This window comes from Oryctolagus cuniculus, chromosome 13 (assembly GCF_051225735.1).
Source record: "Oryctolagus cuniculus isolate XC-2025 breed Fujian yellow rabbit chromosome 13, ASM5122573v1, whole genome shotgun sequence".
In the NCBI taxonomy this organism is placed as follows: domain Eukaryota; kingdom Metazoa; phylum Chordata; class Mammalia; order Lagomorpha; family Leporidae; genus Oryctolagus; species Oryctolagus cuniculus.
Window position 1 is genome coordinate 54,682,355 of NC_142879.1, and position 287,465 is coordinate 54,969,819.

At 46.3% G+C, this 287,465-nt stretch overlaps 3 protein-coding genes and 5 pseudogenes across 18 annotated transcripts; 2 read left to right on the plus strand and 6 right to left on the minus strand.

The window, feature by feature from the left end:
- Positions 1–258: 258 nt before the first annotated feature.
- LOC138845080 (zinc finger protein 330-like) lies at positions 259–9,344 on the minus strand (annotated as a pseudogene).
- Positions 7,327–95,041, plus strand: TBCE (tubulin folding cofactor E). 13 transcript variants are annotated; one of them, XM_089311607.1, is made up of 18 exons: positions 7,327–7,395; positions 21,404–21,527; positions 36,525–36,609; positions 47,155–47,286; positions 68,664–68,849; positions 74,706–74,794; positions 78,536–78,635; positions 79,825–79,927; positions 81,599–81,675; positions 84,124–84,219; positions 84,749–84,813; positions 84,899–84,963; positions 85,603–85,764; positions 86,305–86,458; positions 88,433–88,501; positions 89,318–89,377; positions 94,490–94,581; positions 94,793–95,041. In XM_089311607.1, exons 2-18 carry the CDS (start codon positions 21,428–21,430, stop codon positions 94,883–94,885), a joined length of 1,728 nt encoding a protein of 575 aa, XP_089167733.1. In that variant the 5' UTR covers positions 7,327–7,395; positions 21,404–21,427; the 3' UTR covers positions 94,886–95,041. The 13 variants fall into 13 exon arrangements, with proteins under 13 accessions (XP_089167733.1, XP_089167735.1, XP_089167742.1 ...); XM_089311609.1 differs by lacking the exon at positions 47,155–47,286 and adding an exon at positions 67,636–67,752; XM_089311616.1 differs by lacking the exon at positions 47,155–47,286 and adding an exon at positions 78,303–78,417 and having other exon boundaries at positions 74,706–74,813.
- LOC108178139 (ATP-dependent RNA helicase DDX19B-like) lies at positions 43,675–45,633 on the minus strand (annotated as a pseudogene). The gene is made up of 2 exons (XR_016219014.1): positions 45,574–45,633; positions 43,675–45,170 (listed from the first exon to the last, which is right to left on the minus strand). The product of XR_016219014.1 is annotated as an ATP-dependent RNA helicase DDX19B-like (transcript).
- B3GALNT2 (beta-1,3-N-acetylgalactosaminyltransferase 2) lies at positions 93,761–162,247 on the minus strand. Of its 2 annotated transcripts, none has more exons than XM_017347726.4 (13): positions 161,869–162,247; positions 148,282–148,429; positions 141,697–141,797; positions 137,830–138,023; positions 128,451–128,546; positions 118,986–119,096; positions 114,017–114,095; positions 105,130–105,313; positions 101,812–101,937; positions 100,857–101,016; positions 100,259–100,315; positions 96,086–96,252; positions 93,761–94,565 (listed from the first exon to the last, which is right to left on the minus strand). In XM_017347726.4, the coding sequence occupies exons 1-12, from the start codon at positions 161,954–161,956 to the stop codon at positions 96,118–96,120; spliced, it is 1,479 nt and encodes a 492-aa protein (XP_017203215.2). In that variant the 5' UTR covers positions 161,957–162,247; the 3' UTR covers positions 93,761–94,565; positions 96,086–96,117. The 2 variants fall into 2 exon arrangements, with proteins under 2 accessions (XP_017203215.2, XP_002717369.1); XM_002717323.6 differs by lacking the exon at positions 161,869–162,247 and adding an exon at positions 161,439–161,776.
- A 29,001-nt stretch (positions 162,248–191,248) lies between these two features.
- On the minus strand, positions 191,249–192,739 carry LOC127483403 (vesicle transport protein GOT1B pseudogene; annotated as a pseudogene).
- A 13,178-nt stretch (positions 192,740–205,917) lies between these two features.
- On the minus strand, positions 205,918–279,210 carry GNG4 (G protein subunit gamma 4). Of its 2 annotated transcripts, XM_008268237.5 has the most exons (4): positions 279,071–279,210; positions 241,922–242,060; positions 236,247–236,355; positions 205,918–209,370 (listed from the first exon to the last, which is right to left on the minus strand). In XM_008268237.5, the coding sequence occupies exons 3-4, from the start codon at positions 236,343–236,345 to the stop codon at positions 209,242–209,244; spliced, it is 228 nt and encodes a 75-aa protein (XP_008266459.1). In that variant the 5' UTR covers positions 236,346–236,355; positions 241,922–242,060; positions 279,071–279,210; the 3' UTR covers positions 205,918–209,241. The 2 variants fall into 2 exon arrangements, with proteins under 2 accessions (XP_008266459.1, XP_089167743.1); XM_089311617.1 differs by lacking the exons at positions 241,922–242,060; positions 279,071–279,210 and adding an exon at positions 236,445–236,512.
- LOC138845081 (large ribosomal subunit protein uL10 pseudogene) lies at positions 217,747–222,789 on the plus strand (annotated as a pseudogene).
- A 2,943-nt stretch (positions 279,211–282,153) lies between the features above and the next one.
- LOC127483404 (ubiquitin-like domain-containing CTD phosphatase 1 pseudogene) lies at positions 282,154–282,852 on the minus strand (annotated as a pseudogene).
- Positions 282,853–287,465: the final 4,613 nt, after the last annotated feature.

Consider the following 287,465-nt stretch of genomic DNA (forward strand, 5'->3'; position numbering starts at 1 on the left):
TTTCATAAATAAATAAAATCAGCCATCATAATCCGCATGCCAAAAGGAATAGTGGCAGGTCAGAAAGTGTCAAAAGTTCAAATGAAGAAGACTGGAGAATACTTTGATCTGCTGCTGTTGCACTCCCAGCAAATGGCTCATTGCTTTTGAGGAAGAAGGGAGGAGGAAGGATCTAGAAGTTTGGGAATTTATGCGATGAGAAAAGTAGCTTTTGATACTTTTCTTTTTTTTATGTGAAATACCAGATGTATTCAAAAAGAAAGAAAGGCCGGTGCCGCGGCTCATTATTGAAGACCATGTGAGAGACAGCACCGGCCCCAGTGATATTGTTTTGAACATCTGTACATCTGCCTCCATCCAGCAAACACACATTTCTCCTCGTCTCTCACGTGGTCACCAACAGGCAAGCAGCTCTCCTGGTTCTCTTGCTCCTCATAGTGTGCATAACCACTGGCATAGGTCCTTGCTCAATTCACGTTTCTGATGACTCAGCATTTGAATCTTTTCTGCCTTCCTCCTTCTCCTCCTCATTCTCTGCTTCATCCTCACCCTCTTTCTCACCATGGTAGCCGCACTCCCCATATTTGACAGATGAAAGTTTCTCCCAGTACGCAGCATACCCAGAAGCTCCTTTGTGCATCCCCACCCCCTTTTTTTTCCTCATTACCCTGTTCACCTCCAGCCTGCCTGCCAAATTTTAAGGAGCATGTTGACATGCTGAGATCCTTGGTCTCCTGAGTTTCATGTCCACCTTTAAGGCAAGGAGGCTGTTTTCCTTTGTCTTGCTTGAACACTTTGCCCCTTGTAGGATCATCACAGAAACAAGCCTTACACATGGACATAATACGAATGCTGACAAAGCCAAATGCATGAAGCACATTTCAATGTTTCTGCCTCTAAAACCTGGCAGCTGGCTTGATATCCAAATTGATCATCTTTACAGAGAAAGTTATGGCAAAAAGAGCAATTGAATTTGAATATTCTGCCTCCATGATCCCATAACCTCATTCACACTCAGCACACTCAACATCAGTTAAAGGACTGGCACAGGCAAGTATACTGAGACATTTGCCACCATGGCATACTTGTGCTTCCCAGAAATCTTAGCGTGCACCACCATTGTACTGTACATGCCAGCATGCTTTTTGACATAATCAGAAGACTTCACCATGAACGCTGTTTTTCCACACTGTGCACAAACTGATAACTTCTGTACAGCATTATAAGAATAGCAAAACGCTCTATTCTTCTGCCATCTCTGGCATTCATGGGTATTTAGCTAAATCTACAGTACTTTTCTTGATGCTCTTAGTTGTGTTTCTTGTTTCTAACCTTCTTCCTCACACCGCTCTTGTTTTTTAGGCATTTCCCCCTCCTTCTCATGTGGGCACCAGGCTGACCTTGCTTCCCCTCGTGGGGAGGCTGGGCTCACTCCCAGGGCTGAGTGACAGGGAATGTTGTGAGGCTGCCCACTACCACAGTAAATCCAGCTTGAGAGCCACGACTCCAGGAAAGGAGCTAGGAGGACCTAGGAAGACAGACACAGATGGTTTCAGGCACTAGGAGGTGGGCCAGATTGATTTTTTTCTCATATAAACCTTTTTTTAGATTGGTCTTATGAAGAATTATTCATAACCTAAATTCCTTTGATGTCTAGCAACACTGAGATCAAAGAAATCTCCAAGGGGTGGGTGTTTGGCTAAGTGGCTAAAGACATTGCTTAGGACGTCAACATTCCATTATCAGAGTCCCTAGATTCAAGTCCTGGCTCCACTTCTGATCTAGCTTCCTGCTCATGCATACCCTGGGAGACAGCAGGTGATGGCTTACCTACTTAGTCCTTGCCATTCATAAGGGATACCTGGATTGAATTCTAGTTTTCTGGCTTCAACCTGGCGAGCCCCAGCTGTTGCAGACATTTGGGATGTGAACCAGTAGATGTTCAATTTCTCTCTCTCTCTCTTTCAAAATAAGTAAATTTTAAAAAGTAAATTTCCCAAAATTTAGTGAGCTTAACTGGTCTTGATCTTCTTTCAAGTTACTCTACAACTCCAACATGTTCTTGACTAAAATTGGTGTCACTGCTCCAATAACAAAAATCAAGAAAGTGGATGGGCCCCTGAGAGGGTGAACAAGAAGAGCAGAAGACTGAACTGATGCCAGGAGAGAGAAAGTAAGGGAATGAGGAACCCAGGAGGGAAGAAGAGGCCAGCCAAATAAGGATACAGTATTCTTGATCTGGGACCCATGGTCTCATTCAGGGCTTCTTGATGGACTTGGAAGGACTGATGAACTCACTGAAATCATGTGCAAAAAAAATTTGCATGCATATGGGTACTATTGATCAGCTTTCCAAAGTGGTTTGTAACATTCCCTTCACACCCACACACTCCAGAAAGAAGAAAAAGGAACCACTGAACGTCTAGCTTCAAGTAGTGAACTGTCAAAGTATAAATGCAGCAGAGACATCCAACATGATACTGACTGAAAAATGTTTGCTGCATTTGGTACAGAGGTCACTTTTTAGAAAGGTCATCTGGCTTATGTTCTTTCAATTTTCTTTCCACTTTAACTCATTCCAGTCTGGCTTTGAGTCCACCATTCTGTCAACACTCCTTGTCAGGAACACTGACATTTATCTTGCAAAATCCAAACTAACCACTGTCTCTTATCTTACTTGACCTCTAAGTTGCAACCCCAGTCTTCCTGTTTTGCGCCTACCTCTCTGATTTAAACCACCTTTGTTGTGTGTGTGTGTGTGTGTGTGTGTGTGTGTGCTCTAGATGAAATGGCTACAATAGGGCTGGCGCTGTGGCTCACTTGGCTAATCCTCTGCCTGTGGCGCCGGCACCCCGGGGTTCTAGTCCCGGTTGGGGCACTGGATTCTGTCCCAGTTGCTCCTCTTCGGCTCTCTGCTGTGGCCCGGGAAGGCAGTGGAGGATGACCCAGGTTCTTGGGCCCTGCACCCGCATGGGAGACCAGGAGGAAGCGCCTGGCTCCTGGCTTCAGATCGGCGCAGCGTGCCGGCCGCAGCGTGCTGGCCGTGGTGGCCATTTGGGGGGTGAGCCAACAGAAAAGGAAGGCCTTTCTCTCTGTCCCTCTCTCACTGTCTAACTCTGCCTGTCAAAAAAAAAAAAAAAAAAAAAAAAAAAAAGGCTACAATAGCTCTTAAAAAAAAAAAAAAAAAAACAACTTACCTATTTGAAAGGCAGAGTGCCGGAGAAAGAGTAAGAGACAGAAAGAGAAAGAGATCTTCCATCTGCTGGCTCACTCCTTAAATGGCCACAAAGGCCAGGGCTGAGCCAGGACAAAGCCAGGAGCATGGAACTCCAACCAGATCTCCCATAGGAATGACAGGGGCCCAAGTACTTGGACAATTTTCCACTGTTTTTCCAGACACATTAGCAGGAAACTGGTTCAGGAGCGGAGCAGTCAAGACTCAAATTGGCACTCCTGTATGGCGTGCAGCGTTGCAAGCAGATGCTTAACCTGCTGCGCCACAAGTAGGCCTGCTATGATTGCTCTTAAGTGGCCTCTCTGCTCAACCACTTCCCTCTCCGCTGCCTTTAACCTGTGGCACTAGAAAGATCTTGAAAAGCTGTAAATCAGTACTTGCCTGCTCAGGACTTCCACATTTGCCATTCTTTAGGGCTGCAATGCGTTTCCTCCAGTTTTTCTCTATTACTGGATCCTTCTCTTGTAGCTCTCAGGTCAAATACACCTTTGAGGTTCACCTCCCTCTACTCTCCTACTTTGTTGTCCTCTCCCATCTACTTATTTTATTGCACTTTGCACAACTTGAAATTATGTATTTATTTATGTCTCACACCATTTGAACATATGTTTCTCCAGGACTGCATTTCAGTTTCACTGCTAGATAGCCAGGGCTTAAAAAGAATGTTTACTGTAAAGCTGGCACTTACTGAATAGTTACTTAAGGCATGAGTCATGAGACACAGGATGAACTGCAATGAAAATACTTGACTTTCAAGTTTGAGCTTTTTTTCCCACAATGCTTTACTTTTTTTCTTTTTTTATAACAAAGGAAAATAATGAATTCTGTAAGCCTATGTTATAAAGAAATCTGGAATGCAGGGAGAGAAATCCAGTGATTTCAAGTCACTGATGACTTTTTTTTAAAGGAAGCAGGAACACGCCATACAAGCGCAAGTCCACGGGCAGATGTGCCCCCACATGTTTTTTTTTTTTTAATATTTATTTATTTGAAAGAGTTACACAGAGAGAGAAGGAGAGGCAGAGAGAGAGAGGTCTTCCATCCTCTGGTTCACTCCCAAATTGGCCACAATGGCCAGAGCTGCACTGATTTGAAGCCAGGAGCCAGAAACTTCTTCCAGATCTTCCCATGTGGGTGCAAAGGCCCAAGGACTTGGGGCATCCTCTACTGCTTTCCCAAGCCATAGCAGAGAGCTGGATCGGAAGTGGAGCAGCCAGGACTCGAACTGGTGCCCATATGGGATGCTGGCACTGCAGGCGGCAGCTTTACTATGCCACTGCGCTGGCCCCAACTGATGACTTCAGAGAAAGTAATTTTGGAAGGACTGAGTGAGGAGAAAAGCCCGAAGGCTTGGCTGAAAAGGATTAAAGTGAGAAGTGAGGAATGAGAGGCAGAGTGTATAGATTTCTTTTATGGGAGAAGTTTAGCAGAGAAAGTAAGACAGTAACCCGATTGAGGTGGCAGTGCACTGGATCAATGTGCAAAGACTGACAGGAAAGAGGCATCCTTTCAGTTTAAGTGAAACTAGGCAAGTATTGCCACAATTTAATGGAGAGAAAGAAGTATTTTACAAAGAAAAGGAAGATTTGTGTTTTATATATCTGTTGTGGGGCTGGTCTGAATTTAGTGGATGCAAGTGATTTTCAAAAACTACTTTTTCTTGGGCCAGCATTGTGGTGTGGTAGGTTAAGACACTGGGCATCCCATATGAGTGCCATTTTGTGTCCCATCTGCTCCACTCATGATCCAGGTCCCTGCTAATGCACCTGGGAGAGCAGCAGAAGATGGTCCAAGTGTTTGGGTCTCTGCACCCATATAGGAGACCCAGATTAAGCTCCTGGCTCCTGGCTTCAGCCTTGCTCAGCTGGCTATTGTAGACATTCGGGGAGTGAACTAGCAAATGGAAGATCTCTCTGTCTCTGTTTCTGTCTCTCCTTCTTTGCCTCTCTTTAAATCTATAAAATAAATAAATAAATATAAACAAAACTGGTCTTTCTCTACAAAAAAGGTAGTTTAAGCACTTTCATGTTAAAAAGCCCAGAGATCTTTTCAGGGCACAGATGAACCTCAGTAAATAATCAACCTTTGTTCTGCTTCAGGTTTTGTCTAAGTTGAGGCTGAAGGTGCTTGCTAACCTTCATGAATGCAGGAGACATAGTTAGATCATGATAAAGGCCATTTGATAATGACCATTTGTAGTCCAACAGAGTTGGGTTTATTAACTTGCTGAAACAAGGGCAGTCACACACCAGAGATGTTGGATCTGTGCTCAGCCACCTTGGACATGGAAGCGCTCAGAGCCTGGAAACTGGAAGAACACTCATGGATCCGATGGTAGACGGGACATGCTTTACCCAGCATCAGCAGCAACAGCAGCAGCCAATAACAGAAGCACTGGCCTCTGTCTATCCAGGATTTACACAATAGTGGCTGTCAGCCAAGGAGTTACATGGCAGAAAATGTATCAGCCACCAGGCTCTGCCTGGTTGTCATAGAAACACAGATACAGCATAGATGTTAATACACAGCATTTAACCTGTTTACCTGGACTTCCTTGTGTTTCAACAGAACTAAGGATATCTAAGTTAAAAAAAAAAATGAAGAGATGAGGTAGCAGGGATTTGCTAGAGTTTAAGCATTAGGCTCAGGCTTGGGCTATGATGCTGCTTCAAGGTCTCGAGTCCTTGAAACTAAAGTTAAAACAAAAGTGAGATGTTGTATCTGAAAGCCCTTTATTTGGAGCTCTATACTTGGATGAGGAAGGTGTCAAAATGACCCACATGATGGTGCACATCCTTCAGGCCAGGGTGGGATGTTCCATTCTTACTGCTGGAATTTCCAACAGCAAAGCTTCTTCAAGTTATTTTAGGGAACAAACTTTCTCAGTCTGCGTTCTGGATTCTCAATGGGTATCTATTTCTACCTGTTGAAATATGCTCAAACTTTAACGTTCAGCAAGACTATTACCTCGGGGCTGGCACTGTGGCCTAGCGAGTAAGGCTGCCACCTGCAGTGCCAGCATCCCATATGGGCGCCAGTTTGAGTCCTGGCTGCTCCACATCCAATCCAGCTCTCTGCTATGGCCTGGGAAAGCAGTGGAAGAAGAACCAAGTGATTAGGCCCCTTCACCGGCGTGAAAGACCCAGAAGAAGCTCCTGGATCCTGGCTTTGGATAGGTGCAGCTCCGGCCAGCTGTTGTGGTCATTCAGGGAGTGAACTAGTGGATGGAAGTCAGTCTCATTCTCTCTCTCTCTCTCTCTTTCTCTCTCTCTCTATCTCTCTGAAACTCTTCCAAATAAATAAATAAATCTTAAAAAAAAAAGAAATTCACATCTCTAAGGTAGTTTTTCTTTTTTTTATACGTTGTCTAGAATCACATTTGACATTTTAATTTTTTTTAAACTTATTTGGGATGGGAGGGGGAGGGGGGGGAGAGCGAGACAGCAAGAGTGCAAGGGAGCAGGAATGCTCCCCCCCAATCCACCGGTTCACTCAGCTCTAAGCCAGGAATCAAGCCCAGGCCTCCCCTCTGGGTGTATATGAATTTGAGCCATAACCAGGAAGCTGGCACTGGGAGCAGAGCAGCAGGAGCTTCATAGAGGACGCAGGCGCCCCAACAGGCGTCTTAACCACTAGGTCAGACTCGGGTTCCTGTAGTTAGTTGGTTTTTCCTTTTCAATAATTACATTTACTTTATTTTTGGCATTTACTTTAATTCTGCCTTATGTGTTAACTGATTAATAAGAACAACTTTTTTTGGGGGGGGGGCGGTCAGTTTTAGAGGCATCAAAACTGTCTCCACCACATGTCTCCTGCGTGGTAGACTCTCAATAAGCATGCAGATGAATCTCATACGGGTATAAAATAACACGCTTTCGTAATATCAAGCAAACTGCAACAGGGACACGCACTAAGTTGCTCTGTCATCCCAAGCTTCAGCCCCAAGCCAATCACTGGGGCGGCACCGGGGCGGAGTTTGGTCTTGGGTGCGCTGACCAGGCCTCCAGCGTTAATAATGCTCGCAGCGTCCGCGGCCGTCGCTCACTTTCCGCGGAGGCGGGACTTCCAGTCTTTCTACCGCACTTCCTACTGGAGCCGGAAGTTAAGAGACTGGGATAGGCGCGCGCGAGGGGCTGGCTCGCAGACCGCTGGCACAGCAGGTGAGCTCCTGGGAGTTTGAAGAGCTGGGGGAGCCGAGCATTTCTGGCTGACTCTTTCCCAGCGCGTCATCCTGCAGTGCTCTTGGTGTCTTTTTTTGTTTCTTTCCTAGAGCCTCCCCAGGTTGCCAGAGTTGGGCGTTGCCTGCTCCCCGGGGCTTTAAGCGCATTCTTTGCGGTCCTGGAGGGAGTGCGGGGAGTGCGGGTGTGCTGGGGCAAGGGGGGGCTCTGGCCTGATCCCGGGGCGGGCAGGCTGGTTTGGCAGCTCGGTGAAAAGCCTTATTTAGGAGCAGCGGAACGTGATCCCCTGTTTGCTAAGCTTCTCACGGAGGATTGGCATGCCACTTTGGAAGAGGAGAAATTGGTACAGGCGACCAACAACTTTACTTGGTGTCATCGTGGGAGAGAAACAGCCCGTTCTCCCATTTAGTTAACATTTGGGGTGAAAGAGAAGTAGCGTTCAGTACACTGCGCTTCCTACCAACTGGATGCTGTTCTAAGATGTGGTTGTCTTTAGATGTGAGGGTGTGACATCCCAATCCGCAAGAAGCAGTGTGTCGGGAAAACAGGGTAAACAGATGCCAAACTGTTAAGCGACAGAGGAGTTGGAGATGGTAGAGATGCGAGATGTTTAGCTCTCTGTTGAGGCCCGCTCAGGTTATGAATAACTTGACGTCTTTTTAACTTTTGACTTTTCTCTATGCTCGTATTTTTTTATGCTGTTGTAAGCAGCATATTGCTGGAGTTTTTTTTTTGTTTTGTTTTGTTTTGTTTTTTAATCTTATTTGAAAGAATGAGAGGAGTCGGCACTGCAGTGCAGTAGGTTAAGCCTCTACCTGCAGTGCCAGCATCCCATATAGTCGCCGGTTCATGTCCCGGCTGCTCCACTTCTGATTCAGCTCTCTGCTGTGTCCTGGGAAAGCAATGGAAGATGGCCCAAGTGCTTGGGCCCCTGCATCCACGTGGGAGACCAGGAAGAAGCTCTTGGCTTCTGGCTTCAGATCGACGGGGCTCTGGCACTTGTGGCCATTTGGGGAGTGGACCAGGTGATGGAATACCTCTCTCTCTTTCTCTCTCTCTGTTTCACTGTCTGTAACTCTACCTCTCAAATACATAAATAAAATCTTAAAAAAAAAAAAAAAAGGAAGTATGAGCAAAACAGTGACAGAGATAGCAATATTCCATTGTTTCATTCCCTAGAAGCCCAGAAGTGGGAACTCAATCCAGGCCTTGCGTGCAGGTAACAAGGCCCCAACCACTTGAGCGTCACGTGTTGCCCCCGCAGGGTGCACATCAGCTGGAGGCTGGAATCCGACCTGGGGCCAGGATTCAAACCCCGACCCTCCAGTATGGTATGTGGGTGTCTGACTCGGGTGCATTAGCAGGGAGCTGGATTGGAAGTGGAGCAGCCAGGACTTGAACTGGCACCCGTCTGGAATGCTGGCGTCACAGGCAGTGGCTTTACCCACTACGTCACAGCGCCAGCCCCTCTCAGCTCTTCCCACCACCTTCACTTGTCCAAGTTAGGATTGTCACTTGTGTTGTTGCATTAGCCATCTGACTAGTCTGCTGCTTCCTCTTTCAGTCTACATCACGGCATCTAGAGTGACCCTCCTAAAGAAAATAAATCAGATCATCTTTGTCCTCTCAATGATATCCTCCAAGGACTACTGCTTTAACTCAGAGTAAAAGCCAGAGTTTCAGTGTGGTCCCTTGGGTCTTGTATGACTCGGTTCTGCTTCATGTCTGGTCTTACCTCTTACTCCTGTTTGTTCTACTCTAACCTCCTCAGGATATTTGCACTTGCTGTTCCTTTGCCTGTAATGGTCTTACTCCATTTGTCCACACGGTTTGATATCTTATCTCTTTCTCATGTTTTGGAATATTACCTGCTCAGTGATGCCTTTCCTGACAAGGCTTCCGCAGTCCTCAAGGGTTTCCATTGGATGCATTGTCCTTGTGCTCATCATCAGATGTCATGCTGTGTGATTTATTCATTTATTTCATTTGTTAAGTTTTCTACTCTACAATAGAAACTAATTGAGGGCAAGTTTTTTTTTTTTTAATGATTTTGATTTCCTGCGTATACCTAGAGCCTAAAAACACCATCTGGTTTTTGTTGCCATTCTATGATTGTTGAGTGAGTGAATTTAGACTTTTTCTGCTATCTTACAGTTTGTACTTTCTGCATTTTTTTCTCCTTTTATTTTTTGGATTGAAGTTTATTTTTTCACTTTTCCTCATCTACTTGTTTGGAAGATACACTCTATACTCTTCTGTACTTACAGTGGCTTACATTTACGTGTAAATTTACTGTGAATTTTTAACTGAATCTAATCCGAAATTTAACCCTGCGGAAAAATATTGCTTTAACCTTTAAGCTGCTGATTTTAAACAGACTTCCTGGATCATCTCATAATTTAATTATTCTTACAAGGTGTGGATGTTCAACAATAAAACTAGTAATTATTACTATTTTCTGGTGTTTTTTTTTTTCTTTTTGGTTTATTTAAATCAATTTATCATGCATTTTAATAGACTATTGTATACTTAGTACTTCAGAGTTTTTTTTTTTTTTTTCATTTAAGGTTTTATTTATTTATTTGAGAGATAGAGTTACAGGCAGAGAGAGGGGAAGACAGAGAGAAAGATCTTCCATCTGCTGGTTCACTCCCCAAATGGCTGCAATGGCCAGAGCTGGACCGATCCAAAGCTGGGAGCCAAGAGCCTTCTCTGGGTTTCCCACATGGACACAGAGGCCCAAGCACTTGGGCCATACTCCACTGCTCTCCTGGGCCACCAGCAGGGAGCAGATTTGGAAGAGGAGCAGCCAGGACGGGAACTGGCACTCACATGGAATGCCGGTACTGCAGGCAGAAGCCTAACCTATTATGCCAAAGCACTGGCCCCAGTACTTCAAAGTTTATAAAAGTTTTATGATACTTTTCCTACCTTGGCATTTTGCTGGTAATAGGTGCAGGTTAGACAATTTAAAAGTAATATGATGGGCCAGTGCTGTGGCGCAGCGGGTTAAAACCCCAGGCTGCAGTGCCGGCATCCCATATGGGTGCTGTTTTGAGTCCTGGCTATTCCACTTCTGATCCAGCTCTCTATTAATGCACCTGGGAAAGCAGTGGAGGATGGCCTAAGTCCTTGGTCCCCTGCAGCCACGTGGGAGACCTGGAAGAAGCTGCTGGCTCTTAGCTTCAAATATACTCAGTTCCAGCCGTTGTGGCCACTTGGGGAGTGAAGCAGTAGGTAGAAGATTTCTCTCTCCCTGTCTCTACCTCTCTTTGTAACTTTTTCAAATAAATAAAATTTTAAAAAATGTTAAAAGAAAGTAATATGAATATTCGTAAGGGTTAAATGAACATTATTTAGAAAGTAGGTAGGGACTACCAGAAAGGGAAAACATACTTTTCCAATTTTAAGGAGTAGATGAAATGAATTTGTGCAGGAGTGACTTTGGAAGATTTGTTGATGTAAAGAGTCTTAGTACTTCATTAGTTACTTTTATTCTTTTATTTATTTATTTATTTATTTTTTGACAGGCAGAGTTAGGCAGTGAGAGAGACAGAGAGAAAGGTCTTCTTTCCGTTGGTTCACCCCTAAAATGGCTGCTATGGCTGGTGCACTGCACCGATCTGAAGCCAGGAGCCAGGTGCTTCTCCTGGTCTCCCATGCGAGTGTAGGACCCAAGCACTTGGGCCATTCTCCACTACCTTCCTGGGCCACAGCAGAGAGCTTAACTGGAAGAGGAGCAACTGGGACAGAACCGGTGCCCCAACCGGGACTAGAACCCGGGGCGCTGGCACCACAGGCGGAGGATTAGCCTAATGAGCCATGGCGCTGGCCTCTCTCATTTATTTTTTAAATATTCTTTATTTGAAAGTCTGAGTTAGAGAAGTGGCCTCAATGGCTGAGGCTCGACCACACTGAAGCCAGGGCCCTGGAGTTTCTTCTGGGTCTCCCACATGGGTGGCAGGGGCCAAATTACTTGGACCATCCTCCACTGCTTTCCTCCGTGCATTAACAGGGAGCTGGATTGGAAGTGGAGCAGTTGGGACTTGAACCAGCACCCATAAGTGATGGCAGCACTTAACCTGCTGTGTGACAGCGCCAGCCCCATCTCATATATAGTTTTATCATAAAATTGTGTGGATTTAGATCATTGGTGTTTTAGAGAGAAGACATGCTTTCAGCCCCTTTGGGAATGCTACTTAAAATGATATGAGATAATTCAATATGTGAAGAAATTCTGTGAGTATGTAGTTCAATTTCTACACAGGCATTGGCATTAGGTACAATGTGTGTAAGGATATCAGGACGGTATGCTAAATGGAATAAACCTCTAGAAGCCAGTGCTAATTCCTCTTGTATGAGGTAACTAGAGTAATCAAACTCAGAAACAAAGTGGGGACTGGGAGAAAGGGGAAATGGTAGAGGTTTCTGTTTTGGCTGCAGAGTTTCTGTTTTGCAGATGAGAAAGATTGGAGATTGGTTGTACCACAGTGTAAGTGTAGTTAATACAACTGAAGTGTATGCTTTAAGATGATTGCAATGACAACTTATATGTATTTCACTAGAAGAATGAAAAAGGATAACAGGCTTGTTTAAAATTTGACTACACACTTAGAAATGATTAATTATTACTTTTTGGTAATTAAAAAGCAAATGGCTTTTTATAGGTTTATGTTTATAGGTGTTCCTGCATTCTTCACCTAGTCTCCATCATGAACCGCCAATCAATGAAACCCTCTTATAATTCCTCCTTGGAATACTCTTCCTGGTGTTTTATAAGCTGCCCATTTGTATCATTAAGTAGCGCATGGTTTACATGTGAAACCTTTTGTCACTCTTAATCCACCTCCATCACTGAATTTGCGCCTTGCATTCCTAATTTTAGGTCTGAATGTTTTGATGTTAGTTGTCTCTCCCAGTGAGACTAAATTACTTGTTAGAGTCTTTACTTCCTTATGCTCTTCATCATGACAGAAAGGTTAAAGTGTGTAAGGATTCACACTTTGTTAGTGCCTGTGCCACGATTATTACCCAGAGTCCCCAACTCCCATTTAAGTGTATTTCTCATTGATGTTGATTTTCTCTATTTGAGAGGTGTCACAAATAGTGTCAGTGTGTGAACAGTACTTTAGAATGAACATTGGAGTGATTTATGATTTTGAAAGTTACTTAAAAATAAATTAAAAGTGTAATAGAATCTATATTGGAAAATCTTTTTTATAATATTCATGAAGTTCCAATGTTTTTAAAACCTTTCTGTCATGCATCAGATGCCTTTTTAATTAATTTAATTTTTTTTTTTTTTTTTTTTTTTTTTTTGGACAGGCAGAGTGGACAGTGAGAGAGAGAGACAGAGAGAAAGGTCTTCCTTGGCCGTTGGTTCACTCTCCAATGGCTGCCGCGGCCGGCGCACTGCGCTGATCCGATGGCAGGAGCCAGGTACTTCTCCTGGTCTCCCATGGGGTGCAGGGCCCAAGTACTTGGTCCATCCTCCACTGCACTCCCTGGCCACAGCAGAGAGCTGGCCTGAAAGAGGGGCAACCGGGACAGAATCCAGCGCCCTGACCGGGACTAGAACCCGGTGTGCCGGTGCCGCAAGGTGGAGGATTAGCCTAGTGAGCCGCGGCGCTGGCCAATTAATTAATTTTTAAAAAAGATTTATTATTTTAGTTGAAAGAGTTACACAGAGAGAGGAGAGGCAGAGAGAGAGAGAGAGAGAGGTCTTCCTTCCAATGGTTCACTCCCCAATTGGCCACAATGGCTGGAGCTGCGTTGATCTGAAGCCAGGAGCTTCTTCCAGGTCTCCCACGAGGGTGCAGGGGCCCAAGGACTTGGACCATCTTCCACTGCTTTCTCAGGCCATAGCAGAGAGCTGGATCAGAAGTGGAGTAGCCAGGTCTCGAACCGGCGCCCACGTGGGATGCCGGCGCTTCAGGCCAGAGTATTAACCTGCTGTGCCACAGCGCCAGCCCCTTAATTTATTTTTTTTAAAGATTTATTTAATTATTTATTTGAAAGGAAGAATTAAAGAGAGGGACAGAAAAAAAGAGAAAGAGATCTTCCATCTGCTGGTTCACTCCCCAGATGGCTGCAACAGCCATGGCTGGACCAGGCTGAAGCCAGGAGCCTAGAACTCCCATCTGTATCTCCCATAAGGGTGGCAGCTGCCCAAGCAGTTAGGACATCCTCTCCTGCTTTCCTAGGCACATTAGCAGGGAACTGGATCGGACATGGATTAGCCAAGACTTGAACTAGCGCTCAAATGAGATGCTGACATAGGCAGTGGCTAACCCTGCTGCACCACCAGGCCAGCCCTGGCTTTTTGGATCTCTTGATGAACAAAGAAGATAGGAAAAGTGATAACTGATACCCAAGTCTACACCTACTATGAGCAGTAGGCTTACTGTGGTTAAAATTTACCATGTCAGCTACTACCATTCTGAATTTGTAACATATTTCTTTGAACTTACTGATTATTTCCCCTTGTCTAAATGGCTAACATTTATTGACTGTATTAATTGTTAATATGTGTCTCAATTGTCAAAACAGCCCTGTGAAGTGGATACTACTATTGTCTACATTTTATAGATGAGAAAACAAATACAGAGAAGTAATATCATCCAGTGCCTTATATCTTGAAATTTGGGAACAACAAATTTTACCCAGCAGAGTGGCTGCACAAAATATCCACATAATGTTATATAACAGGAAATATTACTTGAATTATTAGATGTTTTTCAGGATCCCTTGATTTGCAGAAGAAAGAAACCAGGCTCAAAGCAGTATAATCAAAGGAATGATAGTAATTTACTTAACTAAGATAATAAAAGGTTTTAGGCATAGCTGGGTCAACTCTCTGTTCTTATTTTCAGATTAGGGTCCCCCCCCCCACCTTTGGCCAAGATACCCTTGTTTTTAAGGTCTTGGGAGAAAGAGCTAGTGATTGCATAAAGGGTCCATGTCATTTCCTAGAAGATCGGCTCTGGTTGGGTTAGGGTGTTCACACATGGGTCTGTTGCTGGGAACGAGGAGATAGAGGTGAGGAGCTATCAATGGGCTGTCTTGGGCCATGTGTCCACCCCTATGAGGGAGTGACAGCCCCAGGAGGCAGGGAAAGTGTACTTGGCAAAAAAGATGCTGGACTGAAAAAGGCAGAACATAATTGAGGTCCATTTTAATAGTGCAGGTAGAACTTTTGCTTTTTGTCCACAGTAGCTTTTCCAGGTTGTTTCTTCTACTCTATTTTTTTTGAGTTTTTTAAAGATTTATTTATTTATTTGAAGGCAGAGTTACAGAGAGGAGGAGGAGGAGAGAGAAAGAGAGAGAGAGATCGATCTTCCATTCTCTGATTCACCCTCCAAATGGCTGCAGAGGCCAGGGGTGGGCCCAGGAGCCAGTAGCCTCTTCTAGGTCTCTCATGTGGGTGTCCAAATACTTGGACCTCTGGGTTATGGGCTCTGCTGCTTTCCTAGGTCTTAGCAGGGAGCTGTATCAGAATAGGAGCAGCTGGGACTCCAACTTGTGCCTATGCCTACATGGGATGCTGGCATAACAGGCGTCACAGCCTAATTGCCTGCTACACCACATCACTGTCCCCTGTGTGTGTGTGTGTGTGTGTGTGTGTGTGTGTTTTAATGTATTTGAAAAGCAGAATGGCAGAAAGAGATCTTCCATCCACTGTTTCACTTCCCAAATGCCCTCAACAGTCACAGGTGGGCCAGGTGGGAGCCAGGAGATCCATCTGGGTCTCTCCTGTGGGTGTCAGGAACCCAAGTACTTGGGCCTCCTAGGTACATTATTAGGAATCTGGATCAGAGATGTGGGCAGGACTTGATCCTAGGCATTCCAATATGTGATTGCTGGCACCTAAGCTGTGGCTTAAGCCACTGTACCACAGCACCAACCACAGACCGTTATACTCTTTTTTTTTTTTTTTTTAGATTCATTTATTTATTTTGAAAGTCAGAGTTACAGAGAAAGAGGAAGAGACACACATACACACAGAGAGAGGGCTCTTCTGTCCGCTGGTTCATGCCCTAGATGGCCACAATGGCCAGGGCTGGATGAAGCAGAAGCCAGGGGCCAGGAGCTTTCTCTGGGTCTCCCAAATAGGTGCAGGGGCCCAAGAACTTGGGCCATCCTCTGCTGCTTTTCTCAGGCCACTAAGCAGGGAGCTGGATCAGAAGTGGAGCAGCTGAGACTCAAACCAGTGCCCATGTAGGATGCTTGAACTGTACCTGCTATACCACAGTGCCAGTCCCAATCTTTATACTCTTTAAAAATAACAGTAACAAATTATTATAGTTTTTGACTAGTACTATACCATTGAGATAAAAATTAAAGCATTCTGCAAAGTGCTAAATAGTTTAGTTTCAATAATTTGTTATGTTGTTGATGCTGCCTTGAATTCCTTTCATCTTTTTAAATTTTCTTAATTTATTCTTTTTTATTTATTTATTTATTTATTTATTTTTTGACAGGCAGAGTGGACAGTGAGAGAGAGAGAGACAGAGAGAAAGGTCTTCCTTTGCCGTTGGTTCACCCTCCAATGGCTGCCGCGGCCGGCGCACCGCGCTGATCCGATGGCAGGAGCCAGGTACTTCTGGTCTCCCATGGGGTGCAGGGCCCAAGCACTTGGGCCATCCTCCACTGCACTCCCTGGCCACAGCAGAGAGCTGGCCTGAAAGAGGGGCAACCGGGACAGAATCCAGCGCCCTGACCGGGACTAGAACCCAGTGTGCCGGCGCCTCAAGGCGGAGGATTAGCCTAGTGAGCCGCGGCACCGGCCCTTAATTTATTCTTTTCCTTTAGTAGTCTGATGAAGCCTTTGAACTTTGTCATGGACCTTTTTTTTTTTTTTTTTCCCTGTTAATTGAGAAACAGAGAAATAAGACAGTGAGAACTCTTACTGGTTCACTTCCCAAATGCCCAAAACAGACTGCACGGAGCCAAGGTTGATGCCTAGAGCTGGGAAATCAATTCAGGTCTCCAATGTGTGTTACAGGAACCCAGTTACTCCAGACATCACTGCTTGCTCCCAGGGTCTGCATTAACTGGAAGCTAGAGTGAATAGCAGAATGCCTCAGGCACTCTGATAGGGAACATGAGCATCCTTTATTTATTTATTTATTTTTAGACTTCTTTTATTTAATTAAAGGCAGAGTGACACAGAGAATAGCAAGGATCTTCCATCCACTCACTCACTCCCCAAATGACTGTGATGGCCAGGAGCAAGTCAGAATCAAGAACTCCATTCAGATTTCCTATGTGGGTGGTGGGGACCCAAGTGCCAAGGCATCTGCTGCTATTCCAGCTGCATTAGCTGGGCAATGGATTGGAAGTGGAGCAGCTGGGACTTGAACCATACCTCTGATGTAGGCTGCCAGCGTCATAGCAGTGGCTCAATCTTCTGTACCACAATGCCAGCCATCCCTGCTTTTTTTTTTTTTTAAGATTTATTTTATTTATTTGAAAGGCAGAGTGATGGGGTAGGCATTGTGGTGTAGCAGGTTAAGCTGTTGCCTGCGATGTGGGCATCCCTTATGGGTACCAGTTCATATCCTAACTGCTCCACTTTTGGTTCAGCTCCCTGATAATGGCCTGGGAAAAGCAGTGAAAGATGGCCCAAATACTTCAGCCCTTGCCACTCACATGGGAGACCTGGATGAAGCTCCTGGCTTCCACCTGCCTCAGCCCTGGCCACTGCAGCCACTGGAAGAGTGAACCAGCACATGGAAGGTCTCTCTGTCTCTCCCTGTCTCCCTGTCTCTCTCTAATTATTGAATAAATAAATAAATAAATAAGTCTTAAAAAAAAAAAAAAAAACAAAGGGTGGATCCAGGAGCTTCTTCTGGGTCCGCCATGTGGGTCGCACGGGCCCAAGCACTTGGGCCACCTTCTGCTGCTTTTCCCAGGTCATTAGCAGGGAGCTGACTTGGAAGTGGAGCAGCCGGGACACAAATATGGGATACTAGCATCACAGGAGGTGGCTTTACCTGCTGTGCCACAACCTGGCCCTCCAAACTGGGTCTTAATTTTTGTACCACATTCCCACCCCAATCTTTTTCTTTTCTTTTCTTTTCTTTTTTTTTTTTATATATTTATTTATTTATTTGAAAGAGTTAGAGAGAGAGGTATAGACAGGGAGAGGTCTTCCATCTACTGGTTTATTCCCCATTTGGCCATAATGGCCAGAGCTGATCGGATCTGAAGCCAGGAGCCTGGAGCTTCTTCTGAGTCTACCACGTGGGTGCAGCGGCCCAAGTGGAGCAGACTAGAACTGGCACCCATATGGGATGCTGGTGCTACAGGCGGCGGCTTTACCCCTTACACCACAGTGCCGGCCCCTCCAGTTAATTTTTTTAATTGTTTTTTTTAATTTTTATTTTTGACAGGCAGAGTGGACAGAGAGAGAGAGAGAGAAAGGTCTTCCTTTTGCCGTTGGTTCACCCTCCAATGGCCGCCGTGGCCAGCGTGCTGCAGCTGGCACATGGCGCTGCAGCCGGCGCGTCGCGCTGATCCAAAGCCAGGAGCCAGGTGCTTCTCCTGGTCTCCCATGCGGGTGCAGGGCCCAAGCACTTGGGCCATCCTCCACTGCACTCCCGGGCCATAGCAGAGAGCTGGCCTGGAAGAGGGGCAACCGGGACAGAATCCAGCGCCCCGACCGGGACTAGAACCCGGTGTGCCAGCGCCGCAAGGCGTAGGATTAGCCTGTTGAGCCACGGCGCTGGCCCAGTTAATTTTTAAATATTTATTTTCATTTGATTTGTAAAGCAGAGAGATAACACACAGAGATCAAGGATTTCCATCCCCTGGTTCACTTCTCCAAATGCCTGCAATCACCAGGGCCTGGCCAGGCTGAAGCCAGGAGTTCAGAACTCAATCCAACTCTCCCACGTGGGTAGCAGGGACCCAAGTATTTGAGCCATCTGGATCGAAAGCAGAGTAGCGGGTCTTTTATTATTTTTTAAAATATTTATTTATTTATTTGAAAGTCAGAGTTACACAGAGAGAAGGAGAGACAGAGGGAGAGGTCTTCCATCCGCTAGTTCACTCCCCAGATGGCCGCAACAGCCGGAGCTGTGCCAATCCAAAGCCAGGAGCTTCCTCTGGGTCTCCCACGTGGGTGCAGGGGCCCAAGGAGTTGGGCCATCTTCTGCTGCTTTCCCAGGCCATAGCAGAGAGCTGGATCAGAAGCGGAGCAGCTGGGACTTGAACCGGCACCCATATGGGATGTTGCACTGCAGGCGGCTGCTTTACCCGCTACACCATAGAGCTGGTCCCAGTAGTGGGTCTTAAAACAAGCACTCCCATATGGGATATGGACAACCCAGGCAGCAACTTAACCACCTGGCTACTTTATTTTTTTTAATAGTTGATACTCAAAAGTATCAAAGGGAATATGGTAACAGCTCCCTTTTATTTCTACCAGTCTTCCCACTGGCAAAAGCTTTTCTTTTTCTTCTTCTTCTTTTTTATTTATTTATTTATTTATTTATTTGAAAGGCAGAGTGACAGAAAGGGAGAGACAGAGACAGAGAGTGATTTTCCATCTGCTGGTTCATTCCCCTAATGCCTGCAACAGTTGGGGCTGGGCCAGGCCAAAGCCAGGAGTCAGGAACTCCGTCCAGTTCTCCCACGTGGAAGGCGGAGCCTAAGCACTGGTGCCATCATCAGCTACCTCCTAGAGCTGTATTTGGGGAGTAACCGGGACTGAAACCACTCAGATGTGGGATGTGGGTGTCCCAAGGGACTGCTTAAGCTACTGTGGCACAATGCCTCTCCCTCAACAGCTTTATTATATCTTATACAAGCAAACATATTCTTTTCTAACACAAATAATGGCAAACTATATATTTAATTCTAGTTCTTTGGTGATGTATCTTTTTAAGAAAATTTTTTTTTTATTTGAAAGAGTTATACAGAGGGAGGGAGAGACAGAGAGAGCTTCCATCCACTGATTTACTTCCCAAATGGCTGCAATGGCTGGGGCTGGGTCAGGCTGAAGCCAGCAGCCAGGAGCTCATTCCAGGTCTCCCACGCGGGTGCAGGTGCCCAAGCACTTGGGCCATCTTCCACTGCTTTTCCCAGGCCATTAACAGGGAGCTGGATTGGTAATAAAGCAGCCAGGAAATGAACCAGGCACAATGCTAGTCCCACAGCTAAACTTCCAACAGTTATCCTTTACTAACATCAAATGTACCATGTTCAAAATTTCAATATTCTCATAATCTATTTAGCAGTTTATTTGCATTTTTTTCTGAATTAAGATTCCAATAAAAAATCCATGTATCCATGGTGTGTATATATATTAAAGTGAAAGACTTATTTGAAAGAGTTAAGGGGCAGGGTGAGGGGAGCTTCCATCTATTAGTTCACTTCCCAATGGCCTCAACAGCTGGGGCTTGGCCAGGCTGAAGCCAGGAGCCGGGAACTCCTTCTGAGTCTTTCATATCAGTCATCTGCTGCTTTATAAGTTGCATTAGCAGGGACCTGGGTGAGCAGTGGCATAGGCAGGACTTGAACTAGTGCCCATATAGGATGCCTGCATTGTAGGCAGCAGCTTAACCTGCTGAGCTGCAATGCTGGCCCTGATATATTTCTTAAATTTATTTCAATGTCTATTTTCCCTCCTCCTTTCTTTTTCTCCTTGCACTTCATTTGGCAAAGAAGCAGACTTGTTTGTGGAGTTTCATTGGTCTGTTAATGGTCATTCCTCTGCCTTCTGTGAGGGGGCGTTGCATCTAGTTATTTCTAAGAGATGGAAACTTTTCTCTCAGGTGCACTTAAAGAACTCTTTATTTTTAAATAAAAAAAAATTATTTGAGAGGTAGACAATTTACTACCAACTCCTTCACCCCCCAAAGACCACAGTGGCCAGGCTGGGCTAGGCTGAAGCTTGGAGCTGGGAACTCAGTCAGGTCTCCCAAACAGGTCCCGGAAACCCAATTTCTTTTTCTTTCTTTCTCCCTCCCTCCCTCCCTCCCTCCCTCCCTCCTTCCCTCCCTCCTTCCCTCCTTCCCTCCTTCCCTCTTCCCTCCTTCCCTCCTTCCCTCCTTCCCTCCTTCCCTCCTTCCCTCCTGCCTTCCTGCCTTCCAGATTTATTTATTTGAAAGTCAGAGTTAGGGAGGGAGAGAGCGAGCTTTCCCATCTTCTGGTTCATTCCCTAGATGGCTGCAATGGCCAGGGCTGAGCCAGGCCAAAGCCAGGAGCTTCTTTTGGGTCTCCCATGTAGGTAGCAGAGGCCCAAACACTTGGACCCTCTTCCACTGCTTTACCCAGGCTATTCACAGGGAGCTGGATCAGAAGTGGAGCAGCTGGGACTTGAACTTAAACCCCTATGGGAAGCCAGCATCAAAGACAGAGGCTTTGCCTGCTACACCACAACGCTGGCCCCAGGAACCTAATTTCTTGAGCCATCACTGCCACCTCCCAGGGTCTGTATTAGTAGGAAGCTAGAATCAGCAACTGGAGCCAGGTTGAAGTCAGGACATAGGTGTATTAACTAAGGTCTTAACTGCCAGACCAAATGCCTACCCTCTTCTTAAGATTCTGTATTTTCACTAGAGTTTTGTATTTCATTTGTCATATATTATGCATGTTGCTTCCTGCACCTGTTGGTTTATATTTTTCTCCCCTCCTGGGGAGAGAACATTGCTCATGTTGCACATTCCCTTTGTCTTTTCCCAATCATTTTTGGTCTTTTCCCTTCTAGTCCTTCCTACCTCTTTCAGTAAATGACAGAATAGACAGATCATGTGATGTGAACTCATTGGAGTACAATAAGATTTTAAAAATACTAAACCATTAAAATAAACTTAGTAGAATCAATTTTCTATAAAGTACGGTACATAATCATCAAGTTCTCTTCACTGAAGTATGAAGACTGAGTTGGGCAGAAGCACTAAATAGCTACATGAAGCATAAGGAAAAAAATATCTGTTCAAGGAGTTTCATTAAGTTCTTATCAATGTTATAATTCCCTTTCCAGGACTCATATTTTGGCTACATTATAATGAGTGACACTGGGACATCAGATGTCATTGGGCGAAGAGTTGAAGTTAATGGAGAACTTGCAACAGTGCGTTTTTCTGGCATTGTTCCTCCTGTGGCAGGTAAATAAGTGTGTGTGTGTGTGTGTAATTGTCCTTTGGCATCCTCAGGGGATTGGTTTCAGGATCCCTTCCCTGTGCATCCATGGATACCAAAATTTGGTGGTGCTCAGGTTCCTTACATAAAATTGTATAGTATTTGTATATAACCTACCCATGTCTTCCTGTCTATGTATACTTTAAATCATCTCTAGATTCATCAAAATACTCAATACAATGTAAACTCTATGTATGTTATTGTTATAATGTATTATTTAGGCAGTAATACCGAGAAATAAAGTAAGTCCTGGTTGGTATTTTACAAATACAATGATATGGGTGTATATCTTTAATGGTTGTTTAGCAAATATGAACACTTACATATTATTTTAATTTTTATTTATTAAATTTGTTGTGTAACACTCTCTATGTACTGTCTGGTGTAAAAACATTTAAAAACTTTCTTGAAAGGGCCTGTGTGGTGGCACAGTAGGTTAAACCCTATCTGTGATGCTGTTATCCCATATGAGTGCTGGTTAAACTCCTGGCTGCTCCACTTCTGATCCAGCTCCCTGCTAACTTACCAGGAAAGCAGTGGAGAATAACCCAAGTACTTGGGCCCGTGCCATTCACTTGGGAGGCCCGGATGGAGTTCCAGGCTCTTGGTTTTGGCCTGACCCAGCCCTGGCCGTTGTGGTCATTTGGACAGTGAACCCAGTGGATGAAATCTATCTCTCTGTCTGTCTCTCCCTCTCAATATTAGCTCTGTGTATCAAATAAGTAAATAAATAAATATTTTAAAAATTATTTAAAAAGTAAATTCAGGGGCCGGCACTGAGGCATAGCAGGTTAAATCATCACTTATAGGGCCAGCATCCCATATGGGTGCCAGTTCAAGACTCAGCTGCTCTACTTCTGATCCAGCTCCTGGCTAATGTGCCTGGAAAAGCAGCAGAGGATGGCCAAAGGCTTGGGCCCCTGCACTCATGTGGAAAACTTAGAGGAAGCTCCTGGCTCCTTGGTTTCAGTCTGGCTGAGCCATGGCCGTTGTGGCCATGTTGGGGAGTGAACCAGTGGATGGAAGACTTCTCTGTCTCTGTCTCTGCCTCTTCCTTTCTGTAACTCCACCTTTCAAATAAATAAATAAATCTTTTTTTTTTTTTTTTTTTTTTTGACAGGCAGAGTTAGACAGTGAGAGAGACAGAGAGAAAGGTCTTCCTTTTCTTGGTTCACCCCCCCCAAATGGCTGCTATGGCTGGCACGTTGCGCTGATCCGAAGCCAGGAGCCAGATGCTTCTTCCTGGTCTCCCATGCGGGTACAGGACCCAAGCACTTGGGCCATTCTCCATTGCCTTCCTGGGCCACAGCAGAGAGCTGGACTGGAAGAGGAGCAACCGGGACAGAATCCAGCGCCCCAACCAGGACTCGAACCTGGGGTGCTGGCACCACAGGCGGAGGATTAGCCTAGTGAGCCACAGTGCCAACCAATAAATAAATCTTTAAAAAGCAAAAAGTAGGGCCTGTGCTGTGACATAGTGGGCTTAGTATCCACCTGTAGTGCTGGCATCCCATATGGGCACCAGTTTGTGTCCTGGCTGCTCCTCTTCCAATCCAGCTATCTCCCTTGGCCTGGGAAAGCAATGGAAGATGGCCCAAGTCTGTGAGCCCCTGTAGCTGCATGCGTGGGAGAGCCAGAAGAAGCTCCTGGCTCTTGGTTTCGGATCCGCCCAGCTCTGGACATTGTGGCCATCTAGAGAGTGAACCAGCAGATAGAAGACCTCTCTGTCTCTCCCTCTCTCTGTCTGTAACTCTACCTCTCAAATAAATAAAATCTTTAAAAACAAAAAAGTAAATTCCACAGTCTGAATATTTGTTTTTTAAAGATTTAATTATTTACCTGAAAGAGTTACACAAAGAGAGAAGGAGGGGCAGAGAGAGAGAGGTCTTCCATCCGCTGGTTTACTCCGCAGTTGGCTGCAATGGCCAGAGCTGCTCCGATCCAAAGCCAGGGGCTTCTGGGTCTCCCACATAGGTGCAGAGGCGCAAGGACTGGGGCCATCCTCTACTGCCCTCCTAGGCCATAGCAGAGTTGGTTCGGAAGTGGAGCAGCCGGGATTGGATCAGGCACCCATATGGGATGCCGGCACTGCAGGTGGTGGCTTCACTCGCCAGGCCATAGCACCGGCCCCAGTCCTAAAAAAAAATTTTTTTTTGACAGGCAGAGTGGACAGTGAGAGAGAGAGAGAAGAGAGAGAAAGGTCTTCCTTGTCCATTGGTTCACCCCCCAAATGGCCGCTGATCCACACCACACTGATCCAAAGCCAGGAGCCAAATGCTTCTTCTGGTCTCCTGTGTGGGTGCAGGGCCCAAGCACTTGGGCCATCCTCCACTGCCTTCCAGGGCCACAGCAGAGAGCTGGAAGAGGGGCAACCCGGACAGACTCCGGCGCCCCGACCGGGACTAGAACCCGGTGTACCGGCGCCTCAGGCGGAGGAATAGATTATTGAGCTGCGGCGCCGGCCAGTCCTAAAATTTTTGAAATGGCTGTTTGTAGTTGAAGATATTTCTGTGATAGCCTCATACAGGTTTTTTTTGTTGTTTTTTTTTTGTTTGTTTGTTTTTGGTTTTTTTTGACAGGCAGAGCGGACAGTGAGAGAGAGAGAGACAGAGAGAAAGGTCTTCCTTTGCCGTTGGTTCACCCTCCAATGGCTGCCGCGGCCGGCGCGCTGCGGCCGGCACACCACGCTCGGCGCACCACGCTGATCCAATGGCAGGAGCCAGGTGCTTATCCTGGTCTCCCATGGGGTTCAGGGCCCAAGCACTGGGGCCATCCTCCACTGCACTCCCGGGCCACAACCTCATACAGTTTTAAAAAAAGTATCAGGCCAGCACCGTGGCTCACTAGGCTAATCCTCCACCTTGCGGTGCTGGCACACCGGGTTCTAGTCCTGGTCGGGGTGCCAGATTCTGTCCCGGTTGCCCCTCTTCCAGGCCAGCTCTCTGCTGTGGCCAGGGAGTGCAGTGGAGAATGGCCCAAGAGCTTGGGCCCTGCACCCCATGGGAGACCAGGAGAAGCACCTGGCTCCTGCCATCGGATCAGCGCGGTGCGCCGGCCGCAGCGCACTGGCGGTGGCCATTGGAGGGTGAATCAACGGCAAAAGGAAGACCTTTCTCTTTGTCTCTCTCACTGTCCACTCTGCCTGTCAAAAAAAAAAAAAAAAAGGTATCATATCTTTTTTTAAAAAAGATTTATTTATTTGAAAGAGTTACACAGAGAGAGGAGAGGCAAAGAGAGAGAGGTCTTCCATCTAATGGTTCTCTCCCCAAATGGCTGCAAAGGCCAGAGCTGTGCCGATCCGAAGCCAGGAGCCAGGAGCTTCTTCCGGGTCTCCCACGTGGGTGCAGTGGACCATCTTCCACTGCTTTCCCAGGTCATAGCAGAGAGCTGGATCAGAAGTGGAGCAGCTGGGACTCGAACCGGCACCCATATGGGATGCCGGCACTTCAGGCCAGGGCGTTAACCCACTGTGTCACAGTGCCAGCCCCCAGAAAGTATCATATCTTAACTAGTGCTGTGGTGTAGCAGGTAAAGCTGCCGCCTGTAGTGCCTGTATCTCAAATGGGCCCTGATTCATATCCTGGCTGCTCCACTTTTAATCCAGCTCTCTGCTATGGCCTGGGAAAGCAGTAGAAGATGGCCCAAGTCCTTGGGCCCCTGCACCCACGTGGGAGACCCGGAAGAAGCTTCTGGCTCCTGGCTTTGAATCGGCGAGCTCCAGCCCTTGTGGCTAATTGGGGAGTGAACCAACGGATGAAAGATCTTTCTCTGTGTGTGTGTGTGTGTGTGACTCAGACATTCAAATAAATATAGAAATCTTTAAAAAAATTGTTTAGATGTAAGTAAAGATGGTGTGTTGAGGGGCTGGCGCTATGGTATAGTAGGCTAAGCCTCCTCCTGCAACCCCAGTTGTGTCCCAGCTGCTCCTCTTTCAATCCAGCTCTCTGCTTATGGCCTATGAAAGCAGTGGAAGATGGCATAAGTGCTTGATTCCCTGCACCCACTTGGGAGACCCTGAAGAAGCTCCTGGCTTCTAGCTACAGATTGGCCTAGCTCTGGCCATTGCGGCCATTTGGGGAGTGAACCAGTGGATGGAAGACCTTTCTCTCTGTCTCTCCTGCTCTCTGTCTGTAACTCTGCCTCTCAAATAAATACATAAAATCTTAGGAAAAAAAAAAGATGGAAAACAAAAAAGATGTTGAAGAGGGCAGAATAATGGCTCCTGAAAAATATCCCTGTAACCTGTGGTTATGTTGGGTTACATGCCCAAGGGGAATTAGGGTTACAAGGGGAATTCAGGTGGCTCATCAGCTGATACTAGGATTGGGAGAGTAGCTTGGTTTATCCAGGTGGGCCCAACGTAATCACAGGACTCTTAAGAAGTGGAAGAGGGAGGGGGGAGAGTCCGTCGCAGAGTGCCGTGAGGAGGGAAGGGAGGTTGAGCGTGTGTGCGGCCACCAGAAGCTGGAAATGTTTCCTGATATGATAAACAAGCCATCAAATGTGTAAGGTTTGTCTTACGTTTCTTGCCTCCCTCCCACCCCCCTTTTTTAAGTGGCAAATAGCGTTTGGAGGCTACAGTCTGGGCTGTGAAGGTGCTCGTTGCTACTGAGTTGGTCATTGTTTCTAATTCTTTGCAGTGGACAGGTTGTATCTGTAAGATAAATTCTTGGACAGTAGATTAAAGGAGAGGATGTGGTGTTTTTGTGTATTTATTGTAAAAGGTCTCAAACATATAGAAAAGGAGAAAGTAGTCTAATAATATAATACCCATATGTACTTGTCAATTTAACAATTCTTTTTTTCCCCACCCCTACCCCCTAACAATTCTTAACATTTCGCCATGTGTATTTCATGTCTTATTTTTGCTTAAGCATTTAAAATTACACTTACAGTGGCATTTCATCCCAAAATACTTCACTGTGCATCTCTGAAAATATACATTTTCTTATAAAACAGTATGTATGTTTTAAATTTGTTTTGATTTATATGGTCAAGTTTGTGAACAGTTATAAGTTGTTGTTGTTGTTGTTGTTTAGACTTGTTTATTTGAAAGGCAGAGTGACAGAAGGACAGACAGAGAAAGATCTTCCATTGGTTCAGTCCCCAAATGTCTGCAACAGCCAGGACGGACCAGGCCAGAGATCCAGTATGGGATGTCGGCATCATAGGCAACGAGTTAACCCGCTGCACCACAATGCCGGTGCTGGGGCTGCTTCCTGAGAGGGAGTCTGTGCTCCTGCAGATTAGTGCTGTTGCTGAAGCCCACAGTTGTGCCAAAGCGAAGGTCTACATTGAAGGTGGACTTGATGAATTAATGCACAAAAAAACAGAATGGTGCAGGAAATATGAGCATTGTTAGGTGTTAAGAGATTTTTATTGCTTTTGCTGTTGTGAATTTTTGTAGATACTCCTTTCTCAAGTCACTTTATTTCCATTTGTAGGAAAATCACAATACATTACTTTTTGCTAGTGCATGCTGCTTTCTTGTCACCTGTCAGAAACTCGAAATAAGAAGTATATGGAGCCAGCACAGTGGCACAGTGGGTTAATGCCCTGGCCTGAGCACCGGCATCGCATATGGGTGCTGGTTCGAGACCCGACTGCTCCACTTTTGATCCAGCTCTCTATGGCCTGGAAAAGCAGTATAAGAAGGCCCAAGTCCTTGGGCCCCTGTACCCACGTGGGAGACCCGGAAGAAGCTCCTGGCTCCTAGCTCCTGGCTTTGGATTGGCGCAGCTCTGGCTGTTGTGGCCCACTGGGGAGTGAACCATTGGATGGAAGTGTCTCTCTCTCTCAACTATTTCAAATAAATAAATAAATAAATCTTTAATAAAAAAAAGAAATAATAAGTTTATACTTAAAGTTACATGGCTGGTGCTGCGGCTCACTAGGCTAATCCTCCGCCTGCGGTGCCAGCACACTGGGTTCTAGTCCGGCGCCCCGACTGGGACTAGAACCCGGTGTGCAGGCGCCGCAAGGCGGAGGATTAGCCTAGTGAGCCGTGGCGCCGGCCGTGATGTGATTCTAACACTGCATTTTATTTGAGTTTCTGTAAGGAAGCTTAGAATTGCATTTTATACCTCACTGATTTTTTCAATTGTTCTTTTTTTTTTTTTTTAAGATTATTTATTTGAGAGGTAGAGTTATAGATAGTAAGAGGGAGAGACTGAGAGAAAGGTCTTCCTTCCACTGGTTCACTCCCCAAACGGCCGCAATGGCTGGATCACTCCTCAAATGGCTGAAACGGCTGGAGCTACACCCATCAGAAGCCAGAAGCCACAGCGCCGCGCCGGCCGCTTGGTTCTCTTCTAATGCTTCTTATGTCCCTGCTACTCTATACTCTCTCTCCTGCCCCCTCCCTCACCCTCACTTTCTTTTGTTAATGGCTTTTGATCTTCTAGTACCACTTTTTTCTGAAATATTAACATTTTAAAAAATGTTTGAGAGGCAGAGAGAGAGCCCCATTCACTGATTCACTGTCCAACTGCCTGGAGCTGGGGATTCAATCCAAGTCCTCCTCATGGGTGGCAGAAACCTAACTATTTGAGCCATCATTTACTGCCTCCCAGGATGCACCTTACTGTTACTTGTTTTGCTGTTTTTTTAAGATTTTTAAAAATTATTTGAAAGTCTGAGATCAAGATCTACTGATTCACTCCCAAAACAACTGCAAGAGCTAGGGGTGGTCCAGGCCAAAACCAGGAGCCAGGAACTTCATCCAGGTCTCCCATGTATGTGGCAAGAGCCCAACTTCTTGGATCATCATCCTCTGCCTTCCCAGGCACAGTAACAGGAACCTGGATCTGAAGCAGAGTATCTGGTTCTCAGACTGGCACTCCTGTGTGGGATGTGGTCATCACAAGTGACAGCTTAGCTGGCTGTACCACCGCGCCTGCTCCCAGAATGCATATTAGCAGGAGGTTGGAATTGGGAGAAGAGCTGGGATTTGAACCCAGGAATTCAAATATGGAATGTGGGCTTTCCAGGTGATGTCTTATTTTTTTTTGGCAGGCAGAGTTAGAGACAGAGAGAAAGGTCTTCCTTCTGTTGGTTCACCCCCCAAATGGCCACTATGGCCGGCGTGCTGCGTTTATCTGAAGCCAGGAGCCAGGTGCTTTCTCCTGGTCTCCCTTGTGGGTCAGGGCCTAGGCACTTGGGCCATCCTCCACTACCTTCCCGAGCCACAGCAGAGAGCTGGACTGGAAGAGGAGCAACCGGGACAGAATCCAGCGCCCCAACCAGGACTAGAACCGGGGGTGCTGGCACCACAGGCGGAGGATTAGCCTAGTGAGCCACTGTGCCGGCCCATCCAAGTGATGTCTTAACCAGTGTGTTGGGGCCGGCGCTGTGGCGTAGCGGGTAAAGCCACCGCCTGCAGTGCCAGCATCCCATGTGGGCAATGTTCGGGTCACAGCTGCTCCACTTCCAATCCAGCTCTCTGCTGTGGCCTGAGATAGCAGAAGATGGCCCATGTCCTTGGGCCCCTGCACCTACGTGGGAGACCCAGAAGAAGCTCCTGGCTTCAGATTGGTGCAGCTCTGGCCGTTGTGGCCAATTGGGGAGTGAACCAGTGAATGGAAGACCTCTCTATCTCTGCCTCTCTTTTTCTTTCTGTGTAATTTTTCAAATAAATAAAAAATCTTTAACCAGTATGCCAAACTCCTGCCCCAAGTATTCCTTTTTTAATTTTGTTATTTATATTTATAATTATTTTTAAAAGGTTTATTTGTTTTATTTGAAAGGCAGAGAGAAATATTCCTTCTCTTCCATCTGCTGATTCACTCCCCAAGTGGCTCTAACGGCTGGAGCTGAGCTGATCCGAGACCAGGAGCCGGGAGCCAGGAGCTTCTTCTGAGTCTCCCACATGGGTGCAGATGCCCAACCATTTGGGTCATTTTCCACTGCTTTCCCAGATGCTTTAGCAGGGAGCTGGATCAGAAGTGGGGCAGCTGGGACTTGAACCGGCATCTACATGGGATGCTGGTGTTGCAGGTGGTTGCTTAACCCACTATGCCACAGCGCCTGCCCCTCTAATATCTTAGACATTCTCAAGTTATAATTTTAAAAGCAAGAAACTATCCAGCAGGCATTAGAGCATTCTTAGCTTGACTGTGTAGGGTGGTGCTAATTTCAAAAAGCTGCAGTGTTTTAGACTAACTTTGAAATTATGTGATTCTAGCTATAGAGGTATTGAAACTTCAACTTCTAGCTATCTGCTCCAAAGAGATGATCTCCGAGAGTAATAGAAGTCAATAGAGAATGGATCAGATTAGCAATATTGAGATAGGTAAGGAGACAGGGATCCAGAAAGAGTTGAAGGAAATATGTCACCACACCCTCTTGCAGGGTTGCCTCCAAAGCTCCTCCGATAGCTGAGCAACCTAAAACCCTCTATTGCTGCAGAACTAGCTCCCCTGGAAGTGGTCCTGCCATGATAATTCATTGTGATAACATTAATGTAAAATTGCCTTAACTGACACACTCCAGTTATGCACCTGACACCATGTTACTTCAGAGACTTCCTAAAAGGCCAGGAAATGGGCAAACATCAAATTCCTAGAACTCTCCACCCATTCCTGGAAAACCCTGCACCCAGTCCTGCCTCCCATGAATATTCTGTTCCTCTGCTCTCAAGATCACTTGAGAATCTTGTTAGGTACAGCTCACTCTTGAGCATGCCCAGATTCCTCAAGTGGGTACTTTTGCTTGGCAAATAAATCTTAATCCTCCACTGTACCTTATTTATGTCTTGTCCTTGAATTCCTTCTTGTGTTGGAGACAAGAACCTGTACCCAGCCATCTGACAACAGTATCACAATGCAGATAGGATCTCCAAATTCCTCAGTCTTGCATGACTTAATTGTAGTTATTGCCCCCTCCCCCCAATGTTATCTCAGAATTAATTAGGCCAGAAAGCCAAGGAGCAAAAGAATCGCCAAGGCAAATATTGGTAGTATCCATGGGAAAAGACAAAGGTACTGAATCCTTGGCCCTTGAATGAGTATATGCTTCTGTGAAGGCCAGACCAGTCCTAGTGTGAATGTAGATTCAGTAGTTAAAGCCAGAAGACTCAGACCTACCTCATTTTTAAGGTCATTGACCTTGTGAGATGGATGAATCTAGATACATTTGCCAATTCCATTAAATATTTCAGTTTTGAACTCTGGTTTGGATTTCACCTTCAGTAAGCAATCTTCTGATTATAAAGTAGCTTCTTGTGGTAGTCTGTTAATAGGGGTAGAATGCATTGAACACAGGGAATCTTTATCTTTTTAGAATACAGACTTTAATTTTTAGGGCAGTTTTAGATTCACAGCAAAATAGAGTGAAAAGAATAGTGTCTCATGTATGCCCTGACTCCAGGCGCATAGTCTTCTCTGATTATCTGCATCCTGAACCACAGTGGTACATGCCTTTGTTTTTAAAGATTAGGTTATTTATTTGAAAGAGTTACAGAGAGGGAGAGAAAAAGAGAGGAATATCTTCCATCCACTGGTTCACCCCCCCAAATGGCTGCAATGACTATGGCTGGGCGGAGCTGAAGTCAGGAGCTTCATCCCGGTCTCCCATGTGGGTGCAAGGGCCCAACCACTTGGACAATCCTTCACTGCTTTCCCAGGCACATTAACAGAGAGTTGGATCAGAAGTGGAGCAGCCGGGACATGAACCGGCACCCGTGTTGAATACCAGCACTGCAGGTGGCAGCTTAACCCATTATGCCACCAAGCTGGCTCCCACAATGGTATGTTATTACAGTCAGTGAGCCTACACTACCTGTTATCACCCAAAGTGCTTTCTTTAGGGTTCACGCTTGATGTTGTACATTCTGTAGGTCTGGACAATTGTCTAATGACATGTTTCTACCTTTATCTACCCCTACAGAGTTCTGCTGCCTTAAAAATCCTCTGTGCTCCACCTGTTCATCTTTCCTTCTAACTCCTGGCAACCCTTATCTGTCTAAAATTTTTGCCTTTTCCAGGATATTCTACAGATGGAATCATATAGTATGTAACTTTTTCAGACTGAATTCTTTTGCTTAATGACATGCATTTAACTTTCCCCATATTTTTTAAGTGGCGCTGGCATCCCATATAGGTGCTGGTTTGAATCCCAGCTGTTCCACTTCCAATCCAGCTCTCTTCTAATGGCCTGGGAAAGCACTGGAAGATGGCCAAATTAGTTGGGCCCCTGAAACCCATGTGGGAGACCTGGAAGAAGGTCCTGGCTCTTGGCTTCAGATCAGCCCATTGCAGCTATTTGGAGAGTAAGCCAGTGGATGGAAGACCTATCTCTCTGTCTCTTCCTCTCTCTCTGTAACTCTCTCAAATAAATAAATTAAATTAAAAAAAAAAAAAAACAGTTACAGGGAGGGAGGGAGGGAGGGATTGTGGCAGAAAGAGAAAGAGATCTTCCATCTGCTGGTTCACTCTCCAAAAGACCACAAGAGACAGGGCTGGGTCGGTCAGGCTGAAGCCGGGAGCTTCATCTGAGTCTCCTATGTGGGTCACAGGGGCTCAAGCACTTGGACCATCCTCCGCTTCCTTCCCGAGCCATAGCAGAGAGCTGGATTGGAAGTGGAGCAACCAGGACTAGAACCCAGCGCCCATATGGGATGCTGGCGCCGCAGGCGGATGATTAACCAACTGAGCCACGTTGCCGGCCTCGCACATCTGTTTTTCATACTGAGTAATAACCTGTTGTTTGGATGTGCTACAGTTTATTCATTCAGCTACTGAAGGACATCTTCGTTACATTCTTGTTTTGGCAGTTATGAATAAAGCTGCAATAAACATCTGTGTGCAGGGGTTTTCCAGCTCATTTGGGTAAATACTAAGGAGCATGATTGCTGGATTGTTGGATTAATTATTTTTAATTTTTCTGATTTTAGTGAAGTTGGGTCTGATTATGATTGACTTTTCATGTGGCTTGAGTCCAGGGAGATTAAACAAATCCTGTTGACTAGAATATTTGGGCTTATTTGACAGCTTCATTACTGTAAACTAATAAGCTTGTGTTCCGGTGGCTGCTTCAGTCACTTGTGCACTTGGATTTGCTGGACTGAGGCTTCTGGGATGTGACCCGAGGGTATATCAAGCAGAAGCCTGGACTGATCCCTGTTGGGACCTGAGTGGCGAGGTAGTCTCGCCCAAGTATCACTTCTGTCCGCTCCCTCTGTCTGATACTGTACTTCCTACTCCAGCATCCATCAGTGGACTGGCTTAATAAAAACTTGGCAAACAACAGTTATTTTTCTTCAGAGTTATAGCCAATCACAATCAAATGCTTGCTCCCTCCTTGGGTGTTAGCTTGAGAAGGGAGTTGTTCTTTGTCATATGAAATAACAGCATTGTGTTTTGTGTTCTTCTTGATAATGTCCCTCAGCTGAACTGATTCAGATCGTTTTTATTTTTTATTTATTTTTTTAAAGCTTTATTTATTTACTTGAAAGTCAGAGTTGCACACACAGAGAGAGTCTTCCATCAGCTTGTTCAATCCCCAGTTGGTTGCATTGACTGGAGCTGCACCGATCAGGAGCCAGGAGCTCCTTCCAAGTCTCCCACATGGGTGCAGGTGCCCAAGGGCTTGGGCCATTTTCTACTGCTTTCCCAGGCCACAGCAGAGAACTGGATAGGAAGTGGAGAAGCTGGGTCTTGAACCAGATCCCATATGGAATGCTGGCACTTCAGGCCAGGGAGTTAACCCGCTATGCCACAATGCTGGCCCCTTTTTTATTTTTATTAAATATTTATTAATTTGAAAGAGTTACACAGAGAGAGGAGAGGCAGAGGCCGGGGTTGGGGGGAGGTATTCCATCTGCTGGTTCACTCCCCAGTTGGTCGCAATGACCAGAGCTGCACTGATCCGAAGCCAGGAGCTAGGAGCTTCTTCCAGGTCTCTCATGTGGGTGCAAGGGCCCAAGGACTTGGGACATCTTCTACTGCTTTCCCAGGTCACAGCAGAGAGCTGGATGGGAAGTGCAGCGGCCGAGACTAGAACCGGCGCCCATATGGGATGCTGGCGCTTCAGGCCAGGACGTTAACCCGTTGCGCCGCAGCGCCTGCCCCCCCGGATAGTTTTTATTATGAATTACGTTAATTGTGCTTATTTCTTATATAAAGGCTTTGGTTTGCCAAAAAGTGTACTGGGACATGAGAAATTGGTGTGTGTGTTAGTTCAGGGCTGGTCCTTGTTAGTGGTGTTATTTTTGGCAAGTCACATTTTTCCTGAACTTGCATTTCTTATCTCTAAACTGAGATCATCTCTGTTCGTGCTTATTGAATAGGGCTTCTGTGAGAAGCAGGATAAGTTCAAGCTTTGTAGAGTGTAATATGAGTTGGACAATAGGGCCTTACCTCTTATATATAATCGGGACTCAACTCTATTCACCTTTAATCTTTTCCTCCTGCCATAAGCCCTTGCCCTGACCTCTGAGTGACACTTAGCTCCAGCTATATTGGATTTTTTGAAATTCTCTAAACAGATAGTGAAGTCTCAGACTATTCCTTGTCTCAAGTATTTTCTCTTCTGGGTTTACCTCAAATGTTGCTGTTTCTGTTCTGTCTTTCCCATATGCCTCCCCAACAAATACTGTCATTGTTTCTGTAACATCTGTACTTACTTTTATCACAAGGTTTCTCTTATCTAATAACCATTGGTTTACGCATCTATCCTGTTAGAAAACTGAGGTGGTTTAGAGTAAGAGACTCTGTAAGTCTCTAACACATCTTTTAGCTGTATCCACAAATTTTGACATGTAGTGTTTCATTAGTCAGTTAAAATATTTGCTGACTTATATTGTGATTTATTTTTTGATGTGAGGTGATTTTTAGAAAAATGCTTACTTTCTGGGGCCGGTGCTGTGGTGCAGTAGGTTAACGCCCTGGCCTGAAGCACCGACATCCTATATAGGATGTTCGAGACCTGGCTGCTCCACTTCCAGTCCAGCTCTCTGGTGTGGCCTGGGAAAGCAGTGGAGGATGGCCCAAGTCCTTGAGACCCTGTACCCAAGTTGGGGCCCTGGAGGAAGCTCCTGGCTCCTGGCTTCGGGTCGCCGCAGCTCTGGCCGTTGCGGCCAGTTGGGGAGTGAACCATCAGATGGAAGACCTCTCTGTCTCTGTCTCTATCTATCTCTCTCTCTGCTTCTCCTTCTCTCTGTGTAATTCTTTCAAATAAAGAAGTAAAATCTTTAAAAAAAAGCTTACTAAGAACATATGAGGATTTTCTAGTCACTTTTTGTTACTTCCCACTGAATTCCTCTGTGGTCAGAGAACAGACTCTGTGATTTGTCTCCTTGTTTCTAAAATTTATTTTTTTTGCTGTGGTAAAATTCATGTAATATAAAATTGGCCAATCTAACTACTTTTGAATGTATACTTCTGTGGCATTACACACATTCATGTGCAACCATCATCATTGTCCATCTCCAGAATATTTTTATCTTCCTAAACTGAAACTCCATACCTAAGAAACAATAGTTTCCCATTCTCCTCTCCCATTAGTCCCTGGTGTCTACCATTCAACTTTCTGTCTTTATGAAATTGACTACTTTAGATGCCTCATATAAATCATACAGTAATTTGTCCTTCTGTGAATGACTTACTTCACTTAGCATAATGTCCTCAAGACTCATGTGTGTTGTGTGTGTCATAATTTCTTTTCTTGGTATTTTATCCTTTTTTGATGCAGTAAATACATACAAAGAAATCAACCAAGGAGAAAAAATATTGCTCAAAGAAATAAAAGAAGATGTAAGAAATGGAAAGACATCACATGTTCATGGATTGAAAGATTAATATTGTTAAAATGTCAGTGCTACGCCGGCGCCGTGGCTCAATAGGCTAATCCTCCACCTTGCGGCGCCGGCACACCGGGTTCTAGTCCCGGTCGGGGCGCCAGATTCTGTCCCGGTTGCCCCTCTTCCAGGCCAGCTCTCTGCTGTGGCCAGGGAGTGCAGTGGAGGATGGCCCAGGTGCTTGGGCTCTGCACCCCATGGGAGACCAGGAAAAGCACTTGGATCCTGGCTCCTGCCATCGGATCAGCATGGTGCGCCGGCTGCAGCGGCGGCCATTGGAGGGTGAACCAACGGCAAAGGAAGACCTTTCTCTCTCTGTCTCTCTCTCTCACTGTCCACTCTGCCTGTCAAAAAAAAAAAAATAAATAAAATAAATAAAATAAAATGTCAGTGCTACCCAAAACAATGGCCATCCACAGATTCAGTGCAATCCCTCTCAAAGTTTCAACAGTTTTTTTTGCTTACACACTTAATTATAATACTATGGCTATGTTTCACTTAATTATTGATAATGTGGGCTTATATCTGTCATCTTACTTGATTTTTGTCTTGGAGATTGTGTTCTTTCCCTACCATGATTGAAGTTCTTAATTTAGCATTAACTTGTCCATTCCCTAAGACATTTCTTTCTTTCTTTTTTTTTTTTAAATGTCTTTAATTCCGTTTTCCATTAACTTTTTTTCTTTTTCTTAAGATTTATTTATTTGAAAGGCAGAGTTACAGAGGGGCAGAGAGGGAGGGCTTCCATCTGCTAGTCCACTGACAGATGGCCACAATGGCCGGAATTGTGCCGATCCAAAGCGTGGAGCCAGGAACATCCTCCGTCTCCCACGTGGGTTCAGGGGCTCAAGGACCTGGGCCATCCTCTGCTACTTTCCCAGGCCATAGCAGAGAGCTAGATTGGAAGTAGAGCCCCCAGGACTTTATTAGCAGAGAGCTGGATTGGAAGTGGAGCAGCCGGGACTCAAACCAGTACCCACATGGGATGCCGGCACTGTAGGTGACGGCTTCACCTGCCATGCCACAGCACTGATTCCCCCACCCCCAACATTTCTTTCTTCTTCAATGGTGTCTATGTGATACAGTTTCCATGATAAATAATATTTGTTTGTAGGAAAATGAAACTTTACCTCTCTCATTACTCAACTGTTTTTTCTTATTCTGCTAGGACTCTGGTTAGGAGTAGAATGGGACAACCCCGAAAGAGGAAAACATGATGGGAGCCATGAAGGGACTGTATATTTTAAATGCAGGTAATTTTTCTTGAGTTGGCATGAAAATTTAGTCAAGATATTGTTTAATAGTTGAATGAAAAGGAAGAAATATTGTTTGACTTACGGGGTAGTTATAATGTATAATTCAGGTATTCTAAAATGGTACTTTTTTGATATTGCCTTAACCACTGTTGGTTGTAGAGGTTTTAAAGAATTCTGGCTCAGTGTTATAAATGGGGTTGCTTTTTTTTTTCTTTTTACAGTTTTTAAAAATTTGAATATCAGCCTCTTATTGGTTCATTAACAGTTTATAATACATTAAGTGAATAATAGAAAAGAGAAATAGCTTATGTATCAGATAAGAATAAATTGTTGCACAAAATACATAACATCTGAATAGTAGAATGCTGAGCTAGCATTAAAAAATAAGTTCTTGTCATAGAAGGATTTGCATATTGTATATCTACTAGTATTTTTAATGGCCTGATATCAGAGAAACTCCATGAAGCTCTGATAAAGATGGTAGGAAGCTTATGGTATAGCATCTGTCTCTTTAAATATTATTTGTTTTCCTTAGCTTTCAGTTTCTCAGAAAGATTTCTTACTATGAAATTGTTTCTCCTTAGGTGTGGTATAGTGAGCACAATACTGACCTGGAAATCAGAGTCCTCTAATCTGTTTTGAACAATCTTTATTATCCTGAAGAAGACAAAATTTACTGAGCTCTAAAACTGCAAGTCAGATGGGGCCAGCGCTGTGGCATAGTAAGTTAAGCCTCTGCCTGTGGCACTGACATCCCATGTGGGTGGTGGTTCGATTCCCAGCTGTTCCACTTCCAATCCAGCTCCCTGCTAATGGCCTTGGAAAGCAGTAGAGGATGGCCCAAACACTTGGGCTCCTATACCCATGTGGGAGACCTGGAAGAAGCTCCTGGCTCCTGGCTGCAGATAGGCCAAGCTCTCTGGCTGTTGCAGACATCTGGGGAGTGAACCATTGAATGGAAGACCCCTCAGTCTCTCCCTCTCTCTGAACTTAACTCTGCTTCTCAAAAAAATAAATAAATAAAATAAATAAAAATATTTTTAAAAGATTTATTTTTATGTATTTGAGAGAGAGGGAGACAGAGAAGGTGTTCCCTCTGCTGGTTCACTACCCAAATGGCCGCAACAGCTGGAGCTGAGCTGATCGAAAGCCAGGAGCAGGGATCTTCCTCCGGATCTCCCACGTGGGTGCAGGGGCCCAAGCACCTGGGCTATCCTCTTCTACCTTCCTAGGCACATTAGCAGGGAGCGAGATCGGAGGTGAAGCAGCCAGGACTCGAACCAGCACCATAGGGGATGCTGGCGCTGCAGGCTGGGGCTTTAACCCACTGCGCCACAGTGCTGACCCCATATAATAAATCTTTTTAAAAAACAAAGAATTATATAACAACCGGTTTGATTGACTTCTGTAACTTTACACTATTATTTTTTAAGATTTATTTATTTATTTGAAAGAACTGCAGAGAGAAAGGGAGAGACAGGGATGGTCCTTCTGTTGGTTTACTCCCCATATGGCCACAATGGCTAGGGCTGGGCCAGGCTTAAGCCAGGAGCCTGGAGCTTTCTCTAGTTTCCAACATGGGCTCAGGGATCCAAGCACTTGGATCATCTGTTGCTGCTCTCTGAGGCCACCAACAGGAACTGGGTTGTAAGTGGAGCAGCCAGGACACAACCCTACGTCTATTTGGGATGCTGGGTCCCAGGAGGTGGCCTTACTGCTGCACCACAATGCCAGCCCCTATAAACTACTTAATTCCAAGTTATTCTTTAAAATTTATTTTTATTTTAAAAAATGTTTGAGAGAGTGATAGAGAAGAAGACAGAAAGATCATACATCTACTAGTTCAGTCTCCAGTGGCCAGGGCTGGGCCAGGCTGAAGGCAGGAGCCAGGAACTCCATCCTGTTCTCCCATGTGGGTGGCAGGGACCCAAGGACTAGATTGGTCATCTGCTGCCTCCCAGTGTATGCATTTAGCAGGAAGCTGCATGAGAAACAGAGCAAGGACTCAATGGAACAGGGGAATGAAGGCCTCCCAAGCAGTGGCTTAACCCACCCCACTGTGCCACATACAGTTGCTCCTCTTTCAAATTATTGAAATTGGTATTTTGTTGACTTAAAAAACTCACACCGGGAGGTGATGGGTATTGGGCATAGTGGCTAAAATGTTGATTAGGGGGTGGGAAGTTGGCTCAGCAGTTAAGACATCTGCATCCCATATTGGAGTGCACTGTTTGGAGTCTACTCTGCTTCCAATCCAACTTCCTGTTAATGCACACCCTCAGGAGGCAGCAGATGATGGTTCAAGTACTTGGGTTCCTCCCATTAACATGGGAGACCTCAGATGAGTTCTTGGCTTCAGCCTGATGCAGCCTTGGCTGTTGCAACATTTGGGGAGTGGACCAGAGGATGGGAGATCTCTCTGTGTATATTTCTCTGTCTCTCTTCTTTTTTTTTTTTTTTTTTTTTTTAAGATTTACTTATTTAAGAGGTTGAGTTACAGAGAGGGAGAGACAGGAGACAGAGAGGTCTTCTGTCTGCTGGTTCACACCCTGAATGGCTACAGTGACCACGGCTGGGCAATCTGAAGCCAGGAGCCAGAAGCTTCTTCAGGGTCTCCCATGTAGGTTCAGGGGCCCAAGCACTTGGGCCATATTCTACTACTTTCCCAAGCCATTAGCAGGGAGCTGGATCAGAAGTGAAACAGCTAGAACTTCAACTGGTGCCCATATGGGATGCTGGCATCGCAGGCGGAGGCTTAACCTACTGTGCCACAGTGCCTTTCAAATACAATGAAATACAGATGAAAATAAAAAAGGTAACAGAAAATATACCAGCATCCCACATCTCAGTTGCTTGGATTCATTTCCAGGTCTAGTTTCTGAGTCCAGTTTCCTTCCAGTGCAGACCCTGGGATGCAGCAGGTGATGTCTCAAGTAGTTGGGCCCCTGCCACCCATGTGGGAGTTCTGGATTGAGTTCCAAACTGCCAACTTCTGATTCTTGACTTCAGCCTGGCCCATCATGGTTATTAAGGCATCAGGGGAGTGGGCTAGCAGGTAGAAGCCCTGTCTCTCTCCCTTGTCTCTGACTCTTGTTCTTTATGCCTCAACTAAATTTTTTTAAAGTTTTAAAAAATCCAAGTCTCCCAGGAATTCCAGGTCTTCCAGGTTTCCCATGCGGGTACAGGGGCCCAAGCACCTGGGCCATCTTCCACTGCTTTCCCAGGCCATTGCAGAGAGCTGGATCATAGCAGCTGGGACTTGAACCAGTGTCCATATGGGATGGCAGTGCCGCAGGCGGAGGATTAACCCACTGCGCTACCGTGTCGACCCTATTTATTTTTTACATAACTACTTTTAATTATGATTGTGGGGCCAGCATTGTGGTGTAGCAGATTAAGCTGCTGTCTGCATCGCAGGTGTCTGTGAGTGCCACTTCACTTCTGATAGTGGCTTCTGCACTTCTGATCCAGCTCCCTGCTGGTGTGCCTGCAAAAGCAATGGAGGATGGTCCAAGTGCTTGGGCCCCTGCAGCCATGTGGGAGATCTGGAGGAGGCTCCTGGCTTCGGGCTGGCCCAGCTACAACCATTGCTGCCATTTGGGAAGTGAGCCAGAAAATGGAAAAATTCTCTCTTCCTCTCTCTGTGACTCTACCTTTCAAACAAATAAATTTTAAAAAAATGAGAAAATAGTATGACTGTGAAATAGTTTCTGGGAAAATGGTATACCTGTTTTAAGTAAGCAAAAGATGAGTCAAAAGTTGTTGTATTTGGGCAAGTGTTTGGCTCAGTGGTTAAGACATTGCTTAGGATGCCAGTGTCCCCTATCTGAGATCCTGGGTTTGAGTTCCAACTCCATTCTTAATTCTAGCTTCCTGAATGTGTACCCTGATGATGGCTCAAGTGCTTGAGCTCCTGCCATCCATCCAGGAGACTCATTGAGTCTTGGGCTCTTTGCTTCAGCCTGGCCCAGCCCTGGCTGTTTCAGGCATTTGGAGAGTGAACCAAGTGGTGGTGGATCTCTTTGTTTCTCTGCCTTTCAAAAATTAAAAAAACACCTGTTATATAAATAAAAGTATGTCTTAGTATCAAGTGGTTGATAGTGTGTTAGGCATATAACAATGAAGTTATTCACTTGGTCATTCAAATCTGCAAAAGTTTGCTTGCTTGGAGAGAATATCAGGAAGAACTGAGTGGAATGTGTGAGAATATTTACGACTCTGAGTTCACCAGTGTTCAGATTATTCGGTTAGGTTCTGCCTCTAGGGTACAACTTTGGAATAGACTGATTTCAAGGCCAACCAGTTCAGCTCACATTGATCTTATAAGACTCCAGTGCATAACAGAATAATATTTGCAGGAATTTAATCTCAATTTTATCAGTTATCTTAGACTATAGGATGGGCTTTCACCCATGGAATAGACAGTTTTATAGATCATTCGCGGTTATTCATATTTTATCATGTGTTCCTCATTCTTTTTGAAGTAATTATAACAGGACTTACTAATATCTTTTTTTTTTTTTTTTTTTTTTTTTTAATTTTTTGACAGGCAGAGTGGACAGTGAGAGAGAGAGACAGAGAGAGAAAGGTCTTCCTTTGCCGTTGGTTCACCCTCCAATGGCCGCCGCTGCAGCCGGCGCACCGCACTGATCCGATGGCAGGAGCCAGGATCCAGGTGCTTTTCCTGGTCTCCCATGGGGTGCAGGGCCCAAGCACCTGGGCCATCCTCCACTGCACTCCCTGGCCATAGCAGAGAGCTGGCCTGGAAGAGGGGCAACCGGGACAGAATCCGGCGCCCCAACCGGGACTAGAACCCGGTGTGCCGGCGCCGCAAGGTGGAGGATTAGCCTATTGAGCCACGGCGCCGGCCTCTAATATCTTTCTTTGAGGGACCAAATAAAGTAATGGTCATGAGTGCAATTAAAAGCTGGTTGAGCTAAAATCCAGGCTCTGGACTACTCTTCACTTTAGATCTCTAAAAGCAGGGTGGGTTGTTGGTTTGTTTTTTTTTGTTTTTTTTTTTTTTTTTCCTGTAATAGTTCGTGGGTCAGTCAGAAGAAGACTAGCAAACAGACCAGAGCATTGTGGAAGGTCTTCTGTAAGCATGAGCTTTGATTTCATGTTACTCTTTAGTTTTTGATTTCTTCTTTTCTCTTGTACAACCTAAGGTAAATATGACAATCTCCTGAGCTGTTATATTTGTAACATAATGTTGATAGAAGTTTACAGGTTTATTCAAAATTTATGACTGTGGATCAGTCTTGAACATTTTTCCTGGGTGTTTCTGTTCCCTACCTGTCATCTCTTAGGGCGCTGAGAGGTATGAATACAATAATCACTCTTCAAGTCCTCGATACCTTGTCCCAAGCCAGGACAGTGATTTCCAGCTTTTTTCTTTTAACTTGAAGTACTTGTGTTCTAAACTGAACAGTCTGGGTCAGTATTCCACCTACTCAGCTTTTATTTCAAAATTTGGTTTCCAAGCAATAATACAATTTCTCTATCTGATGGGAAATAAATCTTAAACTGTGACTTTTCAGTACCAATGAGTGGAATCTAACTTTAATACTTGGCATCAGAGAACAGACTGTTCCAGACCATGTCCAAGATACTGGACAGCTTAGGAAATAAAGCCCTTGATTTATTCATCTTGTGTGAGTCATAAGGTTGTTGGAAAGTGTTTTGAGGCTTTTAGATGTGCCTTAATTTTAGATGTGCCTTAATGGATCAGTATAAAATCTCCTGATATGGTGTGAAATGTTTGAAGAGTTTTTTAAAACAGCACTGAGCATAATGAGAGTATGCAGGCAGGGCACAGCTTCTCCCAAAAAGGTGAACATAGATCAATTTCATTTTTTAAAGTCTCTCAATCTTGAATCGGGGCAAAATCATAATTGTGTCCCTCAAAACCAGTCTACAACCAAATGCTTGTCTACTGTGTGATTGCCTCCCCCTCTTCTCCAACCATGGAAAAACAACTTCACCAGGTCAGGTCTCTAATTATTATAGCACTGAAAATACAGGAAAGATTTCTCTTATGATGAATGGTAGTTATATGATCTTGTTGAATAAAACCTAATTATGTCTGAAGCAAATAGGGTATCAATATTAACATTACTTATTAGAAACTTCAGAGACCTAGTTTTTTCTATCTGCATGGAAAGCAGCTTACTATGGGAATTGGGAACTCTGTTGGAGACCCTTTCCATTTGAGTAGTATTGCCAGATTCTGCAAATGAAAACTCCAAATGCACAGTGGAATTTGGATTTCAGATAAATAACAATTTTTTGTATAATATTGTGTCCCATAAAAGTGTATTAAAAATGATTTGCTATTTACCTGAAATCCAAATTTCATTAAGCATCCTGATTTTTTTTTTTTTTTTTGTAAAAGATTTATTTTTATTTGAAAGGTAGAGACAGAGGGAGGGGTCTCTCCCTCTGCTGGTTTCACTCCCCAAATGGCTGCAGCAGAGCTGAGCTGAGCTGAAGCCAGGAACCAGGAGCTTCTGGGTCTCCCACGTGGGTGCAAGTGTGGGTGCTAGCAGGGAGCTAGATAGGAAGTGGAGCAGCCAGGACTCAAACCAGTGCCCAAATGGGATGCCAGTGCTGTGGGCTGGGGTTTTAACCCGTTGCACCACAGTGCCATCTCTGAGCATCCTAAATTTTATCTTGAACCCTACTGGAGATATAAGACATTCTGAATCTTATAATGGCTTCATGAACCCCTCCCATTTCCACAAGGGCCATGGTCATGACATCAATTTAGTTAACATTTTTAACTGGCATGCAGAAAGAGGAAGAAACTTGAACAAGCTGAATACTTTGAAGAGAAACATTTTGGACTTTCCTCCATTTATTCTCCCTGCTCCCTTTTGCCCTCCATTATTTTTCTCTTTGGACAGGTTTCAGAATTTCAGTGTTCAGATGTAAGTTTTTTTTTTCTTCACGAAGAGTAATTTTTGGGTATTCATCTTTTTTTTTTAATAAGGCTTTTTTTTTTTTTTTTTTTTTTTTGACAGGCAGAGTGGATAGAGAGAGAGAGAGACAAAGAGAAAGGGGTATTCATCTTTGTATTTGGGGATTCATGGCTATTCTTCCAGAGTTGTGTAAACGTGTTTTTCCACCATCCCCTAGCATTTCACAACTTTTTGTCCAGTTCAGATGTATTTTAAAATAGGGCAGGTAATTTGTCTATGCGTGCCTTTGTCTCGTTGACTCTGGAGGTCTGGCCTGTGAAAACTCTCATCTCCTGGGCAGCGGCATTGCTAAGGGCAGTCAACAGTGACAGGTAGAACTTCTCTGTTGCCTATTTTCTCAATCTCATCCAAATCATCAGTGTGCAATCTTTCTGTCTTATTAAAATGTTTCTGGATTCTGTTCAGGGTGTTCATGCTGTCAACCATGTGCACAGCCAGGCCCCTCCAGCCAAAGTGGTTGGTGCACCCAAACCCTGGTGCAGGTAGGCCTTCTCTGGGTTCCCATCCTTGTCCACTGGAAGATCGGAGTTGAAGATGACAGACACTTGCAACATCAATAGCATGGGCACACATGTTGTTGGACACCAGAATCTTCTCTTTGCCTCCTGGGAAGCACTCAATCTTTTGAGAGTTCTGCTGCCAGCCAGCTGGCTGTTTTGTGTATATGGAAGATCCTCTGACCAAGTGATGGTAATGGTCCCCTACATGTTGTACAGGATGGGAACTTCTTGTCTCTGTTGTTGCACAGGATGTAATAACTGCTTGATGGTGTCCAACATCTCCTCACGCTTCAGCCTGATTACATTTGGGTCTGAGACCACTTTCTGGGCAAAATTCCACACAGAGCCTTCAAAGGGGGCAGAGAAAAGCAGCATCTTCTGGATATGGATGCTCTGACCCTCACATTGGCCTCTTCCAGAATAAACACCTTGATCTTGGGGGTCAATGAACTTGAGCTTGGTGCACCAGTCCAGGGTGGTCCCCAGGATGCCAATGACAGTCTGTTCACTGATCCTCAGACCTCTTTCCAATTTATTGCCACAAACAGCATAAGCAAGTTTTAGTTCAGGATAAAAATCTGGCCATCTACTCAACTACTGTTCTCATTTGAAGGGCAAGTTGCTGGGGAGAGGAATAGACACTGGGAGTATCTGTTTGCAGGTTCTACTTGGCTGAGCATGGCCAACACAAAGGCAGTTGTTTTACTAGTACCAGACTGAGACTGAGAGGTCAAATTCTGTGTGGGTTCAGCATGTGTCAAAGGCAAAGCGTTCTCTTGTATCTTGGATGGATAGTTGAAACCCATGGCAAAGACTCTATGGAGAAGTTGTAGTTTCAACTGGGGCTCTTCAAAAACTCCACTGAATAGAGGTGGCAGTTGGGATGCCTCTGGCTGAACTTCCACATGGCTTGTGTTCTGGACAATGCTGCTTCTGATAAGCTTGCTGAGCAAGGACTCGGCAGCTCTGTCCTGTCTCTCTTCTTCATTTGTCTTCTCCACATTAGCATTGGTCTTGACAACAGTACCATTTGGTATCTGCTTTGATTTTTCTCTTCCTTAAGATGCAAGTTGCTCAACTAAGTGGAGAATATGGTGGGAAAGTGTCAGGAAAATCACTTAAAAGATTTTTTTTTTTTTTTTTTTTTGACAGGCAGAGTCAGAGAGACAGAGAGAAAGGTCTTCCTTTTCCATTGGTTCACCCCCAAAGTGGCCGCTATGGCCGGCGCACTGCGCCAATCCAAAGCCAGGAGCCAGGTGCTTCCTCCTGGCCTCCCATGCGGGTGCAAGACCCAAGCACCTGGGCCATCCTCCCCTGCCTTCCCAGGCCACAGCAGAGAGCTAGACTGGAAGAGGAGCAACCGGAACAGAATCAGGCACCCCAACCGGGACTAGAACCCCGGGTGCCGGCGCTGCAGGCGGAGGATTAGCCTATTGAGCCGTGGCTCCGGCCGACTTAAAAGATGTTTAAATCAACAGAGCCTCTAACTCCACCATGGCCTCCTGCTCATCTGCAGTGAGACCCTGTGAGTCAGTAGCCATGGTTTTGATGTGGGTGGGACCCTTGCTTGGTGGATTTGTCTGCGGCTGTAGTTATAAGCTCCAGGAGATGGTGGTGAACCCCCAGATATAACATCTTTGTATTAATCTAGAATCTCAGTAGAGTCTATGTAAATCATCACACGTTTTTGGAGATCAGTTGTTACTGATGAGCACCAAATCAGCTAGGATTTTTGATTATTTGCTGCTCTGTTTTGTTTTCTGAGAAACCTGCTGGGAGTATTCCAAAAAAGATATGATCTTTGATGTTAGCCTTTGATCTGTGAAGGACATAGCATACGCTGCAATTACCTAACACTACTCCTGATTCCTTTCATCTGCTTGCAACTGAACTCAACAGTAATAAAACTCTACTGTTGACTTGTTCATTATCACTGTTTGAAGAAGTGTAACTTTAGGAAAAAACTGCCAGCCATGCCATTTGTGTATATGAGTTTTTTCTTTTTTTGGCAGTGTTGCTGTCTGATTTATCATAAGTGTATGGATTTTTTTTTAACTTTTATTTAATGAATATAGATTTCCAAAGTACAGCTTATGGATTACATTGGCTCCCCCCCGCCATGACTTCCCTCCCACCTGCAACCCTCCCCTTTCCCACTCTCTCTCCCCTTCCATTCTTATCAAGATTCATTTTCAATTTTCTTTATATGCAGAAAATCAGTTTAGTATACATTAAGTAAAGATTTCAACAGTTTGCACCCACATAGAAACACAAAGTGAAAAATACTGTTTGAGTACTCGTTATAGAATTAAATCTCAATGTACAGCACATTAAGGACAGAGATCCTACATGAGGAGTAAGTGCACAGTGACTCCTGTTGTTGACTTTACAAATTGACACTCCTGTTTAAAGGCATCAGCAATCTCTCTATGCTCCAGTCATGAGTTTCCAAGGCTATGGAAGCCTTTTGAGTTCACCGACTCTTATCTTATTTAGACAAGGTCATAGTCAAAGTGGAAGTTCTCTCCTCCCTTCAGAGAAAGGTACCTCCTTCTTTGAAGACCTGTTCTTTAAGTGTATGGATTTTTAAATAAGTTTTTTTCAAAATACTTGTACCTTTTATAGGGTACAGTATTTCCGAACATGTATACAACATAAACTGATTACCTCAAGTAATTAGCTTTTTTTAAAGACTTACATTTATTTGAAAGGTAGAGTTAGAGATCTTCCATGATCTTCCATCTGCTGGTTCACTCCGCAAATGACAACAGCTGGAGCTGAGCCGATCCGAAGCCAGGAGCTTCTTTCAGGACTCCCATGTGGGTGAAGGGGCTCAAGGAGTTGGGCCATCTTCTGCTTTCCCAGGCTCATTAGCAGGGAGCTGGATGAGAAGCTGAACAGTCGGGTCTCAAACAGGGCCCATGTGGGATGCCGGCGCTGCAGACTTTTGATAGTCTAGAATCATGTTATCTACAGACAGGAATAATTTAAGTTCCTTCTTACCATATTTCTTGTCATTTGTTTGCTTTCTCTTGCTTAATAGTTCTAACCAAAATTTCCAGTGTTCTATTCAAAGAGAGCTGTGAGAACAGACATTCTTTTCTGGCTCCAGATCTTAGAGGAAATACTTTGAATTTTTCCCATTCCTTACGATGTTGGTTGTGGATATGTCATATGGCCTTTATTATGTTAAGGTAGGTTACTTCTGTATTTAATTGACTCAAGGTATTTTTGTTTTTTGAAAATCATGAATGAATGTTGGATTTTACCAAATTTTTCTGTCTATTGAGATGATCATATATTTATCCTTCATTTGGTTGATGTATTTTTTTTTTAAGATTTATTTATTTACTTGAAAGAGTTACACAGAAAGAGAATGAGAGGCAGAGAGAGAGAGAGGTCTTCCATCAGCTGGTTCACTCCCCAGATGGCCGCAATAGCTGGAGCTGCGCCAATCCGGAGCCAGGAGCCAGGAGCTTCTTCTGGGTCTCCCATGCAGGTGCAGGGATTTGGGCCATCTTTGACTGCTTTCCCAGGTCATAGCAGAGAGCTGGATCAGAAGTGGAGCAGCCAGGACACGAACCGGTACCCATATGGGATGCTGGCACTGCAGGTGGCAGCTTTACCTGCTACACCACAGTGCTGGCCCTTGATGTATGATTTTTATTTATACATGTTGAACCATCCCTGAGATAAATTCTACTTGATCATGGTGAATGAGGAATGAGCTTTTTTTTTTTTTCTTTTAATAAAGATTTATTTATTTGAAAGTCAGAGTTACACAGAGAAGGAAAGGAAGAAAGAGAGGTCTTCAATCCACTGGTTCACTCCTCAGTTGGCCACAACGGCTGGAGCTGCGCCAGTCCGAGGCCAAGAGCCAGGAGCTTCCTCCCAGTCTCCCACATGGGTGCAGGAGCCCAGGGTCTCGGGCCATCTTCTGTTGCTTTCCCAGGCCACAGCAGAGAGCTGGATTGGAAGTAGAGCAGCCAGGATTCAATCAGCGCCCATATGGGATGCCAGCACTACAGGCGGCAGCCTTAACCTGCTGCACCACAGCACTGGCCCCAGTGAATCAGCTTTTTATGCACTGGATTAACTTTGTTAATGTATTTTTTTTTTTTACATCTATGTTCATCTGAGATACTGGTTTATATTCTTTTTTTGTTGTGTTCTTGTTTGGTTATAGAATCAAGGTAATGCTAGCCTTGTAGAATGAGTTTAGAAGGGTTTCCTTTCTTTGAGTTGTTTGGAATAGTTTAAGAACTATCAGTGTTAGTTAGTTCTTCTTTGACAATTTAGTAGGCTTCAACTTTGAAGCCATGTGGTCTTTTGGATTTTATTTGTTGACTTAAAAAAAATATTCATTAGAAGGTAAGAAAGAGGAAAGAGAGGATGCTACTATTTGCTGATTTACACTCCAAATGCCTACAATGGCCAGGGCAGGGCCAGGACAAAGCTGGGAGCCAGGTCTCCAATGTGTATAGCAGGAACTCAATTACTTGAGCCACCACCACCACTGCCTCCCAGGGTCTGCATGTCAGGAAGTTGGAATCGGGAGCCAGAGCTTTGAATTGCACCCAGGTACTCTGACCTGGGGACACAGGTACCCTAACTAGCATCTTAACTGCCAGACCAAACACCTGCCCCTCCTGGTTGACATTTTACTTCTGATTCAATATCCTTACTCATAACTATTCAGTTCAGGTTTTCTTTGTCTTCCCAGTTCAATTTTGATAATTTATTCATGTCCAGAAATTATAAATTTCTTCTTGGTTTTCCAATTTGTTGACATATTAGTCCTTAATTATCTTTTTTTAAGATTGTCTTTTTTTTTTTTTTTTTAAGATTTATTTATTTGAAAGAGTTATGCAGAGAGAGGAGGAGAGGCAGAGAGAGAGATCTTCCATCTGCTTGTTCACTCCCCAGTTGTCCACAACAGCCGGAGCTGTGCCTCTCCGGAGCCAGGAGCCAGGAGCTTCCTCCGGGTCTCCCAAGTGGGTGCAGGGGCCCAAGAACTTGTACCGTCTTCTGCTTTCCCAGGCCATAGCAGAGAGCTGGCTCGGAAGTGGAGCAGCTGGGTCTCAAACTGGCACCCATATGGGATTCCAGCACTGCAGGTGGCGGCTTTACCAGCTATACCACAGCACCGGCCCCTATCTTTTTTCTGTGGTTTTGGTTATGGTATCACTTACTGATTTTATTTATTTTAATCTTTTTTTTTTTTTGATTAGTGTAGTTAAGGCTTATGGAGTTTATCTCTTCAAAAAAACAACTCTTCATTTCTTTTCTGTTTCTTAAATAATCTGTTTTATTTATTTCTGTTCTGATCTTTGTTTCTTTCCTTCTAACTTTGGATTTGGTTTGTTCTTGCTATTCTAAGTCCTTGAGATGCATTGTTAGGTTGTTTATTTGATATCCTTTTTTTTAAAATGTAGGTGCTTATTGCTATACATTTCACCCTCACTATTGCTTTTACCATATCCTGTAAGTTTTGGTATGTTGTGTTTTCATTTTCATTTGTTTCAAGGAGTTTAACAAATTTCCTTTTGATATTTTGAATGACTAATTGTTCATTCAGAGGCATGTTGTTGTCTCCATGTATTTGTATAATTCCTAGAATTTCTTCTGTTGACTTCTAGTTTTATTCCATTGTGGCCAGAAAAGATACATGATATGATTTTGATGTTTTTGAAATTTGTTGACTTCTTTTTGGGGTCTTTTCTAGATCATATTCCATGTGCATATGAAAATAATGTATATTCTACAGCTGTTGGGTGAAATGTTCTATAAATGCCTGATAGGTCCATATGATTTATAGTATAGTTTAATTCTGATGTTTCCGTGTATTCTGTTTTTGCTCTTTATTAATGAAAGTGGGGTATGGAAGTCTTCCACTATGATTGTGTGACACTAGAGCTTGTTTCTCTCTAGATAATCTTGTTTGTTTTGTATATTTGGGTGCTCCAGCATTAGGTACATATGCATCTTCAATTGTTCTTTTTGTTGACCCCTTGATCATTACATAGTGACCTTCTTTTGCCTCTCTTTTTAAAGATTTTTATTTATTTGAAAGTCAGTGTTAGAGAGAGAGACAGACATCTTCTACTGCTTTCCCAGGCAGTGGAGCAGCCGGGTCTCAAACCGGCGCCCATATGGGTTGCTTGCGCTTCAGGCCAGGGTTTTAACCTGCTGCGCCACAGTGCCGGCTGCTTTTTTTTTTTATTTGTCTTTTTTACAATTTTTATCTTAAAGTCTGTTTTGTCTGATATTAGTGTGCTGTTTATGCTCACTTCTGTTTTCTCTTTGTATTGGATATCTTTTTCCATCCTTTCATTTTCAGTCTGTATATGTCTTTGATGAAGTGAAAATTTTTTAAATATTTTATTATTTGAAAGGCAGAGTTGGAGAGAGGTCTTCTACCTGCTGGTTTACTCTCCAAATGGCTGCAGTAGCTGGAGCTGGGTAGATCAGGAGCTTCTTCTGGGTCTTCCAAGCGGCTGCAGGAGCTTCGTCCAGGTCTTCCATGCCTGGGCCAACCTCTGCTGCTTTCCCAGGCTGTAACAGAGAGCTGGATCGAAAATGGAGCAGCCGGGACTTGAACCAGCACCCATATGGGATGCCAGCACTGCAGGTGGCGGACTTTACCAGCTATACCATGGTGCCAGCCCCTGAAGTGAATTTCTTGTAGGCAGTTTATAGTTGAGTCTTTTTTCTGAAAATCCATTCAACCGGTTGGTATCTTTTAATTAGTGAACTTAGTAGTCTATTTACATTCAAGGTTATTCTTGATAAGGAATGAGTTATTTAAAAATTTCTCTGGTGTATTTGGTATCTTTTTTTTTCTTTTTGCTCATCTTTGTGTTTTGATGGTTTGCTGTATTGATAATTGCTTCTTTTCTGTTTTGTGTATCTGTTGTTCTAGTGGGTTTCATACATATTTTCATGTTGTTAGTCTTTCTTTTGCTTCTATATATAGGACTGCCTTAGGCATATGTTACAAGGCCAGTCTGGTGGTGAAAAACTCCCTCAGTTTTTGCTTGTTTTGGAATGAATGTCTTTATTTCCCCTTCACTTACGAAGAATAGCTTTACTAGGTATAGTACTCTTGTTTGATAAGTGTTTTTTCCCCCCCTTTCAGAACCTGAAATATATCATTCAGTCCCTCCTGGCCTGTAAAGCTTGCTGAAAAGTCTGTTAGTCTAATTAGGGCTCCCTTAAATGTGACTTGGCACTTTTCTCTTGCAGATTTTCCTTAATCTAAAAACAGAAGTTAAACATTAAATTACAACTTTATCTTTATTTGAAAGGAGAGAGAAAGAGATTGATCTCATATTTGCTGGTTCGCTCCCAAAATGCCCACAATAGCTGGTCCTGAGCCAGGTCAAAACTGGGAATCTGGAATTCAATCCAGGTCTGCCACGTGGGTGGCAGGGACCCAAGTACTTGAGCCATCACTGCTGTCTCCCAGGGCACCCATTAGCAGGAAGTTGGAGTTGGGAGCAGAGTAGGATTGTATCCTAAATACTCTAATATGGGATGCAGGCATTTCAAGCAGTGTCTTAGTTGCTACGCTAAGCACAGTGCCCCTCACCCCTTGCATATTTTTAAAGTCTCTGTATTGTACCTTTGAGAGTTTGATTCTAATATATTATGGTGAGGATCTTTTCTGTTCATGTCTATTGGAGTCCTATGGGCCTCCTATACCTAGATGTCTATATCTTAAGTTTTTCAGTTATTTATATATTTTTAAGAATTATCTATTTATTTGAAAGGCAGAGTTACAGAGGCAGAGACAGTGAGAAAGAGAGGTCTTCCATCTGCTGTTTTACTCCCTAAATGGCCAAAATGGCTGGAGCTGTGCCGATCCAGTCAGGTGTCTGGAGCTTCTTCAGGATTTCCTACCTGGGTTCAGGGGCCAAAAAACTTGGGCCATCTTCCACTGCTTTCCCAGGTCATAGCAGAGAGCTGAATTGGAAGTGGAGCAGCCAGGACTCGAACCAGCACCCATGTGGGATGCCAGCACTGCAGGTGGCGTCTTTACCCACTACACCACCATGCCAGCCCCCTTTCAGTTATTTCTTTAAATAGATTTTCTTTGCCTTTACTCCTTTCTTCTCCTTCAAGAATCTCCAAATTTCAATATTTGTTAACGATGCTCCAAATGTATCAGAGGCTGTCTTCATTATGTTTGGTTTTTAGTGCTTTATTTATTTGAAAGGCAAAGTTAGAGAGAGAGGTAGGTGTCTTCCATCTGCTAATTCACTTCCCACATGGCCACAATGGCCAGGGCTGAGTCAGCTGAAGCCTGGAATCGGGACCTTTATCTAGGTCTTCCATGTTGGTGGCAGGGGCCTAAGCACTTGGACCATCTTCTGCTTTTCCCAGGCTGTTAGCAGGGATCTGGATCAGAAGTGGAGCTGCAGGAACACGAATCAGCTGCCCATACTGGGTGCTGATGTTGCAGGTGGCTATGACACAATACTGGCCCTGTCTTCATATTTTATCTTTGCTGTTTGCTAAGTAGTATATTTTAAAATATCTGTCTTTAAGTTCAGATATTTTTTCTTCCTCTTGGTCTAGTCTGTTGCTGAGGCTTTTCACTATTTTTTATTTGACTTATTAAGTTATTCATTACCACAATTTCTGTTTGGTTCTTTTAGAAAGTCTTGTCTCTCTTGACTGGTGCCACAGCTCACTAGGCTAATCCTCCGCCTACCGGCGCCGGCATACTGGATTCTAGTCCCGGTCAGGGCGCCGGATTCTGTCCCGGTTGCCCCTCTTCTAGGCCAACTCTCTGCTGTGGCCCAGGTGTGCAGTGGAGGATGGCCCAAGTGCTTGGGCCCTGCACCCCATGGGAGACCAGGAGAAGCACCTGGCTCCTGGCTTCAGATCAGCGCTTGGAGGGTGAACCAACGGCAAAAAGGAAGACCTTTCTCTCTGTCTCTCTCTCTCTCACTGTCCACTCTGCCTGTCAAAAAAAAAAAAAAAAAAAAAAAAGTCTTTTTGTTGAATTTCTCATTTTTATCATACACTGTTTCCCTAATTTCAGTGAACTCTATTCTCTTGTACCTCTTTCAGGATCCTTGTAATCATTTTTTTGAATTCTTTGTCATGAACTTCGTCATTCTTTTCTTTGCAGTGTTCCTAAAGTGTTACTGTGTTCCTTTGGGGGTGTCACATTGCCTTGCTTCTTCATATTTCCTATGCCCCTTTGTTGTGTATTGCTGAATCAGTTTCCTGTCACTTTTTAAAAATTTAATTTTATCTTTTTAAAGTTTTTATTCAATGAATGCATTTTTCATAGGTACAACTCTAGGAACATAGTGGTTCTTTCCCCCATACCCACCCTCCCACCCGACTCCCATTCTACCTCCTACTCTATCTCCCATCTCCTCCTTCATTATGGTTCATTTTTAGTTTGATTTTATATACAGAGGACCAACTGTATGTTAAGTACAGATTTCAACAGTTTGCACACACACATACACACACACAATATATATAGAGAGTACAGTTTGAGACCAAGTTTTGCAGTTAATTCCCTTAGTACAACTCATTAAGGAGGGAGATCCTACACGGGGAGCAAGTGCACAGTGACTTCTGTTGTTCCTTTAACAATTAACACTCTTATTTATGACATCAGTGATCCCCTGAGGCTGTTACCATGGACTGCCAAGGCTATGGAAGCCTTTTGTGACCAGACTCCATCATTTATTTGGACACAGTCATAAACAAAGTGGAAGTTCAACCCTCCCTTCAGAGAAAAGTACATTCTTCTTTGATGGCCCCTTCTTTCCACTGAGGTCTCAGAGATCCTTATATAAGATATTTTTTGCTACAGAGTCTTTGCTCTCCATGCCTGAAATGTTCTCACAGGTCTTTCAGCCAGACCAGGAAGCTTTAAGGGTTGATTCTGAGGTCAGAGTGTTATTTACAGCGAATGTCATTCTAGGAGTCTGCTGTGTGGACTGCTTCCCATATTGGACATTCCCTCCTTTTTAATTCTGTTTTGTTATTATTAGGCACTTGATGTTATTTATATGATCACTTTTACACTTAAACCTATCTATATGTTGACTTTAACATTTAATATGATCACTTTAACAATTAAGATGGCATTTATACCACTAATTTTAATGGGTTTGGAGTCCCATGACAAGTTTTTAGGCTGTACCCTTAGAAGTAAGTCTATAGGACTGTATACAGAACTATACAGTTTTACAGTTAAAGACTACCTCCTCCTTCTCTTATTCCCCCTCTTTTTACTGGAATCTTTTTTCACTTGACTTTATATGCATATGATTAATGCTGTTATGTAAAGAGTTCAACATACAATATGAAGAAGGGAAAAGAAAAACAAAAAAATTCAAAATAAAAAGCAACAATAAAAAACTGTCCCTCTACAGTCAGGATGAGGGCTATTCAAGTCATTGTTTCTAAAAGTGTCAATTTTACTTCTGTAGCTTTCATTTTAGGAGCCCTATTAATTCTCACAGATCAGAGAGAACATATGGTATTTGTCTCTTTGGGACTGGGTTATTTCACTTAGTATGAAGTTTTGCAGCCTGATCTATTTTGTTGCAAATGACTGGATTTGTTTTTTACTGCTGTGTAGTATTCCATAGTGTACATACCCCATAATTCTTTATCCAGTCTTCGGTTGATGGGCTTTTAGGTTGATACCATGTCTTAGCTATTGTGAACTGAGCTGCAATAAATATGGGGGTGTAGATAGCTCTTTTATTTACGGATTTCATTTCCCTTGGGTAAATTCCCAGCAGTGGGATGGCTGGGTCATATGGTAGATATATATTCAGATTTTTGAGGTATCTCCATACTGTCTTCCGCAGTAGCTATACCACTTTACATTCTCACCAACAGTGGGTTAAGGTACCCCTTTTCCCCAGATCCTCTCCAGCATTTGTTGTTTGTTGATTTCTATATGACAGCCATTCTAACTGGGGTGAGGTAAAACCTCATTGTGGTTTTGATTTGCATTTCTCTGAGGGCTAGTGATCCTGAACATTTTTTCATGTGTCTATTGGTCATTTGGATTTCCTCTTTTCAAAAATGTCTAAGTCCTTGGCCCATCTCTTTCTCTTGTGTTTTTCTTTTTTTATAGAAATTTTTATTTAATATAAATTTCGAAAGTACAACTTTTGGATTATAGCAGTTCTTCCCCCCATAACCACCCTCCCACCTGCAAACCATTCCACCTCCTACTTCCTCTCCCATCCCATTCTTCATCATGATTCATTTTTAGGGGCCGGCGCTGTGGCTCACTTGGTTAATGCTCAGCCTGCGGTGCCAGCATCCCATATGGGCACCGGGTTCTAGTCCTGGTTGCTCCTCTTCCAGTCCAGCTCTCTGCTGTGGCCCGGGAAGGCAGTGGAGGATGGCCCAAGTGCTTGGGCCCTGCACCTGCATGGGAGACCAGAAAGAAGCACCTGGCTCCTGGTTCCGGATCGGTGCAGTGTGCCGGCTGTAGCAGCCATTTGGGGGGGTGAACCAATGGAAGGAAGACCTTTTTCTCTGTTTCTCTCTCTCACTGTCTAACTCTGCCTAATTAATTAAAAATGAATCTTTTTTTAATCTTTATACACAGAAGATCAACTTTATACTAAGTAAAGATTTCAACAGTTGGCACCCACACAGACACACAAAGTATAAAGTAATGTTTGAAAATGTTTGAAGACTAGCTTTACCATTAATTCTCATAGTACAACACATTAAGGTCAGAGGTCCTACATGGGGAGCAAATGCACAGTGACTCCTGTTGTTGATTTAACAGTTGATACTTTTATTTATGATGTCAGTAATTACCTGAGGCTCTTGTCATGAGCTTTGGCCCATCTCTTAACTAGGTTGTTAGTTCTGTTATTGTGGAGTTTCTTGATCTCTTTGTAGATTCTGGTTATTAATCCTTTATCAGTTACGTAGTTTGCAAATAATTTCCCTCATTCTGTCCGTTGCCTCTTTACTTTACTGACTGTTTATTTTGCTATACAGAAACTTCTCAGTTTGAGGTAATCCCATTTGTTCATTTTGGCTTTTACTGCCTATGCCTCTGGGCTCTTTTCTGGGAATTCTTTGCCTGCGTCAGTGCTTTGCAGTGGTTCCCCAATGTTCTCAATTTGATGGTATCAGGGTGTGGATTTAGATCTTTAATCCATGTTGAGTGGATTTTTGCGTAAGGTGTAAGGTAGGGGCTTTGGTTCATACTTCTGCGTGTGAACATCCAGTTTTCCCAGCACCATTTGTTGAAGAGACTGTCCCTGCTCCAGGGATTGGTTTTAGCTCCTTTGTCAAATATAAGTTGGTTGTAGATGTTTGGATTGATTTCTGGTGTTTCTTTTCTGTTCCATTGATCCATCCATCTATTTTTGTACTAGTACCAGGCTGTTTTTATTATAACTGCCCTGTAGAATGTCTTGAAGCCTTTGGCTTTGTTTTTGTTAAATAAAATTGCTTTTTAGCTATTCGAGGTCTCCTATTCCTCCATATGAATTTTAGCATTTTTTTCTAGATCTGTTCCTCTGTCACTTTTTTTTTTTTTTAAAGATTTATTTATTTGAGAGTCAGACCTACACAGAGGAAGAAGGAGAGGTAGAGAGAGAAAGGTATTCCATCCTCTGGTTCAATCCCCAATTGGCTGCAATGCTGGAGCTGTGCCGATCCAAAGCTGGGAACCAGGAGCTTCCTCTGGGTCTCCCACATGGATGTAGGGGGCCCAAGCACTTGGGCCATCTTCTGCTTTCCCAGGCCATAGCAGAGAGCTGGATCGGAAGAGGAGCAGCCGGAACTAGGACTGGTGTCCATATGGGATGCCGGCGCTTCAGGCCAGGGCATTAACCCACTGCGCCACAGCATCGGCCCCCCTGAAGATGATTTTTTAAAAAATATTTATTTGAAAAGCAGAGTTACAGAGAGGCATAAAAAGAAAGATCTTCCATCTGCTGCTTCACTCCCAAATGGCCACAACAGCTGGAGCTGGGCTAATCTGAAGGAGATTCTTCCGAGTATCCCACGCAGGTACGGGGGCCCAAGGACTTGGGCCATCTTCTGCTTTCTCAGGCCATACCAGAGTGCTGATCAGAAGTGGAACAGCGGGTCTTGAACTGGCACCCATATGGGGTGCCAGTGCTACAGGCGGAGGCTTAGCCTACTATGCCACAGCGTCAGCCCCAGGTCTGTGCCTTCTGCTGGGGCAGATCTAGAGGCATGAAAGCATTGCCTGAGGATAGAGGCCTTTGGGCTTTGTCTGGTGCTAGGTCTCACCACTGTGGTTCTGGCACTGTGCTCCAAGGCAAACTCCTGAGCTCACTTTCCTCTTCTACTCCCAATCAGCTCAGGCCTTGCTACACTATCTGCTGGAAGTTGGAGGTCATCCCTGACTGCCTGAGGAGGTTCCCAAGGCTGGCATTGGGTTTCTTCTTCCTTGTTTTCAGATTTATTTATTTGAAAGAGTTACAGAGGAGGAGAGGCTGAGAGAGAATCTCCCATCTGCTGCTTCACTCCCTAAATGGCCAGAATGATCAGGGCTGGGCCAGGCTGAAGCCAGGAGCCAGGGACTTCATCAGCTTCTCCCTGATAGGTAGATGTAGTGGCCAACTACTTGAGCCATCTTCTGCTGCTCTCCCAGGTACATTAGCAGGATTAGAAGTGGGGCAGCTGGGACCCGAACCAGTGCCCATATGAGATGCCAGCGCTGCAGATGGCAGCTTAACCTGGGACACCAGAGCTCTGACCCCTGGCACTGAGTTTCACTGTGGCAGACCCGGTACTGGGTTTCAGATCTGACATCTGGACTTAATTCCCTCTCCCTCCCCCAAGTGGGAGGCGTCCTTCTCTACACTGTGCTTCTTGAGAAAGGTGTTTCAACTGTCTGTTCCCTCCTGCCTTCTTCAGTGCATCTTTTCTTATTATACCAAAACCCAGCACTGTTATCCCTCATCTGCTTCCATAGCTCTTGTGAAGGTGGTCTGGCATGTGAATAACTTGGTGTCTCTCTGGAGAGACAGTTGTCTGCATCTCTTAGTCGATTGCCATGTTGCTGCTCTGGAATCTACTAGGTTTTTTGTTTTGTTTTGTTTGAGGGGCAGAGAGAGACACACCGAGAGAGAGGCATAGAGAGGGAACTCCTATCTACTGGATCACTCCATAAATACCCACCACAGCTGGGGCTGGCCCAGAACCAAAACCGGGACCCGGGAACCTAATCCAGGTCTCTCATTTTGTTGGCTAGAACCCAGCTGAGCCATCGCTACTGCCTCCCAGGATCTGCACAGACAGAAACCTAGAGTCAGGAACCAGAGTCAGGTATTGAACCCAAGTACTCTGATGTGGCATATGGTAGACATTTTAACTAGGCTAAATACCTGTCTACTAAAGTTGTTTAAACTTGAGCTTTTGGCTGGCGCTGTGGTGAAGCGGGTTAAAGCCCTGCTGGACTGCAGTGCCAACATCCCCATATGGACACTGGTTCGAGTCCCAGCTGTTATACTTCCTAATGCACCTAGGAAAGCAGCAGAGGATGGCCCGAGTCCTTGGACCTCTGCACCTATATGGGAGACTCAGAAGCTCCTGGCTTCAGATCAGCTCAACTCTGGCTGTTGTAGCCACTTGGAGAGTGAACCAGCAGATGGAAGACCTTTCTCTGTCTCTACCTCTCTCTGTAATGGCCTTTCAAATAAAATCTTAAAACACAATAAACTTGAACTTTCATGTGTAGTGTTTAAAAATTTTTTTCAAACATTATATGGTTTAAATTAAAGGTTTATTTATTTATTTGAAAGTCGCAGAGGCAGAGAAGTCCTCCATCTGCTGGTTCAGTCCCCAAATGGCCACAATGACTGGAGTTAGGCCATGGCAGAGCAAGGATATTCCCACATGGGTGCAGGGATCCAGGGACTTGTGCCTGAGAAAGCAGCAGAAAATGGTACATTAGCAGGGAGCTGGATTGGAAGCGGAACAGCTGGGACTCGAACCAGTGCCCATGTGCGGCTTAACCCCCTGCGCAACAGTATTGGCCCCTAAATTTTCCTAATACTGTTTTATAAATTTCATACACTAAATAATTTCACTAAAATTTCAGCTTTCCTTACTTTATGAGCCAAAACCGGTTTCATTAGTATTAGACTAGAAACAAAACAGTTTGCTTGATGCAAACCCGTTTTTGTACATATTTATGTAGATTAATGTATATAAACTGTTATTCTAGAATTATATTTCCAACATCTAACAACATGCTTTGGTATTTCTTTCACCTTCACATATGTTAAAGTGTTTGACATTATTCTCATTTAGTTGTTAGTAAACACAAGATCTGTTTGTAGGTTGTAATAATAGAACATTTAAGGACATAACATAGAGGTGATCTTTGGGTCAGCTCTGTGGCTCAGTTGGCTAATCCTCCGCATGTGGTGCTGTCACCCCGGGTTCTAGTCCCGGTTGGGGCGCCAGATTCTGTCCTGGTTGCTCCTCTTCCAGTCCAGCTCTCAGCTGTGGCCTGGGAAGGCAGGGGAGGATGGCCCAAGTGCTTGGGCCCTGCACCCACATGGGAGACCAGGAGGAAGCACCTGGCTCCTGGCTCCAGATTGGTGCAGTGTGCCGGCTGTAGCGGCCATTTGGGGGGGTGAACCAATGGAAGGAAGACCTTTTTCTCTTCTGTCTATAACTCTACCTGTCAAATTAAAAAAAAAAAAAAAAGGGAGAAGAGGCAAAGAGCTAGCTTCCATTTACCATAGCACCAGCCCAGCCCCCATAGTACTTTATTAATAAAGTTTATAAATGTTTTATTTCCAGTAGTAGTGCTTTTTATGCTGCTTTTAAAAGCAGATTTACTTATTTATTTGAAAGTCAGAATTAGAAGGAGAGAGAAAGGGAGGGAGGGAGGGAGGATCAATCTTCTATCCAATAGTTCATTCCCCAGATGGCCACAACGACCAAGGCTGGATCAGGCCAGAGCCAGGAGCTTCATCCGGATTTCCCACATGGATGCAGGGGCCCAAGCACTTGGGCCATTCTCCACTGCTTTCCCAGGCCATTAGCAGGGATCTGGATTGGAAGTGAAGTAGTTGGGACAAGAACCAGTGCCCAAATAGGATGCCAGTGTTGCAGGCAGCAGCTTTACTCACTTGCCACAATGCTGGCCCCTTCTTGCTTTATGTATTTGTTTTTTAAAATATTTATTTCATTTATTTGAAAGAGTTACAAGGAGAGGAAGAGGGGGAGGAGGGAGGGAGAAACAAAGAGGGAGACATCTTTCATTCACTGGCTTACTCCCCAAATGGCTGTAACAGTCTGAATTGGGGCAGGCCAAAGCCAGAAGCCAGGAACACCATTTGGGTCTCCCACATGGCTGGCAGCAGCCCAGGCACTTGGGTTATCTTCTGCTGCTTTCCCAGGCACATTCACATTAGGGATCTGGATCAGAAGTGGAGCAGCTGGGACTTGAACCAGTGCTCATATAGGATGCTGGCATCCCAGTCCACAGCTTAATCCAATGTACCACTATGCTGACACCCTTACTTCTTTATTTTTGGAGAAATTTATATTTAGGGTCCCCCTTCATGCCTGTGGTAGTATAGAAATAACTAGAATTTCTTTTTTTAAACCAAAATGCTGCTCATTTTTCAAGAGCTAACTCTGATTCTACTTCTTTGAATTTACTCTAGACCAGAGATTTATGTGTGTGCTGTAGATCTTTTTGGCAGGCTTTTTTTTTTTTTTTTTTTTTTTTTTTTAATGGAAATGAGCCTTAAACTTCTAAGGAGCCGGCGCTATTGCATATAGGTAAAGCTGCTGCCTGTAGTGCTGGCATCCCATATGGGTGCTGGTTCAGATACAATTTTTTTTTTTGACAGGCAGAGTGGACAGTGAGAGAGAGAGACAGAGAGAAAGGTCTTCCTTGGCTGTTGGTTCACCCTCCAATGGCCGCCGTGGCCAGCGCGCTGTGGCCGGCGCACTGCGCTGATCCGAAGGCAGGAGCCAGGTGCTTCTCCTGGTCTCCCATGCGGGTGCAGGGCCCAAGCACTTGGGCCATCCTCCACTGCACTCCCAGGCCATAGCAGAGAGCTGGCCTCGAAGAGGGGCAACCGGGACAGAATCCGGCACCCTGACCGGGACTAGAACCTGGTGTGCCGGCGCTGTAAGGCGGAGGATTAGCCTATTGAGCCACGGCACCGGCTGGATACACTTCTGATCCAGCTCTCTATGGCCTGGGAAAGCAGTAGAAGACGACCCTAGTCCTTGGACCCCTGTACCCAAATGGGAGACCTGGAAGAAGCTCCTGGCTTCAGATTGGCCCAGCCCTGGCCATTTGTAGCATCTGGGGAGTGACCCATCAGTTGGAAGACTTCTCGCTCTCTGTCTGCCTCTGTAACTCTGCCTTTCAAGTAAATAATAACTAAATCTTAAGAAAAAAACTCATAATTTTTGAAAGGAGGAGACAGAAATCTCCCATCAATTCACTCACTCCCCAAATGCCTGTAACATCTGGACTCACATGTGGGTAGCACACGCATGACCTTTATTTTTTTTTTTAAGATTTATTTTTATTTATTTGAAAGATGGAGTTAGAGAGGCAGAGCCAGAGAGAGAGAGGTCTTCCATTCTGCTGGTTCACTCCCCAAATGACCACAATGGTCAGAGCTGAGCTGGTCCAAATCCAGGAACCAGGGGCTTCTTCCAAGAATCCCACGTGGGTACAGGGGCCCAAGGACTTGGGTAATTTTTTACTGCTTTCCCAGGCCATAGCAGAGAGCTGGATTGGAAGTGGAGCAGCTGGGACACGAACTAGAGCCCATATGGGATGCTGGTGCTGCAGGCCAGGGCTTTAATCCACTGCGCCATAGCGCTGGCCTCAGGCATGACCTCTTAAGCCATCATCTTCTTCCTTCCAAAGTGTATATCAGGAGTAAAGCTGGAATCAGGAGCAGAGCCAGAACTTGAACTCGGGCATTTTTGGATATGAGCATTCCGAGTGGCATCTTAACTCCTGCAACAAATGCCTACTGTACGAAAAAAAAATAGTTTTTAAAAGCCAGAAATAAAATATATTGCCTCACAAAGGGAATCTATAATTTTGAGGCCTAGTAATTAAAGTATTTTTAAAAGTTTATACAAATAACATACTTTTTTAATTAAATAAGTTAATAAAAATACCAGTGGGTCTGTTAACCACTAAATTTTGAAATAATGATTTTTAAAAAATGTCTAACAAATGTAAAGTGACAGGAAAATGTCTGATTTCTATTGGTGATGGATGCCTTTTGATATTATTATGATTTGCTGCTGGACTTACAGTGAAATGGGATAATGAATTTTCATTACAGGTCAGTCAAAGTAACAATCCCCCTCCCTACAGCCTGTTTTTAGTTAGCTGTAAGAAACCACCCCGAAGCTTGGTGGTTGATAGTGTCTGTTTTATTGCTCCTGATTCTGTGCCAGGAGCTTGAGCAGGATTTAGGGGAGACACTTGTCCCTGCTCCAGGTGATTTTTGGCTGGAGGAGCCAAAAGGGCCTAACACAACTGGGGACATGGTACTGGTTGCTTACTGGGGGGACCTTGGGTCACTCTGAAGGTGATCAGTCTCTTTGTTGCCCCATGACCTTTTATCAGTTTAGCTTGAGCTTCTTCACACATTGTCTGCTTTCCAAGTGGGCAAAATTGGAAACTGCCAGACTGCTTAAGACTTGGATCTCCCTGTTGGTAAAAAGCAAGTTACTGGGCAAGTCCAGATGTCAGCAGAGGGGAAATAACTCCACTTGTTGATGGGAACAAGTGCCAAATTTCATTGCCAGTGGGCATGTGGAGACATCTGAGGACGTAACCTATCAGACCTTCTGGTCACAACAGTTCACATCTCTTCCCATTGTAAAATTCCCTCACCCCTCCTCTCACAGTCCAGGAGATAATCAGTTGAGTTAGTTCCAGATGCAGATGAAGCTCCTTGGAGAGAAGTCTTCTGGTGTGAGTGCTTGGGATGAGCTCCTTGATCCAGAGGTCTATGAAGTGGCAAGTTATCTGCCCCTGTCTTAGTCTGTTTTGTGTTGCCATGACAGCATTCCTGAGGCTGAGTGATTTAAAAACAAAAGAGGTTCATTCTGACTCATAGTTCTGGTGGCAGGAAACTCGACAAAAGTCAAGTGCCTGCATCTCCGGGTTGCATCATGTCATGATTAAGTGGAAAGGAAAAAACGGGTGCATGTGGAAGAAGCATCTGCGTAAGAAATAAAGAAGGGTTGGCATTGTGGCGCAACAGATTAAGCCACCGCCTGCAACAGCAGCATCCCATATGAGAGACTGTTTGAGTCCTGGCTGCTCCAGTTCTAATCTGGCTGTACACTAAAGCTCCTGGAAAAGCAGTGGAAGATGACTCAAGTAACTGGGCCCCTGCATCTGTGTGGGAGATGCAGATGGAGTTCCAGGCTTGTGGCTATGGCCATGTCCAGTCCCAGCCATTGAGGCCATTTGGGGAATGAATCCCTCTCTTTGCAACTCTGCCTTGCTAATAAATAATCTTAAGAAAAACTGAGGCTGGCACTGTGGTACAGCAGGTTAAGGCACTATCTACAGCACCAGTATCCCATATTGGTGCTGGTTTGAGTATAGGCTGCTCCACTTCCCATCTGATTCCCTGCTAAATGCACCTTGGAAAGCGATGGAAGAAAGCCTAAGTGCTTGGGCCTCTGCACCCATGAAGTAGACCCAGAAGAAGCTCTGGCTCCTGGCTTCAGCTTGGCCCAGCCCCAGCCATTATGGCCATTTGGGAAGTGAACCAGCAGATGGAAGATGTCTCTGTTTCTCCTTCTCATTTTTAAGATTTATTTGAAAGTCAGAGTTACAACAGAGAGAGATGCTAGCACTGTAGTAGTGGCTTTACCTGTTACGCCACAGCGCCAGCCCCCTCTAATTTTTTTTTTTCAATAAGATTTTGTTTGAGAGGTGGAGTTATAGAGGGAGAGACAGAGAAAGGTCTTCCATCCTCTGATTCACTCCCCAAATGGCTGCAACAGCCAGAGCTGGGTCAATCCAAAGCTAGGAGCCAGGAGCTTCTTCTGGGTCTCCCATGCAGGTACAGGGGCCCAAGCACTTGGGTCATCTTCTGCTATCCCAGGCCATAAACAGAGCTGGATTGGAAGAAGAATAGCCAGGAAATGAACTGGCACCTCTATGGGATGCTGGCACCACAGGCAGAGGAAGGCTTAGCCTACTCTGCCACAGCATTGGCCCCTCTCTAATTTTGACTTCCAAATAAGTAAAGTAAGTAAAAAAAAAAAAAGTATGTATGTGTATACACACACACACACGCACGCACATACACACAGAGTGAAGAGAAGTGCTAGGCTCATTTTATAATAGGCTACTCTTGCAGGAACTATGTTAATCCCTTCCCAAAGGTACAGATGGTATACCCTCCTCCCCCTATCCTGTGACCTAATTATGTCTTAGTGTCCCAAGTGTCCTGCTACCTCTCAACATTGTTACGTTGAGGAGCAAACCTTAACATGAGTTTTCGAGGGGACAATCCACATCCAAACCATTGCAGCCTCCTTCACATCCTATATGGATCAAAGAAACTGGGACAGAATAACTGCAATAGATACTTGTGTTCACAAAGGGTGAAAGCAGAGCACGCAGAGGTCACTAATGGTTCTCAAATCCAGCCTGCCACATGGTGCCATTCCCCGACTCTAAGGCGTAGAGTGTTCCTGGCTGGGACCCATTTTTGCTTCCTGGAAGCATCTTTCCAATAAATGTAAGAGTTTGGAGTGGGCATTTGGCTTGGTGGTTAAGACACCAGTTAGGATGCTGAATCCTATATTGGAGTACCTGGGTTCAACACACAATTCTGGCTGCCAATTCAAGCTTCCTGCTAAAGCAGACCTTTGGAGGCAGCAGTGATGGCTCAAATGATTGGGTTCCTGCTCCCCACATGGGATGCCTGGATTGAGTTCCCCGTTCCTGACCTCAGTCCAGCCATGGCACTCATGCGCATTAGAGAAGTGAACCAACAAATAGGGTCTTTCTCTCTCTACCTCTTAAGCAGCAGCAACAACAAAAAGGGCCCTATGTAATCCTATTTAAATTGAGTTATTTGTGAGGCCAGCACTGTGTCACAGGTGTTAAGCAACTGTCTGCAGTACCAGCATCCCATATGTGCACCTGTATGAGTCCTGGTTGCTCTGCTTCCAATCTGTCTCCTTGCTAATGAGCCTGAGAAAGCATCAGAAGATGGTCCAAGTCCTTGGGCCCCTGCACCTATGTGGGAGACCCTGGAAGATGCTCCTGGTTCCTGGCTTTGGACTGGCCCAGCTCCAGCTGTTGAGGCCATTTATCTTTCTCTCTTTTTCTTTCTCTTTCTCAGTCTTTTTCTTTTTTCCTCTCCTTTCTCTTTCTCTCTCTCTTTCTCGCCTTCTCTCTTTATCCTTTTTCTTTTTAATCTTTCTTCCTTTCTTTCTTCAAGTAAATAAATAGATCTTTTTTTTAATTGAGATATTTGTAACATAATAGCACTTTGCACCATTCTTGGTACATAGTAGTCCCTCAAAAATGTCACTATAGAGCAGTAGTTTCTCAAACGATGAAGCTCCCACAGAATGTCCAGAACATTGGTGTTTAATGCTTTTTTACTGTGTAAGAAAGCTTAATGATAGAACATTTATAGATTAGTGATGCTATATGTCTTGAAATTTTTACTCATGAGTTTAAAAATATTTTGTTCTTCCCTATTTTAAAATCTATGACTTGAAGCAGCTCAGATTTGGTTGTAAGTTTGGCCTATGCAAATCCCACAGTGAGTGATGCTGTCTTGTTCTTTGTTTCACCTAGACTGAGGCACACTAAGTCCTTTGCGTCCACAGTCAACCTGTAGCAGAGGGTGTCCTCTGCCTCAGCAGTGTCACGTTCATTGATGTGAAACCATGAGGCTTGGATGGTTAGACAATACAAGCTTTCTTAATGTGGCTGCCTTTTGGGGGGATGAGCAAGTGGTAGAAGTGTGGTAGATTGTCACCAAAGATGGCTGCCAATCCTTCCCATCTGTGTTCATTGTTCACGTACACTGCTTCTCCTAGGAAGAGATAGTCTGTTTTTCCCTTCCTTGAATCTTGGTTGACCCATGCCTGACCATGACAGATGGCAGCAGTAATACTATGAGTTCTTTTTTTTTTTCCTTGTTTTTAGATTTATTTATTTTTGAGAGTCAGGAGAGACAGATCTTCTGTCCACTGGTTCACTACCCAGGTGGCCACAATGGCCAGTGCAGGGCTAGGCCGAAGCCAGGAATTTCAACAGGGTCTCCCATATGGGTGCAGGGTCCCAAGCACTTGCACCATTCTCTGCTTATTTCCTAAGCACATTAGTAGGGAGCTAGATCAGAGTGGAGCAGCCAGGACTCGAACCGGTGCCCACATGGGATGCCGGCACAGCAGGACGGTGGCTTTACCTGCCACACCACAACACCCAGCTAGCTATCCCAGCCAAGGTGCCAATAATCTGAGTGAAGCCATCTTGGATGGTTCAGCCTTAGCCATTTCCAGCTGAATGCTATCGCATGACATTCTGAGATACAGAAAAACAACCTGGCTAAGCTCCATGAACACTCACAGGTGTGAGAAATAGATCATGGTCTTAAGCAATGTAGTTTACGGAGTTGTAATGCAGTAGTAGGTAATTGAAACAGTCAACTTGATACCTGAGACCGTAACACTATCTTGTTTATATTTATTACTGTATTTTCTGATAGCAAAAGTTTGTGTGATGAAATTATGTCGTCATGGATGGTCCATGTACTCAGGGGCCCATCTGAACAAGTGTGGGAGCCACTGGTTGGGTTTAGAGAGTATGACCTCTGGGGTTATCACAGTATTTCAGGATAAGTGGGTTTACTTCTCACAGAATATTAGATACAATAACTACCCCTAAAGGACAGATAGTCATGTGCCATAAAGTAAATGGTTTATTCAATCCTTATAGACAAGCCTCATTGCACAGGGTTTTACAGATGAGCTAACACAAGCTGAGAGATAGACATTAGTTGCCTGAAGCCACACAGCTTGTAAGTAATGGAGCCAGGAATTAAACTCACAGTAGTCTAACGTCAAAGCTCATGCTGCCCCCTCCCCACCTCCAGGTTTAGGAACATGTGTGTTAACCAGGAGCTTAAGTCAGGAGATTGATTCCATTTAGAAGAATAAGCCAAGAGAAAAACATGGGAAAGAACAGAGCACTGCCAGTCAGGAGACCTAGAAGTATGATTATACAATCATAGGCAAACCCAGCTTTGAAGTTTTATGATTTTTTTTCTTTTGCCACTTTTGTTAAATACTTATTTGAATTTTTATTTCTTGTTTTAATACTTATTTGAAAGAATGACAGAGATCTATTTGCTGGTTCACTCCCCAAATAGCTGATTTCCCAATGACTGCAACAGCCAAGGCTGGGTGAGGATGTGGCCAGGAGCCAGGAACTCCATTGACGTCTCCCACGTTGGTGGCAGGGACCTAACTACTTAGGGCATTCTCTGCTGCTTTTCCAGGTGCTTTAACAGGGAGCTGGATCAGAAGCGGTGCAGCCAGGACTTGAACCTGTACTTCAATGTGGGATGCTGACATTGCAAGCATCAAGTGACCTGTGCCACATGCCAGCCCCAAATGTATGGTTCTTGATCATTAGCAAAGTAGAACTTTCCCTCATGGATTTAATAGTTCTGTTTCCTCTAATGTCAATTATTTTTGCTTTTCTATAGAGATTTTACATTCTTTTATAAACTCATAACCCTTTATGATCAAGCAAGCTGATTCTGTTTTTTCTTTATTATGTCCCTTTTTTTAAAAAATTCTTATTTTTATTTGAAAGACACACACACACACACACACACACACTCTCTCTCTCTCTCTCTCTCTCTCACACACACATACACACAAATCTTCCACCTCCTGGTTCACTCCCCAAATGTGTGCAACAGCTGGGTCTGGGCCAGTCTGAAGCCTGGAGCCTGGAACTCTATCCAGCTCTCCCAAATGGGTGGCAGGGACCCAAGTACTTGAGCTATCATCTGCTTCCCAGGGTATGTGTTAGCAGGAACCTGGATCAGAAGCATAGGCAGGACTTGATCCCAGGCACTTTAGTATAGGATGTGGGCATCTATGTGGCAGTTTTACCCACTATGCCACAAAGTACACCCCTCTTTTACTGTTGACTGATTTTAATTTTTTTAGCATATAGAAATGTTTGAAAACCTTTATAACATTGCATTTATACACTTTTAAAAAAGTAATTTGAGAGATCAATCTCCAACTCATAGGTTCATTCTTCAGATACTGGCAACAACTGCAGCTGGGCCAAGTCCAAGCCAGAACTGGGAACCCAACTAACTGAACTGCCCTCTGCTGCCTCCCAGGGTGCATATAGCAAAAAGCTGGAATCAGAAGTTGAGCTGGGATTTGAACCGTGGCCTCCAATATGAGATGTGGGATCCCAAGTGGCATCCTGGTTCTAGGCCTAACACCCACCCCTGTGGCCTCTCCTGCTGGACTGTATTTTCTGTGTTCTCTCCATTCCCAGGCACCCAACAGGAGGCTCTTTTATTCGTCCAAACAAGGTGAATTTTGGAATAGACTTTCTTACTGCAGTTAAGAACCGCTATATATTAGAAGATGGACCAGAAGAAGATGGAAAAGAGCAAGTTGTTGTAATTGGAAATAAACCTGTGGAAACTATTGGTTTTGACTCTGTTATAAAACAGCAAAGGTAAGTGGAGTTGATAACGGCAGAGCTGACTTTTTTTCATGGTTTCATCGAGGTTCTGGATTGAAGTTCCCTTGACTGTATTTTGAGCCCCAGAACTTTGCTCCCAAATTGATTGTCCTTTCTATGTTAATAGCGAATGGAAATCTGAGGAATCCAAGAATTGACTCATCAGGGAAATTATTTTTCTAGATTGAAATTAAAATACTCACTTGTTAATTATTAATATTTATACCATATTTGTTGAGTAGTTATTAAATAACAAATGCTGACATTCTGGTCCATTGCTATTGGGTGGTAACATTTCCAGTTGGATTATAAGTTAGGAATGGAAGCAGTCTGAATTGTCACCTGTGTCATGTGCTGGTACCATCTTGTCATCCCTACCTCTGGCTTCACATCTTTTTCCCCTGGGGACCTTTGAAGCATGTGGAATCTTGGATCCCATCCCAGACTCACTGAAACAGAATTTGGGAGAATGGGCTCCAGGAATTTGCCTTTTTAAAATTTTTTTAAAATTTAATTTTATTTGAAAGAGTTACAGAGCAAAGTTTGGACAGAGAGTGAGGTCTTCCATCCTCTAGCTCACTCCCCAAACGGCTACACCGGCCAGAGATGAGCTGATCCAAAGCCAGGACCCAGGAACTTCCCCTGGGTCTCCTATGTGGGTGCAGAGGCCCAAGCACTTGGGCCATCTTCTGATACTTTCCCAGGGCACTTTAGCAGGGAGCTGGATCAGAAGTGGAGCAGCCAGGACTCAAACCAGTGTCCATATGTGATGTTGGCACTGCACATTGGGGCTTTAACCTGCTGTGCCACAGTGCCAACCCTGGAATTTGCTTTTAAGAGATGCCCCAGGCTGGCGCCGCAGCTCGCTAGGCTAATCCTCTGCCTGTGGCACCAGCACCCTGGGTTCTAGTCCTGGTCGGGGCACTGGTTCTGTCCCGGTTGCCCCTCTTCCAGTCCAGCTCTCTACTGTGGCCTGGGAGTGCAGTGGAGGATGGCCCAAGTGCTTGGGCCCTGCACCCCATGGGAGACCAGGAGGAAGCACCTGGCTCCTGGTTTCGGATCAGCGCAGTGCCAGCCGTAGCGGCCATTTGCAGGGTGTACCAACGGAAGGAGGACCTTTCTCTCTGTCACTCTCTCTCTCTCACTGTCTAACTCTGCCTGTCAAAAAAAAAAAAAAAAAAAAAAAAAAAAAAAGCAAGCCCCAGCCCAAGGGCACTAAATAATTTCCTTAAAGCTGCTGCTGCTGCCTGCGTGCACTGTGACTGCAGAGCAGCTCATTCCTCAGTGCGCGTGGGCCCTGGTGTTTGACCTGGACGACACATCCAAGTAGTGACACCTGCTGCTGCTATGAAGAGTCATTTGCAGCCAGGTGATCTAGGCCTGTAGTTTTTTACCTTCAGCCTCTAAAAAATAGACGCTCTGGTTCTTCTAAAGGAAATGCCTTGCTATCTGTTAAGATTAAACATAATATAAAATTAAAGTGCATATGGGTACAATGAAGAAATTATGGCACATCTACTTTTTAGGATAGATAGCTCCCATTAGAAAAAAGTTTTAAAAAGAATCTTATTCTAAGAATTTGTTCTTTAATTCTAAAAAAAATACATTTTTTGAGAATTTAGATGATATAAATAGAACAGAAGAAAGTTATAGCTAATGCTACTACCTAAAAATAGCTAATCTTGAGTAGTTTTTGCTGTTTATCCTGCCGATCAACTTGGCTGTGAAGAACAACATGCTTCATAGTGTTAGGAGTTCTTTGCTTTGTTCTTCCATTTAAATACAGGTGTTTAAATGCAGATTTTTTTTTTTTTTTCTTATTGGTGAATCTCTTCTAGAGAATCCCATGGGCTCTGTGAATTCTAACAGCTTGCCAGCAGATTTCCCCCCTGGTTTATAAACAGCCATCACATAACTCATGAATTGCCCTGCTACTGAGGATCATTGCAGTTCAAAGTAAGCTGGTGCATCTCTTGACTGAAAAGCTAAAATGGTAGAGATTCAGAAGTAGTCTGTTACGTTGGTTCAAGATTGATTTAAGAACTTATGAGGCATCTTGATGGAATGGAGCCAGTGTTAGAGTCAGGCCAGCTGAATTCAGATGTCAGCTAAGCCACTTCTGGCTGCAACACAGGTTGGAGACACTTTTCATTTCTTAGTCTCTGTTTTGTTCTTTACAAAATAGTACCTAATATGTCAGCGCTGTTGTGAATAAAAAATGTGATTGTGCAATTCATGGCAGCTGTTAGTGTTGGATAGAAACCTCTACTTTAAGCCATTGTCTTTTTAAAAATTATCTTTATTTGAAAGGCAGAAAGAGAGGGAGATCTCTCATCCACTGGTTCATTCCCCAAATATCATTTCTTTGTTACTATCCAGCTGACCAGCTTTGAGTTTGTACTTCTGAGAAAGTCTTTTACAATAAAAGGATGAAAACAAATAAAACCCATTGTGTATAGTTTCTCTTGGAGATGGCTTTGGCAATGGGGTGATGCCTATAATGAGACCTGGTTCCCATGCTTTGTACCAAGTGTCTTGGCCAAGGAGGGGTATTTCAAATTTTAGAGGGAAACAGCGCCATCTGTCAGACACAGTGTGAACTACTAGTTTGAGGTCGTCTATAGTTTGAGATTGCTGCAGTCCCTTTTGATGATGTCATATTCCAGCAAAGCTGGATTTTGGACAAGGGCCATGATGAAAAGCGGCATAGAACAAGAAATGGGGGTGGTGGTGTTTAACCTTACTGAAGGGTTGGGAAGTGCTCAGCAGACATGAAGTTGTTAGGGCCTAGCAGTTGTTATGTTGTTTGGTCCTGATTACACCCTAAATTGGAACATTGGGTATTTATTTTGGCGTGGGAACACCATGCAAAAGTTACAGAAACACCAAAGGTCCTGTGAACTGAGGAAGGTGGGGCGCCTCTGCCCTGGAGCTCTGCTGCACCTTTTTAGATTTGGTTTATTTGAAAGGCAGAGTAACAGGGAGAAACATAGATCTTCCATCTGCTAGTTCACTCCCCAGATGTTCTCAATGGTCAGGGCTGGGCCAGGCCAAAGCCAGGAGCCTGGAATTTCCCTCTGAGTTTCCCACGTGTGTGGCAGGGTCCCCAAGCACTCGGTCATCTTCTGCCTTTCCAGGCGCATTAACAAGGAGCTGGATCAGAAGTGGAGCAGCTAGGACTCCGATATAGGAAGCTTGCCTTTCAAGCAGCAGCTTAAGCCGCTACGCCACGTTTGACTCCTGCTGCTGTCTTCCTAGTTCCTGAGGGTTGTAATCACTCATGCTTTGCATTTTTAAAAAAGATTTATTTATTTGAAAGAGTTACAGAGAGGCAGAGGCAGAGGTCTCCCACGTGGATGCAGAGGCCCAAGGATATGGACCATCTTCTACTGCTTTCCCAGGACACAACGGAGAGCTGGATTGGAAATAGAACAGCAGGAACTCAAACTGGCACCCATACAGGGTACCGGCACTGCAGGCATCAGCTTTACCTGATAGGCCACAGTGCCGGCCCTCATGCCTTGCATTTTGATCTTGTATTTCCCCAATTGTTGTCAGTTTCATGTTTACTTTTTTTTTTTTTAAGATTTACTTTATTTATTTGAAAGACAGAGTTACAGAGAGAGCTAGAGACAGAGAGAGAGGTCTTCCATCTGCTGGTTCACTCTCCAATTGGCCGCAATGGCCGGAGCTGTGCCAACCCGAAGCCAGGAGCTTCTTCCGGGTCTCCCACGTAGATGCAGGGGCCCAAGGACTTGGGCCATCTTCCACTGCTTTCCCAGGCCACAGCAGAGATCTGGATCAGAAGAGGAGTAGCTGGCACTAGAACCAACATCCATATGGGATTCCGGCGCCTCAGGCCAGGGCTTTAACCCGCTGCGCCACAGTGCTGGCCCCATCATGTTTACTTTTTTAAATACTTCTAAAATGAATCATTGGATAACAGGAGTATTCTGAGAGCTTCACAAATGTTAGCTTACTATGTTATTGTAGTGCTTAAATAAACTGTAGCAAAACATAGGGCACATAAAATTTTCCATCTTCAGTAAGTGATTCTAAAGTGTTACGGTTCAGTAGGATTAACTCAGTGCACATTGTTTTACAACCAAGTCTCAGAACTTTCAGAGTGTCCCAAACTGACACGCTGTCCTGTTAAGCACTCAGTTCCCCATCCCCTCCCGCAACTGTTGGCAACCACTGTGCTACTTTTTTCTTTTTTTTAAAGATGTATCTTATTTATTTGAAAGAGTTACAGAGGGAAGTAGAGACAAACAGAGGCCTTCCATCCACTGGTTCACTCCCCAGATGACTGCAACGGCTGGAGCTGAGCCAATCCAAAGCCAGGAGCTTCTTCCGAGTGCCCCCCAGAGGTGGAGGGGCCCAAGCACTTGGGCCGTCCTCCAGTGCTTTCCCAGGCCATAGCAGAGAGCTGGATTAGAAGTGGAGTGGCAGGGACTTGAACTGGTGCCCATATGGGATGCCCGTGCTGCAGGCCAAGGCTTTATCCCACTGCACCATAGCACTCGCCCCTTTGCTACTTTCCTTGTGACTGAATTTGCCTATCCTACAAACCGCATGTAAGTGGAATCTTAGTTATCCGTTGTGACTGGCTTATCTCACTTCCACGGTTTCACAAGGGTCATCCCTGTTGTAGTGGGATGCAAAACCTCCCTGCTGAAGGCCGGTGGCCCATTGTATGCACGAGGTACATTTCGCTTGGGTTGTCTCCACCTTTGTGGCTGTTGTGAGTGATGCTGCTGTGAACTTGAGTGTGCACCATGGCACTCTCCAGATTTGAGGCTCAGAGATATTTGGTAACTTGCCCTAAAGTCAAAGTCAATCCCAGCAGTCTGGCTCTGGTTTCTGTGTTCCTCGATATTAGAATGTTCAGAATCTTCTAGTGACTAGAAAACACAGGTTGACTGGCTGCTGGGAGTGGTGGTGAAGCTGAAGCTATGCACGCTGTGCAGGGCCCACCCCTGCGAGTACAAGAAGTACCCGGGGGTGTTTCCTTCAGTCCTGCCGGAGATAATCTAGACTTCAGCAGAAGAGAAGTAAATTTTTGTCTCTCATGTAGTAAAATCTCCAAGCATGAGAACGAATGTGTCTGTGATGCTAAACTCGCTGCTGAACTGGTGAGGGAGAAAGAGGTAGGAAGCAGGAGACTCTACAGGGTACCATTTATGTCAATTTTTTTTTTTTCTGTTAATGTTTGAGAGGTAGAGTTACAAACAGATGGAGAGACAGAGAGGAAGGTCTTCCATCTGCTGGTTCATGCCCCAAATAGCTGCAATGGTCAGGACTAGGGCAGGCTGAAGCCAGGAGCTTCCTCCGGGTCTCCCACGTGGGTGCAGGAGCCCAAGCACTTGGGCCATCTTCCACTGCTTTCCCAGGCCATCAGCAGAGAGCTGGATTGGAGGAGGAGCATCCAGGACACCATCCGGCACCCATGTGGGATGCTGGTGCTGCAGGTGAAGGCTTAGCCCGTTACGCCACAGCACCGGCTCCCTTACATCAAGTTTTATAACGTACAAAATTGCTGTGATGGTGTAGTGACTTGGAATTATATAGCAGAAGTAATAAAAAAGCTTACGAGTAAATCAGTGTAAGATTTCCCCTGAGGAGTGGGGGAGCCCAGGACTTCAGCCACATTGTGAAGCTCGATTGTCTTCTCTTTGTTCCCCTTCCTCTCCTCCTCCCTCTGACAACAATTTATCTCTTGATTTGGGTGGTGGGTACTGGAATTTGTATGTTTTTGGTACTTTATGTGTCTGAAATGCTCTCTAAGTTTTAAAAGGACCAGTGCCTAGCCTGCTTATATGTACGTGTGAACTCTTCTTTTTCTCACAGTGAGCTGAGCAAGTTGCAAGACATTTCTCTGAGAAGCTGTGCAGTAAGTGGTGCTGGTGACAAAGGAGGAATCGCCAAAGCATGTCCTAGTATCCTTTTCGCTGACAGGTTGGTTCTGGACTTGATCCTTGTTCCTGTGCTGGCTGCCCTGTCGATTGACCTTGACTCTCTTCCTAAACAGCTCTCTGATTAGTGGTGTTCTTTGTTTGTTTGTTTGTTTGTTTTTGCCACACATTGCTTTTGTGCCCCAAACTAAAACTATAGCAGGCCTTTGCCTGACAATTTATGGTCAGTTTTATCTGAGTGAAGGGATGCCGGATGAGCACAATGCCCTGAGAGAAACTGGAGCAGAGCTGTTCCCATCAGTGTGCTCCGAGGCCCAGGGGCCCGCCGCTGCACTTTCATTAACCCCAGTGTGCAGCACTGAAGTGGCTCTTTGCTGTGTAGGTGAGGCGGCTGTGGAGGGTGAGGGGAATGGAAGTGGACATGGAAGAGCATGTGGTGAGGAGCACAGTGCCAGGCAAGTGTCGGGAACGTTCCATGCTCTGGTCCTACTCCAAAATGGTTTCAGAAGCCCAGGAATTGGGTGGTGCCTTGGTTCTTGTCAGCACACGAGGAAAGATGGGTCAGTGGACGGGTTTGAGAACGTGGGTTGAGTGGCTGATGAGAGTGGTCAGGAGTGGCCCTGACCATCCGCACAGTGCTGTTTTCTCTGCTCTTTCGTGGGGAACAGTCGCCCCCAGACTTGAAGGAAGGAGGTTTCCAGAGCTCATGAGGCCATTGTGGGTGATGGCAGATCCGGCGATGCCTCTCCTGCTGACCCTGGTTGGATTCCTGCCAGAGGCTGCAGTGTTGCTGGGTGTGGTTAGTGGAGCCAGGTTCCCTGGGGCTCATCTCTGAGGGCCAGGCTGGAGGCAGGGACTGGGGAGTGGGAGTGTGGCAGGCCTCAGCGTGTCCAGTCGGAGAGCTCCCTGGGATGGTGGTGGTGGGGAGATTGGCTCTGTGCTGGGGAGAGTTTGTCCACAGTAGCAAGGGGAGCTCCTGGAGGCGTGTATGGCTGACGGTGGCGGGTGGGGCTCTATTAACTGAGACTGTTTGTCCAGCACTGATGTTAGCATGTTGGTGGTCGCGTGCTGGCCTTGCCAGTAGCAGTATTTCTAGCCGTAGCCTACATAATGAGAAGTATCAATGAGGGAAGAATGATTGTGCTTAAACCCTTTGGACTAGCCTGATGACCCAAAGCGCCCCCGCCTGCAGGGCCGACATTAGGAGGTAGGGCCGTGGGGAGCCTGGAGCAGCAGCAGCAGCAACAGCTCACATCTGGATAGGCCTCCTCAGCCCCAGAAGCCAGTGGGCAGCTGTGAGGCCACGGTGCCGGACAAGGAGCCCGAGGGACCTGGGCGACGTGTGCCGGGTCCCGCTTTGCACACAGCCCGCGCCTGTGGCTTTCCCCCTCCTGCTGGACCCGGTTCCCTCGCTGCCTTGCTTTGACAGCACCAGGCCATGTGGCATCTCGGGGGTGGGGATGATACTTCTGTCCTGAATTTCTTGGTAATTTTTTTTTTAGGGAAAGGATTTATTGGGGGGAACCCAAAAGGCAGAGGGAAGGGGTGAAGAAGAAGGAAAAACAGGAGTAAGAGAGAGACCAAGAGAGAGACCGAGAGAAAAATCAAGTGACAGGCAGACAGAGAGAAAAGAGAGTGGTAGTAGTTTCTGTGTTCCACCTGTGCCCTAGGTCTTTCCTAGGCCCAGGGTTGGTGAGCTTTCTCTTAAAGGGCAGGACAGTGAATACTCTAGGCCTGTGGGCGATAGGCATAACCGTGTAGGCACTTGCATTGCCACTTCAAATTCAGCCATTCAAAAATACCAAAACTGTTCTTAGCTCTTGGGCCCTACCAACCCAGGCAGCTGCGGGCTGGCTCCGGGCCCAGGCCTAGCCGCCAGCCTGGCTCAGCACCCTCCCATTCCTTGCATCGCACTGCCTTCCCCTCCCTGTTCCTGATCCACGGGTGAAGCTTTCCTATCTGGTTCCTGCCTAACACTTTCCTTTCCAGCCAGTCCTCAGGTAGGACGCTGCTGTTAGTGTCAAACCAAACACAAGCAGGACCCTTTCTCCGGGTTTTAGCCACGTTCGGTGACACCGTGTTGCATTATGGATGCTAGGTGGCGGTTTCAATCCACACTTGCTCAGTCCACACTCACCCAGTTCTCCGCCTGCCCCCACCTCAGCCTCTTCTGTGAGCAAGGAGACCACAGCGGTGAGCACCACACCTGGGTTGTAGGGAACAGCAGCAGCAGCAGGTGTGGTGGCGGCCATGGCGGCCACGGCGGCCACGCTGTCCCTGCTGCTGGATCTCAGGTCTGGCCCTCTGGCTGCTCCTCCACAGGCCCCTTGCCTGGAGGCAGAGTGCTGGGGGTCCTGGCTCCTCCTGCATGACCTTCCCTTTCATACTCTCCTCTGCAGCCCCTGCTGGTACCTCAGGGCGTCTAGAGTGTAGCCCATCCCAAATGCTGTCCCCTCAAAGCTGCTCATCCCGAGGCTCTCAGGAAATGACAGCCCTGACTGTACGGCCCCAGATCATGCCGTTGTCCTGGACCTTTGTTTTCTCCCGTCCCACATGCAAGTGCATGGGCAAACGCCGTCAGCGCCACTTTGAGGGCAGGGTCCCTGTGCTGAGCCTGGCTGCTGCACCCCTGCCCTCTGCTGCCCTGCCACCCAGTCAGCTCCCTGCACTTGACCCACATCCCAGAGCTCCCATGGTAGCCAGAGACTGGCGTAGCCTTTGAAGTGGCCCTCGAGGCCCTTTGTCACAGCGGCCTCTGTGACCTCCTCTGCAGCTCCCCGGCCCGGCTGCCCCAGGTCCCTCGGAGCTGGTGGCCCTTGTCCCAGGCGGAACGCGTTCCAAACACAGGCCTTCGCTCCTCCGTGTGCCTTCCCACGTTCCTGTCAGTCCCCTGCTTGCATGTCACCGTGTTGGAGGGAGTGGTCTTTCCTATAAACTGCCTGCTCGCCCCCTCTCCTGCGTACCCTACCCTAGCGCCCAGAGCACAGGCTGTGTCTGATGCATGCTGGGGGCCTTGTGTGTCCACGTCTCCCCCACAGAGACTTGGCTTTGCTCACTGCTCTCCTCGGCCTTCAGTGACTGCTGTGCTTGGAGCAGAATCTACACAAGTGCGAGTGTGTAACCCTCCCCCAGCTGGCCCAGGCCTGCTCCAGGCTTCTTTCCGGTCTGTGTGAGGGCACCTTGCCAAGTGACGCCCCTCGTGCTCACTGCTGCCTTGCCGCTGGAGACCCTCGAAGTTCCCACATCATTCCTAGCACTTTTGAACATGTATCTAAGCTAACCCCTGATGTCCGCCCTGGAGTGATATTTACTAGGGACTCCTAGGGGGCATAGTAACAGCACACGGTGGGCGCAGGGCATGTGCTGGGTGTGAAGCCAGCAGGTGCTAAGCTGTGCAGAGGGAAGGCCTGGGGGGTACACTGCAGGTGCTTACTAACTCAAAGTCGCCATCGCTGGCTTTGCACCTTTCCTTTTTTGTTGGCTAATGCCAGTGGTTTCTCTTTGACTTTGGTTCTTACTCATTTGATTGTAGATATTTGTCTCACATTTTGAGCCTATGACAGTGAACCTTTTAGTTTCTGAATGAACAGTTGCATAAAAGATAAGAAAGTACCATATATTCACGAAACAACTCCAGCAGAATTAAGGTAAAGGCTGCAAAGTAAAAACTGAAAGATTCCGTGCTCTAGACTTAAGGAACTGCTCTTGCTTTTCCTTGTCTTTTATGAATCTGTTGAATTGCTGCTTCTTAACACGTGCTTTTAGATATTAGGAAAATAGATTTGTCAAAAAACTTGCTGTCGTCGTGGGAAGAAGTGATATGCATTGCTGACCAACTCCAGCACCTGGAAGTTCTCAATCTCAGGTATGAATTTGGGATTGTCAGAAACAAATTCCTACCTAACTTTTCCTGGCCGCCTCACAGGGCTTCTGTGAGGACAAGATAGGGAAGAGAATGGAATTAAAGCTGCCGCCTGGTCAGTGTCCTGATGCAGGCGGGTTTTGGTTCCCGGAATGTACCGAACATGAACTTCCTAATATGAAGTGATTCCTTAGGAAGCCATGTTTTGCTATTTCAGTTGGGTGGGAGAAGAGGTAGGCTGATGTACTGAGCTAGATCTTTATACTTCTTACGTAAACCTGACCATAAAAAAGTGGAACATTTAGTGGAGGAGGAGAGGGATATTTTTCAAAGAACTTACCTATTTGGAAGTTGCTAGCCTTTGATTGCAATAGGAATGAGTAATTTCATTGGGATAATGTTAATTCCCTCTTGATAGATTTTTCACTAATCTCCCTGTGTTACTGCTGTCACGATTTTCCAGGCCTTCCTGAGTTGATGATTAATTCTAATTAACTTTAATTTTTCGAAGGGCTTATCCAGGCATCCCCTTTCAGATTTGAACCATCTTTATGTATGCATGTGAGCAGTGCCTGGTGGAGGCAGGTACAGTACGGCAGGTAGCCAGGCCTAAATTAGTTGTGCCTCAAAGTAGTGGAAATGAGTGTAGAAATGTGACGCAGCGTACGTCTCCTGTTCTGAAAATATGGGTAGTGCTTTTTCATGCTGTCCTCTTTTGGAGGGATTGAGTGCCTTCTGAGATGAGGCTCTCGAGAGAACTTAATGGGCAGTCATTTATTTCATCCATCCTAATAGCAAAAGGACAGACTGTTAAGAGAGGCAACCTGTAGGCCGCCACCTAGCCCATCAGCAAGGCCCGAGAGCAGGACTTCATTTTGCAGTGGCCAGGGCTGCATCTTGTGAAGCTGGGAGGCAGCCTGACAAATGCCTGTGTTTCAGGAAATCTGCAGCCTCCCGATGCTGTCCTAACCTTGTTTTCAACACCATTGCCTGTCAGACACCCCAAAGTTGTATGTTGTAAATATTAAAAATCAGGTGGCCTGGATTCATTTTGTTTTTACTAGAATTTTATTATAAGGTTCCCACAAACCAAGTCCCTCAGATTAAATCCCAACTTGTTGCTTGCCATGACTGTTTCCATTGAGCCTACTGTATACCAAGAAGTGCATTGTTACCTTCTTTTTCTACACAGTGAAAATAAACTCAAATTCCCTTCGGTTTCACCACCTCTAACGGGGACATTCTCTTCGCTGAAGGTGTTAGTCCTTAATCGAACAGGGATAACATGGGCTGAGGTAATCATGTTTCTTTGCTTTATTACACAATTTAAATTGTTTGGTATAATAGAGATGGAAGGACACTGTGTCTTCATATTAATCATCCTGTTATCCAAATAATAGGATTCATTAAGCTGCCTTACAGAAAGGAGCTAAAAGTCATTGTCGTTAAGTAGAATTTTACATTTAAGAATCCGTATTCTCATTCATTCTCTGTCTTGTCTCAATTTGATTTGTTCTGGTGACTTAATGTTCACAGTGGTATGCAGTATAATGCATGCCAAGCTTTTAAAAGCCCTAGTGTCCCATGGCTTATTGAGCTTTTAGCTCCCTGAGTTTTCCTGCAATATTTTTTAAAAAATTTTTTGAGAGGCAGTTAGAGAGGGAGAGATAGAGAGCAAGGTCTTCCATCCTCTGGTTCACTCCCCTAATGCAATGGCTGGGACTGGGCCCGGCTGGAGCCAGGAGCTTCTTGCGGGTCTCCCAGGTGGGTGCCGGAGCTCAAGCACTTGGGCCATCCTCCACTGCTTTCCCAGGCCGTAGCAGAGAGCTGGATCAGAAGAGGACTTGAACCAGTGCCCACATGGGATGCCGGTGCCTCAGGCAGAAGCTTAGCCTACTTGCAGGATTTTCTAGAGCAGGAGCCAAGTGGCAGAAAGAAAGATTCTCACGTTCTTTTCTCATCTGCAGTTTAGCTCCTAGAATCCACTGTTGTATTCGGCAAGGTTCAAAGTGGATGTGTGGGTCCTTGGCCCGGGAGCATTGGGCACCTATCTGGCACTATTTCTTCAGGGGTTTACTGACTTCACTTATCCAGGCTTATCCACTTATCCACTTCCAAACTTAGTGCACAGAAGTCCATCCCCAGCTCATGCATGGAATGCCACAGAGGCAGCCCCCCCCCCCTTTAAGATTTATTTATTTGAAAGAGTTACACAGAGAGAGAGGAGAGGCAGAGAGAGAGAGAGAGAGAGGTTTTTCCACCCGATGGTTCACTCCCCAATTGGCTGCAACAGCCAGAGCTGTGCCCATCTGAAGCAAGGAGCCAGGAGCTGCTTCTGGGTCTCCCACGTGGGTGCAGGGGCCCAAGGACCTGGGCCATTTTCTGCTTTCCCAGGCCATAGCAGAGAGCTGGATTGGAAGTGGAGCAGCTAGGTCTCAAACCGGCACCCATATGGGATGCCAGCACTGCAGGCGGCAACTTTACCTGCTACGCCCCAGCTCCGCCCTTTAACTTGTGTCCTTAATGTGCCTGCAGCCATGGTGCTCCCTGCCTCGGCTCCTTCCTTGTCAGGCGCTTCCTCCCTCTCCAGGAAGGGCACCCGGTGGTAGAGAGGGCAGGGACGCTGAAGTAAGAACATTTGCAGTTGTTGAGAAATCTTCTCGGCCTAGTATGTTCTTTGCAAACCCAGGCTGACATCTAGAATTGAGAACAGGTGCTTACCCTCAGTTTCCTTCCTTTGGCTAAGCGAACAGTGAGCATGTCCAGTTCACTTTGTAACTGCCTTACCCCGACGGGCAGTGCCACCTCCCGCGGTGGCTCTGTGCTGCGGTGTTACATGCAGGCCTTTAACGTGCTTGAGGTGCTGTTGTGGGAACAGCAACTGAATTTCCGTGCGGGTGCTGGGAGTGGGCACGGGGCAGGAGTCGGCCATGGAGGCCGTCCCCCTGACTTGCGTTCCCTTCCAGGTGCTCCAGTGTGCCTCTGCGTGGCCCGTGCTGGAGGAGCTCTACCTGGAGTCTGACAATATTTGCATTTCAGAAAGGTAACAAGACTTGATTTAAGTGTAGGTCACCATTGAGTCATTCTGGATAAGTAAATGGTCTCAATTATATGATTACTTTTTTGAAGGGTTTGCAAATAACAGTTAGAAAAATACTTACTCACTGCCTTCCCAACTTCAAATGTCAACTGAAACGTCACTGATTGGTTTGAATCAAGGGGAATCATTAAGGCCCTGAATAAAATATACATGAAATCATGAATTTTCTAAGTTTTGCATAAATATATTTAATTTGCTGTTTCTAAGTGGAAGTTCTACAGGATATGTTGTAGGGATTAAATAATATTTTTAATTATCTGTTTAAGGCTAGTGTACTAAAGTGCATGGAAAAGCCTGTTCTCTGAAGTAGATGTGTTGTTGCCTAATCTTTTTATTAGTATCACTAAATTACTATGTAAAATGAACTTAAGCATGGGAAAATTTACAACAAATTATTAAAGGATTTAATTTAATAAGCTTTTGTTGTACATGATGATTTCATTCATTATATGGGCAAATGCAGGTATTTTTTTTTTTAAAGAGATTTATGTATTTATTTGAAAGTCAGAATCACAGAAAAAGCTTTCATCCACTGATTCACTCCCCAAATGGCTGCAACAGCCAGGGCTGGTGCCATGGGCTTTTTCTGGGTCTCTCACGTGGGTGCAGGGGCCTAAGAACTTGGGCCATCTTTCACTGCTGTCCCAGGCGCATTAGCAGGGAGCTGGATTGGAAACGGAACTTGAGCTGGTACCCACATGGGATGCTGGCATTTCAGGCAGTGGCTTTATCTGCTACACCACAATACCAGCCCCACAGGTATTTTCAAAAACAGTTTGAGACAGAATCACATACAGTTAGAATAGAGGGGCCAGTGCTATGGCATAGGAGAGTAAGCCTCCTCCTGCAATGCCAATATCCCATATGTGTGCCAGTCCAGCTGCTCCACTTCCAATCCAGCTCCCTACTAATGGCCTGGGAGAGCAGAGGAACATGGCTCAAGTGTTTGGGCCTCTGCATCCGTGTGGGAGACCCTGGAAGAAGTTTCTGTCTTCTGCCTGGTCCAGCCTTGATCGCTGCAGCCATTTGGGGGAGTGAACCAGCAGATGGAAGATATCTCTTTCTCTCTCTCTCCTTTTCTTTCTGTATCTCTGCCTTTCAAATAAATAAATTTTTTAAAAAAAGCTCTTGGAAGCCGGCGCCGTGGCTCAATAGGCTAATCCTCCACCTTGCGGCGCCGGCAAACCGGGTTCTAGTCCCGGTTGGGGCGCCGGATTCTGTCCCGGTTGCCCCTCTTCCAGGCCAGCTCTCTGCTATGGCCAGGGAGTGCAGTGGAGGATGGCCCAGGTGCTTGGGCCCTGCACCCCATGGGAGACCAGGAAAAGCACCTGGCTCCTGGCTCCTGCCAGGATCAGCGCGGTGCGCCGGCTGCAGCGGCGGCCATTGGAGGGTGAACCAGCGGCAAAGGAAGACCTTTCTCTCTCTGTCTCTCTCACTGTCCACTCTGCCTGTCAAAAAAAAAAAAAAAAAAAAAAAAAAAAAAAAAAAAAAAAAGCTCTTGGAAATAACTCTATTATTTTATTTAAGGAATGCAACTTCATGCATTTAATATATACAGATTTGGGAACATCAGGATTCTTCCCCCCCTACCTCCTTCCACCCATACTCCTGTCCTTATTTCTCCTCCCTCTTTCTTTCCCATTCTTACTTTTTAGAGAGGTCAAGTTTTCAGATAACTTTTATACTCATAAAATTAACCCTACACTAAGAGTTCTGATTAGTATGAAGAAAAAAAAAATTGTTCCTTGACAGTCAAGGCAAAGGCTGATCAAAATCAACGCATCTTTATGTGTCAGTTTTGCTCCTATAGATTGCATTTTAGCTGCTCTATTAGTTACCACAGATTAGAGAGACCATATGGTATTTGTCTTTTTGTGACGGGCTTATTTCACTAAGTATAATGGTTTCCATTTGCATCCATTTTCTTGCAAATGAAAGGATTTCATTTTTTACCGCAGTGTAGTATTCCACAGTGTATATATACACACCATAATTCCTTTATGCAGTCCTCTTTTGATGGTCACCTGGGTTGATTCTGTATCTTAGCTATTGTAAATTGTGCTGAGATGAATATGGGGGTACAGATCACTTTTTTCTTAAAAAAAAAAAAAAAAAAAAGAAAACTCTTGGAACTAACAACAACAACAAAAAGTAGTAGTAATAGAGATTACCTGAGTCTACTGCCGTTTCCCCAGTTGGGAACAGGTGGCAAAACTGGTCTAGAGTCACAGACAGTGACAGGTAGTCGGGAACCTCGCACCACAAGGATCCCCCAGGTTACCCTTATAGTCATACACACGCCAAATGCCGCTGTCCTAGGGCTTTTTATTTATTTATTTTTTGAGATAATTAAGAGGTGATTCAAGTTGAAAAAATTTATTTTCCAAACAGGCCTACAGATGTTCTACAGATGGTCAAGTTATTAGACCTTTCCTCTAATCAATCAATTGATGAGAATCAGCTGTTTCTGATAGCATATCTGCCCAGGTAATCTGTACCTAAGATGCCCATTTTGCTCATGCTTAATACATTGTTAGTGAATGAACTTTTGTGTGCTATATATACTTTCTTATCAGAAACATGATGATGGAATTCCTAAATTGAGTAATTCTCTTTGGAGAATTTTTCTTTGAATTCATTGAGACTTGACTTGCAACCCATGTACAATGTAGACTATGTCTGTACTCGATAGCTGAATGACTGAGCTGACCCTGGTGAGAATGCCAGTCTCTGTTCATTACACTTGGGGAAGTAAGACCGTGCATGACTCTGTCCTCTGAGACTACTTGGCACCTGGCTCAGCCACAGGCTCCCGGAGCTGTTAGAGGATGGTGGCATCATTAGGATGCAGCATGGAGTCTCTATGCATTTCCTGCCATGGACTTTGTGGGTTCGAAGCATTCCCAAAGGATGGAATCTCAGGGTGTGCGGGAAAACTTAGAAAGCTAGTCTGGTTGATAAGCCTATGGCGTTTCATACTGTTCTGTGTAGTAAGATTTAACATTTTAAATTTCAGATTAGAACAACTGATCCTTTCTAACACTGGGATTTCTTCCATCCATTTTCCGGATGCTGAAATTGGTATGTAAGATTAATAAAATTTCCTTCACCCATCCTTGAACTCTTTCTTTCACCTCTGTGTAACCTCCTTCTCCTTTTTTTCTAGGGTGCAAAACATCTATGTTCCCGTCGTTGCAGTACCTTGTAGTAAACGACAACCGGATATCCCAAGTAAGAGCGTCTCCAGTGTGCACAGCACCTCACCGCTGATGTGCACTCTCCTGGTGGGGTTGGTAGGTTCCTTCTGTTAAAAACAGTGAAACTCCTCTTAGGAAGTCGAAATATCAAGAAGTTAGTTTTATTCCCATTTAAGCAAATTGTATTTATTTTTTAAAGGTTTATTTATTTGAAAGGCAGAGTTGGAGAGGCCTTCTGTCCAATGGCTCACTCCCCAGACTGCCGTTGTGGCTGGAGCTGTGCCGATCAGTAGCCAGGAGCTTCCTCCAGGTCTCCCACACGGGTGCAGGGACCCAAGGACTTGGGCCATCTTCCACTGCTTTCCCAGGCCACAGCAGAGAGCTGGATCAGAAGTAGAGCAGCAGTTGGGACTGGAACCGGCACTCTTAGGGGATGCTGACACTGCAGGCGGTGGCTTTAACCCCTACGCCACAGCGCGGGCCCCAAAGCACACTCTTTAAATGGCACAGTAATGGAGCAAGAGCAAGTGGTCTTGCTAGTGTGGTGCTCGTATGTGATGGAATTCCCAGCCTCAGATTAGAGCCTGGGGCTTTGTTTCTCTGTCGCCAGTTCAGATCACTGACAGAGTGGCCTGGAACATGATGCTTTTCTTCTTTCCCTTCGTGGGTTTAGTGGTCGTTTATCAATGAGCTCGAGAAGTTACAGAGGCTGCAGGCCTTGTCCTGCCTGAGGAACCCCCTGACGGCCGCAAGCCCAGACAGCAAAGAAGCGCAGACCACACGGCAGCTCATCATCGCCAAGATCGGTCAGCTGAAGACCCTGAACAAATGCGAGGTGGGCGCCCGCCTCGGGCCGGGGCTTGGGGGTTCTCTTTCAGACTGTAAAATAGGTTATCACAAAGTATGGAGAGAAATCCTACTTGAATACGGGCCGATCCCGCCGCGCTGCGCCCTGGTAAGGGCACTGAAGACTCCTGCGGCAGAAGCCTGCTGTGCTGCTGCCCCCGCGCGCGCAGGCTGGGGCCCGCAGCATGCTCTGGTGCTCGCAGCATGCTCTGGTGCTCGCAGCATGCTCTGGTGCTCTGGGGGCCGAGGCGGCGGAAAGCCTCCCTCCTCTGCTTCGGCCCCTCTTCCCCTGGCCGGCAGCCGGGGCCGCCTCTTGGAGTCAGCCAGCTCCTCCTGCGTGGGCACCTCCAGGCTGACCCTGGGAACTGGCCCTGGTGGACACGTGCTCGTTCTCTCCCTCTCAGTGAGACTCCTGAGTGCGGTCGGAGTTAGTGCAGCGGCCAGCGGCAAGGGCGGGGAGTGAAAGCCCGTACGGAACTCGCTGGAGAAGGCCTTACCAGTGCACTCCCTGCCCCTCCTATCCACCTAGGTCCTGCCGGAGGAGAGGCGTGGAGCCGAGCTCGACTACCGGAAGGCTTTCGGAAGTGACTGGAAGAAGGCTGGTGGGCATCAGGATCCGGACAAAAACAGGCCCAGTGAAGACTTCCTCGCCGCGCACCCCAGGTTCCAGTTACTCTGCCTTAGTACGTACTGCGGGGCGGGGCTGCCTCTCCACCGGCCAGGTTGCCCCTGGGTACCGAGGGAGGTTCTCCTGCTGCTTTCGGCCTGTCGTGGCGCTGCCTGTCCTCATTTAAATGGACTGTAGGCCCCTTGGGGCAGGCAGGTAGATGAGCAGCCCTGGGCAGGAACCTGGCAGCCCGTGTAGGTTCACAGGGAAGGGAAGGCGCCCCTTAAATCGAAGTCCCTCTCATGGTGGCGTGTGTTCACCAGAGAGGGTAGCTGCAGGCGGTGGGTCACACTCTTCACCCAGGAAGGGGGAAGCACACCAAGGTGCCTGGCTGTTACAGCTTCCCAGGGCTCACTACGGTGCAGGGAAGTTGAGAGTGGGTGCTCCCACCCAGGCTGTGGTGCCGAGGGCGTGTTGGGGGCTTGCCATGGAGGGTGCTTCCTCAGGCTTGGAAGCTAAGACCTCCTGAGTCTTTGTCCGTGATGTACTTTCCCATTTTGTTTTGATTTCATTATCATTCTACATCTCACTTTTATGTGATTTTCTTTTTTATATATTTCCTAATGCAAGAAGCTCACTGCATAAACGCTTCAGGCTGGAACATTATCTTTGAGGAAGAAAAGCCGCCTTTGGGAATTGCTTTCAAATTACTCCATTAGCTGGCCCAATTTCCTGGCCACTCTAGGTGAATTCTAAATCACGTGGGGGTAGGGACGGGCAGGCTCTGCTGCAGCAGTGGGGCACTGTGGTCGTTTGGCTAAGAATGCCAAACGCGGAAGCAGATCAGTGGGGGCGTGCAGAGGAAATCTGGCTGGTTGGCCTAAGGCAGGAGAAAGTAACAATAGATCCTCCTCCTCTAACGCTTGGCTTCCAGGTTTAAATCGTGGGCCATTCTGACTGGCATGAAGTCTTGAGCTCTCCCACGCTCTCTCCCCCAGGACACGCATCAATCCTTTGTCCCTTCGGTCCATGCCATATACCCTACCTGCCCTGTAGTTGAGTAGCCATCTGCATTGTCAGGGTGTCACGGTGCTTGTAACCACTGTTTTACTTAACGGCCCCAAAGCCACAGCACAGTGACGCTGGCGACTCAGATATGCTGAAGAGAGGCTTTGCAGTTCTCATTAAGTGAAAAGATGAAAGCACAGGAAGATATTGAGTGACCACATTCATGTAACTTTTTAGTCTACTGTAATTGCTGTATTAATTTATCTAATTCAGAAATTATATACATTATCTCTGGTATGTTTATTTAGGAAATAGCGTAGTATATATAGTGTTCACTACTATGGCTTATTTCAAAAGGCTCACGGAAAATGGAATTAAAAGTTAAGAGCTTCTGTACTCTTACAAGTTGTATAAACTTTTCCATAATACATGGAAATGTATGTTATGAAAAAACTACACACGGATTTTTTTTTTCGGTACCAAAGTAAACTCCTAATTCCATTTCCTGTGTGCTTTCGGATGTCCACTTGCAGCTGTGGTTGCTGGCGTTCACTGGGGAATCCCGTAACAGAGCAGGGGTGTGCACTCCAGGCACAGGAGTTAGTGTGCGGTGGTGTCCCTGCCACCCTGCCTAGTACTGCATGACCTGGCAGAAACCTGCTGAATGTGTCCTATGACTGGTGTCCCCACAGTACCCGACATTCCCCTCAGGCCGCAGCAAGAAAGGAAACTGTTAGCAGAGGGGAAGCTGGACAGACGCTCGCCGATGTGCAAGCAGTTGTATCTTGCTAGTTGGAGTCAGGGCACCGTCGGCCTTTGAGGAACGAGAAGGTGGCACACAAGTGACAGAGGATTCCACCCTTGGAGGTGTGGCCGCATAACTCTTCTAACAACTGCATAAAAGGAAACAGATCACAGCTTAGCATTCCTGCTGATGCTAGAGTATCCTGGGGAGGGAGAAGGCTCTGCTGACACCCACCTGTAGACTAATTCCTTGCAAGGCCTTTGGTTTAGCATTCATTTCTTTTTGTTTCTTAAACAGAATATGGTGCACCTGAGGATGCGGAATTCCAGATACAACAACCATTTATGCTCAAAAACCAGCTGCTAAGTGAGTCCCACATTCAAATACAGCCTGTTGCTAATGTACATAGCAATGACCGGATGGGGATGTATTTCTCTTAGGTCAGTGCCTGAGTCTGTGAGAAATGATGAGTTCTCAACCATTAGATCTAAGTTCTTAGGTTGGATGTTTTTGCAGCTCCCAAGCTTTAAACCCAACGTGTTACAAGTAGGGGAAGGATCTGAGTAGTGAGTTGGCGGCCTGACTTTAGAGCTGGCTTTTCACGTGTGAGAAGTGTCAGCAAAGGCAGACTGAGGGGAAGAGAGAAAGCCACAGGATGTCGGTCTGGCTATTTTTTGTTGCTGATTCATGGAAATATATGGAAATACGAATTGAAGGGATTTTCAAATCATTGAGACCTGTTGTTTTTTTTTTTTTTTTTTTTTTTAATTTATTTATTTGAAAGGAAGAGTTACAGAGAAGCAGAGAGAGGGGTCTTCCATCCACTAGCTCATTCCCCAAATGGCCGCAATGGCTGGAGCTGCACTGATCTGAAGCCAGGAGCTTCTTCCAGGTCTCCCACGTAGGTGCAGGGGCCCAAGAACTTGGGCCATCTTCTACTGCTTTCCCAGGCCACAGCAGAGAGCTGGATCACAAGTGCACAGCCAGGACTCGAAGCAGCGCCTATATGGGGTGCTGGTACTGCAGGCAGCGGCTTTACCTGCTATGCCACAGCGCCAGTCCCAAGACTTGTTTCTTTAATAGGTTTGATCCAAGTTATACTGAACAGCTGCATTAACTTGTTTGTATAATGTAATTCCTCATCATAGTATCAATTAGCCATTTCCCCTTTTCTCTTTAAAGCACTGAAGATAAAATATCTTAATGAAATGGATCAGAAAGTCCTGGAGAAACAACTGCCAGGTATGAATGAGAGCCTCTTTTCCTTCCATGTATTTCTATTCACTGGCCCAGGTAGGAGTCGACTGGAATGAAAACACCCAATTCATATCTCAAAGTCTGGACCTCAGAACTTAGAGGTTTTCATTAGTCTTACATGTTCTAAAACATGCAGATACTTTTTGAAACAATGAAATTAAAAAAAAGGAAAGTTTATTTTTGTGTAAAATCTTTTGCAATCTAGGCATTGCTTTTCCATAACACATACTTTTGAGGAGCTTTTGGAAGGTCTCTTGTACAAGCACTCATGCTAGAACCACTCCTCCACCCTTCCAATTTTCAGGTCTCCCATGTTATCAGCTTATTTAGAAAACAGTTTTAGGGGCCAGCGCTGTGGTGCAGCGGGTTAATGCCCTGGCCTGAAGTGCCAGCACCCCATATGGGCGCCGGTTCTAGTCCTGGCTGCTCCTCTTCCAATCCAGCTCTCTGCTTTGGCCTGGGACAGCAGTGAAAATGGCCCAAGTCCTTAAGCCCCTGCACTTGTGTGGGAGACCCGGAGGAGGCTCCTGGCTCTGGATTGGCTTGGCGCAGCTCCAGCCGTTGCGGCCATCTGGGGAGTGAACCAGTGGATGGAAAACCTCTGTCTCTGCCTCTCTATAACTCTTATTAAAATTGGAAACCCCTACATGCTCAGAGGAATGCCCCCAGCCCACTGCTGTGTACTGCTCAGGTCGTTAGCCTGCAGGTAGGGTCGTTCTTATCCTCCCCTCAAGAAGAGGGAGCAGGTCCTAGTGAATCGGACTGTGAGTCACTGCAACATCTGTGACTCTTACATCCTGTCCGTACTGACCAGAGCTCCTGCAGGCACCATTCTCAGATGCTGTCGTCTTCTTTATTTATTTGAGAGGGAGAGAGAGAAAGGTCTTCCTTCCATTGGTTCACTCCCCAAATGGCTGCAATATCCAGAGCCAAGCTGATCCGAAGCCAGGAGCTTCTTCCGGGTCTCCCACACGGGTGCAGGAGCCCAAGTACTCTGGCCATCTTCTACTGCTTTCTCAGGCCATAGCAGAGAGCTGGATCCGAAAAGGAGCAGCTGGGACTAGAACCGGCACCCATATGGGATACCTGCGCTTCAGGCCAGGGCTTTAACCCGCTGCACCACAGCGCAGGCCCCTAAAACCATTTTCTAACTGAGCTGATAACATCGGAGACCTGAAGGTTTGAGGGTGGAGGAGAGCTCCTAGCATGATTGCTTGTACAAGAGACCCATATGGGATGCCGGCACTGCAGGCAGAGGATTAACCTACTGTGCCACAGTGCCGGCCCTAGATGCTATCTTCTGATAGATGCACCGAAATGGGCTTTGTAAACACTACTTCAAAAAAAGAAGAAAAAACCTTTAAAATTTTTGTGCTGTTGGAACTGAATTAGTTTAATGTGGAAAATAAATACTTTGGTGGCAGTAAATTAGATCAACATTTAACTTACCTTCAGCTTCTACTCAAAAGAAAAATTATATTTGAGTGTGCTATGATACTGTGAATTCTCAAGATTAACTCAGTTCATAACTAAATGCTGAAATACAAACATATTAAATGTAGAACAGTAAGGATCTGAAGATGAAATGAAGTAAAAATTGGCCTGCATGACCAGTGAACCTTCTTTGCTTGTCAGCGCAGTAAATTCACATTGATTTTTAAATTAGCTTGTATCAGATAAACAAGCTCATTCTGACACTGCGTGTGGCAGGCCATGGTCGTGTTCCAAATACCTTTCTGATTGAGAAGCATCAAGTTCATGTTAATTTACCAATATTTCTCCACTTTTTGCTTTACTAACCATTAATTTCTGTTTCTGGGATCTGTACTTTTGCTTGTTTTATGCAGTGAATTTACAGTTCTTCACACTGTCCGTAAAGGCCCTCTTAGGGCCGACGACGTAAATAAAGAGGACCAGGACCTTTAGGTGATGGCACTGGCTTCAGATGTCTTTGCATTTTTCCTTTCTCTTTGCAGACAAATCAATGCATGGGACTGCTACCACTATGGGCTGTTTTCCCAAGAATATCGTAATTAGGCCTGAGTTGGGCTTTCTCCTCCAGGCTCTCTGGGAAGGCACTGAGAGAGCTGGGGACTGGGGTCTAGGCCTGTGTGGGATTGCAGTCCTGGCCTGTGGTGACAGTCCCATCCCCTTCTTTTCTTCTACTTGCACACCTGAGTGGTGTCCCTGTCTCTAGAGATTCAGTTACTCATTCTGAGAACACTTACTATGTCCATGTTCCATTTACAAGTAGCAGAGATTAAAGTTAGCCACAGAAATTATATTTAATAATCACTGCTGGGGCTGGCGCAGCAGGTTAAAGCCCTAGCCTGAAGTGCCAGCATCCCATATGGGCACCGGTTCTAGTCCCAGCTGCTCCTCTTCTGATCCAGCTCTCTGCTGTGGCCTGGGAAAGCAGTACAAGATAGCCCGAGTCCTTGGGCCCCTGCACCCGCGTGGGAGACCCAGAAGAAGCTCCTGGATCCTGGCTTTGGATCGGTGAGGCTTCGGCCGTTGCAGCCATCTGAGGAGTGAACCAGCGGATGGAGACCTCTCTCTCTGCTTCTACCTCTCTCTGAAACTATTTCAAATGAATAAAATAAATCCTAAACAAAAACAAAAAAACAACACTGCTTTAAGCTATTCAGAATCAGTTCTATATCCTATAAACACAGCAGTAAGTCAATAGATTACATGTATTCTTAAAGATTTTTTTTTTTTTTTTAACTTATTTCAAGTCAGGGTTAGAGACTGGGGGGACAAAGAGAAAGATCTTCCATCTGCTGGTTTATTCCCCAGATGACTGTAACAGCCAGACTAAAGTCAGGAGCTTATCCTCCCCATGGGTGGCAGGGTTCCAAACACTTGGGCCATCTTCCGCTACTTTTACCAGGCCATTAGCAGAGAGTTGGGTCAGAAGTAGAGCAGCCAGGACCTGAACTGGTGCCCATAGGGGATGCAGGTGTGGTAGGTGGTGGCTTTACCTGCCGTACCACAATGCTAGCACCAAACTTCAAAATTTTTTGAACCAAAATAAACTTTTTAATTCCATGAACTCTTTGAAAATTATCTTATGTAATAAACAGAAGTTGAAACTAAGCTATGAGCTTAAAGCTACATAAACATGAGGCTAGTGGCAGCCATATTGAATATCAGTTTAAGACCTTCTTTCTCCTTGGATGCATGATAGTGCATTGTACGCTTGTACCAGAGTTTATCCAAACATTTTCCCACTGTAAACTAATTTTTTACAGCCCCTACAATTTCACCAAAAGGATTTACTCATTTTTTATTCCAGCCATTATAGTTTGTTATTTTGCTAATCTGATAGGCAAAAACATTACTTTTCTTGCATAAGGTTTAGGAACACATGGGGCTGGCATCGTGGTGTAGCGGGTGAAGCCACCACCTACAACGCCAGCATTCCATGTTGGTGCCAGTTTGTGTCCCAGCTGCTCCACTTTATCCAGCTCCCTACTAAAGGCCTGGGAAAAGCAGAGGATGGCCCAAATATATGAGTGATCCAGATAAAGCTCCAGGCTTCACACACCCTTATACACCAAAATTTTAACACTGGTCATAGGGAGATGAAAAGACAAGTAATTGACAATGTTCATATTTTTGAATGTTAAAGTAATCATGGTGCCATGGGGAGGAGAGAGGGAGACAGATCTTCCTTCTGCTGGTCACCCTCCAAATGGCTGCAGTGGCCAGGCTGAAACCAGGAGCTTCTTCCAGGTCTTTCACGTAGGTGGCAGGGGCCAAGCACTCGGGCCATACTCTGCTGCCTTCCCAGGTGCACTAGCAGGGAGCTGGACAGGAAGCAGAGCAGCCAGGATGCTGGCGCTGCAGGTGGTGACTTACCTGCCGTGCCACAGTGCCAGCCCCCTTTCCCCACCCTTTTCTTCTACAGACTGAGTGCAAGTAGGCAGATGTATTATCTCTTTGAAAGGCAGACTGACAGAGAAGTAGAGATCTATCTGCTGGTTCACTCCCCAAATGGCTACACTGGGCAGGGGCCCACACCGTCATGCCATCTTCGGTTGTCTTCCTAGGTATATTAGCAGGGAGCTGGATGGGAAGCGGGGGAACAGGTACTAGAAACAACACTCAGATATGGGCAAGCCAGTGTGGCAAGCAGCAGCTTACCCCGCTGTACCACAACATGGGCCCCAGAATTGTTTTATGACCAAACTTTTTGTTTCTGGCATAGATTTAGGCACCTAAAATGGGCATATCATCTCCTCTAGAAGACTGCCAGCTCTAAATGAAACCTACGTCTTTGAAAGGACTAGATTACCACCTATTTACCAACAAAATTGTAACTAAAATATATCTGTACATTAAATCCATAAAGAAAAGACCAGGTTTTTATTCTAAAATAACATTTATTATCACAAGTTGCATAAAAACACACAGCTTTTAAAAAAATGATTTGATAGAAAAATATTTGTTTGAATACACTGTGATATTTGTAGGAACACCACACTATTGCCGTACCTCCAGCTAAAGCTTCAAAGAAACTATATTTCTCATAAGGAAAATATCCAATATTTACCACAACCCTCTTTGGAAAGAAGTTCTTAGTGTTTTCTGAACAAACCAAAGCATTTACTGTTCAGCCCCACTCCCGTGCCTGGCGGTCACTTGGGTGTGTATTTAACACAGTCACACACTGTGTAGTTACGAATGCAATGCTACGTGGGGTCTACATGTTCATTTTACAAGGAGGAAGCTAAGGCACCTACGCCCCCTCCAGAGTTCTTTCAATAATTGGTAAGGAAGGAATCACAAAGGTTTAAAGAGAAAATGTAATGATTTCATGCCACTGATTGTTCTGTGCAGGGATGACTATTTCTGGTTTATTCAGATTAATGAAGAAACAGCAAACAGTACTAAAATGGAGTGAAAGCGTGTCGTCAAAGGGCACTTGGGTCAGTTCCCACAGTGTCAGCCAACTCGCGTCTCTGCCCTTTATGTGGGTAGCAGGAAACTGCAGACACAGCTGTCCCTCCAGGCCTGCTCTCGGCACTGAGCTAGTTTTACAGGTACCTGTCCTTTTGAGAGAACTGATGGGATTTTTCTTTTCCTTGACAGACTCCATGACAGTTCAAAAGGTGAAAGGACTGCTGTCACGTCTTCTCAAAGTTCCTGTGTCAGAACTTCAGCTGTCCTATGAAAGTCCCAAAGTAAGTTGCCCAGCAAAATGCAAAGCCAATCCTAGCTCCCCACTGTTGGCAAGCGATTCCAGCTGTCTCCCTGTAACACTGACTGCAAATGGGATCACATGTCTACCAGGCAGTGTGCCGGTGGTTTTGTTTCTGACAGGGAGGGTACATAGAACATGCTTTGTTAGATCGGTCTTAATCCTCTCTCCCTCAACCTTTGTTCTAATTTTAGATGCCGGGCAGAGAAATTATACTAGAAAATGACCTACAGTCACTGCAGTTTTATTCTGTGGAAAGTGGAGACTGTCTATTAGTGCGATGGTAACACCAACAAATACAATTTAGAGACTAAACTGTGTATCATGACCAGGGTTCACTGGAAATAAATGATTCAGGTAAAACAAAGGATGTATGTTTTGTTGGGAGGAAACTATTTCTAGGGTTTGTATATAATACCATAATAAAGGTTTTCTGATCTTCATATTTATTTTTATAGTTCATCATTGCATCTCATGTGTAGATTTAAATATTAAATAGAAACTAGCTAGTCTAATGAAGTCTGAACATAGTTAATGTCTGCCATAAGACTAGTAATAATGGAATTCTCTATGGATACTACTTTTAAAAGGTTACTAAAATGATTTGGTTGCTCATTTTGGGACATGTCCCTTACGCTTAAGGAAACATGACCTCTACTATGCATAACATAAATGCTATCATCTGTCTTCTCAGTTGTACTAGCTGTAGAGTACTTAGACCAGTCACCTGCCTTCCCACAGACACACCTCCACTGAGCGTGTCCTTCTCTAGAAGGCTGCCAGCTCGGAATGAATGCCACTTGCATGGGTGAGCACTGGGCCGTGGCAGGAAGAAACAGAGTCCTGACGGCACTAAAGCCCTGAGAAGTGTTTGCTTTTTCTTATTCACGAGAATTTGGCATTTTTTTTTTATAAAATAGGAGTACCTAACTGTGATCTTTAGGACTTAAGTTCAACAGCAAAATCAATCTACTATAGAAATGATCTTTAAAACGAAGGTCCAGAACTTAGAATTATATTGGCTCTCTGTCAAGTTCAAGTCACACACTTCAGAGATCCCCAACTTTGGTATAAGTGACCAGTGCACAGAAAGCACCCTATGATCACACAGCATTTCTGTGAGTTCTTTCTGGCCCCCAGTTATCCTAATTAAGCTATTCTGCCATTCACACTGAAGTTGAAATTCTCCATGTACTACTCAGATTTTCTGAATGCGGCCAAGTTTTAACCAGAAGTGATAAGTAATGATGACTACTAACTAGCATTAGCCATATGCGTCATGACTTAGAAATCTTTCTTTTATAAAATAATGTGGAACTTTTATCTTCCAACATACGGATAAAAGCTTCTTTATGCTATAGTATTTGTGGTTTTTACAAAGGACATCCGTGCGTGTGGGAAGAATGCCACACTGGTTACAGGTAACAGGGCTGGCCCTGCTGTCTACTGCCCAACCGCGGGCTTGCCGCAGCTCACCATCCACCTACCACACTTCCCGCACTGCCACTTCCAGTCACGGTTACGTGGCTTCACACTGACAGGGGTCGCCGCACAACTCCTTCCGTCTCCACAGTTCTGTTAGTTCTTGCGGTGAGTACTGAGGGGAAGACAACATCCCTGTCTCACAGGTCTTCTCACACAGCCACAGGCTGTCCTGTTGGAAAACAACACAAGCTGACTTGAAGTTCTGGAACTGTGTGAAGAGGGACCGAAAGCATGCACACAGGCAGCTTGTATGTTTTTATTTATTTTTATTTTTATTTTTTTTATTTTTTGACAGGCAGAGTGGACAGTGAGAGAGAGAGAGAGACAGAGAGAAAGGTCTTCCTTTGCCGTTGGTTCACCCTCCAATGGCCGCCGCTGCAGCCGGCACACCGCGCTGATCCGATGGCAGGAGCCAGGAGCCAGGAGCCAGGTGCTTTTCCTGGTCTCCCATGGGGTGCAGGGCCCAAGCACCTGGGCCATCCTCCACTGCACTCCCTGGCCACAGCAGAGAGCTGGCCTGGAAGAGGGGCAACCGGGACAGAATCCGGCGCCCCAACCAGGACTAGAACCCAGTGTGCCGGCGCCGCTAGGCAGAGGATTAGCCTAGTGAGCCGCGGCCGCGGCGCCAGCGGCAGCTTGTATGTATTCTAATGAGGCTGGAACGATTCCGGTGTAGAGCAACTTGGAAAGGGCAGGGGTGGCCTTTCTTCATGCTGGGAAGGGGCCAGCTCTGTAATCCAGTGGCTGTGGACTAAGGAAACCACGGGGTATGTGGATTAAGAGTTAGCCAGTGGAATTCCATGAAGCTTGGAAACCATAAGTGCGGAGTTTAATATTTGCTACCAAGAAAACATGGTTATATAGCAGTATTAATAGCTACTATCATATTGCAGACTAGACTATACCAAGTGTTTATAAACATTACATCTTACAGTAACCCTGTGAGGTAGGGATTATTTCCCTTCTTACAAATGAGAAACTGAAACAAAGCATTATGTTATTTGCTCAAGGTCACAGTGTTGGCAAAGTGTCAGGACGGATTACAGACTAAGTCCAAGTTCTTAGCCACTAGACTGCTTTCCTGCTCTAGGAACTGGCATCTGTTTCCAGCCAGTGGAACACATAGAGAAACCCTTCAATTAGAGAACATGAAAATGCTGGCATCCATATTGGAGTGCTAGTTCAGGACCCAGCTACTCTGCTTCCAGTCCAGCTTCTTTGTGCCTGGGAAGGCAGTGGAAGATGGCCCAGAAACTTGGACCCCTGCCACCCATACAGGAGACCAGAATGGAATCCCTGGCTATTAGGGCCATTTTGGGGTATGAACCAGCAGATGGTAATCCTCAGAGATTTTACTAAGAAAACAAAAGTTTTTAAGATTTATTTACTTATTTGAAAGGCAGAGTTAGCAGGAGAGATGTAGAGATACTCCACCCACTGGTTCACTCCCTAAATGGCTATGATGGTTGGGGTGGGGCTGGGTAGCCTGAAACCAGGAGCCTAGAATTCCACATGGGTCTACCATGTGGGTGGCAGGGACCCAAGCATCTGGGCCATCTTCTTCTATCTTCCCAGGCATATTAGCAGGGAGCTGGATCACAAGTGGAACAGCCGGGACTCAAACCAATGGTCATATGGGAAGCTGGCATTGCAGGTGGTGGCTTAACCTGCTGAGCCCCAAAGCAGGCTCCAAGAAAACCCCCAAACTCTATACCGAAGGGGTTGGCCTCTCACCTCTGCCTGAGAGGGACAGAAAGGCCTCCTCCTCCATGAGCATCTGTAACCCCAAAGCACCAAGTGAGAAATCTGAAGTACTCAGATTCTGGTGCCCTTGGGTACGTGGCAGAAACACCAGTCTTCTCCATGAGAATGCAGTTTAGGGGGCCAGCACTGTGGCATAGCAGGTTAAGCCGCCTCCTGCAATGCTGGCATCCCATATGGATGTTGATTCCAGATACAACTGCTCAATTTCCAGTCCAGCTCCCTGCTAATGTGCCTGGCAAAGCAGAGGAAGAGGGCGCAAGTGCTTGGGCCCCTGCACCTATGTGGGAGACCTGGAAGAAGCTCTGGGCTCCTGGCTTCAGGCTGGCCCAGTCCTGGCCATTGCAGCCATTTGGGGAGTGAACCATTGGATGGAAGATCTCCCTGTCTCTCCTCCTCTCTCTGAAGTCTGCCTTTCAAATAAATAAATTTTAAAAATGCATTTTAGGAGCTGGTGTTGTGACATAGCAGGTTAAGCTGCCGCCTGCGACGCCAGCATACTCTGGTTCAAGTCCCTTGCCTTCTCCACTTCTCATCTATTCCTTGCTAGTGCACCTGGGAAAACAGCAGCAGATAGCCCAAGTATTTAGGCTCCTGCCATCCACAGGGGAGACGTGGATGGAGTTCCAGGCTCCTGGCTTCGGCCTGGCCCAGCCATAGCTCTTGTAGCCATTTGCGGTGTGAACCAGCAGGTGGAAACTGCTCGCTTACTGGCCCGCCTCTCGCTTTCAAGTTTTTTTTTAATACTGGCTTCCATTTACAAAGACAAGAAGTCACGATTAAAAAAAAGTCTTGACACATCAGGAAACACTCCATGACCAATAGTCTAAAGAAAGACTATAGAACCAGATTTGCCCAAACCACAGATATCAGAAATGACCACAGAGAAAATCATTATGTCCAGAGGTATGACAAAGAAACAGCAAAGTCGAAGCTGCCCCGAAGCAGCTGGGTCTGTTCCTTGTCCATCTTGGAACACGGAGTGCGCTGCTCCGAGGTCTCAGTTCTGTGAAGAGTTCCCACCCACAGGCACTGCGTGTTCCTTCTGACCCCGCACCTTCTACAACCCAAGTGCAAGTTTCAAGAATCCAGAATGTCACAGAAATCTGAGGCAGAGGACAGCTCTGTGTTTGCTTTCTGCCTACTCTCCATTTGGGTCTCTGAAATGTTACCTCTCTTTCTGGTTCAGTAATCCTATATTTAAACCATCCTATGATATTTTATCTAGTGTTTTCTTTGTAACGGTCAAAAGCTAGGAAATCAAGTCAGTAGATTCTACATTACATTTTAAAGCTGTGAAGAACTTCCAATCAAATCTGTGAAGTTGAATTATCATTTACAGGTAGAACTTCGATTTATAACATTTCTTTTTGGCTTGGATTCAGAAAAAATGCCGTAAGAGGGGTGAGCACTTAGCATAGTGGTTAAGACACAGCTTGGGATGTCCACATCCTGTGTCCCTGAGTTGGAGCCCCAGCTGTCTGTCAGATCCGGTTTCCTGCTAACACATACCCTGGGAGGCAGCAGGGGATGGCTCAAGTTCTTGGGTCCCTGCCACCCATGTGGGAGACCCAGATGACGTTCCTAGCTACTACAGGGATGTGGGGAATGAACCAGTAAACAGAAGACCTCTTTCTCTCTGCCATATAAATAAATAAATAAATATACATTTTAAAAATACCACGAGAAACAGTCTAGGTGAATTACTGTAGATTAAGTGTAGGGCATAATGATGATGCCAGGTTTTCTTTGAGAGACACACAGCGTGCTCCTATCTGCTAATTCACTCCCCAAATTCCTGTAATGGCCAGACCAGGCCAAAACTGGGAGTCAGGAACACATTCCAGGTCTCCCATGTGAGTAGCAGAAACCCAACCATTTCAGCCATCACCATGGCCCCTGAGGAGCTGCAGGCGGGGTGCTGAACACAGGTGCCAACGTGAGACACCAGTGGCCTCACCAGCTTCTTAGTCATTGCACCAGTGTTTGTCTCCTGGAAGATTCTCCATTCTTTCTGCCCAGAGTTAGATACATACTATACAGAAATATCTTTTCCTTAACTTAAAACACATTTAAAAATTTTTCATTTTATTTGAAGGGCAGAGAGAATTCAATTCTATCCACTGGTTCACTTTCCAAATGCCTGCAACAGCCAAGTCTGGGCGAGGCTAAAGCCAGGAGCCAGGAACTCCATCTAGGTCTCCCATGTGGGGGGCAAGGCTATGCTCCCTCCCAGGGTCTGCATTTGGCAGGAAGCTGGGTTGGAAGTGAAGGAGCCAGGACTCGAACCAGGCACTCCGATGTGGATGCAGGCGTCCTCAGCAGCTACTTAAGCTCTGTGCCGAATGCCCACACCCATTTCCTCAAGCCTTAACGCTGTGGCCAGTCTCCCCCCCCGACCCAGGGTTGCTTACCTGGTATCTTCTGGGTCCTATGGCAGCCATCCAAATGCCCATGCTTACATCTTCACCCTACACATGTCCCATAAAGTTTAAATGTAAAACGTTAAATGCCTTTTCATTTGTAAAGGCAATGCCATACCCACTCTCAATATACAAATTTTCTAAGTATGTGCAAAGTAAAAGCTTGCGGCCATTCGTGTGAGAGAACCACAGCACAAGGTCATGAGAATACAGCCAGCATAGACAGCCCACTCTTCTCTTGCTCCCTAAACTGAAGAGTTTAGGCATTAATAGTATTAAAGACACAGTGGATGCACACAGAGCTGCTCGCTGGCCTCAGGCCCCGAATCAGCAGAGGAAGCACTCCTTTAGTCTCCCTCCTCAGGAACAGAAACACTCCTGTTCCTCCAGGGGACCACACTGCTGAACAGCAGGCCGAAAACGCAGTAAGGAGGCTCAAGCAGCACTCAGGGATAGATGAGAGCCACGGTCCGTGGGCTGGCAGGGGTGCTCCAACCTCTGAGGGGTGTGTCCCCGGACTGCTGGCCGTGCTTTGTGTGATGGAAACTTGGTTTGCTGAATCAAAGCTTAGGTCCGAGTGTTCAGTTACCTGATAGGTCTTTAATCTCCCCGCGTTGCTCGCCAGCCAGCCAACTATAGCCCTGGAGATCACATAGCCCGACCCACACGCAAAGGCAGGGTAAGCAGGGCTGGGGTACTCCAACTCCTGCCACTTCCCGGTTCGGTCAACGGCCCAATTCAATCTGAAACTGAGATTCAGAATAATGTGGCTCTTTGTGTTGGTCTCTTTCATCACTGATACAAAGGAATAAGCTTGTAAAAGGCGGGACGAACAAGAAACTACCTATTTTTAATCTAACAACCGCTGATCACTGAAGTTGCATATAAAAGATTAGTATATTAAAACCTCTCGAAGTTGCAACTGTGGAGTTGCTGAATAGGAAGCATCAGATCACCATGTAAATGTGTACTAAAAAAAAACCCCAAACCAAAAATGCAATGAAAAAACAAAATCACTAATCCATGCCGTATTCCTGAGGAAGCACAGAAAATGGTTTCAGAAATGTGTCACAAATGTATTTTTTTTTTAAACACGCAGAGTGGACAGTGAGAGAGAGAGAGAGACAGAGAGAAAGGTCTTCCTTTGCCATTGGTTCACTCTCCAATGGCCACCGCGGCCGGCGCACCGCACTGATCCGAAGCCAGGAGCCAGGTGCTTCTCCTGGTCTCCCATGGAGTGCAGGGCCCAAGCACTTGGGCCATCCTCCACTGCACTCCCGGGCCACAGCAGAGAGCTGGACTGGAAGAGGGGCAACCAGGACAGAATCCGGCACCCCGACCAGGACTAGAACCTGGCGTGCCGGCACCGCTAGGTGGAGGATTAGCCTATTGAGCCACGGCGCCGGCCACAAATGTATTCTAACATAGGACACTTCATATCTCAACCACTTTTTCCTTGTGGAAAAATAACTTGCATATTTCATCTAAATTAATTACACTTACTCAGGTACATGAATGCCAATAGGTAGTAACATTTAACTTACTTTCCCCACCAAAAATTCGGCCCATCCAGATTCTTTTGGGTGATTCTATTAAATACAGCCTCTAAGTCTATGTAACAGTCATCATCTGTCTTCAGCAACAAATCAAAGCTGGTTGTTCCCACAGTCCTGTTGACAAAAAAGGGACGTGAAGTCATCGTGACCACATGGAGAGACACCACCTCAGGGGGCATCACTAACATTTCCACTCAAAGCTGCCAGTACTTCCTGGATGCTCTCAGCGTCTCTGTCCTCAAAGCACTAACCGCACACTGCTGCTCTCGCCCTCACTTGGTGTTCGCAAGTACCAAGCTGGTTTTAAAAGGTAAAGGAAAAACAACACAATGAAACATAAAGTAGAACAAATGTGCACACAAGTGCTTCTTAGGCATCATTCAGCTCAGGCTGCCAGATGTGTTTTTGAACATTGCCCCACGTGCTCCCAGTGACAAAGGCCCAGGACAATGGGACAGGTGCTATCTCTGGGCCTCTCACAGAGAGCACTCTTGTACAGGATGCTTCCACAGTCTTCCAGATATGTTGTATTCAAGCTATGTTATGGTTTAAAAAACAACCGCAACACGGAATCCTATTTTTCCCTTGGGATTAATTTCCAGCAATTATGAAACAGGCTTGGTGCTAGTCACCAAAGTTGAGTTACAGAGTCCCTATTTCTTAAGTTGGCTTTACAGACCTTATCACTAAGCTAGCCTAAACTAGTTTCAGTCACGCAGGCTGGCTAGCTGAGCAGCACACGTACAAAACCGCACTGAGATTTACCGATGACACCTGGAACCAAAGTGAACCTCACCCCACGAGGCCCACTCCAAAACCAAAAACTGGAGACCAGCAGAAAAAGAAGAGCCGACAGGTACTAGCACCCGCAGGGCGGACACTTCCTCACACCCACCTCCCCACGGTCCTGCCGCAGGGCCGACCAACCAGACACTGAACTCCAGTGTGTCCACCGCTGACTTCTCTCCTAACCCCATGTAATTCACCCCAGACCCGCCTGCATGGACGCAGATTTGGAGGCAGGGGGTGACTCCTTGCTGGCTGGTCACAAAAAGGAAGCCTTTCTTTCTCAAAAGGCCAGTGTTGCCGCTTGGTATGTGCACACCAAGCAGTGGAGCTTCCTTGCTCTGTAACAATCTATTACGTAGAGGACCGTCTGGACAGCACAGGAGGGCAGTTTCATTTATCCAAACACCAGAAAGCATACACTGGCAACGAAAGACAAAATGGACTCACTCATGTCATCTCAACAATCCCTATGCAGCACTGTTTAAAAATGCAGAGTCTTGCTCAAGACCCAGTCTCAGAATTCTCCATGGAAGAAATCCAGAGAAAGCTGTATTCAGTCAAAGAATGGTAAATTTAACAGTGCATCCACTCCAAATAGCATAGACCTAGACCTGTTTCTTAAGTTTATTTCTTATTAACAGCAAAAGGCATTTATAATATTTACTTGCTAATTAGAAATACAATTTTGTGACAAAGGACATACAAGTCAGACTTGGATGAATAAAGGAATGATACCACTCTCAGTGTGGACAGAGACGGGTGGCCCGAGCTACGGGAAGCAGCACATTCCCGCTGCAAGGCTACTACAGAAATCCAGGTGCAGAGGCGACGGCATGAATAGACGGGGTAGTGGAGATGAGGGGACAGGCTCAGAGCTCACAGCTGGAGGAGGCGTGGAAGAGAAAACACTGAAGGTGCTCTCTGCACTCAGTGGAACTTCCAGAACTGGGAAGCATCCCCTGCAGAAAAGCCTAGAAGCGTACAGGCCTGATTCCCCAGCTCCCAGACCTCCATTTCCATCCCTCACTCCCCCACTGCAGCCTCACTTACAACTGGGACTCCCCTGGGTGGCTGTGAGTTAGAAGTGTGTGTGTGTGTTAACAGCTGTCTGTTCTAGATACAGTTCTGTTCTAGATAACCCCAAATTTCCAGCCCTCATTTTCGCCTTTCCTCTTGACTCCAAAATTATATTAATAAACTTATTAGACTACCTACCCCTCATGGGTCCAGGAACCATAGCCATAAGGTATTTAATAACTTCCCACTCTGCCTAGGGCAATAGAGAAGAACAAAAAGAGGTCTTGGCCACACCCACACCAGCAATCCATAAATAAGACACAGTTTTAAAAAAGAAAGGACAAAGACTGGAATACCCTAGACAGAGAGCTATTATTATATATTATTGTTGCTATCATCATACTATAAAGGTGGGGATTACTAAGATCCAAGAAACAATGAAGGGTCTAGGAAGTTAGAAGTGTGATAGATTCTAAGGGCTGCTGAATTTTACTGAGCCATCTATATGAGGGTATTTGAAAAAGTTTGTTGAAAATGGAATTAAGAGATTTTCATCCTAAAATTTTTTTAAATCCATGCACAGTGTTTTCATAATACATACTTTCCACGTACTTTTTCTTTTTTTAAACATTTATTTATTTGTTTGAAAGAGTTACAGAGAGGTCTTCCATGCACTGCTTCACTCTCCAGATGGCTGCAACAACCAACACTGAGCCAGGCCCGAGCCAGGAGCCAGGAGCCAGGAGCTTCATCCGGGTCTCCCATGTGGGTGGCAGGGGCCCAAACACTTGTGCCGTCTTCCACTGCCTTTCCCAGGCCATCAGCAGGGAGCTGGATCAGAAGTGGAGCAGCCAGGAAATGAACAAGCGCACATATGGGATGCTGGCGCTCAGACGGTAGCTTTACCCACTATGCCACAGCACCAGCCTCCTTTCTATGAACTTTGTGAAGACCTCTATATGCATGGATTTCAATTTTTTTGGCACCAAAATAATTTTTATTTTCCACAGACTTCACCAAGTGCTCTTGTATAAGAGTTCTGGAATCAAGGCTAGTAGTTTTTAAATGGGTAGACTAGAGAATGGAAGTAGAAAGTAGCTTACACTGGAACAGAATTCAAATTAGTAACCTGGGCATGAGTGCTTGTAATGGGGGAATTTAGGAGACTGGGTATGAATATAACTGAAAGGGATCATTTCCAAACTCATGGATTCTCATCTAATGCTAGCTTCACAACCAAGGCATACAGAAATGACTCACAGCACATCAGTCTTTGGCTTGATTTTGATTGGCTAATGCCGTTCACGCCACAGATCTGCTCATCAAAGTAAGCAAGGGACGGACAGCATTTTTGGCATTTTTCAAAAGGAGCTGAGATACAACAGGTCACATCCCAGATATTCAGCCATCTTCGGTTTCTTTATTCGTATTTTTTGGTTTGATGCTTCTATACCATAACAACAATAAAATACAGTAACACCCAAAAGTTTTATAACCTACCAGCTATAGAAGTTCAATAATTTTGCGGGAACATTTCGGTAAGTGTCGACCACATCCACAAAAACAATATCATCATAGATGCTGCTCTCCTCCTTCAGTAAGGCATCTTCCTCGTGGAGATCTCTTATGTGATCAGTAAGTCTCCGAGGGCGGGAATGAAGGCTGCGTAGGAGCGCGTCCCCTTCTAAAAGGAAAAGTAGAGAGTTACAGAAACGTGCTTGGATTGCAAACTTAAGACCAGAATTTATATGATGTACATACACTAAAACTCTTTTCCCAAGAAAAATACACTTGCTAGAAACTTTAAGGAGGGAAGTGGGGACTACCTACTATTGCTAGAGGGAGAGTAAATGGACACACAAACTTTGGAGAGCAATCTGGCAACACCCAGACTAAAGATTGCTCTGGTAAACCTACTGGTAGATCTTATCCCAGAGATACTGCTGTGCGTGGTCACAAGGATATTCAATGCAGTATTCTTTGTAACAGGGGGAAAAAATGGGAGTGCATGTGAAACAAACCTCAATGCTGACAGAAAAACAGCAACATTTGTGGCATATTCTAATAGAAAACAACAGTAAAAAATTAACCTGATTGTGCATATTCAAAGGAATGGTACTGAAAAATGTAGAATGAAAATTGCTAAATGATATATATGCTATGATACCAGATATCAACTGTAAAATACTCAGGATTATATGCTATTTAAGATGCGTAAATGTGTCCTGGAATAGGAACAACAGGAAGCATACACGTGAATTTCAGGGCAGTGACAGCCCCTCTGAGGGGGAGAGAGGAACAGAGGCAGAAGGGAGGGGTTGGAACTGTTCCTGTAGTGTTTTATTCTAAAAAAAGAAAACTGGAAGTAAATATAATAAAACATAAACGTGTTAATTCTGAGCAATGGGTACTGTGATGTTTCTTATAGTACTATTTCTTTTTCTTCAAGGGAAATTTACTTATTTATTGGGGGTGAAGGTAGGGAGGGGATCTCATCCACTGGTTCACTTCCCAGATGTCCTCTACAGTCCAGGGATTGATCAAGCCAAAGCCAGCAGCTGGGAACTCAATCCAGGTGTCCCACATGGGTGGCAGGAACCCAAGTACCTGAGCCACCCCCACTGCCTCTCAGGGTGTACGTCAGCAGGAAGCTGGAGGAGGGGTGGAGCCAGGACTTGAACCTGAGATGGGATGCAGGCGTTCCAAGCGGCATTTTAACAAAACACCCACTCCTATTTCTGGCATTTATGTCGTGTCATAATAAAAATGATTACTAATGTGACTAAAGGCATTTTATTTGCCATCTCATAAATAACTTACAATGTGGGTGCAGGAACCACGGCCAGAGCCTGGGAATTTAAGGCAGCAATTCGTTCACTAGGGCAGGATAGGTCAGAATTTTCTCAGCGTCTCACTCATTAAGAGACATTGTAATACACTCACCTAACAGAATTCAGCAGTTAGAAATTAAGGTGATCTGAAAACTTTTTTTTTTTTTTTTTTTTTTTTTGACAGGCAGACTGGATAGTGAGAGAGAGAGAGACAGAAAGAAAGGTCTTCCTTTTGCCGTTGGTTCACCCTCCAATGGCCGCCACGGCTGGCGTGCTGCAGCCGGCGCACCGCGCTGATCCGAAGGCAGAAGCCAGGTGCTTCCCCTGGTCTCCCATGCGGGTGCAGGGCCCAAGCACTTGGGTCATCCTCCACTGCACTCCTGGGCCACAGCAGAGAGCTGGCCTGGAAGAGGGGCAACCAGGACAGAACCCGGTGTGCCGGCACCGCAAGGCGGAGGATTAGCCTAGTGAGCCGCGGCGCCGGCCTGAAGACTTCTTTAAAAAAAAAAAAAAAAAAAAAGTTGCTGACACATGGAGAAGGGACAGGAAGCAGCAGTGTGGGACTCCACTCCTCCTCACTGCAAACAGGGTGGGGGCCTGAGGACCTATGGGATACGTGGTTTCCACTCTACCACCACGTTGAGATACAGGACACACTGCAAGCATCCCCAGTGACACCCCTGGGCTGCAGGGTCATCACCCGTACAGAGCTAGCTGAGCTGAATCAGTGGTCCCTAGGAATGCTTACTAAAATACAGGTGGGCCCCAAGCCGAGAGTCCCAGTAGGTCTGGGGCGAGGCTCAGGCCATCTCTGCGAGGGACAGCCAGAGCCTACACTCTGAGAAACACAGGTGTAAACCATATCTCCTCCCTTATGACTCTACATTCCATTGTTAACATCCCCTCTTTAAAGGATGCATATAAATAATTTAACATTGAAAGGAAAATGTTACAAAATTGCAGTAACTGAAAAAGCTGGTAATAGGATGAGAAAAGAAATTAAATATAAGCCTTTTACACTATTCTTTTTTTTTATACTGAATATATCTGAAAAACAAAAGTATACAAGAAATGAGAATGTCCACTCTCCCCACTGTACTGTATGTTACAGCTAGGACAATTCATATGAAAAAGAAAGTAAAGGCATCCAGATTGGGAAGCAGCAACAAACTATCTCTACTCAGGGCCTTCTTTGTGGCGCACTGGGTAAAGCTGCCGCCTGGGATGCCGGCATCTGATATGGGTCCTACTTCATGTCACAGCTGCTCTACTAATGTGCCTGGGAAAGCAGGGGAAGATGGCCCGAGTCACAGGGCCTCTACACCCAAGTGGAAGACCCCCAAGAAGCTCCTGGCTTCACCCTGGCTCAGCCTAGGCCGTTGTGGCCATTTGGGGAGTGAACTAGTGGATGGAAGATTTCTCTAACTCTGACTTTCAAATAAATAAATAAATCTAAAAAACAAAACAAAACACCTATCTACTTATAGATGACATGATTGTGTAGATGGAAAATCCTAAGATACCTATGAAACTATTAACTAACAGATGAGTTAAGCAAGGTTGCAGCATACAAAATCAATATATATAAATCAATTGCATTTCTATGTAACAGTGAACAATCTAGAACAGGAATTTAAAGAATAATTCCAATTACATCAGCACCAAAAAGAATTAACAAATCAGGGCCAGCACTGTGGCACAGTGGGTTAAGCTGCCAACTGCAGTGGCCAGCATCCCTTATGGGCGCATGTTTGAGACTTGGCTGCTCCACTTCTGACCCAACTCCCTGCTGATGGCCTGGGAAAGCAGTGGAGGATGGCCCAAGTGCTTGGGCCCCTGCCTGGCCCAGCTCAAATTGTTGCAGCCATTTGGGGAGTGAACCAACGAATAGAAGACCTCTGTCTCTCCCTTCCTTCCTAACACTACCTTTCAAATAAAGAAAAAAAAAAGCTAATCACCAAACATCACTGAGATAAACTTAATTAAGACATAAATAAATGGAACAATATCCCATATTAATGGATCAGATATTTAATACTTCTGAAAGTAAAATTATTTAATTATTAATTCTATTATATAATTAAATTATACATTTATATGTTTATATATAATTTAATTATATAATTATATTATATTAATTAAATTATTAATTATTTAATCTAAATGGAGCAGGAGGGTTTTCTTTGTGTTTTTAAGAGATTTTATTTATTTGAGAGGTAGAGGTACAGTGAGAGGGAGAGACAGAGAGAAAGGTCTTCCTTCCACTGGTTCACTCCCCAAATGGCTGCAATGACCGGAACTGTACCGATCTGAAGCCAGGAGCTTCCTCTGGGTCTCCCACGCAGGTGCAGGGGCCCAAGAACTTGGGCCATTTTCTACTGCTTTCCTAGCGAGAGCTGGATCGGAAAAGGGGCATCCATATGGATGCCGGTGCCGCAGGTGGAGGATTAACCCACTGTGCCACAATGCCAGCCCCTTGTTTTTATTTATTTATTTATTTTTAAAAGATTTATTTTGTTGTGGCCAGTGCTGTGGCATAGAAGGTTAAGCCTCTGCCTGCAGTGCTGGCATCCCATATAGGTACCAGTTTGAATCCCAGGTGCTCTCTATTTCTGCTTTTCAAATAAGCAAATTTTGGAAAAGAAGTTTGTGTAAAACAGAATAAAAAGATAAACTGATTTTTAAAAAATTTTGTTTATTTTAAAGGCAGAATTACAGAGACAGAGAGAGTGAAAATGATGGAAAGGTCTTCCATCCATTGGTTTATCTGGGCCAGGCCAAAGCCAGGAACCAAGAGCCAGGAGCCTAGAGCTTCTTCCGGTTCTCCCCTGTGGATGCAGGGCCCAAGGACTTGGGCCATCTTCCACTGGCACATTAGTAGGGAGCTGGATCAGAAGTGGAGGGAAGGCTCTGTGGCATAGCGGGTAAAGCCACTGCCTGTAGTGCTGGCATCCCATATGGGCACTGGTTCAAGTCTTAGCTGCTCCACTTCTGATCCAGCTCTCTGTTAATGGCTTGGGAAAGCAGAAGATGGCCCAAGTCCTTGGGCCCCTGCACCTGCATGGGAGACCCAGAAGAAGCCCCTGGTTCCTGTCTCCTGATCGGAGCAGCTCTGGCAGTTGCGGCCAACTGGTGAATGAACCAGCAGATGAAGACCTCTCTCTGCAATTCTTTCAAATAAATAAATAAATCTTAAAAAAAAAAAAAATTAGTGGAGCAGCTGGGACATGAACCAGCATCCATATAGAATGCCGGTGCAGTAGGCAGCTATACCACAAATGTCGGCCCCTTCACTTTATACTTTTTTTTAAAGATTTATTAGAGGGAGAGAGGGAGGGGGAGAAGTAGATGGAGAGATAGATGGAGAGATAGGTAGGTAGGCAGGTATAGAGAAATATCTTCCTTCTGCTGGTTCACTCTCCAAATGGGCATAATCGTTGAAGCCAGGAGCCTGGAACTCCATCAGAGTCCCCCACATGAGTGACTGGGGCCCAAGTCCTTGGGTCATCTTCTGTTGCTTTCCCAGGCGCATTAGCAGGGATCTGGATGGGAAGTAGAGCAGCAGAGACTCAAACCAGCACTCATATGGAATGTCAGTGCTGCAAGCAGCAGCTTGATCCTCTGCAGCACAAGGCCAGCCCCACTTAAGACTGTTAACGTGGCAATACTCCAAAGACGGATCTACAGATTGAATGTAATTCTTTTCAAAACCCCAGCTCGTTTTGTTTCACAAAAATTGACAAACTCATCCTAAACTTCATATAGAAGTGCAACAGACCCAGAAAAGTCAAAGCAAGCTTGTAAAAAGAACAAATCAAAGGACTTATAATTCCTGATTTCAAATCTTACTGGAAAACTAAGTAAGATACTGTAGTAATGGCCTAAGGATTGACACACAGATCAATGGAATTGAACTGAACTAATTCCTTCCATTTTACATTCCCTGATTGTCTTTTTAAAATGTAAAAGTTAAGGTCGGTGCTGTGGCATGGTGGGTGGGGCCGCCGCCTACAGTGCCGGCATCCCATGTGGGTACCAGCTGCTCCACTTCCGATCTAGCTCTCTGCTGTGGCCTGGGAAAGCAGAAGAAGATGGCCCAAGTCCTTGGGCACCTGCACCCGCATGAGAGACCTGGAGGAAGCTCCTGGCTTCGGATTGGCGCAGCTCCAGCTGTTGTGGGCGGAAGACCCCTCTCTCTCTCTCTGCCTCTCCCTCTCTGTGTAACTCTTTCAAATAAATAAATAAATCTTTAAAAAATAAAATAAAAATGTAAAAGTCTTTAAAAGTGTGTATAAATTATATGTCTTTTTGGAGTACAAAGTGATATTACGATTTTGTATATTTTGACATGATTTTGTATACAATGTTGAATGAGTACATCAAACTGACATGGTTATCATCTCAAATGCTTACTTTTTTAAAAGATTTAGTTAAAGGTTTATTTAAAAATTTATTGAATGGCAGAGTTAGAGATCAATGTTCCATCTGCTGGTTCATTCCACAAATGGCTGCAATGGCCAGGGCTGGGCCAGGAGCTTCCTCTGGGTCTCCCACATGGGTACAGGAGCCCAAGTGCTTGGGCCATCTTTGACTGCTTTCCCAGGTACATTAGCAGGGAGCTGGATAGGAAGAGGAACAGCTAGAACATTAACTGGAGCCAGCCACTCAAATGTTTAATCCTTTGTGTTAAGCACAGTTTAAATTTACTCAGTGATTTTTAAATGTACAGTTCTTAATTTTTAAAAAATATGTATTCATTTATTTACGTGGAATTGGGTGAAGGACAGGGAAAAGGAGGGGGAGAGGGATCTTCCAATCACCTGTTCATTCTCCAAATGCCTGCAACAGCAGGGGCTGTGCCAGGCTAAAGCCAGGAGCCAGGACATCCTGGTCTCCCACATATGTGGCAGGGGCCCAAGCACTTAGACCATTATCCACTGCCCTCTCAGGCATGTTAGCAGTAAGCAAGATCAGGAGTAGAGGTGCTGGGGCTTCAACTGGCACTCCAGCATGGGATCCTGGCATTGCAAGCAATGGGATAACCTGCTGTGCTATAATACTAGCCCCAGTATACAATTATAAGCTATCTTCACCGTGCTAAGGAAATCAATCTTGGAAAAAACAAAAACAGGGGCGGGTGTTGTAGTGCAATGGGTTAGGCCATGGCTTAGGATGCCTGCATCCCATATCAGAATGCTTGGGACTGAGTCTTGGCTCTCCTTCTAATCCAGCTTCTAGCTAATGGATACCTTGGGAGGCAGTAAGTGACAGCTATAGTACCTGGGTCCCTGCCACCCAAGTGGGAGACCTGGATGGAGTTCCAGGATCCTGGCTCCAGCCTGACCTGGTCCTAGGTGTAGCAGGCATTTGCTGAATGAACCAATGGTTAGGAGATCTCTGTCACTGCCCCTTCCAAATAAATCAACATAACTAAACAAACATATTCCTCCTATCCTACTGAAGCTTTGCACCTCTTTATTCCGATCTTCACATTCCAATCTAACTGCTCCCCTTGCCCCCACTCCAATCTCTAGTAGCTACTATTCTACTCTGCTTCTGTGAGTTCAACTGTTTTAAATTCCACATGTAAGTGAGAGAACGTGGTATTTGTCTTTTTGTGTTTGGCTTATTTCCCTTAACATAATGTTGTCCAATCCCATTCATGCTGTTGCCATGATGAAATTACCTTTTTTGAAAGATTTATTTATTTGAAAGAGTTACAGAGAGGGGAAGACAGAGAGAGAGAGCTATCTTCCATCTGCTGGTTCAATCCCCAGATGGGCACAACAGCCACGGCTGAGCCAGGCTGAAGCCAGGAGCCTCATCTGGGTCTCCCATGTGGGTGGCAGAAGCCCAAACATTTAGGCCATTTTCTGCTACTCTTCCCAGGCCATTAGCAGGGAGGAGGATCAGAAGTGGAACAGCTGGCGTGTGAACTGGCATCCATATAAGGTGCTGTCATCGCAGGCAGTGGCGTTACCCACTATACCACAACACCAGCCCCAGAATTACCTTTTTAAGACTGGGATAATATTACATAACACACACCCACACAGCCTATATTACCAATTCATCTGCTGATAAACGCTGGGCTATTCCATAACTGGGCTATTATGAACAGTTCTGCAATGAACATGGGAGTGCAGGGATCTCTTTAACAGAATGATTTCAAATCATTCAAATAATCAAAAATGGGACTGCTAGATCACATGGTAGTTCCATTTCTAGTTTCTTGAGGAAATTCTGTATTGTTTGTCATAATGGCTGTACTAATTTACATTCTCACAGCCACTGATTTTCAACCAGTGGTGCCAAGACAGCTGGATATCCACATGCAAAAGAATAAAGCTAAACCTCTACTTCATGCCATCTATAAAAATTAACTTCATACAGATCAAAGCCTACATGGAAGTGCTTGCTACTCTATCAAGCTCTCAGAAGAAAAAAAGCATACATCTTTGTGACCTCTGATTAGACAGAGTTTCTGAGATATGACTCCAAAAACCTAAGTGACAAATTTGGACTTTATCAAAGTTTACAATTTTTATGTGTTAAGCAACACTATCAAGAAAGTAAGAAGACAACCTTAGAGCAAAATAAAAGTATTTGAAAATCATATATCTGATAATGGATTTATAGCTAGAACATAAAGTTCTTACAATCAAAAATAAGAAACTAAATAATCCAGTTTTTAAAATAAGCAAAGGATCTGAATGTATGTTTATCTAATGGAGATACAAAGGTCCAGTAAACACAAGAAAAAATGCTTAACATCGTTAGTTATTATGGAAATGTAAGTCAAAACCATGATACCATCTCACACCCACCAGGATGGGTATATTAAAAACACAGTTAACCGTCGACGAAGATGTGGAGAAGCTGGAACTCTCTTGGACTGATTGTGGAAACACAAAAATGGGGCAGCTGCTTTGGAGAACCCTGTCAGTGCCTAACGTGATTAAACAAAGAATTACCATCTGACCCAGCACTTCCACTCCTACTTATCTAGGAGAAATAAAAACACGCAATCACACAAAACTTGATTATGAAAGTTCACTGAAGAATTATTCATAACTGCACAAAACAGAAGTAATCCAATGCCCATTAGCTAGTGAACAGATAAAATGCAGTGAGGACACGTACGCAATGGAAGAGTGACGAAGCACTGGTACACGTATGACATGAACTTTGAAAACATTACGCTAAGCCAAAGAACTCACATAAAGACCACATACTGTAGGGCTCCATGTACAGGAAATGATCAAAACAAGCAAACACCACATGAGTAGTTGTCAGGGGCTGGAAGGAAAGAAGTGACGATAGGTATGTATGGGGCTTCTCTCTGGGGTGGTGACAAAGTCCTTAAATTAGTGGGAATGGTTGCAAAGTTTTATGAGAACTTTATGAATATACTACAAACCATTGAACATTTAAAGTGTGAGAATTTTATTTCAATAAAGCTGAGTTTAAAATGACAAAAAAAAAATCACCTTTTATGTCAAAGGACAAGTAGAGTAAGACTGAGATCCAGTATGCTTTTCAACCAGACAACTTACCCTGGATGGTATAAATAAAACCACCTGCAACTCCCTCCACACCTTCCATGAATTCACGAGGCAGTGCACCCTCCCCTGCCTGAAAGGAATGAGAACAGGAGTGTTTAATGTCTCATCACTGAAAGTAAATCCATTACATTTTCAAGGTGGCTTGACAAAGGCCATACTATGACTCCACTGCAGCAGATAAATCCATCTCAGATATGCTGGCGTACCAGACATTTAAAACAGGCTGGCATACAACAGTCTACTATTTTGGTTATCTAATACAATATTAAAGATCAGGTATTATTAGAGGTGCATAGTGTTCAGAAGTCCAACTGCGTATGTTTTTGTACTTGCTATCGTAACAGTATGAAAACCAACTTACTTTATATCCCAACCCCACAACTTAATAGAAATTACTACAATAAAACAAATTATTACCACCTTGAAGTTGTTAGAGAATGAAAATCCTCATGAGTTCAAACTCACTTTGGCATATATATTTTTTAAAGATTTATTTGTTTGAGAGGTAGAGTTACAGACAATGAGAGCAAGAGACAAAGAAGAAGGTCTTCCATCCACTGGTTCACTCCCCAAATGGCCACAACAGCTGGATCTGAGCCAATTCAAAGCCAGGAGCCCTCCACTGCTTTCCCAGGACATAGCAGAGAGCTGGATTGGAAGAGGAGCAGCTGGGACTAGAACCAGTAACCATATGAGATGCCGGCACCACGGGTGGAGGATTAACCTACCGCACTAGACACTGGCCCTGGAGTATTTTTTTTTTTTTTTTTTTGACAGGCATAGTGGACAGTGAGAAAGAGAGACAGAGAGAAACGTCTTCCTTTGCCGTTGGTTCACCCTCCAATGGCCGCCACAGCCGGCGCGCTGCAGCCGCGGCGCCGGCCTGGCCCTGGCGTATTTTAAAAGTGATGGCCAGCGCCAGGGTTCACTTGGCTAATCCTCTGTCTGCGGCGCCGGCACACAGGGTTCTAGTCCTGGTTGGGGCGCCAGATTCTGTCCCGGTTGCTCCTCTTCCAGGCCAGCTCTCTGCTGTGGCCCGGGAGTGCAGTGGAAGATGGCCCAAGTGCTTGGGCCCTGCACCCCATGGGAGACCAGGAGAAGCACCTGGCTCCTGGCTTCGGATCGGCACAGTGTGCTGGCCGTAGCGGCCATTTGGGGGTGAACCAACGGAAAAGGAAGACCTTTCTCTCTGTCTCTGTCAAAAAAAATAAAAATAAAAATAAATAAATAAAATTAAGTGAGCATGTGGAGGAAAGCTTTTGTAAACCAGCAGTCTGTCCCAAATGGTTCAGATGGAGCCCTGTGACTACTGATGTGGTTTAGAGGGTCTAGAGACTCTCGTGGCACAGCCAACAACACTCCTTTCTGCCTCTTAGGCTAAGAGGTGCTCCAGTTGTTAGACCGCCACCTCTCTTCACCTCATGAAGTACCCCGTGTCCTCGCTCTGTGCCTCTGCACATCACACACCAGTGGGCACATCTCTCAGAGCTGTTCTCTAGCTGCCATGAAATGGATCAAACTGTCGGTTACAGTTCAGCTTTTTTACAGGATTTCTTCTACACATTCAGATGAACAGCCACCTGCTTGGCTATTCTTTTGTAAACAGATCTTTTTAGCAGAATTGTCTGCATAATTAAAAATCTGTAACTGAACACTGAGAAACAATCACTTGGAACTGAAGGAGGAGGAAACTACTACAGGTGAACAACAAAGATCCCAACTCCGTAGCTCCTTCCATAGAAGGCTGTTTACTGTTTTTATAATACCTCACACCGTTTCGTTTGTTGAAAACTTGGTTGCACTTTTTGTTTATTGTTTTTTCTCTGAAAGGTCTCAACTTGGCTTTTAATTTGGCTCTGAAACTTTTCTGGCATCTTGTTGCAAAGAGAGAAATACTTGGCAAAAACTCTGTTCTGATTTATGATAAAAACCTCATTTACACATGAGCTTTCTTAGAATGGACTACTAAGTTACCTGTTTTGTTTTTCCAAGGTTACTGAATATTTAAGCTATCTTTAACCTCCTCCTACTACTTTTGAGTCTTTATATTTGAATTTAGCTTTCAACTCAAAAGTAAATTTACTTGGTATAGTGAAAGTAACTCAGATAAGAATTTCAGCATTTTCTGAATATTTTTAAGTTTCATAAATAGAAAAGGAATGAAGATATTAAACGTTCTTGTCTGGAAATAAGGAAAGAAAAAACTATAAATTCCATAAAATTCTATCTTAACAAAGAATTTTCCATGAGAACAAAATTCTAAACATAGCCCAAAAGGCTAACTGTACTTGCTTATGAAACTGAATTAGTCTCTCTCTTAATCCCTGGACTGTAAATTCCAGTGAGCCGGTGATGGGCCTATTTTGTCTGCTACTTTTCCTGCTTTAAAATAGGTGTGCAGGCCAGTGTAGCTGCATACTCTGCCTGTGGCAACAGCATCTCATATGGGCACCAGTTCAAGTCTCAGCGGCTACTCTTCTGATCCAGTTCTCTGCTTATGGCTTGGGAAAGCAGTAGAAGATGGCCCACGTGCTTGGGCCCCTGCATCCACGTGGGAGACCCAGAAGAAGCTCCTGGTTTATGGCTTTGGATCAGCCCAGCTCTGGCTGTTGCGGCCATTTGGGGGATGAACCAGTCAATGAAAGACCGACCTCTCTGTCTCTCCCTCTAACTGTATCTCTGCCTCTCAAATAAATAAATAAAATCATAAAAAGCACATTAGCATAGGTGTTAGAAGATAAGAATTTAGGGGCCGGCGCTGTGGTGCAGTGAGTTAAAGCCCTGGCTTGAAGCACCAGCATCCTACATGGGCGCCGGTTCTAGTCCTGGCTTCTCCTCTTCCGATCCAGCTCTCTGCTATGTCCTGGGAAAGCAATAGAAAATGGCCTAAGCCCTTGGGCCCCTGCACCCACGTGGGAGACCCGAAAGAAGCTCTTGGGTCCTGGCTTTGAATCGGCGCAGCTCCGGCCATTGCGGCCATCTGGGGAGTGAACCAGCAGATGGAAGACCTCTCTCTGTCTCTTCCTCTGTAACTCTTTCAAATAAATAAACTAATCTTTTTTTTAAAAAAAGAATTTAAAAAATAAAATAGGTGTGCAATAAGTGGTTTTTGAATGAGTAATAACATATCACATGATAGTCCTTTCAAATTCAGGAATTAATACAAATGAGGTTAATATTTAATAAATCAGTAAGCCTGTGAATTTAAATAGCAAGAGTATTCGTAATCATTAGATCACAGCATCAAGGAGAATGAAAGACTGTCTAAGACACCAGCACACAAATCACTTGTTTACTTGAAAGTTGTTTTATTTGTTTCAGAGGCAGAGAGACAGAAGGAGTAAGACAGCTTCCATCTGTTGGTTCACTCCCCAAGTGGCTGCAACAGCTCAAGTGGAAGCCAAGAGCCAGGAACTCAGTCCAGTCTCCCCTTGAGCCATCTTCTGCTGCCTGTGAGGGCCCACACCAGTGGGAAGCTGGAATTGGGAGACAGGGGCAGGAATGAAACCCAGGCATTCCAGCATGGAACACAGGCGTCTTAATCCCAGGCTAAGTGCCTGTCTTGAAGTTATCACTTTAAGTCTGCTTACACTGTATTATCCTATATTTACTTTGAGAAATTTACCTGTCAAATTCGAGTTTGTTTTAAAATTGAAGCAAACTTACAGGAAAATTTGAGAATCAGAAATCCCAGAGTTGCTTCAATAATAAAAACGAAAGTATTCCATCTTATTTTCCAACACTTTTTTTTTTTAAAGATTTATTTATTTACTTGAAAGAGTTACAGAGAGAGAAAAGGAGGGGGGGGAGAGAGAGAGGGAGAGAGAGAGGGGTCTTCCATCCGCTAGTTCACTCCCCAGTTGGCCGCCATGGCCAGAGCTGCACAGATCCGAAGCCAGGAGCCTCTTCCGGGTCTCCCACGCGGGTGCAGGGGTCCAAGGACTTGGGCCATCTTCTACTGCTTTCCCAGGCCATAGCAGAGAGCTGGATTGGAAGTGGAGCAGCTGGGTCTCGAACTGGCACCCAAGGCCAGGGCGTTAACCTGCTGCTCCACAGCGTGGCCCCCCAACATTTTCATCTATGGTATTTTAACTGACTTCATGCTATCAAGGTGAGATGGTGAATATTCTGAATAATACTGAGCAAATGTTTTTAAAGAAGGCTAACCCAGGCCGGCGCCGCGGCTCACTAGGCTAATCCTCCGCCTAGCGGCGCCGGCACACCGGGTTCTAGTCCCGGTCGGGGCGCTGGATTCTGTCCCAGTTGCCCCTCTTCCAGGCCAGCCCTCTGCTGTGGCCAGGGAGTGCAGTGGAGGATGGCCCAGGTGCTTGGACCCTGCACCCCATGGGAAACCAGGAAAAGCACCTGGCTCCTGGCTCCTGCCATCGGTTCAGCGCGGTGCGCCGGCCGCGGCAGCCATTGGAGGGTGAACCAACGGCAAAGGAAGACCTTTCTCTCTCTCTCTCTCTCACTGTCCACTCTGTCAAAAAAAAAAAAAAAAAAAAAAGAAAAAGAAAAAAAAAAAGAAAAAAAAGAAGGCTAACCCAAAAATTCTGGAGGGAGCAGGGGTTTAGCCTGGTGGTTAAGATGCCTGGGGTCCACTTCAGAGTAACTGCGTTTGATTCTTGCCTCTAGCTCCTGACTCTAGTTTCCTGCTAATGCAGACCCCGGGAGGCTACAGCAATGGCTCAAGTAAACAATACCACACTTAAAAATTCACCAGTCTTAAGGACAGCTGTTTATTCACTAACAGTGGAATACAGAATCATATAGAACAATCAAGCTTTGTGTGTCTTACTGTGATGACTCAACATTTTCTACCATGTGTGTTTGAAAATGCACAAGAGTCACTGTTTCAGACTGCCTAGGTTGGAGTGAAAACAAATTTTAAACCCCTTTTGTGTATTTAGAAAAATCTAAAATATGTTACTAAATAAGCTAAGAATACAAAGGGACTTACCGTAATGACTCTGAGAACTCCCCCTCCATCATTCACCGTCACTTTGTGAAGATTTCCTGACACCAGCCCGTGGAGGTCTTGGCTCTCCCACACTATGGTACCTTCAAAGCTCTTTTGTGGAAACATGAACAGTGAGTCAATTTCTTTACTGCTGCCAGTTAGGTTTTAAGTAGGTTTTTAGGTAAAATTTTAGAAAAAAGTTATTTTCCCCCAAAACATAACCAAATTTTTATCTAACTTTAACACACCATTGCTACCATATCTGTGCATAACCCTAGATCATTTTTTCCACATACATCTAAAAAATAGTTGCAAAGATAGACAATTTTGCACACTGCTGCTTGTCATTTGCTACTGTTGTCAAAACACTTCCTTAAGTGGTTGCAGCTGTTAACCATTCTCTTCAGTGTGTGTAACCTGCGTTGAATGGATGCATCTGCCTTCCTGAGACACTTCCAAAGGTTGTCAGGTACTTGGCTGCTACCAGATTATGTACTAAAATACTGCAGGAATGAACATTCTGTTATAAATGCTTATTTTCCCCCCAGTTCTCTTCTTTACTATTTAAAATAAGTTTCCAGAGGTGACATTAGTGTGATCAGGGATATTTTTTGTGGGTTTTGATACACATTGCCGAATTGTTTTTCAACAGCAGTTTTTACTGAGCTATGGGGTCATCAGCAATTTATGAGAATGCCAACTGCACCATGTGCTCGCTAGGATGGGATATAACCCAAAGAAGTGTACCTGAGTTTAGCAGATTTGAAGGAAATGATTCCTCATTTAGTTGTACTTCTGATTCCTAGTCATGTTTATAAATTGTATCTTCTCTTCCAAGAGCTGCCTTGTCATGCTTTTTGGCTACCCGGCTACTGAGTTTCCTATTTTTTTTTTTTTTTAAATTAATCTATGTGAGCTTTTCATGGAGTAATTACCCTAATCTTGCGCACAGGCTAAATTTTTTTTTTCAGAATTGCTCGCAAATTAGTATTTCCTTTTTGAAATTCAGAAGTCCATACATTTTACCTTGTCAAGTCTATTAAACTTTCCCTCTGTGATTATTACTATTAAAGTTAGAGCTTAGAAAGTGACATTCCCCCACTCCAGAGTCCAATGCACAATGCAATCCTAATGCCCTCTAATTCTCTGCGGTCCTCATTTTCAACTCTGTGCACAGCTGGCTCCTCAGCACTGCCCAGGCCTCGGCTCCACCGTCACTCCCTAGGCTTTCTGCAGAGATGCAGAAGATCCCAGCTCCCAGCTTCCTGCACAGCTAGCTTTAGATTCCTCCTCATTCATCACTCTGGCATTTGTTTATTTTTCCATTGTCAAACTCTGCCCCCATTAGAATGCAAGCACCATCAGACTGGGACATAATCTGCCCTACCAACTACTCCATCCCCAGCCCTCAAAAGATCTGAAATAACTAAAAACTCCAAAACGTTTGCTGGATAAATAACGCTAAACAAAAAGCTATTTAGAATTATTTATGGCATACAGCATGAAAAATATAGCTCTAATAACTAAAATTTCATATCTTCTAACATTAGGAGATAAAATACAATAGTAGCTCATTTAGCTAGCATTATCAAGAAACCACACCAAATTTGTCTGATACATCAGGTCGGCAGCTTACAAATTTTTAAAAACAAAACTGTTTCTACTGAAACAGTTAAGCCACTGCGAGAGTCTGGGTGCGTCAGGACGTCTGTCATTTTCCACTCCACTGATGGACTCCCATCCAACATATCTGTGAACTCCCTAGTGCACTGCGTGGGGCCCTGGAGTTACTCAGAAGAGATCTTGCAGATACACCTCAAGCTGTGTCATCATCTCCTAATCTTTTAAAATAGAGAATATGATATCTTCCTCAAAAGGGATGTTTAGAACAGGGGCAACAAACATAAGCCCTGTGTTTTCTGTTCAGCAAAACAGTCGCTTTATTACCATTAGAAGCCATATAGAAAGTGAACTGCCACTTTAAAATATTCCCATTTTCTTATTTTTGAAATAATTGCTGATTGTTTCCACACTTCCCCTAGGTGGCCCTAACTCCCTACTGAACTTCAGATCAAATTTGAATTTTATAAAAACAAAAACATTCTCACAAATGGATGTATACATGGAGGGGGAAAAAGCTAGGAAGAAATACACCAAATATATTGGGCAATAGATAGGTGACATCATCTTCTTTAAAGCTTCCTGTATTTTTGTCAAATTTTCAACATTCAAATAAATGTATTACTTGCACACATCTTCGCAGAGTTATAACCAGAAAAAGGTTTTTTTAACCAAGCATATACTCATAACTAAGTCAATTACAGTCAGTCTTCTTTCAGACATGAGCCATTATTTACACTTGCGAGTGACGACATTTACCGAGCTGTGGGCTATGTGTTTGCAGACTTTTTTTTTTTTAAATGGAAAAGTCCATGTCTTCAAGTGATCATAGCATGCCAAGGTGGATGTGATAATGAACGGAAGTCATCCTGCTTAAGCAGGGAGCTCAGACAGAATTTCAAACGACCCTAAGAACTGAGCGAGTGGAAGGCAACAGCCCAACATGCTCAGAAAAACGCCAAGCAGTTCAGTGTTGCGGCAGCACAAGGCCGAAGAGGAAGGGCAAAAGGCAGGCTGCAGGCGGGCTCTGTGTACCGAAGGAGAAGCCTGTCCAGTCTGTCTAGCAGGTGGAAGCTCGCGCTCGCTTTCTCTCTCTCTCCATCTCTGTCTGTATCTCTGCCTTTCAAATAAATAAAATAAATCTTCTTTAAAAAAACAAAACTGGCAAGACTTAAGCATTTGAATATGAGAGTAAAGGATAAATTCCAATTTTGGTTTGGGTGACTGAGAAAAAGGAGACAGCATTATTCAAGACTGAAAATACAGAAGACGAGGATGCAGGTGGGATGGAGACAATGCTACCATCAGGACGCCCAGGAGACACTCAAACGCAGATTCAGTAGGCAACTAGAAGGTGGGATGGAGACAATGCTACCATCAGGACGCCCAGGAGACACTCAAACGCAGATTCAGCAGGCAGCTAGAAGCCTGTCTGGGGTTCACAGGAGAGGTAGGCTGTGATGCCAGATTCATACAGGTGGCTAAGGAGGACGCTGCCCAGAAGAATGAATACAATAAAATAGAAAACCAGGTATTAAATCACAGTGATTAATACTTAAGAGAAAAACTGAAGAAGAAATAATGAATCATACCAGAAAAGAAAACTACAGTGACCAAATAAAATAAAACTCCCTCATGTTGAAACTATGAATCTAGAAAATATAACAGAAATAAGTAATTCTCTGAACTGTTCCTTTCACTGACACATGGCATTGGCCTTGATATTTCACGGAGGCCACTTCCTGGAGCTCACCTCCACTTTGTGTTTGACTCTGCCAGGACACAACATCAGCAATATTGATTAAACTGAATAATCACCATAAAAATTCACTGGCCCTCTGAAATGTTCTCGACTTCTTCCCTGAGTCCACACAGCTGCTCTGTGTCCAGGCAGGGAGGAGCCATGTCCTCTCCTCTCCTCTCCTCTCCTCTCCTGCATCTGCTCTTGCTCCACATCACAGCTCAATTTCTACTGCTCACCTCTTCTTCCACATCCTGCTTTCTATTCTCATCATAAAGCCAGGAATCTCTTGGGACACAAAACAAGTTTACGGCAAATCCCTGCTATGATTGCAAAACCAAAATAAAAGTTGGGAGAAAAAAATGAGATACTGTAACATATCCATAATATATACAATCTGTCTCCAATCACTTTCATACGTTGATTCTTTTGTGTCATGCTTCTAATTTCTCATCCAAACCATGAGTGTAGCTTAAATACATACAGCACTTTTGTGCTTATAAATTAACATTTCAGAGTGGTGGACTTCAGAAATAATATAAGAATTTCAACTTTCATAAAAAATAAGCATACAAGTTTTCATAATACTAACAATAATTTCTCCAGTAGGCAAAACAGCCTGCTTTTTATCAAAATCAGTGTTATGTTTCAACCACACTATTAAGGAAATTATCAGAGTAATACATGTTTGAACAGAAACAGCATCATCACTTAAAAACTGGTGACCTCCACCGAGATTTATAATACACAAAGAAAAACTTGTAAGAGATCTGCTTACATGACAAGTCATGCTGCTGACATATTACTCTAGTCTACCATCAGATGTAGAGGATCAAAATGATGAGCAGATCACTGACTTCCCTTCTCTGAAGGATATGCAGACAAATGATCACTGGAGCTGGCACCTGCATGAGCAGTTAAGAGTGCCTGGACTCCTGCATTCCGTATTGGAGTGTCTGGGTCCAGGCCAAGCCTCTGATCCCGATTCCAGCCTCCTGCCAATGGAGACCCTGGGAAGCAGCAGTGATAGCTCAAGTAGTCTTGTTTCTACCACCCATGTGGGAGACTAGCTTCATGTCCTGGCTTCAGCCTGGTCCAGTCCCAACCATTGTGGGTATCTGGGGCGTAAATCAGTGGGTAGATCTGTCTGTCTCTCAAATAAAATAATTTAAAAAAATACACCAAGGCAGTTCAAGTCCTGGCTGCTCCATTTCCAACCCAGTTCTCTTCTATAGCCTGAGAAAGCAGTAGAAAGTGGCCCAAGTCCTTGGGCTCCTGCACCAACGTGGGAGACACGGAAGAAGCTCCTGGCTCCTGGCTACTGATCAGCGCAGCTCTGGTAGTTGTGGCTAACTGGGGAGTGACCCAGCGGATGGAAGACCTCTCTCTCTCTGTCTCTCCTCTGTGTAACTCTGCCTTTCAAATAAATAAATCTTTAAAAAAATAAGTCAAATCTGATTAAATGCAGCCAAAAAGAATCTTAAAATTAAAGACATTTTCAATAAAAGTAGGATTTTTGTATAACAGGAAAGCTTTTTTTTTAAAAAAAAGATTTATTTATTTGAAAGGCAGAGTTGGGGGAGGGAAGGGGGAGGGGGAGGGAGAGAGGGAGACAGAGAGGGGGAGGGAGGGTGGGAGGAGGGAGAGGGAGAGATTTTCTATCTGCTGGTTCAATCCCACAATGGCTGGAGCTGGGCCTGTCTAAAGCCAGGAGCCAGGAGCTTCTTCCAGGTCTTCCATGGGAGGAGCAGGGGCCCAAGTACCCAGGCCATCTTACGATGCTTTCCCAGGCCCATTAGCAAAGAGCTGGATCGGAAGTAGAGCAGCAGGGACTCGAACCGGCATCCATATGTGATGTTGGACTTTCCGGGAGCAGCTTTCCCTGCTACGCCACATCACCATCCCTGAAAGACTTTTACTTTGAAAAGTTTAGTTATAAAGGCAATATATATTTGTTACAGACCATATAAAAATAGATATACATACACACAATGGGGGGCAAAAAAGAGAAAGAAAATAGACACAAAGAAAACAAAAAATATCTATAATCCTATCTCCAACAAGGTGTAGCTACTATTAAGTAGGGTGCTTATTTTAAAAAGAACAAAATATTTAAATACACTACTCAAAACAAAATCAACTCTGTTTAGCTGAAAGCTTGAAGGGAAATAAAGAACCCAAAGCTACAGCCACTCAGTCTTCACTAGCAAGGGAGTGGCGATTACTGCTGAGCGCCCAGCTTACTGTAAAACAAATTAGATACCCATCCTTCTGATGCCTCTTGCTCTTCTGGGCAAGCCAGACAGGGTAAAAAGATTATAAATGAGGTCAATGATAGGTTTGTCCCTGCCCTGTACTGACAGTTTCTTCTCGGAATTGTGCTTAAAAATCCCCGCTACCACCAGCCCCTTCGGATTTTGCCTCTCTTGGAGCCCCCACCAGGCCACTCTCGCTGGCGGTCTCTGATTTAAATAGATCTTGCTTTTAAATACAAATAAGATAAAATAAAAATAAAAATAAAAAAGTCCTCACCACTAAAACAGCCACTCCCTACTCTGGCTGACTACATCCTTTCACAGGTATCCAGATACGCCATCCTGAACACCAGCAAGACCCGTCAACCCTCTCTCCCACCCCAGTGTCTCTTATGAAACGCCACAAGCCTATGGAAACGCTGAAATCACCATCCAAATCACCTCGACTCACAAAGCGTACATTTTTGGCCACATGTGTTCTCGCTCCCTCCACCCTTTACTGTTATGCAATCACTCAAAAGCAAAATGATGATGGACGAACCAGGTTTTTGTAATTCTTTAAGCTGACAAAGATCATGGGCAGACTCTGTAAGGCTAGGATTAGCCTGACGCGTTTTCCTCCCTCTCTGCCCCACGGTGTGAAGTGGCTCCTCCACACCACCGACAGACATCTCGGCCAGATCACTCTGTGCTGTGGGAGGCTGTCCTGTGCACTGTAGGATGTTTACCATTATCCCTGGCCCTCTACCCACTGGAGGTGCCGATGTCACCACGCTCCCAGACCACTGCAAGTGCTGCCCGGCCCTGTGAATGGGCCCCGTGGCCAAACGCTCTGATGAAGAAACAGTGTCCCAGATGCAGACAAGGAGTAGCGGAAATAACGGCTGTACACATTACTGATCAAACACCTACTATGTGGTGTCCTGTCCTAGGCTTCACGTGAAGTCCGCGTGTTAGATCATTTAGCTGGCGGAAGAACCTTCTGAACAGAGGAGTGCAGCACCTCCACCTTGCAGAGGAGGCAACAGACACAGCAAAGTTCAAGAACTTTGTACAAGGTCACAAAGCCACTGAGTCAGAGGAGGAGAGATTCCAACTCGCCCAGGCTGCACCCACATGTGCCTGCTCAGGTACTTCCCCCAAACGGGCCCTCAGACACCTACTCACAGCCAGGTGTAGCACTTCCTCACACCTACTCATACCAATCTCCCCATGTCTTTTGTAAAAATCAACCCGCGTCAGGCTTCAGAGCTTTCTGGATAACACCTAACACAATGCTGGTGCTCCTGGTCTCCTCGGAATACCACTGCTTTCCCTATGGGAAGCACATGAAGTCCGAGTTAGGTTCTGCCCATACTAGCCCTGAGCAGAAAGCAAAGATTCATTACTGCTGACTTGCTTCAATCCCAAAAAAGCTTACCAATTAGTTAAAAAAACAAACAAAACAAAACAAATTCTTACAGCAGTGCACAGCATAAAGTGTTAATTCTTCTTCTCTTCTTTCTCCAATAGTGAGCAAGCTGTTTTAAGGGCGGAAATGTTTGAATTGTCTTTTTTTATTTTTTAAGATTTATTTATTTACTTGAGAGGCATAGTTATAGACAGAGAGAGGGAGAGACAGAGAGAGAAGTCATCCATCAGCTTCTTCACTCCCTAAACGGTCACAACAGCAGGAGCTGGGCCAGGCAAAAGCCAAGAGCCAGAAGCTTCTTCCAGGTCTCTCATGCGGGTGCAGGGGCCCAAGCACTTGGACCATTTTCTGCTGCTTCCCCAGGCCATCAGCAGGGAGCTGGACAGGAAGTAGAGCAGGACTCAAACCAGCACCCCTATAGGATGCCTGTACCACAGATGGATGCTTGACCTACTGCGCCACAGCGCTGGCCCCTGTACTATGTCTTAATAATGGCCCCAGTGGTTGGCACAGAGTAGGTTCTCAATAAATGCTTTCTGAGTAAGTGAACAAGGCAAAGAATGGCTTCCTTCAAAAACTGAGACACAATGCTTGGACAAAACTAGTCAGTTGAGCCACTATTCTTAATTAAAAGATAAAGCCGATGGTACATTCTGTGCTTAAAAAGGAATAAAGTTCATATATGAAATTAAAAAAATAAACATAAGGAAACAGGCATTCTCATATACTGCTAATGACTATCCACACTGATACAAATTGCTAAACAGCTCTCCAAGAAGGAACTGTATGCCTTAAAAATGTGTATACTTTGGGGCCAGCACTGTGGCACAGCAGCTTAAAGCCCTGGCCTTGCAGAGCCAGCATCCCATATGAGCACTGGTTTGAGTTCCGGCTGCTCCACTTCCAATCCAGCTCCCTGCTAATGAGCCTGGGAAAGCAGTGGAAGATGGCCCAACTGCTTGGGCCCCTGAACCCACGTGGGAGACCCAGAGGAAGCTCCAGGCTCCTGGTTTTCAATCGGCTCAGCTCTGGCTGTTGTGGCCATTTTGGGAGTGAACTAGCGGATAGAAGACTTCTCTCTCTCTGTACCTCTGTCTTTCAAATAAATAAAATAAATCTTAAAAAATGTGTATACTTACTGGTCTAACAATTCATTCTAAGAAAATAACCAGTTACATACAAAAAATAAAGGTATAATGATGTTCAGTCTCTGTCATGGCAGTGAAACACTGGAAATACATCAACACTCAAGTATAGATTAAATGACAACATTTCTATACAGTCTAATTCTATGTGGCTAATAAAAATGATCAGGTACATATCAAAAGATGTTTATGATATGTTGAAGAAAGGAAGTTATAAGATACAACGAACAGAACAATCCTATTACCTACATATGCACAGAAGTGAAACCGTTAAATATGATTATCTCTAAATTATGGAATTTTGGTAGTCTTCATTGTTTAGCTTATTTGCATTTTTTCCCAGTGTGCTTCAGTTTCGTTTGTGTTTAAATGTTTTTAATGGAGGTTCACATACGGGTAGAAAGGGGATCCCTCTGACATTCACAGAATTAACCTAAGTAATTTCAACCACTTGTACTCAACTGGAAGACCCATAGCTACTGTAATATGAACATACCCCAAAAGACAGGTGGTGGTAAAGTTTCTTGATTAGTCAGAAGGGACGTCAGTTGAGTAGCTTTCACATCTTAAATCAGCTTTAATGTTGTAACATGAACCCTACAGCTGATCTGAAGTGAATCCCAGAGACGCCCAGTAAAGTGACCCCTATCCTGGTTCCAACAGCACTGCCTTCAGAAATGTACCCAGGCCACACTAAAATAGCCTGGATAGGCTGAGACACGTGGATGACTAATTTGTTCATGCAGCCGCACTGTGGTTTAACTCCCAGGACTGATAGCACCTGGTAGGGGAGCTGGTCTCCAGCGCACATCTACTTAAGACCTGACCTAGAGAGACCCACAGGGGACAGGCATCACGCACCACTGTCCATCCTGTAGAGAAGTCTTATCTAACCTGGAAATGTGGCCCATATGACTCGTTTTTTCTTTTATTTTTTAGATAAGTAAACTACCTGATTTACACAAATGCCATCTGTTTTTCTGGACTTCTATCAACCCATACCTACTACTATCCTTTGCCATTATAACATTCATGCAGTTCTCTAACTGTGAGTAAATGATCGCAACGTGCCACACTTTTCAGAAACTGTGGTTTTGGAATCTCTGAGGCATTATGAAGTTCTCTGAAGATATAATTACAGGGTGCTACATTGTGGTACTTCCATCCTTGGCTGCCTCATCTACCACTCTGGAGCACCACCCTGGGACAAGACAGTATCAAGAGCCTGCCTCTGAGAGAACACTCGCGCTTCCATGGAGGAGTACATTGGGACTACTTTCCATTACCCTGTACCTCTGGTAAGATGAACTGCTCCACAGGCTTGTACCACAGCTTGTTCACCTGCACGCCACAGCTCGGAGGACTAAAGCGAGCAACGAAGAGGGCCTCCTACAAATTGGGTGGAAAAAAAATACAAAAGGAAAAGAAAAAATACTTGGTGTTATATATTACATATGCAACAAGCATCTTCTTTTAAGATTTATTTACTTATTTGAAAGAGTTAAAGGGAGAGAGGGAGAGATAGAGAGAGGTCTTCCATCTGCTGGTTCACTCCTCAGTTGGCCACAGCAGCCAGGGCAGAGCCAGGTTCAAGTCAGAAGCCAGAAGCTTCCTCTGCGTCTCCCACATGGGTGGCAGGGGCCCAAGCATTTGAGTCCTCTTCCTCTGCCTTTCCCAGGCCATTAGCAGGGAGCTGGATCAGAAGCAAAGCAGCCAGGACATTTATTGGCACTCATGGGAGGGTGGCATCACAGGTGGCTTTACCTGCTATGCTACAACACCAGCCTTGCGACAAGTTGTTGTTGTTGTTGTTTTTTGACGGGCAGAGTGGACAGTGAGAGACAGACACAGAGAGAAAGGTCTTCCTTTTGCCGTTGGTTCACCCTCCAATGGCCGCCGCGCTGCGGCTGGCGCACCACGCTGATCCGATGACAGGAGCCAGGTACTTATCCTGGTCTCCCATGGGGTGCAGGGCCCAAGCACTTGGGCCATCCTCCACTGCACTCCCTGGCCACAGCAGAGAGCTGGCCTGGAAGAGGGACAGAATCCGGCACCCCGACCGGGACTAGAACCCGGTGTGCCAGCGCCGCAAGGCGGAGGATTAGCCTAGTGAGCCGCGGCGGCCGTGACAAGTTTTTAAACACCTTTCATCCGGGCATGCAAAATCCACAATAGCCTCAACCGTGGTCACTAACATTATTCTGTGGTTTCAGCATCATTTGGGTTTTCCAGTTTTTGTCTTTGTTTTTAAGATTTATGTGTTTATTTATTTGAAAGGCAGAACAACAGAGAAGAAAGGATAGACAGAGATCTTGTATCTATTCATTCACTCTGCAAATGGTTGTAATAGCCAAGCTGGGCCAGGCCAAACCCAGGAGTTAGAACTTCCATCCAGGTCTCCCACATGAATAGCTGAGCCATAAGTATTTGAGCCATCCTCTGCTGCATTCCCAACCCATCAGCAGGAAGCAGGACTGGAGACAAAATAACTGAGACTCAAACTGGGATGTGGCATTGCAAGCAGCAGCTTCACCCCGGTCATGGTTATTAAATAAAGATATTAAAGATAATCAAAGTTGTCATGAAGTCCTCAAAAACTAAAAACATAATTCACTTAACTTTAAAAAAATGAACCTTGAAATGAAAAGCACTACAGGAAGTGAGAAGTGTTTTTTAAAATTTTTTTAAAATTTATTTGACAGGTAGAATTACAGACAGTGATAGAGAGAGAGAGAGAGTGAGAGAGAGAAAGGTCTTCCTTCCATTGGTTCACTCCCCAAATGGCCGCCATGGCCAGCGCTGTGCTGATCCAAAGCCAGGAGCCAGGTGCCTCCTCCTGGTCTCCCACTCTTGGGCCATCCTCCACTGCACTCCCGGGCCACAGCAGAGAGCTGGACTGGAAGAGGAGCAACCAGGACTAGAACCGGTGCCCATACGAGATGCCAACGCCGCAGGCGGAGGATTAACCCAGTGAGCCACGGCGCCGGCCCCGAGAAGTGCTTTTAAATTACGCCAATATATTGTAGTACCAGAACTCACTCAGAGTTGGACTAGACTGAAGGATCACAGGTTTCTTTCGGGACAAGTGTTCAGGAATCTCCCTTTCAAAAACAGCCTTCAGGGGCAGACGTTTGGTGCAGTGGTTAAGATGCTGCTTAGGATGCTCACATCCCACATCAGAGGCTGGGTTTCAAGTCCCAACTCCATTCCAATTCCTGCTTCCTGCTACTGTGTACCCTCGGAGGCAGGAGATGCTAACAGCTCAAGTATTTGTGTGCCTACCACACCAAGAGAAACCCAGATGGAGTTCCAGGCTTCAGCCTGTTACAGCTCCATCTGTTGAGGGCACTTGGGAGGGAACCAGTAGATAGGATCTCTCTGTGTGTCTATCTCTGCCTTTCAAATGCAAATAAACTTAAAAAAATCTTCAAAGGACAATATAAGCAAAACAAAAAAGAGGACTTATTCTCATATCTATTGTTTCCTTCAGGCCTTTACACTTCTTTTGGGCAAGGACATCTCCTTATTCTCATCTATCAACTTGCCATGGGGAAAATGTCTCAAAGTTACCAACACCACACACAAGTTCCAAAGTGAAGGATGTTTCCGTGGAGAATGTCTGTTTCTTTCATGCATGCCAAAAGCAGGGCAGTGAGTCTTTGTGGCATGTGACTACCCATGAGCCCATCAGCATACACCCTTAAATTGGTCCTCCCTTAAGGACAAAGATTATTAGCTTCTGCCTGGATAAAAATACGGCAAATTTAAATCGAAATGACCAAAATACTTAGGGCTGAACCAAGATACTGGACTGATAACTCAGATGCTATTAATAGTTGTTTTTTTTTTTTTTTTAAAAAAAAACAAAACTACAAATACCAAGAAAATTAAATAAATCTATCAAAAATTCCTAAATAGGACAACAGTAAAATTCAGAGTACTACTATTACAATTACCTATTTGAGCTTCAGTATTAATAAAATCTTTATCCATAATAATGTATGGAGTCCTACAGTTAAGTTACTTAGGAGTTAGCAGGAGTTACTTAACTAGAAGTTAAATTCTCAAGTAACTGGAGAAAGCTCTTCTTACTGTAATCATAATGGCTAGAATCATTGGTACGGCTTATTCCCTGTTAGTTATGTTTATAAACACATTAACAAACCACAGATTCTTTAGAACAGAAAAAATTGTGAAAAAATGTAATCTTAAATTGATGTGTACATATTTACTGGAGAGTCCTGACCACCCTTACTGTTAACAATAAACATCAATACAAAATATTGTAAAAAACTGAACAAGGTTCTACTTCCAGTAATATCAGACCATCTCTCCTAAAGATAACTAAACAAAGAAACAGGTAGACATTGAAGGACAATCAATTCTTAGAAGAAGGGAAAAGCACTGGGTATGTACCCTCTCCCCAAGCACTGGTTTGAAGGTACAATCCTACAGCAACTAAAGTTTTAATAAAAACTTGCAGCTTTTTTGGTTGAGAAATCAGAGTAAACGGGCAAACGCTGTGGTTCAGCAGGTTAAGCCACTGCTTGCAACACCAGCATCCCCTATCAGAGAACCGGCTGGAGTCCGGGCTACTCTACTCCAGATCCAGTTTCTTGTTAATGTGTTTGGAAAACTAGCAGAAGACAGCCCAAGTACTTGGCCTCCTGCCACCCACCTGGGAGACCCAGATGGAGTTCCTGGCTGCTGGCTTTGGTTGTTTAGCCATTTGGAGAGTAAACCAGTAGACAGAAGATTTCTTCCTCTCTATCTCTCCCCGTCGCCCTGCCTTTCAAATAAATAAATAAATCCTTAAAAGAAAAAAAAAAAAATAGAGGACAGAGTTGGGGGCAAACACATCAACTAAAAAGTGAGGATGAAAACTCTCCAGACAGGAAAGAGTCAGAGAGAGAACCACAAATTCTTCACGTAAACTCTGCCCAAATCTGTGGCTGACTCATGAAACACACATTCAAGGCAGAACCCGAGCAGCCCATCTAAGGCCAAAAGAACTGAATACAGATTTCAATTGCTGCCTGTTGCAAGGAAAAATGTTTAGAGTCCATTTAACTGCCTGCTAAAACAAATGAAAATCAGTACTCTTCAAGGAATGTAAGAGGGTCCAGAGCTCTCCACTGAAGCAGTCACAGTATCTAGGATACAATCTAAACTTACTAAGTAAGACATAACAGGAAAATGTTATCTGTACTCAAGAAAAAAATTATAAGCAATAAAAATGGATCCCAAGATGACTTGGTAGACTACGATTTTAAAACTGCTATTATGACTATGGTGAGGACTTTAGAGAAATACATGCCCAAAACTAATGAATATATATGAAATTTTAGAGAACAGAAACCATAAAAATAATTTAATGGAGATTTTAAATTTATTTAAGTTTTTAATTTGAGAGGCAGAAAGAGAGAGAGAGAGAGAGGCAGAGAGAAACAGAGCATGCACACATACTCTCATCTGTTAGTTTACTACCCCAGATGTCCAGGAGCTGGGAACTCAATCCAGGTCTCGCATGTAGCTGGCAAGAAGTGAACTACTTAGCCAGCATCAACTGCCTCCCAGTGTGCATCAGCACAAGTTGGAATTGGGAGGGAACAGAGCTGAGAACTGAGCCCAGGTACTCCAATATGGGACGTAGGCACCCCAAACGAGATCTCAACCACTGTGCCAAATGTTTGTCACCTGAAAGTAAACTGAAGAACTAAAAAGCACTACATCTGAAGTAAAAATGTCATTAGATTAATCACAGATTTAGGATGACAGGAGAGTCAGGGATCTTGAGTATATAGGTTGACCAAAATTATTAAATCTGAAAAAAATGAACAGTCTTGAGATCCGTGGGACCATTCAAAAAATTCTAATACAGGGCCACAGCTGTGGCATAATGGGTAAAGCCAGCGCCTGCAGTGCTGGCATCTCATGTGGGCGCCACCTGGTGTCCCGGCTGCTCCATTTCTAATCTAGCTCTCTGCAATGGCCTGGGAAAACAGTAGAAGATGGCCCAAGTCCTTGGGCCCCTGCACCTGCATGGGAGAACAGGAAGAAGCTCCTGGCTCTTGGCTTTGGATAAGCTCAGTTCTGGCCATTGCGGCCATTTGGAGAGTAAACCAGCAGATGGAAGACCTCTCTCTTTCTCTGTAATTCTGCCTTTCAAATAAACAAATCTTAAAAAAAAAAAAAAAAATCTAACAAATGTAATTTGAATCCCAGGAGGAAAGAGAAGGGTAGGCTGGAAAAAGTTTTGAAGAAATAGCTGAAATTTTCCAAATTTGGTGCAACTCATAAATTTACAGATTAAAGAAACTTGACAAATTCTGAGCAGAACAGACATGGAAGAAACTACATCAAGGTACAATGTAACCAAATTGCTTCAAATTAAATATAAAGAGAGAATCTTAAAAAGCAATCAGAGGGGCCAGTATTGTGACATAGAAGGTAAAGTGGCTACCTGCGATGCCTGAAACCCATAAAGGCGTCGGTTTGAGTCCTGGCTGCTTTACTTCCCATCCAGCTCCCTGCTAATGGCCTGGGACAGCAGTAGAAGATGGCCCAAGTGCTTGGGCCCCTGCACCCATGTGGGAGACCCAAATGGAGTTCCTGGCTTGTGGCTTCAGCGTGACACTACCCTGACTGCTGTGGCTATTTGGGGAGTAAACCAGAGGATGGAAGCTCTCTCTCTCTGTTGCTCTGCCTTTCAAATAATAAATAAGTAAATCTTTTTTAAAAAGACAGATTGATGAATAATGAATATATGTGTGACTAGGCAATCATCACAAAATATTAACTACTGTAAATTTAGTTGGTGGCTATATATGGGTGTTCACTTGTACAGTTCCCTCAAGTTTTTTTTTTTTTTTTGAGGCTACTGTCTTTCTTTTTTTTTCATTTTAACTTTTATTTAATGAATATAAATTTCCAAAGTACAGCTTATGGATTACATTGGCTTCCCCCCCATAACGTCCCTCCCACCCGCAACCCTCCCCTTTCCCACTCCCTCTCCCCTTCCATTCACATCAAGATTCATTTTCGATTCTCTTTATATACAGAAGATCAGGTTAGCATACATTAAGTAAAGATTTCAACAGTTTGCTCCCACACAGAAACATAAAGTGAAAAATACTGTTTGAGTACTAGTTATAGCATTAAATCTCAATGTACAGCACACTAAGGACAGAGATCCTACATGAGGAGTAAGTGCACAGTGACTCCTGTTGTTGACTTAACAAATTGACACTCTTGTTTATGGCATCAGTAATCACCCTAGGCTCTTGTCATGAGCTGCCAAGGCTATGGAAGCCCCCTGAGTTCACCGACACTGATCATATTTAGATAAGGCCATGGTCAAAGTAGAAGTTCTCTCCTCCCTTCAGAGAAAGGTACCTCCTTCTTTGATGACCCGTTCTTTCCACTGGGATCTCACTCGCAGAGATCTTTCATTTAGTCCCCCCCCCCCCCCCGAGTGTCTTGGCTTTCCATGCCTGAAATACTCTCATGGGCTTTTCAGCTGGATCTGCATGCCTTAAGGGCTGATTCGGAGGCCAGAGTGCTGTTTAGGACATCTGCCATTCTATGGGTCTGCTGTGTATCTCACTTCCCATGTTGGATCGTTCTCTCCCTTTTTGATTCTATCAGCTAGTATTTGCAGACACTAGTCTTGTTTATGTGATCCCTTTGCTTCTTAGTCCTATCATTATGATCAATTGTGAACAGAAATTGATCACTGGGACTAGTGAGATGGCATTGGTACATGCCACCTTGATGGGATTGAATTGGAATCCCCTGGTATGTTTCTAACTCTACCGTTTGAGGTAAGTCAGCTTGAGCATGTCCCGAATTGCACATCTCTTCCCTCTCTTATTCCCACTCTTATATTTAACAGCGATCACTTTTCAGTTAAGTTTCAGCACTTAAGAATAATTGTATATTGATTACAGTATTCAACCAAAAGTATTAAGTAGAACAAACAAAAAAAAAATACTAAGAGGAATAACATATTAAGTTGTTCATCAACAGTCAGGGCAAGGGCTGATCAAGTCACCGTTTCTCATAGTGTTCATTTCACTTTAACAGGTTTCCTTTTTGGTGCTCAGTTAGTTGTCACCTATCAGGGAACCCTCAAGTTTTATATGTTTTTAAATTCCAGAAACAGATTTTTTCTTTTTTTTATTTTACATGACTTTATTATAAATTTAGAACCATTTTTTTCCTACATTCACTCTGCTTTAATATGACTAAAAGCATTTTAACCAAAATCTTGATTTAGGAAGACTTAAGACATTGTGCATTATTTTAAATATTTTCATTTTTTCAATAATTATTAAAAATAGGTTCACAATTAGGGTTTCAAGTGTCCTAATTATATCTAGTTTGTTCTCATACCATATTTTACCAATCTCCTGTGCATATAGAGGTTAAGGTGATATATAAATTTTTTTTTTTGACAGGCAGAGTGGACAGTGAGAGAGAGAGAGACAGAGAGAAAGGTCTTCCTTTTTCTGTTGGTTCACCCCCTAATGGCTGCTGCGGCCAGCACACCGCACTAATCCGAAGCCAGGAGCCAGGTGCTTCCTCCTGGTCTCCAATGAGGGTGCAGGGCCCAAGCACTTGGGCCATCCTCCACTGCACTCCCGGGCCACAGCAGAGAGCTGGACCAGAAGAGGAGCGACCAGGACAGAATCCAGCGCCCCAACCGGGGCTAGAACCCAGAGTGCCGGCACCACAGGGGAGGATTAGCCTATTGAGCTGTGGCGCTGGTCGATATATAAATTTTTATATCTTACCAACATCAATGTTTATTATCTCTTACTCTAATTACTATTTCACTTATTCAGAAATAGCATTTACACATAAAAACCGTCTCACTTTGTAAAATAACGTTTGGCTAATTTGCATACATCTAATACAGTCTGTTGTCTAAGTTTTTAGTAATACAGTGAGCTTCACCACTATTATTTAGTTTTAAAAATTTTTAGTGTCAGTAGGGCTGAGATGTAAGTTCAGTCTTTTGAAGGATGTTATATAATAAAAGTACAGTACTTTGGAGAATAAAAATTATCTCAAGGCCAGAAGTCTTTTAATAAAGGTACTGAAAGGCAGGAGAAATACCAGAGATTTTCTCTCCTATTTTTAAGAGGTAAAGTCACTTAGTTTAAGTCTTAGTGAAGGAAACAGTGTTGTTCCATATATGCTACTGAAGAAAGCATCTAAAACCACAGGATTTAGGGATATTGGTCCTAGGCTATATAATTAATGGGTATCACAAATGAACCTGTTTCCTAATTATTGAGTATAAGTTAACTTCCTATGCCAAGAAAGGGTCACACTTCACTTCCCCCCATTTGTAAAAAGGAAAGGTGGCCTGGCCAGGTGCCATTCAGGATTCTCTGCTAACTGTAAAATGTGGACCGATTTCCTTCTGTTTCTTACAGGCCTTGTGTATATAAACTTTTAGTTCTTTAAATCAAAATTTTTATGCACATAACCATGTCGGTGTATTGCCCTTAGTTTAAAAATGTACAACTACATGAATAAAAACTATTGCAAAAACAGATTTTCTTAAATATAGCTCCATGCTATACTACTTCAGACATACCCTCTAAACAAATTTTAAGATTTTTCCAAAATTCAGGAGCAGAGTAACCTCAGTGGTTTTAAAACTTATTCCCTCTACACTCTTATCTGAAGGGCAGAGGTTAAGCCACTGCTTGGAACACCCACATCCCATGTCAGATTGCTGGGTTTGGGTCCCAGTTCCACTATCTATTCCAGTCTCCTACTGAGGCAGCAGCTGATGGCTCAGGTACTTGCAGTCCCTGCCACCCACATGGCAGACATGGGTGGAGTCCCTGGCACCTGGCTTTGGCCTGGCCCAGTCCTGGATGAGGACAGAACTAAAAGATGGGAGATATTTCTTTGTCTCCCTCACTGCCTTTCAAATAAAATAAATATAACTTTAAAAAGAGATCTAAAGCAACTATTAGTCTTGTATTATAGACTTTGGGGGTTGGAAGAGACAATGATACTCATATATCCTAAGAGTTTCAAACGTTTTATACATCCATTAACAACTTCCGAAACTCCTTTGAAATTAAAGGAATTTAGTTTGGGCATTTCTAATCCAGTCCAACTCCTGGTTTTTAAAGATTCATTCATCCATCCATTCATTTGAAAGGCAGAATGACAAAGAGAGAGGGAGAGACAAAAAGAGGGAGGTCTTTCATCCTCTAGTTCACTCTCTAGATGGGCACAACCACCAGGGCTGGGCCAGGCCCAAATTAGGAACCTCGAACCCCATCTTAACGCTATCATCCACTGCCTTCCCAGTAACATCAGCAGGAAGCTGGATCAGAAATGGAAGGGCTGGGACTGAACTGGCACTCCATTATGGGATGCTGGCATCGCCAACTGTGGCTCAACCCGCTGTACCACAATGCTGGCCCCAACTCGTTTTCTAGATATGAAACATTTATTTGTAGGTAATCACTCTCAAGTCAGCATTATAACATCACACAACAATGCAATCAATCAGTGAAGGAAGGTGGGAAGACTCCCAGCCAGAGAGAATTATATAACCTTCCAATCTACCATACACCATAAGAAAAAGTTGATGTTTTTGAAAAACAAAAATGAGGGAAACCCTGTCCAAAGCAGTGCATACCTCCAGTTCCGCCTGGTAAAGTTTGACGGTGATGTTCCTCTGGAAGCCCCCATCACCGGCGTCGTAGAACACTCCTAGACTCGTAATCACGATGGGGTAGAGAACTCGGAAGCTTACGCTGACAACGCGGTCCTCGGGGAGTCCTGGCGAGGTGTCTTCAGAAAGACTGAATGCCTCGATTTCCTGATTCAAAACTGAGGAGGTAATGACAACAGAGGTTTCAGATAACTGAACACACAGAATCACAATCTTTTACTTTAATAATATTAAGTAGTGAAATGGATTGACAGCAAAATCTACAAAATTATATGTGTTATAATGCCTTCCTAAGCGGCAGGAATTTATATAAAAAAAATGCTTGATAAACGTGGCTGATTCCAGAAAAGTAAAACATTTTGAAATCTAAGAATGAAGTTTTCTGCCACATGTGAGTTATTCAATTATCAGAACTGCTTTACTGGATTCTTGCGTAAACAAGTGTGAATATATGTATACAACCATCACCAAAGAATACATTTAAGTCAGCTGGAAGGCATCTCTTTGGAACGACTGGATCAACAAGGGCGATAAAAAGTAATAAATAATCACTAAATTGGGTTTTGCTCTGCAAATTCACAAGCATTTCTTGTTAGGCAATTTAAAATATTTGTGAGATGCCAGTTAGTACAGTTTAAAAGCAACAGAAATCACTTAAAATAACACTGAAGAGTTCTTGAAGTAAAACACTGATAAAAGATAATCAAACACAGTGAGTACTTCTGACCACCACTGACCACTACGTGCCATTCCCTATCATATTTACATTTCACAGCTACACTGTACGATGGTGGCGTTATCTCCAAATTACAGATAAGACATGGAAGTTCAGAGACATTCAGTAAGCAATTGCTCATTTAAAAAAACTGTGTGTGTGTGTGTGTATCCATATATTTACTTATAACACATACACATATATTTTTTTTAGAGAACATTTTTTTTTAAAGATTTATTTATTTATTTGAAAGTCAGTGTTACACAGAGAAAGGAGAGGCAGAGAGAGAGCAATAGGTCTTCCATCCGCTAGTTCACTTCCCCATTGGCCACAAAGGCCAGAGCTGCACAGATCTGAAGCCAGGAGCTTCTTCCAGGTCACCCATTCGGGTGCAGGGGCCAAGAACCTGGGCCATCCTCTACTGCTATGGCAGGCCACAGCAGAGAGCTGGATCGGAAGAGGAGCAGGCGGGACTAGAACCGGCACCCATATGGGATGCCGGCGCTTCAGGCCAGGGAGTTTACCCACTGAGCCACAGCACCAGCCCCTAACACATACACATATAATGTGGCTAGTCTATATGTTCAAAATTAATTATGATTACTTTTTATTTTCAGATAAATAAACTTTATTTCCTTCCCATATGCTCACAGATCACCTGGATCCCCCTCTTAGAGTTCCTAGAAGCTATTTTACACTTAGTAGATGCTTAATCAAATGTGACTTAAGGGAAGTGATGGCTCCTATCTAATTATAGACATGAGCAACAGGGCAAAAAGGAATATAAAGACTTTGCCCTGAGCTGCACAAAGCACTGGCTAAACAAGTCTAGACTGCAAACATACTGGGTAATAACAAAATTTTTCTCTCCACGATATTCAGTAAATAAAAATATCTACAGTAGAAGCATATTTATTAAAAAGCAATCAGTTAATCAAATTATAACATGTACCTTGAATTTCAAGCTATCTGAATATAGGAAATCCCACTGCATTTATAATGCTATTGATCAAACCTCCCTCACATCCACAGTATCATGATGATTAATGTACATCATGATTTCCAGGCACTGAAATAACTAAAGGATTTTTGGATCATCAAAAAGATAAAATTAGGTACAATTTTAATCTGGTTTTATATGTTTTTTAAAGTTTTAATGTAAATATCTATGCATATATAAAAATTTTCCATGAATGGAAAGTGCTGCTCCTTTTCTGTTGATGAATAACAAAAGTTTGATTGAAGTTAAACTTTCTAAAAAGACTTATTTACTTGAAAGAGTTAGAGAGAGAGTGGGAGAGACAGAGACATCTTCCATTTGCTGGTTCACTCTCCACATGGCTGCAATGGCCAGTTTTGTGCCAGGCTTAAGCCAGGAGCTTTACTTGGTTCTACCACATGGGTGGCAGGGGCCCAAGCACTTGGGCCATCTTCCACTGCTTTCCCAGGCACATCAGCAGGGAGCTGGATCAGAAGTAGAGCAGCTGGGACATGAACTGGCACCCATATGGGATGCTGGCATTGCAGGTGGGAGCTTTAACTGGCCCCAAAGATTTTTTGGTTAGTTTTGCACCATAATTTCTTATAGGTTACACATTATCAGTAACACATTTTATGAGGTTCATGATCCCTAAGACTTCAGTGAACGCTAAAAGACCTCTCTGCCCAGAACATAATTATACTTAAAATTTAGCTTGCAATATTAACATCCTTAAGTAAGAAGCCCCTGCTTTACAATGCAAACTTGAATATATAGCCCAATTTGCTTAAAAACATGACTGAAACCCAACTTCATTTATTTTTTAAGATTTATTTATTCATTCATTCATTTTTTCAAAAGTCAGAGTTACGGAGTAAAGGAAAGACAGAGAGATCTTCCATTTGCTGGTTCACTCCCTAAATGACCACAATGGCCAGGACTGAGCTAGGCCAGAGTCGGGAGCCAAGAGCTTCATCCAGGTGTCCTACGTGAGTGCAGGGACCCAAGTGCTTGGGCCATCTTCTGCTGCTTTCCTAGGCCATTAGCAGGGAGCTGGATCTGAAGTGGAAAAGCCGGGACTTGAACCAGAGCCCAGATAGAATGCTGGAGCTGCAGATGGCGACTTAACCACTAAGCCACAGTGCTAGCCCCTAAAACCCAACTTTATAAAAAGGCAGGCTCTTTAACAATATTAAATATCTGGGCTGGCGCTCTGGCATAGTGAGTAAAGCCGCTGCCTGCAGTGGCAGCATTCCATGTGGGCACCAGTTCGAATCCCGGCTGTTCCACTTCCAATCCGGCTCTCTGCTATGGCCTGGGAAAGCAGGAGAAGATGGCCCAAGTCCTTGGGCCCCTGTACCCACGTGGGAGACGCGGAAGAAGCTCCTGGCCCCTGTCTTCATATCAGCGCAGCCCCAGCCATTGCAGCCAACTGGGGAGTGAATCAACAGATGGAAGACCTCTCTCTTTCTCTCTCTGTGTAACTCTGATTTTCAAATAAATAAATAAATCTTAAAAAAAGATTTAAAAAATATTAAATAACTACCATGTCCCAAGAACTCTTCTAAATATATGTTAACTTACTTCATCCTCATGAAATGCTACCTTATTTTTAACTTTTTAATGTTTGTTTCTTTTGTAAAATTAGGGAGTAATTCTAAGAGAAAGCTGGTTCAAAATAGTTGTGTCAACACTATTACAAATTAACTAGTGAAATCAGCTTTCCAAAAGTTCAAAATTCAGTAATTCAAAATTACCTAACTCAGAATTTCCAGAATCACGTGAATCACATTGGGAAAATAAATTCTCCCAGTGCAGGCTGTTGTGGCTATTTGGGGGAAGGAACCAGCAGACAGAAGACCTCTCTGCTTCTCCTCTCTCAGTAACTCTGCCTTTCAAATAATACATAAATCAAAACAAAACAAAACAAAACAAAAAACTTCTCTTGGATCCCAAAAGTCTGTATCTGCAAAGAATTCCTACAGAAGTCCTGAGTGATTAATCTGTCAAAAAGGATGATACATAAATGTTAATAAAAGATATTCAGTCTACTAAAAAAGACTCTGTACTATTAAACTTAGCATCTTCTGCCAACATCAAACTTGTAGTTGGCAATCTTAGGAAGAAGCTGACATACCTGGATTGCTGATGTTGAGCAGTTTACAGGAGTAAGGATCCTCCCTGTCTTCCACAGGCACTTCACAGCCACGAGCACCTATTATGAACTTCACAAGCACACTGAGAGATGCGGTGGCGTTAAACATCAGTTACTGATCTTCACACCCATTTCAGAGCTTTTACTCGGAGACACAAGCATTTATGAAGATTAATTCTCTACCTTTATTCTTCTAGTCTAGCAAAAAGGGGGAATAAGCAAATTAAAGCTGCTAACTACCAAGTGACTTGTGCGTGAGACCTTTATTGCAACACTGTGAAAACCAGCATAAATATATTCGGCCTGGCTACAGCCAGTGGTCGGACCATTTGAAATCAAACTACAGGAGTAAAGGCTTCTCGAAAACCTATCTAAGTCTGAAATTCTCTTTCTTGCATTTTTCTATTTCAGGAGGTATTCCTTTTGTTCAAGATTAATCTTTCTACCCAAGAGGATGTCCCCTCCTCTCCTAGACCTCACTTTACTGGTTACCCCATAACCCTTCCCATTATAGACCTGATGAAGTCCTGACATTGAATTTTTTTTTTTTTTAATATTTATTTATTTACTTGAAAGTCAGAGTTACACGGGGGGTGGGGCAGAGAGAGAGAGAGAGAGAGAGGTCTTCCTTCCTCTGGTTCACTCCCCAGTTGGCTAGAGCTACGCCCATCCGAAGCCAGGATTCAGGAGCTTCTTCCGGGTCTCCTACGCAGGTGCAGGGGCCCAAGGACTTGGCCATCTTCTACTGCTTTCCCAGGCCATAGCAGAGAGCTGGACTGGAAGTGGAGCAGCCAGGTTTCGAACCAGCACCCATATGGGATGCTGGCGCTTCAGGCCAGGGCGTTAACCTGCTGTACCACAATGCCAGCCCCAAGACATTGAATTCTATTAACCTACCATCCTTGCTGCTTTACACTGAGGTCTGTAAGAATGAACTACAATTGCAGCCTGTAGTTTCTCACTTCCCACCCACGTTTTATGAAACAGGAATTTCAGCTGCAGGACCCACGTTTCACTGAGCTACCGCATTGCAGATGTTGCTGCGCAGTCAGCACCCTTCCACACTCACCTCCCTGACTTCCCTACGGCTCAACACTGCCCATCTCTGCCCTTCTCCCACGGCCCTGCTCAGTTGGCTTCACTGGTTCTTCTTTCCCAGGTTGAGAAGGCTGGACTGAGGACGGCTACTTGTCATGGCCTTGTCCTTGCGTCTCTTCTCATCTACTCATTCTTTTCACCCCCTCTCTCTGGACAATGTATTTATTCCCAGGACTTCAACTAGACTGGGAATGAGTCCTGAATTAGATGCTCTGGTACCCACCTTCTAAGTAAAGAATCACACACCTATTAGGCATCTTCACCTCTGGGACCCAGACTGTGCTGAAGCCCCACTTGGGAAGGTACTAAGAGTAAAATTCTAACACACATAAGTTGTCACTTCAGTCTTCCTCTTTAACTTAAAGGAAATATGTCAGAACTACATGCCTTTTTAAAATTGCTACTATATGCTGATTACAGATATTTAAAAAAATATTTTATGAGCGGGCTGGCGCCGTGGCTCACTAGGCTAATCCTCCACCTCGCGGCGCCGGCACACCAGGTTCTAGTCCCGGTTGCCCCTCTTCCAGGCCAGCTCTCTGCTGTGGCCTATGAGTGCACCCATGAGGGCCCTGCACCTGCATGGAAACCAGGAGAGGCATCTGGCTCCTGGCTTCGGATCAGCGCGATGCGCTGGCCGCAGCGGCCATTGGAGGGTGAACCAATGGCAAAAGGAAGACCTTTCTCTCTGTCTCTCACTATCCACTCTGCCTGTCAAAAAAAAATATTTTATGAGCATCATCAACCAGCTACAAGGAATTTAAAATAAAGAGATTTATGTTATTGCTTGTCAATTATGATATATGTATTTATACCAATAAAAGTTATAGTAAACATGTATGTACACGCAGAGGCACTTTTTTCCAGTAAATAAGCATTTACCAGTACACCACTGCCTATGGGTCCTCAAAGTCAATATCACCACAACAGAGCTGCTTCCCTGTGAAACCTGCTCTTCTTATCTAGTACCTGTTTTTTAAAAGATTTTTTTACTTACTTATTTTATTTGAAAGGCAGAGTTACAGAGAGAGAGGGAGAGACAGAAAGAGAGATCTTCCTTCTGCTAGTTCACTCCCCAGATGGCCACAATTGCCAGGGCAGGGCCAGGCTGAAGCCAGGAGCTTCTTCTGGGTCTCCTACATGGGTGCAGGGGCCCAAGCACTTAGGCCACCCTCTGCTGCTTTCCCAGGTGCATTAGCAGAGAGCTGGATCAGAAATGGAGCGACTAGTCAGGTCTCAAACCGGCACCTATAAGGGATGCTGGTGTTGCAGGCAGGAAGCTAGCAGACACCCTAACTCCTTCTCTTTCTACATTCAATGATCTTAATTCTCTGATAGGTCCCTATCTTTTTTTTAAAGTTTTTTTTTTTAAAGATTTATTTATTTATTTAAGAGGCAGAGTTACAAAGAGAGGTAGGTCTTCATCTGCTAGTTCATTCCCCAAATGGCCACAATGGCTGGAGCTGGGATGACCCAAAGCCAGGATCCAGGAAATTCTTCCAGGTCTCCCACATGGATGCTGGGGCCATAGCACTTGGGCCATCTTCTGTTGCTTTCCCAGGCTATTAGCGTGGACCTGGATCAGTAGTGGAGCAGCCATGACTCAAATCGGTGCTCACACAGGAGGCTGGCACCACAGGCGGAGGCTTATCTTCTGCGCCACAATGCCGGGCCCGAGGTCACTATCTTCATTCAACCCCTCATGGGTCCTGGTCCGAAAAGGCCTTGCCTTTCAGCACACTTTCTGCACAGTCTGGTCACTGCCCATCTCTCCTATGCCTGGCCCCCTCTCTTTCACAGGTGGGGAACCTTTTTTTCTGCCAAGAGCCATTTGGATATTTATCACATCATTTTCGGGGCATACAAAGTTGTCAACTTAAACACTAGCCTGCTATAGATTTACTGAATTTTGATTCCTGCTTGTGGTTGTCTTGGCAGGGACAGACAAAATAACTGTGAGGTCCTTAAGCGGCCTGTGAGCCGGACGTTCCCACCTCTGCTATAATCCTCCTCTGCCCCTCCATCTTCGCTGGCACATGCTCTGTCACTTATCTACACAAGGGTAATCCCTGTGCTCTAGATACACACAGCTGCTGGGAGTTTCCCAAACACCCATGCTATTTTGTATCTGTACATCTTCTTACACTATCACATCCATTTCCTCCTACTAAACTTCAAGCCCCCTTAAACACTCAGGGTGTACCTATCTATCTTTGTATTCTGCCACACATATTACACTACCTATCTGCAGCGGATACTTAATGAATATGTTAAACTGACAAATTATGGTTTTATTGCAAAGGCTTAGAATTAAATAAGTTTCTTTGAAATATATGTTGAGTTTGGCTCCTCAGAGCAGTGTAAGACTTGAGAGTGTGCCAGAACCACAGAAATGTGCTTTCTTCTGATAGTGGCCAAAAAAAGCAGCATATCTTTTATAAAATAAACCAGCATTTGGAATAAAAGTATAAACAGAAATAAATTTGCCAACTACATTATCAAATATATGTACCAAGTTTGTTTTTCTTCTTACTTCAATCCTGAATATTACTCTGCTCCAGCAACTCATTTTTGGTTTTATCTGTTTTTATACATAGTCCATCATTTTTATAAAAGAAACCACCACACTTACTAAATTTAAATTAACACAAGACTGCTATAATGGCAAATAAATTACTGGTGAATGCCTAATGTGAATTTTCCTCATTAATTTTAATTCTGAGTCAATTGCCTTACTCTGTGTGAAGCTAGCCTCTAGGTACTGGGAATATTTTAAAAGTTCACAGAAAATGAAATAAAAAGGTGAGTTTTAAACGAAGAGAAATCCATGCAGTTTTTTTTATAATAGGCACTTTCCACCGCCCTCCTGAGGACCTCTCATACATCCAAAAAGCTGAAAGCCCTATTGCTTGTGAATCCTACTTTCTCATGGGGAAAGACAAACAATTTATAAACATACAGCTAAACATAACAAACATGCCAGTTGGTGGAGTTGTAAAGAAAAATCAAGCCAAGTCAGAGACGACAGACACAGAAAAGGATTTAACAGGGGGTTTTCCGTTAGCGTGACATCACAGCAGAGACTGAAAGGAAGCGAGCCCTGGAACACTTGGTGGAAGATGGTACAGGCAGGCGGAACAGCAGGAGCAAAGGCCCTGAGGAGGCACATGGACAGTGCACTGAAGCACAGCGAGGTAGCCAGTATAGGGGAAGTAGACAAGGACAAGGTCAAAGACCAGAAGAGACGTGGGATTTCACGCCCACAAAGAAAGGCAAGTCAATGGAGAAGTATGAAAAGCTAATTAACAGGCCGGTGCCCTGGCTCACTAGGTTAATCCACCGCCTGCGGCACCAGTATTCCGGGTTCTAGTCCCAGTTGGAGCGCCGGATTCTGTCACAGTTGTTCCTCTTCCAGTCCCTCTCTCTGCTGTGGCCCGGGAGGGCAGTGGAGGATGGCCCATGCTTGGGCCCCACACCTGCATGGGAGACCAGGAGGAAGCACCTGGCTCCTGGCTTCGGATTGGCGCAGCGCCAGCCGTGGCAGCCATTTGGGGGGGTGAACCAATGGAAGGAAGACCTTTCTGTCTCTCTCTCTCACTGTCTAACTCTGCTTGTCAAAAAAAAAAAGCTAATTAACATAATTTGACTAATTTCAAAAGGATCACCTTGGCTGCTCTTCTAAATAGAACACTGGAGGCAGTGCAGGGGCGGGGTCCAAAGGTAGAAGCAGGAAGGTCAGATAACGGTGCTTCAGCAAAAATCCAGGTGAGAGATGATGGTGGCCTACATCAGGACTGTGTAGCAAAGGTGGAAAGAGGAAGTCCAGTTCTGGGCAAGACCTACAGGTGGCATCAGGAAGACGTCCTGATGTAGCACTGGGGTTTTTGGTCCCAGCAACAGGCAAAGAGAGGAGTCACTTTCTGAGAAAGAAAGAAGTGTGATTTTGGAGGTAGTTCTGATAGTAGTGACAAAGGCTTTCAATTGCTTAATACTAGCTTCTATTATCATTGCGATCATGAACTAAAGAAATAAGAGAGAAAAATCTATAAATGTTTACTACTGGTGAGAAGAAAATTTACAACTGCAGTTCATTTATATAGCAACTCAGTCACAAAAATGCCAGTGTGATAAAGCCCCAACACTACTTTCTCTACTTATCACCTAAGGGTCTTCCTGTAACCGCAAGTCCAACTTCCCATGCTGCTCTTCCCCAATCCCTCACCACCAAATCTCCAGAGGCTGGTCTCTCTGGGAACGTCAGGCCTTTCGATCCTAACCAACAACTGAGCCATTTAACGTCAGCAGGACAGGGGCTACTGAAGCTGTTCTGGAAGGGCAGTCAGGGAGAAGAGCATGGCATATCACACACAATGCAGATCACACCAGCAGAAGACACCGCAAAACACATAAAAAACCAAGCTCTGTGAAAAGCATGGTAAAACTGGAAAAAACAAAGGTAAGTTTCTGAGAAAATTAGTGAAAAGCACATTGCAGTTACAAATGTGTGTCTAAGCAGTGAACTCTTTGGGAACACAACCTCTTAAGAATTGCTATTCTAGAGGCTGATGCTTTGGAGTAATGGGTAAGGCATCGCCTGTGGTGCCGGCATCCCATATGGGCACTAGCTTGAGTCCTGGCTTGCTCCACTTCTGACCCAGCTCTCTGCTATGGTCTGGGAAAGCAGTAGAAGGTGGCCCAAGTGCTTGGGCCCCTGCACCTGCACGGGAGACCTGGAAAAAGCTCCAGGCTCCTGACTCTGGATTGGCCCAGCTTCGGCTGTTGTGGCCATTTGGAGAGTAATGGAAGACCTCTCCCTTCCTCTCTCTCTCTATGCCTCTACCTCTCAAATAAATCTTTAAAAAATAATAAAGAAGCAAACCAAAAAACCCCACATTCAATTATCCATAAACACTAGGTATGCCAACTGGTAAGCTCACTGTTCTCCAATGGGGCCACATCTCTTAGTTTAAATTTTTGGCTAAATTTACTTTTGGGGCTCAATTCTACAGAAAAAAAAAAGCAAAAATTAAATAGCTACATCTCCCAGGAAGAGACCACTTACCTGATTTACATTTCTGATTATTCAAAATAAGGTTTTTAGGGCTGGCGCTGTGGCACAGAGGGTTAACCGCAGCCTGCAGTGCTGGCATCCTATGTGGGCACAGGTTTGAGTCCCAGATGCTCCACTTACAATCCAGCTCCCTGCCAATGTGCTTGGGAAAGCAGTGGAAGATGATTCAAGTCCCTGGGTCCCTGCACTCATGTGGAAAACCTGGAAGAAGCTTCTGGCTTTGGCCTGGCACAGCCCTAGCTGTTGCAGCTGTTTGGGGAGTGAACCAGCGGTTGGAAAATCTCTCTGTGTAACTACTTTCTCTAACACTACTTTCAAATAAATCAATCAATCTTTTTTTTTTTTTTTAAAGTTCTTGTTTCAGCAAACCAGACATAGGAATAACTCAGAAAACATACCGTTGACTTAATGTTGGATGCTGCAGCACATGCTTCAGCCAGGTGCTTCTTATCACATTTCGAAGTTCATGGTTATTGCGAGCAGATAACACTCCAACTACCACATCATAGTGACTAGATGTCCACTGAGGTAATAAAGCTGATTGATCTAGAAATAAGCAAAAATAAATTAGAAATAGGTCACACCTCAGTAACCTCAATATGTAACATTAAAGAAAGTCTGTTATAATGGGCTTAGGTTTACAGAAAACACAAAGAAAAAATTTTAAAAGTTGGAAGCACTCCCACTGAGATCCAGAGCCAGACAAGGATGTCCACTCTCACCATTACTATTCACATAGTCCTGGAAGTTTTAGTCAGAGTCATTAGGAAACAAAAAAAAAAAAAAAAAAAATCAAAGGGATACAAATTGGGAAGGAGGAAGTCAAACTATCCCAATTTGCAGATGACATGATTTTATATATAGGGGATCTAAAAGACTCTACTAAGAGACTATTGGAATTCATAAACGAGTTTGGTAAAGGGGCAGGATATAAAATTAAAGCACAAAAATCAACAGCCTTTGTATATACAGACAATGCTACAGCTGAAAAACAACTATTTTTTTATGATTTATTTTATTTATTTGAAAGAGTCACAGAGAGAGGTAGAGCCAAAGAGAGAGAAAGAGAGAGGTCTTCTATCTGCTGGTTCACTCTCCAAATGGCTGCAATGGCTGAAGTTGCACCAATCCAAACCAGGAGCTTCTTCCGGGTCTCCCACGCAAGTGCAGGGGCCCAAGGACTCTTCTTCTACCTTCCTAGGCCATAGCAGAGAACTGGATTGGAAGAAGAGCAGCCAGGACTCGAACCACTGCCTATATGGGATGCTGGCGCTTCAGGTCAGGGCTTTAACCCACTGTGCCACAGAGCTAGCCTTGAGAAAGAACTTCTAAGATCAATTTCACTCACAATAGCTACAAAAAAAATATTAAATACCTTGGAATAAATTTAACCAAGGACTTCAAAGATCTCTATAATGAAAATTACAAAACATTAAAGAAACAGAAGATAGATACCAAAAAAATGGAAAAACCTTCCATGTTCATGAATTAGAAGAATCCATAGCATCAAAATGTCCATACTACTGAAAGCAATATACAATTTGATTCCAATCAAAATACCAAGGACATTCTTCTCAAATCTAGGAAAAAATATACTAAAATTCATATGGAAACACAGGAGATTCCAAATAGCTAAAGCAATTTTATACAACAAAAAGGCATCACAATACCAGATTTCAAGACATATATAGGGCAGTTATAATCAAAACAACCTAGTACTGGCAAAAAATAGATGAGTAGACCAATGGAACAGAATAGAAACTCCAGAAATCAACCCATGCCTCTATATCCAACTTTGACAAAGGAGCTAAAATGAGTCCCTGGAACAAGAAGTGTCTTCAACAAATAGTTCTGGGAAAACTGGATCTCCACATACAGAAGTATGAAGCAAGACCCCTATTTCACATGTTATACAAAAATCAACTCAAAATGGATCAAATACCTAAATCTACAACCTGATACCATCAAATTATTAGAGAACATTGAGGAACCCTACAAGACAATGGCATAGGCAAAGACTTTTTGGAAAAGACACCAGAGACACAGGCAATCAAAGCCAAATTGACAAATGGGATTACATTGAACTGAGAAGATTCTGAACTGCAAAAGAAACACTCAGCAAAGTGAACAGGCAACTGACAGAATGGGAGAAAATATCAGCAAATTATGCAACTGATAAAAGATTAATATCCAGAATCTGTAAGACCTCAAGAAACTCAACAACCACAAAACAAAGAACCCAGTTAAGAAATGGGAAAAGAACTCTAACAGGCATTTTTCAAAAGAGGAAATTCAAATGGCCAACAGACACATGAAAAAATGCTCAGGATCACCAGCCATCAGGGAAATGCAAATCAAAACCACAGTGAGGTTTCACCTCATCCCAGTTAGAATGGCTTTCATAGAGAAATCAACAAATGCTGCCATGGATGTGGGGGAAATGTAAACTGATATAACTACTGTAGAAGATAATATGGAGATACCTCAGAAATCTGAATACAGATCTACCATATGACCCAGCCATCCCACTCTTGGGAATTTACCCAGAGAAAATGAAATCAGTAGATGAAAGAGTTATCTGTAGCCCCATGTTTACTGCAGCACAATTAACAATATTTAAGATATGGAATCAACCCAGATGTCCATCAACTGAATACTGGATAAAGAAATTATGGGATATGGACCCATGGAACATTACACAGCAGTTTAAAAAATGCAATCTTGTCATTTGCACAAAATGGATGCAACTGGAAACCATTATACTTAGTGAAATAAGCCAGTCCCAAAAAGACAAATATGTTTTTCCTATCTGTGGTAACTAATAGAGCTAAAAGTAATCTATAGAAGTAAAATTGACACTGAGATGCCATGATTTTGAACAGCCCTTGTCTCCATTGTTGAAATTTTTTTCATACTATTTGTTAACTCTTTACTTAGTGTAGGATTAATCTTATGTGTATAAAGTTAATTGAAAATAGATCTTGGTAAAAAATAATAGAAGAGGGAGGAGGAAGAAGGGTGGGACTGCAGGCAGGAGGGAGGGTAGGGTGGGAAGAATCACTATGTTCCTAACTTTGTATATATGAAATGCATGAAGTCTGTATACCTTAAATAAAAGGTTTCTAGGTAACAAAAATAATTTCATCACCCATAAACCCAGAGGATGTATTTGATCTAGCAAATAAGATGCCAGTTATGAGTAAGGTTTAGCATTTTGCCAGCAGGTTATTTTAATTATTATTTTAAAGATTTATTTATTTGAATGTCAGAGTTACAGAGAGTGGGAGAGAGAGAAAGTGAGCAAGCGTGTGCTCTTTCACCCCCTGGTCTATTTCCCAGATGGCCACAACTGCCAGGGCTGGGGCCAGGCCGAAGCCAGGAGCCAGAAGCTTTTTCCAGCTCTTCCATGTAGGCACAGAGGCCCAAACATTTGAGCCATCTTCCACTGCTTTTTCCAGGCCATTAGCAGGTAGCTAGATTGAAGTGGAGCAGCCAGGACACAAACCAGCACCCATATGAGTTCCTAGCATTGCAGGCAGCAGCTTCACCCACTGTACCACAACACTGGCCTTTGGTCTGGCAGTTAAGACATTGGTTGAGACCACTGGCATACCATGTCAGTTCAAATCCTGGCTCTGCTCCCAATTCTAGCTTCCTGCTTATGCAGACCCTGGGAGGCAATGATAATGGTTGAAGTAGTTTGATCCCTGCCACCCAGGAAGGAGACCTGGATTGAGTTTCCAGCTTTCAGCGTTGGCCTGGCACAGCCCCAGCTATTGAGGGTATTTGGGCAGTAAACCAACAAATGAGAGCTTGCTCTAATAAATAAAAATTTTAAAGCCACTAGTTAGGACACCCATATCTCCATATGGGAATATCTGGGTTTCTGCCCCAGCTGTATTCCCAATTCCAGCTTCCTGCCAACTTGTAACCTGGGAGGCAACAGGTGATGGCTCAAGTGTTTGGTTTCCTGCCACCTGTTTGGGAGACCTAAATTTAGTTTCCAGCTCCTGGCTTTGGCCTGACCCAGCTTTAGCTGTTGTGGGCATTTGGGGAGTGGACTAGCAGAGGATGCTCTGCTCTCAAATAAATTTTTTTAATTAAACACTCATAAACCTATCATCCAGATATAACCACTATTACATTTTGGTGTAGTCTTTTAGTCTTCCATGCATTTGTATGTATTTGTGCTCACATAACTATGTAAGTTCTTCAAAATAAGACATTCATGATAATAATCAGTTTCAAAAGGTAATGTGGCCGGCGCCGCGGCTCAATAGGCTAATCCTCTGCCTAGTGTCGCCGGCACACCGGGTTCTAGTCCCAGTTGGGGCGCCGGATTCTGTCCCGGTTGCCCCTCTTCCAGGCCAGCTCTCTGCTGTGGCCACGGAGTGCAGTGGAGGATGGCCCAAGTACTTGGGCCCTGCACCCCATGGGAGACCAGGAGAAGCACCTGGCTCCTGCCTTCGGATCAGTGCGGTGCGCCGGCCACAGCACGCTGACTGTGGTGGCCATTGGAGGGTGAACCAACGGCAAAGGAAGACCTTTCTCTCTGTCTCTCTCTCTCACTGTCCACTCTACCTGTTTTAAAAAAAAAAAAAAAAAAAAAAAAGGTAATGTGACATAAATAGAATTGTAGGTAGTAACAGTCCATTAGCCCACAGAATCTTGGCAACTACAAAATAAGTTATAATACTTCTCACAAAGCTCTTGTAAACATTAAATGAGATCATGTGAATAAAGATTCTAGTTTGGTATAAGGCCAAATTAACAATTACAAATTAGCAATTAACAATTACAAAAAAACGTGGTATGAAAGATGAGGTCCTACATTAGTGTTCATTACTAAGCTTAGAGGATGAAGCTGTAGGACCTCTTTACTGGGAAGTATCAGGACTTTATTTATGTCAAAAACTCTACGGCCTGCAAACCTTGTATTACCTACTAAATATTCTAAAGAATGAAGGAAGAGAAGCAACATTCTTAGCAACAAAACAAAAAAATCAAGTAACAAGTCATGTGAATGGCTCAATTTTTTACTGCCATAAGCTCCAATGGGTAGGATTACATTTCAATTTCTAAAACTTGTCCTTAGAAAGAAAACAGAAAGATCGTTTGTCCTTGTTTCTCATCACCATTTTTAAGGCTTGAGAGCTACATAATTATATATGGCTCTGATGAGAAATCCATTTCATCTTTCTTTAGTAGTAGGAAATGATCCAAAATATCTCCAAAAATAAATTATTGAAGGCCCGAGATCTTTACTACATTAGCTGCAATGTTTTTATATGACACAGGATCTAGGTAGTCAGTCTAATACATAACAAAAACAGGTTGCTATGTTTTCAAAGGACCAATTAAAATTAACAAAATCAGGGAACAGAGTCTTACACTAGGATAATTTTAAAAGATTACTTTATAACAACAGGAACACAGGAATTTTTGCATAGATATTATTTTCTATCATATATATATATTTTTGACAGGCAGAGTGGACAGTGAGAGAGACAGAGAGAAAGGTCTTCCTTTGCCGTTGGTTCACCCTCCAATGGCCGCCATGGCTGGAGCGCTGCAGCTGGCGCACCGCACTGATCTGATGGCAGGAGCCAGGTACTTATCCTGGTCTCCCATGGGGTGCAGGGCTCAAGCACTTGGGTCATCCTCCACTGCACTCCCTGGTCACAGCAGAGAGCTGGCCTGGAAGAGGGGCAACCGGGACAGAATCCGGCGCCCCGACCAGGACTAGAACCCGGTGTGCCGGCGCCGCAAGGCGGAGGATTAGCCTAGTGAGCCGCGGCGCTGGCCTCATAGATATATTTTAATTCGAAGTTGTATAGAGTTATGTTATTTCATCCAACTGTGAGTCTTGTACCAAAATGAGTTCTTTTACAAGTTGAATTAATCTTTAATGTAAATCTAAATTTTCATGGTTAAGCTTAATACCTATTTATTGAACACTTAATGTGTGCTAAGTATTACATATACAGTATAACAAGGCTCAAAGCCCTGTGAAGGAGCTATTTATCGAACAAATGAAACAGGCACACGGAATTCATAACTTGTCCTAAGCTGAAGAGCTAGTAAATGGCTGGGCTGAGATCTAATCCCAGGCAAATTAACTCCAGTCTTCATCACTGTTCTACGCTATAGCTATACAGCTTAATGTAGCTTATCTGACTAATGTAGCTTATCTGATCTCTTTATCACTAACAGCAGGTCAAGTGGTCAATTAGTGATAAGCGGATCACTGATGATGGTCAGCTTACTCATTTTGTTTGAATTCATGGCCCAGCAACATTTTTTCTCAGACACATAACTAATGAAAGCTGTATCTATTGCTGAAACTCTAAATGAGCCTGACTTTGGAGAATTTAGATACTAACATAAAACTGATAATGACATGTCCCTCCCTAATTTTTTAACACAGAAATAGGTGCATTCCAGTGACAGGAGAGAGGCGAATACAGTCAGCAGCATTTCCAACACGGTTCCGCATCAGCATGCTCCTCAGGAGGAAGTTATTAAAACCTTTAGCCTCCGTTTCTTAATCAGAGAAAACAGATACAGAAGCCCCTCTCCCCTTCTAAAAGATTTATTTATCTCAAAGGTAGAGTTAAAGAGACAGAGTGAGAGACTCATTGACTCACTTCCCAAAGCGCCACAATAGCCAGGCCGCAGCCAGGAGCTTGAAACTCCATCCAGGTACCCGACATGAGTGGCAGGGGCCTGAGCACTCTTCTACTGTCCTTCCAGATGCATCAGCAGAGAGCCAGATCAGAAGTGGAGCAGCCAGGACTTGAAGAGGCGCTCACGTGGGATGCCAGCATTAGAGGTGGCAGCTTAACCTGCTGCACCATCACACTGGTCCCATTCGTTTAGATACTCTATTACATCTTCAAAATGCCTTCTCAAAAGATTAAAAGCTGGGGCCGGCCCTGTGGCACAAACGATTAAGCTGCAGCTTGTGGTGCCCACATATAGGGTGCCTGGAGTCCTGGCACTCACAGTTCTGATTCAGCTTCCTGCCAATGTGCCTAGGAAGGCAGCCCCATCACCCAAGTTGGAGACCCCGATGGAGTTCCTTTGGCTTGGCCCAGACCTGGCTGTTGCAGCCCTTTTGGGAGTGAACCAGCAGATAAAAGATCTCTCTTCATCTCTCTGTCACTCTGCTTTTCAAATAAATTTTAAAAAGAAATAGATTAAAAGCTACAAAAAGACAAAAATTACATTTACCCTAAACGCCGCATTTATTTATAATCAGAAAACAAGGTAGGAGGGTTGGGCTATTAGCCTAGTGACGAAGACCCCCCTGTCCCACATCAGAGTGCCTGGGTTCAATTCTGAGCTCCAGCTCCCGACACGAGGTTCTGGTCAGTGTAGATTCCAGGAGGCAGCGGTGATGCTCAAGTGATTGGGTTCCTGCCACCTACACAGGAGCCCTGGATGGTGATCCTGGCTTCAGCCCTACCTGGCCCCAGCTGTTGCAAGGAACCTGGGCAGTGAATCAGCTGGTGGGAACACTCTCTGTTTGCCTCTCAAATAAATAAAACTTTAAAAAGAAAATAAAGTTGAACAAATTTTCAAAAACACTGAAACATCCTTCTTAATGCCAAATATTTATCTTTTTGATGAATAATGAAATCATTTAGAAATAGACTGCATGGTACACAATTTACCCTTTTCTTGATGATTCAAAATCTCCATGAAAATTTCTCAAATCGATCCCTTTTCCACCATTAATTTTAGCTACTGCTTCAGTTCAGACTGTTAGCATTCATCTGGACTAGCACAAGAGTATCTTAACTGGTTTCTCCCCAATTTCTCCATCTTACTGCCAAGTAAGATTCTTCTAAAAATAAGTAAGCAAATAAATACAAAGAGAACCATGTGGCATGTGAAAATCCCTTGGATTACAGATGTAAACTACTTTTTGATCTTCTTCCACCTCTGCCACTGTCAGTCTTCCCTGCTTCTAATCCAGGTCTAAGCGGCTTCTGTTCTGCTTCTCTTTCTATGCATTTCTCTTTTTCTCGCAGAGAGGTACAAGGCCTTTCAGAGAAATAATACTTCCAGACATACTAAGGTCAGACTGCAGAGAAAACATTCTTCTACCACAAACCATCAATATAAATCGGCCCAGCAGACGCCCGACGTCTATGTTACACAGTATAAAACCCAAAGTGGATCCTTAATAAATGCCTGTGGAAGTTTCTAGACCCCCTTAACAATTTGGGTCTATACTTCCCTTACCCTTTGTAAGGGTAAGGTACCTAGTTTGATGCTGGTGTCTGGAAACAGGAAAAAGGAAGGGGCTAAAAAAAAAAAAAAAAAAGCAAACATGAGACAAAAGGACAAAGCAGTTCACAAAAGAAAGATATGTGTGTGTATATATATACATATGTATGTATACAGTCAACAAAACTACGCAAAAATGTTCAACTTCACTAGGAATCAAATCTATATTAGCAGTAAGGTATCAATTTTCTCCTACATTCAAACTGACAAATGTCTCTTTAAGTGATAATAACCGGGCAGGCACTGTGGCGTAGCGGGTAAAGCTGCTGCCTGCAGTGCTGGCATTCCAACTGGGCACCGGTTTGAGTTCTGGCTGCTCCACTTCTGATCCAGCTCTCTGCTATGGCCTGAGAAAGCAGTAGAAAATGGCCTAAGTCCTTGGGCCCCTGCACCCGAGTGGGAGATCCAGAGGCGACTCCTGGCTCCTGGCTTTGGATCGACTCAGCTCTGGTTGTTGCAGCCAGTTGGGGAGTGAACCAGTGGGTGGAAGACCTCTCTCGCTTGTTCTGCCTTTGCCTCTCTGTAACTCTGCCTTTCAAATAAATAAATAAATAAATCTTTTTTTAAAAAGATAATAACCAAATGATAGGTACATTAAGGAAATGTTGATAGTGATTTCAAAAACAGCTTCATTGCTGGCAGAAACGTAATGTGGTACAATCTTCTGCAATTTGTCAATATACATCAAATACCCTAGAATGGTATCTTTTTCCAACAAGTCAGTATCTGAGGACCTACTTTAAAGAAATAATCCGTGATGAACTTAAGGCCCTCTACTTACCACAGTGTTCCGTATTAACACTGAAAAATTGTAGGCTACATCAATGCACAAGACAATTACACCAGTTAAATAACTTATGGTGCATTTACATGATAGACAACTATGCAGCCATTAAAATGATGTTGGAAGCACATCATTAAATATTACTCTACACCAAATTAAGTCGGAGAAACAGGCTATAAGGATGATGCACACACTGTCTGGTTCCCTTTGTATGAAGTACAAAAGGCAAGCCTCTGTTGGAGAGCAGGACGGTTACCACCCCTGGCAGTGAGAAAAGGGAGCGTGAGGGAGCTTCTGGGCACCGGCAGCTTTCTCTTCAATCTGGGTGCTGATTAGCTGGGTGCATGAAAACACACCAAGCTGACAATGACATGCATTTACTGTACATCAATCACATTTTAAGAACATTAATTTCCTCAAAACATTATATGAATGTGCTTTAGATGGATTTTTTTTAATTTCAAATGTTTCTACAAAGAACTTTTTTTACTTTTATAAGAAAAAAATGTAAACATGGCCATCAAGGCACGTAAGCAAATGTTTAATAGGTGAACAATTCATTCATATGCTCCTGATTCATTCATTCCAGCTTCTGACCATCTCCTATAGCCACCATTCTAGACGGCCTAGACACAGCAGTAAACCAAGTCTTCAACATGTCAGGGACAGTTCACAAGCCCAAGCGAGCTCCCCAGGGGCACGGCGCCTTCTGTGCTTGAAGACTTATGTGATATAATCCGAGAGTCTGGCAACCTGTGAAGTGCTGATGAGAGTGGATATTCCAAAGTACATTAAAGTGCAAGGGAGGCTGACTTCAAAACTAATTGTTCAAAAACATGCCCAGACTGTGTTAAAAATCAGACCAAAACTCCACTCTGAGATGCTCTGAGATGACATCAAACCCAAACAGGCAGAAATCTTGAAAATGAGGAAAACGTGCACGCCCACTGCAGATCTACTGACAAGGAAGAGGACAGTCACGACGCACACAACCACGGTGTGCTCTTGTCGATCTTGAAGATACCTCCAGAATCACATCAAGCATTGGCATCCGCTACCATCACAACACCATTCCTCCCTAATAGTCATGCAGTGTTTACTATGGGTCAGATCCTGTTCTGGGTGTGTTATTAATTGAATCCTCACAATTATCCTATGAGATCATCATTTTATAAATAAGGAAACTGAAGCAGAGACACAATTAGCATACAAGGATAAATTTGGAAGAATCAGCCCTGGGCAAAATTGCAAAGCAAGCTCAATTTGTCTTTGACCTCCTACTTGCCCTAGATCTATTTCCATCCAACAGACAGCGAGTCCCTTGCAAGCATAACACCTGACATTCAGGTATTTTTGAGTGGATATGTTCTCTTCCTTTCTCTTGGTTTCCTTGTTTCCAAATATCCTAGAAAGAAATCCTCTTTTTTCACATCAGTTTTCTTTTCTTCTTAAAACATTTTCATTAATAATTGAAAGGCAGGCGGGCAGAGATTTCCCATCCACTGGTTGACTCCCAAACACCTGTAACAGCAGGCGCTGGGCAAGACTCAATCCACGTCTCCACATGGGTGGCAAGGACCCAACCACTTGAGCCATCACCTGCTGCCTTCCAGGGTGCATGTTAGTTGGAAGCCAGCAGAGTAGAGAAGGGACTCTCAGTGTAGGCACTCCAACTTGGAATAAGGTGTACCAAGCAGTGTCTTCACCACTATGCCAAACGCCTCCCTGCTCACATCATTTTTCTACATTAACCATCAAAGACGCTTGCTGAGGCACTGCCCCAAACCAGTATGTTGTAATGAAATTCTATATTCATATTCCCCAGACCAACGGCTACCTTTCCCACCATTTTCCTGTCTTCGCACCCAAAGGTGTGTGGGATTTCACAAAAGGAGACTTGCTTCCTCTTCACCAGTTGTTCCTGACTGGTTCCAGCTGTTCAACGTAGCCACTGCATTTGGAAAGTTGCTGATCCTGGTACTAACGGGACTCACCCCTTTCCTTTCAGTCCCTGCTTAGCCTGCCCCAACCTGACAGCCACCAATCGTTCTCTATCCTCTTCTATTCTTTTACTTTTCTCCACCATACTTATCACTACTCTTTGTGACAGCTTTAATTATTTCCTTATGCTCAGTCTTCCCTTCTAAATTGCAAACTGCATGAGGGCAGGAACTTTATCTTGATTACTGCAGTACTCCAATATCTGCTGAATGAACTCCAACCAGAAGACCTTTTTTAATATTCACGGGAGGTAAATCTCCCTTTCAAAAAACACTGCTATGGCTTAATGGAACTGAAGACAAAGGCAGAAGAGAAAAAGAACATCTAAGTAAACCTTACAATAGCAACTCAAGGGAAGACTACTACTTTGCAAAATCTTGGGCTTTCTCTTCCTACTCAAAGTGTGGGGTTAAAATGTAACAATATCCAAATATTTTCATTTAAACATGACAGCAAAATAGGAAAAAAGATAAAATTGCAGCAATCAAGATATCTCTAGTAATTTTACTTTTGCAAGTACAAAAAGGGGAGCCCAGCGCTGTGGCATAGCGGGTAAAGCCACTTCCGATCCAGCTCTCTGCTAATGGCCTGGGAAAGCAGATGATGGCCTAAGTGCTTGGGCCCCTGCATCCACGTGGGAGACACGGAAGACGATCCTGGCTTCGGATCAGCCCAGCTCCGGCTGTTGCTGCCATATGGGGAGAGAACCAGTAGATGGAAGATTCTCTCTCTGCTTCTAAATAATCTTAAAAAAAAAAAAAAAGGAAAGAAAAAGCAAAGCACAAAAAGGGAAAAAAAAGGAAAATAAGGAGTTCATCAGGTTAAATTCAGAATAAAATAGATTATCTGACCAGATGCACAGTATCCATTCAAGTCATAGTTAACGTATACAGCTAGTACTGCACTTCTCTATTATCCTGTCCTTTTCTAAGTGGTCTACTTGTTACCTTAATCCAGCAAGTCTAACTGGATGGCAGATAAAGGCATCAGCCAAACATTAAGGGAGTAGGGAAAACTTGTCTCAAACTAAGAAACTGTCTGGCAAGCTTTCAAGATTTAACCTTAGCGGTGAGGTTTTTGTCTTCTACTGAACTACAAAAGACTAGTTAAGGTCATAAATATCAAAAGGATGTTCTACAAGTAGATTCCAGTAGAGCTCATGCAAAAAAAAAAAAATCTATAAGGCACAAATTCAGCAGACGTTACCAAGCATTTTATATATATGGCACTCTTAGGTCAGCTTACAAAAACAAAGCCCCGACCTGCAAACAGCTTGAATGCACTAACACTGTACTTCGATGAAATAGTGTTTAATTCTATTCAGGTCACACAAATAGCCTTTTCAAAGTGCTAGTGGTCTGTCTAGCAGGAAAAGACTGTTATCAAAAACAGTCCCAATATAATCTCATTTATCAGTGAGACAGTTTTGAGAACTGGCCAAATACTCTACTTGTAAGTTAAGGCATAGAGCCATCTGCTGAATTGCAAATACTCAATGTTGACTTTTAAACTTTAACACTGTTAGAGTTTAAATAGCGTTAAAGTTTAAACAACTGTTTGGAGGAGAAGTGCTAAGAGGAAAATATCCCAGCGCACTTAAAAAGCAAAATGACTATTATTCATCTCTAAAACAGCTTTCAAGGTTTCTTTGCATGTCCCAGGGCAAGCCCTTAAAAAGAAGACAAGAAAAACCTGGCGTTCAGGGTGGTGGAACCCGCTAATAAAATAGTGCAATGGGCACCTGCTGTGGGCAAAGCATTCTTCTAGGCTATGAACCTTACAGGAACAAAGATTTCACTCCCACAGAGATTACGCTTTAAAGCAAATGGGCGTGATTTCCATGTGTATTTCATTACTGGAACCGAACGCCCAGGAACGACTCCACTCAAAAGCCCTGCCCTATTTCACGTCTAGATTTGTTTAACCGACTTCCATCGTCATCAAAGAATACCAGATTATCCTCGCAGCAAAACTATTCCTTAAAAGCAAACACCTGGCCACCTTTTCGCACACGCAGACATCCCCCCCACGGCATTAACGGCTTCAGAGTCTGCACCGAGTAAAAAGACCCACAACTTGGAGACGAAAACCCCAACTTGCCAGCCCGGGCTTGCGGGCAGCGGCGCCGGCGGCTGAAGGGCACCCGGGGTTCTGGTCCCGGCGGCAGTGGGGCACCGCCCGCCAGGCCCGGGGGGACAGCCGAAGGACTCGCCGCGGCGGGCACCGGCCGCGGGACCCGTGAGGGGAGCGGGAAGGTGAGGAGCGGCGGCGGGGGCACGCGGAGCCCGCCCTCGAGTCTGCCCCGTGATAGCGCTCCGAGAATGAAAAGAACCGTTTGTCTCGCAGGGGGCCGTCGCGTGCGGTGGCTTTCCGCCCCCTCCAGCAGTTCCCGGTGGGGCTCCGCGGCACCCAACTCGGAGCCGGGCCTCCCGCCCCTCGCGGCCGCCGGCTCGCCCGGGTCCCAGGACCTCTCACCTGCGGGGCCGGCCCCGGAGGCGCGGGCGGGCGGCGGGGAGCGCAGCCGCAGCCAGAGGTGCAGCGCGGCCCCGAGCACACACGGGCACAGCAGCACCAGCCAGTTTCGCATTGGCCGCCCCCGCCGGCTCCACCTCGCGCTCCCGCCGCGCGCCGGGCTCTCGGGCGTCCCGGCGGAGAGGGAGGGGATCTGGAAGTGCGGAGACGAGGGGCGGAGGCCGACGCCCGCGCGACCGCTCCGGACACGCCCGCCCACCCGGCTGCCGCCTTCAGGGATCCTCGCGGCTCCCGGCCCCGCGTCTCAGGTCCCCTAGACCGCAGGCAGCGGCGGCTCAGCCGGCCGAAGCCCCGCCCACCCCGCTCGGCCTTCCCACCGGCTCCGCCCACCGTTTGCTCCCACTCGCCCCTCCCCCTTCTCTCGGGTCCCCACCCACGACCGCCGGCCTGCCGGGAGCTGAAGTCGCGTTCCGGTCCCAGGCAGGGGGCGCGTGGAGAAGTCTGAGGCTCAGAAACCACATTTCCCATAATCCCTGGCACGTGCCGACGTCACAGCGGCCGCGGAGGCGAAGCGCGAGGTCCCACAGAGGGCATGCGCAAGCCTACCCTACGTCTCCTGCCACCCAGCGGTAGAAGTTAGGTAGTGCCGGGACACCCGGCGCTCAGGCTCCCGCAAAGCCGGGGAGGGAAACGCTGCTGAGGCGAAGGTTGCTGGTCGCCTCTGTGTTGAAGGCGGTCTCAGTACTCTAGTTTGAGATAGTGCGGCGCTGCCTCTCCCCGGAGGCTGTATCTCTTGGCCGCCGGCTGTGTGTGTGTGTGTGTGTTGGGGTGGGGGGAACCCTGCTGACGTGTCCTTGGCCCGGAGAGCTGGCCACGGCAGCCCGAGTGTGTCGACGTTTTGAGCGGTGAATCACCAGGGATTAGTTCTGGTGCAGTGTGTTCCCGGCTCCTTGCCCGGGCTGTCCTCTAGGAATGCAGGCGAGCAGGGCGGGCAGCGCCCAAGGGACCGCAGCACGGCGATGGTGGGAGCAGGGGTGGGATTGCCCGCGCCCCGGTTCGTTGGGAGCCGAGCATGGGGCCTTCCTCCCGCAGGACGGGGCCGGGGGAGCCGTGGTGGAGCTTGGGCAGCGCCCCTTGGAGACAAACACGGCCGGCGATGATGGGGAGGGGGGCTGGCTTACGGGGTGTGTGTGCCCAAGTTACCACAAGTTGTGGGCAAAGAAGGTAATTCTATATGGGCCCTCCAAAAGGTTTGTTGAAAGAGGGAACTGTAAGTTTTTGTGTTTGTTGTTGTTGTTGTTTTGGGTACAAAAAAGTTTAGAAACCCATGCGGAGTTTTTCCAAACACATAATACCATGAACTTTCTGAAGATCCCCAGGCACACGAATTGTTGAGGGGTCGGCACTGTAGCACAGCGGGTAAAGCCACTACCTGCAGTGCCAGCATCCCATATGGGCGCCAGTTCGAGTCCCAGATGCTCCACTTCCTTTCCAGCTCTCTGCTATGGCCTGGGAAAGCAGTGGAAGATGGCCCAAGTCCTTGGGCCCCTGCACCCACATGGGAGACCTGGAAGAAGCTCCTGGCTCCTGGCTTCAGATTGGCCCAGTCATTTGGGGAAGTGATTCAGCCTCTGCCTCTGCCTCTCTGGAACTCCGCCTTTCAGAAACAAAAGCAAAAATAAGCAAAGAAAAAAATAATGGTTGCCAGAAAATTCACCTAAACACCTCAAACTGTCATTAAAGGACAAAAAGGTATTTTATTCCAAAAGTCACTGAACACTCCAATGGTAGACCTCCCAGGCACTGTCCCCCTAGGTTCACAGAAGGTTAATTTACTTTCACCAAAGCAACCCACTGTTGAAATGACTGTGGTTGGTTGGCAAACTGTCTACTGTTACGGTCTTTAATTTTTTTTTTAAAGATTTATTTATTTACTTGAAAGTCAGAGAGTTACATAGAGAGAGGAGAGGCACAGAAAAAGGTCTTCCATCTGCTGGTTCACTCCCCAGTTAGCTGCAACGGCTGGAGCTTCACTGATCTGAAGCCAGGAGCCAGGTGCTTCCTCCTGGTCTCCCATGTGGGTGCAGGGCCCAAGCACCTGGGCCATCCTCCACTGCCCTCCTGGGCCACAGTAGAGAGCTGGACTGGAAGAGGAGCAACCAGAACAGAATCCGGCGCCCCAAGCGGGACTAGAACCCGGTGTGCCAGCGCTGCAGGTGGAGGATTAGCCTAGTGAGCCGCAGCACTGGCCCAAAACTCTTTTTTTTAAAATCGATTTACTTATTTATTTGAAAGTCAGAGTTACATGAGAGAGAAGGAGAGGCAGAGAGAGAGAGAGAGAGAGAGAGAGAGAGAGGTCTTCCATCTGCTGGTTCACTCCCCAATTGGCCACAATGGCTGGAGCTGCACTGGTCTGAAGCCAGGAGCCAGGAGCTTCTTCTGGGTCTCCCACATGGGAGCAGGGGCCCAAGGACTTGGGTCATCTTCTGCTGTTTTCCCAGGTACGTTAGCAGTTGGATCAGAAGTGGAGCAGCTGGGACAGGAACCAGTGTCTCTATGGAATGCTGGCATCTTAACCCACTGGACCACAACACAGGCCCCCAATAATAATTTCCCACTCACAGTTTCTGTAGGTCAGGAATTTGGAAGCTCAGTGCTGGTCCAGGGTCTCGCATAAAGTTGCAGGCAGATGTCCCCTGGGGCTGTAGTGACCTGAGGCTTGACTGGAGACTCCACCTTCTCAGTCCTACTTACTTGGTAGATGCTCCAGTGCCTTCTCTGAGGAAGCCTTGGAGGGCACACACTCCTGCGTCAGTCTGCTGGTCCCCAGAGCAGCCCAGATAGACCGTGGGGCCACACGAGGGTGAGAACACCAGGAGGCGACGCTCACTGGGCGCTCGCAGTGTCACACAACTTTCAGAAACACTGCTCTCTACAGTTTTGGGACTCTTCAGGGGCCCTATAGACAGGAAGGAACAGTTTTTCCTCCTTGTGGGAAACATGGAAATAAAAAGCCTGTAATCCTCGTGGGCAGATGTCACCGGGATCTGCACACCCCCTCTCAGGAGCTGGTGCAAGAAGGAAAGACACTATGTAGTGCCTGCACATCTGTTAGAGATTCCTGTTTGTTTAGAGTTTATGCGTTGTTTTTTACACCTCAGTTACCAAAATCACCAAGAAAGTAATCATTGGGGTCACAAAGGGTATATTATTTTTATCCTTAGGAAAGTAGAAGGGACTGGCACTGTGGTGCAGCAGGTTGAAGCCCAGGCCTGTGGCACCAGCATCTTATATGGGTGCTCGTTTGAGTCCTGGCTGTTCTACTTGCAATCCAGCTCCCTGCTGATAGCCTGGGAAAGCAGTAGAAGATGGCCACAGTGCCTGGGGCCCTGCACCCATGTGGGAGACCCAGAAGAAGCTCCTGGCTCCTGGCTTCGGATCCACTCAGCTCTGGCTGTTGTGGCCATTTGGGGAGTGAACCAGTGGATGGAAGACTCTCTCTCTGTCTCTACCTCTCTAACTGTCTTTCAAATAAATATTTTTTTTAAAAGGTAGTAAATGGCTTCTGTTGCTATCAAAAACTTATATTTTGAGGGACCGGCATTGTGACACAGTGAGTTAAGCTGCTGCTTGTGACATGTGAGCTGTGGTCAAGTTCAGGATGCTCTACTTCCAATCCAACTCCCTGTCAATGTGCCTGGGAAAACAGCAGAAGATGGCCTAAAGACTTAGGCCCCTGCAACTACGTGGGAGACCAAGATGGCGCTCCTGGCACCTGGCTTCGGCCAGGCCCTGCCTTAGTCCTTGCAGCCACTTGGGGAATGAACCAACAGGTGGCAGATTGATCTTTCCCACCACCCCCGTAACTTTGCCTTTCAAATAAGTAAAAATATGGGGCCAGTGCTGTGGTGCAGCGGGTTAAAGCCCTGGCCTGAAGCACCGGCGTCCCATATGGGCACCCGTTCTAGTCCTGGCTGTTCCTCTTCTGATCCAGCTCTCTGCTATGGCCTGGGAAAGCAGTGGAACATGGTCCAAGTGCTTGGGCCCCTGCATCCACAAGGGAGACCCAGAAGAAGCTCCTGGCTCCCGACTTCAGATCAGCACAGCTCCGGCCGTTGTGGCCAACTGGGGAGTGAACCAGTGGATGGAAGACCTCTCTCTGTCTCTACCTCTCTGTGTAACTCTGTTTTTCAAAGAAATAAAAAATAAATCTTTAGAAAATATTTATATTTTGAGTAAAGAATTATAAGGAGTTAATCCAAAAAGAATAATCACCCCTAATTTTGACTATATCTATTCATTCCAGAATTCTAGTGAGCATATGTTATGTACCCGGCACTTTAAAAGTTTTGTTTATTTTTATTTTATATTTGTAAGAGAGAGAGAAAGAGAGAGAGCGAGCACGCAAGAGCACTTCTGCCCATTGGTTCACTCTCCAAATACCTTTGACCAGGCTAGACCGGGTCAAAGCCAGAAGCCCGGAACTCCATTTGGGTCTCCCACATGGGTGGCAGGGACCCAAGAACTTTTGAGCTATCATCTGCTATTTCCCAGGATACATATGAATCAGAAACTGGAGTCAGAAGTAGAGATGGGACTCAAACCAGGCATCCCAGGTGGTGTCTTAACTGCTGCATCATCCAACCACCCCAAGGAGGTTTCTGATTATGAGATCTGATCAATATTCTTGTTTGTTTAACTCATCTTTTCAATCCACCTGAAATTTAATTGAGAACGTGATATGGTGCACTCTCTGTCTCTCTCACTGTCTGTAACTCTACCTGTCAAATAAATAAATAAATAATTTAAAAAAAGAGAATATGATATGGTGCAAATGTTTTCTGAATAGATTTGTTTACATATTTATTCCATGGAGCTAACTATTGTCTGTAGTTCATTTTGTCCCTATTACTTTATGTCATCTTAATTTATTCAAAATTTTAAGCACAACAGTGTTTTTTGTTTCTGAGTCACATTTTTTTTTTTTTGACAGGAGAATGGACAGTGAGAGAGAGAGACAGAGAGAAAGGTCTTCCTTTGCCATTGGTTCACCCTCCAATGGCCACTGCGGCCAGCGCGCTGCGGCCGGCGCACCGCGCTGATCCGATGGCAGGAGCCAGGTAGTTATCCTGGTCTCCCATGGGGTGCAGGGCCCAAGGACTTGGGCCATCCTCCACTGCACTCCCTGGCCACAGCAGAGAGCTGGCCTGGAAGAGGGGCAACCGGGACAGAATCCGGCGCCCCAACCGGAACTAGAACCCGGTGTGCCGGCGCTGCTAGGCGGAGGATTAGCCTAGTGAGCCACGGCGCCAGCTTCTGAGTCACATTTTCGCATTAATCTGTCCTTACCTCAGCACCATAATCCCTTAATGTATTAGTTTGTATATTATTCTATAACCCAAAAGGCAATTCTTTCCATCACTGCTCTTACGTCTCACAAATATATTATTTCTGATGAATTTTATAATCATTTTGCAGTTATTCTGTTTCCCCTTGAGCCTTATGTTTAATACAAAACTAATACAAATGAAAAAGAAAATGCAGTGGTGTTATCCTCCTTGAGCCTATCCCAGTGCTTCTCCCCAGATGTAACCACTATACCTATATAGTTCTTCTTGTTCATAAGTTCTGAATTTTCCCCCAAAGGGAGCACAATTCCTTTTCGGCAAGCTTGCTTTGCTTTTCCCTGCACCTCTGTCCCAGACTACTTTTCTGTCAGCCATCCCAACCCATAACCACTTCTCCAAGCCACAGCACTGGCTACTTCTGCTTTGACTCCAAACATGGACATAGAGCCTCCCTTTATCTCCTACACCATGGTTAAGCCCTGGCTGGCATGTTTAATAGGCCCTACCAAACAGCCGAAGCAAATACAAAAAGGAAGCTTTCAAACTAGATATGAGACAAAATTGTTTATAGATTCAGTCTTTAGAATTTCCTACTGGCCATCACCCTCTTTTGTTGTAAAAATGTATTCATTTATTTGAAAGGCAAAATATCAGAGATAGGGGCCAGTGCTGTGGTGCAGTAGCAGGTAAAGCTGCCGCCTACAGTGTCAGCATCCCATATGGGCAACCAGTTTGAGACTCAGCTGCTCCACTTCTGATCCAGCCCTCTGCCGTGGCCTGGAGAAGCAATGGAAGATGGCCCAAGTCCTTGGGCCCCTGCACCTATGTGGGAGACCTGGAAGAAGCTCTTGGCTTTGGAGCAGCCCACCTCTGGCCATTGCAGCCATTTGGGGGAGTGAACCAGTGGATGGAAGGCTTCTCTTTCTCTCTGCCTCTGCCTTTCTGTAACTCTGCCTTTCAAATAAATTAATAATTTTTTTTAAAGAATATCAGATTGGGGCCGACGCTGTGGCACAGTGGGTTAACACCCTGGCCTGAAGCGCTGGAATCCCATATGGGTGTCAGTTCGATTCCCAGCTGCTCCACTTCTGATCCAGCTCTCTGCTATGGCCTGGGAGAGCAGTAGAGGGTGGCCCAAGTCCTTGGAACCCTGCACCCGTGTGGGAGACCTGGAGGAGGCTCCTGGCTCCTGGCTTTGGATCAGCACAGCTCCAGCCATTGGGGCCAATTGGGGGAGTGAACCATTGGATGGAAGACCTCTCTCTCTCTCTGCCTCTCCTCTCTCTGTGTAACTCTTTCAAATAAATAAATCTTAAAAAAAAAAAAGAATATCAGAGTTAGATGGAAGAAGGGAGAGAGGGAGGGAGGGAAGAAGGAGGCAGGGAGAGGGAGAGGGGGAGAGAGAGAGAGAGATCTTCCATCTGCTGGTTCACACTCCAGATGGCCGCAACAGCCAGGGCTGGGACAGGCTGACTCCGGGAACATCATCCAGCTCTCCCACATGGATGACTTGCCCAAGTACCTGGGCCATTGTCTGCTGCTTTCCCAAGTGAATAAGCAGGAAGCTGGATTAGAAGCACTTTGATACAGGATGCCAGTGTTACAGCAGTGGCTTACCCCTTTACACCATAACACCAGCCCTCCTAGTAGACATCTTTTGTCTTATGCCCCTACTCCCCAACTACCAGTTCCAGGGTTCTGTTCATCTTCATATGAAGGTCACTTCTTGCTGATTCTCCTTACTCCAGTAAAAGCCCCAGTTGTATCACCAAACAATGAATTAACAACTGCCCTTAAAAATTTCTTAGTCAAAAATGTTTAATATATGTTTTTAAAGTATGATTTTGTGGATGTTACTCTGTAGAAAGTCTTTATTTTTCTAATTCTTTTTTTTGGTTTTTTTATATATTTTTTTTTAATTTAAGGTAAATGAATTCATGTAAAATAAACAAATATACAGAATTAGGAATATAGTGATATTTCCCACCCTACCCTCCTTCCTTCCCACACTCCCACCCTTTCTCATCCTTCTTCTCTTATTCTCTCTCTTATTTTTACAATGATCTACTTACAGTCTACTTTACACTTACAAGATTAACCCTACACTAAGTAAAGAGTTCAACAAATAGAAGAGAAAACACTGTTCCTCAACAGTAGAGACAAGAGCTGTAAACAATCATCAAATCTTAAAATGATAATTTCACTCCTATATATTACATTTTTGGTACTCTTAGTTACCACGGATCATGGAAAACATATGGTATTTGTCTTTCTGGGACTGCCTTATTTCACTAAGTATAATGGTTTCCAGTTGTATCCATTTTGTTGCAAAAGACAGGATTTTATTTTTCTACTGCTGGGTAGTATTCCATAGTGTATATATACACCATAATTTCTTTATTCAGTCTTCATCTGTGTTGATTCCATATCTTTGCTATTGTAAATTGAGCTGAAATGAACATGGGGGTGCAGATTACTCTTTAATATGTTGATTTCATTGTCTTTGGATAAATTGCTAGAAGTGGGATGGCTGGATCATATGGTAGGTCTATATTCAGCTTTCTGAGGTATCTCCATACTGCCTTCCACAGTGGCTGTACCAGTTTACATTCCCACCAACAGTGGATGAGGGTACCTTTTCCCCCACATTCTTGGTAGCATTTGTTGGTTTTTTTTTGTTTTTTTTGTTTTTTTTTTTTTTTTTTTGACAGGCAGAGTGGACAGTGAGAGAGAGAGAGAGAGAGACAGAGAGAAAGGTCTTCCTTTTACCGTTGGTTCACTCAACAGTGGCCGCTGCGGCCAGTGTACTGCGGCCTGCACACCACGCTGATCCGAAGCCAGGAGCCAGGTGCTTCTCCTGGTCTCCCATGTGGGTGCAGGGCCCAAGCACTTGGGCCATCCTCCACTACACTCCTGGGCCACAGCAGAGAGCTGGACTGGAAGAGGGGCAACTGGGACAGAATCCGGCGCCCCGACCGGGACTAGAACCAGATGTGCCAGTGCCGGAAGGTGGAGGATTAGCCTATTGAGCTGTGGTGCCGGCCAGCATTTGTTGATTTCTGTATGAAGACCATTCTAACTGGGATGAGGTGAAACCTCATTGTGGTTTTGATTTGCATTTCCCTGATGGCTGGTGATCCTGAGCATTTTCTGAAGATTTATTTGAAAGTCAGAGTTACACAGAGAGGCGGGGGCGGGGGGTAGGTCTTCCATCTGATGGTTCACTCCCCAACTGGCCGCAATGGCTGGAGCTGCGCCAATCTGAAGCCAAGAGCCAGGAGCTTCTTCTGTGTTTCCCAGACAGGTGCTTTCCCAGGCCACAGCAGAGAGCTGGATGGGAAGAGGAGCAGCCGAGACTAGAACCGGCGCCTATGTGGAATGCCAGTGCTTCAGGCCAGGGCTTTAATCTGCTGTGCCACAGTGCTGGCCCCATCCTGAGCATTTTTTCAAGTGTCTGTTGGCCACTTGAATTTCCTCTTTTGAGAAATGCCTGTTAAAGTTCTTTACCCATTTCTTAACTGGGTTCTTTATTTTGTGGTTGTTGAGTTTCTTGAGCTCTTATAGATTCTAGATATTAATCCTTCATCAGTTGCATAGTTTGCTGATATTTTCTCCCATTCTGTCAGTTGCCTGTTCACTTTGCTGAGTGTTTCTTTTGCAGTTCAGAATCTTCTCAGCTCAATGTAGTCCCATTTGTCAATTTGGCTTTGACTGCCTGTGCCTCTGGGGTCTTTTCCAAGAAGTCTTTACCTATGCCAATGTCTTGCAGAGTTTCTGCAATTTTCTTCTCTGGTAGTTTTAGATTCTTTAATCCATTTTGAGTTGACTTCTGTGTAAGGTGTAAAGTAAGAGTCTTGTTTCATATTTCTGTACACGGAGATCCAATTTTCCCAGCACCATTTATTGAAGAGACTGTCCTCGCACCAGGGATTAATTTTAGCTCCTATGTCAAAGATTAGTTGGCCATAGATGTGTGAATTGATTTCTGGAGTTTCTATTCTGTTCCATTAGTCTACACGTCTGTTTTTATGCCAGCACCAGGCTGTTTTGCTGACCTCAATTGTTCATTTTCTTTCTCAAGGAAACAGAAGATTTTTTTTTTTTTTTTGAAAAGAAGACCTGGGGCCGGCGCCATGGCTCACTTGGCTAATCATCCGCCTGCGGCGCCAGTATCCCATATGGGCACCAGTTTCTAGTCCCGGTTGCTCCTCTTCCAGTCCAGCTCTCTGCTGTGGCCCGGGAGTGCAGTGGAGGATGGCCCAAGTGCTTGGGCCCTGCACCCTGTGGGAGACCAGGAGGAAGCACCTGGCTCCTGGCTTCAGATCAGCGCAGCACTGGCCATAGCGGCCATTTGGGGAGTGAACCAATGGAAGGAAGACCTTTCTCTCTGTCTCTCTCACTAACTCTACCTGTCAAATAAAAAAAAAGAAAGAAAGAAAAGAAAAGAAAAGAAAAGAAAAAAGCAAAGCAAAGCAAAGCAAAGCAGACCTACAAAGAGAAAGATCTTTCATCTGCTAGTTCACTCTCCAAAGGCCCACAATAGCCAGGAGTAGGCCAGGCCAAAGTCAGGAGACCTGAACTCAATGCAGGTCTCCCCCATGGGTGGCAGGGACCCCATCACCTGAGCCATCACCTGCTTCCTCCCAGGATGCACATCAGCAGGACGCTGGATGGAAGCAGAGGAGCCAGGACTTGACCAGGCACTCTGCTTCGGGATGTGGGCCTCCCCTATAGTGGCTCCACCTACTGTGCCACAACACCTGCCCACTTGAGTCCTTACTTGCTGCCTCCCAGGGTGCACATTAGCAGGGAGCTGGAACTGGGAGTGATGCTGGCATTGCAAGCAGCATCCCAGCTAAGTGCCAAATGCCCACTCCAATCCCCGGAGATGCTGTCTTGAGCAAGCATAGTACAGAAATTGCGATGAGGATTTTTGATTTCTACTCTGAGGTGAGTGGGGAGTTCCTACTCGATGGGTCCTGAGCAAAGGAGTGACGGGCCCTGACCTTTGCTGGCAGGATTACTCCGGTTGTGGTGCTGCGGAGACACTGGCTAAAGGTGAGGAACGGTGACAGTAGGGAGGACCGAGGCAGACGACCAGTATTCTCTGTGCCTTGACATGGGCCATGGAAGCAAGAGCCAGAAGGCGGGGTGTTCCCAGACCCTCACTCTACTCACCAGGTCACTCTGAGAGGGCTGGGGGTGCATCTGCCCCTTTCAGGATCCAGTGTCGGCTGCTGGGGACCGAGGCAGGTCCCGCTGGGAACTGCCCTTGGTTGAAAGTTGCTTCCTGCCCCAGGGCACAGTCCTCTCCTGAATCCGATGAGCGGTTGGGTAGGGGTAAGATTTGGGATAACTCCGGAGAGCCATCTGGGGCTTCCGTGGCAACCACATCACAACACAGCTACCTCCTTTGCTCCGTCTTCCTCCCTTCCACCCTTGCAGGTGCTCCCAAGAGCAGTCCCTGATAAACTGCACACACACACCCCATGTTTCAGAGTCTCCTTCCCAGGTAACCTAGCTCAAGACAGGGATTCTGGTAAAATGTAACGAAGGGCAGGCCTTTGGTGGAAGAGCTGAGTGCGTGTGGTATCTGAGTGCCTGGTTTCAGTCCCTGCTACTCCACTTCCAACTCAGCTGCCTGAAGATGTGTACCCTGGAGGCACAGGTGATAGCTCAGGTTGTTGGGTCCCAGACTGAGTTCCTGGCTCTTGGCTTTGGTGTGGCCCAGCCTGGTTATTGCAGTGGTGAATCACTGGATGGAAGATTCCTCTCTCTCTTTCTCTCTCTCTCTCTCTCTTCCTGCCCCCCCCCATCTATCTGCCTTTCAAATAAAGTGGAGCCTCGTGGCTCTCTACCTCGTCCCCTATTACCCTCCCTTCACTCACTCCCAGAGCCACCCTGGCCTCTCTGAGATCCTGTGAACAGGAAAGGTTCAATCTTGTCTCAGGCTTTGGCACTATGCTCCTTTTTGCTCACTCCCAGGGGTGCTCCTGAGTCAGACCTGTTCTCCTGTAAGTCACCTAAGTCATTCTCTTCTCAATGAGGCTTTCTCTGTCCACTCCGTTTAAAAACCTCCCTCACCACTCCCAACCTCCACGACTGTTCTCTATCACTTCTCACTCAAACGTGCTGTCCAACTCACTTATTTATTTTGTTTATTGTTTTATTGTCTACACGGGGCAGAAACCACTCCTCCCTTACCCCCCACCCCCTTACAGTCACTGAAGTATCCCTTGGAACCTGGAGCAGTGACCTGCACTGGGCAGGTGCTTCATTAACATCTACTGAAGGAAAGGAGAAGGAAGGGATGGGTGCCTGAGTGAATTTGGGAATCCTTAGCAAATTGACTGTGTAGACTCTGTGGGGTGAGGTTACCCAGGGACAGTCCGTAGAGTGAAGATGGACAGAGACATCACCTTTTAGCTGTGACAAGGGGAAGAGGGACACCATGAATGACCCTGAGAAGAAGCCAGAACAGAGGAGGCAAACTGGAGAACGTGGCACAGAAGAGGAGGGGAGAGGGAGGGCAGGCGCTGTGTGCAGTGGTGTCAGCGCGTGGAGAAGGAAGACAGACGGGGTCTGCTGACGTGGTGGTGGGTAGGTAACCAGCAGCACGGAGGGCAGGACAGGAAGTACTGGCTGTCGAGGAGGGAATGAGAAGTAGTGAAGCAGACATGGTCTGTGCCATGAAGACAGGAAAGAGAAGGAACGAGAGCTGGAAAGAGGGCTCAGGGCAAAGTGTGTGTATGTTTCAGTGGGCGAGATAAGCCTTTTTAAATGATGCATGGAAGAGCTGGTAACAGCCATGTAATGGATCATCCACGTTTGCATTTTGAGAGAGAAAGGAGCAGGACAAATGCTAACCTAGATGGACGCCAAGATAAAAGGGACTTTCTGCAAACCAGGGCTTGTGGTCACCCTGCCTCTACCCGTTCTGTGCACTCAGCAGGGTATTTTTTCCCAACACTAGGTGGCAGTAAAAAGCTTCCCTCGCTGCTGCTGTGGCTGCTAATTGAGTTTTTTTGTTGTAGAGAAAAATTTGTTGGGAGATTTTGAATGGCAGTCAAGATTGGTAAGGGTTAGTTTAGCCTTTAGCCGGGCATCAGTTCAAAATAGGTGATTTCAACACATTTTTTCTTTGGGAAAATTCATATTTTATATTTTTAGGAAAAGCAGTATATTGGTCTCAAAGAGAAAATGAAAATTTTTAGTAGCTATAAAATATGTGGATTGTGTGTATTTCAAAATGAGTCACTTTACCTTTAAAAAGATGCACATCGGGGCCTGCACTATGGTATAGTAGGTTAAGCATCTGCCTGAAGTGCCAGCATCCCATATGGGCGCCAGTTTGAGTCCTAGCTGCTCCACTTCTGACCCAGCTCCATGTTAATGGCCTGGGAAAGCAGTTGAAGATGACCTAGGCATTTGGGCCTCTGCACCCACGTGGGAGACCCGGAAGAAGCTCCTGGCTCCTGGCTTTGGGTTGGCTCAGCTCTGGCATTGCGGCCGTTGGGGCAATTTGGGGAGTGAACCAGTGAATGGAAGACTTTTATCTGTCTCTTCCTCTCTCTGTAACTCTACCTCTCAAATAAATAAATAAGATCTTAAAAAAAAAGATGCACAACCTTCTCCTAATATAGAATAATTTCTATTAATCTTGCCAATTCAGTTTCAGCACACACACTGTTGTAGACACACATTTCTTATTTGTATCTAGAAATTTCCAGTCAAATCTAATTTCAGTAGACTTTGGAGGCTCTTACTATTGAAGATTATAAGTATTTTTAAAAGATATTACACAGGAAGGAAATGTTTTTGTTATCAAAGATAGGATTAGAGAGACCTGAAGATAAAAATTTTTAGGAGTTCAGAAGGATGAAGCGATGGAACACGCATTAGGCCGTCTTGGCAGAAGCTGCTGTATAAAATTTAAAGCTCAACAGCTCTGTAAGGGGAAAAACAGAATCAAGGTATTTTCTGCAGGGATGGGCACTGGGCTGAGTAGTAAGACACCTGTGTCTCAGCCTGGAGTGTCCGAGCTTGACACCCAGCTCTGGCTCTGACTCCAGACTCCTGGAAGCAGCAATGACCGGTCAACTACCTGGGTCCCTGCCACCCAAGTGGGCGAGACCTGGATTGAGCTTCTAGCTCCTGGCTTCAGCATGGCCCACTCCCTGCTGTTGCCAGCACTTGGGGGGAGTGAACCAGCATATGGGAGAGCTCTCAATCTCTCTCTCAAATAAATAAGCAAATATTTTTTTCAAGTCTCTTCAGGTCCATTAGACAAAGCTGAATTCAAAACCCAGATTTGGGGGTCGGCGCTGTGGCGTAGCAGGTAGAATCACCGCCTGCAGTGCTGGCATCCATGTGGACGCCGGTTCAAGTCCTGGCTGCTCCACTTCCAATCCAGCTCTCTGCTGTGGCCTGGGAAAGCAGGAGAAGATGGCCCAAGTCCTTGGGCCCCTGCACCCATGTGGGAGACCTGGAGGAAGCTCCTGGCTCCTGGCTTCAGGTCAGCATACCTCCAGCTATTGAAGCCACCTGAGGCGTGAACTAGTGGATGGAAGACCTGTCTCTCTCTCTGCCTCTGCCTCTCTGTAACTCTACCTTTCAAACAAAATAAGTAAATCTAAAACAAACAAACAAAAACTCAGATTTGGGGGCCAGTGTTGTGGTATTGTAGGTTAAGCTGCCACATGTGATGCTGGCATCCTGGTTCAAGTCTTGGCTGCTCTGCTTCTGATCCAACTCCCTGCTAATGCACCTGGGAAAGTCGTGGAAGATGGCCCAATTCTTTGGGCCATTACACCCATGTAGGAGACGTGGGTGGAGTTCCAGACTCCTGGCTTCAGCCTGGCCCAGCCCTGGTCATTTGGGGAGTGAGCCAGCAAATGGGAGATCTCTTTGACTCTCCCTGCCTCTGTAATGCTGCCTTTCCAACACATCAATAAATCCCTTAGACAAATATAAAACAAAACCCCAGTTTTGCATGTATTAGCTATGTGACCTTGAGCAAGGAAAGTACTTTACTTCTAGGTATCGGATTCCTACTCTGTGAAATGAGACTCAAAGAACACACTGCAGCGAGCAGTTGTGAACAGTGCGCAGGGAATCCTAGGGTCAGGTCTGCAAGTGCTAGTTTTCTTTATTTACCTAAACATGAATGTGAAGACATTCAGACTAATATTAGGCATAGTCAACCCTTAACCTTTGGAAAATATCTCACAAGGATTAGTGAAAAGAAATTAATTCTAACAATTGCTTTAAACAAAACCAAACTGTCTTGGATGCATTTGAATTCAGTAATTCTTTTTTTTTTTAAGATTTATTATTTATTTGAAAGTCAGAGTTACACACAGAGAGGAGAGGTAGAGACAGAAAGGTCTTCCATCCACTGATTCACTCCCCAGTTGGTTGCAACAGCTGAAGTTGCGCCAATACGAAACCAGGAGCCAGGAGCTTCTTCCGGGTCTCCTAGGCAAGTGCAGGGGCCCAAGGACTTGGGCCATCTTCGCTGCTTTCCCAGGCCACAGCAGAGAGCTGGATCAGAAGTGGAGTAGCCAGGAATTGAACCAGCGCCCATATGGGATGCCAGCACTGCAGGCAGCGGCTTTACTGGCTATGCCACAGCGCGGGCCCGAGTAATTCTTCAACTTTGCATCTCAGATCCCAGGTCCTGCTTGACACAAGGAGAAGCGTCCCTGCGAGGGGATTTAGGGACAGTGAGGGTTCTTTGGGTTAGTGCCACAATTCAAACTCCTTGCACAGGTAATGAACAGCACATCTCAGTGCCACTTCCTCCCTTTCCTCTTTCTCTTCTCATCAGCTTAAAGCAAAGGCTAAGAGCAAAGCACAGGATCAGCCACAGCAAACGTCACGGGTGGCGTCTCAGTCCTGGAGGAGTCTGCCCTACACAGGCACCCTACTATGCCCCTGGGGTCACAGCAGCTGAGCCGTGTCCTATGCTGGTCTGGAACCGGCAGAGCTGGAATCAAGTCACTAACCGGTTTGACAGCAAGCATGAAGTGTCCATTGTCTCCACAGGGCTCCTTCAATGCTCCTTTTTTAAAAAAGTTTTTTAAAGATTTATTTATTTATTCGAAAGTCAGAGTTACACAGAGAAAGGAGAGGCAGAGGCAGAAAGAGAGAGAGAGAGGGGTCTTTCATCTGCTGGTTCACTCCCCAATTGTCCGCAATGGCTGGAGCTGCGCTCATCTGAAGCCAGGAGCCAGGAGCCCAAGGACTTGGGTCATCTTTTACTGCTTTTCCAGGCCACAGCAGAGAGCTGGATCGGAAGTGGAGCAGCCGTGACTCGAACTGGCGCCCATATGGGATGCTGGCACTGCAGGCGGCAGCTTTACCCACCAAGCCATAGTGCTGGTCCCACAGTGCTCCTTTTTTTGGTGCTAGGGAGTTCTTCCTGCGCTGTCCATGTCACAGACTCATCTGGCTTTGGCTGCTTGATGCCTCAGTCCTGGTCCATTTTGATGGCTAGAGTTTGTAGTGAGTTGGAGACACGACAACAGAGAAGCATGGGGAGGAAGGCTAGTGGGAGGTGAGGCCTGGAAGTGAGTGAAGCCACTGGAAATGGGCAAAAAACGGGTGTGGAGTGCACCAGGCAAGCAAAGGTCATCTGACTTGGATAGTGTTTTTCCTTCCTTTCCTTTCTGCCAACCAACATTTACCTTGTTTCATGGAGTGTTATTTTTTTTTTAAGATTTATTATTTATTTGGTAGAGAGACAAAGAGATCGTCTATCCACTGGTTCACTCCCCAAATGACTGCAACAGCCTGGCCAGAGCCAGGAGCGGGGAACACCACCCAGCTCTCCCACACGGTTGACAGGGGCCCAAGTTCTTGGGCTTCCCAGGTGCATTAGCAGGGGCCTAGAACAGAAGCCGAGCACCAGGACGGAAATCAGTGCTCCCATATGGAATGTGGGTGCCCCAGGCGGAGCCTTAACCCACTGCACCACAACGCTGGCACCTTATGGGGCTTCCATTCTAACATGAAAAGCACAGGAAGAACAAGCAGATAAGAACAAAGCCGTTAACTTTCCTTAGGATTGATGGAATCTTGGCTACATGGCTGCCCGTGGGGCCTTCGAGTATCTGCCTGGCAGGCATGAGGCTCTCTCCTCATGGCTCGGTTGCCGTGGGCAGCAAGGATGAAGGCAGAGTTCTCGGAGTGGTGCCCCAGGGACTGATGACAGTACAGTCTGCCGTGTGGAGTCCCTGCACCTCCAATGGTGTGTGGAGGATGAAAACCAAGGGTGACCAATGGATGCGTGTAGAGTAAATTAGGGTAAAGCATGTTGAAAGCAAAGAGGGCAACCAGAAGGAACAGGAATCATCTATATGGTAATCAAGAAAGAAGGAAGGCTGCACGCTGGAAAGCAAACACACTGGGCCACGCAGCAACAATAAACACACCTAAGTCATCTGCTCTGGGGCATGGATAAAAGGGGATTTCCATATTGTAGTTGGCAGTAGCGTTCCATAAACTTAATAATAAACTTTTTAAAAAAATTTTTTTTACTTTTTATTTTTTTTGACAGGTAAAGTGGACAGTGAGAGAGAGAGAGAGACAGAGAGAAAGGTCTTCCTTTTGCCATTGGTTCACCCTCCAATGGCCGCCACAGCTGGCGTGCTGCGGCCAGCGCACCGTGCTGATCTGAAGGCAGGAGCCAGGTGCTTCTCCTGGTCTCCCATGGGGTGCAGGGCCCAAGCACTTGGGCCATCCTCCACTGCACTCCTGGGCCACAACAGAGAGCTGGCCTGGAAGAGGGGCAACTGGGACAGAATCCGGCGCCCCGACCGGGACTAGAACCCAGTGTGCCGGCGCCGCAAGGTGGAGGATTAGCCTATTGAGCTGCGGTGCCGCCGGCCAATAATAGTAAAACTTTTTTAAAAAGGAAGTAGATTGTCTTAATGAGAAAGTTTTAAAAATGTAACTAGGGGCAATTGTTTGACACAATGGTTAAGATGCCACTTGGGGTGCCTGCATCGATATCGGAGTGCCTGGGTTCAAGTCCCAGCTCTGCTCCTGATTCGAGCTTCCTGCTAACATGCACTCTGGGAGGCGGCGGTGATGGCTCAAGTAGTTGGATCCCTGCTACTCATGTTGGGGACCCAGACTGAGTTCTGGGCTCCTGGCTTCAGCCTGGCCCAGCCCCAGCTGTTGCAGGCATTTCGGGAGTAAATGGGTGGAAGAGCTCTTTCTGTCTCTCTCTTGGTGTCTTTCTGCTTTTAAAATAAATAAAAGCAAAGATAAAAACCTATGTACAATTTGGTCTGTTTCTTATTAGTGCTTAGTAGTCTTCAGTCACCACAGTCCAATTTTGACCTCATATTAAATCCTTTTAAGGGAGACTCCAGGGGCCGGTGCTGTGGTGTAGTAGGCTAAGCCTTCACCTGTGGCACTGGAATCCCATATGGGCACCAGTTCACGTTCTGGGTACTCCTCTTCTGATCCAGCTCTCTGCTATAGTCTGGGAAAGCAGTAGAAGATGGTCCAAGTGCTTGGGCTCCCGCACCCACGTGGGAGACCCCAAAGAAACTCAGGGCTCCTGACTTTGGATCGGCGCAGCTCTGGCTATTGCAGCCATTTTGCGAGTGAGCCAGAGGAGAGAAGACCTTTCTTTCTGTCTCTGCCCCTGCCTCTGCCTCTGCCTCTCTGTAACTCTACTTCTCAAGTATATAAATAAAATCTTAAAAAAAGGAGAGATTCTAGACTTTCTCACTTTGGGTCATTTAAAAGCCTTTAAAAGGACTGTTTCTTAATATTCATTTTAACTCTGTTGTTCATAATATGATGCATTTCTTTTTGTCATTCTTCACAGCTACACACTTCCCAAGTTTCAACATTCTGTAATCAATGCTTGTAAAGTGGTCGGGGCTGGTGCACACAAGCAGAGACAGGTTTGTGCTGTTCTCTTGGCTTTTTCACGCTGAGCCTCCTTGTTCAGTCTGCACCTGAAGATGTGCTTAGAATCCTGCTGCGGGGCAGGCACTGTGGCACAGTAGGTTAAACTAGCACTTAGGATGCTCGCCTCCCATTTCAAAGTGCGCGAGTTCACCTCCACTCAAGTTCAGCTTCCTGCTACTGCAGACTCCAGGAGGCAGCAGAGGCAGCAAATGATGGCTCAAGTACTTGAGTCCCAGGCACCCAGGTGGGAGACCCGGAAAGGAGTTCTAGGGTCCTGGCTTTGGCCTGAGCTGGCTGGTCTGCTTGGCTGTTGTGGGCATTTGGGGAGTGAACCAGTGGAGAGAAGATCTCTCTCTCTGCTTTCTCTCTTTCTGCCTTTCAAGTATAAACAAACAAACAAACGTAAAAAGAATCTTGCTTTTAGGAGATCAAAGAAAAAGAAAAGTTTTTCCATAGTGTTGTTTTTTGTTTAGGCTAAAAATCAACATTATTTTGGTATTTGTCCAAGCACACTATTAAAATTCAAAGCTTTTGGACCAAAGTCTATGCCGAGCAGCCTTGTGCCAAATTGCAGAGCTGTTTTATGAGAAATTAATTTCAAATGCTAGGGAGGATGGCAATTTCAAAATGATATTACATTAATTCAGCAAGAATATCTCAGAGCCATTCTGAGTCAGAGGACAGGATGAAATTTTGATCTTAAAAGATTAAAGAACAAGTTGAAATAACTAATTACGCATAGGTTTCATTATCCAAACTGATATAGAGTACTAGGGTGTTTCCACTCTTAGGCTTTTAAACAGTGTTTCCTTCTCTTTTCTACACAACTAGGTGAACGCCTCTTTCCCCTGATGAATGAATATCAGGGGACAAAATCAGTGCTTATCTTTTTTTTTTTTTTAAGATTTATTTATTTATTTGAAAGTCAGAGAGAGAGAGAGAGAGAGAGAGAGAGAGAGAGAGAGAGAAAGGTCTTCCATCTGTTGGTTCATTCTTCAATTGGCCGCAACGGCCAGAAGCCAGTCTGAAGCCATGAGCCAGGAGCTTCTTCTGGGTGCAGGGGCCCAAGGGTTTGAGCCATCTTCTTCTGCTTTTCCAGGCACATTAGCAGGGAGATGGATTGGAAATGGAGCAGCTGGGACTCGAACCAGTGCCCATATTGGGTGCTGGCACTGCAGGTGGTGCCTTTACCTGCTATGCCACAGGCCAGTCCCTGTGATTATCTTTTGTGCAGACGGCTGCTGAATACCCCGGGGACCCCAGGTGGTCCTCATAAGCTGTACAGTAGGGGAAATAGGGCTATGCTTGGCATCAAAAGTCCTGGTTTGGAATCCTAACTCTGGCACTCACTAAAATTATGACTGTAGTAGGTAAGCTACTTAATTCCTCTGAGCCTCAGTTTCCTTGTCTGCAGAATGTGAAAAATAATGACTACATCATAAGATTAAAAAAATTATTTTCATTTCATTTGAAAGGCAGAGAGACAGAAAGATCTTCCATCTGCTGGTTCACTCCTCAAATGTCTACGACAGCTCGGACAGGTCCAGGCTGAAGCCCGGAGCCCAGAACTCCATCCAGGTCTCCCATGTGGGTGGCAGGAACCCAAGTACTGGAGCCATCACCTGCTGCCTCCAGGGTGTGCATCAGCAGGAAGCTGGATCAGAAACCAAAGAGCTGGGACTCGAACCAGGCACTCTGATGTGAGATGTGGGCATCCCAAGCAGTGACTTAACTGTTGTACCAAAAACCTGACCTCCATTAGGATGTTTTAAAAAATATTTATTTATTTCAAGGGCGGAATGACATAGTAAGAGGGAGGGAGGAAGCAAGAAAAAGAAACAGAGAGCTCTTTTGTCCACTTTGGACATTTTGGTTCACTCCCCAAATGGCTGCAACAGCCAGGGCTGGACTAGAATGAACTCTATCAGGGTCTAAGCACTTGAGCCATCTTCCTTGGCTTTCCCAGGTGCATTGGCAGGGAGCTGGATTGGAAGTGGAGCAGCTGGGACCTGTATGGGTGCTCATATGGGATGTCCGCTGTGTCACAACACCAGTCCCCCTCATAGGAGTTTTTAAAAAAATTAAATCTAATACTATATGTGAAAGTACCTGGCACTAGCACACACTTACAAAATGTCTGTCTCGGGGGTGGTGCTGTGGTGTAGTGGGTAAAGCCGCTGCCTGCAGTGCCAGCATCCCATATGAATGCTGGTTCAAGTCCCAGCTGTTCCATTTTCCATTCAGCTCTCTGCTATGGCCTGGGAATCCAGCAGAAGATGGCCCAAGTCCTTGGACCCCTGCACCCACGTGGGAGACCTGGAAGAAGCTCCTGGCTTTGGATTGGTGCAGCTCTGGTGAGTGCGGCCAACTGGGGAGTGAACCAGCAGATGGAAGACCTCTCTCTCTCTCTCTCTCTCTCTCTCTCTCTCTCTTTCTGCCTCTCCTCCTCTCTGTGTAACTCTGACTTTCAAATAAATAAATCAATCTTAAAAAAAGAAATCACTGGGATTCAATCACGGGGCTTCATCCTAATGACCTTTTCCAAATCTAATCACTCTCCAAAGACCTCACTCCTAAACATCGCAGCTGGATTGTTTCCACTCTGAAAACCATTAAGTTATGACAGTGGGGATTCCGCTCTTGTATGAATTGCGGGTGGGAGACAAGGCACTTTCATACCATAGCACCTGCACGGACAGACCTCTTCCTCTTGAGCCTCAGGTGGGCCCGTTAGCCTGGAGAGAAGTTAAACCATCCCCGAGAAGGCTCCCCAGCCAGGCCATACCCCTCCAGGCCCAGGGGCAGCTGGAGAGAAACCAAGCCCTCTGCCTCCCCCTAAAGAAGCCTGTTACGCGCCCTCCGGAAACTCATTTGTTCTGCTTGACTCATATCAGAGTTCCTCCTGGGGAGTCAAGGGAGGAATCTGTGGCCAGACCAGAAAGAAGACAGTCTAGTGTACCTGACCACTGGTCTTCAGAAAGCAGAGAAGTAGTTTTCATCATCATCTTTGTTTTGTCTGCCACTGCAGAGGACACTGTGCGGTGGCAACTCTCACTGTCGCCCTTGCCACGTTCACATGTGGCTTTGCCAGTGCCGAGTGGGGGACACTTGATTGCTACCCTGTGCCTTTGGCCCGCACTTGCCTCCCTTCTCCCTTGGCCCCGCTCTTTGCATTCTGTTAGCCTGGCCTTCATCTGGCCCAGGCCCCTAAAATGTCTGTGTTTTCTCTGAGAAGCACTTTGTGCCCAATCCCTAAGCTTCCCTGTGTTGTGTCCTTGACTGTGACTTTGCTGTTCCTCCCAGTAGGGGTGGCTTGTGTTTGTTGGGTGTGGCCTGTGAGAAGGGCCATCACCCAGTTCTGAGCCTGGGGCCTAAAGAGGCTTCATGCATTTTAGCTCAATCTTCCTGTGCTTTGGCCTCTTTTCTTTATAAAGTAGCCTGCCTTGGCATTTGGTTCTGGTCATGAAAACCACACTATACAGAGAATGGTAGGCCAGATTCTGCTCACTCCATTGTCTACTTTTGTTGCCCAAGGCATCTGCTATATGGCAGGCATCGTGCTTTAAAGTCTAATACGCAGGGGCCAGCACTGTGGCAAAGTGGGTAGAGCCAATGCCTGCAGTGCTGGCATCCCATATAGGCACCAGTTTGAGTCCCAGCTGCTCCACTTCCAATCCAGCTCCCTGTTAATGCACCTGGGAAAGCAGCAGAAGAAGTTCAAGCCCTTGGGCCTCTGCACCCATGTGGAAGACCTGGAAGAAGCTCCTGGCTCCTGGCTTAGGAATGGCCCAGCTCCACCCATTGCAGCCATTTGAGGACTAAACCAGTGGATAGAAGACACCCCACCCATGCCTCTCTGTAACCTGCCTTTCAAATAAATCTCTCTCTCTCTCTCTCTCTTTTTTTTTTTAAAGAAAGTCTAACACGCAGAAGCTAGTGGAGAGATGGACAATGCACACAAGACAGTGTGACCGGCACTACAATCCAATAAATCCAAATAATACTGGAACATAACAGACTCAGGAAGCTTAACACAGCTGTGACCCTGAAGGTAGGGCTGATTGTTGAGCACAAGCTCTAGAACATGAAAGAACACAGTAAAATGTTTTACAGAGGCCTCACGCCCAGCTCACCCACACAAGAAATGAGAAGTGGTATGGGGACAAGTTCTAGCAGGTGAGAGGGAGGTTGATGTGTTAGATGATGGATCTAACTTGACTAGGGAGAGAGATGAGGACACGAAAGGGCTGCTTGTGCAGGAGGAGGTATAGGCACCAGCGTTGGAGAGGACGAAGAGGAGCGGTGCATCACGGCTGTACGAGAGTGGCCGGCTGCAAGGACGGGAGGGTGCGGTGGGGGGAGTGAGCTATTTGAACTTGTGACTTTGGAAAGGACCCCAATACCATACCCTTCGCCTTACGTATAGCACAGGACCTTGATGTGCTTATTCAGTTGTTGCTCAGAACTGACCTAGTTTCACCCTCATCATATTTGTATTTCAGTACTTAGCACTTCCTTCCACGTCCTTATAACAGCTGAGAATTCATGATGCTGACAACCTTCATTCATCATTGGCTATCTCCCCTGCCTTTGGTGATTAACCCGTCACAAACGGCTAACTCATAGCTTTTCTCACACAGTCGTGTAGATGAGCTTATGTTGTGACATTAGTATATACAATTTTATAACGTCTTTCCAAATTGTGTAAATGTTTTACTAAAACATCCTGCTTTAAAATTTAATTCACCAAATTATTATGAAGTACCTGCTGGAACTAGATACTGAGGCAGGCCCTGGGACCTCATGGAGAAAGCACAAATGCCAGCCATGCCAAGTCTGTCTTTTGGGGATGGTAACCTTAGGTGCCGTGGAAGTGTGTGAGCCACAAAGAAGCAGGGCCGTGAAGACTCAGCATCACCAAAGCACCCCAGGGCTCCGCACAGAGCCCACACAAGTATGATGACTCTGATAGGGTTGGTGTTGTGGTGCAGCTCCCTGCTAATGCGCCTGGGAAAGCAGCAGAAGATGGCTCAAGTGCTTGGGCCCCTGGCACACACAAAGAAGATTTGGATTCAGTTCTGGCTACTGACATTGGCCTGCCGCAGCCCTGCCCCAACCATTGCTTGCATTTAGGGAGTAAACCAGTAGATGGAATCATACTCTTCTCTCTCTCAAACTGAAAAAAAAAAAAAAAAAAAGAGAGAGAGAGAGAACCAGGTCTACATATATAAAATAAGACAAGTATTGAAAACACAGTCCTGAGTGAAAAGAGAAAGTTTTAGAACAAGATACAAAATTTGCTTTTTTAGGCGAATTAACAACAAAACAATATCATATATTTTGATGGATGGACATACAAGGTTCAAGTCTAAAAGCATGGACCAAGGATCCACTGGGGGACTGGCAATGTGGTAAAGTGCATTAAACAATTGCCCTAACACTGGCATCCCATATGGGCGTGCCGTTTCAAGTCCCAGTTGCTCTACCTCCTATGCAGCTCCCTGCTAATGCACGTGGGAATACAACAGATGATGGCCCAAGTGCTTGGGCCCCTGCCACCCATGTGGGGAGACCCAGATAGGCTTCCTGGCTCCTTGTTTCACCTTAGCTCAGCGCTGGCCATTTGAGGGAGTGAACCAGTGGATAAAAGATATCTTTTCTCTCTGTCTCTCCCTTTCTGCCACTGTGCCTTTGAAATAAATTTAAAAAAAAAAACTTTTTTTTTAAAGATCTATCCTCTGTTACTGTGCTGGAAAACTCTGAGGAAGGAAAAGAATGGAATAGAACCAGGAAGGGAAACAAAGAAGACCTCAACTGCATCTCTGGAGTTTTGTTTTATTTATCTTTTTTTAAAAGACTTTATCTATTTGAAAGGCAGAGTTATAGAGAGAGGGAGGAAGAGATAGAGATAGAGATAGAGATAGAGATAGAGATAGAGATAGAGATAGAGATAGAGATAGAGATAGAGATAGAGATCTTTCATCTACTAGTTCACTCCCCAGATGGCTGCAACTGCCAGGGCTGGGCCAGGCCAAAGCCAGGAGCCATCCCCTGCTGCCTCTCCAGGTGCACATCAGCAGGGAGCTGGGACTCCGAGTGCAGCCGGGGCTCAGACCCAGTTGCTGTGATATGGAATGTGGCATCTTAACTAGAAGCTTTCTGCCAGGCTCCATGACTACCCTGTAATTCATTTACTTTACTTATTTAAAGGTTTTACTTATTTATTTGAAAGGCAGAGTTACTGAAGAGGCAGAGGCAGGCTGGCGCCGCGGCTCACTAGGCTAATCCTCCGCCTGCAGCGCTGGCACACCGGGTTCTAGTCCCGGTCGGGGCGCCGGATTCTGTCCTGGTTGCCCCTCTTCCTGTCCAGCTCTCTGCTGTGGCCCGGGAGTGCAGTGGAGGATGGCCCAAGTGCTTGGGCCCTGCACCCGCATGGGAGACCAGGAGAAGCACCTGGCTCCTGCCATCGGATCAGCACAGTGTGCCGGCTGTAGCAGCCATTTAATGGAAGGAAGACCTTTCTCTGTCTCTCTCTCTCTCTCACTATCTAACTCTGCCTGTCAAAAAAAAAAAAAAAAAAAAAAAAAGAGAGAGAGAGAGGACTTCCATCTGCTGGTTCACTACCCAGAAGGCTACAACAGCTGGAGCCGTGGAGCCGTGCTGATCCAAAGCCAGGAGCCAGGAGCTTCCTCCAGGTCTCCTATGTGGGTATAGGGGCCCTAGGACTTGGGCCATCTTCCATTGCTTTCCCAGGCCATAGCAGAGAGCTGGATCGGAAGTGGAACAGCTGGGTCCCAAACCGGCACCCATATGGGATGCCGGTGCTTCAGGCCAGGGCGTTAACCTGCTGTGCCACAGCGCCGGCCTCCCTGCCAGTCTTGCTCTTATGGCCCCTGTCATGTGCACACGAGGGAGTTTATTTCTGGTTGTACCTAGAAGTGGGACTGCCAGGTCTGCATCTCGCCTTTGATGGTGGTTAAGTTTTTGTAGTGTCAACTAGAGTGGGGAATAGGGTGTGACAGACAATTTTGAGCCTGCGGGGAGCGCAGGAGCAGTTCAACTGCCATGTTTCACGCGGCTCGTCATTTCAGGCTCTTCCATCTCATGGTAATCATCCAAAATGAGGTTAATAGAATGTGAAAACGCTTGGAGAGAAGACTGCAGACAGAATGGCCACGTCAACAAGTAACTCCTCTGTACTCTCTCCCTTATCACAAGCGTACCTTCACACGACCGTATATCGCTGTGTGGTCTGTCCAGGAATTGAACATTTCCTCTACATAATTGCATCCCATAAGTGTAACAGCCTTTTAAACCACTATGCATCTCAAAAAGTGGGAAGTTGGGGTGGCGCCGTGGCTCAATAGGCTAATCCTCCGCCTGCAGCGCCAGCACCCCGGGTTCTAGTCCCGGTCGGGGCGCCGGATTCTGTCCCGGTTGCCCCTCTTCCAGGCCAGCTCTCTGCTGTGGCCAGGGAGTGCAGTGGAGGATGGCCCAGGTGCTTGGGCCCTGCACCCCATGGGAGACCAGGATAAGTACCTGGCTCCTGCCATCGGATCAGCACAGTGCGCCGGCTGCAGTGTGCTGGCCACAGCGACCATTGGAGGGTGAACCAACGGCAAAAGGAAGACCTTTCTCTCTGTCTCTCTCTCTCACTGTCCACTCTGCCTGTCAAAAAAAAAAATTTAAAAAAAGAGTGGAAAGTTGGGGCAGGCACTGAGATGCAGTGGGTTAAGCTACCACTTGGGATGCCCACATCCTATTTTGGAGGGCTTGGGGTCAGGTCCAGGCCACTCCATTTTGGATCCAGCTCCTTGCTAATGTACACCCTGGAAGGCAGCAGATGTTGGCTCGGGTACTTGAGCCTCATGGGAGACTCAGAGCGGGTTGCTGGCTCCTGACTTTGGCCTGGCCCAGCAGCAGCTGTTGCCGCCCACCTGGGGAATGAACCAGTGGATGGAGAATCTCTCTCTGTGTCACTCTGTCTTTCAAATAAAATGAATAAATAAGTAATTTTAGAAAATGAAAAGTACAGTGTGCAGTTTTTGCATACTCAGTTGGTCTAAACTGATTTTGAACACATTTTTACAATGTTACTAGCTTTTGGTTTTATAAACTTCCAGTATAATCACTGAAAGTCTTTGTGATATGGTTGCATCAGTCAGCTGTAAATGCCATCTTAATACTTTCCCATAGCCTTAATGGCCTGAATCTCATTTAGATACAAACTATACCATTCTCATTTGAAAAGCACTAACACACTTGTTCTTGCCACTCATTACATTTAACAAAGTTATGCTACACATGAGATGCCCTTCAACATGAAATGCAAACAGAGGGGCTAGCATTGTGGCATCACAAATGGGTGCTGGTTCAAGAACCAGATGCTCCACTTCCAATCCAACTCCCTGCTAATTGCCTAGGAAAGCAGCTGAAGATGGCCCAGGCCCTTGGGCCACTGCACTCACATGGAAGACCCAGATGAAGCTCCTGGCTCCTGGCTTTGGCCTGGCCCAGCCTCAGCCATAACGGCTGTTTGGGGAATGAACCAGCACTCTTATCTCTCACTGTCTCTATGCCTTTCAAATAAATAGAATAAATCATTTTTTAAAAAAAAGAAATGGAAATAGAATTGTGGGTTTTTTTGTTCATTTTTTTTTGAAGGCCTTTTTGCTTTGGCCTGCAACATCAGACACATAGACCAGAACACAGACCTGAGAGACGCTGAGACCATGCTAGCTCTCTCCCCGTTGCTGGCACATTTCAGGCACACGGGATAGGACTGCTGTATGGGTCTGGTGAAGTGAATCCTGCCTGCCTGGGCTGTGTTTGAAGGCTGATTCTCAGCTCACCAGTATAGCAGCCCTTATCCCTTAATCTCTAGGAGGCATAATTTTTTTTTTTTTAGTAGAAAATACCCTTTTATTGAGAGGTAACACAAGTGTATTTACAATATTCAATTGTTAAGATTAAATAATCTGACCATGAGACTTTTTCAAGTAGCAATATTTCAGGAATTACAATTTATAAGGGGGAAAAGCATTCCAGATATATTTCTGTTATGGAAAATACATTTGAACAATGACAGAAACACTTAAGGCTAAGCAGTATTAGACCTTTTCCTCCATCTCTATAGACATAATCAATGTACATTTTTTTGGTCACAAAGACAGAAGGCTGATTTTAGAAAGGAAGAAACAATAGGATGTATAGTACTTTCTGTCAGAATGTGTTTAAAATAGAGCTTCATCAGGGGTTCTGAATAAGAAATGTACAGTCCTGCCAAGCAGTCCCAATCATGCATTTGACTCATTTAAAACTGAAAACTGCTCCAGCCTCTTAATGTTGCTAAAGACTAAAAGATGATTTAATCCCTTCTAGTCCAAGAATGCTTTCCGAAATGAGATTGTTGAAACAGGGATCTCTGCTACAGTGCAAGGAACAATTTATTAGAAATTCTGTCTGCAAAGGAATGAAACAATACAGATGTTCCTTACATCAACAGCACTCTTCTTGCTGTGAAAATGATTGAGCCACTGTGAACGATATGGCAAAACTATGTTTAACAGAGTCCTACAGGGCACCTTATATAAGCCAACCCTCAAAGTAAATATATTCAACACTGTCTAAGTGAGGATATTAATTTTTGAAGGACATTAGACACAACACTAGGTCTCTTATTCCACGAACTATTGAGGTAGGCATCTCCATGTATCGCCATTTTCACAAATACATCTTAATGGGCCGGCGCCGCGGCTCACTAGGCTAATCCTCCGCCTAGCGGCGCCGGCACACCGGGTTCTAGTCCTGGTCGGGGCGCCGGATTCTGTCCCGGTTGCCCCTCTTCCAGGCCAGCCCTCTGCTGTGGCCAGGGAGTGCAGTGGAGGATGGCCCAGGTGCTTGGGCCCTGCACCCCATGGGAGACCAGGAAAAGCACCTGGCTCCTGGCTCCTGCCATCGGATCAGCGCGGTGCGCCGGCCGCAGCGCGCCAGCCGCGGCAGCCATTGGAGGGTGAACCAACGGCAAAAGGAAGACCTTTCTCTCTGTCTCTCTCTCTCTCACTGTCCACTCTGCCTGTCAAAAACAAACAAACAAACAAAAAAAACAAAAAAAAAAACAAAAAAAAAACCACAAATACATCTTAAGTCAAATGCAAGAACCAACAAAGATAGAAATCCCCAGACTGAACCATCAGACTATGGACCAAGTCTTTCCTTCCTTAGACGAGCAAGGTTAGGAGTTCTATGTACATCAAAAGATTTACTAAAGAGAATACAAGCTGTAATATATTTTGTAGACATGTTTGTAAACACACACCACAAATTTCAATTATGATTTTATGCGTTAAAAAGCTTTGAAAGTGTTAAAAAATAAATAGTGCAAACATTAGTGGTGCAATAAATAGTGCTGTGGCTGCTGAAATGTGCTCCTACATCTTTTATAAAAGAAACAACTGCTGTTTCTTGCTGTCAATCAGCACCCCTCCCCTTTCTTTTTAGTGTCATGCTTTCAGGAAACCATAGCCAGTTTCATTCTAATAAAATAACTTTAGGATGTGAACTTAAGTATTTTCTCCATTTCCTTAACCCAAAGAATGATCATATGAAGCACAGGTCACATGTATTCATTTTTGTTTATTGTGGGGAGCAACTCGGACTAGACTAAGTTACTGGAATTAAGACTTATTCTATGCATCTGCTCTTCCACAATATGGCGCTGAGAAGGGAGAAACAGCTTCTACACAGCTGCCTCCAGTTCAACCAATAAACAGCAGGACCTGCTCCTGATTGGAGGAGGGCAGCGTACTCGGCGTGTGGGTAGCAGAGTTGGGATTGGTGGAAGAGGACTATAAAGGAGGAGAGAGACAACATGCAGGAGGAACATCTAAGGGGAACATCTATCTGAAGGAACACCTGTGCAGCCCCCGAGAGAGCCGGCCGGCGGTGTGCCGCTCCCCTGTGGAAGTGGGGAAAGTGGCCAGGGGGAACTGCCCTTCCACAGAGGTGGAAGGGCCGGTAGCCAACCCGGGAAGAACCAGCAGCAAACCCAGGGAGGGCCGAGCAGACGAAAGAACAGCGCAGGGTCCTGTGTCATTCCTCCACGAAGAGGGGGAGCGACATAATGGTGCCGTGACTCGAATATGAAGCCTAGGCAGGGTTTAGTGTCGTTCCTCCATGAAGAGGGGGAGCGACAGTTTATTATGAAAATAAAGGGAGATTCAGATTAAATGAAAAGCCCTTAAGAAAGAGTTGTAAGTTTAACCTTTTAACATGCTTTATGTCTTAAAGTAAACATCATTAAAAGTCAATTTTAATTTATTAAAAACAAAATAAAAAACCACTGCTAAGATTAAAAAAATAAAAGAAAGAAGAAAAACCACATCGTGATGTAGAAAAATCGACTTGGTTTGCATCATTTGGTATCATAAGTAAGAGAATATTCAATGAGACAAGCTATGTAACAGACTGCGTCATGGTCAAAAATGCTTTCTGTTAAATGTTTCCATGTGATGAAGGGTCCACATACTCAGGAGTTCAGACTCCAAAGAAGTATCCATATTCTAGAGCGTGTGGTTGACCAGAGAAGTGCTTAGTCAGCAGTAATTTAGGAAGTAACAGAATAGACCTCTGCCTATTCCAGAAAAAAAGACTATTATAGAGTTCAGATTTTCATCTGGCTGTAAAATATTAAGATTCAGAAAGACCACAGAAGTTTTATTTTAACCACATGTTTATAAAAAAAAGTGATTCGTACGTGAAAACTGGGTTTTCCTTGGTTCTAATACATCAAAATGACACAATCCAATCTAACTCAGGCAACACTTTCAAAGTTATGGTGCATTGGAAATATCTTTGCCATTGCAGTGGAAATTTCTAAAAAGCAAATGCCTATGGGTGCTTCTGAACTTGCAAAATAAAAGAAATAAAAGACAACCAGGCACCACAGTTCTCTGAAGATGGCTGTTTCATACATGGTGGAAAACAATAAAGACAGCCTCCAGGAGTTCCAATACGCATTGCAACACGGATTTCCTCTCCCTCACTTGCTTGCTGACTTCAGGTCACTTGATTAGAAGCCTGCTTTCGATGCTTCTTTGCTAACTGCTGTTGGTACTTTTTAGGCTATGCATTTTAAACTTCTGTAAAGAACATTACAAGCTATTTCACAAAATTTAATTTTGTGCTGAATATTCTTCAAAGGACTTTATAAATAATACAATATTTTAAATGAGTCTTCAAATTCATATGTCGTTATACCATATTGTTGCTTTCTCTTTTTCTTTAAAATTTTTTTTTGACAGGCAGAGTGGACAGTGAGAGAGAGAGAGACAGAGAGAAAGGTCTTCCTTTTGCCGTTGGTTCACCCTCCAATGGCCGCCGCGGCCAGCGCGCTGTGGCCGGTGCACCACGCTGATCCGAAGTCAGGAGCCAGGTGCTTCTCCTGGTCTCCCATGGGGTGCAGGGCCCAAGGACTTGGGCCATCCTCCGCTACACTCCCTGGCCACAGCAGAGAGCTGGCCTGGAAGAGGGGCAACCGGGACAGAATCCGACACCCCGACCAGGACTAGAACCTGGTGTGCCGGCGCCGCAAGGCGGAGGATTAGCCTAGTGAGCCCCGGCGCCGGCCTGTTGCTTTCTCTAACTTTATCTACAAATGATCCAATTCCAGGTAAATTTAAGAGGGATCCAAGCACTGGCACTCTTCTAATAAAGCCAACCACAGGAAAGAAGTCCCTGAACAAGAGAAAGAATCCATAAATTTCAAAGATCATGCCTATCAAAGGCCAACCGCCGAGGACTACAAATACACCACCCAGGAAAAATCCAGTGGCTTTCATTTTATGTCTTTGGAAAAAGAATCTGAATGTTCTTTCTAAGCCAATTACAAAAGCCAAGCCAGCCACAAAACATTTCCAATAGCCAGTAGTGCTTTGTCAAAAAGGAGAATCACGCCAAAGAACAGGAAAGACACTGCAAATCCTGTGAATCCATTCCAACTTTCTGGGTGTCCGTTATGGAGATCATGGCTGTGGCAACGAGGGCAGCGGTGGCAGCAGCTCGGGCTGCCCAGGCTGGGGAGCTGAGTCAGGAGAAGTGAAGCTGGGAAGCAACCCAGGCGAGAGCCGCCACGTCCTCCGGAAACACGCACATCATTTCTTAATTTGTAAAATGGGGCTAACATCACTAAATTGGTTAACTTGTTACTTAATGTATTTATTCAACATTGACTGAGGACCCAGAGTCTGTCTTCTAAAGTTCTTCATATCCAGCAGGGAAAAGAGAAACATGTACTGATTTCAAGGGAATTTTAATTTCTTTTTAGATTTATAAAGAGCGAGCGAGCGAGCGAGAGAATCTCCCGTCTGCTGGTTCATTCTCCAAATTTCTGCAACAGCCAAGACTAGGCCAGGCTGAAGGAAGCCAGGAACCCCACCTGGGTCTCCCACGTAGGTGGCAGAACCCCAACTACTTGAGCCATCATCTGCTGCCTCCCGGGGGGCTCTCATTAGCAGGAAGTTGGAGTTGAGAGTGGAACTGAGACTCAAACCCAGGCACTCCCGCAGGCACTCTCGCATGGGAAGCAGGTGTCCCACGTGTCATCCTTTTTTTTTTCTTTGACAGGCAGAGTGGACAGTGAGAGAGAGAGACAGAGAGAAAGGTCTTCCTTTGCTGTTGGTTCACCCTCCAATGGCCGCCACGGCTGGCACGCTGTAGCCAGCGCACCGCGCTGATCCAAAGGTGCTGATCCAGGTGCTTCTCCTGGTCTCCCATGGGGTGCAGGGCCCAAGCACTTGGGCCATCCTCCACTGCACTCCTGGGCCACAGCAGAGAGCTGGCCTGGAAGAGGGGCAACTGGGACAGAATCCGGCGCCCTGTCCGGGACTAGAACCCGGTGTGCCGGCACCGCTAGGTGGAGGATTAGCCTATTGAGCCGCGGCGCCGGCCCACGTGTCATCTTAACTTCTGTGCCAAATGCCTGCCCTGAAAATCTTAATTTCCTAGCAGGCTGCAAGAAGCACAGTTTTATGGGTGACTATTTTGTTATTCGCTTTCTGAAGATAGGGCTGCAGGACTTGGAGATGAAATGGGGCTGCCCTGTGTGAAAAGGAATGCAGGTGAGAGGGAGAGGAGAGAGGGACGTGGCCCACACAGGGGTTGGGTGGTGAGGGGGGAGTGCTTGCAGCTAGTGGGGCAGATGTGGGAACTTATAAGATGGTGGGTAACGTAAAACCTTCCATCAAGCCTGCAAAACTGGCAACCATTGGTGCGAGTGAAAGCAATGGAGTGTGTCACACCTGCATTTACCAAGTGGAATGGAGCAGAATAGAAAACAGCAGGGTACCTTGCACGTTAAATGGAAGGGTGTTTTCTGAAACTGTTCATGCCCGTCCTGAGTTGTGCTGTGTAAAAAGTGTTCTGGTCCCAAATGTGAGAGACTGAGCATTCCAGTAGAAGAGGCTGCTTCTTCCAGTAGAGGATTATTATCATAGCAATCCTGACAGCTCACTCTGCTCTGACAGGTGCCTGGGGTCCTCATAGAGCGAGTCTTGGCTCCACAGTTCCCCAGGCTGGGGACTGGACCTTACGTCTTGTGCTTCCTGCTTCTCTGCTTCCAAGGCCCTTCAGGCTGCTGGCCCACCGAGCTCAGAAGGCTGCCTCTGAGTGGCTGGAGAAGGGATGGAAGGCCGGTGGGACACACACGCTTGTTGCTGTGCTTGTCAACCTCTCTGCTTTCTCCCTGTCCCTACAGCTCTTTGGCCTGCTTCTTCCTACTTCTTCTGCAAATCTTAGCAGAAATAGCATACTTACCATGAAACTAATCAAGCTTCAGGGTCTGTGCCAAGCTCTTGTATCCAGTTTGGTAACCTGGTTTCCTTTTCTTAAAGTTGATAAGCCTTAGGACTCACGAAACCCCTGGGTCTCCACTCAGATAACCCTACCTCCTAGCTCCCTAAAATGGGGCTCCTGATCTCCTACAAGCGCCCACTAATCCTATGCAGCCCTGGCTCCTGGGACAGCCCTCACCACACTCCCCTCACCAGCCTCCAGACTCAACAGGACAGTCCTCACCCTGGAACTCAGAGATCTTATCTGTTCTTGTCCTTTCAGTGCCTAGGTACAAAGTGTGTAACAGGCAATGAAATGTGGCCCACATATGGATTTCATAACTCGATTTGGAAAAACAATGCCTTTTATGTTTTCCAGAATATTCCAGAATTTTCTAGAACATTCCAGAAAACTTCTGATAAGGAGCAGGGCTTTAGCCTAGGATGTCGGTGATGCATATCAGAGTGCCTTAGTTTGATTCCTGGTTCCAGTTCCTGACTCTAACTTCTCGCTAATGTTGCTAAGGCAGCAGTGATGGCTCAAGGAACTGGATTGCTGACACCCACGTGGGAGGCCTGCATTGTGCTCCTGCTTACAGTTCTGGTCCAGGGCACCCATGGAGTGAATGAGCACAGAGGAGCTCTGTATTTCTCTCTTTCTCTCCAAACTCCCCAAATAAGCAAACAACAACAAAATCTGCCAAGAATGCAGAGGCATGAGGACTGGCCACAAAGAAAGTTCCAGAACACTGGCTTCCTCTGCCCTGGCACAAGTCTGTGGAGTGTTGCTGCTCCCAGCTATGTACCATTCCTTAGTGGTTCAAGAAATCTGTGTCAATAAAGGCAGCTTAACTGCCCCATCACCTAAGGATCTCTCTGGAACTGAGCATTTTTATTAAAAAAAAAAAAAAAGGCATTTCTCCAAACTTAGCTGTCAAATTTGTCCATTTTTTCCCCTCTAAGAGTTCATTATATCTATGATTTCTCTTTCTTCCCTTTTCTTAAGTCTCCAGAGTACTGAATGCTGATCCCTACCTGACCCAGTTACTCTTGCTCAGGTGCATTCCGGGATGCTAGGGTCCCTCTTCTGTTCTTGTCCCTTCCACTCTAATACTTTTTTTTTTTTGACAGGCAGAGTGGACAGTGAGAGAGAGAGAGACAGAGAGAAAGGTCTTCCTTTTGCCGTTGGTTCACCCTCCAGTGGCCGCCGTGGCCGGCGCGCTGTGGCCAGCGCACTGCGCTGATCTGAAGGCAGGAGACAGGTGCTTCCTCCTGGTCTCCCATGGGGTGCAGGGCCCAAGCACTTGGGCCATCCTCCACTGCCTTCCCGGGCCACAGCAGAGAGCTGGCCTGGAAGAGGGGCAACCGGGACAGAACCCGGCACCCCGACCGGGACTAGAACCCGGTGTGCCGGCGCTGCAAGGTGGAGGATTAGCCTAGTGAGCCACGGCGCTGGCGATTGTCCCTGACACAGTGGTTGAGAACAGGGGCTTTGAAGTCACACTTCTCAAGTCCAAATCACAGCTCCTCCATTTATTGGTTGTGTAAGAACTTGGGCAAGTGACTTGTTGGGCTAGAGATAGCTGATTGTTAAATCTTCAACGACTTTTAAAGAATTCTTTTTAATTATTAAATTTTAATTGTTAATTAGTTTTCAACAGATTCAACGTGATTTGTAGATATACTTTTTTGTTTTTTTTTTTTTGGACAGGCAGAGTTAGACAGTGAGAGAGAGAGAGAGAAAGGTCTTCCTCCCATTGGTTCACCCCACCAACTGCACTGATCCAAAGCCAGGAGCCAGGTGCCTCTCCTGGTCTCCCATGCGGGTGCAGTGTCCAAGCACTTGGATCATCCTCCACTGCACTCTCGGCCACACCAGAGAGCTGGACTGGAAGAGGAGCAACCAGGACTAGAACCCGGCACCCCAACGGGGAGTAGAACCCGGGATGCCGGCACCACAGGCGGAGGATTAGCCTAGTGAGTTCCGGTGCTGGCCTGTAGATATACTTCCAAGAACATGATAATATTTCAGGAACTTTTTTTGCACGTCTGTAGATGTGACAATGTTGGCTTGATATTGGTCCCTAGGGTAGTATGTATACCACAAAAACTTGGCAAATACCGCAAAATCAGTGCTGGCTTCATTTTCCCAACCTGGTTATTACCATTTACCAGCAAATCACTGCTCAGTTTCCCCGGCTGTAAACGGGAGCAGTAACAGTGTGTGATTCCTGGAGGACTCTGGGGGAGGTAGGTGGGCTACGTGTGCTTCACCGTGCCTGGCAAGTACTGGGAAACTCAGAGCTCCTCTTCCCACCTCTCCCCTGGGCACAGTCCAGTGCCTTTCTGCTTCACGTGTCCCTTTCCAACACAGGACCAGCCAGACACAGCACATGCATTGGTAATACAGTTAAAAAAATCCCTTAGCTTGATTAGGGCCTTAAAACAACAAGCTCATAATTGGTAAGAAATGGGTGGTTTAATATTATTTATGAGGTCAGTGCAGATGACACATGTATTATAAAATCAGAATTCTAAGTGCAGCATTGATTACTTTTGTTATACATACTTTAAGAGCTGCTTGAGTGTCTTCTTTGAAATTTTAATTTTTCTTCTCTCCATTAAGGCGAAAGCTGTAATGCTAGTTTATAGCAGCATCTGGTAGTTCAGTAAACAAACATTTTCTAAAAAATTTAAATAGCTGTGCTGAAGTAAAGCATTCACATTATTTGGATGCAAGTTAATAAAGACTTTGATTAGCAAACAAAGTCTTGGAAACATATTGCTGCTATCTGAGTGCTAAAAATAAATCCATATTGTAAATATTTGATCCAATCTGGTCACAAATGAATGAATTAATTATGTGTATTTGAATATAAATACACTGGTAAAGCTTAAATGCAATTTTCTCTTTAATGAGCCCATTTATCCTCAATGGGTTTGGAAGGCTTTATTTTATATTAAAATAGATTCATGACTAGTGGATATCTGTATCTGAATCTAACTTTATCAGCATCTAAATGATAGGAAGTGGAAGTGCTATAATGCACAGACAAGACAAAACCACAAAAAAACAGCAGATTCTGCAGCTGGACGACTTCATGTCGGGGACGCCTTCAATCCAGATGCTTAGAAGTTCACGTCTTCAAAGGATTTCTCTCTTCAGAGACAGTAATAGCCTGCCTGGATGATGTTTCCAAAACACCAGATGCCAGCATTGCAGAAGCGTTCGAAGGGCCTGGAAGCTGTTCTTGTACTGAGCAGGTGGAACTCCACAGCCTTTGAAACTGCTCCTCCCTGGAGCTGAGACCTAGTTTGCCTCTGGGCATTCTCTCCCTTGCAAACCTAGTAAACCTCGTCCACACCTCTCTCTGTGGGTAGCCCATTGGGTTTGGTCACTGCAACAAGTTGCGAGAAAATAAAGACAGGTCGATGCCACTTCCGCCTCAGCGCGATGCAGGCCTGCTCCATGGGGAAGCGCAGCTTCTGCTGTTTCCTTCTCCTGCCTCCTCAGGCCGCCGGAGTCCCACGTGGTCAGTCGCAAGCTATGCTCAAGTAGCCGCATCGGAAGGGTTTTGTCCCTGCCCCTCCTGATGAGGCCAGCCTGAGAGGCAGTGGCTGTCCCCCCCGGCTGAGCCCCGGTGATGTTCCCCTGAGTACAGCCCACCGCACCTGTTCTGCTCAGGAGGCGTCTGTCCTGAATGGAGGTTTTTGCTGTAGCCAGGCCCGTCACGGGGCGCTTGGGCCTGAGACGTTGCCCAGTGATGCTGTCCCAGCTCACTGCTGGGTTGTTTTTGCGCTCCACCATCTTCCTGTCTCCTGCCCCGACATGACTGCAGCCTATCAGGATTCCTCAGCATCGCCCCAAGGTGCCCCCAAGCTTCTCTGTCCTCCTGTTCGGTTGCTCACTGTTTCCATTCGCTCCCCGAGTATCAGAGATACTCCCTCCACCTCGAGGGAAAGCACAGCAACGTGGTTAAGAGCCTGGGCTCTGGCACTAAGCTGCCTGCCTTCCGGCTTTGCCTGTTTCCGCTTGTATGGCTGGTAAGTCCCTCGAGCTTTCCGTGCCTCGTTCTGCCTTCTCTAAAATGGGTTTAACCCCCGTGCTCACAGAGCTGTGATGAGGATTTATAAGGAGGTATTTGTAAAGGACTTAATAGATGGATTGGCACCAGTAAGCCCTATAAAAGGTCTTCAAAAAGTTTGTGGATAATACTTGTATTAACAAATTATGTGTGGGTTTCAAAATTTTTTTGCACCAAGATTTATGTTTTTTTTTTTTTTTTTTTTTTTTTTTTTTTTTTTTTTTTTGACAGGCAGAGTGGACAGTGAGAGAGAGAGACAGAGAGAGAAAGGTCTTCCTTTGCCGTTGGTTCACCCTCCAATGGCCGCCGCTGCAGCGGGCGCACCGCGCTGATCCGATGGCAGGAGCCAGGATCCAGGTGCTTTTCCTGGTCTCCCATGGGGTGCAGGGCCCAAGCACCTGGGCCATCCTCCACTGCACTCCCTGGCCATAGCAGAGAGCTGGCCTGGAAGAGGGGCAACCGGGACAGAATCCGGCGCCCCGACCGGGACTAGAACCCGGTGTGCCGGCGCCGCAAGGTGGAGGATTAGCCTATTGAGCCACGGCGCCGGCTCCAAGATTTATGTTTTTTAAAAAGAAATTTAACATTGATTTATTTGAAGAGGCAGGCGGTGGGGGGGGGGAGAGAATGAACGAGCTCCCATCTGCTGGCTTGTTGCCCAAAGCCCACCGCATCCAGGGTTTGGGCCAGTTCAAAGCCGGAAACCAGGAACTCAATGCAGTCTCCCACATGGGAGGCAAGAACTCAGCTACTTGAGCTATCACCGCTGTCCCCCAGGGCAGACAGGACGCTGGCATCTGTTCAGAGTTGGGGATCAGATCCAGGACTCTGTATGGGATGGGGGCACCCTAAGCACTAGGCTGACTGCCAGCTCCCAGACTTATCTTTTAATTCCATTTCCATAAAGTTTTCAAGGGCCCTCATGCACAAGGATCTGATCATTATACAAGTTTGCTACAGCTACCACCATGAAGTCTCACGGACTGGGTGGTTCAGTCAAGAGAGTTATTCTCGCACAGCTCTGGAGGCTGCAAGTCCAAGATCAAGGTGCGAGCAGAGCTGGCTCCCTGCAGCCGCCCTCCCTGGCTGGCAGACGCTGTCCTTGTCTGCGTTGTCACACGGCTTCCCTCCTTATCTGTGTGTCTGTGTCCCAGTGTCCTCTTCACATAAGGACCTCCATCATATGACCTCATATTAGCTCAATTTTTTGATTTTCCAAAACAGACAGTGGGCCCTAGGACTACAATGCTTGAGGTTTTGGGGGAAGACAATGCAGCCCTTAACAGTGACTCAACACTTTGTGCTTGGACATGGACAAGCCCCAGTAGCCACTGTTATGGGCTCCACGTTTGTGTGCCCCAGCATTCACACTCTGAAGCCCTACTGTCCAGTGGGATGTCACTAGGAGGGGGAGCCCTTGGGGGCTTCTTAGGATCAGATGAGGTCATGAGGGGGTAGTGCCTTTCTGAGTTCTGAGGAAGTTTGCTTCTCTCCCTGCTTCCCCGCTGGCTGCAACCCAGGACCCGGACATGCTGGGAAACTGATCTGAGACACCCAGCTTCCAGAACCATGCAGAAATAAAGCAGTGTTGCTACAAGCCACCCAGTCTATGACAAACATGCTCCAGTCAGGCAAGCTGGCTAAGACAGCCACAGTCTTTGACGCCCCCTGCTGGCTGCCTGGAGCCATTCTCCCTGCTGGCATCTGGGTATGGCTCACCTGCCTGATTCAGGTCCCTGCATGAACTGGTACTGTGGAGTAGGGGCCCAGCCTTTGGTATCTTGGCCCAGCGTATGCTCCTCCAGACCGTCAGAGGTAAAACCCAGCATAGATAGGGACACAAGCTCGCCACGAGACAGCACTGATCATCAGTACTGAGTAAGGCCCAGGCCCCGGGAGACACTGAATAGTTGACCCCCTCGGGCGATTACCGGCGTCCCATCACAGACCCCGGACGTTGTACCGAACACTTTGACCTCCTGCAGACGGCTGTCATCATCACCCTCCTCAACAGCAATTTTGTAGTTTGGGGGCATATGCTGTGGGCGTGGCCATCCCTCCCTGGTTGGCTGCGGTGGGGTCTCCTCCCCTCTGCAGATATGGAGGTCCCTCCTCCACAGGCAGGAGTGTTGGGGTGACTTCATGGGTAAAAGGCCTGTAGTCACATGTGTCCGGCTGCTGGCTGGTGTGGGCCACCTTCCCTCCATGTGTCTTTGGTAAATGACAGGCTTAGTTCAGATTTCGAGTTTCTGCGTGGCCTTTTTCCCTAAGCAACTGCTTAAAATGTGACCCAGCTAATGCCTATGGATTGAGCACGTGCTACGTCTAGCCAGGGCTACATCCGTGTTACTTCACTGAATTCTCCAGCACGCCCTGTGAAACACGTGTTACTGTTCTCCTCGTACTCCATGAGGAAATGAAATCTTTGAGCAGTGACAAAGCCAGGGTTCCTTTTCTTTTGTTGTTAAAGATTTATTTATTTGAAAGGCACAGTGTAAGAGAGAGGAGTGTAAGAGAGAGAGAGCCGGAGCCGCGGCTCACTAGGCTAATCCTCCGCCTTGCGGCACTGGCACACCGGGTTCTAGTCCCGGTTGGGGCACCGGATTCTGTCCCGGTTGCCCCTCTTCCAGGCCAGCTCTCTGCTGTGGCCAGGGAGTGCAGTGGAGGATGGCCCAAGTACTTGGGCCCTGCACCCCATGGGAGACCAGGAGAAGCACCTGGCTCCTGCCATCGGATCAGCGCAGTGCGCAGGCCGCAGCGCACCGGCCGCGGCGGCCATTGGAGGGTGAACCAACGGCAAAAGGAAGACCTTTCTTTCTTTCTCTCTGTCTCTCTCTCTCACTGTCCACTCTGCCTGTAAAAAAAAAAAAAAAAAAAAAAAAAAAAAAAAAAAAAAAGTTGAAATGACTTGGAGGGACTTTACTCTCAAGAAAACCAAGAATGTTGTGTTGGGCTGGGTGCATGTATGGATTCTGGTTCTTCTAACATTGACTTTCTTTATCACTGCAGCATTTCTCTGACTGGCAACCTGATAATATAACACAGGAGATCTTCTCATTTAGTAACAAAACGTTGTGTGATGAAATAACTGGAGCCACTGTTGTGGCATAGCAGGCTAAGCTGCCACTTGTGACACTGGCATCTTATGTTAGAACACCAATTCAAGTCATGGCTGCTCTACTTCCAATGTGGCTTCCTGCTAACATGCCTGGGAAAGCAGTGGAAGATGGCCCAATATGTGGGCCCCTGCCACCCAGGTGAGAGACCTGATGGAGCTCCTGGCTCCTGGCTCCTGCCTAGTCCAGACCTGGCTGTTGTTGCCATTTGGGGAGAGAACGAGCAGATGGAAATTTCCATCATTCCCTCTCTTGCTTTGTCACGCTGGCTTTCAAATAAGTAAATACAACTCTTAAAAGAGAGATCGATGAGGGGCTGGGGCTGTGGCACTGTGGTTTAATCCCCCGCTGCGGCACCAGCATCCCATATGGGTGCCGGTTCTAGTCCCAGCTGCTCCTCTTCGATCCAGCTCTCTGCCATGGCCTGGGAAAGCAGAAGATGGCCCAGGAGACTGGGAAGAGGCACCTGGCTCCTGCCTTTGGATCGGCGCAGATGGCTGTTGTAGCCATCTGGGGAGTGAACTAATGGAAGGAAGACCTTTCTGTCTCTCCCTCTCACTATCTGTAACTCTACCTCTCAAATAAATAAAATCCTTTTTATAAAAAGAGATGGATGAAAATAACTAATCATTTGATCAGGAAACAGGAATCAGACGACTGACGCTATAAAGCTCTGGATTCATCTGGATTCATTCAGAACAGTGGATTCCTTTATTCTGCCCCAGGATTTGGCTTATACTTAAAACTGAGTTGAATTGAGTCTAATTTAACTTAAAAGCAGAAAAATAAAACATAACAAAAAATGTAAAAGCTCCAAGTAAATGTAAGTATCTTACTAAGTGATTCGGGATGAAAGCTCAGAAAATGAAGACTTGCACACACACCTGGCCATGGTAATAACAGGTCTCTCTCCCCCAGAGATATTTCAATACTCCCTTCTCCAAATAAGGGACATTAGGAGTGAACTAAACTGACTAACGCTACCTTTATGCTTTAGGGAACAATGTTCTTTCCTCTCCAAGCTATTCTTTCATTTCTTACCAGGAGCGGCCCACCCCTAGCTTTAATTACCACAATTAAACTAGTGTTCAGTTACACAGTGTGAAGGTACATTTATAGTTGGCAGGTGCTTTATGGTTTTTAAATGGCAAGAAAGCATAACAATACTATGAAGTCAACAGTGTGTTTTCATGGTTTCCGAGTAGCTTTTCTTTTTTAAATGGGGTGTAGAGGAGATGAGAGCCTTTTAATTCTTTTTCTAAAATTTTAACTTACTTGAGAGGCTTTGAAAGAGAGACAGACAGAGCAAGCTCACATCCACTGGCACACTTCAGAATCTATCAGGGCTGGGGCTAGGTCAAGACAGAAGCCAGGACTCAGGAATCGAAGCCGAGTCTCCCACAGGAGCAGCAGAAACCCAGTTATTTGAGCCATCACCACTGCCTCCCAGGATCTGCCTTAGCAGGAAGCTGGAGTCAGGAGCCAGAACTGGGCATTGAACCCAGGCTCTGCAGCAGGGGATGTGGGCATCTCAACCTCCAGGCCAAATGGCCATTCCCCTCGATTCAACAGCAAGCAGTGGTGTTGCCGGTGGGCTGATGTGGGTTCCAATCCAGTCAATTTGAAGCTGTCTTGACGCTGTAGTTAATCTGAACTGTTTCCACAGGTGCACGAGGAATGCCCACCTTCAGTATGAGTATAGTGAATCTCAGAGCAGTCGCTGCAAGGATTAAAAAGTCACTCTCTGCTAGGTACCTGGCACAACAAACAGTGGTTTCTGCCTCAGTTTCCCCTGGTTACCACGTTGCAGTCTGCAGAGGGTTCATTCACAGCAGTCAGCAGTTTAGAGAACCCCTAAGGAGAAGCACTCAATGTCAAAAAAGGCCTATTCGTGACTTAGACACATTAATTCAGAAAACAGTCATTGAGCACCTATCACAGCCAGGTGATGTGTCAGGTGCGGGGGGTAGGATGGTGAGTAAAACCAGGGCGCCTCAGCTATGGCGTCTGCAGCACAGCAGGGAGGCAGATCTTCACCGAATCGTTTATACGAATGTAAAACTGCAGCAACCAGGGAAAGGGAGCCTCACTCCAGCGAGGGCCGAGAGCCGAGAACCATGCTGGGCCTGCTCAGAGAGGTCAGGGAAGGCTTGTGCCTTCAGTGACTCTTGGGTCAGGATCTATAAAGTAAGTACCAAAGAGAAGAATGGCGAGTGAGCTAGGTGGCGGAACCAGCAGGTGCAAGGACCTGTGGCAGCAGGGAACACATGTGTGAGGTGGGTTTGAGTAATGACCTGTGTGGGTAGAACACAGGGTTTTGAGGAGTGCTGTGTGCAAGTGATGCTGGGGAGCTAAGTAGGGGCCAGAGCAGACAGGGCCTTGAAGGCCACCCCACATCACACGCAAATCTTTGAAGATAAGTGGCTACAACAATACCAGCAGGTATTTAGTTACTAGATAAGGATTTGGAAATCTTACAAGTTAGTAAGTTACATGCAGCTAAAACAGAAACCACTGCAGGGGTTTTGATTAAAAGCAGACTGGAATGTCCGCTTGTGGTCCGCTCGTGAGCAGCAGAACTGCCACCAGCTGCAGCTACGTGTGCCTCCAAATCATTAAAACCGGGCATGGGAGCCAGTGCCGTGGCTCACTTGGTTAATCCTCCGTCTTGCGGCACTGGCATCCTGTATGGGCCCCAGGTTCTAGTCCCAGTTGCTCCTCTTCCAGGCCAGCTCTCTGCTGTGGCCAGGGAGTGCAGTGGAGGATGGCCCAAGTGTTTGGGCCCTGCACCCGCATGGGAGACCAGGAGGAAGCACCTGGCTCCTGGCTTCGGATCTGTGCAGCGCGCTGGCCGTAGCGGCCATTTAACAGAAGGAAGACCTTCCTCTCTGCCTCTAACTCTATCTGGCAAATAAATAAATAAATAAAATAAAACCGGGCAGATGCTCGCTTGCCCTCTCCCACTGCTGCTCTGGGCCCCGACTCCCGGGCAGGGCAGGGCAGGGCAGGGGAGTACACCCCTCAGACCTGGCTGAAAATTGTGGTAGGGTAGGGAGCATAGTCCCAAACCTCCCTAAAAACTGCCCCCAAGATCTGGTGCGTCCTCCCACCCTCAATAGCCGAGGAAATGGAGGCATACATAAATTCTGAATAATCTACGGCAATCATCTACATTCTCAGGTCAAAACATTTGCTGTCACCGTGTTAGGATTTCATCTCAAATCCGAACAGTCTGCAGAACAAAATCTTCCTGACCTCTGGCCAGCTCCCCTCTGAGGACTCCCTCAGCGTGGTGCTTCCGACAGTGGTCAGAGCCACCGCTGGATTCCACGGGAGCTGGAGCTCAGATCAAAGACAGGACCTTCTGACTGAGGCCGCAGGGGTGCCAGCGCAATGCTCCTGTGATCACCCTGGGCTTCCACATGGCAGGGCCACGTGGGAGCTGACAGCAGCAGAGAAACAGTCCGAGGTCTGCCGAGCCGGAGGGTTGGGGCAGAGCCGCAGGAGCAATGTGATGCGACCGCCGTTCTGGCCCCTGTGTATCTGCCAGCCGGATGGCCTCAAGGTGCATCCTGGTCCCTCCGCTGGGCTCCGCCCCGAGAAGCGTGGTCTCCATTCACTCCTGGTGATCAGCACCACCTTACTCATCCACTGGGAAGTGTCAGGATTCCACACTGTTTTCCAGCAAGGCACTTGCATATTCTGTTCACCGGGAACCAGCTGCTGGGGCCCACACAGCTGCTAGTTATGCATCCCATTTCAAAATGTTGTCAAACACACTTAAAATGCCCCACCACGGGTGGGGGTTTGACTTAGTGGTTAAGATACCTATATCTCACACTGGGCCACCCGGGTTCAATTCCCGGCTCTGGCTCGTTTTCTGCCAATGCAGACCCTGGGAGGCAGTGGTGATGGCCCAAGTGACTGGGTTCTTCTCATCCACGTGGGAGACCTGGATGTAGTTCTTGGCTCCTGGCTTCGGTCTGGTCCAGTCATAGCCACTGCAGGCATTTGAGTGGAGCAGCAGATAGGGACTTGTGCATCCTCTCTCTCTATGTCTCTTTCTCAAAGAGTTAGTGATGATGCTATCATTAGCATATTGTTATAGACTGTACCTAACGAGTAAAAAGTTGAGCAAAGTGTGAAAAAATAAAAAACAAAATAGCAACCAGATTCTCAATTGCTAGCCACAGAAGTCCACTTTTTATTGAAGTATCACATACATATAGAAAAGCACCCAAATCCAACGGACACAAAAGAATTTTCACAAACTGAACACACCCAGAACGTGGCAACCAGAAACAGCAACCAGAAGCTCCCTGCGTGCCCCTGCTGATTCCCACCTCTTGCAGAGTAACTATTACCCTACTTGCCATAGCGACCATTCATTCTCACTGCTGTGTAGAATGCCTTAGGGTGAGCATACCAGAATGTTTTTACCCATTCAAGATGAGCATCTGGGTGCTTTCTGGTTTGCGGTTATTACGAAGGGCTCCTATGAACATCCTAATGCATTTCTTTTGGTGAATATATGTACACATTTCTGGTGGACAAACACCTAGCAGTGGAATTATTAGGTCATGTGGCATTTACATCCAACTTAAGTGATTTCATGGAAAAATATGGAACATACTGGTTGGTGCTTGGAGGAGCCAAGAACTGATAGAAATCTGGAAGGAGATTTAGGAAGATGGGTGTTAGCACACATAGCTTAGTGGGGCCAAGCAGTGAGCAGCACTGGTCTTCCCAAGACCCTGCCATCCCGCGACAGGGTAACCAGGGGACGCACCTCCCTGTAGCCTTCCAGCTCTCCACACCTCCCCTGCCAGATGACTGCCACCTTGGGAGGAGTCTCCTATCCCTTCATCTCCATGGCTCACAGCCCCCAGGCAGGAAGTCTCAGTAGCTCACCCCAAGCCACTGGCTGGTGCAGAGCTGGAAAGGGGGTGCGTGGGAGACAAGGAACACCTTCCTGCCGCCGCTTCCACAGTGGCAGGAGGGCACTGCGTCCCAGTCAATTCCTGTGTATCCCGTGGGAAGGGCTGGCAAACACTGGAGAACCACGTTGAAAACAGGGCAGCTGTGTTACACTGCGCTCCACCGCCCACGCAGGTTCACTGCAGTCACCTTCCCCCGACTGTTGGAGGGGCAGGAGGCTCACTGCTGTGGCTGTGTATCGTACAGCCCATGTGTGCGCATGCACCTTTAAGAAGTGGGAACTGAGTTCAGGAACACTTTAGAAGGGATGACCCACAAAAAGTGCTTCCAAAAAAGGTTTGGAAGGAGGAGGCGGGGCAGGAGAGAAAAGCACCCATTGGGGGAAGTAAGGAGGAAAAGGAGAAAAGAGGGAGGCAGAACGCAGGGACAAATAAAACCAAAGCAGGAGGAGGTCTGGGGAAAACTACAAGCACATTTTTCCTTGACCTGATTTTGCCACAGTTTTCTGTGCTGTTCCAGTTTCTCGGTTTCTCTGATGGGCCTTTTCAGATTGTGCTTGGCTGTATCACATTAACGATGCTGACATGGGCCACAGAATACAGAGATCCTGCTTGGAAACCAAACCATAGGAGGACTGGAGGGGTCGTCATCACGCCTAGTGTGCAGTTCTGCTGTAGTCTGAGCACACAGCCTCCTAACAACATGGGTATCACTGGTGAGCTTTCAACAGCAGCAGTGAGGAACGAAGATGCACTGAAACCATTCACGCAGGGCGCGGGCCACTAGGTTTGCTTCTCCGTTAGGCACCGTGATGCTACTCATCCGACTGAGCCACGGTTATCCTGAAGTCACACATTCTTCCCTGTACTGTCTCTTGGCATTCAGTACCTTTGGCAGACAGGCAGGGGGAGTAACCGCCATCGCCCCTCGTGTGCAGGGGAGGACATCTGAGGTGCACAAGGGCTCGCCCTGGATCACACAGCAGGGCCCCGTCACAGCCAAGGAGACAGGCAGCTTCCAAACAGATGGAACAGAGCAAAGTTCACAGAGAGCTCTCTGCTCCCACAGCCTCTCCCCCTCTTTCCCCAGGGGTGCCAGGAGTCTGGCTTAGAAGGGGCCTGCAGGTTTGTCTCAGAAAACCCAAGCCCCAATCCACTGCCGCCCAGCTTTCCCTGGCGCGCCCAGGTCTCCTCTGCTACAGTCTGCGTGAGCACGCACGCTCCGCAGGCCTCCTGCCGGCACGGCTGCGAGGAGCAGGGGGTGGCTGAGGCCACAGGGTGCTACGGCCACACTGTACTACAGGTCATCTGCCTGCTTACCAGCGACCAAACCCAGAAGGCAGCATAGCTCGGGGCTCAGCGAGCGCTCGGGAGCCCCAGTGCCTGCACCACAGTTTCCAGCTTACTAGCTACGAGGAGCCTTCCAACAGTCCATGAAAGAAAGGAATCATAACACTCTATGTTGACACAAAAAAATTTAAACCCATGAAATCATCACATGCACTTCCTGAAGACTCCTTGTATGAATGGATTGCCTATTTTTTTTTCTGCCAAAATACTAAGTTTAATTCCACTTTCCGTGAAGTTTTCCCACAACTCTACAACCTGGAACAGACTAGGCAATCTCTCTGCATCTCCCTTCTTATTCGCTCTCAAACGGAGCCACACCTTCGTGGTACTGACTGCGGGAGGATTAAATAACACAGGTGATGCTGGGGTGGGGCTGTCACACAGCGGGCTGCTGCTGCCATCACTCACCCCTGTGGGGGCAGGAATCCCCGAAGGGCTCAGTGTTGCAGCCAGATGGGCTCAAGTAATGGCGCCCACATTATAACTGCCGAGCAGGGGCTGGAACAGGGGGCAGCAGGAACAGGGAGTCCCTGCAGGGCACAGTCCCCCTTGGTCTGCTGCAATGTCCTCCCCATGGGTCTCCTTGTGGAAGGCCCACCTTCAGTGGCCAACAGGAAACAGCGGGAAGCCAGGGCCACCCACCAGCGTCTGGGCCACATGGTCTCGGGAAAACATGTGTGCAGAAAAATTCCAGTCCCATGGGTTGCTTCCCTTAAATGGGATGAAAACACAGGAGACAGAGAGCGCCCAGAACCACTCACTGCAGGAAGGGAGATGGCAATCTTCCCTGTGTATTTCACTGGATTAAGACACTTTCATATGATCTAAATGATTTTCAGTGGGGGATATTGGGGCACGGTTTTTCGATACACTTTCCATGGAAGCTGACTAACTTGGTGAATTTAAACTTGGGAATCAATGTTCGCAGATCTAAACCTTCCAATATGTACTAGTTCTTACGTGGCACATTTGTTATTTGGTTATTAAAAAAAGTCTATTTTCTTTATCAGTAATGAAAACAACTTAAAAATGAAAAGAAAAAGGTGACAGTGAATGCCATGAAGAAACCAAACAAAAGAGAGAGAGACAAGCTCCCACCGTGGAGGCTGGGCAGGGATGGGTGTGGGCTATGTCCCTAAGCTAAGAGCATGCACGGTCTCCACCAGGGAATTTTACAGACAGAAAAGGAGGCATCGTCGGCACCGACTGCAGTTAGAGAATGGTACAAAAGAACTTCTTCTCTCGGAAGGGGTTTTCTGACGCAGGCACAGGACTGATGAGAGGGTCTTCCCGCACGTGGGCTTCACAGTAGGCCAGGAGGTCTGCAGCTGCCTGGGAGACCTGTAGGGACACACAGCACAGGTGCTCGGTCAAGGCCAGTTCACAGGATGGTTCACTGAGGGAGTCCCGTGGACAGTGGTGGGCAAAGGTGCGGCTGGCTGTGCGCGGCCAGCCAAAGGCCATGCCCAGGCAAGAGAGGACTCAATGCAAACCCCCAGGAGAGATGTGCCCTAGGATGGCAGGCAGCAGAGACACAGGAAAACATCCTGAAAGCTGGTTCATGCCACAGAGGTCTGTAACAGCTGGGGCCGGGCCAGGCTGAAGCCTGGAGCTGAAGTCTCCCATGTGCAAGGCAGAGACCCAACTACCGCAGCCATCATGGCCTCCTCTCAGGGTGCACACGAGCAGGAAGCTGGGTCAGAGGAGGAGGAGCCAGGACGCAAACCCAGGCACCTGATATGGGATGCAGGTGTCCCAGGTGGTGTCTTCAGTACTCCACTAACGCCTCCCCCTCTCCCCCAGTGGTTCTTGTTCTACTCTCAGCTGGGGGACAAGTGGACAAGTGGAAGCCCCAGGATCCACGCGACTCTGCTAACCAGCTCTAGAAGCGTACAGGATACTGCCCCAGCCACACCAGCACAAGCGTACTTATTTTTGTCAGTTCACTGCAAATCCACTCTCACTCCCCATAGAGCGAGGCCCTTCATCCTCCTCGACAGAACACATGCTTTCCCCGGGGGTGGCAGCTCCCCTGCGGCACAGCTGCCCCTCACTGTCACACAGCTCTTTCCACTCCAGGTTCCTTACGGGCTTATCTTCACCCGCTGGTACATGGCAACCGTGCATCCAACTGTCCCCAGCTCAAGTCCAGAGGGGAAGCTGAGTGGCACAGGGCAGGATGCCAGGAAGCATCCTCGAAGAGGGAGACAGAGCTACTGGCTCACTGTCCGTCATGCGCTTGGCTAATGAATCCCCGCACATTAACTCATCCTGCCCAGGAGCCTGTTCTGCCCGCACGTGCCTATCAGAGGCTCACATGCTGGGGTAAGCACACAGAGTCAAATGAAGTGCTGTGAGAACATGCAACGTCTAACTTTTCCAGAATGATACAAGCCATGCCACAAGTGGATGACAAAGTGTTTCAAACCACGCGAGCCACACGATTCCCTTCTGAGGTTTAACTCCCAATATTTTACACAGATTCAACCTCTGACTCCCAGCCAGGTCCACCTCTTTTTGCACATATTCCAGTTAATAACTCTGGTAGAGACATATGAGAATAGTGAATTTTTTTTCTCTCAAATACATCAACATGAAGTTGAGATCAATTAACCTAAGTCCTGGCAAAGCCTGCATTTGTTGGGAGTGTGGAATGGAGAAAGTTCTACCTCCACCCCTAAGCTAGCTGTGTGAGCTTGGGGAAGTGACTCAACCCCTCAGAGCTTTACTTTTCTCATCTGCAAATGCAGTCTGCTATCTCTAAAGGGACTTTTACTCTAAATAGTAGTCTACGATCCCACCTTTGAAAGCACTGTGGTCAGCATTTAAAACCCTACGTACGTGTCTGCTGAGTTGTATGGGAGTGTTTGAAGTTTGTAGTGGTGGACAGGACACCCGTGCAGGAATCTCCCAGGGAAGAGGGTGCCCGGGGGAGGACCAAGGCCGCAGGAGACCTGCGCAGTCGCTGCCAGGGAGGCCGACTCCGTCCGCAGAGCTGTGGCCCATACACAAGCAGATGGGACTCGCACAGTGAGTACTGCAGTGCACGGCCAGACCCCGGGAGACAGCCCTGCGTGCCCCAGCTCACTGCCACCTCTTGAATAAAGGCCAAGTGCTCTCCCTGACCACCTCCGTGTCATCACCCTTGCCCCACAGCGGGCACCTCATCACGCCCTGGGAAGCACAGGTTGCTGGGTCTCCCCCATGGCCACCCTGGGCCACTGAATTCACCCACTCACCCCTCTGGCACCCACTGGGAAGTGGTGTCCGCTGCTGCCCAGCACAGAAAGAGGGCTGCAGCGTTGAAGCAACCACCTTCACCCTTGAAGGGCCCCAGCCTCTTGGATCTGCCAGACGTTGGCCCTGACCGGAGGGAGCTCTTCCAGGTTTTCATTTCTGAATGTCTCGCTGGACTCCTCCTTTCCATTTGCTCATCTAGTTCCTGTTTTGGGACATACTCCAGTTGATTCTGAATTCTCTCTCAGCCTCATTATCTCACCCAGGAAGTACTCACTGAATAGTCACCTTTTAGCTAATGGAGAGGATAGAATGCAGGGGAAAGAAAAGGCAAGATTTGGAAGATCTAACTGAGAAGATACACACGTTATGATGCTCCTGTAACAATCTGCACTCACAGAGGAGCAGCTGCATGCCACTGCAGCAGCCTGACCGGAGGCAAGGAGATGGGCCGTCCCCTTGGCAGCGGTCTCCTTGGTAAACCTACCGCCTTGCCCAGAAGGTGGCCCTTGGTCTTTTGGGCCCCAAAATATGACTTTCTGGCATACTGAGAATGGATCATTTTTTTGTGGAAGACTTATATTTGACAGGTTCAGGAGGTGGCTGCACAAAACCATAAAAATAACAGTAGCTAACATTTATCGAGTGGTCAGTATGTGCTGGCCATGGAGTTGAATCCGTCACCTAATTCTTCTGATTTACCCACCTAATTCTTCTGATAGGTACAATTTTTAAAATGGATTTCAATTCACACAAACTGAATATTGTATAATACAACATGATGTATTCTTATTTTTAAAAATTTTCAGAAAATATTTTACTTATTTATTTGAGAGGCAGAGTTATAGAGAGAGGGAAAGACAGAGAGAAAGGTCTTCCAACCACTGGTTCACTCCCCAAATGGCCACAATGGCCAGAGCTGAGCTGATCTGAAGCCAGGAGCTTCTTTCAGGTCTCCTACATGGGTGCAGGAACCCAAGCACTTGGGCCGCTTTCCCAGGCCACAAGCAGAGAGCTGGATTGGAAGAGGAGCAGCTGGGACACGAACTAGCACCCATATGGGATGCTGGCACCACAGGTAGGGGCTTAGCATACTATGCCACAGTACTGGCCCATACATGATGTGTTTTTTAAAATTTTATTTTCATTTGAAAGGAAGAGAGACAGAGAGTGAGAGAGGTCTTCCATCCACTGGGTCACTCCCCCAGATGCTGGCAACAGCCAAGGCTAGGCCAGGCTGAAGCCAGGAGCCAGGGACTCAATCCTAGTCTCCCATGTGGGTCAGAACTCAAGTACTCAGGCCATCACCAGCTGCCTCCTGGGGTACACATTAGCAGGAAGTTGGACTCGGAAGCAGAGTCAGAACTCGAACCCAGGCACTCCAATATGCAATGCAGGTCTCAGGAGTGGTGTCTTCACTGTTACAAACATGGTATTTTGCTATATGTATATGTTGTGAATGGCTAAATTGAGCCAGTGAACGTATTTATTACCTCAAATATTTATTCATATGATGTGTGCTGTGTAGTAAAAATTTTTTAAATCTACTCTTTTAGCAATTTCTCAGTATACATGATGAGGATTAGTCTTAAAGCTCTTGTACAGATGAGGAAACTAAGACACAATGGTTAAGAAGGCCACACATCTAGGACAGGAAACCAGAATCTGAAGCTAAGCAGTCTACACTGTACAGAACCCACACTCTCGGCCACCATGCCACAGCAGTGACTTACTCAGTGATAGTGAGATAACTGTCAAGTGCCCAGCACCCTCTCTCCTTGCAGATCAGCTAGCTACCCGGGAGCCCACAGGACCAGAAAGAAGAAACAGCCTGGCACCTAAAGTTTCTTAAGTCGCTTCATTTAATCTGGGGACAGTAAGTGTCCTTGGCTGAGACTCGCTCCTCTCCCCACCGGCCTGCGCTGAGAAGTGCTGGGACGGACACTGACACTGTGGCCTGGGAGAGTCTCCTCCCTCCAGGCTCCTGGCCTGGAAATCCCCCTTCCACCTCCACGTGGGACCCAACTACTGTAGTCAGAAGTTGGCCTGCTAAACTATCCTGACAGCATCTGTCCCCGGATCCATGACTGCTTACACAGAAGGCATTGATATTCGCCAGCGGTGAAATGGATTAGTTTAATTCTCTGCGCACAACCTGGAGGGGGCTGCTGCACCACCAACCAGAGCATCATGGCTGAGGCATTGCAGGAGGGGGCTCAGTGCTGGGACTCTGGGGGACAGCCCGCGGGGCCTGCAATCCTCTCTCACCCTAGCGTGTCTTCCTGCCCTTGTCTGCCGCACCCTAGCAATCACGCTGTCACAGTCTGGCCTTGCCATGCCAAGCAGGGCTCCTTTAGGAACCGTTCTGTCACTTCCCAAAGGTGAGACTGGACTGGAGACCACAGTTGTTCTTACACTGCCTCCTTTTGTTAGGATTGCACTTCCGCTGTCCTGAGCACCGCTACAGTTCTCCTCTGGATTGTGGAGTCCTGACTTCCCATGTGTAGGACAGAAATGAACACATCATGAGGCCAGTATCAGCACCAGTTTAAGGCCAATTGTGTGCATCTCTTTTGGCTTCTTGCACTATTAATTTTCTAGATGCACTCAAGACTGATCGATACAAAGCTGCTGCAGCCTGAACGCCTCTCCAGAACTCATGCCGACTGCTACTGTGAGGTGCTAGGAGGAGGACCTCTACGAGGATGGTAAGAGCATGGAGGCACCACCCTGCCTGTGAACCAAGGCTGGAAGTGGGTGAGCTATCTTGGAATGGGCTGCTGAGAAAAGGCTGAGTCGGGCCCCATTTCTTTCCTTTATATGTCACCCTGTCTGTAGCAGACTGCTACCGCAGCAAAAGTGGACTATGACAGTAACACTGTAAAGGGTGGTCTACTCGGACACAGCTGTGTTTTTTTTTTTTGTTTGTTTGTTTGTTTAAGAATTATTTTATCTATTTGAAAGAGAGTTAACAGAGAGAGGTAGAACCAGAGAGAGAGAGAGGTCTTCCATTCCGCTGGTTCACTCCCCAAATGACCGTAACAGCCAGAGCTGAGCTGAAGCCAGGAGCCAGGAGCTTCCTCCGGGTTTCCCACCCAGGTGCAGGGGCCCAAGGACTTGGGCCACCTTCTGTTTTCCCAGGCGCATTAGCAGGGAGCTGGATCGGAAGTGGAGTATCTGGGACTCGAACTGGCACCCATATGGGATGCTGGTACTGCAGGCTGGGGCTTTAACCTGCTGTGCCACAGCACCGGCCCTGGACACAGCTGTTTTTAATAGGCTCGGTCATCTTTTTATATTTTTTTTTAACTTTTATTTAATAAATTTCCAAAGTACGGCTTTTGGATTACAGCAGCTTTTCCCACCCGCAACCATCCCATTCTTCATCAAGATTCATTTTCAATTATTTTTATATACACAAGATCAATTTAGTATATACTAAGTAAAGATTTCAACAGTTTGCACCCACACAGATACACAAAGTATAAAGTACTGTTTGAGTACTAGTTATACCATTACTTCACATAGTGCAACACATTAAGGACAGAGATCCTACATGGGGAGTAAGTGCACAGGGATTCCTGTTGATTTAACAATTGACAGTCTTATTTATGATGTTAGTAATCACTTGAGGCTCTTGTCATGAGCTGCCAAGGCTATGGAAGCCTCTTGAGTTTGCCAACTCTGATCTTATTTAGACAAGGTCATAGTCAAAGTGGAGGTTCTCTCCTTCCTTCAGAGAAAGGTACCTCCTTCTTTGATGGCCCATTCTTTCCGCTGGGATCGCACTCACAGAAATCTTTAATTTAGTTTAGTTTTTTTTTTTTTTTTTGCCAGTTTTCTTGGCTTTCCATGCCGGAGAAACTCTCATGGGCTTTTTAGCCAGATTCGAATGCCTTAAGGGCTGATTCTGAGGCCAGAGTGCTGTTTAGGACATCTGCCATTCTGTGAGTCTGCTGTGTATCCTGCTTCCCATGTTAGATCATGCTCTCCTTTTTAAGTCTATCAGTTAGTATCAGCAGTCACTAGTCTTATTTATGTGATCTCTTTGACTCTTAGACCTATCATTATGATCAATTGTGAACTGAAACTCATCACTTGGACTAGTGAGATGGTATTGGTACATGCCACCTTGATGGGATTGAATTGGAATCCCCTGGCACATTTCTAACTCTACCATTAGGGTAAGTCCGATTGTAGGCTCGGTCATCTTACAACAAAATCACACAGGGAGTTTTCCAGCTTAATCAGCTCCCTTGTCTCACTGTATCACCAAAGTTATATTGGGGAACCCCTGAAGTGATCAAACAAGCTCAGTCCAGGCGATGGCTGTCATGACGAGCCTTACATGTGAAGGCGGCATCCTCATACACAGCTCAGTATCCAGGTGATACTCAGGTTGAATGGGAGGGCTTTCTTATTCGGCCCTCATTGATTGTTTATGGCTGGACCTTTCCTACCTAGAAAACACAGGCTGTGAACATTGCCAGTTCCCATAAAACATCTAGTATCTTTGAAACAAAATAAGAGGCAGGTGTCGTGGTGTAGCAGGTAAAGCCGCTGCCTGCGACACCTGCATCCTATATGTGTGCAGGTTTGAATCTTGGCTACTCCATTTCCATTCTAGCTCCCTGATAATACACCTGGGAAAGCAGTGGAAGATGGCCCAAGTGCTTGGGCACCTGCATACAAGTGGGAGACCAGGAAGAAGCTCCTGGCTCTTGGCTTTGGCTTGGCTCAGCTCTGGCCGTTGTGGCCATTTGGGGGGTGAACCAGCATATGGAAGAGCTTGCTCTCCCTCTCGTTCTCTCCCTTCCTTCCTCCCTCTCGCTCTGTAACTCTGCCTTTCAAATAAATAAAATAAGTCTTAGAAAAAAAAAAACTGTTTTCAGAGAGGAAACTGTACTCTGGTAGAAAACTGTAAACTCCCTTCCTGTGTGTGCCTTCTTGTCAAGCCTGAAGTTGGCCTGAGTTCAAGTCAGCTATGATGAAATGCTCAGAGCATCCCTGCTTCCCTCTTTGGTATTGAACTGTTATGGTTATAAGATAACAGATGTTGAAAGCAAAAGCAGTCAGTAGCCTGGGAACAACTGTGGAATTCTACCATTACATTTCAGACTGAAAGAGGTGATTAAGACAGCCCAAGTTAGCACATAATCCTGTTAGTTGCACTATAATTACAAGCTTCAATGATGGGAGAAAATGTTGCAATTACTATACTTACACTCTATGACAAGACAGATGACATAATTACCATCTGGCTGTGACACCACTGCACTTATCCTTTGCATCTGAAGAGACCTACACCTATTTCTCAGCAACCCTGGTCTACTTAACACTACCAGTTGGAACTGATTAAAAGCATCTTTGGTGGTTTTGCTTGTTCTTTCCTCCACCCCAAGAAAATATACTGCAAGATTATAATTAGGTGCACAGTCAAGTTGTGGCCAGCATGGCCCAGGGCTAGCATTTACAAGGCTGAACTTGAACTTGGTGTGCATTCTACTGGAGACATGTGTGGGTTACTCCTAACAGTATTCTCAGAACATTACAGTTACATGCCTTACTCTAAATTCTCTACAATCACCACAGGGTGAACCTTTGTGATTCCCCCAACTTTTTTTTTTAAGATTTTATTTATTTATTTGAGAGGTAGAGTTACAGACAGAGAGAGGGAGAGGCAGAGAGAAAGGTCTTCCATCCACTGGTTCATTCCCCAAATAGCTGCAATGGCTGGAGCTGGGCTGATCCAAAGCCAGGAGCCAGGAGTTTCTTCCGGGTCTCCCACATTGGTGCAGGGAACCAAGTACTGGGGTCATCTTCCACTGCTTTCTCAGGCCATAACATAGAGCTGGATCAGAAGAGGGGCAGCTGGGACTCTAACTGGCACCCATTTGGGATGCTGGCTCTGCAGGCAGAGGCTTAGCCTACTGTGCCACAGCACTGGCCCCTCCCTCTTCTTCTACCATTGAGAAGTATTGGAGAATAACACACCAGTTCTGAAGGGAACTCTCTGGATGCTTCCATATTAATGGCTTCCGGTGGATACCAATAACTACTTCATTGCTCCTGATCAATACAATCAACGACATAAGGAATTCTCCTTCACTGGTAAATGGCCTACATGGGCTATTTACATCTGGTGGGTCCCAGACGGCATCTAGCTGGGAGTGGGGAAAGTTGTACCAGCAGAAACCAGAGGAAGGAATGGTGGGAGAGAAGTGTGGATGAGAGAGTCATACAACAGAGTCCCTCTGTGAATTCTCAGGTCAAGTGTCCCCCAGCAGGGTAACCACTGTCATTGGCAGAAAGGCTTTTTGTTTCTTCCATCAAAAGCAAACTGCACACTGGAAGATGCAGGAAAGAGAGTTTTAATATCACCAACTGCACCTGCACAATAGCTATTATTCCATGGCTTTCGCCACCTAACAGGGAAGCCCTCACTTAGCTTGTCCAGAGCATGACTGGCCCAGATCCACCATGGACTTTGACTTGACACCCCTTTTAGCAGGTCGGTGTATGTCCCGGCCAATTGCCCCTAGTTTTGGTTTTTTTTTTTTTTTTTTTTTTTTTTTTTTTTTTTGACAGAGTGGACAGTGAGAGAGAGAGACAGAGAGAAAGGTCTTCGTTTTACCGTTGGTTCACCCTCCAATGGCTGTTGCAGCCAGCGCGCTGCGCTGATCTGAATCCAGGAGCCAGGTGCTTCTCCTGGTCTCCCATGCAGGTGCAGGGCCCAAACACTTGGGCCATCCTCCACGGTGCGCCGGCCGCGGCCGCCATTGGAGGGTGAACCAACGGCAAAGGAAGACCTTTCTCTCTGTCTCTCTCACTGTCCACTCTGCCTGTAAAAAAAAAAAAAAAAAAAAAAAAAAAAGAAACATGCTCTCCGTGTCTCCTCTGTTACTCTTTCAAATAAATAAATGAATGCATAAATCTTTTATTTAAAAGGAAACAAGCCCAACAATGCCGTACTCAGGGCACTCGGCTTTCATTCCTGTAAATCGGAAGCTAACACCTGCCGGCTTGCTGCTAGCTGCTACAATGGGTGCTCTTCCACATATGGGGGCTACATTTCCATGATTCTTGTGGAGTGATGGTAGGACAGAGAACATCTGAGGAAACAGATGAGGACTGGAAAGCTTCCCTGTGAATGTGACAACTCCTTTTCTTCTCCAAATGAACTTTCCCCTTCCTGTTCTACTTCCCCCATTCTGGTCTTTGATTTCAACTCAAAGGTTTTTCTCCTTTTATCTGACTCTGTTCCTGAACTACACATTCTGATCACCCTGTCTTTATTTCTAACTTTGACTGTAGAACATTAGCATCTGAGTTGCTTGATTTCTAAAGATCCAGGTGAGAATTAAGAATGTTCCTGTAGAGAATAATAAAAGGAAGAAATGCGTTAAATCTAAATCATGAAATTATCTTAAGTTGGAGCCAGGGTTTAGACTGGACACATCAAAAGGGCAAAATCGACAATTCCTGTCACTAGACTCCTGGCTCTGTCAATGATATAAATGTCATTGATGTTTCTTTTCTCCTAGAAACTTTCTTTTGGGACCAATGCTGTGGTTGAGCCATCTCCTGAGACACCAGCATCCTCTCTGAGCACTAGTTAGAGTCTGGCTGCTCCACTTCTGATCCAGCTCTCTGCTAATGTGCCTGGGAAAGCAGCAAAAGATGGCCCTAGTGCTTGGGCCCCTGCAAACACATGGGAGACCTGGATGGGGTACCAGGCTCCTGGCTTCAGGGTGGCTAAGTCCTGGTCATTGCAGTCATTTGGAGAATGAACCCCAGATGGAAGATCTTTCTCCCCCTCTTTCTTTGGGTGGGGGGAGGGAGGGAGGGAGAGTAGAAGGGAGGAAGGGAGAAGGAAAAAAGAAACATTGTTCTTTTGACCCTCAACATTCCTGGGCATCTTAACTTCATCTTAAACTGGGAAGCCCAGTAGTTTTCAGAGTAAACTTCTAGAAATGACAATGCTGGCTCAAAGAGCATACATAGGGGCCGGCGCTGTGGCATAGCAGGTAAAACTGCTGCCTGCAGTGCCAGCATCCCATATGAGTGCCGGTTCATGTCCCGGCTGCTCCACTTTGGATCCAGCTCTCTGCTATGGCCTGAGAAAGCAACGGAAGATGGCCAAGTCCTTGGGCCCCTGTACCCATGTGGGAAGACCTGGAAGAGGCTCTTGGCTCCTGGTTTCAGATTGGCACAGCTCTGGCCGTTATGGCCATCTGGGGAGTGAACCAGTGGATGGAAGACACCTCTTTCTCTCTCAGCCTCTCTGTAACTCTTTCAAAAAAAAAAAAAAAAAAAAGGCACACACAGCAAATATTTTGCCACTATTTTGCCACAGATCCTCGATTTCCTTTTGGAAAGTCTGTGCCAGTTTCCACGCCAACCACAAAAACAACTGCTGACTTCACCACACACTTGATGGACGACACTGGATTTCACTGAGAGAGAAAACATCCGGAATCTGGATTTCAGTGTTGTTTTTATCAAATTTCTTGTATTATTCATGAAAGGAAACTCTTTTTGTATGCTTCAGTATTCACATTTCTCCTTTTCAGACTGCCTACTACATTTAAAAAAAAAATCCCCGATTTTTCACTTATATTCAGAGATTTTAATCCTTTGTTATTTGGGTAGCAAATTCTTTTCCTTACTTTGGGGAATTGTTACTATATAGAATTTTCCAAAATTCAGTAAAGGCTTTTACTTTATGAACAGAATTTTTTTTTTTTTTAAATTCACTTATTTGAGAGAGAGAGAGGGCAAGAGTCAGTCAGTCTGAGATCAACAGTGAGAGCTCCCTTCCACTGCTCCACTTTTTTTTTTTTTTTTTTTGGACAGGCAGAGTTAGAGTGAGAGTGAGAGAGAGAGAGAGAGAGAGAAAGGTCTTCCTTCCCTCCATTGGTTCACCCCCAAAATGGCCGCTATGGCCGGTGCGCTGCGCCAATCCGAAGCCAGGAGCCAGGTGCCTACTTCTGGTCTCCCATACGAGTACAGGGCCCAAGCACTTGGGCCATCCTCCACTGCCTTCCCGGGCCACAGCGAGAGCTGGACTGGAAGAGGAGCAACTGGGACAGAACCGGCATGCCCCAACTGGGACTAGAACCTAGAGTACCGGCACCGCAGGCGGAGGATTAGCCTAGTGAGCCACAGCGCCAGCCCACTGCTTCACTTTCTAAATGCCTCCAAGTCCAGAATTGAGCCAGGCCAGAGCCCGAAGCCAAGCACTTGATACAGCTCTCCCATGAGGGTGTCAGGGACCCAAGAACCTGAAGCATCATCTGATACCTTGCAGGGTGCACATTAGCAGGAAGCTGAAATAGGGAGAAGAGCTAGGATTCAAACTCTGTCATTCTGATATGCGATGTAAGTGTCCCAACCAGCTTAACCATTAGGCCAAGACCTGCCCCTGAACTATAGATTTTATGATATGATTAGAAAGGCCTTCTCAAATTCACATCATAAAAACACTCTTATTTTGCTAGGACATTTATGGTTTCATTGGATCTATGTTATGGACTGTATCATGTCTCCCCAAAACATATAAGTGGAAGCCATAACACAGTGTGACAAGGCCTTCAGGGCAGTAATTAGGGACGGATCCAGTCACAAGAGAGGGCTCTTAATTTAATAGGACTAGTGTCTGTATAAGAGGAAGACACCAAAGAGCTGGCTTTCATTCCCTACAGGCATAGAAGACCATGAGAGGACACAGTGAGAAGGCAGCTATCTGCAACCCAAGGAAAGGGGCCCCTCCAGACCTGAACCCTACTGACTCCTGGGCTTCCAGCCCCCAGAACAGTGAGAAAATACCTTTCTGTTGTTTAACCCATCTAATTTATGGTATGCTATTTTGACGGCCTGAGCAGAGACTCCATCTGAAATTTATTTGGCTAAAATTGGTGAACTATGTAGCTTAACTACTTTATAAAGTTAACAACTTCCAAATCCATTCTCCATTTATCTGAGATGCCACCTGGATCATAATCCAAATTCCCAATATATCTGGGGACTTCTTATCTTGTTTCATTCATCTAGCTTTTCCTAAAGGAGTATCAGAAAGCTTTCAATAGTATGATTTCCGAATATGTTTTAACAGCTGGTAGGAAAAGTCTATGTATCCTCCCTCTCAAACATACCATATAGGTCATATTTTTGCTTTATAAACAAATTTCCAGGATAGTCTCAGAGATTTTTCATCTAATTTAACTTCAGAATAATTTTGTTTGCTTTCCCAAGAACCTAAATGGAATTTTAGTTCTATTGACATTGACATTGAATTTATACATAATTTAAATAGATATTTTTTACAAAATTGATGCTGCCTTTTCAATAACAAAGTATTCTGTTATTCGAGTCTTTTATGACTATTTTTTAAAAAATGATTTGCATTGTCAAATCAATTTCATTGTTTAAGAGAGCATTTTAAAAGGTTCCTGATGCTAATACGTATTTCTACCATTAACTGCACGGCATTACAGTCAAAGGACATGGTCCTAACAACTTATAGCTTTAAGAATGTATTGTTTCTTGCCAGGTGTCCTCTTGAGAGCTGCATCATCTTTAAACTTCACATGGCAATCCCTGATACACTGTCGTGATGCCCAGGAAGAAAGGGTGACCTGGAAGTCCAACTACTTACTTAAGATTACCCAACTTCTAGGTTAGTATCCAAAATGTTCCATTGCGGGAGCAGACAGCGTGGGCTCCAAGCAGATCGCAGATCTGCGTGTCCCTCCGAGGCAATGCTGAGGAGCTGATGATAAGAACATTATGATGCACAAGGCCATCCAGGGCATCTGGAAAACAACACGGCCCTAGAGAAGCTCCTGCCTCATATCCAGGCAAATGTGGGCTTTGTGTTCACAAGGAGGACCTCACTGAGATCAGGGAAATGTTGCTGGCCAATAAGGTGCTCCAGCTGGTGCCACTGCCCCCTGTGAGATCACTGTGCCAGCTCAGAACACTGGTCTGGGGCCCGAGAAGACCTCCTTTTTCCAGGCTTTGGTATCACCACTAAAATCTCCAGGGGCACCATTGAAATCCTGAGCAATATGCAGCTGATAAAGGCTGGAGACAAAGTGGGAGCCAGTGAAGCCACGTTGCTGCATGCGCTGAACATCTCCCCCTTCCCCACTGGGCTGGTCATCCAGCAGGTGTTTGAAAACGGCAGCATCTGCAATCCCTAAGCGCTGGGCATCACCGAGGAAACTGCACTGCTTTCTGGTGGGTGTCCACAGTGTTGCCTGTGTCTGTCTGCAGGCTGCTTATCTGACTGTTGCATCAGTATTCCATTCTACCATCAATGGGTACAAGCAGATCCTGGCTTGGTCTGTGGAGACTGAGCACACCTTCCCACTTGCTGAAAAGGCCAATGCGTTCTTGGCTGATCCATGTGCATTTGTGGCTGCTTCCACCACTGATGCTCCTCCTGCTGCTGTTGCACTCTCAGCCAAGAAAGAGTCAGAGGAGTAGGACAAGGATATGGGATTTGGTCTCTTCGACTAAACACCAAAAAGCTACCAACTCAGCCAGCTTTATTTGTGAAATAAGGAAATAAAGGCTTAATTCTCTTAAAAAAAAACATATTGAAGTATTCCATGAACACTACTTGTAGAAAGATTTCACACTATTTTGTGGATAATTTATGTACTCCTCATTTTATGAAGGAAAATAGGAGGACATGTGAGGAAAGGTGGACAAGGTTTAGGTATTTCCTTGCCCTTAGTGGATCAACGAGACTCAAAAAGAAGTTGGGGTCGGCGCTGTGGTGTAGTGAGTAAAGCTGCTGCCTGTAGCACTGGCAATCTCATATGGGAGCCTGTTCGAGAACCGGCTGCTCCACTTCTGATCCAGCTCTCTGCCATGGCCTGGGAAAGCAGTGGAAGATGGCCCAAGTTCTTGGGCCCCTGCACCCACGTGAGACACCTGGAAGAATCTCCTGGCTCCGGGCTTCAGACTGGCACAGCTCTGGCTGTTACAGGCATCTGGGGAGTGAACCAGCGGATGGAAGACACCCCCCCCCCCGCCTCTCCTTCTCTCTCTGTGTAACTGTGACTTTCAAGTAAAATAAATCTTTTTTAAAAAGCAAATATTAATAAAATAAAGTTGGTCCAGTATATTTGTATCTCCTGACATTTCCTTATATTTTGCTTTGTGTATGTTTTACATGATTTGATCATATGGTAAGAATATGCTTAGCTTTGTAAGAAACTTCCAGAATGGCTACAGCATTTAGCATTCTCATCAGTAATGAACTGAGTCCCTCTTCTCCCACATCCTCACCAGCATGTGATGTTGTCAATGCTTTTGAGTTTTAGCCATTCTAATGGATATGCATGGGAATGCTGGTGTTTTAGTCTGCATATCTCTAGTGATATGTGTTGGGGGTATCTCTTCTTATGCTATCCACCAGCCGCATATTCTCTTTCATGAGGTATCTGTTCATTTCTTCTTCCCATCTCTTAAAGGTAAGTTTCTTCTCCTTATTGTTTTTTCCTCACTGTTGAGTTTCTATATTTTGGATACAAGCTGCTTATCAGATATACATTTTACAAAGATTTTCTCAAGTTTGTGGTTTGTCTTTTAATTCCCTTCACAGTGTCTTTCATAGAAGTTTAACTTTAATCAAGTTATCAATTTTTCTTTCATGGGTCATGATGCTTTTGCTGTTGTATGTAAAAAAACTCACTGGCAAAACCAAGGTCTCCTAGATTTTCTCTTACATTATCTTTTAGAAATTTTAAAATTTTGTCTTTACATTTGTGTCTATTATTCATTTTGAGTTAATTTTTGTGAAATGTGAAAGGACTATGTCTAGATTCTCATAAAATGTATGGATGCCTCATTATTGCAATAGTATTTGTTGAAAGACTATCTTTTTGGGGCCAGCGCTGTGGTACAGTGGGTTAATGCCCTGGCCGAAGCACCGACATCCCATATGGGTGCTGATTTGAGTCCTGGCTGCTCCACTTTCAGTCCAGCTCTCTGCTATGGCCTGGGAAAGCACTGGAAGATGGCACAAGTCCTTGGGCCCCTATACCCATGTGGGAGACCTGGAAGAATCTCCTGGCTTCGGATTGGCGCAGCTCCAGCTGTTGCGGCCAATTGGGGAGTGAACCATCGGATGGAAGACCTCTCTCTCTGTCTCTACCTGTCTCTGTAACTCTTACTTTCAAATAAATAAATATTTTTTAAAATGACAGGTTTTATATTAAAAAAAGAAAGATTATCTTCCCTCCACTGGATTCCCTTTGTTTGTCAAAGATCAGTTGACTATGTTCATTCGGGTATATTTCTGTGCTCTTCTGTTTCACTGAAATACATGTCTATTAATTCACCAATATCACATTGTCTTGATTACTATAGCCTTAGAGCAACTTTTGCAGTAGGTAACATCAGTCCTCCAAGTTTGTTTTTCTTTAGTATTTTACTGGCTACTCTAGGTCTTTTGCATTTTCATATAAACTTTAGAATCAGTTTTTCAATATCCATAAAATAATTTGATGTGATTTTAATTGAGATTACATTGAAATATATAGAACAAGTTGGTAAGAACCAGTATCTTAACAGCACTGAGTCTTCCTATCCAATAACATGGAATATTTTTCCATTTATTTAAATCTGCTTTGACTTTTTCATCAGCTATTTCTGTCATTTTCCACATACAAACCTTGTTTATACTGTATATATCTGGTATAGTTTTGCCCATTCTTTCACTTTCAGCCTGAGTAATCTTGTTTTAGGTATATGTCTATTGAAAAATATATTGTTTTTCAAATTAAATCTATATATAGTTTTTTCCACTTAACACTTATTAATAGGCATATTTAAATTTTTTGTAGCTGTTATGAATGGTACTGATCTTACAAATTCTTTCTCAGCCATGACATTGTTTGTGTTTACAAAGGCTATTGGTTTTTGTGTGTTGATTTTATAACCTGCATGCCAAACTCTCTCTTAATTCCCCATAGTCTCTTAGAGGAGTCTTTTGGTTTCCTTATATATACAATCATGTCATCTGCAAACAATTTCTAATTTGTATCCCTTTGACTTCTTTTTCTTGCCTAATGGCTCTGGCTAACACTTCTGGAACTATATTGAATAACAATGGTGGGTTTATCATTTACTGCCTTGATTTTGTTGAGGCAAGTTCCTTCTATATCCATTTTGCTTAAGGTTTTTATCATGAAAGGATGCTGTATTTTATCAAATGCTTTCTCTGCATCTACTGAGATAATCATGTGGTTTTCATTTGTTGATTTGTTAAAGTGACATATCATGCTTATTGATGTGTGTATGATCTATACCCCTGGGATGAATCACACTTGGTCCAGGTGGATGATCTATTTGATGTGTTGGATTCAATTAACTAGTGCCTTGTTGAGGATCCTTGCATCAGTGTTCATCAGGGATGTCAGTCTACAGTGCTCTTCTTTTTGTTGTATCTTTTTCTGGTTTTGGAATTAAGGTGACACTGGCCTCACAGAAAGAGTTTGGGAGGATTCCCCCTCTTTTAACTGTTTTGAATAGTTTAAAAATTGGGATTAGTTCTTTAAAAGTTTGCTAGAATTCAGCAGTGAAGCCATCTGGTCCTGGGTTTTTCACTGTTGAGAGGTCTTTATTACTGATTCAATTTCCATCTTTTTTGATTATTGGTCTATTTAGGTTTTTGATGTTTCCATGCCTCGATTTTGGTAAATTTTATGTGCCCAGAAATATATCCACTTCTTCTAGATTTTCCAATTTGTTAGCATAAAGTTATTTTTTAAAGATTTTATTTATTTACTTGAAAGGCAGAGTTACAGAAACAGAAAAGGGGAGAGAGGGAGAGAGGGAGGGAGAGAGGGAGAGAGGGAGAGAGGGAGGGGGAGAGAGGGGGAGAGAGGGGGAGGGAGGGAGGGAGGGAGGGAGGGAGAGAGGGAGAGAGAGGGGGAGGGAGGGAGGGAGGGAGGGAGAGAGGGAGAGAGAGGGGGAGGGAGGGAGGGAGAGAGACTGACTTGCATCCTCTGGTTCACTCCCCAGGCTGGCTGCAATGGCCAGAGCTATGCCAATCTGAAGTCAAGAGCCAGGAGTTCTTCTGCGTCTCCCATGCAGGTGCAAGGGCTCAAGGACTCAGGCAATCTTTTACTGCTTTCCCAGGCCACAGCAGAAAGCTGGATCAAAAGTGGAGCAGCTGGGACTCGAACCCATATGGGATGTTGGCACTGTAGGCAGTGGCTTTACTCGTTACCCCACATCACCAGCCCCTGTAACAACTCCTAATGATTCTTTTTATTTCAGTGGTATAAGTTGTAACAACTTTTCACCTCTAATTTTATTAATCTGGGTCTTCTTCCAGTTTTTTTCTTTTTTTTGGTTAGTTGGGCCAATGGTTTATCAATTTTGTTTATTTTTTCAAAAAACCAGATCTTCATTTCACTGATCTGTTTGTTTTGGGTTGGAATAAATTTAATAAAGGATGTAAGAGATCTCTACAATGAAAATTATAAAACATTACAGTAAGAAACAGAAGACACAAAAAAGGAAAAATATTTCATGTTCATGGATTGAAAGAATTAATATCATCAAAATATCCATACTACTCAAAGCAATTTATAGATTTAGTGCAATCCCAATCAAAATACCCAGGACGCTCTTTTCAGATTTAGAAAAAAATGATGCTTAAATTAATATGAAAGCACAAGAGACCCCAAATAATTACAGCAATCTTAAACAACAAAAGCAAAGCTGAAGGCATCACAATACCAGACTTCAAGATAAATTACAAGTCACTTATGATCAAAACTAGCACAAAAATAGACATGCAGATCAATGGAACAGAAAAGAAATCCCAAAAATTAATCCACACAGCTATAACCAACTAATCTTTGACAAGTGAGTTAAAAACAACCCCTGAGAAAGGACACTCTCTTCAACAACTGGTGCGGGGAAAGGTGGATCTCTGTGTGCAAAGTGTGAAACAAGACCCTAAGCTTACATCTTACACAAAAATCAACTCAAAACAGACCAAAGATCTAAAGCTATGACTTGATACCATCCAATTACTAGAGTAAAGCATTGGGGAAACTGCAAATGCCCATCAACTGAAGACAGAATAAAGAAATTATGGGATATGCACACCATGGAATACTACACAGCAGTTAAAAAAACCTGAAATCCTGTCATTTGCAACAAAATGGGCAAAACTGGAAAACATTATACTTAGTGAAACAAGCCAGTTCCAAAAGAACAAAAATCATACACTCTCCCTGACCTGTGTTAACTAACAGAGCACCTAAAAAGCAATCTATAGAAGTGAAATTGACACCTTGAGAGCAATGACTTCGAACAGCCATTGTCTCGACTGTTGAGGAATAGCTTTTTCCCCATATTATTTGTTGAGCTCTTTACTTATCAAAGAGTTAATCACGTGTATAAAGTTAATTGAAAATAGATCTTAGTAAAAAATAAGAATAGGAATAGGAGAGGGATGTGGAAGAAGGGTGGGAAGAATCACCACCACGTTCTTAAAGTTCTAATTATGAAATGTATGAAGTTTATATTCTTTAAATTAAAGGTTTCTGGGAAAAAACAGATCTTAGTAAAAAAAATAAGTATGAGATTAGGAAGAGGAAGAAGGGCCCAAGTGTGGGCAGAGCAGGAAGAATCACTATGTTCCTAAAGTTGTATTTATGAAATGCATAAAGTTTGTACACCTTAAATAAGAGGTTTCTGGGAAACATTTGTTATGGCATAAATGATGGTGTTTGGGGGAATAATCTGGGGAAATAGAGACACGTTGTTGATAAGAATATAAATTAGTACCATTTTCCATAGCCCTTTCACAATAGCTACAAAAAATATTTAAATACCTTGGAATAAATTTAACCAAGAACATCAAAGATCTCTACAATGAAAATTAAAAAACATTGAAGAAATAAATAGAAGAGGATCTAAAAAAGTGGGAAAACTTCCATGTTCATGAATTGGAAGAATCAATATCATCAAAATGTCCATACTACCAAAAGCAATTTATAGATTCAATGCAATCCAAATCAAAATACCAAACAACATTCTTCTCAGATCTAGAAAAAATGAAAAATGATGCTTTAATTCATATGGAAACATAGGAGACCCTAAATAGCTAAAGCAATCCTACATAACAACAAAAAAAGGTGGAGGCATCACAATACCAGATCTTAAGACATACTACAGGGCAGTTATAATCAAAACAATCTGGTACTAGTACAAAAACAGATGGATAGACCAATGGAACAGACCAGAAACTCCAGAAATCAACCTACGCCTCTAAAACCAACTTATTTTTGACAAAGGAGCTAAATCAATCCCTGGAGCAAGGACAGTCTCTTCAACAAATGGTTCTCAGAAACCTGGATCTCCGCATGCAGAAGTATGAAGATAGACCTCTACCTTATACCTTATACAGAAATCCGCTCAAAAATCTATGACATGATACCATCAACTTACTAGAGAACAATGGAGAAACTCTATAAGACACTTGCATAGGCAAAGACTTCTTGGAAAAGACCCCAGAAACACAGGCAATCAAAGCCAAAACTGACAAATGGGATTATATCAAACTGGGATGCTCCTGCACAACAAAAGAAACACTCCACAAAGTGAAGAGGCATCTGATAGAATAGGAGAAAATATGCAAACTATGCAACTAATAAAGGGTTAATAACCAGACTATATACAGCACGCAATAAACTCAAAACAACAAAACAAACACCTAGTCAAGAAATGGGCAAAGGACCTGAACAGACATTTTTCAAGAGAAGAAATTTAAATGGCCAACAGACACATGAAAAAAGTGTACAGGATCACTAGCCATCAGGGAAATGCAAATCAAAACCACAATGAGGTTTCACCTCATCCCAGTTAGAATGGCTTTCATACAGAAATCAACAAACAACAAATGCTGGTGTGGATGTGGGGAAAAGGTACCCTAATCCACTACTGATAGCAATGTAAACTGGTATAGCCACTGTGGAAGGCAGTATGGACATATCTCAGAAAGCTGAATATAGACCTACCGCATAACCCAGCCATCCCACTCCTAGCAATTTATCCAAAGAAAATGAAATCAACATATTAAAGAGTAATCTGTACCCCCATGTTCATTTCAGCTCAATTTACAATAGCAAAGATATGGAATCAACACAGATGTCCATCAAGTGAAGACTGAATAAAGAAATTAAGGTGTATATATACACTATGGAATACTACCCAGCAGTAGAAAAAGGAAATCCTGTCTTTTGCAACAAAATGGATGCAACTGGAAACCATTATACTTAGTGAAATAAACCAGTCACATAAAGCCAAATATCATATGGTCTCTGATCTGTGGTGACTAATAGAGCACCAAAGAGGTAATCTATAGGAGTGAAACTGACTTGAAGTGTGATGATTTTGAACAATCCTTGTCTTTTTTTTTTTTGAAAGGCAGAGTGGATAGTGAGAGAGAGAGACAGAGAGAAAGGTCTTCCTTTTGCCGTTGGTTCACCCTCCAATGGCCGCCACGGCTGGCACGCTGCGGCTGGCGCACCACGCTGATCCGAAGGCAGGAGCCAGGTGCTTTTCCTGGTCTCCCATGGGGCGCAGGGCCCAAGCACTTAGGCCATCCTCCACTGCACTCCCTGGCCACAGCAGAGAGCTGGCCTGGAAGAGGGGCAACTGGGAAAGAATCAGCGCCCCGACTGGGACTAGAACCCGGTGTGCCGGCACCGCTAGGTGGAGGATTAGCCTATTGAGCCACGGCGCTGGCCACAATCCTTGTCTTGACAGTCAAGGAATATGTTTTCTAGTTTGCTTGTTTTTGTTTTCTTTTTTCTTCATACTATCTGGTGAACTCTCTACTTAGTGTAGGGTTAATCTTATGAGTATAAAGTTAACTGGAAGTTTATCTTTGTGAAAAAATAAGAATTAGAAAGGGAGATGGAGAAGAGTGGGAATATGGTTGGGAGGGAGGTGGGGGGAAGAATCACAACGTTCTCAAATTTGTATATATTAAATACATGAAGTTTGTATTCCTTAAATAAAAATCTTGAACAGCAGTGAATGCAATCTTTGTACCATTACATTTTCTGCCTTAAGTAATTTCTGGTCATTCATTCTCTTTTTAAGAATCAAATTTCAAAACCACCATATCAAAGAGTAAATGGAAACATTCCTTTTTTCCAAAAAGCTGTTTCTCTTTTTCTGTCCTCTAAATTCATCTTAACTTTCGTGGAGGAGGACTGTGAACAATCATCATTTCTGTCCTGATGCAGTCTCCCTTCCTGGATGTCAGTACCGTTCAGCACTCGTCTAACTTTGAAATACCCACTTCCCCGGCATCTCTTGGGCTTTTAGTGGAGTCATTATCTGAAATTCTTCTTCTCTGTCCTCATTTTTGTTTTAGTAGTCAATAGAAGGTAGGCCCAACAATGGCTGATTTATCTGTCAACATTCACCAAATAAAGCTTGTGATTACAAAATCCACCTCTGCCCAAGCACAGCCCTGTCACAAGTTTGTTAGCCCACCACATTGAAACTTAAGTTTTCGGCCATGGGCCATAAGGGTGGATGAGAGAAAGGGAGACATTGAGACTGACCTTGGCTAAGTTGCCCTGGCCTGTCCACCCATTGCTTCACGGTCCCTGCCTGGCTAAGAGCTAGGTTTACTCAAGGCACCCTGGAGCCTCCCAAGTCAACAGCCATGGGACCGGCTGCCCAACGTCAGCTGTTTCCCTTTCCTCTGCAGCACGAGAAGGGGGTGGGGAGGGGGACGGTGCACCCTGCGGTGTGCCAAATGCAGAGGCGGTTGGAGGCTCACTTGGGAGCTTGCCTCCTGGCCCTGCTGCGCATCTGTACCCACCTCTCTCAGATCACATCTGCTCCGCAGGCTGCACAGGCCAGCCCTGGGGCCTGTTTTCTCCAGTTGTGCCTCTCACGCTCTGTTTGGCTCAGACTTCCCTCAGCTGCTCGCCAAAGCCCGCCTGTTGGTGATCAAGGTCATATATGTGCCTTCCCAATAAGACTATACATTGCTTGAGCTTCTAATGGTTAGAACAGGCTACGATGCATTCTTTCTCTAAGGACCAAAACAGTTTCTAGAATTCACCTTCCACGTACTCTTCATCTCTCTATTAGGAACCTGCCCCCCCCCCCCTTCCTTGTGCAGGGCCACACAGGTTGTGATGACAACAGGGAGAACATTCACACGGGCTCGGCTGCTGACCTGAGCTTTGCTTGGATGCACTATTGGGCATGATGGAGAAGAGTAGCAGGAGGAGGGAAGTGACTCAGGAGGAGGTGGGCAGGGGGAGGTCCTTGATAAACATGAAGTGAACGGAGGCACGAGGACAAGAAGGGCCCTGACCTGGCATGGATTTGAAGTCTCGCTGTGGACTATGTGGTGCAAAGCCTCCCTATCCCTTACCCCCCCCCCCCCAAAAAAAAAGGCTGTAGTTAGTTGCCCAGTGCAAATGGGGATGATAGTGGGTCTTCTGGCTCTCTTTTTCCCGACCTCCCTAAGCTTGCACTATTACTCTTTGCTACCTTTGCTCTCCTTCTCTCCTGGTGACAGATGTGCCCATCATTCTCTCCTGAGCAGCAAATGCTGTCCTTTCCTTCCTGCCTTCCTGATTCTCCCGAACATGTGAAACCACCAAGGCTGGCAGCGAGTTCCGCATTTGGCTGCTACACACCAGGACAGCTGGGGTGCTCGCTGAGGTTTCACCCAGGTGCCTGCCTTACCCGGGCTGCCCTCGTGGGTCTCCATCTGCCTTCCTCCCACCTGGAACTCCGCTCTGGGACTCATCACCGCGACGGTTTGTCCCGGGAGCCTCCAGCTGTTCCTCTCCAGCTTGTGCCTCCCTCGCTGGCACAGGCACCTCCTCTGCACTCCGACGGTGCAGCCAGCGGGGGCTGACTCTTTTCTCCCCTCTTGGAAAATCCATCGCAGTGTTTCATCTGGACCTGGCGCTTCCGGTGCAGTCGCTGAGTTTAGTGAAAATCTATGAACTGCTCCTCTCCTCCCTCTGCGGGGCTGCCCTCTATCACTTACCACGCAGGCTCCCTCTCTGCTTCCTCCTCTTCTGCAGAGACCCCACATCCACCCCCAGAAAGGCCGTGCCTCTCCCTGGCCCTCAGATATCAATACACCCCCCTTCCCCTCCCCTTCTTCCCCTTCCTTCCCGACATCAAACAGATTTTTTTCCCCTCAAAGCCACCTTGTGCCCTGAAGCAAGGGATGCCCAAGGTGGACCCCACATGTACGCTTCATACTCACTAGGAAAGCAGGCTCAACTGATCAGAAGGGAAATGCAGATTGAAACCAAAATGAGCTATCACCTTGCACTTGTTAGGATAGCTGTTATCAAAAGGATGAGAGGCAGCAAATGCTGGCTAGGTTATGGAGAAAGGGAACCCTTGCTCTGTTGGTGGGAATACAGATCAGTTGCCATTTTGGAAAACATTATGGAAACGCCTCAAAAGTTAAAAATAGAAGTAGCCTACACTTCGGCAATTCTACCACTGGGTACACTCAATGGGAATTAAAGTCAGAATGCTCAAGGGGTATCTGCACTCACAACAGCCAAGGTACAGAATGAACCTAGGTGTCCATCAACGTAACACACTGCCCTTCCTTTTATCACTTTACTTTCTAACCTTGGGACTAGCCACACAATTGCAACTGTAAAAAAAAAAAATAGATCTTCATCTTCTTTTCACCTTCTAATTAACAAAAGCTAATTGTTAATCTTGGAGCTACACAGAGATGGCCAAACAGCAGCCCCCAGTAGTCCCACCAGTAACTTGCCAGACCACTTCCCCCAATACCCATTTTCTCTTTTACAAAGCACTTTTGTTAACTTGCAAAGTGTGGGGCTAAGCCAACATTCAGGACTGCAGACAACAGAATCCCCCTCCCCAGATATATAGTCTCTCTGAGGTACTGACTGCCCAGTGTTGGGCACATGGGGATGAATTTTGTTCCAGTCACTATCAACAGATGAATGGATAAAGAAAACACTGTATACATACACAATGGAGTATTAATTAATGAAATCCTGTCGACTGAGACAATATGAATGAACCTGGAGGACATCATGTTGTTAAGTGAATGAAGCAGTAAGATAAATAAAGATAAATATAGATAAAGATATATGCCTTACACCTCACTTATACACTTAATGTGAAAAAGATGACTTCATAGAACAGAGTGTAAAAATCTGGTTACCAGAGGCTGAAGGTGGGGAAATTGGGATATTTGATACAAAATTTCATTTTTCATTTTGACACGAGGAAGCAGTACATCATGGTGACTACAAGTAATATCAGTATGTTGTACATTTGAAAATTGCTAAGATAATAGATAAAGTATGCTCATTACAAAAAAATGATTAGTATGTGAGGCCATGCCTAAGTAAAATAGCTTTATTTAGCCATTCCACAATGTACAAATACATCAAAACAGCATTAAATATATCAAAGAACATGTTGTAGTATGTCATAAATATATGTAATTTTTATCTTTCTGTTAAAATAAATACATTAAATAAAAATCAAAACCAGAAAATACCAAGTGTTGGTCAGAATGTGGAGAAACCAGAACACTTGTGTACTGCTGGTGGAGATGCCCAGTGATGAAACCTGTATGGAAACAGTCTGCCCATTCCTCAAAATGCACAATGTAATTCCTCCGTGGTCTAGAAATTCCATGTCTGGGAACCTATTCATAATAACTGAAAGCAAGGAATCACATGGGTACTTGTGTTAGGGAGAAGCGTAGACACTAGCCTGTGTGTGAGAGAGGGAAAAGGGAAAAAGAAGAAGTCTGCAGCCTTAGAAGCAGCCCAGTGCTTGCACACCCACGTCCAGGTAACTCTGAGGTGGTCCCAGCCTTCCTGCCTGGAGACATCCCAGGAGAAACTTCCTGGCCAAGGCCAAAGACACTGGGCAATAAAACCTTGGGAGGAATTTCATACCCAGAAAGTCCAACCAGCAGCATCCCAGGAGAAGAGGGAGGGGAAGGAGAAACAGTGCGAAGAAGCAGACCTCGGACCCCTATAAACCTGAGTCTGAACAGACCAGGCACTCTCACTTTCTTCTGGTGAGCTGTCCATCCAGCCTGTCAATGTACTACCTCATTAAACTTTGCTTCCTTGCTCTATGCTACTGTCTCATATATGAAATTCTTTTTTTTAATATTTATTTATTTGAAAGAGTTAGAGAGAGAGAGAGAATCTTCCATCTGCTGGTTTACTCCCCAAGTGGCCACAATGGCCATGGCTGAGCCAGGCTGAAGCCAGGAGCTTCATCTGGGTTTCCCACATAGGTATCAGGGTCCTAAGTACTTGGGCCATCCTCTGCTGCTTTATCCAGGCCATCATTAGGGAGCTGGACCAGAAGTGGAGTAGCCAGGACACGAACCAGTGCCCATATGAGATGCCAGTGTCGCAGGCAGCAGTTTTACCCACTATACCACAACACTGGTCTTCTGACATTCTTTTCTTAGGGGCAGGTAAGGACCTTTATTCCAGCCATCTCCACTATCACCTGTGTACCCACATTCACAATATGTGCCACCTTTCTCATGGCGCTCAAAAGGTGGCAACAACCCAAGTCCACTGACAGATGAATGGATAGACGAATTGTCATATATCCACCAAGGAATGAAAATTCTGAATACATGTTGTAACTCCCATGAACCTTAAGGACACTATCCTAAGTATAATACGCAGTCACAAAAGGACAAATACTGTATGATTCCACAGACATGCAGAATTACAGTAGTCAAATTCATAGACACAGAAGGATGACAGTGGCCAGGAGCTGGGGCAGGGGGCAAGAAGGAGCTGTGGTTTAGCAGGTTTCTGTTTGGGAACATGAGCGATCCACCTGAGAGCTACACAATATTGTGAATGTACCTAATACTACTGAACCATACATCGGAAGTGGCTACAGTGGCAAGTTATGTTCTACGTATTTCAGCCACACATTTAGAGTTCAAGGTAAGGCAGGTAAAAATAAATCATCGTGTGACTGTATGGCTATGCCACAAAGGTGGTTCCTCGGGGCCACTACCGTCCTCAGGAAGCCACCAGATGATCACTTCAGTATTGTCTGTCTCCTTAGACAGCTCGTACCCCAAAGTCCCAAGGAAAAGAGCAACTATCCTTTTAGCAGGAGAGCCCGTGCGATCCGGCCATACTCCAGCACTTGTTGGTGATGGCGCCTCAAGGAGGGACTGCTGGTTCTGCCACCAGAAGGCTTTAGGAGTTGCCTGCTGCCCGAGTGAGACACCTGGGTTTGTGCCCCCAAAGACCACCAACACAGTGGCCTTGAACTTCCCCAGGTCAAATTCCTCACAAATTCCCTCCTCAAGAAGCCCCCGGTGCCTTTCAGAACCACCTGCTTGGCCTGGCCTGGCACTCACCTCTGAACAGCACCTGGAGAAACAGTGGCTCCACCTCGCTTCCGCTCATCCAGAGCGAAGAGGCCCACACTCGGCCGAGAAATGCACATGGGGGGCAGCTGGCACCTTTCTCCACTTTCCCCGAAAGGGTGTTGGACAAACGCAGGCACGGTTCAGTGTCTCACTCCCGACAGTGCCCCTGTATCACCTCCAAGGCCCTGGTCCCAGCCAAAAACCAGACTGACCTCCTTGTTAAATTCACAGATAAACAACGCGATAAACTTTCTCACTTATTGGCATGACAACAGAGCTAGGTAGAGCTGAGCTGAGTAGGAGTCTATTTTTGGCAACTCCTTCTGGAAGTCAGGTCCGGCACACTGTGTATTTTGCATTATTTGAATCCTTGGGCACACTCGGGACTCAGAGGCAAGCGCTCGTTTGTAAATGTTACCGCTGCCCAGCCGAGGCCGGGGCTAACTCTCCCAGGGCTGCTCTGCGGCAGCTCGGCTGTGTGGCTCTGTGTTTGGGGTGGACGAGCAGGCTGGCTGTGCAAACTTACCTTCACCCTGTCCATGCAGGCCTCCATCTTCAGCTGCTCCACCGCCTTCCTGGCTTGGGAAATGCTGGTCGTGCTGTTACTCGACATGCCTTCTTTCATGCTGCTGCCCCTGGAAGAAACCAAGGCAGCACAGTTACACGCGCTTCTCTCCCAAGGGGGACACAGGATGCGCCCTGGCCCTCCCCCGCCTCTCACCACCTGCAGCTTCTCTGTCCAAGCCAGGGAGCATTTGGAAGTTTGGGCAGCACTGTGAGCCCTCCCGGGCCAGAAGAAATGAGTGTTTTGCTGCAGGAGGCGGAGCGAGCTGCACGCTTTTGTTTGGAAGACTTTCTCAGCTCCAGGGAGGGTAAGGCCAGAGGCGCTGGTCCTGTAACCAGCAACCACCAACAGAAGCAGCACCTGGACATTCACACGGTACTCCGCTGGTGCTAAGTCGTTTTCTCACATGTGTGTTTGCTCATGCATCTGGTTGGCAGGACAATGCTAATTTTTATTTTGGAAAGGCAAAAAAAGTGCAAAACTCAGAGATATCAGGCCAACGGCCACAGCCAAAACATGTGGATCTGGAACCCAGACTCCGTGCTTTGAAGCCAAGCCGAGTGTTCTTTACAACACCCCATCTGGCTGTCTCAGCAACTGACAGCTCTACACGCATATTTCTGATGGATGAAATTTGCTTCGTCATGAATTTGAATTGGCCGTCATTCCAAAAAGCTTACAGACTTTGTCGGGAGTTTGTCTTTTAAACAATATCATGGAGCTGGCGCTGTGGCGCAGTGGGCTAAGCTTCTGCCTACAGTGCCGACATCCCATATGGGCACTGGTTCGTATCCCGGCTGCTCCTCTTCTAATCCTGCTCTCTGCTGTGGCCTGGGAAAGCAGTAGAAGATAGCACAAATGCTTGGGCCCGGCACCTGTGTGGGAGACCTAGAGGAGGCTCCTGGCTCTGGACAGGCCCAGCCCCAGCTGTTGCAGCCATTTGTGGAGTGAACCAGTAGATGGAAGACCTTTCCCTCTGTCTCTCCCTCTCTCTGTAACTCTCTCTCTCAAATAAATAAGTCTTTAAAAAAATATATCACGCTCACAAACACACATACTCTAATGCCAACCACAGATGTGCTTTGCCAGAAGGACAAAGACATTCTTCCTGACCCGACACACTGATGCCTCGTGGTGAAGAAAAGGCCACTGGACGCCAACTGGTGCTGGAGAAGCAGGCGCAGATCACAGGTGCCCGCTTTGATGAGAAACTGCTCAGAGGAGGCTCACGGTGAGGTCTGCCAGCTGCCAGCACACAGTGGCCCGAGCTCCCATGAGCACAGCGTCAGCTGTGAGGGCTGCAACAAGTGTCCTGGCAGGATTTTTACAGGTATGAGCTAATAACTCTCTGGCCCAATGAGGCATGATGGCAACTTCATTTGTCCAAAGGCAATTTTAAAGAAGTTAAAATATTCTTGCTATCAGCGGATCAGCCACTGAAATCAGAGTTGAACAGGTGCATCTATCTTGTCTGGGAACCTTTCCTCAAGAGATGGAGGACTATGAGTGGTTGGGGGTCTATGAAACCCAGGGAACACCCACCACGATCCAGAGCAGAGCCCATGTTCCTACGCATGTGTCCTGCGTGTGGCCACCCACACAAAACAAGGCAGACACAGTCTAGTTCCTGCCACTGGAGAGGGCTCCTTAAGCCACTGCCTGCCAATCCTGGTCCTCCTCCCTGTCCTGTCCCAGAATCCACCCCCTCATTCCATTGAGAAGGGAAGTGGAGGGGAAGGGGGCCGGATGAAGTGGAAGCAGAGCTGGGACCAGCAGGAGTGATGCTCGAACACCACAGGGAAGGGCAAAGGGAGGAGGAGAGGGCCCTGTGCTGCAGGCATGGGCGGGTGTGTGTGAGGTGAGGGTGTGTATGGATGTGCGTGTGCAGATGGGGCCGCCCTTGCTCCTGCCAGGGAACCTGCTGCCTGGAAGGCCCTGCTCGGCAGCTCCTGGCTCCTTCTCAGCCCATGAAGAAGTGGGTGTGTGCAGCACCCTCCACTGCCCTGCACACCTCAGGAAGAGGGCTCTGTCAGCACGCGTAATACCTGGAAAAGGCCCCCTGAGCCACACTTTCCTTTTTGTGTCTTGGGTCATAAAATAACTTGGGGGTAGGGGGTGCGCCTGACCCTCTGGGAGCTCCAGCAGCCAGAGCAGAGCTGCCTCCTCTTGGGGTCTCTCATCCCTTCATCGTCTCCCCATTAATCCTCCTATCTTCTCAGCCCACATCCACCACCCACAACCAGGCCCCCAGACTGTCCACGGCCAGGGGGCTGCACTCCTGGGCTCAGCATCCCCCGGGACGGCGTCTCAATCCTTCCTTCCCTCCTGACTGCATTCAGCTTCACATTCACCTGAACAACACGACCCAAGGCTGCCGCTGTGCTCTCCCAGGAGCCTCTACTTTCCTGCCCTGGCCCTTTCCTCTCCCTAGGGCCTGACTCTGGGTCACCCCAACATGGAAGTGCTGCTTGGTGCCGCAGGATAAACACCCCCTTTCCCCCGCCCAGCCTTCATGTGGCACTCAAAGCTGCCTGGCAATAGGACCCTTTGCCCCAAACCATCTCCCCTCCATCTGCCCTACTGCAACCTCCACCACCCCCTCACTGCCCCCGTCCTCTTGTCCTCAGAGGAGGACTCAGCCTGCTCTGACCACAGAGGAGGGCCTCTAAGTCAGGCCCCTACTGACCCCACCGCACTGACAGCTGGGCTGTCTCCGGGTCCACACCACCTGACTCCAGCACAGCAGCTCTTCCTCTGTGTCGGAGCAGCAGGGGCCCCTTCCTCCCTGTGAGCTGAAAGTGCCAGGCTCGACCTCCGTGCCCCCCGGTGCAGCAGTGACGCTCTCCCTGCCCTGGTCCCAATCCCTGGGGCGCCGGGAAAGTCTGCAGGGCTCGTAGGGAAGGGTCTTCCAGAGGCCAGGCACGAGGGAAGCAGCCTCTGTCTTTGGCTGCTTTGACTGATTCATGCCCAGAGCTCCAAGAGCCATACTGACCACTGGGGAATCAACCAGGAACGGAGCCCAGAGACTCACAGAGAAACAGCCCCAGAGCCCTGAGCTAGGTGGAGCCTGGAAGGTCTACTTTTTCTTGTAAAGATTTTATTTATTTATTTGAGAGGTAGAGTTACAGACAGTGAGAGGGAGAGAGAGAGAAAAGTCTTCCATCCCCTGCTTCACTCCCCAGTTGGCCACAATGACCGGAGCTGAGTGGATCTGAAGTCAAGAGCCAGGAGCATCCTCTGCGTCTCCCATGTGGGTGCAGGGGCCCAAGCGCTTGGGCCATCTTCTACTGCTTTCCCAGGCCATAGCAGAGAGCTGGATCGGAAGTGGAGCAGCCAGGACTAGAACCGGTGCCCATATGGTTATGCCAGCACCACGGGTGGAGTATTAACCTACTGCCACAGCACCAGCCCCAAGGTCTACTTCTGATCCTCACTGTGGGGAGAGAGTCTGACTGGGGAGTCCTATCTCTTCCCTGCTCTGCCCTACCACTCACTCCCCTTTTTCCTCTAACACTGGTGACTTTGGGTTCCTGCTCAGCATGTAAAAACATATTTGTATCTTTTTCATCTGATAATCTTAAAACACAAAAATACAGACAGGCTCTCCTCCTCCGATCTGCATCTTTACCCAGAAGGAGGTGGAGGGGTAACCACGACTCCCATCCCAAAGCAATTAAACGAAGCTTCCAAAGCAAGGCTGGAGCAGCCTCTTCCTGCCTGCCCTTCCGTTTCTGCTCTGCTCCACTCCGCTCCCCCTCAGCTGCCTGCTTCTGGTCCCAGGACTTCCCTCTCGTTGTCTTCAGTGATCCTGTAGCCACTGGACATGTGTGTGTGACTGTACTGATCAACCCGGTTCCCTGACCTCACGCACCTGAGATTCAGACTATGACCCTGCGTTCTGGGACGTCTCTGATTTTTCTGCTTTTAAAGATTTATTTGTTTATTTGAAAGGCAGAATAACTGAGAGGGAGAAAGACAGATCTTCCATTTGCTGGTTCACTCCCCAGAAGGCTACAGTGGCAGGTTGGTCTGGGCTGGAGCCAGGAGTCTGGAGCTCCATCCACGTCTCCCATGTGGGTAGCAGGGACCCAAGTACTTGGGCCATCTTCTGCTGCTTTCCCAGTTGCATTAGCAAGGAGCTAGATGGCAAGTGGAGCAGCCAGGATACAAACTGTGCTCTGGTACAGGATGCTGGCACCACAGAGGGTGGCCAGACCTGCTGTACCACAGCACCAGCCCCCAGGAAGCTTGCTTTCGACCATCTCCCAAGGCACATACCAGAGGTGGCTGTGAATCACTTCCCCTTTATTGCTTCTTTGTGTCAGCCCAATTGCCTTGCAAGGGCTCTCATGTCCAGCAGAGACTCTCTTAGTCAGTCCTTTTTGAGCCTCAAGGTGCCTGTGGGTCACGATGAAATGCACTGGGTCTAGGGACTGCTCTAGGATTCTGACGAGCTGCCCAGTGCTGCTGGCGTGTGGCAGCACTTAGAGAAGTGAGGCTGAGCCATCACATGCTGGTGCTGGAGGAGAAACGGCCAGGACGCTCAGTAACTGGACTTCACGGAGCTCGTCTGTCTGTGAGAGTGCAGGACGCATTTCTCTGACACTGTTCCCAGCTTTGGCCCTCCTTGGTGCAATGTGGCCTTCAAGCCCCGAAGATTTCAGCCCACACACCTGGTTCATCCTGCTCTCCCAGAACAGACTCAGTGGTCCTAAACCTTGCCCAACCTGGGAGTGAGATGGCAGGGTGGCGGGTGGGGTGGTGTGTGTGTGCTCTGTCCGCGTGGGCACAGTCACTCAGGCATAGCCGGCAGGGAGAAGGAAATGGCTTTTGCCAACTGGAACCAAAGACAACTGAGCCTCTTAAAGAAACAACCCCATGGGTAGTGACAGAGAGAGGGAAGACAGAGCTCTTATAGGTTTCTGAGGCTTGCCCTTCCCTACCTGGCCAGGCACCTTTCAGGTTCCACTGGAATGACACCTTTACTTTTTTCAGACCACCCGGATGCCACACTTCCCTGTGACCTGAGGCATGTGTCTCCATGTGTATCTGTGTGTGCGCACATGTGCACCTGTGTATATCTCACCTTGGCCTAAGAAGAAAAAATGGACTGGGGACAAAGTGAAGACGTAGCAAAGCTAAACCTGATTCTTAGCTTTCCCTTCTAGAAGGCAAGGCAAAAGGAAAAATGAGCCAACAGCGCAGGAGCCAGCCCTGGGTGCTGCCATGGTCAGAGAGCTCCTTCTTCCTGGGCACAGAAGTGCACAATACACAGGTGGGCTTCCTGTGGGGCTGTCGTGGGGGGCACAATTCAATCAATGCAAGGTCGGGGATGGGGGACCAGGGCACGGTGGTTCTACCCGCAGCACTGCTGAGTTGACTCAGGGCACAGTACTTAGACGTTCTGGAAGAGTGGAGGCCACTGTGCCTCATTAAGCTCTAGCTTAAAGGAGCATGGGAGAGAGGGTTAGGTCGGTACAATTGCTAGAAGAAAATGACCATGTGAGGAGCTGGCCATACCTTAAGGATCCTGATGTCCAAGCCTCAGTCAGGCCCCCCCACACACGCCTGGCAGACACCTGCTGTCTAGTGAGAACCTACTCTTGGGTGTGGGTAGGAAAAGTCATTCCCCTTACCTGCTGAGAGGTGGCACAGAGACAGGCCTGGGCTGGCGACAAGGACTGGTGGTGGCGGCGGCGGCAGCAGCAGCGGTCAGCAGTCAGCAGTCAGCGGTCAGATGAGACGCTGATCTGTGGCTCCCACTTTGGAACTCACCTGAAAGCAAAACCAGGGAGACTCATGCACAAGTGTAGGGAAAGTCCCCTTCTCTGTGCCCCCAACCACCTCACTCCCACACTCTGCAGCTGTCCCTGCAAGCCTGGGGACACTCAGATAGGCCTTGGGCAGAGATGGAGCTAGAGGCAGAGAGACCCCTGATCTGACACGGGGGGCAGAATGGGGACACAACCTAAAGGGCACAGCCCACCCAGGGCCTGGCCAGAGGCCTTCCTGCCCACTCAGCTGCCTGAATCCTCTGTTCCTCACTCTCACAGTTCCAGCTCCAGCCAAACCTCTGCCAAATAGAAACTGTTCACAGTTTTTATCATAAAAGCATATGTGCATTCTAGAAAAATGTGTAAATTATAAAAAGGGAAATAAAGACCAATTATAATGCACCTTCACAGAGATAACCATGTTTAACATGTTACATATTATTCTTGTATCTATTAGAAATAACTTTATTTTTTTAAAAGATTTATTTATTTATTTAAAAGGCAAAGTTACAGAGAGAGAGAAGGAGAGAAAGAGAAAGATTTTTTTCTATTGCTGGTTCACTCCCCAAATGGCTGCAATGGCCAGGCCTAGGCCAGGCCAAATCCAGGAGCTTCATCGAGGTCTCTCTTGTGTGGGTGGCAGTGGCCTAATTTCTTGGGCCATCCTCTGCTGCTTTCCCAGGCTCATTAGCAGCGAGCTGGATTAGAAGTGGAGCAGCGCCAGGGCCGCGGCTCAATAGGCTAATCCTCTGCCTTGCAGCGCCGGCACACCGGGTTCTAGTCCCGGTCGGGGTGCCGGATTCTGTCCCGGTTGCTCCTCTTTCTGGAAATAAATAATTCATACATTTCAAATTGCATGCTGCCCTGTTGACCATGAAGAAATGTCACTCTGTCCAGCCCAGAATGTGAAACTTCCCTTTGCCTGGAATGTCCACACTGCTCACACGACCCACCCATGAGTCACTTTGTAGCCATCTCCTCTACCAGATCAACTGTCACAGCATCACAGTGACATGGGAAATACAGACGTGAAGTTGGCATCTGCTGTATTTACTAGACTAGATATTCTTCACACATTTGCACCTTATAGCTGCCCAGGGCTTTGCACAAGTTCCCCTGACCAGCTCCAGGAAAGAAGGTTCCCTCATCACAGAAGTTTGGGAGAGGGCCATGAGTTTGTTCCTCTCCTTGGAGGGTCACAGAGGCTATGAACACATTAAAGACTTGGAGAGGGGCCAGACCTGTGGCTCAGTGGGTAAAAGCCCTGGCCTGCAGCGCAAGCACCCTACATGGACACTGGTTCAAGTCTCAGCTGCTCCACTTCCAATCCAGCCCCTTCGTAGTGTACCTGGAAAAGCAGCACAGGATGGTCCAAGTCCTTGGGCTCCTGCATACATGTGGGAGACCCAGAAACAGCTTCTAGCTCTTGGCTTGGGCCTGGCCCAGCCCCGGTCATTGTGGCTATTTGGAGAGTGAACCAGGGGATGGAAGATCTCTGTCTCTACCTCTCTGTAACTCTTTCAAATAAATAAAATGATATTAAAAAATAAAATACTTGGAGGAATTCTACAGTAGAGAATCTTGTTTACTTCATTCTGCTATTCTTCTTTTTAAAGATTTATTTATCTATTTATTTGAACGACAGACTTACAGAGAAACAGAGAAAGAGAGAGAGGTTCTCCATCCACTGGTTCACTCCCCAAATGGCCGTAATAGCTGGAGTTGGGCCGCTCTGAAGCCAGGAGCTTCTTCCGGGTATCCCAATCCAGCTTCTACTGATTTCCAAGGCCCTAGTAGAGAGCTGGATCGGAAGTGGAGCAGCCAGTACTCGACCGGCGCTGCAGGCCGGGGCTTTACTGGATACACCACAGCTGCTGTTCTTAAAACTATTGATCCAGGGGCTGGCGCAGTGGCTCACTTCGTTAATCCTCCACCTGCAGTGCCCCATCCCATATGGGCATATGGGCGCCAGGTTCTAGTCCCAGTTGCTCTTCTTCCAGTCCAGCTCTCTGCTGTGGCCTGGGAGGGCAGTGGAGGATGGCCCAAGTGCTTGGGCCCTGCACCTGCATGGGAGACCAGAAGGAAGCACCTGGCTCCTGGCTTCAGATCGGCACAGCACCGGCTGTAATGGCCATTTGGGGAGTGAACTAACGGAAGGAAGACCTTTCTCTGTCTCTCTCTGTCTAACTTTGTCAAATAAATAAATTTAAAAAATGCTGTTCTCTTAAAAACAAAACAAAAACAACAACAACAACAAAAAAACTATTGATCCAGGAACACCCCAGCCTCAGGGGAGATTCACTGCCTGGTCATCAGCTGACTGGTTGTGTCAGTACCAAGACATGGTGGACACACAATACATACTCCACACAAATGTTGACTCGTGTGTGTGTGTGTGTGTGTGTGTGTGTGAAGGAACACACTTGGGCTTCAACACTGGTTTTAATTCTCTTTGGTTGAAGTTGTTTCAATAAACAGAGCTAATTTAGCTCCCTGGGTTATGAAGGATAATGATGTAAAGTCACATTTACTTATGGATGCCATGGTGTGAGGCCTTGAAGTACTGGGGCCAGGGTCTTGACTCTCATGGGGCTTACAGTCAGGCAGGGGGCATCACACACTGTTCAAATAATCATGCTGATGAAGGCATCCAGGGCTCTAGGTTAGTGCATAACCAAAGAACTCAACATGGACTGTTGTATCCACGTGGGTTTCTATGATAGATTCTGAAGGTACAAGGAAGAACGACATTGGCCTGCCTCAAAGAACTCAGGCTCTGAGCAAAGATAAAATCAGTGTGATCGGTGTATGTGGGCTGGCTGAATCTTTTCCTCCCTTTCTCACATTGTGGTCAGGCATAAGGTCTCCTGGCTAGACTTTCCCCAGCTTCCCTAGCAGACAGGCGTGGCTTTGTGATGCACCTCAGCCAATGTGGAGTGATGGAAATGATAAATGCCATTTCCAGGCCCAGCTCTTAAAACACTTATTTGTGGCCGGTGCTGTGGTGCAGCGGGTTAACGCCCTGGCCTGAAGCGCCGGCATCCCATATGGGTACTGGTTGGAGACCCAGCTGCTCCATTTCCTGTCCAGCTCTCTGCTATGGCCTGGGAAAGCAGCAGAAGATGGCCCAGATCTTTGGGCCTCTGCACCCACTTGGGAGACCCAGAGGAAGCTCCTGGTTTCAGATCCATGTAGCTCCGGCTGTCGCAGTCATTTGGGGAGTGAACCAACGAACAGAAGACCTTTCTCTCTGTCTCTCCCTCTCACAGTCTGTATCTCTACCTCTCAAAAAAATAATAAAATTTTTAGAAAAAAATGCAAATTCTTGGGTCCTACTCAGACCTATTGTAGAAACTCTGGGAATGGGAAGTGGCTTCCCAAGACCTCCAGGTGACTGATGCCACAGTCCTAAGGGGTTAAAGGAAAACAAAATGTTTCATCAGATGCTGAGCTTTCTTGGCAACCCAGCTACTCATTGCTCGGCTCACATGTGCCAGAGAAACACACTTCCACACTCCTGAAGTCACTGTGTTTCTGGGTCTCCTTGCCACCCAACTTTGCAGCTCACTTACCCAGATGGTTTTCCAACAGAGGTTTGAGACCTGAGACAAAAGTACTAATTTAAGAAATTCTATTTGGGAAACCCAATATACAAGGAGGCACACAATTGTAGCAAGGATTCCACCTTGTGAAGCTGTGCCCAGTTCTAGGCACAGACTGGCGGGGGTGGGTTTGCCAGGGCCCACACAACCCTGGATCTGAGCAGCATCCTGGCCTTGACTCACTATTTCCGACAGCGTGTGTTGTCTATCAGGCAGATTTGTTCTTTGGCCCAATTCCCACGAGTTAAGGGGGCTGCAAGCGGAAATTAAGGAATGTGCTATTTTTTACTCTAAGATCTGTTATCTGCAAAGTCCACTAGGTTGCACTACTTGTGTTCAAAAGTTAGAGATAGGTTCTCTTGGTGTTCAGAGTAATCATTTATAAATGATTCCTGATTTATGACAGCTTGACTTAGAATCTTTTGATTTGTAGAAGGGATATGGAGTCGGTGGAAACCATGCTCTGATTTTGAATTCTGATTTTTTCCTAGACTGGGGATATATGGTTTGAGCCTCTCCTGCTGCTGGACAGCCACAGTAGTTCCCTGTCAGCCACATGATCGCGATTCTGTCGTGTGCTGTATTGTCAGCATTTCTGTGGATATTGTTTCATGTTTTCACTTTCCACCATGTCTATACCTTTGAGTGTACAGGAGATAACAAAACCTTGTTATAAAACGGACTTTGTGTTAGATGATTTTGCCCAATGGTAGGCTAAGGTAAGTGTTCTGAGCAAGTTTGTGGCAAGCTAGGCTAAGCTATGATGACAGGTGGGTCCCGTATATTAAATGCATTTTCTACTTAATGCCATTGGTGTTTTCATTGGGTTTATCAGGATGTAATTCCATTGTACATTGAGAAGCATCTGTATTTAAGATCCTCCCTCTCAGTCTTGAGATAAGTCAGTTTTGAACTGTCACAAGGGTTTTACCTGTTGAGCGGACATCTTGGAGCGTTTTCCCAACAATGGAGGTCATGTTAGCTTTGAGACAAAGGATTTAAAAGGTAAGAGGGATCCCAATTCACCTGGAAAGTCAGACCACTGTAGCAGAACAGTGTACTGTAGCACCCCAGGACCAATCTGTCTCGTTCTCACAGTCATCCCAGGATGGAGCTGAATGTCCTGACCACTGACAGGAAGAGCAGGCAATCAGATGACATCACCCCCAAAGCAGGCTCTGGCTCTGCAGGGGGAGCACAGCCCCCCTTGCTAGGGCACACCTCTCCCCACTCTGGCTGGAACAACTTCACAAATTAAATACTGTGACAGTCAAGCTTGACACACTTGACAATTTGGGTCTCAATCACTCGATTTCCACCTTGACTGTCTGATTGAATAACATCTCATCTTACAGATGCTAAACCAGCATGGGGATAGGGGGCTGGGAGCACAGCATATATTATAAAGAACTTGGAGATAACCCAGGGTTTCTTAGGAAGAGCACACTGGATCTGGACAACGACAGAACCTGCTGGTCACCTGCCACCAGGGGACTGCCCCCCTCATCTGGCTCTCGAGAAGGTCAAGGTTGGCAGACCAGCTGTTACATTTCAGGGCACGTGACAGAGTGGTGAAGAATGAGAAACCAGATCTGTCTTCTGAGTGGCCCTGGACACTATGCACTCCCTCACCTGTGAGGCCACCCCAGATGCTTGCTGAGCATGTGTTGGGCCTTGCAGATGGGGTCCAAAAGTGTTAGTCAACAAGAGGAAAAATGTTAAAAAGTCTAACTGTGCTCTGTTGCTTTTATCAAAATCAGGAAATTAATGCTGGCGCATTACTACCATCTAATCCTCAGATTCCACTCAAGTTTTACCAAATGTACCCTTACATCCCTTTTGTGTTGCTGTAATGCAATATCACAGACTGGGCAGTTTATAAATAAAAAGAAAATCATTTCCTGAAGTTCTGAAGGCTGGGAAGTCCAGCATCAAGGTACTGGCCCTTTGTGCTGCCCTGTCCCATGGTAGAAGGCAGAAGGGCAAGAGAGCAAGGGAACAAGAGGGGATCAAATGTGCCCTTTCAACAAGCCCACTCTCGTGGTAACTAATTCACTCCTTTGGTAATGACATCAATCCATTCACGAGGGCAAAGTCCTCTTGACCTAATCACCTCCTGTTAGGCCCTGCCTCCCAACACTGTTGCACTAGGGATGAAGTTTCTAACATAAAATTTGAGAGAAACAGTCCATCCTTAGCATGCCCTTAACAGAAAGAGTATCCAGTTCAGAATCAAGTTCACATAGTCCTCGTCTCTCCTTAGCCTCTTTCAGTCCTTCTCAGATGTTCATGACCTACAGCACTTCCCAAGGTCATGGCCATTATTCTGTAGCATGACCCTACACTTGGGCTTGTTTCCTCATTCAATTCAGGTATTATTCTTTGGCAGGGGGATCACAGAAGATATACTGCTTTCTCCTCATTGCATCCTACCATTGCACACACTATCACTCTGCCCTTTTACTGTTGATGTCCATCATTTGATTCAGAAGGTGTCTACTATACTTTTCCACTATACTTTCTTTTAGTAATTAATAATACTTTATATGAAGGAACTTTGAAATTGTCTAACCTTGTCCCTCATCAAACTAGCCATGTGTACACTTATTGATTAGTAGCACTGAGGACTCATGGTCTTCTGTTTTATTCAGTAGGCTATAAATCATTACTATCAGTATTTATTCTGATGCTTAAATTGTTCTGGGTTGGTCAATGCTGGCACCTTCACCTAGTAACTGTGGTTTTCTTTCTTTAAAACTATTTATTTATTTTCATTTTATTTGAAAGAGAGAGAAAGAGAGGTCTTTGTCCACAGCTTCATTACTCAGCTGTCCACAACAGCTGGCCTTGGGCCAGGCCAAATCCAGGAGCCAAGAACTCCAACCAGGTCTCCCATGTGGGTGACAGGGACCCCAGTACTTAAGCCATCATCTGCTGCCTTCCAGGGTGTACAATGGCAAGAAGCTACAATCGGAAGTGGAGCCAGAACTCAAACTAGGCCCGCCAATACGGGGTGTAGGAGTCTCAGGCAATAGCTTAACTGCTGTGTTAAATGCCCAACTCTGATTCAAATGTCTATCTTTTATGTTATCATTTTTGTACCACTTCTTTCTTACCACTATCTTGTCAAGGTATTAGTATAACACTATCATAAATTCCTACCAAGCCATCACTTTCTTCTTTCTCTCACTTTGGCCAAGTGTTTCCTTCAAAGAACAGAAGCACTTTAACAGACAAGAAATAAAAGGTAGGTATCCAGAGGACAGAGATTCTTAAACATGCGATGCCATGTATCAGCAAGAAGTTAGCAAGTAACTGCTGCTTGGATGTCTGCTGTAGTTTATGATGCATGGAGATGCTATGAAGAGCTGTCAATGATCTCAACTGTACAGTAGACAATTGCTGGCGAGCTTTCAGTCTGCTTTCAGCATACCTGAGAGGGAAGAAAGGAACTGATCCACCACGAACTTCCTAGGTAGCCTTCAGCAGATTACCTAACCAATCTGGGTTTCAGTTTCAAATGGGAATGGGAATGTCTGAGCACTGCCAGTCTAATACAAAGTATTTAGAAACATACGAGTTGGCTGCTCATTGTTTATTAAGATGAAAGCCAACCTTTTGTTAGCTCAGAACAAAGCCCAGGACTTAGGAGACTATGCTGGAATACACATTACTCTACTCAGAAGAACAGGGATAGAAGCCCTGGCTTGGCAGAACAATGCCCGGTATTCCTCTTACAAGGAGTCCTTGAGCAGGCCTCACAGTTTATATAATATCCAATGTTATCTTAGCCCCAGGGGAGAGCTGCATTTGAAGGAGATGATAGGTAGGAAGGTGCCCTCTGTAACAGAAGTATGAGGGGACTTCAAAAATTCGTGAAAAATGGAATCAAAATGAGTTTATTTTGGTGCAAGGAATTTGGAGACTCATGCATAGTTTTCCTATCACACGTCTTACAAGAGTCATTGTCAGGTCTGGTGCTTTGGTGCAGTGGGTTAAAGTCCCAGCCTGCAGTGCCTGCATACCATCTGGGCACCTGTTCAAGTCCCGGCTGCTCCACCTCCAATCCAGCTCCCTGCTAAAGGCCTGGGAAAGCAGTGGAAGACGGCCCAAGCCCTTTGGTCCCTGAACCCACATGGGAGACCCAGAGGAAACTCCCAATTCTTGGCTCCTGGCTTCTGATCGGCTTAGCTCCAGCTGTTGTGGCCATTTGGGGAGTGAACCAGAGGATCAAAGACCTCTCTTTCTATGTCTCTAAGTCTCTCTGTAAGTCTTTCAAATAAATAAAATAAATCTTAAAAAAAAAAAAAGAGCGTCACTGTCTCAATCCATCCAGGCTGCTATAACAAAATACCACAAACTGGGTAGCTTTAACACAAGAGAAATTCCTTTCTCACAGTTCTGGAAAACCAAGAGCAGGGTGCCAGTGCAGTTGGGTTCTGCCAGGGCCCTCTTCCGGACTGCAGACTGCCAGCTTCTCGCCATATCCTCACATGGTGGAGGGGAAACGAGCTTCCATACACTTCTCAAAGGGCTCTCATCCCACTCATGGGGGCCCTACCCCTGGGACCTAATCTCTTCCCAAAGGGCCCACTGCTTGGTAATTAATTTGGGATAATAATTCATACTAATGATTTGAGGATTAGGTTTCAATATATGAATTTTGTGGAGGACACAATCATTCAGACCCTATTTGTCACCAGCCCTGAGAGAAGTCCAAAGAACAGTGCCTCCACCAGGCGTGTCAAGTTCTTTCATAACTCCTCCTGGTCTGTATGTAATTTACCAATCAGGTGGTATCTTTAACTATCAGCCATGGCACCTGTCATCACAGCTGACATATGACACTTCATCTGGTTTCCGGAGTGTGGTAGGCTGAACAATGACTTTCCCAAGATGTCTCTGTTTTTTTTTTTTTTTTTTTTTTTTTTTGACAGGCAGAGTGGACAGTGAGAGAGAAAGATCTCTCTGTCTTAATCCTTGGAAACTGTAAACAAACTATAAACATACAACAAGGGGAAAATGAGGTGGCAGATGGAATTAGGTTGGTAACCAGCGGACCTTAAGATAGGAGGGTATGATGATGGGTTATACAGGTTGGCCAACTGTAATCACATTGTCTTTCCTAGAGAAAGGGAGGCAGGGCAGCTGGTGTAGGAGTCACAGAGAGAAGATGCTACACTGTTGGCTTTGAAGGTGGGAGGGGCTCACACACCCAGGAAAAGTGTGCAGCCTCTAGAAACTGGAAAGAGCAAGAAAAAGGGTTTTCCCTTCAAGCTTCTTGAAGGGCCCAAATCACTGCCAAAGCCTTGGCTGTAGCCTCTGGCAACCCATTTTGGACTTCTGACCTCCAGAACTATTTATAATAAACATACACGGCTTGGAGTCACTGAGTTTGGTGAAATTTGCCATAGCAACAACACAGAGAAACAGAGCTGGGGTAATGTTAATGAGGACAGATTCTTGAGGGACTGGGAACCTTTCACCCACACCTGACTGCAAGGCTGGCCTCTCGCTCCTTCTCCAGTCTCAAGTGTGGCCCTCCCCATCTCCCACCTTGCTCCCAGCATCCTGAACTACGCAGCTCCCCAAGGCTTCCTTGTCTAAGATAAGCCCAGCTGGTCTTGATGCACTATGCCTTTTATGCATGACTGGGTGCAATTTGTTAACATGCTGTTCAGGATTTCTAGGTCTGTGTTCATAAGGAATCCTAGTCTGCAGTTTTCTGACAACATTTTTGTTGGGTTTTAGATTAGGATAATCCTGGCCTTAAAATGATTTGAGATGTGTTCTCCTATCTGGAAAAGTTTGGACAGAATTAGTATACTTTTTTAAAAAATTTATTTGAAAGACAGAATTAGCGAGAGACACACACAAAGAAAAAATCTTCAATTTGCTAGTTCACTCCCCAAATGGCTGCAACAGCCGGAGCTGGGCTGATCCAAAGCCAGGAGCCAGGGGTTGCATCCATGTGGGTGCAGGGCCCAAGGACTTGGGCCATCTTCTTTCCCAGGTGCCTTAGCAGGGAGCTGGACTGGAAGCGGAGCATCCAGGATTTGAACCACTGCTCATATGGGATGCCAGCACTGCAGGTGGTGGCTTTACCTGCTAAGTCAAAGCGCTGGCCCTAAGTATACTTTCTTCCATAGATATTTGGTAAAGGTCATCAGTGAAGCCATGTGGGCCTCACTGATTAGAGTTCTCTTTGTTAAAAGGTTTTTAACTATAAATTCACTTAAAAAGTTGTTTAGAGAGATAAAGAACGACAGAACGAGAGAGAAAGAGAGAGAGAATGCCAGAGTGCGCTCCCATTTGCTGGTTCACTCTCCAAATGCTCAGAACAGCTCAGGCTGGGCCAGGCTGAAGTCAGCAGCCTAACTCAAGACAGGTCTCCCATTTGAGTGGCAAGGACCCAAGTACTTCAGCCACCATCTGTTGCCTCCCACAGTGTACATTAGCAGGAAGCTGGAATTGGGAGAGAGCCAAGACCTCAACCTGGGCGCTCCAGTTTGGGACAGAGGCATCTTAAACTGGGCCAAACACCCATCCCAACTGTCTTTTTTTGTTTGCTTGTCCATTCTTTGTGGTCCCAGTTTCACCAATTTCTGCTCTGCTCTTAATTATTTCCTTCCTGTGCTTGCTTTGGGTTTAATATGCTCTTTCCCCCCTAGGAAGGTGGAAACAAAGGTTATTGATTTGAGACCTTGCCTCTTTTCTAGGATAAGCATTTAATGCTGTAAATTTCTCTGTAAGCACTGCTTTAGCTGAATCCCATACATTTCTAAATTCAAAATATTTTCTGACTTCCTTGCTAATACCTTTTTTGACCTATGGATGTTTAGGCATGTGTGGTTAGATGATTTGGTTGCACGCTGATCTCAGTTGAGTCTGACAGCCTTTGCAATCCCACACCCGTACCACTCGGGGCCCTGTTTGAGACGTGAGTGGTAGAAACCTTAGCTCAATTCTCAGAGCCTTTGCTTTGCTGCTTTACACATACCCCATGCACGAACAGCTCGACGGTGAGGCTGCGAGATGAGCAGATTCATACAAAGAATGATCCACACTCCCCACTCCCAGGTCACAAGGGCCCTTTTCCCAGTTTCCTAACCGGTAAGGCAGGGTGTATCGCGAAGATTTAGCTCACAGGGCTGCCACCACTCTGCAATTACACCATTAGGGCCTGCATTTGAGATAAACCTGTGAGAGAAAGGAGAAAAAGAGGAGGAGGACCACAGGGGCCTCTTCCCAGTGCCTCCGCCACCACCGCAACCCTGCTCCTGGGCCCACGCTTAGGCAGTCTCAGAGTAAGAAGACAACAGACAAGGAAACTCGTGCCCACACTGGTCACTTCTCAGGCTTGTCCCTGTCCCTCAGCCCACAGGCTCCCGGGACTTCACGCAGGCCTCAGGCAGGAGCTGTTCACATCTCCCCAGAGTTTTAGCTGTCATCAGCAGGACAGACAGGCTGACCTGAGCTGACTGCTTTGTAGGCTGTATGCTGTGCCTTGTGCCAAGCGTGACCTTCAGTTCATGTCTAGTTTGCTTTCCTTTTATTTACATTTTTTAAATTTCTTTTAAAGATTTTATTTATTTATTTGACAAGTAGAGTTACAGACAGTGAGAGGGAGAGACAGAGACAAAGGTCTTCCTTCTATTGGTTTAGTTCCCAAATGGCCACAACGGCTGGAGCTGCGCAGATCTGAAGCCGGAGCCAGGTACTTCTTCCCAGTCTGAGGCCATCTTGTACTGCTTTCCCAGGGCACAGCAGAAAGCTGGATTGGAAGAGCAGCAGCTGGGACTAGAACCGGCGCCCATATGGGATGCCGGCACCGCAGGCGGAGAATTAACAGTGCCAACCCCACTTTCCTCTTAAAACTAAGCCTGCCATTCTGACCCCTAGAAATCCTTTCTGGATCGCTCCCACCCTTTAAGTCAAGGCTGAGCACCTCCCCCATACCAGCCCCTCACACAGCGCTGTCTCCCCACCACCCAGGAGCCTGGTAAGGAGGAAGGTCCCCTTGTCTCTGCTCATCACTTCATTCCTCGTTTACAAGGCATCAGTGGAAGAGTGAAATGGTAAGTTTTATTATCTATCTGAGTCTACATTAAAGACACGGAGTGTTGGGGCTGGCGCCGTGGCGCAGTAGGCTAATCCTCCGCCTGCGGTGATGGCATCCTAGTGGGCGCTAGGTTCTAGTCCCGGCTGTTCCTCTTCCAATCCAGCTCTCTGCTGTGGCCTGGGAAAACAGTGGAAGATGGCCCAAGTCCTTGGGCTCCTGCACTCGCTTGGGGGACCAGGAAGAAGCTCCTGGCTTCTGGCTTTGGATTGGTGCAGCTCCGGCCATTGCAGCCATTTGGGAAGTGAACCAGCGGAAGGAAGACCTTTCTCTCTCTCTCTCCGTCTGTAACTCTACCTCTCAAATAAATAAAATCTTAAAAAAAAAAAAAGACACGGAGTGTTCATCTCAACATGGTGGTCACAGTAATGCTAGGACTACAGTTTTCCGACGCTGAAGGAGGGAGCCAGAGGAGCCCTGGGCCTGGGCAGAGTATAGGAGAAAACGAGCCTGAAGGCCTTGGCTACGGCAGTCCTTTGAAAGACACTCAGGTATTCAGACGATGTCAAATCCTATTTTGACATGACACTGTTCCAATAGAAAAGCTATTTTTACAAAGCAACTGGCAGAGACAAATGATAGCTTTTAGTTTTCCATGTAAATTTAATTGAAGAAGGACAAATGCTGTCACAGTGTAGCACTTAGCATTATTCAAGAAGAATGAATTTTCTAGACATTCTTAAGGCAAACCATGAATTTTCACATTCCTAGAGAATTAATCTTTGTAAAAAAAAAAAAACCAGGATGACTTTGTTGCAGAGTATCAAGTTTTACTCTTAAGTTATTTCCCATTTCATTTGCTTCCTCTGAGAATTTTTCATACTAAGACACATCAGAGGGGGCGTCTTTGTTGTCTCTGGCTCTATTTCCTCTCTAGGTTTGTTTGCTTACTGGTTGTCTTGGTCAATAATGCTGTTTGTAAACAGGCTCTAAACTCCAGAAGAAGACGACCACGACTCACAGCTCTCGGGAAAATCTGTAACACATTGCTGCCTTCCTAGAAGCCCGGGCATAACCAATCTCAAACAGTTTTGAGGAGTGAGCATTGTGGTGCAATGGAGTTAAGCTGAGGCAGATCCCATTCAATCAGAGATCTCATTCAATCCCCAGCTCCTCTGCTTCCAATCCAGCTTCCTGCTAATGCACACCTGGAAGGCAGCAGACGATGCTCAAGTACTTGGGTTCCTGCCACCTATGTAGGAGACCAGATGGAGATCCTGGCTCCTGGCTTCAGCCTGCCCAGTCCTGGTGTTGGGGGTATTTGGAAAATGAACCAGTAGATGGAAGATCTTTCTATCTCTAATAGTTTCAAGTAGGTTTGGGGAGGACACAGGGCCTGCTGAGGGCCCCACATGCAAGCAGCTGCAAGGGTGGGGAGGAAGGGGTACCAGAGCGTGCGAGGGCCGCACACAGCAAAGGTGCTCTGGGGTGTTGGAAAAAGTAATGAAAATGGCAGTTCTGTAGGCAGACCCTGTCTTTGGCACCAAGCCTCAGGAAGGGCATCCCTGCCCTCGCTCTCCTCCTGCCTCCACACAGGGCCTTCCCATTCTTCTTTTGCTATCATTCTAGCTCTCCTAAAAACTATTCTCTATTTTTTGAGCAGTTTTAGTTTGCACACAGCAAAAGTGAGCAGAAAGTGTAGGGGGCTCCCACATAACCCCTGTCCCCGTAAATGCACAGTCCCCACCCCCCGCCATGGTCAACATCCCACACCAGAGTGGACCATCCATGGTCATCGATAAAACACTGAGAGTCAGCAGTGTCACCTAAAGCCCACAGTTTGCATCGGGGCTGACTCTCGCCGCTGTACATCCTGAAGGTCTGGGTGCATGTGTAATGCCGGGTGTCCACCATCACAGGATTATGCACAGTCATCTACTGCCCTAAAAAGCCCCTGGGCTCTACTGAGTCACCACTCCCTCCCCCATGACCTCTACGATCATTGAGTTTCTTGCTGCCTTCATAGTTCTGCCATGTCCAGAATGTCACACAGCTGGAATCATATGGTATGCAGCCTTTGCAAACTGGTTGTCACCTAGTAACGTAAGTTTCCCTAATGGTGTTCCGTGGCTTCATAGCTCCTTTCTGTTTAGGGCTGAATAATATTCCAATGTCGGGATGCGCCACAGCTGACCTGTTCACCTACTAAAGCAGATCTTGGTTGTTTCCAAATAGTGTCAATTAAGACTAAGGCTGCCCAGGGCTGGTGCTGCGGCACAGCAGGTTAAAGAGCTGCCACCTGCAACATTGGCATCCCATAAGAGTGCAGGTTCAAGTCCCAGCTGCTCTACTTCTGATACTGCTCCCTGCTAATGTACCCGGGAAGGCAGTGGAAGATGGCCCAAGTACTTGGGTCCCTGCCACCGACATGAGACCTGGATGGAGTTTCTGGCTCCTAGATTTGGCCTGGCTCAACCCCAGCCATTGAGGCCATTTGGGGAATGAACCAGTAGATGGAAGATCTCTCTCTCTCCCCCCGACACTCCCTTACTCTCTCCCTTTTTCTCCATTGCGGCCCATTTGGAGAGTGAACCAACAGAAGGAAGACCTTTCTCTCTGTCTCTCTCTCTCTCACTGTCTATAAACTCTACCTGTCAAATAAATAAAAAAGAAATATATTTTAAAAAATAATACTGTCATAAACACCTTCATGCAGGCTTTTGTGTGGACATAAACTTTTTCTATTAACAACTATAGAAATGATCCCTGAAATTATAGTCTTAGGGGACATAAACTTTAAAGTCAGTAGGGCAGATATCAAAGAGTTAAATCAGAAGAAGGGAGGATAGGTAGTTTTTTTTTTTTTTTCTAAAGATTTATTTATTTGAAAGGCAGACTTACAGAGAGGAAAAGCAGAGGCAGAGAGAGAGTCTTCCATCTGCTGGTTCACTCCCCAAATGGCTGCAACTGCTGGTGCTGAGCCAATCCAAAACCAGGAGCCTGGAGCTTCTTCTGGGTCTCCCATATGGGTGCAGGGGAACAAGCACTTGGGCCATCGTCTGCTGCTTTCCTAGGAGCATTAGCAGGGAGCTGGATTGGAAGTGGAGCAGCCAGGACTTGAACCGGCACCCATACGGGACACTGGCCCTGCAGGAGGTGGCTTTACTGGCTATACCACAGCACTGGCCCTGAGGATGGGTAGTTTTGTAACAAACTGCAGAACTGTCCTTCAGAGTAGCTGTTCCTTTAATATTTATTTACCTTTTATTTGAAAGTTAGAGAGAGAGAGAGAGAGGGACAGAGGGATCTTCCATCTGCTGGTTCATTCCCCAAATGGCTGCAATGGCCAGAACTAGGGCAGGCGGAAGCCAGGAGCTTCATCATGGTTTCCCATGTGGGTGCAGGAGCCCAAGCACCCAGGCTATCCTCTACTGCTTTTCCAGGCACATTAGCAGGAGCTGGATCAGAAGTGGAACAGCAGGGTCATGAACCAGCACCCATATGGGATGCCAGCGTCACAGGCAGTGGCTTAACCCACTACACTACAATGCCAGCCTCAAGCTGTTCAATTTTGCATTTCTACCAGCCATGAATGAGAGTTCCTATTTCTCTACATCCTGGTCAACACTTGGTATCCTCAGGATTTTTGGATTTGGATCATTTTAAAAGGTATATAGTGGTATCTTATAGTTGTTTTAACTTATAGTTTCCTAATGCCATGTGACACTGAGACTTTTTATATGCTGATGTATGCCATCTGTCTATGTCTGTTGAGAATTTTTTGTTCATTTTAAAAATGAGGCTGTTTCCCTACGCTGAGTCTTAGGAGGCCTTTGTATACGCCTTGAAAACATTTTCTCCCTGGCTGTGACTTGTCCTCTCATTCTGTTGATCTCCCCAACCTTTTCCCAAGTTCAGGGGTGGGACGTGGCCAAGAGGAGGCCAGTAGGGCACCTGGAGTGCAGAACTCAGCCCGGCACTCACTCTCGAGGTTGTGCAAGTGAGAGGCTGCATGAGAACAGAAATCTTCACGGAACTCTAGCCCTCAGCTGCACTCATGCTGGGACCTGTCAGCCCCCTCTGTGCCCCTTCTTGCCTGACCTGAGCTGCTGGGTGTGGGGGAGGGGGACAGCCAGCATCGCCCCCACCTGGCCAGAGTCCAGGGTCTGCTGAGGATACCACCAACCAGATCGTGGTCTTGCGATGGAGAGCAATGCGGAACCCAACCTAGAGTCTGTCTTGGGGCCTGAAGACATCTCCTGAGAAATAAGACGAAGAGTGAGACCTCCGCACTACTGCTGGTGGCAAACCCTAGGGCCAGCCCAAGCTCTGTCACTGCGCAGCGTAACTTCCAGAGAGGGGCTTGGTCTCTCCAAACATGAGTTTCCATCCCTGTGGAGCAGGCAACATAGCAGCTACCTGAGTTACAGCTTGAAGATCAAATGAAATCATATGAATAAGGGTCTAAAAACTGCCTGGCAGGTGCGGTTGCCCTCAGGAAGTGGCAGCTCTTAGCGGCAGGACCAGGCTGTGGACCTTGTAGGACCGCCCCTCCCTGGACTTCCTGGGGAACTGCAAGCCTCCTGTGGATGTTAACATCATCCGAGGGGAAGGTCAGACTTCCTGGAGTATAGGATAGCTTTGGGAAGAAAAAGGAACTTCTGTAATTTCAAGTGACCAAGATCGAATGGTATTTCTAAATTTAACGTATACCTCCCCATTCAAAGAGCAGATGAGGGCGGCAGGTTAACAACAGAAGAGATCCCAGAGTCTTTGTAGCATTTGTTCTCCAAAGCCTGAGCCCTGGAGATGGGAAAGAATCTAAGCTACAGGGGAAACAGGAGGACAAGCAGAGCTGCCCCTGGACCAGGAGTGACTTTCTGCATGAGCTAGGATGGCTGGGGGTTGTAAGGTCTTGAAAGGTAGGGGTGGGCATGGGGTCTGGAAGACCTCAGAACTCAATGGCCATTGGGTGCCCAGTGGTGGTGGTGAGGGGCTGTGGACAGCCTTGAGGGAGCTTTGTACCATGAGGCAGGACCCAAGACCACTAAGAGGCCACACCTGCTGGTGGTGTCTCACTGGTCACCCAGTAGATAGATGGCCCAAGGACAAAATGGATGCCTCTTCTAACACCCAGGTCTTGCCTAAATCCCCAAATGACCTTAAGGCAAGCCCAAGCATGCCAGCCAGATGGGGTGCACCTTCAAGAAGAGCATACCAGACAATTTAGAAGATCCACCTTCATTCCCGCCCCTCCCCCCGCCCCCGCAAGTATGTGGACTACAACGCACACCAGTCCCATTCATCTGACCCACTGGCACTAGATAGTGGTCCTTCTTCACGATGACATCCCTATAGCCAGGCCAGTTTCCCATGTCTGTGTGCTTTCTCTCACTGTTCACCATTCCCTTTGCTGTCATAGCCGCAGAGCCCTCTGCCTCCCTGATTCTGGGGCTTCTGCATAACTCCTGGGTCAGCTGCACCTGACCTCTGCCTGACCTCTGCCTGACCTCGCCCAGCTCTCTGGCACTCACTAACTAGTTAATTCCAGGCCACCTCTTTGAAGGCTTGTTTCCTTAAAATCATCATCACTGATCCGCAGGCAGCCAGAGCACTCTCAAGTTAATTACTCAGCTGGGCCTGCAGAACTGAGCAGGACCTGCAAGTCTGACACGAAGTTCTTCGAACAGAAGTGGCACTTGCCCTCCTTGGAAGCAATGAAACTAAACACCTGCTTGATTTTTCATGCAGGGAGTAAATTAGCAACTGGATGAGGTGGACATGTTTATATGAAGGAAACAAAGGAAAGGAAAGGCCTAGATAAAACCATAAAGTTTATTTTTCATTAAAAAGGAATCCTGTATCAGTGGCTAAAATGCTATCTATGGCTGGGATAATTCTGAAATCCAGATGCAAGCACAAGAGACTTAAAATTTATCCCAGGGCCAGTGCTGTGGCACAGCAGGTTAAGCTGCTGCCTGAAGCACCAGCATCCCATACAGGTGCTGGTTTGAGCCCTGGCTGCTCCATTTCTGATCCATCTCCCCACTAACAGCCTGAAAAAGCAGAAGATGGTCCAAGGCCTTGGGCCCTTGCATTGATGTGGGAGACCTGGATGAAGCTCCTGGCTCCTGTTATGGCCATTTAGGGAGAGAACCAGTGGACAGATTATCTCCCTCCCTCCCTTCCCCCCTCAACCCCGTCTGCCTCCCTCCTTCCCTCCCTCCCTCCCTCCCTCCCTCTAACTCTACATTTCAAATAAATAAATCAAGAAAAAAGCAACTTATCCCATATGCCATTAAATATTACACTGCTGCAATCTGGTTGGGTTGGCTGCCTGGGTTTATTCTTTGGGGCTCAAAATATTCCACTTTCACTCCCACGATTGTATTTATTCCAGAATCCCAAATCTTGTGAAAAGCTGCCTCCACTCTTCTTCGAGGTATTGCACGTCTGTGGCTTTCCTGAGTGGGTTGGCCACGCTGGCCCCTGGCCCACTCTCCTTTCTTCCCATGACACCCCTGGGCGGCTGCTTGCCCTCCCTACACTGAATCTGTAATCTGGTGAGCGAAATCACTGTGAACGCGCCTCCTTCCTTCCCAGCCTGTCAGCTCCTCGGAGGGCAGGGAGCTTGTGGGATTCCTTTTCACGCCCCCAGAGCAGCTGCAAAGGGCTTCATACTCAACCTCTCTCTGTGTCAGTCAATACCATGGGAGAGCAATGGTGGCCGCTACTGAGAGGTTAAAACATGTTCAGCCACAGGGCTCTGGGTCTCAACACACTTTCCGGAAGGCACTGTGTCCTGACCACATGTCCCCTCCAAAGTTCATGTGGAAACTGAATCCCCATTGTGGTGGAGTTTAGGAGGAGGGGCCTTCTGAGGGAACTAGCTTAGGCCTCTTTGCCCTTCTGCCTCCTGTCATGTGAGAATGGAGCAAGAAAGCTGTCATCAGAACTAGCAGTGTGCATGCCGGGTAGGGCCGCCACCCGAGATGCCGGCATCCCACATGGGCACTGGTTCTAGCCCCAGCTGCTCTGTTTCCAATCCAGCTCCCTGCTAATGGCCTGGGAAAGCAGAAGATGGCCCAAGTGCTTGGGTCCCTGCACCCACACTGAAGACCAGAAGACGCTCCTGGCTCCTGACTTTGGCCTGGCCCAGCCCCAGCCATTGCAGCCATTTGGAAAGTGAACCAGAAGACCTGGAAGACCTCTCTCTTTCTAACTTTGCTTTTTAAATAAATAAATCTTTTTTTTTTTTTCAAGAAGGCTTGCATCAGACATTGAATGCCAGCACCTCCAGAGCTATTGAGAAATAAATTTGTTTATATGTTACCCAGTTTGTGGTTTTTTTTAAAGGTTTATTTATTTGAAATGCAGAGTTACAGACAGAGAGGGAGAGACAGAAACAGAGATCATATATCCACTGGTTCATCCCCCAAATGGCCACAACAGCCAGGGCTGGGCCAAGCGGAAGCCAGGAGCCTGAAACTCCAACGGGGTCTCCCTTGTGGGTAGCAGGAATACAAGCACTTGGGTCATCTTTGCTGCTTTCTCAGGCACAAAAGCAGGGAATCGGAACAGAAACAGAGCAGCCAGAGGCTAAACCAACACTCTTAAGGGCAGAATCGCAGGCAGCAGCTTAACCCACTGTGCCTGTGCCATAAGGCAGGCCACAGTTTTGTGGTATTTTGTTATAGTAGCACTGTGGTGGAATGAGAAGGCCATGCTAAGATGGTTGATGGCAAGCAAGCGTCAGTTACTCAGGAATGGCTTTGGAAACCATCTGGCAATGGAGCCTGCCTGGCAAGAGGCTGTGATTGGTTAGGGCATAAACCGCCCCTTAGCTGAATTGGCTGCCTCAGCTATATAAGCTGCTGTACCAACTGAAATAAACGAGTCTATGGGCTGCTCGCCTCTGGCCCACTTTCACCCGACTCCCGGTGTCTGTGTGGTGACTCCGTGCCTCTTGCCCCCACCACGCTCCTCCTCTCAGAACAAATTCACAGCAACATAGCACAAATGAAGTAAGACAAGAATTGGTACTACAGAAACAGGGTGATGGCAATAAGGAAGGGGCTTTGGAACTGGGTCATGAGGAGAGGCAGGAAGAACTTGGAGGAGCAGGCTAGCAAGAGCCTGCATTGCTGTGAAGGCAGGGCTAAGGCTCTATGACATGGAAGGCTCAGAGACAGGCAGTGCTGTAGGGAGAGCCAGATGATGCCTGGAGATTCCCCCAAGTGCTTGGGATCAGAATGTTGGCAGCAATATGGATGGGAAATGCTCCTGAGGTGTTTGGTGGAAATGAGGTATATTTTACTGGAAACTGGAGGAAAGGCTGTCTTTGTTATAAAGTGACCAAGAACTTGGCTGAATTGTGTCTGTGTTCTACTGCTTTGTGGAAGGCAGAATTTTCCAAGTGATGAATTTGCATGTTTGGCTGGAGAATCTCTAAGCAACAGTGTTGAAGGAGCTGCAAAGTCTCCCCTCAACTACTTCTGGCAAAATTCAAGAAGAGACAAACAAATGGGGCCAGCACTGTGGCGTAGCAGGTTAAGCCACTGCCTGAGATGCCAGCATCCTGTATGGATGTCGGTTGGAGTCCCAGCTGCTCCACTTCAGATCCAGCCCCCTGCTAATGCATCTGGGAAAGCAGCAGAAGATGGCCCAAGTGCTTGGGCCCCTGTCATCCACATGGGAGACCCAGATGGAGTTCCAGGCTCCTGGTTGTGGCTTGACCCATCTGTGGCTGTTGGAGCCAGTAGATGGAAGATCCCTCCCTCCCTCCCTCCCTCCCTCCCTCTCCCTCTCCCTCTCACTATAACTGGCTTTCAAATAAATAAATCTTGAGAGAAAGAGAGAGACAAACAAGTTAGACAAAACTTTTAGTCAAAGGGGAAGGAGAACTTAAAGATCTGGAAAGGTCTCAGCCTGGCTAGGTTGCAAAGTCTAAAAAAGTGCATCCCAGAGAGAACATCAAGGGTGTGGCCAAGTGACCACTTGACAAGGAGACCAGTACAGAAAGAAGGAAGCCAGATGCTGTTCAACAATACCAGGGCCCTCTCATCACAGGCTGAGTGTCAAGGCTTGCGACATGGAACTATGCCCAACGTGGGGTCTCAGCATCTTCAGGACCTCAGCATTCACTGCCCTGTACTGTCTCAAGTCTCTGCTTGCTACATTTGGATAACACACTCCCTGGCCAGGTTGGCTATGGTTTAAGTGAGCCTGGCTGCAGCGCAGGCTGTAAGACTTGGCAGCACCCTTGTAATGCTAACTGGGCAATGCAGGAGCTGTGCAGGCATGATTACCTCCACTTAGATTTCAAAGGAGGCCTCAGAAGAGCCTTGGGGCCTGGGCAGAGAAGAACTCAACCGATGTGGTATAAGTAGGCAGCTCGTTTAGGTCTGTGTGAGCTGAAGTCCGTGCAAGCCTCACAGTGTAGCCACCCCTTTAACTAGCAATCAAAATGTCCTCCCAGACAGCTTCATGCATGCTAAAGCACCAGCCTCTACCTCAAAAGACAGACTGGAGACAGGAGATGGCCTTCTGCTGCAGACCTCGGCTGGGGGTGCTACTCATTTGTTCTCTCTCCATGCCTCCCCTTTTGGGTAACCCTCTGGCCCATTCATGATGGGTAGTTCTTCATGTGGGGCAGCCTACACTCACACGTGAATGCATGTTGTCTCACTGTTAAACCCTGTTCCTACTTGAGCAGCTTACAATGTCTTCACTTGGAATTCTTATCTGTGAGAAGCAAGAATCTGGAACAGAAATTACCATGCTCATGTACACGTCACTGGGGCAGGGCCAAGGCAAAGTCCCAACCAGTGTAATGCTTAATGGAGCCCTCGAGGCAGGACTGTCCCTGAGACCCCTCCCCAGAACTGCAGAGCCACCAGCATGCAACACTAGCCTGGGAAAGCCAAGAACCAAGAGAGCCAAGAGGCACAAGAACACAGCCTGTGAGAGCTGTTTTGTGGGCTGTGCCCAGAAGGCAGGACATGGAGGCAAAGTTTACCCTCAAGCCCAAGATTCAAGGTCATTTGTCTTCTTGGGCTTTGGACTTACCTGGGACCAGTTTCTTCTTTCCTATGTTTCCCCTTGGAATGAGAATGTTCATTCTATGCCTGCTCCACTGTTGACTTTTAGGAGCATGCAACTGGTTTGATTTCATAGGCTCACGACTACAGACTAACTTGTCTCAGGATGAATTGTACTCTGAGTCTCCCCCAAATCTAATTTAGGTGAGACTCTGGACTTCAGACTTTTGAGTTGGTGCTGGAAAGAGTTAACTTCTGGAGCCATTGGGATGGAAAGACTGTATTTTGCATGTGACAAGGACATAACTAGGGAAGCCAGGGTGGAATGCCATGGTCTGAATGCCTCCCAAAATTTTTATGTTGAAACTGTATTTCCTTTATGGGAGCATTTTGGGGAACTGATTAAGTCTCTGTCTGCATTTGTGGATTAGTGCTTATAGTAGCATTGGCGGGAATTAGCTCGGGTCTTTTTTAGTTTCCAGCCTTTTTCTCCAGTTGAAACCAAGCCCATTCCCAATGGCTTTAATGCAGACTTTCTTAGGCCCAGTATTTCTCCTTCTGCGTACAGCTCCCATCTTCACTGTGGTGATTACAAGTCAACTCATTATGAAAGACCAGTCACTAAATCAAGGAAGTAAAGGGTCAGGTTGGTGGACTCCAAACTGCAGGATCAGAATTCATTATGGGGTGGGCGTTGTGACGCACCAGGTTAAGCTGCCACTTGCTGCACTAGCAATCCTTACCAGCATGCCAGTTTGAGTCCTGGCTGTTCTGCTTCTGATCCAGCTTCCTGCTAACGTGCCTGACAAAGAAGCAGAGGATGGCCCAGGTCCATGGGTCCCTGCCTTCCATGTGGGAGACACAGATGGAGTTCCTGGCTCTTGGCTTCAGCCTGGCTTAGCCCCAGCCATTGCAGCCATTTGGGGAGTGAACCAGTGGTAAGATCTTTCTTTTCCTCTTTCCTCCTCCTTTTCTGTAACTCTTTCAAATAGATAGATAAATGAATAAATCTTTTAAGAAATCCATGCAATTGGGCCAGCGCTGTGGCACAGCGGGTTAAAGCACTGGCATATAGTGCCGGCATCCCACATGAGCGCCAATTCTAGTCCAGGCTGCTTCTCTTCCCATCCAGCTCTCTGCTATGGCCTGGGAAAGCAGTGGAAGATGGCCCAAGTGCTTCAGCCCCGCACCCATGTGGGAGACCCAGAAGAAGCTCCTGGCTTCAGATCGGCGCAGCTCTGGCCATTGCGGCCACCTGGGGAGTGAACCAGCGGATGGAAGACTCTGCCTCTACCTCTCTCTGTACCTCTTTCAAATAAATAAAATAAATCTTTTTTTAAAAATCCATGCAATTATAAGGCTGAAGTGAATCCCAAGATAACCAGGCCAGCAGCCTGTGCAGCACATTTCAGTGTCCCGGCACCAGCCTGGCCAAATGGCCGTTCAGGCTCTCTCTCCAACACACTCCTAATGCACCCATGTAGAAAGCCAGTATTATGGTGTCCACTGACAGCATGGGGTGCGCTCAGAGGTCATGGACACCTTGCCATATTGTTCCCCAGCCTTGGCTGGCAGAATCTGGATCCCGCCTTAGCCCAAGCTCTTCAATTTTCTGCTGATTCTGTGAACTTCTCTACAATGTTACAATGAAATCCCCCTTCTGCTTCAGATTTGAGCTGATTTCTGTTAACTGGAGGGGACAAGAAGTTTTTTTAAACTAAATGGGGCTGCTGGCAGCTGCAGTAGGGACTGGCCTCTCTGCGTATCAGCTACCTGCATGGACTATTGGTCACTGGTGACTGGGTTCCTGCCCTAGGACTCTAGGGCACAGCCGGGATTTTTGTCGCCATGGAGCCAAGATGACTGCTGGACATACGGGGCACACCCTGTACAGAAGCAGCAATGGAACAAAATATGTACTAATCTTTCCACAAATATTCTCTGTGGTCTAATATGCATAATTTATTGTAATACTATTTTTCCCATATGCTCCTGAGCAAATGAGTTGGGCATATTTCCAACCTTCCTCTTGTTACAGAGTATTTCAGGCATCTAATACAATGTAGAGGATAATACTGCCAACACATTGACCAAACTTACAAAAAAAAATTATTTATGTTCTCTGGGTATCTCTCCCTAATTGAGTATCTACCACTAGTAATCACTATTCTGAATTGGGTCTATTATTCCTATAAGTCTTTATACCTTTTCAAACATATTTCAAGCATTATATATTTCCAAGTAACAGAGAGAATTATCTTTACTATTTAAACCTATTTGTGATGGAAGCCGGCACCACGGCTCACTAGGCTAATCCTCTGCCTGCAGTGCCGGCACACGGGGTTCTAGTCCTGGTCGGGGCGCCGGATTCTGTCCCGGTTGCTCCTCTTCCAGGCCAGCTCTCTGCTGTGGCCCGGAGTGCAGTGGAGGATGGCCCAAGTGCTTGGGCCCTGCACCCTATGGGAGACCAGGAGGAAGCACCTGGCTCCTGGCTTCAGATTGGTGCAGTACGCCGGCCGTAGCGGCCATTTCGGGGGTGAAGCAACAGAAGGAAGACCTTTCTCTCTCTCTCTCTCCCCAACTAACTCCGCCTGTCAAAAAAAAAAAAAAAAAAAAAAAAAACAACAACAACAACAACAAAAAAAAAACCACAAAAACTATTTGTGATGGTGTAACACATATGCTCCTGAACGGTTTTCCTATACAGTTTAATGCTGATGATGCTCCACTGTGTATATGCACCTCTATTTATCCTTTCTCTTGCTTATGGGCAGTTATTTCCAACATTTTGTTACTTTGTGCAATGACATTACAAACATGTCTCTTGCACAAGAATTTCTCTAGGGTATATACTTGGACTAAAGTTAGCTGGTATAGATTACATCTCACTTTTACTCCTTTTTAAAAAATACAGGATGAGAGGTAGGTGTTTGGTGTAGTAGTTAAGACATTGCTTGGGACACCTGCATCGTAGATCAAAGTGCCAGGGTTAAAATCCTAGATCCGGGGCCAGCACTGTGGCGTAGCAGGTAAAGCTGCTGCCTGCAGTGCCGGCATCCCATTTGGGCACTGGTTCAAGTCCTGGCTGCTCCACTTCCAATCTAGCTCTCTGCTATGGCCTGGGAAAGCAGTAGAAGATGGCCCAAATGCTTGGGCCTCTGCACCCGCGTGGGAGACCCAGAAGAAACTCCGGGCTTCGGGTCAGCGTAGCTCCAGCTGTTGAGGACATCTAGGGAGTGAACCAGCTGATGGAAGACCTCTCCCTCCCTCCCTCTCTCTCGTTCTCGCTCTCTCTCCCTCTTTGTAACTCTGCCTTTCAAATAAAATAAAGCTTTAAAAAAAATCCTAGATCTGGCCGGCGCCGCAGCTCAATAGGCTAATCCTCTGCCTGAGGCGCCGGCACACCGGGTTCTAGTCCCGGTCAGGGCGCCGGATTCGGTCCCAGTTGCCCCTCTTCCAGTCCAGCTCTCTGCTGTGGCCTGGAGTGCAGTGGAGGATGGCCCAAGTGCTTGGGCCCTGTACCCGCATGGGAGACCAGGAGAAGCACCTGGCTCCTGGCTTCAGATCATCGCGGTGCGCCGGCCGCAGCACACTGGCCGCGGTGGCCACTGGATGGTAAACCAATGGCAAAAAGGAAGCCCTTTCTCTCTCTCTCTCTCTCACTGTCCACTCTGCCTGTAAAAAAAAGAAACAAAAAGAAAAAAAATCCTAGATCTGCCCTCTTTTCCAGCTTCCTGATAATGCACAGACTGGGAGGCAGCAGTTGATGGTTCAAATAGCCATCATGCCGGAGACCCAGATGAAGGGCCTGGCTTCTGGCTCCAGCTCTGGCTGTTATGGGGCATTTGGCTAATAAACCAGCAGATGCGAGCTGTCTGTCACCTCTCTCTCTCTCTCTTTCTCTGCCTCTCGAATACATATTTTTAAGAAACTTAATGAAGTAAATCCCCAGCAGTCAGCAGGCGGTGATGAGGCTGGCTGCTTCCCAGCTGAAGAGTGCCTCCTGCAGAGTGAGGCTGAATCAACACGAGTCTCCTCTGTGTAAACAGCATGTACCTGGGCTACAGGACAAGCCGCCTGCCGCAGGAATTAGAGAATCCTCCCCTCCTGTGGAGGAGGAGCAGGCAGAGCGCTGGTTGTGCAGATGTCAGGGAAACAACTGGAGGAAGATTTTTCAGAGGAGAGGAGCCAGGAGACCTGCTTTTGTCCCACACCTATTTTCACTGACGGGCATGGCTTTGAGCAAGTCTCTGCCTCTCTGCGTTTCTGTCTTCCCTTTATAATAGTTTGTCATCTTGCCACACAATGATTAGAATCAAGTAAAATGCTTCAGTTGGGAAAAAAGCCCATAAGGCAACTTAAAGTCACAGCAGCATATTAGATATTGTCACCTGCCTTTTCTGAGATTAACAATTTAATGGTTTGATTCTGAAAGGAAAAAAACAGTAGTGCAGTTTTCACTCTGGATTAGAAGAATGTACAAGACCCCATGACTACTCAAAGACAACTGTTTTCACAAGAGGAAGTGAAACTGACATGGCAGGTTGTCTTGACACTGATCCTGTCAATCACTTGCTACGCACATCAGAAGGCCTCTCTAAGGTGGTTTTTCACACTTTGCACACAGCTGATTTGTGTTTCTCAAGCATGCCATGCATCAAAGAGAATATTTTCACAGGAGTGAACGAAACAAGCGAGCATGCATTAAATATGCCTAAAAACTACCAGGATGTTTTCTAGGAATAGACGTAGAGTTTGACATGGGTTTCTCTTTGAGGTACTGACACATGCTGCTGGTCCTTGGGATGTAACTGTTCAGAGCAACTTGTTCCTAAGTAGTCGAGGTGGCAGTGGTGAAGGGTAGGACAGGAATGGAGGCCAGTGGGGATCAACTCCACCTTTTCATGACAGCTAAACAAGCCACAGCCGACCTCTGACCTCTGAAGCTCCTCCCGTGCAGAGTGGCAGCACTCTGAGCAAGGCAGTCTGCCAGGGGACTGGCTCTGGTTATTCCTCCTTTTTAACCAGATAGGCAAAATCTAACCAGGATAAGGTGTTAAAACCACAGAAAAAATGGACACATGGTCCAGCTCACCAACAAAGTCTTGACAAGCAATAGGGAAAGATAAAAAAACAGCACCCAGGGGCCGGTGCTGTGGTGTAGTGGGTAAAGCCTCCGCCTGCAGTGTTGGCATCCCATATGGGCACTGGTTCATGTCTCAGCTGCTCCACTTCCAATCCAGCTCTCTGCTATGGCCTGGGAAAGCAGTAGAAGATGGCCCAAGTGCTTGGGCCCCTGCACCCACATGGGAGACCTGGAAGAAGCTCCTAGGTCCTGGCCACTGCCGCCATCACCATCGCCATCACCATCACCATTTGCTGGAACAGAACTCGGTCAGGAAAGCTCTCGCCTTTCGCCTGCTCGACCCCAGCCCTTTCACTTGGCTAACTCCCAAAACCTCCTTTTGGAAGTGCACCCTGACCTCTGGGCTGAGTTTGCTGTCCTGCTGTGTTCTTTATCCTCTGTTACAGTCAAGTGTCTTTGTCTTAGGCAGTTTTGTGCTGCCTTAACAGAATACCTGAGACTGGGTAATCTAAGGACAGAAATGCACTTCTCAGAGTTCTGGAGGCTGGGAATCCAAGATCCAGGTGTTGGCATCTGTTTTGTTGTTTTTGTTTCTGTTTTCCAAAGAAACCTTTTATTTAATGAGTACAAATTTCATAAGTACATCTTTAGGAATATAGTGATTCTTCCCACCATACCCATCTTCCCATCTCTACCCCACTTCCTCCTCCCTCTCTCATTCCCAGTCCCATTCTCCATTAATATTCATTTTCAATTAACTTATACACAGACCAACTCTATATTAAGTAAAGATTTCAAAAATTTGCAAACATACACACCAAAAAAACCCTGAGAACAAGTTTTACAGTTAACTCTTATAATACAACTCATTGAGGACAGAGGTCCTGCATGGGGATTAAGTGCACAGTGACTCCTGTTAATTTAACAATTAACACTTTCATGTATGACATCAGTGATCACCTGAGGCTCTTGACATGAGCTGCCAAGGCTATGGAAGCCTTTTGAGTCCACAATCTCTGTCAGTATTTAGACAAGGCCATAAGCAAAATGGAAGTTCTCTCCTCCCCTCAGAGAAAATTACACTTTTTTCCTGGGGTCTCTCTCACAGAGTTCTTTCATGTAGAACATTTTTTGCCACAGTGTCTTGGATTTCCATGCCTGAAATGCTCTCACGGGCTTTTCAGCCAGACCAGAATGCCTTAAAGGCTGATTCTGAGGTCAGAGTGCTGTTTAAAGTGATTGTCTGTCTGTAAGTCCAGTGTGTGGACTCTGGCATCTCCTTTCTTTTCTTTTTTAAAATTTATTTATTTGTTTGAAATTCAGAGTTACACATACAGAAGAGAGGTAAAGAGATAGAGAAAGGGAGGGAGGGAGGGAGGGAGGGAGAGGGGGTCCTCCATCCGATGGTTCACTCCCCAATTGGCCTCAACAGCCAGAGATGCACTGATCAAAAGCCAGGAGCCAGGAGCCAGGAGCCTCCTCCGGGTTTCCCATGTGGGTCAGGGACCCAAGGACTTGGGCCATCCTCTCCTGCTTTCCCAGGCCAAAGCAGAGAGCTAGATCGGAAGTGGAGCAGCTGGAACTAGAACCAGCACCCATATGAGATGCCGGCACTTCAGGCCAGGGCGTTAACCCGCTGTGCCACAGAGCCAGCCCCAAGACCCAAATGGCAACTGTTTTCTAGTGAGGCCCTTCTTGCTGCAATCATGCCTGAGGTCTCTGACTCAGACTCCTGGGGCTACCTGCTGGAGGGCTAGCACGGGCCAATCCTCCTGGTGGACCAGTGTGCACTGTCTCTTTTTCAATTCTTAAAGTTTTACTCATCTATTTTTATTTATTTGAAAGAGACAGAGACAGAGAGAGAGATTGATCCCCTTCATCTGCTGGTTCACTCCTCAAAAGTCTTCAACAGGGCCTGGAGCTGTGACACATGGGTTAAAGCTCCGGCCTGCAGTTATGGCATCTCTCCCGGCATCCCATATGGGTGCCAGTTTGTGCCCTGGCTGTTCTACTTCTGATCCAGCTCCCTGATAATGTGCCTAGGAGAGCAGTGATTGGGCCCCTGCAACTCACATGGGAGATCTTGAAGAAGCTCCTGGCTTTGGCTTGGCCCAGCCATGGTCACTGCAGCCATTTGGGGAGTGAACCAGCAGATGAAGACCCCTCTCTGTCTCTACTCTCTCTGTAACTCTACCTTTCAAATAAATAAAATAAATCTTAATTTAAAACAGTCTTCAACAGTCAAGGCCAGGCCAGGCTGAAGCCAGGATCCTTGAATTCCAACAGGGTCTCTCCTGTGGGTTTCAGGGACCTAAGCACTTGAACCACCACCTACTGCCTCTCAGGGTGTACACTAGTAGCAAGCTAGATTGAAAACAGAACAGGGAATCAAACCCAGGCACTCCAACATGGGATGTGGGCTTCCCAGGTATGTATCTTAACTTCTGTGCCAAATTTCCACTTCCCCTCTTCTTAAAAAATATTTTAAAAATTTATTTGAGAGGAAGAGGCACAGAGATGGAGCTCCCACTTGATGCTTCACTCTTGCAATAGCCAGGGCTGAGCCAGGCTGACGCCAGGGTGGCAGGGACCCAAGTACTTGAGCCATCACTTGCTGCCTCCCAGGCTGTACACCAGCAGGAAGCTGAAATCAGAAGCAGCTCTCGGACTCGAGCACAGGCACTCCGACACGGAACGCTGGCATCTCAAGCAGCATCCTAACCTCTGTACCAAATGCTCACCCCTTTCCCTCTCTTTGGACAGGAGTCATGGGGCCCATCAGCTTCAGTGTCTGGGTAGGGCATCCACAAAACAAGCAGGCTCTGAAGAGGTCCATCTCTCTCCTGCTTTGCCAATAGAGTCTCTGGGTTGTACTCAGTGATATGACCAAATGTTCCCTCTGCTTAGTGGAGCCTTGTATCCTAGGGGTAGGGAGGTGGAAAATGAAAACCTAGTCTTTATCAGGAAGGCTGCTGGGCATAACAGCATCTGAGACCCTCCATCATTTTCACCAGTTCCAAGTGTACCAGGCGAGTTCATCGGGGAGGTCACCTTAGTCTCAGATGGACACAGTAAGCCCTCCCATGAGCTGCCTATTTAACATGTGCAGTGGCCTTTCCATGGCACTCCCTGTCTCCCTTTGCTGATTTCTCTGCCGTGCACTTATTAACATGTTCAGATGTTTAAGGACTAGTTTACTTATTCAAATCACTTTTGACCTTCTGACTTACCACGGGCCTGCCTCCTCTACTCAAATGTAAATTCTGCGCAGACTTCCTCCTCTGTACCTGCTTTCCATTCTTTGCTGTACTCATAGGACTTAGAAGGTACAGTGAGGAGAAGCAACAGCACAGAGAGAGCAACTGTGAGGAGAAAGAGAAAAGCAGACTCCAAGGTGCACGTCACAGCGAGCCATGGAGGGCTCTGGGGGAAGGCAGGGCAGGGACAGCGCAGGCTTGCCTGGGCTCTGGGCCTCTCTGCAGATGTCTCAGCTGAGCTGCCAGGGTTTTTACTTTAAAGCACAGCCAGTGCCCAACCTCCGGGTTACCAGAGCTTGGGAGTGGAGAAAAAAGGTGGCCAGGAGGATTGAGTAAAACAGAAATGAAACCCCCCTGCCTTGGCTACAGACTGTGACGGATGCCCCGACGTCGTCGACACTCAGCAACAGACTGGTGCTAGCAGTGTCAGGTCAGATCTTTAAGCATTAGGGAACAAAGGAATCATAAACAACAGGCGAAACTGCAACTGCCTGAATCCAGAAGGAATGAGTCACCCAGGCCAGTGTGGTGCCGGCGGGTCTGCTGTAGTATCGCAGGCTGGCGGGATGAGCAGCTGAAGGAATGGTGTGCAGCAGTGGTCCCTAGTAAGGAATGCGACACATGAAGGCCTGTGGTACACAGAGAGACTGCGCATTTCACACAGTGATTTCTGTTCTGCCCCCAGCTTCACATCTGTGCCTTGAAGCATGGGCTTCCCTGCCTTACAATCTCATCTGCTTTGCCAGGGGACCAGCAACTCCCTCTTCTACTGATGCTCAGCTCTGGGTCACACCCCCGCAGATGTCACCTCCTAACTTGGCAGGTCCTGTGCCCTTCCTCCACTTGCCCAACTCCATTCATGAAACCGGTAGTGCCAACTGCAGCTAGGGGTGGAGCATCCTTGGGACTAGTGCTGCAGCCTCCCCTGCCCCTCCCCATCCCCTGCCTGACGGGCATCCCAGCCAGAGGGCCAGGGCCAAGGCCAGGGACTGCTAAATGCTGCTTCTGCTTCATGACTGCCCTGGGTCTCCCAATTCCCATACAACAGGCTCTGTCATGTGTCATTCAAGAGGCTGTAGACTCTGGCTCCCATCATCCTTGTTTACTCACTGCTGAGTATTTTCACATCTCCAAGTCTGGGCACATGCTGGTCCCTCTGCTTGGAAGGCCCCTGCTCATGTGTGTGGCTTGAAAAGGCCTGTTAAGGTTACAGCTAAGGCCAGCGCCACGGCTCAATAGGCTAATCCTCTACCTACCGTGGCCAGCACACCGGGTTCTAGTCCCGGTCGGGGCGCCGGATTCTGTCCCGGTTGCCCCTCTTCCAGGCCAGCTCTCTGCTGTGGCCAGGGACTGCAGTGGAGGATGGCCCAAGTGCTTGGGCCCTGCACCCCATGGGAGACCAGGAGAAGCACCTGGCTCCTGCCTTCGGATCAGCGCGGTGCACCGGCCGCAGTGCGCCGGCTGCGGTGGCCATTGGAGGGTGAACCAACGGCAAAGGAAGACCTTTCTCTCTGTCTCTCTCTCTCACTGTCCACTCTGCCTGTCAAAAAAAAAAAAAAAAAAAAAAAAAAAGGTTACAGCTACAGACAAACCTGCTCTCAGGAAGAATCAATGTTCCCCCAAGCTCTGCGCACTGAGAAAGTCCCAGTGTGGGACAGGTGAGCTCTTCTCGCACCTGGATTCCCCTTTACATTACGAGTTCTCTGGGGGGTACTCCTGTTTCACATGCATCTCCCCATCACAAGCGCCTAAACTATTTGGTGCAAAGAGTGTAGGTGCTCATCACATTGCAGACGATTACACATCTTACAACCATATGGTTTACACACACTCTTTTAGGAACACAACTTCACTGCAGCAATATGCATGTACTGAAGAAGCCCTCCTACAGCATCCAGAGATTAAGGTGAATGAGGTTTCGGGGTGGGCACTGTGGGCAGTGCACTAAGCTGCCACTCAGGACACCCACACCCCATAATGGAGTGCCTGGTCCAGGGGCCAGCTACTCCAATTCCGTTTAGCTTCCTCTTCATGTGCCTGGGAGATAGCAGATAATGGTTCAAGTAGTTGGGTCTCTGCTATCCACACGTGAGATCCAGATTAGATCCAGATTGAGTTCCTGGCTCCTGGCTTTGGCCTCACTTCATCCCAGCTATTGCAGGTATTTGGGGAGTGAACCAAGGAATGGGAAAAAAAATATGGAAAAAAAAATCTCTCCCTCGCTGTCACTCTACTTTTCAAATAAATACATAAATCTTTACTTTAACAAATATGAATGAGGTTGGAACAGTAATACACAGGACAATACTCAAGAAAGGGCAACAACCTCAAGAGCCATGGTGAGGACTAGAACACCCTGTGACAGCAAATCCCTTGACTCAATTTGCTTAATAAAAATGTCCCAGGGTCCAAGCCAGTAATCAGTGTCATGCGGGGCATGACCAACCTGTCCACCATCTCTGTTCTGGCCGCTCCAGCAATGCCCAGAGCTCGAGCCTGAGTCCGGCTAGGCCACGGTGGGGGAGAAGGCAGGAAAGCCTGCCCCCAGCCTTCAGAAACAGCTCTGTTCCCTGCTTTGCTTCCCACACCCCTCTCAATGTCTCCTTGCTCTTGCCTGCCTGTTTTCTAGTCCCCTTTCTCCTACCTGGACCTTAATTCTTGGTAGAAGTCTCTCTATTTGACATAGGTATGTGACAGGATACTAGAAGCAGTAAAAAACAGGGCTGGGATGATGGGTTTTTCATGCTAACACCTTTCAAAGTAGTTGTAGAGGGCCCAAATAAGGGTTTTTGGAAGAATTTAACATTTTCCCTCCCTATTCCTATTGAGGCTGTCCCTTCCTGTGGAGGTGACTGTGAGAGGGGAGTAGAGAAGGCCTCACAGCCACACAGGAGACCCGAGCGAGCACCAGGAGGAGTAGCAGGAAGCTACGAGAGCAGGCTCTTCCTCCACACTGGGCCTGTCTGCTGGGGGAGAAATGGCACCCAGACCCCCGAGGAGGACCTAAAGCATTTCTCCTGTTTCTGGGGGGCCTTGCCACAGTCTCACAGGGATGTCACACCAGAGGGGTCAACCTGGCCATCCACAGCAGCACGGGATGCGCCAGGCTACAGAGAGCCAATCTGGCCATCCAGGAAGAAGTTGTGGGAGGGATCTAAGAAAAAGGGGAACACATCCTACCTCTGGGGGGAGAAGCACCCGTCCAGTCCCTGGGGGCGGGCCGCTGCACGGTTATGCACTTTCTTCTCTTCCACGCCTCTCAGCCACTTTCACCTGCCATTTGCACATGGCTGTTCCTTGGTTCGTTAAAAAAGTCCCCACCACCCACCTAAACCGCTGCCACGACACTCCCAGAGAGGACACCAGTCGTCACCACGCTCCTTTCTGTCTCAGAATAGCAGCTCTGCAGGTAGCATGTGAGAATTAGGGAGGATCACGCATAGGCTGCAGCAGCCTACCGCCGGCACTAACAAGGCCTTCCTGTCCCTCGCTGAACCTGGGCTCCCGGCCCTGTCTGCTCCTCTTAGACGGGCCCCTGGTGACTCACTGGCTGGTACCCATGACCCTCAGGGCTACAGCAATCAATGGCTTCTCCGCAGCTGCACAGAGGTCCTCACTTCTCTTGGGCACCCAGGACCCATTCCAAATAAGCACCAGGTCTTCAAAGCCACTGCCCATCTGCATGAGCCCTGCCTGTTCGAGTTCCAGCAGCAAAGCGGAGTGTGCTCCAGCTACCATTTGACCTAACAAAAGCTCCTTGGCAATTAAAGTAATTCAGAATGCTCCAGCCAGCTTACTGAACTGATCTCTTTTTAAGTACCCATAGTTTTCTCTGCAGTCATTTTTCTTTCAGCCGCTTTCCTTGCCCCTATTTCCTTCTCTACATGGAAACTGCATTTGTCTTTTCACTTCTGATCATTTATTTAAGACCTCTGCCTTATTTTTCAGAGGAGTTTAGCCAGCTACTTACAGCCTTGCCAGTAGTATTATCCTGTATTTGATTGCTTCATTTTTCTTCTCAAATACATATTTAGCTTCTCTGACTTTCATTTAAAATACACTTGTTAGTTAGTCATCATTGATGGGATATGTCTGCAGTATTCTTGGTGTATTAAAGAAGTTAAATTTTGGTTTCTGGCCCAAGAAAACTGAAAAAGTCATTTCTCTTCCTGAATAGTAAAAACCTCGATAACTGAATCCATCTAGAGTTAATAAAAATACCCAATAAAAGGGAAATCAGAAACACTAGACAGTAGTGCATGCTCATTAAGGTGTCCTGAGGACAAAAAACAGATGTTGTTTCAAAAATAAATGAAAAGGGTAATCTTCTGATACTCATTATCAATTATTTTCCCCTCTGGAAGAGGGACAAAAACAGGACAAACAGCAAAATGTGACAGTGAGATGTGGCCAGAAATACATACGAATCTGGAGGTTCTGGACTTGCATCGCCTTAGCCATCTGGCTGCCTCCCCCTGTAAGTGGTAGCTGTGTGGTAAGTGTGACTGTGTACTGCATTACACACAATCATTGCTCAAGTCCCAAGTGCTCCTGTCCTCCTAGGGTAAGTACGGCACCTGCCTTCCCTGGGATCCAGGGCTAGTGTTCCCATCTGATGTTCCCCCATTTCAAAGAACGCATTCAGACTTGAGGGGCTGGAGGATTTGTCAGCTTTACTTGAAAACTCTAAAAGGTGGGCAGGTGCTGCTGTGGCCCAGCAGGTTAGGCAGCTGCTTGAATTCCATATGAATTCTGGTTTGAGCCCCAGCTACTGTGCTTTCAATCAAGCTCCCCGCCAGTGTGCCTGGGAAAGCAGAAGACAGCCCAAGTGCTTGGGCCCCTGCAGCCATGTGGGAGACCCAGATGCAGTTCTGGGCTCCTGGCTCAGCCTGGCCCAGCCCTGGCTGTTGCCACCATTTGGGGGAGTGAACTAACAGATGGAAGATCTCTTTGTTTCCCTCTCTGTTATTCTGCCTTTAAAATCAATCAATCAATCAATCTTACAAAAAAAAAAAAAAAAAAAAAACCTGTAAGAAGGATATAGGGGCTGGCGCCATGGCTCACTAGGCTAATCCTCCACCTGCGGCGCTGGCACACCGGGTTCTAGTCCCGGTCGGGGCGCCGGATTCTGTCCTGGTTGCCCCCTTCCAGCTCTCTGCTGTGGCCCGGGAGTGCAGTGGAGGATGGCCCAAGTGCTTGGGCCCTGCACCCCATGGGAGACCAGGAGAAGCTCCTAGCTTCAGATCGGCGCAGCGCTGGCTGTGGCGGCCATTTGGGGAGTGAACCAACGGAAGGAAGACCTTTCTCTCTGTCTCTCTCACTGTCCACTCTGCCTGTCAAAAAAAAAAAAAAAAAAAAGGCTAAGGGAAAAGCCCTTCTCTATATCTTTCTCTATATCTGCATGAGAAATGGGAACAGCAATCCTCCCCTCCCCCACTCCACCCTACTGGCAAAGGTCCTTTTGCAGTGCTGTTGCTCTCCAGCCACAGGCTGCCCCTGGGCAATTTCATTTTAAGGAGGATGAGGAATGGGGTTGCAGCTGTGAGTGGGTGAAGGGGTCACAGGAAGTCCATTGTCCTAAACAAGCATTTCGGCCTAACAACCCCGTGGTGAGGCTACTCATTAACTAGCAGAGCCTCACAATAAAACCCAGCATTTACATGGACACCTACCATTTATCAAGTGGCACAGCCATCTCTTATCACGCCTGATAATTGCTCAAGGCCCAGCCTTCAAAAACAATGCACCCTCTATGCGTGTGGTGTCTTGTTTCTCAGTTACAGCCTCAATTGTTCCCACAGCAGCCACTGCAGGGGATGAGGCTGGATCAGAGGGTGGCATGCCTCCCTTCCCCCACCCCATGCAAAAACCGGGAGCCAAGAAGCCAGCCCAAGAGCGGGGTCCCCAGGCTGCAGCCTTGAGGTTTTCCTGTCCCACTGTGGGAAGCATCACACCTCGCTCATGAGCAGTTGACAGGACTGACACGTTTTAATGGGGAACACTGGTGTAGCCTAGGAGGTCTTTGGCTCTGGTCGAGATGCGGCGGCCGTGTGCCAGGCCACAGAAAGAGAGGGCAGCCATGAGAGCTGGAGAGGTGGCCACCATCCCCTTTATCACTTGATCAACTTCAACATTTTGACACCTTAGCCCAAAATCCACGAAAAGGAGTAAATCCTTCTACGGGAAGGAGTCTTTTCCAGCCACACCTGTCATTTTCTCTCTCCTCTTGTTAGCTCCGAGGCTATTAAAAAATTGAACCAAAGCTCCCCAGTGCTGCTGCGTAGGCGCTAAGAGTGCACAACACATTTCAGCACCAGCCTTGGGGACAGACGCCATAAGGAAGGAGGGTTGGGGCGGGGGGGGGGCGGGGGGGACAAAAACAAAAGCCTCGCTCTGTCTCCAGCCACCGCCAGAACCGCGTCCCGGGCTGCTGGGGAATCCGGAGGGCCCCGAAGGCACTCGCCAAAAAGATCTGCCCAATAAAACGGCCAACAAGCCCCTCCAGCGCCTTCGCGGAGGTCCTCCGCACCGGGGATGTCCCTGCGGGGAAACCGCAAACGCTCTGCAACCTATATAAGAAGAAGGGGGTCTCCCAGGAGCCTCCTCCAGCCCGAGCGAGGGGACGACCCGACCCCCGGGAGGTCCCTCAATGTGCGGGCAGGCGGGGAAGACCTGCTCTCGGGCTCCTCAAAGACTCGCCAGGAGGGTCCGGGGTTGGGAGCACCCGCACCTGGCGGCGCCAGAGTCCACCTGTGCGGCACCACGGAGGCCCGGCTCGCGGCCAGAAAACCACAGGTCTTTGTGTCGCGTGCGGCCACGGGCAGCTTTAGGACGACACAAGCGCCAAAACCCTTCCTCCAGTTCCAAAGACTTTTCCCGCGCGAGTTTCCCTTTTGTTCCCGGCCTGCCAAGCCCAAGAGAACGAGGGCTTGGGCAGTTCCCCGCGGTGCGCAAGGCGCCCACTTACCAGGAGCGGGGCGCGCGCGCCGAAGGCGCAGCTCACACGCGGGGCTCCTCTCCGGCCGGGGGCAAGCAGGCGGCGGGAACGCCGAGCGGCATCGCACCTCATCCGGCCGCGGGGCTCGGTGGCGAGCCGCGGCGCCTTCGGGCTCGCGGGGGAAACGCACGCCTCGCGCCCTCGCCGCCCGTGGGGTCTCCAGGCCTCGTCACCGGCCCCGCCCCACGCCCCTCGCCGGGCAGGGCAAAGACGTCGCGAGGCCGGGGGTGGGCGCAGGTGGCCGACCCCGCCCTCCGGCCGGCTGGGGAGTAGGCGCCCGGACGCTGGACACTTCGCCTGCTCGGCCCCCTGCGCCGCGTCAGGCCCGGACGCGCTCCACCGCGGGCGACCCACTGCCCTCGCCTCCTTCGCCCCGCGTTGGTCGCGCCCACTCCGCAGCAGGGTCTCGCCCAGCGCCCGGGAGGGGCCGGGAAATCCCGCCCGCCGCCGCCGACGTCATTGGTGCGTCACGGGGCTCCCGCGCCGGGGCTCCGCGCGCTCCGCGCCCCCCGCCCTGCCTGGTGCGCGCGTCGCCCAGGGACCACGGAGGTGGGGCTGCGGCTGGGGGTAAGGAGACCACGGTCCTCTCGGGCTCCCGCGCCCTCAGAGCCAAGTACGGCGGGGCGCGGCGGATCCCCACCGTCGCCCTCGGAATTCCTCAGCTAGCGCGCCCCGCAGGTGCAGGAGAGTGGAGCAGCGCACTCATCCCTGTCAAATCCCGCGCTGACGTCGCTTGGCCGCGGGGAGGGAGGGCCGCACCAGCCCCCGCTGTGGGCGCGGGAGCGAGGTCGGCTCAGCCGAGGCAGGGCAGGGCCGCGGTGTGTGGTCGCCGGCGCGCGCCGTCCGATCCCCGCGGGGCGTGGACACCGGCTCCCTGGGGGAGTCCATGGCGACCCCCGGCTGCAGGTAGCGGCTGCCCGCCGGGGACCTCGGCCCTTGGGAACTGGAAGCGTTTTGTGATGGACGTGTTTGAAACCTCTCGATTTTCACAGACCCTTGCGTGTAGGGGAAGACAAGCCCCGTTTGTTTTCTAACTCTTGATAAGGCAATATGAAATCTTCAGAATAGAGGAGCGGTTGAAAACAGCACCACCACCTTTCAAGCAGGCTGTATGGCCAGTTTCTCTTAAATTTCGTTTTTATTAAAACAGCAGATCCTGACTGACATGTAGGGAATGCAGCTTGAGAACTCGCGTGCCTCGCTCACACGCGCCATAGGCCGCACGCGCGCCTCGCCGTGAGCGCCACGGGCGCACCTGCGTGCTGGGGAGAGGGCCCCGTGGAGTGGCGCAACGCCCCGACGCCTGGGCGCCTGGCGGACGCCAGTGCGCGATCTAAAAGGCTCACCACTGATTTTTTTGTTCATGGCTCCCAAGGGCCCATTTAAGACACGAGATTAAACCACGGTGAAATGACTTCGGTAGTACAGACCTTGATTTTTCCTGTTGCTTAGTCTTGTTCTTCGGCGTGATGTTTGCTCTTTCTATACTAGTTCCTTTAAGAACTCAGACCACACGCAGAGTCGAACGTGATTTAGAGATGTAGTTACAGGGTTCAGGAGAGAGATACTGTCTATGACAAAGGAATAAAGGATTCTTCGTAATTCTGAGCATAACAAGCGAGGTTCTTTATTCACAACCTTATTTTTCTTTTGGCTTTGAAGTGAAAAGTACTAGCGTCAAGATGATCTTACAGGGAGGCTGATAGTAATAAAATGAGACAAAATCACCAGGGAACTCATTTCCAAAGCCACAAAATGGCAGCAATGACCATACATTTTTTTTTCTCCACTCTTCTTCCTTTTTAATGGAAAGATGAGTAATCAGTGCTCAAGAAAATCTTTTGGGTATCAGAGGTTCAAGTCCTGTTTGCTTCACTTCTGGTACAGCTTTCCTGAGCCTGGGAAGGCAGCGGAGGATGGCCCAGGTACTTGGGTCCCTGCAACCACGTGGAGACCCAGAGGAATCTCCTGGCTTTTATCTGGCCCAGCCTTGGCAGTTGGGGCCATCTGGGGAGTGCACCAGCAGGTGGAAGATCTGTCTCTCTCGTTCTGTCTCCCATCTGCCACCTCTGCCTTTCAAATAAACCTTTAAAAAAAAAAAGGTTGTGTATTCATATAGGAAAATGAGGAATTAACCAATTGCTATTATCTGAAAAAAATATGGAATTAAATTTACAGAATATTGGAAGCAGTCTGCTGTTTGCTTTGAAGGCCAGCACAAAATGACTTCTAGAAGAAAAGCAACAAGTTCATGAATTTCCAGTAACTTTGGCAACAGCCAGTATAAATGGTAACTTGTCTCCTTGAGAGATACCATTCCCAATATTTGTGATTTAGCTCCAAAAAGTCTTCCAATGTTGCTATTTCCTTGAGGTACCGAATTAATTTTAATTTAATTTCTTGATGTAGGTGTGCTTTCTAAAAGACTTTATCTTTAGTCCATCCTATGGGATCCTTAAAAAATTTCTTCCTTGGGGGCAGCATTGTGTCAGCATCCCACATGGGCACTGGTTCACATACTGGATGCTCCACTTCCAGTCCAGCTCCCTGCTAATGTGCCTGGAGAAAGCAGCAGTAAATGACCCAAGTGCTCAGGCCCTTGCCAACCGGGAGGGAGACCTGGTTGTAGCTCTTGGCTCCTGGTTTCAGATCGGCTTAGCCCTGGCCACTGGGGCCATCTGGGGAGTGAACCAGTGGATGGAAGATCTCTCCTCTCCTCTCCTCTCCTCACCTCTCCTCTCCTCCCCTCCCCTCCCCTCCCCTCCCCTCCTGAACTCTTTCAAATAAATAAATCTTCAAAGAACATGTTTGGGAGCCTCTGCTGTGGCCTGGGAGGGCAGTGGAGGATGACCCAAGCGCTTGGGCACCTGCACCCGCGTGGGAGACCAAGAAGAAGCACCCGGCTCCTGGCTTCAGATCAGTGCAGTGCCAGCCGTAGTGGCCATTTGGGGAGTGAACCAACAGAAGGAAGACCTTTCTCTCTGTCTCTCTCTCATTGTAACTCTACCTGTCAAAAAAAAAAAAAAAAAAAAGAATAACATGCTTGATAATCATCAAACATAACGATTCTCTTTGTTGTAAACCTCTGAAACCTTCCCCCATATACAACAAAGAGGCTTTACATCTGTTGATCCTCTCCCTGAAATGTGCAGAGTCCAGCACAACACGGAGGCAGTCTTACAATGTGCGTGCAGGCTCACTCGCAGCTCTTTCATCTCCCCGTCAGTCCACTTCATATGTGTTGCAGCCTGACCAAAGAACAATGTCATAATCCTCAAATGCGGGTGTTAGGACTTCATGAATACACCGTGGCGTTAATTCCGCCCCCGCCTCTGCGCAGGACCTATTGTGAAATCATGAATAATTAACAGCCTTTTCTCTTCCTGAGGACGATTCATAGTTCCCTTTTTGTGTTCTTTTACCCTGCAAGAAATTTTTCATAGGTCGTCTCCCCTATTTTCTGCTTCGATTGCTTCATCTTCACAATGGAAATCGTTGACGTCATCATCTTCATTGTCAGCAGGTGGACCTAAGACACCTTCCTAGTTCTACTCAGGAGCGCCCCTCATCATGATGTCAGTATCTGGTTTCAGCCTGAGAGCTCCAAGCTTAGCTTCATTCTCTGCAGGTTCACCTTTACTGTTGAGTCCCCCAGTAACTTTTGGTGCCCTGGCAGCTCCCTGAGAAGCTCTGAGATCCAGCACAGTATCATCCTCTGAAAGTGTAGTGGCTGATTTTCCTATGCAGCCCATTTTATGATGACAGGAGAGCTATTCTTGAAGCACGTGAGTAAGCAGTTTTCCTTCAGGGGGAAAAAACCCCTGAAGTGCAGCAGAATCAGCCGCAGGTGCAGGGATTGCCTTTTTTTTTTTTTTTTAAAGATTTATTTTATTTATTTGAAAGAGTTACAGAGAGAGGTAGAAACAGAGAGAGAAGTCTTTCATCCGCTCGTTCACTCCCCAGATGGCCGCAATGGCCGGAGCTGCGCCGATCTGAAGCCAGGAGCCAGGAGCTTCTTCCAGGTCTCCCACGGGGGTGCAGGGGCCCAAGGACCAGGGCCATCTTCTACTGCCTTACCCAGGCCATAGCAGAGAGCTGGATTGGAAGAGGAGCAGCCAGGACTAGAACTGGCTCCCATATGGGATGCTGGCGCTTCAGGCCAGAGCTTTAACCCACTGCCCCACAGTGCTCCCCCCCCCCCTTTTAAAAGAAAGTTATATAGGTACCGCATACTGCATTTAAATTTCAACAGATCCAAAGCCTGGCTCGTTATTATCACCCCAATATCTAATTCTTCTGCATGTCCTGCCTCAGTAGCAGAACAGGAAGAAGACAAATGGTCTAAGGAAGTAGACCAAGAAGTGGATCCCCAAACCGGCGGCATCAGGGTCTCCTGGGAACTCATTAGAGTTGGAGATTCTGAGGGGCTGAGTTGTGGTGCAGCCTGTAAAGCTGCCACACCCAAAGCTGCCATCCTGTATGAGCTCCTGTTCGAGTCCTGGCTGCTCCACTTCTGATCCAGTTCCCTGCTAATGGGCCTGGGAAAACAGTGGAGGACGGCCCAAGTGCTTGGGCCCCTGTGTCCATGTGGAAGACCCTCGATGGAGTTCCTGGGTCCTGTTGCAGCCATTTGGGCTGTGAACCAGCAGATGGAAAATCTCTCTCTCCCTCTAACTCTTTCAAATAAATAAAATAAATCTTGAAAGAAGAAATTGAAGATTAAGAATTGAAGACTCTCAGGCCCCACCCCATACCTTGGGAATCAGGAACTCTGCAGTGGTGCCCAGTGGTCTGTTTTAACAGGCTCTGCAGGTGGTTCTGATTCTATCCATCTGGTCATCACCCGACTCCAGGACACTGTGTGCCAGGGTTCTTTATCACTAGTAGTACTCCTTGTTCTGAAGTCATCTTTGTCTAACATCTTTGTGGTCACCGTGGATGTCTTACTATCGCATTTGCATGATACCTGTTTCTATGATTTTACTTTCAAAAAATCTCCCTGTGGAATTCTCTATTTTTGTAGACAGCAAGACAGCATAGAGTTGATCTTGCTCTCTCTCTCTCTCTTTTATTTTTATTTTTATTTTTTTTTAAGATTTGTTTATTTATTTGAGAGGGAGAGCCATCTACTGGTTCACTCCCCAAATAGCCGCAAAGGCCAGAGCTGAGCCCATCCCATCTGAAGCCAGGAGCCAGGAAATTCTTCCAGGTCTCTCATGCAGGTTCAGGGGCCCAAGGACTTGGGCCATCTTCCACTGCTTTTCCAGGCCATAGCAGAGAGCTGGATTGGAAATGGAGCAGCCAGGACTCAAACCAGTGCCCATATGGGATGCTGGCACTTCAGGCCAGGGTGTTAACCTGCTGCACCACAGCTCCGGCCCCTGCCCCCCCCTTTTTTTAACTTAAAGATTTATTTTACTTATTTGAAAGGCAGACTCGGGGCAGGAGGCGGGAGACAGAAAGAAGGAGATCTTTTATCTATTGGTTCACTTCCCACATGGGCACAACTGCCAGGGCTGGGCCAGGCCAAAGCCAGGAGCCAGGAGTTTCATCCAGGTCTCCCACATGGGTAGCAGGGACCCAAATACTTGAGCCATCTTCCTCTTCCTCTCCCTAGGCCATTAGCAGGGAGCTGGATCAGAAAAGGAGCATCCAGGACACAAACTGGCACCCAAATGGAATGCTGGCTTCATGGGCAGTAGCTTTACCTGCTGTGCCAAAGCGCCGACCCAAGATCTTGCTATTTTTATTCAGTCTGACATATCTGTGTTTTTAATTGAGTGTTTAGATCATTTCCTTCATATGTAATTTTCATACAGTTAGGTTTAAATCTATTATCTTGCTATTCTTTTTTGCCATTTTATTCGTTATCTATTTTTCTCTGCTTTCTTGTAGATTAACACACTATACTTTAGTACCATATTTTATCTCAAGTATTGGCTTATATTTTTTCTCTCTCTCATTGTTCTAGAATGTATTTTTTTCCAAAGATTTATTTATTTATTTGAAGGGAGGGTGTGGGGAGCAATCCGGACTAGACTAAGTTACTCGAATTAAGACTTATTCTATGCATCTGCTCTCCCACAATATGGCGCTGGGAGAGAAGTAAACAGCTTCCGCACAGCTGCCTCCAGTTCAACTAATAAATTGTAGGACTTGCTCCTGATTGGAGAGCAGTGTACTCGGCGTGTGGGCAGCCGAGTTAGGATTGGCGGAGGAGGACTATAAAGGAGGAGAGAGACGGCATGCACCGGGAACATCTATGGGGAACATCTAAGGGAACCCGTGCAGCCCCCGAGAGAGCCGGCCGGCGGTGTGCCGCTCCCCTGCGGAAGTGGGGAATGCGGCCAGGGGGAACTGCCCTTCCACGGAGGTGGAAGGGATAGTAGCCAACCCGGGAAGAACCAGCAGCAAACCCGGGGAGGGCCGAGCAGACGAAAGAACAGCGCAGGGTCCTGTGTCGTTCCTCCCCGAAGACGGGGAGCGACATAATGGTGCCGTGACTCGGATAGGAAACCTAGCTCGGATAGGAAACCTAGGACGGATAGGAAACTTAGGAGGGAAGAAACGGGAAGAACTGGGAAAATACCGGAGAGAGAGACTAGCAAACAGCCTAGGGAAAAGCCGGACGAAAAGGGTGCTGGAAGAAGCTATTGAAAGCCTAGGCATAGACTCGGATACGGACTACGGGGGGAAGCTGGGAGAAATCTCTAAGGTCGAAAGCGAAAGTGAAAGTTAGAACAAACAGACTCGGATGCAGACTGTGGGGAGAGGCCAGGTGAAATGAGGGAGGAGTATTGTTGGAGGAAAGCTTGGGGAAACATACCGGGTAGAGAAAAATGTTAGGGAAATTGAAGCCGCGGGGGGCAGGCCAAGGCGGACACGAAAGCCACTTTGGGATTCTCAAGTTAGCCCGGGAATAGGGGGCGAAAAGTTGAAACCAGAAGCTGAAACGTGAGCCTGGTTGGGATCCGTCTGATTAGCCCGGGGAGCAAAGGACGGGAAGCCAAACCGTGGGGCGGAGACGTACGCTGGGTTGAATTCGCCAGGCTAGCCCGGGGAACTTAGATTGAATGCTAGTGGTGGACACGTAAGCTACGCTGTGTTACTCGCGGAAGCCGCCGCGTGCAGAGAGAGCGTGCGGGGCACAAGTAGATAGGGAACGGGGCTGGCGAGGCCGTGGTTCAGACGCGAAAGGGTTAAGTGCGAGACCGCGGAGCGCGCGAAGCCAAGCCGTGCAAAGCCGAGCCGCGAAGATGAGGCGCGGGCTGAAGCTGCGCGGAGCCGTGAAGCTGCCGGCAGCGCGAGGCACCGGGAAGCTGCAGGGATAAGAGAAACAGAAGTTTAGAAGTAAAAGAGAAATAGGAATGCTGGAAGATAGAAGTAAAATGGGAGAAATAGGAATGCCCGGAGATAGAGAAATAGAGAAATAGAAAGGCCTCCCTACAACACTGCACTGTGAGAGCTTGGATTCGGTCTGCCTGATTAAGTGAGGCGATGAGCACCTGGGCGGCTAGCAGCTTATGCGCCGCAGGTCACCGAAGACAGGCACGAATTAACATCAGTAAGGCTTCCCCACAATGTAACAATTAGGAGGCTTGGATTTGGTCTGCCTGATTTAAGGCGGTAAGCGCCAGCAAGCAGCTCGACCAGAGTATGAGCTGCAGGTCACCGAAGATAGGCACGAACCAACACTAATAAGTCTCCCCCACAATAAGGCAATGAGAAGGCTTGGATTCGGTTTGCCTGATAGAGCTTGTAAGCCCCTGCAAGCAGAGCAAAGCATGCGCTGCAGGGCACCGAACACAGGCACGCATCGGCGCCTAAAAACCTCCTCACAACATGGCGAAGAGAGGACCCGGATTCGGTTTGCCTGATAGGACTTGTAAGAGCCTGTGGCAACTCTAGCAAGTAGAGCAGAGTGTGTGCCGCGGGACACCGAAGACAGGCGCGTATCAACGCTAAAAAATAAAAAGAAAGGGGGATCTGTGGGGAGCAATCCGGACTAGACTAAGTTACTCGAATTAAGACTTATTCTATGCATCTGCTCTCCCACAATATGGCGCTGGGAGAGAAGTAAACAGCTTCCGCACAGCTGCCTCCAGTTCAACTAATAAATTGTAGGACTTGCTCCTGATTGGAGAGCAGCGTACTCGGCGTGTGGGCAGCCGAGTTAGGATTGGCGGAGGAGGACTATAAAGGAGGAGAGAGACGGCATGCACCGGGAACATCTATGGGGAACATCTAAGGGAACCCGTGCAGCCCCCGAGAGAGCCGGCCGGCGGTGTGCCGCTCCCCTGCGGAAGTGGGGAATGCGGCCAGGGGGAACTGCCCTTCCACGGAGGTGGAAGGGATAGTAGCCAAC

Bases quoted from the DNA above. Each gene is read 5' to 3' on its own strand.
- TBCE (XM_089311606.1), top strand. From the start codon at position 21,428: ATGAGTGACACTGGGACATCAGATGTCATTGGGCGAAGAGTTGAAGTT. The intron at 84,964-85,602 runs GTAAGAGCGTCT...TCGTGGGTTTAG, and splicing joins ACGACAACCGGATATCCCAA to TGGTCGTTTATCAATGAGCT. The intron at 86,459-88,432 runs GTACGTACTGCG...TTTCTTAAACAG, and splicing joins GTTCCAGTTACTCTGCCTTA to AATATGGTGCACCTGAGGAT.
- GNG4 (XM_008268237.5), bottom strand. From the start codon at position 236,345: ATGAAAGAAGGCATGTCGAGTAACAGCACGACCAGCATTTCCCAAGCC. The intron at 209,371-236,246 runs GTAAGTTTGCAC...GTGTCCCTACAG, and splicing joins CCTGCATGGACAGGGTGAAG to GTCTCCCAGGCAGCTGCAGA.
- B3GALNT2 (XM_002717323.6), bottom strand. From the start codon at position 161,550: ATGCGAAACTGGCTGGTGCTGCTGTGCCCGTGTGTGCTCGGGGCCGCG. The intron at 101,938-105,129 runs GTAGGTTATAAA...TTTTGTCAACAG, and splicing joins TTATTGAACTTCTATAGCTG to GACTGTGGGAACAACCAGCT. The intron at 101,017-101,811 runs GTAAGTTAAATG...TCTGAATCTCAG, and splicing joins CCGAATTTTTGGTGGGGAAA to TTTCAGATTGAATTGGGCCG.